A 281147-nucleotide genomic window follows, 5' to 3' on the forward strand; every position below is an offset into this window, starting at 1 on the left:
TAAAAAAAAAGGAGAATTTTTCAATGGAATTTGACTAAAATTGGTTTATTGAAATTGTATTCAATGATTTATTTTATTTTTTTTTGAAAATTTCATATTTCTAATAAAATTCTAATAGAAACGTATAAGAAATTCATAGTGTTTAATAACAATGAAATAGCCAACTTCAATTTCCTATATGGAGAGCTCGATATGTAATTACTAAAAAACATAATAATTTAATAAAACTCATCGTAAATTGACTTGTTAAAAATATTTTCAATAGACTTTTTACAATATACAATTATTAGTTTAACTTATAATAGATCCTTAAACATTTCCTTTTGACATTGTTTGTCAGTCAAATCTATCATAATTTACATTTGACATGACACACTTACCATATAATAGTAATTATTTTGAAAATTTTGTTATTTTGTTTACTTAAACTCACAAATTGAAGATTGTATTTTGTCATTTTTGACAGCTAATAAAATACTAATATTTGTAGATATTCTTTTTTTTTTTTGAAAAAAAAGTAGCCAATGAATGTTAATATTAGATCCAACTCAATTTTATAAAATATAAATAAATTTATAAAATATCTCTCTAGACAAATCAACATCTTGGATAGAGTCTATCTATCCCATAACTTATATATACATATATATGCTTCAAATAATATTACACAAAAGAAAAAAAAATTTGAAATTATTTACGAACTTCATCATTAATCTGTCGCTAAATTATTTATAGCTAACGATTTTATTTCAATAACTCTTTGTAATTTATTATTAAATAGAATTAACAACAAATTTTACTGTTCACGTACGAAATATATCGATTGCTAATTCATATTTTATTATAAGCAGTGTGAAAAAAATAATTATGAGGGGAAATCCATGTTACAATTTGTAGGATAGACAATAATTCAATTAATGGTACACAACAAAAATAAGAGTAATTAAATTATACGAATTATGGATCTATATGAGCAACTTGTTCTTTTTTGTTTTCTACTTTTGTGGAATTTAAAAAATTGGTGTGAATATATATAATCTAATCACGATTAAGTGATAAATACGTGTATTATGATTTCTATTTTTTATGGACAAAGTTATTTAGTATATGTATTAATTGGAGGTACTATAGAGTTATTTAGTATATACTGGTCAGAGGTATTGTAGAGTTATTTAATATATGTATCGATAGGAGGTATTATAGAGTTATTTAGCTCCGCATTTATATATGCACTACATGAAAAATTATTTTAGCGATATTTAATTAATGATAATAACTTAATTACGATTAAATATATATTTTTAGCAGTAATTAAACTCTTTATAAATATTTAAAGCCTATAATGACATTAAATTAATATCAATAAATATTTTAATACTTTTTGTTAAATATGTTTTTTTATTAGTGTGGGGATTCATTTGTAGTAAAATTAAAAATTATTGAGTATTGTGGAAAGTTCATAGGTTGGTTTGTCTGTCAGTTTTCTATGTATAATCCTATACCTAGGCTGACCAAGATTTTTTTTTTAAAAAAAATAGTAATTTTCACCAAAGTTAAAGTTATGGTCAAAAGCCTATTTTTTTAATAATATGTATTTAGTACAAAATCTCAATTAGTTGTTAAAATAGGAAGTGGTAGGTATGCTTGAACCAAAAATAGAGTGATTAATATATATATATTAATGGAAATTCCTAGATCAACAACTTAATTACTAATGACTAATAACTATACAAATCCACTCATCATATTTTAATTTTGACAAAAAGTTATATAAGGGAAATCGATTTTATAGTTCATTACAAATATTATATTTATTATAATAGATGATCCTTTTATAAGAGATCGGAAAATATTGTCTAAGTCCTATATATATTGTGCGCTGTGACATTGTTTGATGGACACAAAGTAAAGAGAAAAAACTTTCAAATAATTATATATAGCTGTAAATCATTTAAATGAAATTAAATAATTTTTTCACACATTCTTTTACCATTTACCAAATCAATTTTACATTTCTTATATAATTTTTTTTTTCAAACATAAAACATTTACATGTGCAAAATTTTGGGCTAGCATACCTTGTAGTTTGGTTGAGTCACAAGAAAAATAAAACACCCAAGAGTGGAACACAAAAAGATAAGAAATGGAGAAAAAAAAGATAAATTGCTATATATGTCAAAGCTTTTGGGTAGGTTTGCTTTATTATTATATGTTTTTTCCCCACATTTTTTTTGGGTAAATAAATTTAGTACCACCACTATATTGGAATTCATGCAATAACAATAATATGATAATTTTTAATATAATCATTTAGTATTCAGACAGTTGTAGTCGATTCGAAATTTATATCAAAGAGAAAAAATCTCCTTACCATGTGTGTTTGAACTTTAAATCATAAACAACGTAAACTCTGATTAAAAGTTCAGACATCTCATTCATTATACCATAAGACAGAATCAAATTTAGAATTTTCTCGTTTAAAATATCAATTGCTGAATTCATGTCTCTTATGTTGATGTACAATTAAAAAGTCTATACATATACACGATTCGAATCAAAGTTACCACAAACCCTAGATTCTATTTCGATTGAAAAGAATTTTGAACCAAAAAATTACATGAAAAAAGTTTGATGGGAAAAGGAAGGGAGTGGGACAAGCTTATTGTAAAGTTGTACACTGTGCCAAAAAAATACAGCAAAGAGTAACATGTGAGAAGTTGGATGAATAGGGAGAGGACTTTAGCTAGCTAGAGGTCCACACAATCTCTAAAATAATCGTCCCGTCTCAATTTACGTTACACATTTTTCAGTTTAATTAAAATTAATCTTTTCCTTTCAAAAGATTTTATAATCATACAAACGTTATAACACGATCGATGCCGCAAATTCATATATACACAAAACCAATGACATGTTTCAGATCACAAATTTCAAAAAAATCTCCGTAAAAGACTAAAAGATCCTTATTTTTCAATAGCCCATCGTGTCTCAACGCGTATCATTAAAGATTTACGATGATTGTCGTTCCATAATAAAAATTAAACATGAAGAGATATAGCGTATCTTTTTCAATGATTTTTATCACATGATTCCAACTATTTAATGTTAGTACAAATTATATCATATAAATTGAAACGGAATGAGCGTGTCACTCATCACAAACTGAAAATTTTAATTTGAGATAATCGTGTGAACCCGTGAAGAGAGTGAGTGTGCATGTTATAATGTTTATCTTTTTTTAGGCTGTATTATTTTGTTACTTTGTGCATATGCTTTCCTCATCTTGATGTGATTGGTCGGCCACCCTACCTTACACTAAAAAATTAATGAAGTTATAAAAGTTGTATTTCACATATAATTTAGTTATTTTACTATGACAAAAAATAATTTAAGGACTTTCTTATTTACGGTTATAATATATAAAAGTGGCATATATAATGCAGATATAACATTTAACTTGGTTTCGCATTACATTTATATTTTTTAATTTTGGGTGTGCATAAGTAGACACTTAAACTAGTATAAAGTTGAAGAAATAGATATGCATGTCCTACATGTCATTTTTGTCCTAAGTGTATTGTGCCTTGTAAGACTCATGTGTTTACTTGTTCAATTTTATACAAATTTAATTGTCTACTTGTACATATCCAAAGTTTGAGAACATAAACATAAAATGAATCCAGATTAAATGACACATTTATGTATTATGCCTATTAAAATTCCGTGATCATATGTTAAATTAATCTATCTACCTTAATATTTTTATATGAGACATTTGGTTTATTTAGTATATCGCGATGTAATCACCTCAAGGGTAATAGGTGAGATTTATAATCTCGACCCTTAGGAGTGATATTCAAAATCTAATTTTTTTTTTCTATAGATTTTGAATAAAAATTATTAAGTTTTAGTGAATTTGTAGTCATGCTTTTAAATCCATCCTTACTAAGAGTGGGCAAAAATAATAATCATATTTCTTTGCCAAATAAAATAGAATCATGTCCTTGTTTTACTACAATTTTGGAGTGTTAACCATATGCTTATATATTAATTGAGTAGATTACATTGTACCTCTTAAACCCTAATTTGGCTTACATATAAGTGAATATCTTTATTGTTAGTACTACTAAAATTATGAAATGATACACATGGAAAAAAAGAATGCAAATTAGGGTAATCATACCACAATTTAACTACTCATTCGATATGTTCCTACAGAGTTAGAATTAAGTTATATATAATGACAAATTTAACTGATTATGATAGACTGTTAAATTATATATACTGACAAGTTTAACTAATCGTAATAGGCTATTACCCTATTCTTTTAGGTTATGATATCACGTTTGATGTGAAAAATAACCTACTATTGTATATAATAACAATAACAACGTAGTATAATTCCATAAGATGGTCAGGATCTGGAAAAGATAAACTATATGTATACGGTATTCTTAATGAATCCTATTTTATAACTATCGAGAGGTTATTTTCGACGGACTCTCAGATCCAGGATAAATAAAAATAAAGCAATATTAACAAGTAACAACAAGAAGTTAATACTAGAGATATATCAAATAATAAGCATACATAAAAATAATGCTTAGTACTCTTGATAGGGTAAAGATCACCTTCTATTGTAGGTGACTCACTACGTTTAAAAAAAATACAAATTTCTTATAAAGTCTATCGACAATTAGCTTTTCGATAACAATTCTGATAGACTTTTCTTTGAAAATCTCAGTTAATGTGAATGCTCATTGAAAATTCACGTTTTTTAAATAGCTAGTTAATTAACTTAATGTTTGTATAAAAAATATTTACATTATCGATGCATATAAGATAAAATGATAGGGTTTTCATTTAGACCACTAGATTTTCTTGAGCATATGACAAAAATACACATTAAATAGAATTTGTCTTGTGTTATGTGTTTCCATATGGTAAGAATTTTGTGGAGGCTTTTGCAGATGCAGTAAAATAAAGTGGCTCAGATTTCTTCTTTATAAATGATTGGTTATAATTGTATTTGGTCTTTCACTATGATCCATATAGTAAAATCAAGAGTCTGTAATTCCTCCAAGTACATATTAAAATAGTCATATCAAAGTACATCCACAGGATCTAGATTGAACAAAAGAATATAAGAATCTTATAATATATGGTCCTATAAGGTACCTACAATGTCACATGACTACATAATCATTAAGAAATAAAGGAAGAGATATACCGGAGGTGATCTAAAATTTAGACGTTGTGGTTCTGAATCGAGAGTACAATTCTTGAAATTTATGTTTACTTGTTGTGTTTTTTCACATTTATATATAAGATCAGTTCAATACCAAAGCAAGAGATAAAGAAGGTAATTCATAATTTAGATGTTGTGATTCTGAATCGAGAGAATAAATTCTTATATATATTTAGCTCTATGCGTGTTGATACTTATTAAGTTTTTCGCACTTGTATATAAGATGTGACACTAAATTGAGATATATATATATATCATGATCCATAATTTAGATGTTGAGTTCTGAGTCTAGAGAATGAGTTTTCGTTATCATAAAAATATCTATTAACAGCAATAAATATGCATATTAATAAAGAATGTTAAAACCTTTGTTGACATTAGTAAATTGTTATTACATCGATCCAATATCGATATATGGTTTAGAGACATTTATAAAGAAAATTTTATTGTTGCTAAAAATCATTTTTGCTGTAATTTGTATATATGTTATTTTATTTTTTTAGATATCACAAGTGGTTACTCTTGCTTGATTAATAATTGACTGAAACCTTAATGCCGCGACTCAGGTATATATTGCTCAACGTAAAGAGGTGCAAAAACTAATATAGGTACCAAAACAATTACAATATATTGACAATATATGTTATTGGACCTCCCAAAAATATTATCACACTCGTATTATATTCTCTTCAAAATCAAAAGTTTTGAAGAATCTGACATATATATGACAATATTTTTTTAATAGTCCAAACAACTTTAGATAAATACAATGATCAATTAGCAAGTCTAAAATTAAGTCTCCTTAGCCATACTGAATGAAGTACATTGTAAATTACATCAAATGGTTTAGCAGGCCTATTTACTTTAAAATGCCTTTGTAATTTCTTCACATTATTTTGCAATTTCAAGTACTTATTCCAAGAAATCCCTTTTAAAATTGTCTTCAATTGTGGAATTTTCTCAATTGGAACATTGATTGAAACTTCACTCCAATCAAAAACATCACTAAATGGCAAAAAATAATTATCACAAATTATTACTGGAACACATCCAGCATAAATTGCTTCACTAATTCTGGGACTTGCAACTTCATATCCACTCGGTGCTAAGCAAAACTTGCTTTGACTCATTAATTTCGCGTAATTTTCACCCTCTGGAAGGTGATCATACACACGAATTTCATCGTCTTTTTTATTTTTCCAATGTTGAAACAATATTTTTCTTATGTAACCATGTGATCTACCAGCAAAAAATGCAAGAATCGATCGATTTTTCGGATTTAAACTATGGTCTAGATCAGGTGTAACATTAATATTTGGTAATCCATAAATTTCAGGCAATGAAACATCTCTTTTTGGTTGAAATCCTTCTGAAATATTGGCATTGCATAATACTCTTATGAAGTTCTTGAAGAGATTCGGATTTCTAATAGAAATATCTGGTGCCTGAAAATTAAATATTTACACGATTAGGTCACTTATAAAAATATATAACTATAGTAACATGTTATAAATAGGTTAAACTATATTTCTAGACCATTAAATGAAAGTTGGAAAATAAGAAAAATGTCAAATATTTTGCATTTAAAAATATGACCTAATGGTCAATTAATTAATGATTTAAGTCTAAACCAGTAGAGATTAGGATTAAGAAAACTAAGTGACTTTTTTTTTGTACGTACAATTAATTAAAGACCAATAATAGTAGAGGGAAAATATAAAGAAATTAGATTACCCAATCATGACAAGAAACCAAGAAATGATCAGCACCATTGCTTCTATTCCAATAAGGATATTTGTTAGCAATAACATGAATATAATCTTCAACAATTCTTTGAATTTTATCTCTAGAAAAACTTGTGATATTTGGCAAGTAAATATATTGAACAATATATGCAATACTAATTGGTATAAAAAAGACATGAGCTGCATTAGGATGTGAAGCTAAAAAATGTCTATTTTTACTTTCCATTTCACCAATGAAATGACCTTCAATTGCATATATATTTTTCATTGGTCCATTGTGTATCATTGGTATATCTCCTTCTTTGTATGTCCACACTTTGAATCTCTTTAACATCTCTATATGACTCCTACAATAAATTAATGCAAGATTTTATTATTTATATATAAAAAAAAACCACTATTCTATAAATTACAGATTAATTTTGTAGTTAAACAACAATTTCTCTGTCATCTAATTGTATTAGTGACATAGTAGTGATATATTATTAAAAAATCATGTTAGCTAAGAGCTTATAGTGACTGATTAATGACGAATTTTGTAGTTGTTTTAATTATTTTTGTAGTGAAATGAAGCACAAAAATATGTTGTGATTATTGTATACAAGTATTGCTCGTGTACATATCGAAACAATACCCTTACTAATCTATTAACAATAAGTAAATCTATGCCAGGAGAATATATCAGTAACGTGTTAGAATAAATTTGTACAAAAAGTTGTGAATACACTTCTTGATAATGAAATTCGTTATGTATAGCTTATGATACAAAATTATGGGAAGACATGAAGTTATATCGTAACACATGAGTTAATTAATAATACAAGGGTTTGTTTAATTCGCAGATAAGTTATGCTGGGATTATTATAATTATCTGTACTTAGTAATGAAATATGTGCATGTTTTTTTTTTTTCAAAGAAGAAAAAAGTATACTATTTTAATAAGACATTGGTTGATTGTCTAATTTTTCAGGTTACTAATTTTACTTTTTATATATAAATCCGAAACTCTAGTATAATTTATATAAATCGATGTATAGAAGTTAAACTCTGGTACGGAACAAATCCGAAACTTAACTGATGAAAGGCATGTGAATTTTTGTAAAAAGATCCATTTGGAATGAACTTCTCTTCTTTATCAGAATAATAATTTCTTGAATGAATAGCTTTCCAAATTGCTGATCTTGCTCTTGCTAAATCTTCTTCAATTTTTTGTAAACTGCTCTTCTGTTAAATAAAATTAATTAAAAAAACACAAGGTTTTGAAAAAATAAAATAAAAATGTTGGATATGTTTGATACGCCACAAATAAATAGGAATTAGATATATGAAATTCGTCCCTAATCTGTCGCTAAATTATAGCACACATCTAACATTATATTTGATGATATTAAAAATGAACCTTCGTTAACTAGAATTAGTGATACATTTTTGTTGTTTAGCAACTGAAGTTGATTGGCATAAATTCTTGTAATATATTTCTCGAGCTATTGTGTCAGAAAATTTTCTTCTTTATTATTCAAGATACTATGTGAATTAATATATTATCGAATTTAATTTAAGGAATTAAACATAAATTAAGTAACAAGGAAAAAAAATTTGTAAGGTAATCATTTTTCTATTTTGATACTATCAAAACTCTAATATAAATGAAGTTAAACGATACTATTCTATATTTATAAATAGTAAATTAAACCATGTGTCATTTATCAAGAAGTCAAATCAAGAAAAATTGTTCAAAAACAAAATAAAATAATACCTTAGCATGATGAGTGGTATGGTTTTCTTCAATAGAAGTTACTTGTTGATAATTATCATGTAATAAGAATTTATTTTTGCTCAAGTGAGGTTTTTTAGAGAAAGAGAAAAAAGTGATGAAATTAATATCATTTTGATGATTTAATAATGATGAGAAGTTTAAGATAATAAGAAATGAAAATGTGGCACATAATGATGTTATACTATGGGAATAATAAGCACACATTGCTAACTTCTTCACTATGCTTTGAGTGATGAAGATCGAAGAAAATCATACCCTATTAATAGGTGCGATAAATGGGCGGGTTTGAATAAAAAATGGTTAATTTAAAATCGAATAAAATATCTGATTTACGCATATTTCTTATGAATAAAAATAAATACAGTAGCTATCGTTTGATTTATTTGTGTTACATAGCAAACTGTTTGTCAGTTCCTCTCTCCCTCATATTCTTGCTCGCCACTCTCACTCTCTCGCTCACCTCTCTCGCTTTATACAATAGAATTATATAAATTATGTTTCTATTTGTATAAAGCGAGAGAAAATTGTATACACACATGCAAATGCATATATTGTCTGTCCTAAACACTTAAAATTATGCAATACAAATATTTCTCTGCCCAAGTCTCTTTTGTCTTTCTCTCTTTCTACAAATTCAAATTGTATATAATTTCTCTCTTTCTCGTTTTATACAATTCGATTCAATTGTATATTCACTGCCAAAGTCTTTTTGCCTTTCTCTCTTTCTCGTTTTATACAAATTCAAATTGTATATAAGTTCTCTCTTTCTCGTTTTATACAATTCGATTCAATTGTATACAAATTCAAATTTTATACAGATATACAAACACTTACAATTGAATTGAGAGGCTAACAACGATTTATACAAATGACGTGTCAGCGAAACTATATAAAATCTGAAGATGAACCAACGAATTAAACAATGGCTTCTTTGTATATATGTATAGCAAAATAGACATAACTTTCAGTTGTATATGTATAGGGAATTATACACACATTTATTTGCTATTGAGCGTAATTATGCAACTTTTACTATAACATACAAATTTGAATTTTGTATTTATTATATATAAAAGTTGCCCTATAAATATTCATACTATTCACCGCTACTTAAATAAGATGTGAGCTAGTTTTCTTTACTTCAATTTGTAGGTCAAAAATATATTTGAAATATTTCAAATTTTTGAATTTCATACTAGAATTATCAAGTGTATGAATTTTTTACCTGACAACACTAATTACTCATTAAATTACACTTCAATTATTAACTGTTAATTGTTTATATATATGAAAGTTCAAATATGAAACTCAAATAATTATTACTATAAATTAATTTGTGTCATTGTCTCTTATATGAATTGAGAGAACGCGTAAATAATAATGAGAAAAAATTGCCAAAACATAAAAAAAATATAATTATTGGTAGCTCACTCACTCTAATTGTGATATTTTGGTATAATAATAATAAAGTATCCTAAGAGTATCAAATTAATTAGTGTTTCCAATTTTAGGCAAAGATTAAATTGTGATGTTGAAATTTATAAGTACCTTGAGTTGATAATAAATTACTCTGTTACTTCTTATAATAAGGTCACATCACATTTTGTTAGATACAACACGATGACCAATGGATTAAGGAATTATTTATCTACGTATACCGACAATCTCAGGTGATATAGTTTAAATCAACATAAAGTTTTTAAAAAAATGAAGATTTTGAAATTTATGATCTAAGATTCGCTAGGATTCATTACGACAAATAAAAAAAATTGTGATTATTATTTAGAGGCAATAATAAAATTTTCGTTATATTATATTGGATAACTTTTACATATACGAAATAAAAAATTCATATATGTATGCTATAGCAAAGTTTGCATAATTGCGCTCCATAGCAAACATAGAAACTGTATAATTCGCTATACATATATAGTTGAAGCAAATTGTATAAAACGAAGTGAATAAAACAAGAAAGAGAAAGATACTTGGGCAGAGAACTGTATAAAAACGAAGTGTATAAAACGAATTGTATTATTATAAGTATATAGAACGATTATATACAATTTGAATTTGTATAAAATGAGAAAGAGAGAAAGACAAAAGAGACTTGATAAGGAATATACAATTGAATCGAATTGTATAAAACGAGAAAGAGAGAAATTAAATACAATTTGAAAATTGTGTAAAACGAGAAAGAGAGAAAGGCAAAAGAAACTGGGTAGGCGAGTATTTTTATTGTATAATTATAAGTGTATAGGACGAAAACATATGTACTTGCATGTGTATATACAATTTTCTCACGCTTTATACAAACGATACGCAATTTATACATTTCTCTTCTATTTATATAAGTGAGAAAGGCGAGGGTGGCGAGCGAGATTTGGGAGAGTGGCGAGCGAGATCTGGAAGAGGGGAGAGAGGGGAACAAAAATATATGTATTTATACAATTTTCTCTGCTTTATACAATTAGAAACAATTTTTATGCACCTGTGTTTGTAATAAAAGTGAGGAAGCGAGCGAGAGATTGGAGGAGAGTGGCGAGCGAGATATTTGGGAGAGAGGCGCCTGACAATTTTTTCCAAACGTTTACTATGGAGCACAATTAAATCAAACCCTAGCTACTCTATTTATTTTAGGTTATTAATTTGCTGTTACAATTTTCCCTATTATATTTAACAATATAAAATATAATATGAGTATTTATAATCAAAATTCTATATAATGTCGATAAAAACTTTAACGTATCTGAATGCAGTGATATTAACTCAACTATCGTTAAATATTTTTGCGACAATAAAAGAAAATCTATTGCTATTAAATGTTTCTTTTGTCTAATGACTCACGGTCAAGTCATAATACAGAAACTATTTTTGTAAACTTATCCAAATGTGGTCAAAACTTAAACAATGGCACAATAATAGCCTATTTGTGCAAAGCATGAGGAGAAATTAATGGGCCTGCTACTTTTATAGGGATTAGTATTTGGGCTGGACTTTGTTATCCCTAAAAATGGGCTTGAAAAATCTTCTATGGCCCAAATTCACTCCAACCATCACTAATTCAAAGCCCAATATAAGTCAGATAATCGAAGAAAGTTAAGTTCCACTCAAATATGATATGGATATGTTTGGTTATTTTGGCACAGGAATACATAGTTCGAGCCCAAAGTAATGAGTTTGATTGATCACCATAGAACTTGCTCTAAATCCGTCTCAGACTATACGTAACTCCTCGTAAATAACAAGTTATTGTTCCTATATGTATCAAACATATATCACACCATTATCCCTCTTCTATCTATTATGACATCCGAATCGAGTCCTGTATTCCACGAAAATCCTTGCCGCACCATAGTGTGCCAATGCACCAAAAATAACAAATGTATGAAATATTTGATGACTATGACCAACTAGATCAAACAATCCAGGCCTCCATTTCTCCGGTACGCGACTAACATAAAAAATAGCCCCTATAATATAGCAGAACGCCATCGCGGCTTCATATGCAAGTGTGATATTCCTAATAGGATCACTCCAATTTGCAACAAGAGCATGAATTGCTGGAAATAGACCAAAACAACCCATGGACATGAAGAGCCCGGCCCGAAAAGACCTATATTTCCCGGTCGAAAACACGGGGAAGAGGAGAGTTATGATAGTGCAAATTCCCAAGACTGTGATACCAGTGAGATATACAATTTGCCAGTGTGGTGAACATTGAAAAATATAGTACATTGGTGGAAAAAAGGATGTGATGATCATGATTGTGATGCCAACATAGTCCATTTGGACTAAGAAAAGGTTCAATTTTTGTGTATGACATGAGAAAAGATGGCAAGTGCTACTTGATAAAAGGCAAAACATTGCACCAACTAAGAATACATAAAATGGCCAAGTTGCTTCATTGGTTGATGTGATGTCCATTTGTAAATGTTGATCAATTAACCTAGTTTCTCCCTGTAAGACAAATTCGCGGTATACACTGATAATGTAAAGAATTTATCACAACAAAAAAACTAGCAATAAACAATTTGTGTTGTTTGACGATTAAAAATATGTTGTGCGTACTATTTAACGATGGATTAGCTACGAATTATCAAAAAATCATGTTAGCTACCGATTATTTAATGACATATCACAACTAAGAAACTTGAATTAGTGACGGACAAATACTGTTAGCATTACCAACAAAGTTAAAAGCTAATACCATTTTTTTTTATAGTGACGAGCATATCATTACTCTGTTTTATTTTATTTTTCAGTTTAGTAACTCGATCAGTATGAATAAGTTATTTCTTACTCTCTTTTTTTTATGACAAGGGAAATCCGCAGGAGAGGTAAATTTTTGCTTTCGCTGGCAAGGGGTTTTGAACTTAAACCTCCAACATGGAAGTCCCAAGCTCAAACCACTAGACCACCCCGAAGGGTCTACTTCTTACTTATTTTATATTAAGTAACTAATTTTAGTTATTGAGTATATTAGACCTGTAATTATCTTTTAAGCGACTGAATTGTATCGATATATTAAATAACTTATAAGTTCATTAAGTTACTACTAACAATACTTAAAAGTACCTTAAAATTGTGAGATATATTCGCATCTCCACTTGTTGGAAAATTCCTGTAAAAATAACGAGAACACAAAATTTGTTTCTTAGACAATCTATGAAAATTAATAATAATTATAATAAATGAAAATCAAATTTAAATTCTAGGTTTAAATGAAAATTTGCACATTTATTGATTATTTGATGTTTTAGAAAATTAAGACGTTATTTATATTATTTCTATGTAATCTAATAGGTTACGAGTTCTCAAATAGTGAAAATAATCACTAAACATTATACCATATTATTAACGTAAAATATTTCGTACATCAAAAAAAAATATCACTAAAAGAATATCAACAGAAATAAATGTGCAAACATTTAAAGATGGTAGTTGGGAGTTTGATAAAGTATCTTTTTAACCTAACATTTCAATATCCATCAAATATTAATGGACCACATCTGTATGTCTCTATTACATTGGTTTAGTATAATTTTAATTGTATACGTATTAAAGTTTGCCACATCAAAAGAAAATTTAAATCCCTAAAGTCCAACCCAAAGAAATTTGGTTGTGCTTCGAGACTCGACTAATTCAAATTTATAAATACAAATAAAGTCTTTTTATGAAATTGCATTCAGTTTTTAAGGTTTGATAACTATTTTAATTGGCGATTGAAAGTCCTTCTAAGTGGATAAATTAAAATGTTTTTTTATCAAATACGACTTAATTATTAAGCTTAAATTTGAGATTTTTAATTAACAAAGGCACAAGGTTCAAAATTCATATGCAATATTATGTATACAACTTATATACAGTATAATTTTCTAACGAAAACGTTAAATTGATTAGTTACATACCGGATAAACATAGTCATAAAATCAGCAATTTGAGATAAATGCTCTGCATTAGCTATGGTTAATACCACAAATAGAATAAATCCAATTAAATGCCTGAAAAAAAACAAAACAAGCAAGATCCCATTTAGAAAAGTAAATTCAAAATTTTAGCAAAATAAATTGTAAACAAAGTAATTATTTCAACTATTCTAAAAAGGGCCATTCAAAAAAATTATAATATAAATTAAGACAAGTTATCTATCAAATTTTGTAAAACAACAAAATTCATCGTTAATTCTATTTAACAACAAATTGTTATTTTTTGTTGACTACAAGTTAATTATTGAGCGATGAATTTCGTAGCGAATTTATAAAACTCAAAATAAAATAAAAATAAAATGAGATACTTACGTCCAAACATTAAGAGTTTCATTATGCCAACTGAAAATACTGAAAAATGCTTGTTTGAGAGGCCAATTAGCTCTATAATAATTCAAAATAAACTCATTATCCTTCATATATTCTGGTAATTCTTGATAAGAAATTAAAGGGTATTTTTCCCTTTTATTTCTTTCAATATTCTTCTTATTCTTCATCTTCGATATATTCCGATAATCTTTTTCTTGATCTGAATTAATATGAAATTAAATCATAGAAAAAAAAGGAAGAAGAGAATTTTTTTTTTCTTGATGATTTTTTTGCTAATTTTTTGTGTTTGATTTGTGTTTTTTTTTAAGTGTTTGTACAAGATTTAGGGTATAGTAGAAAGTTAGGAAAGAAAGTGTATTTATAGAGATGAAGCTATAATATTAGGTACGAGTAGGGATGAAGAGGTAAAATTAAAATTCAAAGTTTATGATTATATATTTATCTTCTTTTTTTTTTTTAAATCTTGTTTGTTGAGTTTTTAAATTAATAAGTTGTATATATTCAATGACTTTTAAAATAAAAATAAAAATTTATTGAGTTTATCTGAATTGGTAATCAAATGAATTTAATAACTTTTGTTTAAACCCTGTATATCATTTTTTTGAACACATAATTCTTAATTATGAATCCAACAACTAAAATAAATTATAAGTTCGATGAAAAATTTAAATTTTATAATTTTAAATTCCGATTCCGCCCTGGAAAGAACATTTTCCTCCCAATTATAGCTAGCCAGTACCCTTGTTGGTAGTTGGTAGGTCATCAATAATTTGTATTCTTGTGAGCCCTTTTAATTTCCTTCTCGTGATTCTGTCCTCCTTTTGTAATTTTATCTTCTTCTTTTTTTCCTTCAAATTTAATAACTTTTGTTTAAACTTCGTATATATTTTTAGAAAATTAATTAAATTTATATAAGTATATAATGAATTTGGTAATTAAAATTATAGTTGTGAGAGTTTAGCCATGAATTCAAAATTTATAGACATTAAATTGTGATTCCGCCTCTGAAAGGTGAGATAGATTTAAGACTTGGAATATATGAAATTTGATCTTTAAATTTTAAAAACCGCACCTTGATTGATTTTTGCTAGATTATTTGAGAATTTTAAATATTAAAATATGATTTGAGTTGAGTTACTAAACATTGCCGAACCTAAGCTATACCTTTTCTTTTAGGGTAAAAAAAAGATAGATAATAAGATTCCTTTACGACATTATATTTAATTAGATATTTCGAATTTTGAATCATTTTCATTTAGTAATAGGATAAGGATAATCAGCTAGGCAATTAAGCAAACACTTTCTAGCATGGTGGGTACAACTTCCAACAACTATTTTTTTTTTCTTTCTTAAATTCGAATATTCAATGAAATAACTTGTAAACTTAAGTTTCATAGATAGCTATTATGGTAAAAAAAAATTATTTAAAAAAACTCCTTTATTGAGTATGGTATAATAAATAATGGGCAAAAAACAGAAATCATATACTTTTACGGAAAAATTATCATTTGTCTCTTATAAGTTTATAGTGACAAAAATCCCTCAAATGATACATTAATAGAATCGCTGATATACTAATCTAATGCGCGAAATACAATTAAGATACATTACATTTTATACATGATACATTAATTTGATGCGCTGATACATTTATTTGATGTGTGAAAATAAGGGAATTTGAGAATTTGTAAAACTAATGAAGGATAATAGTAATAAGAGAACTTAAATGTGAGATTTCTATCATTTATCTATAAATATAAATGTATCTAAGAGAAATTTAAATGGGCCTCAAAATTGGGCTGATCCTATTAAACATGGTTGGGCCTCTCTTCTTTCTAATGGGCCTTATGCTGCGGGGCCCCGTATAGAACACCGGGTTAAGGATTTGAAAATTATCTTTCAAATCACATTCAAGCTAGGTGCTCTAGTATATTTTACTCGCTTTCCGTTACTTTATTAATTTATATATACTGACAGTGTAAAGTTTACTTATCACTTACATAACTGATAAGTTATAAGTGGTATTTATTGTGTTATCATATTGTACCTATACTTTATTTGTGGGATTACATCGAGCGAGCATGTTGTTGTTGTTGTTGTTTGTATCAGTAAGTTCTGAACAACTGTAAGATACTACAAATAACATCACCCTTGACGCAGGAACACATATCAACTTTCCTAGTCTAGCAATTTTGTCCTTATCATCTTGTGAACTGAGGGATTTTCCGCACTTGTTGAAAAATGTAAAGACACTCAAGTTCTTGGATATTTCTAATAATAAGATTCGGGGTCAAATCCCTAACTGGTTTAGTAGCATGAGGTGGGACTCGTTGCGGTTTCTAAACCTTTCCCATAATTCACTTACAACAATTTAGTTACTATAAACTACATTATCTTGATCTTAAATTTAACTTCCTTCAAGGTCCACTACCTTCATCCATTTGTTACACGAACAAGCTTAAATTTCTAGATTTATCACACAACAACTTCAGTAATTCAATTCCAAGTTGCATGGGAAGTATGGCTAATCTAACGGTGTTGGACTTAAGAAGGAACAATTTCACAGGGAGTATTCCACCATTATGTGCGCAGAGCACTTCATTGAGAACCATTGTCCTGAATGGTAATCAATTCGAAGGACCTGTCCCGATGTCATTGCTCAACTGTGCTGGTCTAGAAATCCTTGATGTGGGGAAAAACGCTATAGATGACACATTTCCAGCTTGGCTCGGAACTCTTCAAGAGCTACAGGTCCTTATATCAAAGTCAAACAAGTTCCGCGGACCTATAAGTACTTGTCAAGCTAAATTTTGCTTTCCCAAGTTGCGAATTTTTGATGTTTCTCGTAATGAATTCAGTGGCTCACTTCCTGCAAAAGTTTTTGGAAACTTCAAGGCAATGATCAAATTAGATGGCGGAGACAAAGGAGAGACCAAGTACATGAAACCACTGATTCAGAATGAATTTAGTGACATAAGGATTGACAAATCATCGAGGTATATGATAGAAATAGTCAGCGATGAAGTGTACAAGGATTCATTGAGGTTGGTGATCAAAGGTCAGGATATTGAGGTAGAAAGAATTAGCACAATTATGACAACCATAGATCTCTCAAGCAACCATTTTGAAGGTGTCATTCCGAAAACACTAAAGGAACTCAACTCACTTTGGCAACTCAATTTATCCCATAACAATCTCACAGGTCATATTCCAATGGGTTCCTCATATATTAGCATATGTACAAGTCGAGGGTCTACAGAAACAACTACCTTCTCAAGGTACACACTACTTGTGGAATTAATTACACTAAATATGTTATGTTATTACTCCGATTCTTTGTTGAATACCTAAAGAATAAGGCGTAAAGCAGTCGTTAAAAATTATGCAAAATATCTGTTGGATATGTCTTTGTGGAAAACATCATATTTGTCTGTTGATATTATTGTCTTCAATTTCTTCCTCACTTTGACTCAGCAATAGTTTAATATAAAAATTCACGCTCATTCGTTAGTCATTGATTTTTTATATTAAAAAAAGTAACAATATTTTTTAGTGTTCCTGTGTATTTTTGCAAGAAAAAATAACCAAAAAAAGTGCATTAATTTTTTCTTTTTTAAGAAAATCAATGATAACCTAACGAAGTCGTAAGCCAAAATGGTTTGTGGATTTTTTGAAGGCATTTTCCCTAAGAAAATGAGAAGGCCAAAAAAGAGAAAAAATAATTTATGTGTGAAAAAAATAAAGTATACCCCAACATGATTTTCTTAATTTTTTTTTTTAAAAATCATTTTATCACTTTTGTAAAAGTAGGGGTACATGTGAAGTCACTTTTGTAACCACAGGTATATTAACTCTAAAATAATGTGCCTAGCAATGATAACAATATCGGTTGAATAGGCAACCGTTCACTACAATTCTACAACAATATCAACTTTTAGCAGCAATAAACATACACATTAACAAAGAGTGCTAAAACCGTTATTGATATTAATTAGTTCTCATTAGATTCAATGTCGCTATAAGCTTTAGAGACACTTACAAAAAGTACAAATTGTCGCTAAAAATACATGTTTAGTAGCGATTAAGCTTTAGCCGTTAATTAGTTGACGCTAAAGAACATTTTTAATATAGAACAGATCACCACACCTTTATCTTGAGTCGAGGGTCTACGGAAATAGTCTCTCTTCATATTTAAACTGTATCATATAAATGGAGTTCCCCTCATTAACTAAATCTGAAAAGTGTTGGTAAACAGCACAAGAGACAACTAATCGGAATTTTCTCATAAAATTTCTTAATTATGAAGGATATTAAGACGCATATCAAACAAAATTTTGAATAAAAAGCATAAAAGAAAAATATAGATTAAATTCCACACGGTATTATTGTTCATTTACTTCCTCACTTGACTTGGTCAAGAAATAGTTTCTCTCATTGGAAATTTCTTACAACTTCTGCAGAAATTTTTTCACAAACGCAGCGATCGATAGTTAATGAACTCAATATCTAGAGAGTATTATTTTGTTAAGTCTTCTCCGTCCTTTAAAATGTCTTGCGGAACAATACAAATTGTGAAAAAAAATGTCATTTGTTTTAGGGGTTGTGTTTGGAATAGCATTTGGACTTGCTATAATAGTTGCTTTTGTGAAATCTGGAAATGCTAGATCCAAACAACGTACTGATCTGGTTAGTAAACTGAAGTCTTTGTTTTTTTCTTTCTTTTAGGGAAATGTGTATCTGGGCTCACAAGATAGTGTCACGTAAGTCGAAATGAGGTAGAAAATTATTTATAAAATAAGTTAAAGGGGTAATAGGACCTTAGAATAGTATAAAAATGTCTCTGAGATTTCAGATATAGGTTGAGATTACTTATGCATTTTCCCATTTTTTTTACGTCAATGTATATATATATATTTATTTATGTTGTTTTTTGGTTGAATTGTGAAGGCTAGTGGAATTGCTGCATTTGCTAGAATGACAGTGGAAGATTCAAGAAAAATCTTTACACCAGAAGAATACCCTACTTGGGTTGTTTTTTCAAATCAACAAAAGGTGAAGTTTTTAACTTTTGTTTAGGATGTATTTAGTAGGACGTAGTGACGGAGTCAAAATTTTTAGGTTATATGTATTCTAGATCACATAGTTCTTTTTTTTGCTTTGTTGGGTTTCTAAAAATTATGTTGTCGTACCATATTGGATCCTCTTAAGTTGCACTAGTTTAGAGTATCCGACACTCATCTGTCACCAAAGCTATTTTTAATATCTTATAACATTAATATAGTGTTAAACCAAAGCTTCTGGATTTTGCTGCACTTGTAGCTAAAGCAATGTCATTTATCATAAATCTGTAAAATGACTTATTTTCTGGAAAATATTTTTCGTAATGGATTTCTTTTCGGGGAAGAAGACATTTATTGAAAATTGAATCAGCAAATGGGATAGTGTTTTGGTGAAAAATATTTGAGTAGTAAAGATTGATAATAATGATGATTGTTTGTGTTGGGAAAACACCGACAAATACAAAAATATATATGGTAAAAGTAACGAAAATAAAATGGAAAAATAATGACACCAAAAATTTTTTACGTAAAAATCCTTCTATATAAGGGAAAAACCACTGGCCAAGAGGAGCAAATATCACTATAGTAAGGAATTTTACACTGTTTAGTCGCGAATACAATACTCAAAGTGGCTACTACATACTTTTTTTTGGTTTCCACCTTACTAAAATATTACTCACTTTACAGACTATTTTTCTTGTATAATTTATGGAATACCTCACTTTGCTCTAACTATGATTTTTTTCCCTCTTACTTGGTGTGTCCTAAAAATGAGCAAGAATGCTCTATTTATAGAAAGAGAAAATTATGTTTATGTCACTAATAACACAGGTAGATATAACAAATTCAAAAAAGGATTGCAAATTTTACTAATTTGTCAACCACCAATTTGTTTCTATTTGGTGGTTGAATAGCAAAAGTTGACCTAAATATATGGGATGGACTCTACAGTTTATTCCTATTTGGTGGAAAATATTTTTGCTAAAACATGTGTTAGTGAAAAAACTTACAAGATAATAAAATTATAAGATTACAATTGAAAATAAAATGAAGAAATTAATCTCTTCAGGCTGAGGCGCGGATATCTCGCTCTCTTTAAGGAGATTCAAGCTCACTGCAACAAATATTTTCACCGGTCCAGCAGTAATCCTCTTTGACTTGTACACTCCAGGATACAACAGTCTGCACAAAGTATAACTCAACAACTCTGGACAAGAGTTGAGTCCAAAGATCCACCAAAAAGAACACCTCCCTTCAACTAATAAGAACTCTCTTTTAGACTAACTCTTTCACTCTTTGTTTTCTCTTGTGTTTTGTGTGTACCAAATCAAATGAAAACCACCAGTATTTATACTACGAGAAGTCTTCCTAGCAATGAATAGAAAGATAATGGAGGTAGTAAATAGTGAAGATAATGATCTTAAGATTTTCATAGGTTACAATACGAGTTACATAGGTTACAAAGAGTAATGTAGGAATTAAGAATGAAATAAAGTGACGGATAACCAATGCTAATGGATGATGTAGAAGTTATCCATTTCAATATTTATTGAAATGTTTTTATCTCACAATGAATTCAGTGCCAAAAGTAATGGCATTACATGACTACCAAGTCAAAGATGAATAGCATGATTAAATTGGTAGTTTAAAACACAAATGCCTACCAATGGTCATTCTTATAGCTCCAAAATAAAGCAATTTAATATGTTAAATATTAATATTAAAATGCTAATAACCTAACAACATGTGCTTTGGAGACCAAAATCAGAAAATAAGATATTAACAAACACACTGTTAATGTCCTTTTTAATTTTTTCAATTTTGTTCTTACAGTTGGCATGGTTTAATTCAAATCTTGAAAAGATCTGGCCATATATGGATGAGGTTAGGGGTTCAATGTCTGTACATAGTTTGGTTTTCCACTCTGATTGTTGGAACTTCTTTGTTGCTAATTGAGTTGGTATGGATATATATGGTCATTCAGGCAGCAGCAGAACTAGTAAAGTCAAGTGTGGAGCCAATTTTGGAACAATATAGGCCTGTGATTTTGACGTCGTTAAAATTTTCAGAGTTCACCCTTGGTACAGTTGCTCCACGATTCACGGGTTAGTAAACGATGGCTGGCTGGCGTAACATGCCTCAAAGCTCTTGTATATTATACTACCTTAGAGTTTTAGGAGTCATCACTTATACATATGAAACTGCTTGTGAGGATAAATCACATTACATTTAACAAATGCTTGATCTCATATATATATATGCCACTGCAGGGATTTCTATTATTGAAGATGGAAGTGAGGGTATTACTATGGAATTAGAGATAAAATGGGATGGGAATACAAGCATAATACTTGATATCGTTACTTGTGTTGGTGTAGCATTACCGGTGCAGGTAATTAGTTTCACCATATGTTGCTCGTACTCTCCAAAAGTGTAGCTGCACCCGCGTCGGATTCTCCAAAATTGCACTACTTTGGAGTATCTGACATGCACCCGTCGACATTTTTTGAAGAATCTGAACAACATACTTTCACCTCAGAGCTGTGACACATACTACTTTAACTGCTTCACGTGATATTTCCGTTATCGAATATTGTTTCTGAAAGAGCTTGTTGAAATGGCGAACAAACAACTGTTTCAGCTTAACTAGTCTGTATTTGTGGCTTACACTTGCTTGTTATCCCATATGATTTGCATGGACATGCTCGTGCTTTTGAGTTTTTCTTGGATTGAGCAGAAAATGAAAAGTTAATGTCATTTTATTCCCTGCGATACGACCTTAATAGTAATATAAAAGAGTTGCACGATTTAAGAGTGAAGAAATGAAGACGCCAGTAATTTATCCTCCTTGCAAGTTTCTATTTTGGTTCCTGAAATATTTGCATCTTGCTATGTTTCAACTCTTATGAATCTGATTTTAACTTTGTGATTATTGCTCTCCTTTCGTTTAGGTGAAGAACATCGCGTTTGCTGGTACTTTCAGGCTCATCTTCAGGCCACTTGTTGATGAGTTTCCTTGCTTCGGAGCTGTATGTTATTCTCTAAGGCAGAAGGTGTTGTATCACTTTGGCACATATATGCACAGATATCAATTTAAACATGTTACTGATACTTACCTTTAAACAATTTAGGCATCGTGTTGATACTTAAAATAAAAGAAAATAAGCATGTTATTTACACAATCCAGAATTGAAGCTAAAGCTATTTCTTTTGTTCTAAATTAAAACAAGTCAGTGTGGGTGCTGATCACTGTCTTAGTTCTGCATTTCCCGTGTGTGTGCAGATGTCACTTGCTTTTACCGGGATAAGGCTACTCACGTGCGTATCTCACACCTAAACTCTATAGAAAAAATGACAAGTACATTCTTTGTTTGCAGAAAAAACTGGATTTTACGCTTAAAGTAATTGGTGGTGACATGACAGCAATTCCTGGCGTTTCTGATGCAATTGAGGTTTGGGCGAACTCTTACCACTAAATCTGTTTCTCTGTTTTGTTATCCTTCCACAACAACCAATGCAGTTTGATGTAGATGTAACGAAGGCCTACAGATGCCATGGATATTTGGCTGGCGTAGCCAAGCCTTATTTTGAAGTAGTGGCTTAGTGTTATAACTACAAGGATAGGATGTTTTTGTAGTGGTTATTTTCATCTTTGTTTATGACATTTGGGAACTTGATTCACGACATGTTAACAAGATAAAACAATTCGTTAGTTTCTTAGTGCAACGAATTTGCTACTTTGAGTTGTTTGCCTGAACTTGAATTTTTCAATTACGCAGTCATAAAATGGAAAGCTTAACAAATGTTAGTTATGATTTTCTACACTTGAGATGTACTAAAATGAATTTATTTCCCCAGGGAACCATCCGGATGCTGTTGAAGACTCAATCATGTGGCCAGTTAGAAACGTTATACGAAATTTTACCAGGGGAGTATAGGTATTGATATTGACAATGGTTTCATTGTATATACGAAGTCAATTTTACTTTTCATGTAGATACGATAGATGTTGAATCCCGTTGGCTTCCTGGTGCGTTTATTTCCTTATATTTTGCAATTTGCATCCCTTTTGTACTGGTGGCACCAATTGTCCTGTGAATAGTATGAGTTTGTTCCTGCTCATTATATTCTTAATGATCTACCGAGTGCATTAGAGAGGAAGACAACAGGGGGGAGGGGTTACATATCCTGCAGAACGTAGATCATACAGTGCATTATAGTAGTCTCAGCTGCCATCGTTTAGTCCTATGTTGTAAACTTATTGGCAGTGATTTCCTTTCCCTTATAGCTCCAGAGCAGAGCTAACACAGATCGCGCATTTTGTAGTCATTATTTTCCTTTCTGTCATGATTTGTCTACTTGTTTTGAGTCGAGGGTCTATCGAAAACAGCCTCTCTATCCCATAAAGGTAGGATAAGGTCTGTTTACATCAGAGTCACTTGTGGGATGACAATGTGCATGTTATTATTGTTGTAAATTGTGAGCACAACACATAGAATAGTCTCTGTGCTTGATATGTATGTTAACTGTTCTCATTATCTTTGATTAGGTGCACTTGGAATACTGCCCGAATGGCATGAACAATGGGCTAAGTTACCCTTTTTCTCAGAACGATTCTATGACTTCATTAGAGAGAGTTCTTAAAAACTCGACAGAAGGAAAAGAAGTTAGTCCTAATGGAAGTGAAATCAACAATAGAAAGCTTCTGTTTTTGTATCTTCAATTTTCTGTTTGTTGTTTATATATGTTTGATAGAAACATAATTATTTGTGTGTTTATATATCTATAGTTAATGACACCTCAAAATGAACTTTGTAATTACATTACTGTATCCCTTATATCCTTAGATGGAATGGACTAATGATTGAAAACTATTGTGTATCTAACAAGTTTGAAAATAGCAGAAGAGACAACTAATCACTAATAACTTGGAATATTGTATAAATTAAATTCCATAATTAAAATTGGTTTCTCTATCCCGAACGTACCCTAACTGTTTCTCATAATGACACATCTTGACTTTTTATGATTATATAGATTCCGTAGAAAAATTGCACTAAAATTTATTGTATTCATACAACTTGATTAAAGTGTCCCTTCTAGCTTGTCTTTATTGTTCAGTTATTATTCTTTTTTTTTCTCAATTGACTTGGTCGTACAATTGTTTTTCTCTTTGAAAAGTATTGTGAAAAAACAAAAGAAAGATGTTGATGCAAAGTTAGATAAGAATGATATTTTCAACTCAAAACACTTAATTTAGTATATGGTCTATAATTTATAATATTTATCTATTTATTTAATTTAAAATTGACTTCGTATATACAATGAAACCATTGTCAATATCAATACCTATACTCCCCTGGTAAAATTTCGTATAACGTTTCTAACTGGCCACATGATTGAGTCTTCAACAGCATCCGGATGGTTCCCTGGGGAAATGAATTCATTTTAGTACATCTCAAGTGTAGAAAATCATAACTAACATTTGTTAAGCTTTCCATTTTATGACTGCGTAATTGAAAAATTCAAGTTCAGGCAAACAACTCAAAGTAGCAAATTCGTTGCACTAAGAAACTAACGAATTGTTTCATCTTGTTAACATGTCGTGAATCAAGTTCCCGAATGTCATAAACAAAGATGAAAATAACCACTACAAGAACATCCTATCCTTGTAGTTATAACACTAAGCCACTACTTCAAAATAAGGCTTGGCTACGCCAGCCAAATATCCATGGCATCTGTAGGCCTTCGTTACATCTACATCAAACTGCATTGGTTGTTGTGGAAGGATAACAAACCAGAGAAACAGATTTAGTGGTAAGAGTTCGCCCAAACCTCAATTGCATCAGAAACGCCAGGAATTGCTGTCATGCCACCACCAATTACTTTAAGCGTAAAATCCAGTTTTTTCTGCAAACAATGAATGTACTTGTTGTTATTCTTACAATAACTTGTATTTATGAAGTTAATGAACAGAAACAGAAACAAGATGAAGCAGAAAAAATTTAAAATAGAAGAATTAATCCGAGTCCACAGAAACTACTGTGTGTCCTTAAGAAATTTAATCCCCTCACTGTACCCAAGGTTATGGATTAATTTCTCCCAAGATAAAACGGATTAAACCTGTTAAAGAAATAGCGGTACCTCAAACTTCTTTAACTTCAACGAACTGAAGAACAACAACAAGTCACACAGACTCAGTCGATCGACACTTTGATTTTATTTGAGAGAAAAATAAATGCAGAGAAATTTTTTTTTTCAGTTATTAAAAAATCAAAAATTGACTTCCTTTATAGCCATTTTCAGCAAGGAACATGTCTGTTCAGTGAAATCTGTTCATTTTATCCAGAAAGTTGTGTCTTTTGGAAAAAAATAACAACTTTTCGAAAAATTGTGTCTGTTAGGAAAATAACTACTTTTTGGAAAGTAACGATTTTTCGAAAAGTAACGACTTTTTGGAAAGAGTAACAACTTTTTGGAATGTTACCGTTACCTGCAAATTTATAAGAAATGACTTTTCATTTGCACTTTGCAAATGATTTTTCATTTTCTCTCCAAAGTAGTTCCCTCACTTTTGATATTTTCTCTTTTCTTTTCCCATTCACACTTGCTAAAACCCAACAATACCCCACATGAATGGGGAAGGCTATGGTTAAAACATATGCATGAAAAAACTTGTGTGTCTTGTAGGTAAAGGTTAATCGCATCTGGATAAGTAGGTTTCCCTTTAAACTTTCCGTAGTGAACATATATCGGATATACTCGGTCAATCGGTAGATTTGATATCTTTGAACCGTTGAGCTTTGGTGTATAACTAGACAACATATGTCACACAATCAACCCTTGAACTGTTCTTAGTTCTCATTGTTTTGTTCGTTTCAGCCATGAACACATCTTGGACAGTAAGTGCTTAAAGAACTGGCCTTACCGGATTCTCCTTGAAGCGGCTTACACTTCACACTTACATAGGTGATTTCTAAATGTGTTATCCCATAGATACACCATTTGATATTCCTTGTATCAAACTTAGAAACCATTAAAAAGTCCTTATGTTTTTATCCTAGTTACTAAACATTGTCTCATCATGAGAATGGACCATAAAATAATAATAATATTTTATTTTATTTTTCCTTTGACAATGTTGAACCGTCATCAATGACTTTGTTTTATCTCCTTGAACCTAGATCTTGGGATCTCCAGTCTTCTAGGTAGAGTTACCGCCACGATGACTTGTTCTCGGCCATAGGACCATTCCCGTCGATGATTTCTCAACTCCCTCTCTATTTAGGCCTTTTGTAAGTGGATCCGACACATTATCTTTTGACTTCACATAGTCAATTGTGATAATTCCACTAGAGAGTAGTTGTCTCACAGAGTTATGTCTTCGTCTTATGTGACGAGACTTGCCGTTATACATAATGCTTCCAGCCCTTCCTATTGCAGCTTGACTATCACAATGTATGCATATAGGGGCCATTGGTTTGGGCCAAAATGGAATATCTTCTAAGAAATTCCGGAGCCATTCAGCTTCTTCACCTGCCTTGTCTAAAGCAATGAATTCAGACTCCATTGTAGAGCGAGCTATACATGTTTGTTTGGATGATTTCCAAGATATTGCTCCTCCGCCAATAGTAAAAACGTATCCACTTGTGGATTTTGTTTCAGTTGACCCAGTAATCCAATTTGCATCACTATATCCTTCAAGAACGGCAGGATATCTGTTGTAATGTAAAGCATAGTTTTGAGTGTCATCTAAGTATCCCAAAACTCTCTTCATTGCCAACCAATGATTATGATTAGGATTACTTGTGTATCGACTCAGTTTACTGATAGCGCAAGCTATGTCTGGTCGTGTACAATTCATGACATACATTAAGCTTCCCAATACGCTAGCATAGTCCAATTGAGACTGACTTTCGCCTTTATTTTTTGCAAGATGAAGATTTACATCAATTGGAGTCTTTGCCCTTTTAAAATTCAAAAATTTGAATTTTTCAAGTATCTTTTGAATATAATGAGTTTGAGACAATGCTAGACCGTTAGGAGTTTTAAGAATTTTAATTCCTAATATCACATCAGCAACTCCTAAATCTTTCATATCAAACTTACTAGCAAGCATACGCTTTGTAGCTTTTATATTAGCAATGTCTTTGCTCATTATAAGCATATCATCTACATATAGGCATAAAATAACTTCCTGATTTGGAGTATCTTTAATGTAAACACATTTATCACATTCATTGATCTTAAATCCATTTGACAACATGGTTTGATCAAACTTTGCATGCCATTGTTTTGGTGCTTGTTTTAGCCCATAAAGTGACTTAATAAGTTTTCACACTTTCTTTTCTTTACCAGGAACTACAAAACCCTCAGGTTGTTCTATGTAAATTTCCTCTTCAAGTTCTCCATTTAAGAAGGCTGTTTTCACATCCATTTGATGAATTTCAAGACCGTATACTGCAGCTAGTGCAATTAACATCCGAATTGATGTAATCCTAGTCACTGGCGAATATGTGTCAAAATAATCAAGACCTTCTTTTTGTCTAAAACCTTTGACAACAAGTCTTGCTTTATATTTGTCAATAGTTCCATCGTCTTTCATCTTCCTTTTAAAGATCCATTTTGAACCCAATGGTTTGTTCCCTGGAGGAAGATCAACCAACTCCCAAGTATGATTGCTTAAGATTGATTCAATTTCACTATTAACAGCCTCTTTTCAAGAGGTTGAGTCGCTAGACAACATTGCTTCCTTGAATGTTTGAGGCTCACTTTCAAGAAGAAATGTTACAAAATCTGATCCAAATGAAGTAGATGTCTTTTGACGTTTACTACGTCTTAAACTTTCTTCATTTTGTTCATTCTCTTTTGGTTCTTCTCTGGGTTGTTTAGATCCCCCACTAGATGACTCAAGTCTAGTTTTATACGGATAGATATGTTCAAAAAATTCAGCACTATCTGATTCCATTACCGTATTATCATGAATATCCGGATGTTCGGACTTATGAACCAAAAATCGACATGCCTTACTATTTGTCGCATATCCAATGAATACACAATCCACAGTCTTAGGTCCTATTTTTACCCTCTTAGGTATAGGAATTTGGACTTTGGCTAGACACCCCCACACTTTGAAATATTTCAAATTGGGGTTTCTACCTTTCCATTTCTCATATGGAATTACATTTGTCTTTGAGTGAGGCACTCTGTTAAGTATCTGATTTGCTGTAAGGATAGCTTCCCCCCACAAGTTCTGTGGTAAACCTGAACTTATAAGTAATGCATTCATCATTTCTTTTAAAGTTCGATTTTTTCTTTCTGCAATTCCATTAGACTGAGGAGTGTAGGGAGCAGTAGTTTGATGGATTATTCCATTTTCTAAACATATTTCTGCAAATGGAGATTCATATTCTCCACCTCTATCACTTCTGATCATTTTGATCTTTTTATCTAACTGATTTTCAACTTCATTTTTATATTGCCTAAATGCATCTATTGCTTCATCCTTACTATTTAGCAAATAGACATAACAATATCTAGTGCAATCATCAATAAAAGTTATGAAATACTTTTTCCCACCACGTGATGGTGTTGACTTCATGTCACAAATATCAGTGTGAATCAATTCTAAAGGATTTGAATTTCTTCTTATGAGGATTGCTTTTTGGACCAGATGCTTTCTTTCTTTTCTTTAATTTTGTGGAATCTTCTTCCACAAAATTTACTCCAGATATTGCTGAATTATCACGTGACCTCTTTTCTGCAGCCTTATTATCCTCTTCGATTCTCAACCTTAGTATGAGATCTTCAACAGTCATCTCATTGCGTTTGTGTTTCAAGTAGTTTTTAAAGTCCTTCCACAATGGAGGTAACTTTTCAATAATTGCAGCCACTTGAAAAGCATCATTCATAATTAATCCTTCAGCAAGGAGATCATGTATTATGACCTGCAATTCTTGAACTTGGGTGACGACAGTCTTACTGTCTATCATCTTAAAGTCCAGAAATTTTGCCACAATGAATTTCTTCATTCCGGCATCTTCTGTTTTGTACTTCTTTTCTAAAGCATCCCAGAGTTCTTTTGAGGTTTTTGCATTGTTGTACACATTGTACAGATCATCTTGTAGACCACTCAAAATATAATTTTTACACAAAAAATCTGAGTGTGTCCATGCTTCTGTTACCAATAATCGTTCATCAGCCAAAGTTTCATCTGACATAACAGGAACATTCTCTTTGATGAACTTCTGCAGACTCAACATAGTGAGATAGAAGAACATCTTTTGCTACCATCTCTTAAAGTCGACTCCAGAAAACTTTGCAGGTTTCTTAGCCAGTGCTAAGGCAACATTTGAACGATTATGTGCAACCGTTGTTGTTGCAGCACTTACTGTTCCAGCATTTGTTTGACTTGAATTAGTCTTTTTTTTTCTGTCACAAATGGCAGATAAATTAAGTATTTAAAATACTAACAGTAAAGAACAAATCTTTACACAAACTGTTTCTGGTTTAACGATAAAGTTTTTATGTTCTTTTAATCGTTAATCGAATGAATTTTAAAAATTCAAGCAGAGTAGAAAACCATAAAGGTTTTAATCTCCAGAAACCTCAAATACAGAAACTGTTAAATTTCTTAAGATTGTTATTCTTACAACAACTTGTATTTATAAAGTTAATAAACAAAAACAGAAACAGAAATAAGATGAAGCAGAAAATAATATAGAATACAAGAATTAATCCGAGTCCACAGAAACTACTGTGTGTCCTTAAGAAATTTAATCCCCTCACTGTACCCAAGGTTATGGATTAATTTCTCCCAAGATAAAACGGATTAAACCTGTTAAAGAAATAGCGGTACCTCAAACTTCTTTAACTTCAACGAACTTAAGAACAGCAACAAGTCACACAGACTCAGTCGATCGACACTTTGATTTTATTTGAGAGAAAAATAAATGCAGAGAGTGAAAAATTTTCAGTGATTAAAAAATCAAAAATTGACTTCCTTTTATAGCCATTTTCAGCAAGGAACATGTCTGTTCAGTGAAATCTGTTCAGACCCATTTTATCCAGAAAGTTGTGTCTTTTGAAAAAAATAACAACTTTTCGAAAAATTGTGTCTGTTAGGAAAATAACTACTTTTCGAAAAGTAACGACTTTTCGGAAAGAGTAACAACTTTTCGGAATGTTACCGTTACCTGCAAATTTATAAGAAATGACTTTTCATTTGCACTTTGCAAATGACTTTTCATTTTCTCTCCAAAGTAGTTCCCTCACTTTTGATATTTTCTCTTTTCTTTTCCCATTCACACTTGCTAAAACCCAACAAGTTGTAGTCTGCTTCCTGGAAGTATTCATCCCAATAGCATCCTCTACCAACTTCATCATCTGCAGACACTAAACCTTGCCTACAATGACGTTTATCCTTCTTCGATCCCACATAACATTGGCGGATTGACGAATTTGAGGCATCTCAACCTTTCTGATGCTTGGTTTCAAGGGAAAATCCCAACAGAAATCTCATACCTTTCCAATTTGGTTTCACTTGATCTTTCTAATAGTTATGCATTAGAACTTGATGAGAGAACATTTGAAACAATGCTTCAAAACTTGACAAATCTGGAGGTACTTTCTCTCTCTCAAGTCATCATCTCATCTCCACTACCTGTGAACATTTCTTCTTCCTTAAGGCACCTGGATCTTAAACATACTAATCTGCTAGGTGTTCTCACAAAGAGTTCTTTCCTTATACCAAACAGCTTGGAAACACTCAAATTGAGTGGGAATCTTCGTCTCGAAGGAGTTTTACCAAAGAGAAACACTCTGTTAACGGAGTTGGATATATCGTACACAGGCAGGTGAGATACCTGATTCAATTGGCAACTTCAGTTCCTTGAAATACTTAAACCTCCAACAATGTCAATTCTCTGGTTCCATTCCTGATTCCATAGGCAACCTAACACTAATTACGGAGTTAGATTTATCTTATAATCATTTCACTGGCCGTATTATTCCTTCCACAATCTCTAAATTCAAGCACCTAACGCGTTTGGATCTTTCATCTAACTCCTTTTCAGGTGAAATTCCAGATGTTTTCTCTAACCTCCAAAAGCTACGTTATTTAGATTTTTTTAATAACAGCTTCATCGGTCCATTTCCTGCTTCAATATTAAGTTTGACACGTCTTGAACACTTAGGATTGTCGAGTAATTCCCTATCTGGCCCACTGCCTAGCAACACAAGCATGCTTCCAAAACTAATCCATCTAAATTTGTCATACAACTCACTGAATGGTACCATACCATCTTGGGTGTTTAGCCTACCTTTGCTATATTCAGTGTCCCTCCAACATAACCGATTCAGAGGACTAGCCGATGAAGTGATCAAAACAAACCCAACATTAAAAGAACTGCATTTAAGCAATAATCAACTCAGTGGTTCTTTTCCTCAATCACTTGCGAATCTCACAAACCTTGAAACCCTTGGAATTTCATCAAATAACATCACCGTTGATGAGGGAATGAATATCACCTTTCTTAGCCTATCATCTTTATTCTTATCATCTTGTCAACTGAAGCATTTTCCATACTTCTTGAGAAATGTAAACACACTTGTGTACTTGGATATTTCTAACAATAAGATTTCTGGTCAAATCCCTAACTGGTTTAGCGGCATGAGGTGGGACTCGTTGATTTTCTTAAACCTTTCTCATAATTCATTAACAGGCAACCTACCACAATTTCGTTACGATAACCTAGGGTATCTTGATCTGAAATTTAACTCCCTTCAGGGTCCACTACCTTCATCCATTTGTAACATGAGCAAACTTATGTTATTAGATTTATCACACAACTACTTAAGCAACTCAGTTCCACATTGCTTGGGAAGCATGGGTTTACTAACGGCATTGGACTTAAAAAGGAACAATCTCACAGTGAGTCTTCCTCCATTATGTGCAAAAAGCACTTCATTGAGTACCATTATCGTAAATGGTAATCAATTTGAATGACCTGTTCCTGTGTCATTGCTCAAGTGTTATGGTCTAGAAGTCCTTGATGTGGGGAACAATGCTATAAATGACACGTTTCCAGCGTGGCTCGGAATTCTTCAAGAGCTGCAGGTCCTTATATTAAAGTCAAACAAGTTCCATGGACCTATAAGTACGTGTCATACTGAGTTTTGCTTTACCAAGTTGCGAATTTTTGATCTTTCTCGTAATGATTTCAGTGGCTCACTTCCTGCAAAAGTTTTTGGAAACTTCAAGGCAATGATCAAATTAGATGGTGAAGACATAGGAAATATCAAGTACATGACATCTCTGTTGAATTCGCCATTTGTCACATCGTATGAGAATTCAGTGAGTTTGGTTATCAAAGGGCAGGATTTGTAGCTACAAAGAATCAGCACAATTACGACAACCATAGATCTTTCAAGCAACCATTTTGAAGGTGTCATTCCGGAAACACTAAAAGATCTCAGCTCGCTTTGGCTACTCAATTTATCTCATAACAATCTTATAGGTCATATTCCAATGGAATTGGGGCAATTGATTACACTTGAAGCTTTAGATCTCTCCTGGAATCGGCTCACTGGAAAGATTCCGCAGGAATTGACAAGAATGAACTTTCTGTCCGTATTAAACCTCTCTCAAAATCATCTCATTGGACCAATTCCTCAAGGTCTACAGTTCAACACATTTGGAAATGACTCGTACGGCGGCAACCTTGATTTATGTGGTCCTCCTTTATCAAAACAATGTGGAACGAGTGATCCATCGCATGCTCCTCAACCATTGGAGGAAGAAGAAAAAGATGAAAGTGAGTCATATTTTTTTAGTGGATTTACGTGGGAATCAGTAGTCATAGGCTACAGTTTTGGACTAGTTGTTGGAACTGTCATGTGGAGTCTCGTGTTTAAATATCGTAAGCCAGAATGGTTTGTGGAATTTTTCGATGGACTGATGCCTCACAAAAGAAGAAGGCCAAATAGGAGAGCTCAGAGACGACGGACTTAATGGAAGATTGAGAGCGCCAACTTGTCTTTGTTTTATTTTGTGGAATAATTATTGAACTGTTCTGTTTTTATCTGTTTTAAATTTTCTATTTGTTGCTTGCATATGTTAGAAACATAATAATTATATTTGTGTTATTTTAGTATCAATGGCTATTCAAGTTATGTTAGTCCGTTTCTGTTTCAAATTGACATAAGTGTTCTTCACAGCCACTCATTTGCCATGTTACTTAGATTTTTCATAAATGTCAACAGGTACATGTTGGATTCTTTAAAAGTCGTGTATTTTTTAAATTAACACATTTGAAGATCAACTCATATGGCACGAGTGATCCATCACATGTTCATCATCCACTGGAGTCCGAATACGAAGAAAAATCGTATTTTGCTACAGTTGTGGATTTGTTTGTTTGAACTGTCATGTGGAGTCTCATGTTTAAAGATGGTTAGCCAAAATGGTTTGTGGAATGGAATTTCTTTCATGATTTTGTTTTTCTTCTTAATTTGATCACTACACCTTTATATTGAGTCGAGGGTCTATGAAAACAGCACAAGAGAGGAATGATCATCACCAAGTTATTCAAAAAATAAAATTCCACACGGAGGAAATGGACGACTTAAATCATGTCTTTAATTATTGTTCATTTATTTCCTCACTTGACTTAGTCAAGCAATAGTTTCTCTCATTAGAAATTACTTACAACTTCTGCAGAATTTCACATCATTTTGCGTAACACACACTGCAGAGATAGTTAATGATTTCGGAATGAAACACAACATCTAAAAAAAATTAGGGCATAAGCTAAGTAGTATTATTTTGTTAAGTGTTCTCCGTTCTCTAATAAGTCTTGTGGAACACTACAAAATATGAGTAACAAATTGTTAGAAGTGAGTAGTACTCATCTTGTGATTCAATTGTTCATCATAATCTTTTTTTCCCCTCTAGTCTTTGTGGAAATTGGCTTAAAGTCTTACAAGTCTTCGTCACTTTTTTCCTTAGGTGGACTGAAATATTGATGGATTTTCCCTTAATATGAAAATTATTGTGTACCTAACAAGTTTGAAAATAGCAGAAGAGACGACTAATTACTAACTCGAGATATTGACCTTTTATGATTGTATAAATTTCATGGAAAAAATTCATAAAATTTTTATTGCATTCTTATAATTGGTTTCTCTTTCCTGAACGTACCCTAACTGTTCTCATGATTGGTTCAATGATATGTATTGACCTTTTATGATTATATAAATTCCGTGGGAAAATTACACTTAAATTTATTTCGTTCATACAACTTGGTTTTGCTTAATTATATTGTCCCTTCTTATCATATGGAAGATGAAATGGAGTAACATCATGTTTCTTTTAATTAACTTGGTCATACAATAGTTTGGACAAGGATGACTTAAATAGGAGTTCAAATTTCTACCTATCCATCTATACTATTTTTTAAAAATGTTAAATTATTATAATATCAGTAAAATTACTCACGCTTCGCGCGAAAATTTAGTATCATGAAATTTATAAAATAATACTTAAATCTATAAGTTATTAAAACTAAAACATTATATTATCTTACATACAAGATTACGTAGTAACAAACATTAAGAATGTAAAGAAATATGAAAATTATTTAGTCTTGTCATTTATCCTTAAGAACATAAGCAATAATTAATGACAGTAAAAAATACATACCAGAATCTGTAACATAAGCAATGGTATCAGTGAGCCAATCAATGAGAGTGAAGTGCACAAATATTAAATTGTGATCCCTCTATTTATAGGCAACAAAGGGTAGTGTGAACAAATATTTATTGTATCTTATCGAAACGGTTACAACTCTTTGGAAAAGTTGCAACCCTTCGAAAAAGTCACAATATTTCATAAAAGTCACAACTTTTAATAAAAGTCATAACTTTTCATAAAAGAAACAACTCTTCATTAAAATCGCAACTTTTCAACAAAGGCACGATGTTTCATAAAAGTCACAACTTTTCAAAAAAGTCAAAAATTTTCATAAAAGTTGTAACTCTACATAAAAACTGCAACTCTTCATTAAATTGCAACTTTTCATAAATTTCACAACTTTTCATTAAAGGGGAAGACTAGTTTTGTAAATAAGTAAATCAAAAGAGAATCTCGTTTGTGATAGCTAGCGCTACATAAGTGGGCCGAATGTTCTTTTTTATATAAATATATGAAATGATTTTCAACTTAAGAAACTCAATTTAGAATCTTTTCTATATTTTATAATATATTATATTTAATTTTTTTATTATTTTAAAGCATGGTGTACTACCTTAAAAATATGAACTCTATAATATAAATGTTAAATTATTATAATACTCCCAACTAAAAATTACTCAATTTAGTGTATCTTCTATATTATTTATTTAGTTAGTTATATTATATTAAAACATATATTTTTCATATTGAAGGATTGTGACTTTTTTCAAAAAATTGTGACGTGTCTAACTCTATTATAAAACTGAAAAAAATGTATGGACTCACATAGTACGTGACATAATAATATACATAATTGTTCTTTTTCCCATCGCTAGTCTTTGTGGAAATTGGCTTAAAAGAACAAAATTATTATATATTCTTTAAGTTGATGTTGTCCCATGCATAGAATAGTCAACAAAGTTACTTTACGAAATAGTGTTTAGTTAATTATTTACTTTATTTAATGTGGAGGTCGTTGCAATAATTAAGAAATGACTTTAGTTAATTATACCATCCTTTTGTACGTGACTATTTATTTTATTGATTTATTTATATCTTGACAATTATCATGAACTCATATATTTTAGTACTTTTACCTTTTTTATTCCTCTTTCTATTTTTATTTTTTCATTAATAAATATATCCTAAAGTCTACCAAATAGTAAATTTTTTTGCATTATACAAAATATATTTTTGGGTTTTAATAAAAAGATCAATGTGTATTCTTTAAATTCAAGCACTAGAATAAAAACAACGTTTAGCGGTAACAAATACACATTAATAAAAAGTGTTAAAAATCTTACCGGCATTGGTTAAGTATCATTAGATCCGATGTTGCTAAAGACTTTAGAGACATATACAAAGACTGTTAATTGCCGCTAAAAATACATATTAAACAACATTTAAATTTTAAACTATTATTGTTAATTAATTGCTTTTAAAGATCATTTAGCGAAATCAATATTATTTTAATATCATTATATTAACTTATCAAATTTAGCGCAACTATTTCAGTATCATTGTATTCATAGAATTTTGATTGTTCTTACAAATCTATAAGAATTTACATAGGATACTTAAATATATATGGATTGATTTGTAAGAAGAACACATCCTTCCTGTTATTTGCAGAAAACAAAAAATGGTCATGAGTCTGTTTTTCTATTATTCATTTCTGTGTTTTGTGTTGCTAATAAGTGAATGCTTTTCTTCTTCCTTTGATCATCATCATCTTTGCTCTCCTACTGAAGCTTCTGCTTTGATTAAGTTCAAACAATCCTTTCAAAATATGTCCGAAGAGTACTACAGAGATTGGTCTGATGGAGATTGTTCTCCAAAAACAAAGTCTTGGAATGAGAGTAGGGATTGCTGTAGTTGGGACGGAGTCACTTGTGACTTGTTAAACGGTCATGTTATCGGTTTAGACCTTAGTTGCAGTCAGATTGTTGTCACTTTTCATCCCAATAGCACCCTCTTCCAACTTCATCATCTCCACACACTAAACCTTGCTTACAATCACTTCAATTATTCTTCGATCCCACATAACATTGGCCGATTGGCGAATTTGAGGCATCTTAACCTTTCTGATGCTTGGTTTCAAGGGAAAATCCCAACGGAAATCTCATACCTTTCCAATTTGGTTTCACTTGATCTTTCTTATAGTTATGGATTACAACTTGATGAGAGAACATTTGTAACAATGCTTCACAACTTGACAAATCTGGAGCTACTTTCTCTCTCTGAAGTCAACATCTCATCTCCGATACCTCTCAATATTTCTTCTTCCTTAAGGTACTTGGATCTTGATAATACTAATCTGCGAGGTGTTCTCACAGAGAGCTTTTTCCATCTGCCAAACAGCTTGGAAACACTCAAATTGAGTAGTAATGATCTTCTCAAAGGAGTTTTTCCAAAGATCCACCGGAGAAACACTCTGTTAATGGAGTTGGATATTTCAGACACAGGCATCTCCGGTGAGCTGCCTGATTCAGTTGGCACCTTCAGTTCCTTGAATATCTTGAACCTCCAACGATGTCATTTCTCTGGTTCCATTCCTGATTCCATTGGCAACCTAACACAAATTACAGAGTTGGATTTCAGTCATAATAATTTCACAGGACATATTCCTTCCACAATCTCTAAATTGAAGCACCTCACAGGTTTACATCTTTCGTCCAACTCCTTTTCAGGTGAAATTACTGATGTTTTCTCTAACCTACAACAACTACGTTATTTATATCTTTTTAGAAACAGCTTCATCGGTCTATTTCCCACTTCAATTTTAAATTTGAGACGTCTTGAAAGATTAGACATGTCGAGTAATTCCCTATCTAGCCCACTACCTAAGAATGCGAGCATTCTTCAAAATCTAAATTATTTGGATTTGTCTTACAACTCACTGAATGGTACCATACCATCTTGGGTGTTTAGCCTACCTTTGCTATCTTCAGTGTCGCTCCATCATAATCGATTCAGAGGGATAGCTGATGAAGTGATCAAAACAAACCCAACATTAGAACGCCTCGATTTAAGCCATAATCAACTCAGTGGTTCTTTTGCTCAATCACTTGCGAATCTCAAAAACCTTTATTACCTTGACCTTTCATCAAATAAAATCACCAATGATATTACGGGAATCAATATCACTTTCCCTAGCCTGGGATTTTTGCATTTATCATCTTGTGAACTGAAGGATATTCCATACTTGTTGAGAAATGTAAAGACACTTGTGTACTTAGATATTTCTAACAATAAGATTTCTGGTCAAATCCCTAAATGGTTTAGCGGCATGAGGTGGGACTCGTTGCAGTTCCTAAACCTTTCTCATAATTCACTAACAGGCAACCTACCACGATTGCATTATTATACTCTACAGTATCTTGATCTGAAATTCAACTCCCTTCAGGGTCCACTACCTTCATCCATTTGTAACATGAGTTCGCTTATCTTATTAGATTTATCACGCAACAACATCAGTAACTCGATTCCAAGTTGCTTGGGAAGCATGGCTAATCTAACGGTGCTGGACTTAAGAAAGAACAATTTCACAGGTAGTCTTCCCACATTATGTGTCCACAGCACTTCATTGAGTACCATTGTCATAAATGGTAATCGATTTGAAGGACCTGTTCCTGTGTCGTTGCTCAAGTGTGAGTCTAGAAGTCCTTGATGTGGGGAACAATGCTATAAATGACACATTTCCAGCTTGGCTTGGATCTCTTGAAGAGCTGCAGGTCCTTGTATTAAAGTCGAACAAGTTCCATGGACCTATAAGTACTTGTCAGACTGAGTTTTGCTTTACCAAGTTGCGTATTTTTGATCTTTCTCGTAATAATTTCAGTGGCTCGCTTCCTGCAGAAGTTTTTGGAATCTTCAAGGCAATGATCAAATTAGATAACGAAGACACAGGAGAGATCAAGTACATGAGACTATCTGACACATCGTATGAGGATTCAGTGACATTGGTAATCAAAGGTCAGGATATTGAGCTACAAAGAATCAGCACAATTATGACAACCATAGATCTCTCAAGCAACCATTTTGAAGGTGTCATTCCGAAAACACTAAAGGATCTCAGCTCACTTTGGCTACTCAATTTATCCCATAACAATATCAGAGGTGATATTCCAATGGAATTAGGGCAATTGAATACGCTTGAAGCTTTAGATCTCTCCTGGAATCGCCTCACTGGAATGATTCCGCAGGAATTGACAAGAATGAACTTTCTGGCCTTCTTAAACCTCTCTCAAAATCATCTCATCGGACCAATTCCTCATGGTCTACAGTTCAACACATTTGGAAATGACTCGTATGGCAGCAACCTTGATTTATGTGGTCCTCCTTTATCAAAACAATGTGGAACAAGTGATTCATCGCATCTTCCTCAACCTTTGGAGGAAGAAGAAGACGAAAGTGAGTCATATTTTTTTAGTGGATTTACATGGGAATCAGTAGTCATAGGCTACAGTTTTGGACTCGTTGTTGGAACTGTCATGTGGAGTCTCATGTTTAAATATCGTAAACCAAAATGGTTTGTCGAATTTTTTTGATGGACTCACGCCTCACAAAAGATGAAGGCCAAAGAAGAGAGCTCAGAGACGAAGGACTTAATGGAAAATTGAGAGGGGCCAAGTTGTCTTCGTTTAATTTTGTGGACTTATTAGTGAAGTTTTCTGGTTCTGTTTTTATCTTTTCAACTTTTTGTCTGTTGTTTGTATATGTTTGATAGAAACATAATTATATGTGTGTTATTCAAGTTATGTTAGTTTGTTATTTAGATCTGTCTAATAACAGCTTCATCGGTCCGTTTTCCTGTTCAATTTTAAGCTTAAACATGTCGAGTAATTCCCTATCTGGTCCACTGCCTAGCAATGCCAGCATGCTTCAAAAGCTAACCGAACTGTTACAACTCATTGAATAGCACAATACTCTCTTGGGTCTTTAATGTTAGTTCCCTTGAGTTGAGGCTCAATCATAATCGATTTAGTGGACTATGCGATGAGCTCAGAAAAAATCCAGTATTAGAAGACCTGTATTTAAGTCCTAATCAGTTCAATGGTTTTTTTCCTCAATCACTTGTGAATCTCACAAACCTTTATAAAATGTGACAAAACTATCAAAATAACGTGCAAACTTTATAATTTTTTTAAAATTTTATAAAAACTAATTATTTTAAATCGTTTGAAATCGAAAAAGCTTGAATTAATTAATTTATATGGTGGAGGTCCAAAATTGTGTTGGGAAAGACAAGGCACTAACAAAGAATGCCTGACAGGATAACAGCGGAAGAATACCCAAGTCTATACTTTCCCTTCTCGATTTGAACCAAGAGAAGACAAACAACCACAAGGAATATGATAGTAAGGCAGCAAGTAATTCAACCAAACAAATATAACAAGACAATAATAAACCAATCACACAAGACACCAAGATTTACGTGGAAAACCCTTCGATGTGAAGAGTAAAAAACCACGGGACCAAAAGCTCCACTATAATCACCAAGAGTTACAATATTGTTCTCCAAAATTGGCCACAAAACAAGTGCCAAACAACGAGCAACAACAAAATAAGATTGCACCAAATCTAGAGAATTAAAGGAGCAAAATCACCAATTTCGCAGCTACTGTTCACGACAGCAAAACTGAAGCTGAAGGCCACCAAATCCAACTCTGTCAGTTCCTAATCAAAGATTGAGATGAAGATAATATGCTGTCCAAAAATCAGCTCAATCGGACAAGAAACGAAGCGGGAATCGCAATTTGAAGTTGGCTGTTAGGGCTGAATTTTTGACTGCGAAAATCTCTCTTTTTGGCTGCTGAAAAAACACTCTTGTATATCTGAAAATAAGACCCTAAATAGTTTTATATTTGCCTCATAAGAATAGGCTTATGGGCAAAAATGGGTTGGTCCAAATTGGACTTTTATTTATCCACATAGGAAGGGAAAAAGGTCCATAACCCAACAAATTGGATGTCAACATTTAGCATTTGCTTGAACTACTGAATCAGTACTAGTAATTGATGAATCACACTAAGAACATATTATGATTGAACTGTATCATATTTTCCCCTGTTGTTTTTGTGGAATACAGCGCAACAGACAACACAACTAATCGGAAATGATCTTCACCAACTAATTTCTTTTGTTGTTACCTAAAACTTTTAGGAGTCACTTATACATATGAAACTGCTTGTGAGCATGAATCACATTACATTTAACAAATGCTTGATATGTATGCCACTGCAAGGAATTAGAGATGCAATGGGATGGGAATACAAGCATAATACTTGATGTCATGACTTGTCTTGGTGTAGCATTACCGGTGGAGGTAATTAGTTTCACCATATGTTGCTCGTACTCTCCAAAAGTGTAGCAGTATCTGACACGCACCATTTGAAATTTTTGAAGAGTCTGAGCAACATACTTTCACCTCAGAGCTGTGACACATACTTTAACTGCTTCACATGATATTTCTGTTATCTCTTTGAATAATCGAATTGAAGAACCCACTAGTATTACGTGATGTCCTTAAGCCTGTGTTTATTGTTTCTGAAAGAGCTTGTTGAAATGGCGAACAAACAACTGTTTCAGCTTAACTAGTCTGTATTTGTGGCTTACACTTGCTAGTTATCCCATATGATTTGCATGGACATGCTCGTGCTTTTGAGTTTTTCTTGGATTGAGCAGAAAATGAAAAGTTAATGTCATTTTACTCCCTGCGATACGACCTTAATAGTAATATAAAAGAGTTGCACGATTTAAGAGTGAAGAAATGAAGACGCCAGTAATTTATCCTTGCAAGTTTCTATTTTGGTTCCTGAAATATTTGCATCTTGCTATGTTTCAACTCTTATGAATCTGATTTTAACTTTGTGATTATTGTTCTCCTTTCGTTTAGGTGAAGAACATCGCATTTGCTGGTACTTTCAGGCTCATCTTCAGGCGACTTGTTGATGAGTTTCCTTGCTTCGGAGCTGTATATTATTCTCTAAGGCAGAAGGTGTTGTATAAACCTCAAATTTTCTTTTATCCTTCATTTGCCTGTGTATCGCTTTGGCAAATATATGCACAGAGATCATGTTATTGATACTAACCCTTAAACAATTTAGGCATCGTGTTGACACTTAAAATCCAGAATTGAAGCTAAAGCATTTCCCGTGTGTGTGCAGATGTCACTTACTTTTACCGGGATAAGGCTACTCACGTGCATATCTCACACCTAAATTCTGTAGGAAAAATGACAAGTACATTTCATTGTTTGCAGAAAAAGCTGGATTATACGCTTAAAGTATTTGGTGGTGACATGACAGCAATTCCTGGCGTTTCTGATGCAATTGAGGTTTGGGCGAACTCTTACCACTAAATCTGTTTCTCTGGTTTGTTATCCTTCCACAACAACCAATGCAGTTTTATTTAGATGTAACGAAGGCCTACAGATGCCATGGATATTTGGCTGGCGTAGCCAAGCCTTATTTTGAAGTAGTGGCTACAAGGATAGGATGTTATTGTAGTGGTTATTTTCATCTTTGTTTATGACAATCAGGAACTTAATTCACGACATGTTAACAAGATAAAACAACTCTTTAGTTTCTTAGTGCAACGAAGTTGCTACTTTAAAGTTGTTTGCCTGAACTTGAATTTTTTTATGCAGTCATAAAATGGAAAGCTTAACAAATGTTCGTTATGATTTTCTACACTTGAGATGTACTAAAATGAATTTATTTCTCCAGGGAACCATCCGGATGCTGTTGAAGACTCAATCATGTGGCCAGTTCGAAAAGTTATTCGCATTTTACCAGGGGATCATAGGTATTGATATTGACAATGGTTTCATTGTATATACGATTGTCCTATGAATAGTATTTCCTGCTCATTATATTCTTAATGATATGATCTTGATCTACCGAGTGCATTAGACAGGAAGACAACAGGGGGGAGGGGTTACATATCCTGTAGAACGTAGATCATACAGTGCATTATAGTAGTCTCAGCTGCCATCGTTTAGTCCTATGTTGTAAACTTATTGGCAGTGATTTCCTTTCCCTTATAGCTCCAGAGCAGAGCTAACACAGATCGCGCAGTTTGTAGTCATTATTTTCCTTTCTGTCATGATTTGTCTACACTTGTTTTGAGCCGAGGGATGACAATGGGCATGTTGTTATTGTTGTAAATTGTGAGCACAACACATAGAATAGTCTCTGTGCTTGATGTGTGTTAACTGTTCTCATTATCTTTGGTTAGGTGCACTTGGAGCTATTTATTGTACTGCCCGAATGGCAAGAACAATGGGCTAAGTAACCTTTTTTCTCAGAATGAATCAATGACTTCATTAGAGAAAGTTCTTAAAAACTCGACAGAAGGAAAAGAAGCTAGTCCTAATGGAACTGAAATCAACAATATATAGAAGGCTTCTGTTTTTGTATTTTTAATTTTCTGGTTCTGTTTATGTATTTTTAATCTTCTGTTTGTTGTTTATATATGTTTGATAGAAGCATAATTTTATGTGTGTTATTTCGCATCATCTTGTGTAACACACCCTGCAGAGATATGTTATTCTTACAATAACTTGTATTTATGAAGTTAATGAACAGAAACAGAAACAAGATAAAGCAGAAAAAAATTTAAAATAGAAGAATTAATCCGAGTCCACAGAAAATACTGTGTGTCCTTAAGAAATTTAATCCCCTCACTGTACCCAAGGTTATGGATTAATTTCTCCCAAGATAAAACGGATTAAACCTGTTAAAGAAATAGCGGTACCTCAAACTTCTTTAACTTCAACGAACTGAAGAACAGCAACAAGTCACACAGACTCAGTCGATCGACACTTTGATTTTATTTTGAGAGAAAAAATAAATGCAGAGAAAGAAAAAATTTTCAGTGATTAAAAAATCAAAAATTTGACTTCCTTTTATAGCCATTTTCAGCAAGGAACATGTCTGTTCAGTGAAATCTGTTCAGACCCATTTTATCCAGAAAGTTGTGTCTTTTGGAAAAAATAACTACTTTTTGAAAAGTAACGACTTTTCAAAAAGTAACGACTTTTCGGAAAGAGTAACAACTTTTCGGAATGTTACCGTTACCTGCAAATTTATAAGAAATGACTTTTCATTTGCACTTTGCAAATGACTTTTCATTTTCTCTCCAAAGTAGTTCCCTCACTTTTTATATTTTCTCTTTTCTTTTCCCATTCACACTTGCTAAAACCCAACAAGATATATATAGTTAATGACCTCAAAATGAACTTTGTGATTCAATTTTTCTAAACTTTTTCTTTCTTCAACTTTGTGATTCTATTGGCTTAAAGACTTACAAGTAATCGCCTGCTATTTACATTACAGTATCCCTTATCTCCTTAGGTGGAATGGACTAATGATTGAAAACTATTGTGTACTTAACAAGTTTGAAAATAGTAGAAGAGACAACTAATCACTAACTCGGAATATTGTATAAATTAAATTCCATAAAAGTTTATTGCATACTTAAGATTGATTTCTCTATCCCGAACGTACCTTAATTGATCTCATAATGACACGTCTTGACTTTTTATGATTATATAGATTCCGTATTTTCTTCTTAAAACACTTAATTTGTTATATTTTCTATAATTTATTATATGTTATATAATATTTATTTAATTAAAAATATAGTGTATGGAGTATATGATTTAGCATTCAAAAGTTATGTATTTTTCAATGGACCAACATTGGTGAAACATCTTCATATTTTAGGAGAGTCTAAGCAACATAGTTCATTAATACAAGAAAATTGAAAAAGAAGTGCAATTTATAAACATATAGAGTTCGATTCATGATTGAGGCCCATATATATCGCTCTCTTTAAGGAAATACAAGCTCATCGCGGCATAATTTACACCGATGGCCAGTAATATACCTCTTGGCTTATCCCCTCCAGGATACAACAATTCAACAACATCGTACAACTCCAGGAACTCCGAATTAGTTGAAGAGTTCAAAGCTCCACATAAGGACACCTTCCTTCAACATATTAATACTCTTTTTTTTCTTATATTGAATATAGTTGAAGACTTAAAATATTTTGATCACTACATGACCTTTATGTTGAGTCGAGGGTCTATGAAAACAGCACAAGAGATAAACTAATCGGAAATTTCTCATAAAATATCTCTACTGTTGGAATGACTTAGTCAAGAAATAGTTTCTGTCATTGGAAATTTCTTAGAAGTTCTGCAGAAAATTTTTCCACATAATGGGACCAATTTCACATCATCTTGCCTAACACACACTGCGATGATACTTAATGACCTCGAAATGAAAATTAGGACAGAGAATATTATTTTTTAAGTCTTTTGTATCCTCTAACAAGTCTTGTCGAAACTTGAACAAATAAACAGTCGATTTTACCTATGACAGGCGTGAATTGCACGCATTTTACCAAGTAGGATTTGAGTGTTTATTTATCAAGTAGGAATCGATCTTGGCTCACTTTGGCTACATAAATTAATCATTAGGTTACATAAGTTAAAAAAAACTAATGACCATGAGAGTTACAAGAACTAATTGTTATTTAAGTTACAAGAACCAATAGTCTTCTTCTACCAAGATTCACAGTTCAACACATTTGAAAATTAACTCATATGGCACGAGTGATCCATCACATGTTCATCATCCATTGGAGTCCGAAGACGAAGAAAAATCGTGTTTAGCTGGAGCCTCATGTTTAAAGATGGTTAGCCGAAATGGTTTGTGGAATTTCTTCCATGATTTTATTTATCTTTCTTAATTTGACCATTACACCTTTATCTTGAGTCGAGGATCTATGAAAACAGAACAAGAGACAACTAATCGGAAATTTCTCACAAAATATCTCTAATGATGGAATGATCTTCACCAAGTTATTCAAACATAAAATTCCACACGGAGGAAATGAAGGACTTAAATCATGTCTTTAATTATTGTTCATTTTTTTCCTCACTTGACTTAGTCAAGCAATAGTTTTTCTCATCGGAAATTTCTTACAAGTTTTGCAGAAGTTTTTGTCTACATGATGATGGGACCAATTTCACATTATCTTGCGTAACACACACTACAGAAATAGTTAATGACTTTAAAACGAACACAGTCCGTCCTCTGACACGTCTTATGGAACACTACAAAATATGAGTAACAAGTTTGAAAATAACAGAAGAGACAACTAATTACTCCCTCGAAATATTGGATAGATTTCATGGAAAAATTGCACCAAATTATTGCATTCGTACAACTTGGTTTGGATTGATTAAAAGTGTCATATGGAGTAACATCATCGTCTTTATTACTTTTTTCTAAATTGACTTGGTATCATTTCATGCAATTAGATACAACACCTTTCGTTTCAATTTATCTATCTGAATTGAGTTGATATGAAAGTAAAAAAAAAATAAAGAAACGTTTATATCTTGTGATGTCAAATTAAAGATATGTCGAATATATCAAGGATCACTAACTGGTTCAGTGACTTCAAAATTTCACACAGTATTATTATTTTGTTACATACTCTAAGTAGACGTCAAGGAAATGGAGTAAAATCATGTCTTCAATTGTTTTTTTTTTCCTCAATTGACTTTGTCAAGCAGAAAATTTTTCTATAGTGTATGTTACGTTACGAGACCAATTTCACATCATCTTGCAAAACACAGACTGTAGAGATAGTTGATGACCTCAAAATGAACAACATCTAGAGAAAATGAGGACATAGGGAGTACGAGTAATTACAAGTTGTTAGAAGTGACTAGTACTCATCCATGGACCACAAATTACGTAGTTGGTGATGTAAAAGTTGTATTATGTTCTCATAAAAACAAATATTGTATAATTGGTACTACCAAACAAGACTGATTTAAAAGACTTCAAATTAATTTGTACCCCATTTTATACCTCATTGTCCCATGCATAGACAAGTCAACAATGTTACTTTATGAAATGTGGATATTGTTGTAATAATTAAGAAATCGAATAACAGCAAGTTAATTATAACAGCCTTTCTCACCTGGCTACTTATTTAAATGACTTATTTCTATATTGACGATCAACATGAATCCATATTATTATTTTTACCTTTTTTTTTATTAAATATTCTCAAGTCTATCAAACGGTAAAACTTTTTGCATTATGTAAAATAAATATATACATTAATAAAGAGTGTTAAAGATTTTTATCGGTATTAGTTTATGTTGTGCGGAATTTGAGATAATACGAGAAAATATAAACGCGAAAAACAAGACAACAGATTTACGTGGTTCACCAATAAATTGGCTACGTCCACGGGAAGAGAGGGAGCAGTTTTATTATGGAGAGGCAAAAACAGAATTACAGAATAGGGTTTCCCATAGCGTCTATATATAGTGCTAAGCTACGCCCTGACAGGCTTGGGCCCAACATACAGAATCAACAGAAAATTAAGGGCCCAATACAAGGCATTCTGTTTGTAGCGGGTCCGATTCAAGGCATTCAACAAATCTCCACCTTGACTTGAATTCTCCGAACAGATTCTTCAGACGCACTATGATAGTGCCAAGCCTCCCCCTCTTCCTCAGAGTTGCCCCGCAGGGCAATTAACAGCTTCTGATGTTGAGCAAGTCCAAACAGTGTTGAAACTTGCTCTGTGGAACCGGCTTTGTGAACATATCAGCAGGATTATCAGCAGTTCCTACTTTCTTCACCTTGATTCTCTTCTCACTTCTTAGAAAATGATACCTTACGTCAATATGCTTGGTTCTCTCATGATGGACTTGATCCTTGGCTAGACAAATTGCGCTCAAACTGTCACAATACACCGTAGCCTGATCATGATGCAGACCAAGATCACTAACCAGCCCTTTCAACCAAATCCCTTCTTTTGCAGCCTCTGTCAAGGCCATGTACTCCGCTTCCGTAGTAGACAAAGTCACTGTAGGTTGCAAAGTTGCCTTCCAACTGACGACAGATCCTCCAAGGGTAAACACATAGCCAGTCATCGATCTTCTTGTGTCAACATCTCCAGCATAGTCTGAATCAGAATAGCCAGTAACCAAGCACTGAGTATCACCTCCATAAATGAGACCAACGTCAGATGTACCTCTAAGGTACCGGAAAATTCTCTTCACAGCCTGCCAATGTTCTCTCCCTGGTTGTCCCATGAATCTGCTCACTACACTGACTGCATGTGCTAAATCTGGCCTTGTACAGACCATAGCATACATCAAACTTCCTACGGCACTGGCATAAGGGACTCGTGACATATACTTCTTCTCTTCTTCTGACTGTGGAGCGAACATGGCAGTGAGATGGATATTGGCAGCACTGGGGGTATCAATGGGATTAGATGAAGACATGCCAAACCTCGCCAAGACCTTCTGAATATAGCTTCTCTGTGACAAGAAAAGTTTCCTTCTCTCTCTGTCTCTAATGATCTCCATCCCTAAAATCTTCCGAGCGGCTCCCAGATCCTTCATCTCAAACTCAGCACTAAGTAAACCCTTCAGCTTCTGAATGTCATACTTCTTCTTTGCAGCTATCAACATATCATCTACATAAAGCACCAGATAGATGAATGAATCATCATTGAGCCTATTGTAGTAGACACAACAATCATATGAGCTCCGTGTATAGCCCAACTTCACCATATAGCTGTCAAACCTTTTATACCACTGCCTTGGAGACTGCTTAAGTCCATATAAGGACTTCTTCAACTTGCAGACGTGATTTTCCTTCCCTGGAACTTGGAAACCATCCGGCTGAGTCATGTATATCTCTTCCTCCAACTCTCCATGTAGAAACGCTGTCTTCACATCAAGTTGTTCAAGCTCCAGATTCTGATGTGCAACTATCGCTAGTAACACTCGGATGGAAGTATGTCTGACCACTGGTGAGAAGATCTCATTGTAGTCCACTCCCTCTCTTTGGTTGAAACCTCTGGCAACAACCCTGGCTTTATACTTGACTCCTTCTGCTGGTGATATCCCTTCCTTCTTCTTGAAAACCCATTTGCAAGTAATAATCTTTCTCCCCGAAGGCTGTATGACCAGACCCCCGTCCTTTCTGTTTGTAGCGGGTCCGATTCAAGGCATTCAACAGTTTAGTATCATTAGATCCAATATCGCTAAAGGGTTTAGGGACATATGCAAAGAGTGTTAATTGCAGTTAAAAATGCATATTTAGGGGCAAGTAATCTTAATCAATTGCCATTATAGATCATTTTTTATATAATGAAATCAATACTACTTTAATATTATTATATCAACTTATTAATTCAACGCAATTATTTCAATACCATTGTCTTAATGTTTTGAGTAAGATTTTATTATTCTAACTTCATATTATATTTTTTTTGTTGAAATTTTTTGATCTCTGTATTCTTACTTCATAAAAGTTTGTGTATATCGTACCTTCTCGAAACTTTACTCGTATGATTACATTAATCAGTAGGTTATAGCCTATAGGTATTCAATTTATGTATGACAACTGAAACTATTATATATATATCCTGCCCTTTGATTTGTAAAATGAGAACAAACATCCTGTTATTTGCTGAAAACAAACAAACAAAAAATGGGACGTTTCTTTTTCTTTTATTCATTTCTCTGTTTTGTGTTGCTAATAAATGAATGCTTTTCTTCTTCCTTTGATCATCATCTTTGCTCTCCCACTGAAGCTTCCGCTTTGCTTCAGTTCAAACAATCCTTTCAAATTATGTCCTGTAATTATTTCTGTGATGGAACTTGTTTCCCAAAAACAAAGTCTTGGAATGAGAGTAGGGATTGCTGCAGTTGGGATGGAGTCACTTGTGACTTGTTAAACGGTCATGTTATCGGTTTAGACCTTAGTTGCAGTCAGATTGTTGGCACTTTTCATCCCAATAGCAGCCTCTTCCAACTTCATCATCTCCAAACACTAAACCTTGCTTACAATGACTTTTATCCTTCTTCGATCCCACAGAACATTAGCCAATTGAGGAATTTGAGGCATCTCAACCTTTCTGATGCTTGGTTTCAAGGGAAAATCCCAACAGAAATATCATACCTTTCCAATTTGGTTTCACTTGATCTTTCTAATAGTTATCATAGATTACAACTTGATGAGAGAACATTTGAAACAATGCTTCACAACTTGACAAATCTTGAGTTACTAGCTCTCTCTCTTGGCAACATCTCATCACCCATTCATCCCAATAGCAGCCTCTTCCAGCTTCATCATCTCCACACACTAAACCTTTATAACGATTACTTTCCTCCTTTTTCAATCCCAAATGGCATTGGCCGATTGAGGAATTTGAGGCATCTGATACTCCTTGGCTTTGATGGAAAAATCCCAACAGAAATATCATACCTTTCCAATTTGGTTTCACTTGATCTTTCTAATAGTTATGCATTAGAACTTGATGAGAGAACATTTGAAACAATGCTTCAAAACTTTACAAATCTTGAGTTACTAGCTCTCCCTCTTGGCAGCATCTCATCACCCATTCATCCCAATAGCAGCCTCTTCCAGCTTCATCATCTCCACACACTAAACCTTGCTTGCAATTACTTTCCTCCTTTTTCAATCCCAAATGGCATTGGCCGATTGACGAATTTGAGGCATCTGATACTCTCTGACTTTGATGGACAAATCCCAACAGAAATCTCATACCTTTCCAATTTGGTTTCACTTGATCTTTCTAATAGTTATGCATTAAAACTTGATGAGAGAACATTTGAAACAATGCTTCACAACTTGACAAATCTGGAGCTACTTTCTCTCTCTGACGTCGACATCTCATCTCCGATACCTCTCAATATTTCTTCTTCTTTAAGGCACTTGGATCTTGATAATACTAATCTGCGAGGTGTTCTCACAGAGAGCTTTTTCCTTGTTCCAAACAGCTTGGAAACGCTCAAATTGAGTGGGAATAATCTTCTCAAAGGAGTATTTCCAAAGGTACACCGGAGCAACACTCTGTTAATGGAGTTGGATATTTCATACACAGGCATCTCTGGTGAGCTGCCAGATTCAATTGGCAACTTCAGTTCCTTGAATATCTTGAACCTCTATGGATGTCAATTCTCTGGTTCCATTCCTGATTCCATAGGCAACCTAACACTAATTACAAAGTTATATTTATCTAATAATCATTTCACTGGCAATATTCCTGATGTTTTCTCTAACCTCCAAGATCTATATTATTTAGAGCTTTCTAAAAACAGCTTCATCGGTTTGTTTCCCGTTTCAATTTTAAGTTTGACATGTCTTAAATATTTATACATGTCGAATAATTCCCTATCTGGCCCACTTCCTAATAATGTGAGCATCCTTCAAGAGCTAGTTTCTGTGGATTTGTCTTTCAACTCACTGAATGGTACCATACCATCTTGGGTGTTTAGCCTACCTATGATTTATTCAGTGTCTCTCCAACATAACCAATTCAGAGGAATAGCCGATGAAGTGATCAAAATAAACCCAACATTATATGAACTGCATTTAAGCAATAATCAACTCAGTGGTTCTTTTCCTCAATCACTTGTGAATCTCACAAATCTTGTAACCCTTGGAATTTCATCAAATAACATCACCATTGATGAGGGAATGAATATCACCTTTCTTAGCCTATCATCTTTATTCTTATCATCTTGTCAACTGAAGCATTTTCCACACTTCTTGAGAAATATAAACACACTTGTGTACTTGGATATTTCTAACAATAAGATTTGTGGTGAAATTCCTAACTGGTTTAGCGGCATGTGGTGGAACTCGTTGCAGTTCCTAAACCTTTCTCATAATTCATTAACAGGCCACCTACCACAGTTTCATTACTATAGTCTAGAGTATCTTGATCTGAAATTTAACTCCCTTCAGGGTCCACTACCTTCATCCATTTGTAACATGAGCAAACTTATCTTATTAGATTTATCACATAACTACTTCAGTGATTCTGTTCCACATTGCTTGGGAAGCTTGGATTTACTAGCGGCGCTGGACTTAAGAAGGAACAATCTCACAGGGAATCTTCCTCCATTATGTGCACAGAGCACTTCATTGAGTACCATTGTCGTAAATGGTAATCGATTTGAAGGACCTGTTCCTGTGTCATTGCTCAAGTGTAATGGTCTAGAAGTCCTTGATGTGGGGAACAATGCTATAAATGACACATTTCCAGCTTGGCTCGGAATTCTTCAAGAGCTGCAGGTCCTTATATTAAAGTCGAACAAGTTCCATGGACCTATAAGTATGTGTCAGACTGAGTTTTGCTTTCCCAAGTTGCGAATTTTTGATCTTTCTCGTAATGATTTCAGTGGCTCACTTCCTGCAAAAGTTTTTGGAAACTTCAAGGCAATGATCAAATTAGATGGTGAAGACAGAGGAAATATCAAGTACATGACATCTCTGTTGAATTCGCCATTTGTCACATCGTATGAGAATTCAGTGAGTTTGGTAATCAAAGGGCAGGATTTTGAGCTACAAAGAATCAGCACAATTACGACAACCATAGATCTCTCAAGCAACCATTTTGAAGGTGTCATTCCGAAAACACTAAAGGATCTCAGGTCACTTTGGCTACTCAATTTATCTCATAACAATCTCATAGGTCATATTCCAATGGAATTGGGGCAATTGAATATGCTTGAAGCTTTAGATCTCTCTTGGAATCGGCTGACTGGAAAGATTCCACAGGAATTGACAAGACTGAACTTTCTGGCCATCTTAAACCTCTCTCAAAATCATCTCATGGGACCAATTCCTCAAGGTCGACAGTTCAACACATTTGAAAATGACTCATATGGTGGCAACCTTGATTTATGCGGTGTTCCTTTAACTAACAAATGTGGAACGAGTGATTCATCGCATGTTCCTCAACCAGAAGATAAAGACGAGTCATATTTTTTCAGTGGATTTACTTGGGAATCAGTAGTCATAGGCTACAGTTTTGGACTAGTTGTTGGAACAGTCATGTGGAGTCTCATGTTTAAATATCGCAAGCCAAAATGGTTTGTGGAATTTTTTGATGGACTGATGCCTCACAAAAGAAGAAGGCCGAAAAAGAGAGCTCAGAGACGATGACTTAATGGAAGATTGAGAGGGGCCAAGTTGTCTTTGTTTAATTTTGTGGACTAATTAGTGAAGTTTTCTGGTTCTGTTTTTATCTTTTCAACTTTCTGTCTGTTGTTTGTATATGTTTGATAGAAACATAATTGTATTTGTGTTATTCATGTTATGTTAGTTTGTTATATAGATCTGTCTATAACAGCTTCATCGGTCTGTTTTCCTATTCAATTGTAAGCTTGACACATCTTCAAAGCTTAAACATATCGAGTAATTCCCTATCTGTTCCACTGCCTAGCAATGCCAGCATGCTTCAAAAGCTAACTGAACTGGATTTTTCATACAACTCATTGAATGGCACAATACTCTCTTGGGTCTTTAATATTTGTTTTCTTGAGTTGAGGTTCAATCATAATCGATTTAGTGGAATATGTGATGTGCTCAGAAAATATCCAGTATTAGAAGACCTGTATAGCCTTGACCTTTCATCAAATAACATCACCGGTGATGCGGGAATAAATATCACCTTTCCTATCCTAGTAGTTTTGCAGTTACCCTCTTGTAAACTGAAGGAATTTCCACACTTCTTGAGAAATGTAAAGACACTCGAGTTCTTGGATATTTCTAATAATAAGATTCATGGTCAAATACCTAACTGGTTTAGCAGCCAGAGGTGGGAATCGTTGTGGTTCCTAAACCTGTCGCATAATTCATTAGTAGGCCATCTACAACAATTTCATTATTATAGTCTAGAGTCTCTTGATCTTAAATTTAACTTTCTTCAGGGTCCACTACCTTCATCCATTTGTAACATGAGCAGCCCTAATATTCTAGATTTATCACATAACTACTTTACTGACTCGGTTCCACATTGCTTAGTGAACATGTCTTACCTATTGGTACTAAACTTGCGAAGGAACAATTTCACAGGATGTCTTCCACCATTATGTGCGCACGGCACTTCATTGAGTACCATTGTCTTAAATGGTAATCGATTTGAAGGGCGTGTCCCGATGTCATAAATGGTACATTTCCAGCTTGGCTAAGAACTCTTCGGGAGTTGCAGATCCTTATAATATTAAAGTTGAACAAGTTCCATGGACCTGTAAGTACAAGGCAAAAGTTTTGCTTTCCCAAGTTGCGAATATTTTATCTCGCTCATAATGAGTTCAGTGGCTCACTGCCTGCAAAAGTTTTTCGAAACTTCAAAGCGATGATCAAATTAGGAGACAGAAACAAAGGTGAGATTGAATATACGGAACCATGGAGTCTTACTGGATATGTTAACGGAGTGTATGAGGATTCAGTGTGGTTGGTGATCAAAGGAAACAATATTGAGCTAGAAAGAATCAGAAGAATTGTGACAGCCGTAGATCTCTCAAGCAACCATTTTGAAGGTGTCATTTCGAAAACATTAACGGATCTCAGCTCACTTTTTATTTTTATGTGTCTTTGATGTAGGGAACTTCAATGAGTTAATATCTCTCATTGTCACTCAACTTTCACTCATAACATCAAAGTCACTTAACTATGTCTTTTTTTAATAGCCAGACACTCAACTAATAGTTCTTTTCATAGAAAGTCACTAAGCCTCAATTTATTATTCTCGTAATGAATTCAATGGTTCATTGCTTCCACAAAATTTTGAATAAAATGGAGAACTTAAATCATGTCTTTAATTATTCTTCATTTCTTTTTTGTCACTTGACTTAGTCAAGCAGTAGTTTCTCTTATTGGAAATTTGTGACAACTTCTGCAGACTTACGGGGTCAATTTCACACCATCTTTTGTAACACACACCGCAGAGATAGTGGATGACCTTAAATGAACACAAAATCTAGAGAAAATTAGTTAAGGGTTAAATCTTCTCCGTCCTCTAACAAGTCTTGTGAAACACTACAAAATATGAGTAACAAGTTGTTAGTAGTCATTCATGGACCACAAGTTGTGCATAGTTTGGGGTCGTTTGGTAAGTGGATATAGTTATGCTTGTATTAATAACGTAGGTATTATTTGTGCGGGTATTAGTAATATGAGTATTAATTAGTTATGTGCATCTGAGATATTATCTCAAATATTTGAGTATGTCGAATGTACAAAATTGGACCACTTATTGGTTCAATTTACTTCAAAATTCCACACGGTATCATCGTTTTGTTACATACTCTAAGTAGGAGTCAAGAAAATGGAGGAGTCAAATCATGTCTTTAACTGTTGTTTTTTCTCTTTTTCTCAGTTGACTTAGTCAAGATCAAGAAGATTTTTTTTATAGTGAGTGTTACGTAACAGGACCAATTTCACATCATCTTGCGTAACACACACTGCAGAGATAATATATGAACTCGAAATGAACAACAACATCATCTAGAGAATTATTTTGTTACCGTCCTCTAAAAAGTTTTGTGGAACAATACAAAATATGAAGTAACAAATTGTTAAAAGTGAGTAGTACGACCACAAGTTGCGTAGTTAGTGATGTCAAAGTTATATTATTCTTTTCTCAATTTATGCCAAATTTGGAAATTGATACCATCAACCAAGACTTAAAGACTTTGAGAGTCTTTCTGGAAAATGACTTGAACTTTTTTACAACCTATTCTGGATAGTTAGTGGTAGATGTGGGGCAAGCACCCAATTTTATTTGTCTGGATATGTTTATTTCTTATTCTATTATTTCAACAATTTGTTCTAATTAACATAGAATGCACGTGCAGCACACGTGTTCCAGAACTAGTATATATGGTTAATGCTGATTGATTTGTAAGAAGAGAACATCCATCCTGTTATTTGCTGAAAACAAACCAACAAAAAAAATGGTCATGAGTCTGTTTTTCTATTATTCATTTATCTGTTTTGTGTTGCTAATAAGTCTGTGCTTTTCGTCTTCCTTTGATCATCATCTTTGCTCTCCCACTGAAGCTTCCGCTTTGCTTCAGTTTAAGCAATCCTTACAAGTTAAATCCGACTACTCCCTGTGTGATACTTCTTTCCCAAAAACAAAGTCTTGGAATGAGAGTAAAGATTGTTGTACTTGGGACGGAGTTACTTGTGACGTGTTAACCGGTCATGTTATTGGCCTGGACCTTAGTTGTAGTCAGCTTGTTGGCAATTTTCATCCCAATAGCAGTCTCTTCCAACTTCATCATCTGCAGACACTAAATCTTGCTTACAATGACTTTTATCCTTCTTTGATCCCACATAACATTGGCCGATTGACGAATTTGAGGCATCTCAACCTTTCTTATTTTACCTTCGATGGGAAAATCCCAACAGAAATCTCATACCTTTCTAATTTGGTTTCCCTTGATCTTTCTTATGGTTTTGGATTACAACTTAATGAGAGAACATTTGAGGCAATGCTTCACAACTTCACAAATCTGGAGCTACTTTCTCTCTTTCTTGTCAACATCTCTTCTCCGATACCTGTCAATATCTCTTCTTCCTCCTTAAGGTACGTTGATCTTTACGATACTAATCTGCAAGGTGCTCTCACGGAGAACTTTTTCCTTCTGCCAAACTTGGAAATGCTCTATTTGAGTAACAATGATCTTCTCAAAGGAGTTTTTCCAAAGATCCACCCAAGCAGAACTCTGTTGGAGTTGAGTATTGCATACACTGGCATCTCCGGTGAGATTCCTGATTCAATTGGCACCTTGAGTTCATTGAAATACTTAAACCTCCAACAATGTCAATTCTCGGGTTCCATTCCAGATTCCGTTGGCAACCTAACCGAAATTAGGGAGTTGATTTTATCTCATAATCTTTTCACTGGCCATATTCCTTCAACAATCTCTAAATTGAAACAGCTGACAAGTTTGGATCTTTTATCCAACTCTTTTTCAGGTGAAATTCCAGACGTTTTCTCTAACCTCCAAGAGCTACGTCATTTAGATCTTTCTAAAAACAGATTCATCGGTCCATTTCCCTCTTCAATTTTAAGTTTGACACATCTTGAATACTTAGGATTGTCGAGTAATTCCCTATCTGGCCCACTGCCTAGCAACGCAGGCATGCTTCCAAACCTAACCGAGCTGGATTTTTCATACAACTCACTGAATGGTACCATACCATCTTGGGTATTTAGCCTACCTTTGCTATCTTCAGTGTCGCTCCAACATAACCGATTCAGAGGACTAACCGATGAAGTGATCAAAGCAAACCCAACATTAAAAGACCTGCATTTAAGCCATAATCAACTCAGTGGTTCTTTTCCTCAATCACTTGTGAATCTCACAAATCTTGTAACCCTTGGAATTTCATCAAATAACATCACCGTTGATGAGGGAATAAACATCACCTTTCCTAGCCTATCATCTTTGTTCTTATCATCTTGTGAACTGAAGGATTTTCCACATTTCTTGAGAAATGTAAAGACACTGACGGTGCTGGATATTTCTAACAATAAGATTCATGGTCAAATCCCTGACTGGTTTAGCGGTATGAAGTGGGACTCATTGCGGTTTCTGAACCTTTCATATAATTCATTAACAGGCTACCTACCACAATTGCATTTCCATAATCTAGGGTATCTTGATCTGAAATTTAACTCCCTTCACGGTCCACTACCTTCATCCATTTGTAACATGAGCAATCTTAGCCTTTTAGATTTATCACACAACAACTTCAGTGGCTCGATTACACATTGCTTGGGCAGCATGGTTGAGCTATCCGTGCTAGACTTAAGAAGAAATAATTTCATTGGGAGTCTTCCACCGTTTTGTGCACACAGCACTTTATTGAGTACCATTCTTGTAAATGGTAATCGATTTGAAGGAACTGTTCCAATGTCATTACTCAACTGTTTTCGTTTAGAAATCTTTGATGTGGGTAACAACGCTATAAATGACACATTTCCAGCTTGGCTCGGAATGCTTCAAGAGCTGCAGGTCCTTATATTGAAGTCGAACAAGTTCCATGGACATTTAAGTAGTAGGAAGAAGTTTTACTTTCCCAAGTTGCGGATTTTTGATCTCTCTTGTAACAAATTTAGCGGCTCACTACCTGCAAGACTTTTTGAGAACTTCAGTGCGATGATTAAATTAGATGACGGAGACAAAGGTGAGATCAAATATATGGAACAATTGAGTGAATATTCGATGTATGAAGATTCAGTGAGTTTGGTGATCAAAGGCCATGATATTGAGCTAGAAAGAATCAACACTATTATGACAACGATAGATCTCTCAAGCAACCATTTTGAAGGTGTCATTCCGAAATCACTAAAGGATCTCAGCTCACTTCGGTTACTCAATTTATCCCGTAACAATCTCAAAGGTGATATTCCAATCGAATTGGGACAATTGAATGTGCTTGAAGCAATGGATCTCTCCTGGAATCGGCTCACTGGAAATATTCCGACTGAATTGACAAGACTAAAATTTCTAGCAGTCTTAAACCTCTCTCAGAATGTTCTTGTCGGTCCGATTCCTCAAGGTCTACAATTCAACACATTTTCGAATGACTCGTATGGTGGAAACCTTGATTTATGTGGTCTTCCTTTATCCAAGCAATGTGGAACGAGCGGTTCATCACATGTTCCTCAACCATCAGAGTCGTATTTTTTTAGTGGATTTACGTGGGAATCAGTAGTCATAGGCTATAGCTGTGGACTAGTTGTTGGAACTGTCATGTGGAGTTTCATGTTTAAATATCGTAAGCCAATATGGTTTGTTGAGTTTTTCGATGGACTCATGCCTCACAAAAGAAGAAGGACAAAGAAGAGAGCTCTGAGACGACGGACTTAATGGAAGATTGAGAGGGCCAACTTGTCTTTGTTTGATTTTGTGGACTAATTACTGAACTGTTCTGTTTTATCATTTTTAATTTTCTATTTGTTGTTTATTAGAAAAATAATTATATGTGTGTTATTTTACTATCAATGGTTATTCAAGTTATGTTAGTTTGCTTCTGTTTCAAATTGACAGAAGTATTCTACACAGCCACACTCATTAGCTATATCACTTTTAGATTTTTTCAAAAATGTCAACGGCTACGTATTGAATTCTTCAGAAGTAGTGCATTTTTTTATGAAACCAACACAAACGCAACATCATTTTCTTTTTAGGAGAATCAGAACAACATAGCTCATCAGCATAACAAAACAGAAAAAACGCAAATAGATCAGTTTGGTTTATGATTGAAATCACTTGATATTAGAAAGTTAATTTTTTTTTATTTAGAAGAGTACCCAAAACTACAGAATTGGCTAATAATTTTGTGGTTCTGCATCTTTCTATACATAAATCAGCCTTAAAATGATCCGTAACTCAGTATTAATTTTCAAGATTTTGATTCTGATAGATTTTTTACGTATATTATTTATACTTTATTAACGAAAATTATGTCTCTGATTGTTCAACAACTATTTCATATTATTTAATTATCAATAAGGAAAAAGTTTTTTTAAAAGGGCAACGTGTTCTATACAAAACTACATGTGAAAGTTATTTTTGATGGACTAAATAGACTTATTCCCAAAATTTAATTTAGTTTTAACAAAACGAGAAATATAATCAAATTATTTAAAAATTAAGAAAGACAAATTAAAACTTTATATAATTTTTGACTACATGGCAAAATATAATTGGTTAGAAAAAGTCAACTCACCTGTTAGAAAAATGACATTCCTATTTTTTTTTCCTAATTTTAGTTTTGGACACTTTGAAAACAATTAAAGTATCTTTGTCTGGTTATGGCCGTTCAAAGCTTTGATTATAACAAGAAAGAAAATTGGAAAAAATGTATTTTCACCGTTTTAATTTGTTTTTATTCAATTTATTTTATAGAAATATATTTTTGTTTTAACTTATTTATCATATTTTATACTTTAATTTGTTTCAAAAAAAATAATTTTAATTATCTTTTTAGTTTCAACATTTCGCGTAATATACGTTATTTAAGACTATAATATTAATAATATTTTAATCTTTTATAGTATATAACTTTAATTTAGTATTATATCATTAAAAGTTCTTCTTTATTTATATACAACAACTTTTCACTTTCTTAAACTGATATCAAGTCGATAAAATCTAGATAAACAAATTAAAACGAAATTATTTTTCAATACATATTCCAACTTTCATTGAGTCTCAAGATATACTTTTTGATTGTTTTTTTATTTTTGGCAAGAATTTACCTGTTGGAAGAACCCCACCAGAAGAAAACTTCAAAAAACTGATTAAAGATCCCAACTTTGAGTTTTTCTTTGAACAATTTTAAGTTTTAGTGAATCTCAAGATGTAAGTTTTTTCAAGAATTCATCTTTTAGGAAAACCCCATAAGAAGAAAACTCCAAAAACAGATTCAAAATCTCACCTTTTTTTTAGATCTTTTCGAATTTTTTCAGTTTATTAGCTTATAGAAATCATTGAACAAGGAAGAGGGGATTTAAGAAAAAGTGGGATAAAAATGTCATTTGTTTTAGGGGTTGTGTTTGGAATAGCATTTGGACTTGCTATAATAGTTGCTTTTGTGAAATCTGAAAATGCTAGATCCAAACAGCGTACTGATCTGGTTAGTCAACTAAAGTCTTTGTTTTTTTTTTAACTTCAATTTTTTTGGATTTTTTTTAATTTTGTATTTATGTTGTTTTTTTGGTTGAATTGTGAAGGCTAGTGGAATTGCTGCATTTGCTAGAATGACAGTGGAAGATTCAAGAAAAATCTTTACACCAGAACAATACCCTTCTTGGGTTGTTTTCTCAAATCAGCAAAAGGTGAAGTCTTTAACTTTTTATGTATTTGGTAAGTTGTAGAGGTGAAGTCAGAATTTTTAGTCTATATGGGTTCTAGACCACAGTTCTTTTTGCTTTGTTGGGTTTCTGAAAATTATACACTCACCATTTTTGAAGAGTCTAGCAATATTGACTGAAAAGACTATTTTTGTATCTTATAATATTAATATATTGTTAAACCAAAGCTACTGGATTTTGTGGTAGTTTTAGCTAAAGCAATGTCATTTATCATAAATTTGTAAACTTATTTTCTGGAAAATGTTTTTCGTGTTTAGTTAGAGAATGGAATTCTTTTTCTGGGAGAAGGACATTTATTGAAGATTGAATAAGCAAATCGGATAGTGTTTTGGTGAAAAATATTCGAGTAGTAAAGATTGATAATAATGTCTATATGTTGAGATAATTGTTTGCTCCTTTTTGGTGGAAAATATCTTCACAAAATATATGTTCTAGCAGCCAAAATCAGAAAAAATGAGATTACAAACACACCGTTAATGTCCTTATCTGTTTTTGGAGCACATAGTGACCATATAACATCGTTGAGATTAAATTTGTGCATCGTGTTTCAAATTGTGGTCTTTGGTTGCAAGACTTTCCCTTTATGGACTTTGTTTAATTTCTATCTAGAATACATGTTGTGGTTTAGTTTGTTGAGGGCAAAAAATGACCTTGTTAATTTTTCAATTTTGTTCTTACAGTTGGCATGGCTTAATTCTCATCTTGAAAAGATCTGGCCGTATGTGGATGAGGTTAGGGGTTCAATGTCTGTACATAGTTTGGTTTTCCACTCTATTGCGATTCTGCAATTTTCCATTTCCCCCTTTTTTTGGTTCTAATTTGTGATGTTGGACTTCTTTGTTGCTAATTGAGTCGGTATCGGTATATATGGTCATTCAGGCAGCATCAGAACTAGTGAAGTCAAGTGTTGAGCCAATTTTGGAACAATATAGGCCTGTGATTTTGGCGTCTTTGAAATTTTCCAAGTTCACTCTTGGTACAGTTGCTCCACAATTTACAGGTTAGTAGACGATGACTGGCGTAACATGTCTCAAAGCTCTTGCATATTGTACTACCTTAGAGTTTTAGGAGTCACTTATACATATGAACAAACTTATCAGTCCTCTCGGTCTTCATGGCATGCTTATGTTTGGAGTAGCATAACTGTTATGCGGAATTTGATATAATACGAGAAAATATAAACGCGAAAACCAAGACAACAGATTTACGTGGTTCACCAATAAATTGGCTACGTCCACGGGAAGAGGGGGAGCAGTTTTATTATGGAGAGGCAAGAACAGAATTACAGAATAGGATTTGTCATAGCGTCTATATATAGTGCTAAGCTACGCCCTAAAAGGCTTGGGCCCAACATACAGAATTGACAGATAATTAAGGGCCCAATACAACAATATTGTATACCGTCTGGCCGGGGGCGTCTCCGCGCCCCCCGGACCCCAGGCCAGGGGGCGCGTCGCCCCCCTGGACCCCCGGACTCGCTGACCGGGCAGCGAGACCCCTGTCCTTTCCGGTTGTAACGGGTTTGATTCAAGGCATTCAACAATAACATTTCCCTGCACGGACACCACCGCCATCTAAAAAAATGGCATAACATTTTCCTGCCATTTATAGCCTCTTGAGATGTCAAAATGTGACAAATAATTTGAGACAGGCTGGGGTATAAAAGATATTCAATCCTCAAAGAGAAATCTTATCATCTCGTATCAGTTGATCCTTAATAAAAGAAACTGCTTGTGAGGATGACTATTGTTACATTTAACAATTGCTTGATCTCATATATATGCCACTGCAGGGATTTCTATTATTGAAGATGGAAATGAGGGTATTACTATGGAATTAGAGATGCAATGGGATGGGAATCCAAGCATAATACTCGATATCATGACTTATGTTGGTGTAGCATTACCAGTGCAGGTAATTAGTTTCACCATATGTTGCCCGGACTCTCCAAAAATGTAGCCGCACCCGTGTCGGATTCTCCAACGTTGCACTACTTTTGGAGTATCTGGCACGCACCCGTCGACATTTTTTGAAGAATCCGAACAACATACTTTCACCTCAGAGCTGTGACACATACTTTAACTGCTTCACATGATATTTCTGCTGAGATGCAAATGTTTCTGTTATCTCTTTGAATACTCAAATTGAAGAACCCACTGGTATTACATGATGTCCTCAAGCCTGCGTCTATTGTTTCTGAAAGAGCTTGTACTTATCGAATATGTTTTCTATAAGAGCTTGTTGAAATGGGAACAAACAACTGTTTCAGCTTGACTAGTCTGTATTTGTGGCTTACACTTGCTAGTTATCGCATATGATTTTCATGGACATGCTTGTGCTTTTGTGTTTTTCTTGGGCTGAGCACAAAATGAAAAGTTAATGTCATTTTATTCCCTGTGATACGTCCTTAATAGTAATCTAGAAGAGTTGCACGGTTTAAGAGTGAATAATTGAAGACGCCAGTAATTTATCCACACAAGTTTATATTTTGGTTCCTGAAATATTTGTATCTTGCTATGGTCAAACTCTTATGAATCTGATTTTAACTTTGTGATTATTGTTCTCCTTTCATTTAGGTGAAAAACATCGCGTTTACTGGTATTTTCAGGCTCATCTTCAGGCCACTTGTTGATGAGTTTCCTTGCTTCGGAGCTGTATGTTATTCTCTAAGGCAGAAGGTGTATAAACCTCAAATTTTCTTTTATCCTTCATTTGCCTGTGTATCACTTTGGTGCATACATGCACATAGATCAATTTAAGCATATTATTGATACTTACCCTTGAACAATTTGGCATCATGTTGATACTTAAAATAAAAGAAAATTAAGCATGTTATTTACACAATCCAGAATTGAAGCTAAAGCTATTTCTTTTGTTTTAAATTAAACAAATCAGTGTGATTAACATTTATAAAAAGAATCTCAACTCTTTTGTAAGTGCTACTGTCTTAGTTCTGCATTTCCCGTGTGTGTGCAGATGTCACTTACTTTTACCGGGATAAGGCTACTCACATGCATATCTCACACCTAAACTCTATAGGAAGAATGACAAGTACATTCGTTGTTTGCAGAAAAAGCTGGATTTTACGCTTAAAGTAATTGGTGGTGACATGACAGCAATTCCTGGCCTTTCTGATGCAATTGAGGTTTGGGCGAACTCTTACCACTAAATCTGTTTCTCTGTTTGATGTGGATGTAATTGTTCTTTGATAAAGTTGATGAGATGTAATGAAGGCCTACTGATGCCATGGATATTTGGCTGGCGTAGCCAAGCCTTATTTTGTTTCCCCTTATTCTCTCTCAGAAGAGAAACGGAAGGAACAGAAAGAAGTAAAAATTTTGAAGTAGTGGCTTAGTGTTATAACTACAAGGATAGGGTGTCTTTGTAGTGGTTAACTTCATCCTTGTTTAGGAAATCCGGGAGCTTGATTCACGACATGTTAACAAGATAAAACTATTTCTCATGTTTCTTTGGTAAACATTCTATGTTGTCTTGAACTTGCCTAAAACTTCTGTATTTCAATATGGATAACGGTATTTACTTGAAAAATGAAATGGCACATACTTTATGAGAATCAAGGAGTGTTGTGTGAAAATTTTCGAACAACAATTTGTTTCTTAGTGCATTCTTAGGACTATTCTCATTTGAGAAAAGAGAGGAACAACGAATTTGCTGCTTTGAGTTGTTTGCCTGAACTTGAATTTTTTTTTATGCAGTCATAAAATAGAAAGCTTAGCAAATGTTAGTTATGATTTACTACACTCTAGGTGTACTAAAATGACTTTATTTCTCCAGGGAACCATCCGGGACGCTGTTGAAGACTCTATCACATGGCCAGTTCGAAAAGTTATTCCCATTTTACCTGGGGATTATAGGTATTGATAATGACAATGATGAATTCTTTGAACAATCTTGGTTTCACTGATCCACTTTATCTTTGGCCTGCCCCAATCTTGGTTCAAGTCGTTGGACCTCGGAAGGACCTTAGAATACTCCCTCCATTCCAACTTGTTTACCATTTTAGTCCGTTTAAAAAGGAATTCCTCTTTCCTTTTTTAGTAACTCTTTAACTCTAACTTTCCACGTGACATCTATAAGACCACAAGATCAAAGAACATTTGGATACATTCTATGTATCTTTAATTTAAGACCACATGATTCGAATGTTTTCTTTTACTTTCTTAAACTTCGTTCCAAGTCAAAACCAAGCAAACTAATTGAAACGAAGGGAGTACAAGATTTCCAAAAGCAGAATTAGGACTAAGATTTGAAGAGTAGTCCCCTCAACTTGTGTCGGACTTCCATCCATTTTGCGTTGAACTAGGAAAGTCAAAACGTTATGTCATGCAACTACGTATATATCTCATGTTCATATCGGAGCTGTAAAAGAAATTTTTCAGTGGATCATTTTGCATATGTATGTTAACTGAAAAAGACAAGTTTAACATTTAGATTTTGATTGGCAACTGCTTAATCCTTATTGATATCTATTTTCTTGTTTACCAGTGACCTTGAACTGAAGCCTACCGGAGTATTGGAGGTGAAACTTGTTCAAGCAAAGGAGTTAACAAATAAAGACATCATTGGAAAATCTGATCCTTTCGCTGTATTATATGTACGCCCTCTACGAGACAGAATGAAGAAGAGCAAAATAATTGTAAGTTATCTCTATTTCTCTGGAAAAGTTTCTTTAATTCATTCGATCAAGTTAAGATTGAAGTAAGAATCTTTATTTCAGAACAACGATTTGAACCCAATTTGGAATGAGCATTTTGAGTTTGTAGTCGAAGATCCATTGACACAACACTTGGTGGTAAAAATCTATGACGATGAAGGGCTTCAGTCAGCTGAACTAATTGGATGTGCCCATATATGTTTGAATGAGCTTGAGCCTGGTAAAGTGAAGGATATCTGGTTGAAGTTGGTGAAAGATTTGGAAATTCAGAGAGATCAGAAAAATAGGGGCCAGGTGACGACTCCGACTCCTTTTTACTTTCCATGGCTATGTCAGATGCATGCTGTAGTAGCTAGATATATACCACATATAGTACTTGTAAATTTGATGGAAAATATATGCACGACATCAAAAATGTTGGAAAGCTAGTGATTTTTCAGCAATAATTATATTAAACAGCATTTTACTGTTCAAAATGAGTGCCTGTGGTACCCAGAGGATCCGAACTCCTTTTCAATTTTACTTTTCATGTATATACACTAGATGTTGAATCCCCTCGGCTTCCTGGTGAATTTATTTCTTTTTATTTTGCATTCCCTTATTGAAAATTCTAATAATGGCTCCGGCATTGTTGGCACCGATTGTCCTGTGAATAGTAATTGTTAGCAGAAAACATAGAATAGTCTCTGTGCTTGATGTGTTAACTGTTCTCATTATCTTTTGCCAGGTGCACTTGGAGCTATTGTACTGCCCGAATGGCATGAACAATGGGCTAAGTAACCCTTTTTCTCAAAATGAGTCAATGACTTCATTAGAGAGAGTTCTTAAAAACTCAGCAGAAGGAAAAGAAGCTAGTCCAAACGGAAGTGAAATCAACAATAGAAGAGAGGTAATAGTACGAGGGGTACTTTCTGTTACTGTGGTATCAGCTGATGATCTGCCCCCAGCTGATATAGGGGGGAAGGCTGACCCCTACGTCGTTCTGATCATGAAGAAGGCTCAAATCAAGAACAAAACCAGGGTATACTTTCTTCGTACTATTTAATTCTCGGTAAATTTATTTATAATGTTTTTCCTTTTTTCGGTAAGTAGGAGAAGAAACAATATGCCATGATCCTCATTTTTGCATATGATCTCTATGTAGCCTTTGGCTCGTACTCTGTGTTATACACTCGATAAGTACAAATAATTGATTTCAACCCCAGTAAATGAAATGAATTGTTGGATAATGTCAAAGTCGAACAACTTATCAGAAAAAAAAAAAACCCTGAACTTGAGCCCACAAGGTTCAAATCCTGAATCCACCTCTACTAATATTGAGTCTATGGGAACCACCAAGTTCGTATTATTCTTGTTTACAGTACTTTGCATCGAGCATCAACATTCATAACTAGATATATTGCTGAATGGTACTAACAATAACTACACCTCAATCCAAAGCAAATTAGGGTCGGCTATATGAATTTTCAGCATCCATGTCACAACATCGCTCATCTAATTTTTTATGATACTGATTATCACTTCCCAAAAAACTATCTAACGTTTATTATCTGCTTCCGTTAGGTTGTAAATGAAAGTCTAAACCCTGTATGGAATCAAACTTTTGACTTTGTTGTTGAGGATGGATTACATGATATGCTTATGCTGGAAGTCTGGGACCATGACACATTCGGAAAGGTAAGAGTATCTGCCCCTTGAATAATTTCCATATGATTATCCGATGAATATTTTTGGTCCTCACGCAATATATCATTAAGCACTTATTTAACATCATTAGTATCTTTCATCACCTCATAGCCTAACACGCCCATTACTTGTTTCACATTATTAGTAAACAATGAGCTAAATGATTATGTCAATATATCATTAAGCATTGGAAAACGCTTATGTAATGGGCATGTTGGCCTATGATCCATTGTTTAGCTCATCTTGATCCTTCCCATCTCAGTCGAGTGATCTTTGAGCGGACAACTCATATTGACCCGCTCAAATTTAGCCTAACCCGCCCATTTAACACCCCTACGTGCAAGTATGGAGAGTACACTTGTCATATCTTATTTCTTGATTATTGTATTGATACTTTTTTCGAATGCTTCCAACTTTCTTCACAGGATTTCATGGGAAGATGCATACTGACTTTAACAAGGGTTCTAATGGAAGGTGAATACAAAGACTCGTACGAATTAGCTGAGGCTAAATCAGGGAAACTGAACCTGCATCTCAAATGGAATCCACAGCCAATATACAGAGACCACTAATGATGAACATCAAACTTCAGGTTTACATTCTTGTTAGTTTGTACAGGGAGTAACATTTCTTTGATTCCCTAATAGACTGGGAACGACAACACGTATAATCGAATATTTCTGTACATGATTTATTATAAACAGAAGAGAGATATTGTAAAGCTGTGAAACTTTTGAACAGAAGCTGAAGTTGAAGCTGGACAAGAATAAAAATTGAGTAACTTTTCAAGTCGGAAGTTATTATGTACTACTAGCAACTCACTTTTTAGCCTTGGCTAATGACAATTTTTCATTTGTTGAAGTGTGTGACCATCTGAGTGTACTTTTATTTACTTAATAATGTCTTCACCTCAACCTCGCGTGTGTGAGCTTGATTCATTGTAAATGGGGTAAGGATGTGAATTTTCTTTGTTTTGATAATGGTTGGCATAGAAACTCGAACTAAGACCTCTGCCTACTATGATACCAAGTGTGATGGACCATCTCATCTAAAAGTAGATTTTTTATTCCTTTTTGGTTTCCCACTCGGTACCTGCTTTGGGTCTGACTAATTCGGATTCATGCTGGGAAGTCCCACTTTAGGGAGTAAAACGCTCCTTATCAAAAAGACTTCATATCCATAGGTCAAATTCGAGTCCTTTTGTTAAGGGTATATGAGTACTTATTGCTCCATTACAACCTTTAATGGCGGCTAAGATTTTTCTCTAAAGAAAAACTAGCCTATTAAATATAGGAACATTAATCATAATTCACAAGTTAAGTAAATGCATAGTGAATATTCAAATAAAATAATTCTTCAGAAACTGAAATGATGCAGTAAACAGCACAAACTCTTATTTGAATGATAAATATTTGGTGGAAAATAAGCCAAATAGTCCAATAACATACGCAGTATAATCCCACAACAAGGGTCTAGGGAGGGTAGTGTGTACGCAGACGTTTTCTGATAGACCCTCGGCTCAAATAATTAGCCAAATAGTCCAACAAAGCAAATAGATATTCAAACTTATTAGTTGTCATTGCCCATTGAGATATTAAAATCTATGGCCATAAAACTGCAGCTAATTTGAGAGTAAGTTGCAGAAATATGTTCTCACAGTTGTGCAGTTGAAGCTCTGTTTAAAATGAGTGAACGGAGACGATTTTGTTTCGACTTTCTCTGGTGATGATTCTGTCCCCTGCATGACCATAAATCGCGTGAGTTTAACTTTTATATACTGACAATGTAACTACTGATATTCGTTCTCGGAAAATAAGACAGATTATCTACTACAGTAAGTTAAAAGGAAAATTCAATTCAGATTCTTCCAGATGAAATATATTCTGCAAAGGTAGGAAGATCATACTGACCAGTACAGATTGTGTAACACGAATGAGTCGATTTTAACTTTCTTTCCATCGTCATTTCTGTTCCAATGGTAGAATGCATGTGTTCTGTTCTTAATCTCTAGTGTAGAATGACCATAACTGGATTCGCGGAAAGCTGAGTAATCTGGTTGAGGATCTCTAAATCTGCAGAAATAAACAAATGAATCTATAGTTGTAGAGCAATTTAAGAAGTTATAAGGTAGTTGAAGCACATAAGCACGAAGCACGATACATCACATGTCTATGCAGGGTCCGGGGAAGAGCCACACCACAAGGGAGTGTGTAATGTAGAAAGCATAAACTAATGCAAGGATCAGTTACTGAGTTCACGGCTCAAACTCGTAACATGTTGGTCACACAGAGACAACTTGACCGTTGCTCCAAATATCCCAATATGTTTATAGTGCATACGTATTTTTAAGTGTTCTTCTAAAATCTTACTAGTGCAGTACATGTATTCTAATAAATGGATCGAATGAATTCATGTACTAGAGATGAACCTAGTTCATTAACCTAATGAGTGCATTGTAATGCCATTCACGAGCGATTCTCTGCAATAACATGTAACTTACCTTGCAGCAAGACCTTCTTTATTTCCTCCATCACCAACAGTTATGTAAACTGGAGCTGTTTCATCAGGTACAGGATAGGGATCACCACTCGAGATGTTAAAGTGTATATTTGATATGCGATACTGGAAAAGAGAAAGAAACTTTTTAGCATTGTCAACTTCAGAAGAAGGAAATGAGCCCTCCTACTAAGATACATACTCCCTCAGTCCCTCCGTTTCATTTTGTTCGTCTTACTTCCCTTTTTAGTCCGTTTCAAAACTAGATAAACAAATTGAAACAGGAGTATCACATGTTTGTTCTCTTTTTTTTCTTTGTATTCGGACGAGTTGGAAAACCAGTAGGATGAAATGAAGTGACTTACTGATCTTTCGTAGGCGTGGACATGACCAGCAAAGATCACATCAACTTTGTGTTCGATAAACCATGCTTCGAAGACGGATCTCATACTTTCTCCCTCCATGAAATGAGCTACATTACTGTTGTAGATAGGAACATGCATAAGAACTATAAGCCAAGGAGTTTTCTCTCTGTCAATATTTTTGAATTCCTCTCTCAGCCACTTCCATTGTGGTGTATATTTTACTGCATTATAGAAAACATACAGACTAAGTACCTATGTGAACAAATACTTACTTCACAACAATTCTCGTTATGTCTATAAACATTGAAATAAGGGCCTTAAGGTTGTTGCTTCGCGTTTAAGAACATCAAGAACGATTACTTTATTCTAAACATGAAGAAGCCTATTCTTTCTTCACTCGTGGACAAAGTACGTGGAAAAAAATTCTTTCTAATAATGAGTGGTGTAGTCTGATTCCATATTGAAGTGTGTGACCATCTCATTTCAGAGGTTAAATCGTTTAGGGAGAACGCGTTTTCATTTACTTGATTATATTCTCAAGATTGACAAGGTAAAAACAGCTAACAACAGAAACAAACAAGAATCATGAAACAGGAACGGATAAATTACCGAAAGGAGAGTAGGTTGATAGCACAATTATGTGAGCAGACGCCCTCCTGATGGAATACCAAAGCGGACTAGTGCTGTTTGAAGCTTGATATGGGGTCGGATATCTGTACAGATACGACTTGAACATAGTTACTTCTCCCTGTTCAAAATAAGAAAAACAGTCGATTTTTTAAAACATTGCTATAATTCTGCATATAGCATTTAGCAACACCTGTGTTAAACATATGAAGTTGAACTGTGTTGCAGGAATTCACCATATATGGCATATATTCTATCTCATGATTCCCGGTATTCCAAATCCACGGTTGATATGCTGTGCTTGGCTCAACAAAGCGTCCCCATGAATCCCAACGGACTCCAACATCATGATACTTATATCTGTCCGCGTAAGATAGATCTCCCACAAACAAAACACTCTTAGCTCCACTACTCATGTAATGCTGAAGAGTCGAAAGAGAATTATATGTTTGTCCGAGATCACCTGGAAAGAATGACGCAGAAACACTAAAAATGATACATTTGAACTACCAATAGTGGAAAAATACACGATAAGAGTTCAGACGTGCACAAACGTCAGTATGTTGTAAAGTATAATTCAGACAAATGGGAAATGAAATATATAAACTACTCACCTATGATACCAAATGTGTATGAAGCATCTGGATCAACCTTTGGAGGAGTTTCAAACCAAAAGTTCCGAGCAGAGTCACCATTTCCGATTTCATAGTAATACTTTGTGTCATACTATAACAGAGGTAAAAACATAACTGATCAAACTAGACAGAACTTTATGCAAATACAATAGCATGTTGTATATGACACTTAAACAAAGAGATGACATTGCGATTCTTTCCTTGAAACTATAAAACGAAGAGTTTTTATTACCTGAAGTCCGTTAAGAAAGCACTTGTGTATATATCCAGACTTGTAGGTGTAAAATGTGTAGTTTGTGAATGATCCTTTAGCTGTAAAATCATATTTTCCCTTAGATAATCCGTAACGTACTTCACTAGACCCCGGTTTATCTGGTGTAACCCATGAGACTATTACAGATTTTCCTTCATAATCACCCTGTGTTATATGCACCTATAATAGAATGAAGTTATTAGCATTTCAGATGACACGAAACACATTGTTATCTCGAAAAAACATGTTCATGAAAGAACTAGTAGCATAATAAGTAACTGCATTTTATCCACAGCAGACAGAACATTGCACACGAAGATTATGAGTACAGTAGTCGATATTACAATGTATTTCATCATCAACCTACACAGTTGTAACAGCACACGAGAAGAGAAGTACTAGAGGTTGAACTCGAAAAGGGGGATTGTTGTCAAATTCCTTGAGGACTCGGCTTTGCCAAACCTCATTAAATCCTCGTGTTACCATTCTCTTCTGTATTTGCTTTGATGGTGTGATTGTGTGCTAGTTACCCCACGATCTTCCACAACACTTGCCTTAGGCAAATCCCATATCGTTATGATCATATAAAACGAGTTCAGGATTCAACCGTTGAGGCATCTTTTGGTTAAAAGCACAAAACCTGAAGGCCCAAAATCCTAGAGTCGACTCATAACTCATAAGGGTCGGGCCAAAGCAGACAATACCTTAACAGTTGAACCTAGGTCAAGACAACAATGATCATACACAACATTGTAGTCTGAGTATGCAATTTCACACTTGAGTTATATAAATCATGCTATACTCGAATTGAACATATTATATCAAGTTCGCAATATATTGTTGTAGAAGATCAAAACAGAACAAAAGGTAAAGGTAACTTACTTGTTGTGGAGCATTGTAACCTTTAGGAACAGCAAACACTTCATTATCAAGAGGAATATCAACAGCTGGAAACTCTTTACGAACAAATGAACTCGTTACACCAGCATTCCCATTGTCTATCAAAGTAAAAAACACGAACAATGAAAAGAAGAGATGAAGCAACATTGCCTCCCTCTCAAGTAACAATATTCCAACGAAACCAGTTAACGATTCACTGCATTCAGAACAAACCAATATAGTCGTTAAAAACGGAAAATTTTGAAGGCAAACATTATGCTAAAGAAGAAAATAAATCAAAGTATATGCTTAGATGAACATATATATCTATGTTTGTTAACAAATGACAAACCATAATTGATCAAATTCGCGGATGTTCCTATGAAGAAACACTCATGATACTAGAACTCATGCCTTATCGAGCAGACTAAATTGGGAAGTAAGACAAACAAACTGAAACATGGAAAGGGAGTTTCACCTGTACCTCGTAGTGTCCGTCTTTATTTAAACTGTCAACGTATATAACTTAAATTCATGAATTTGTATTTGAATAACATGAAGTGATAAAGAAAAAGTAACTTGAAGAATTGAAATTAATCAAAAGCTAGGTAGGGAATTAAAGTGAAAAAATAATGGAAAGTTGTTTATTTTTTGGTATTGTTAGTATTATTATTATTATTATTATTGAAATAGAATTGTTTAATTTGATGAGTAAACTTTGAGTATAAGTAGAAAATAAGAATGATGAGTAAAGATAGCAGCATGATATGGAGCAAGATTGGATCATTCAAAAATGTGTTGTCTTAGTCAATTATTGGATGGGATGTCACTTTCTTTTTATTTTCGATTCGATGTTCTATATTCATATTAAATTTATATTTGTATTAAGAAGTTTTATATTGCAAGTTAAAACGGCTTTCTCACGACAAAAGAAATTTTATATATTTAGTTACACGATTCGTCCTTTAAATAGACTGGTCTTTAATTTTTGTATTTTAAAATTTAACTTATGTCCAGTGGCGCATAAGTTCTTTTAAGACATGAGACGTATATAAGTTCTTTAAAAGCGTGGAGTATAACTTGTTGATTTAAGTTATCTTGTCTCAGTCAATTATTAGATGGGATGTCTCTTTCTTCTTTCTTTTTTTTTCGAAATCCTTTTTTTTTTTTTTGGTTTTCGACTAGATATTTTGTACTTATATTATGGTTTGATTAAGTTTAAATTTATGACGAAAAGTCTTATATCTCACTCACAAAGCGGGTTTCATGCATTTGATTACATGATTTTCCCTTGTTTAATATTCAATTTTGTTTCTTTTAAAATTAACTTAAATCATGATTAACGTGATTTAAAAAACTTGTAATTTTTTTAATAACAGTGATGTCCAGATCAGATCGCGATAACTATAAATCAACCAGTTTTAAGATCTAGTTTTTTTTGTTGTTTTTTTTGTAATATCAGTGAGATGGGAAGTTGTTTAAAGAGATTTCTTCTGACAAATTGGTTTTTCTTTTAAAAGAAACTGTTTGTTTCTATTGTAGATATAATTATAATATAGTATATAATAATTATTATATTTTTGCCCATAATGAAACTAAAATAATTGTTTAAATTTGTGCCTTCATATAATAAATGGAAGTAGATATTTATTTATTTTTAAACTATGTCTTTTTCATATCCTCTGAACAAGAAAGAATTACGTGTACCTCACATGAAGTATACAGGTAAAATAATTTTGCACTCGATGTTTACACGAAACTATATTAATTTATTATAATTAAATTAATTTATTAAGGTGAAACTTACATTAATTTAATGATAAGAATATTTCTATAAGGTGAAACATATATTAGTTTAGTGGTAAGAATATTTATAATATATTCAGTATAAGTTCATAATAAAATTTTAAATACAAAAGACGTAAATCTTATCTCTGCCTCGTAAAAAACAAAAAGTTATTTATGATAGTTCATCGACATTTTTAATTGATTGATTTGAATATGAGGTATATAATTTTTTGATGGTATATGTTGTGTGGGCATAATAATTGAAGCTCACATGTAGTATGGGCATAATGCTAATAATTTGTTTGTCCATACATATATGGTCTTGCTTAATAATTGATAAACTTTTTAATTGTTCTAGTAAACATTTTATTATTTCGAATTCAAACTACAAGTGTTATATTGATAATGTATATAAAAAAAGATTAAAACACATAGTTATAATTAATATATTAAGAAAAAATATTAAGGTATAACATCATAAACCTGTAATTTCACTTGAATTCATCTGATATTTATGGCATTCAATTTTGGGTGTGTAAAACTAGGCATAATAACTTGTGTAAAGTTAAAGAAATAGACGCATGTTTTCTATATGACATTTTGCATCCTACCTGGTGTCTACGTGTAATATGTCAAGTAGGACCTGCGTGTCTACTTGTTCATTTTGATACAAGTTTAACTATCCACTTGTCCACACTCTAAGCCAGAAGATATAAATATCCGCGGAAGCCAAGTTAAATGACACATTTATGTATATGTTAAAAGCACATTACTTTGGTGCATGCATGTACCATATTGTAAGATTTCCTCAAACACACCAAATATCATTAGAAACAAATATAACAGAATATTTATGGATAAAGATTATGCTCTATAAATCACATAAAATTGAACTTCACTTCATGTCAACTACAGAACAATAAGTTTCATCAATCCTCTGGGAAACCTAAATATCTATATATAAGTTCAGCAACTGGTTTCGCGTCACCTGGTTGATATGGAACAAGAGACCCTGGATCCATATCCGATATAGTCTTGTATAATGTTTGTGGACGAGCACAATACAAATGTTTTCTCTCAGCCAGTTCTTCTGCGAGCTCGCTTTGATGGTTGTCCATTAGATCCTCATTGACTACCACTATTAACGGTTTGCCCAGTCGTAATGTCTCAAATATGCTCCCTGAACCTGCAGTACTCAAATGTGTATTACATAGCCTTAGCCTTGCAACTTTTGAAGTCCTATAATGAGAAGAAATATCGGTTGTTTTTCCTATTCACAACAAGTTTTACAAATTATTACTTTAGAACTCCATAACTCAAAAGAACAAATATCTTGAACCCATAAGCTTCTGGTTCCGCTTCTGCTCAGAAACGAAGGGCATGAACTTTACAGCCAATCATATGTTTATGAGGCAACAAGCAATAGCAGCCGAAAACATTTGCAAGCAGAGGTTGACATTAAATCACATCATGAGATAGACGTGTTAAAGAAAACAGGAATATTTCAACATACTTGAACACCCCTCTCCCAACGATTCTGTGTCAGTTATTGTGACCATTGGAACAGTATGAAAATGTTTCAAGTGTCTCAGTGAGAGAGCTAACTTTGGGTTTTGGCACCATATAACCAGTACCTAGATCTATGGGTTAATTTCCCTAGGCAGGGCTAATATATACACATTTTAATGGAACAATGATATCCAAAAGGCTAGTTTCTCCAATCCGAGTAGAAGGAAGAGTAGAGTTAGAAAAGTTAAGGAGACCCCAAAAAGAAAGACAAAAGAAAGTACACACCATATAGTAACTCGTGTTTTGTTGCTGTGGTTAGGAAAGGAGTAATTCATGTATTAAAATAAGCATAGTTAATACAATGTTTGGTAGCATTTTAGTTGTTTTGTATAAAATTACCGACTAAGGAGTTTCGTTATTATATTACAACCCCACATGAATAAAACAGCTATAAGTTATAAAAATGAAATAACTAAACATTGCATAATTAATCACTACAATTCTAAAACATGCATAACTCTAACTAGCAATCGAACAATCACTTAAATGTATAAAGCTAAGAACATTGTCAACCATGAATTACCTGCGTGGCTGATAACAAGTGATGCTGACTTCAAATAGTCAGCTATGCTTGATGAATATGTGAAGTAATCCAGAGCTGGAGAACCATTTTCAGCAGTCGACTGGAAAGATAAAGCAAGATATAAAAGACCAGAAATAAATGAATTATTACTGGGCAAAGAAGAGTTGACGAGTGAGACGAGTAAATTTTGCAAAGGTAGATATATGTAAGTGAGTGAGCGTGTACAAGTGTTCATTTCTATAGAAGGGTTAAAAGAGATTCCATACCAAATTGCGACAAAACCTAACATAAAAAGCATAAAACTAATAGGGTCCATAAGTTTAATGAGATGGGAGCACCCAAAAGAACCTAAACGTAATGCCACGTCACACTTTCCAAATCTCTCGTTTTATTGTTCTTCAGGACAGCTGAGACTTGGTAACCACATGTAGGATCTCGGCTTGTCAAATAGTTCAGCATGCTAAGGTCTAGTCACTACTCGGACTAAAGCTTATCCAAGCATATGCGAACATAAATTCTTCAAAACTTTCAATTTACTTTGTTAAGCAGACTTACTTACAAGTGGTAAGAAAGCAACATGTGATGTGTGAGTTAGGCGAACATTGCCGGTTGGAATCTTGCTGCAGACACCTGGTATTTGAGAGGAAAAGGGTAGAGGAATGGGTCAATCATCCACCAAGTTTCGAATGGTGATATACACAAGGAAGAGGGTAGAGGAATGGGTCCATCATCCAAGTGTTAAATGGTGCGTCACTGGCCCTTGGAGATTTTTCTGTTATACAAAGAAAAGAACTCTATACTTTCTTCGCAGCAAGAAAACCAAAAACAAAACAGCAATTTTTTTCAAAAAAAACTGGAAAATCAGCAATTCTGTATCATTTCTCAAAATTTCACTTAAATAGGCAACTCAACTAGGTTTGCATTTTTATTTTATTTTTGTTGTTGGTTTCCACACGTAGTGTTCAGGAAAATGAAGCGATTGAGCCTTCTACGCTTCGAGTATGTGAGCGCTTCATCGCTTAAAGCATGAAGCAGGTCCTTATCGCTTTTTTCCGCTTCACGCTTCCCCGAACACCCACGATAGCCACTCTGGAACTCGACTTATCCATTTTACCGCCACTTAAGGACCTAAACCTCTGGTTAAGGGCTGGGCGATCCTATCCATACCACAATAACCCTAATCCTTCTATTTTTTCCTTGAGGGGACATTTGTTGGATCTCCAATCAAAGTAGAAACTGAAAAGCTGAAATTTTTACTCCAAATGTGCTTACAGGAAAAAACAAATATCAAGAGAAATACCAAATTACCTTTGTGGGGATATACAATCCTCGCCCCATTTGAATAAGAATATCAGTGTAACCTTTCTTGAACAGTTCTTTCTTCACTTCCGGGGTATCCACCGCTCTTACAAGAGCATCAAAAGAAGTTGTCCCCACGGTCACAAAAACTACTCTCTTCTCCTTCGCAATATCATCTATATCACCCATTTAGAATTTCCAAATTACATTCAACAATTCAAATCTGCAATTAACATTATCGTAACATTACAAATCAAAGCAATAGACAATAATATTGAAGGGGGATTTCAAATGGACAAACGGAAAAAAATTAAGCAGAGTTCCCTGTAATCAAAATATCCAAACTTCAAAACAAATAATCGTGCAATAACCAAAATAGAAAGCTAAAACAAGCCGTCAAATGCAATAGCAGGACATCTAAAGCTCAATTGAATAAGAAAACACAAGTTTAAACGAAAATTACGAAGAAAACAAAGCATTGTTCATTATTTGAAGCCAGGAAAAAGCTAAAATAACAATCAAAGGCGATAATTTGCACATTTTTGAATGAAATCAGACGTGCGTATAGATAAAAAATCCTAAACTAAATAATCAAAGAATCAGCTAAGTATGAAAAATACAATAGACATTTATGTGATAAAAGCAGACTGTAAAAAAAGAGAAAACGGAAGGAACGTTACCTTTTCCGGTGGAGCGAACTGAGACGACGAGTGAGAAGAGAGCTCGGTGGCCGGCAATTGAGAGACTGAAAACCGGTAAGATTTCGGGTCCATTTAGGCCTGCTAGGAGGAGTTATCAGTTGGGCCATGGGCTTTCTAGTTAAATGGGCTCTAAATTATATTTAAAGAAAGGAAAATTACGCGAAATGACAAATATCTATAGTATATTATGTAATATAGCTATATTTTCAATTATTTGAAATCCATGACTACAGTTTCGTGAAATTTCGCTATTTGATTTCCTAATGTATAAATTCCAAAATTGTATAATTCGGTCTCTGACTGCACAAATTCAGAATGTGTATAATTCGATTTTCAATTGTATAAATCCATAATTTGTATATGCTTGCCTTCACTACTTGTATACGATTTATGAAAAATTCATAATGAATTATTGGTAAGAGAAATATACAGATGGAGTTCTGACAAATACCTAAATGTATAAATATAGAATTCGTATATTTACCCTATTTGTATATTTCGCTTGTAAATATACAAATATACAAATGGACAAGCGAAATATAAAAACTATAGCCTCCGTTCGTATATACTGACGTTGTTTGTATGTATATTCACAAGTGAAATATACAAAAGAACAAACGAAGTATACAAATCGTAGCCTCCATAGGAAATGAAACTATAACTATAGAGTACGGTTGCCGAAATTATTGCTACAAGCCTTATTATGTTTATTATCTTTGATATTTCTGGATTTTTTTTCTCTTTTAACTTAAAAAAGTTTAGGTCAATTCTTCAAAGTATAATTTATTTTTTAAAAAATCAATTTATTTGTCTTATTCTTCGTTTATTTCATTTTTAAAAAATAGTATGTATCTCTTTCCTGATTTGTCTAACTCTTTAATTTCAACTTTACACGTGACGTTCCTTTCATGCCAAGAAAAAGTTTCAACTCCATGATATTGGTTGTTCTTTCTACCTAAACTTCTGGCTAACGACAAGAGAAAAGAAGGGACAAAGCAAGCCGAAAACTTCTAGCTTTATTACCGGACAAAAATATCTTCCTCTAATTCCTGGAATGATAGTGAGTTTGCTTCTTCAATGTTGTACTCTTAGTCTAGAAATGTGTTAATAAACTTAATCGAAATCGTTGGGGATGAGAGAGTCGTGAGTGTCCATCATTCTGTCAGCATGCAAGAACATGTGCTCATGAGCCTTCTTTGTATCAATTGAACAATCCAACTTACAAAAATGATCATATAAACACCTTCAAAAATGTATGTCACATCAACATTAGGTGTTCACATGACACAATAAGAACGAGTTGGAAGTGTTTAGTTATCAGTTGAGGCCAAATTTGAGATGTCTAAATATGCACTCTCGAAGTTTGAATGTTTGCTTATGTAATTGACAATAACATACTCACTATAATCTCATAATCGATCACAATAACCAAAAAAAAAAAAAGAACAAGCATTGTATATTCAATACAAATCAATTTTGCTAGACAAGTGAAATATCTTCAATTGTGAAGCAACCTCACACAGGCCCTTCAAGCAATCTTAATACTAAAGAAGAAGATTTCAACTCTCCAAAACATATGAAACTTCATTCAATTTCTGCATTTTTATCACAGCTCCCTCGTTCTGGTCTCGTTTTGAATTTCTTTTTTTCTCCGACTAACCAAGGATCGGAATTTGTCTAGACAATCTACAGATTACAATGAGCGCGCCAAGCGTTTTATGGCTAAAAATGAGATCATTGAACCTACCTTACATAATATCCTACTAGAACAAATATTAGACCTTGTAGTAAAAAAGACAAAAAAAAACAACCAGAATCTATGTATCTGGCTTAAATTAAGCTTGAAAATGAAGACGTGAACTCGTAAGGAATGTTGGCGAGAGGACCTCTCTGGCATGCAAGCTCGTGGATGTCCTTCACGATGTCAAAAACTGCATCGGGTTGTGCAAGTTTAAGTGCATTCTCTGATATAGTTTTGCGCTCATCCTCTTTGGTGCTAAACCACTCTGCAACAATCCGGGCTGTTTCCTTGGGGCTTCGTGTGAAAACACCAGCTCCATTGTCCACAACGTATGGAACGTTTCCCTTTTCCTGAGAAATACATAAAGGAAATGTAAATCAGTAAACACGGTCATAACAGCAGCTATACTACGATAGCTAGCAGTCGAATAATCAATGTTTTGATTTCACTAACTTGTCCGGGAATGTAGTCGTTGAGAATAATTGGCAGCCCTCTGATTAGTGCTTCTGCAATTGTACCTGGTCCAGCCTACAGGTGAAAATAACTGAAAATTTAGTCCCACATTTTGAACAATGCACAAAAAAGAATACACAGCAACAAAGGCGGAGCCAAAAGTTGAAGCTTATGGGTTCGGAGTTCTAGTACCTTCCAAATTATTGGGTTCTAAATTAATATTTGTACATATTTAATGGATATTTAGTACAAATACAGAGTTCGGACCAAGACTACCGAGTTCAGCTGAACCCGTAATCCACCCCTGCATAGCAATGCTAAAATAGGAGTGCATTGACATATACCTTTGTGATAATACAGTCGCAAGCGCCCATCCACTTCTCCATCTGTTTCTGAAATCCTTTAATCTAGATAGCAAGAGGAAAAAATATTCAAAAGAAAATTAGATTGTCAAATAAAGCTCAGGTGTTAACGTAGTTTTGTAAGGCGTATTCATACTCCAAGAATCTAATTCTGCTTTACCTTGACTGGGATGTTCCATTCGAGTGATTGTAATGTGGAAGCTAGCTCTTCATTGCGTCCACATATGACAACCATTTGCCCAATAGGTTTCTCCATTTCTTTATCGAAAAGAGCTTCTCCAAGAGCCTTTGCAGTTTTTTTCACTGGTCCCATCCCTTCACCCCCGCCCATCAGCAACACTGCCGGCAATGTGGGATCCATCTCGAGCTCTACTCTGAGGTCATCCTATAGCAATTATCAAGAAAACAATCAGAAAAAAGGAAAAATGAAACATGTAAAAATGAAACATGGATTCGAAGGACTGTAATTCTGTTGTAAATGAATGAAACATTCACCTTGGTAAATATTGCTCTACAAAAAGAGGGACGAATAGGCAACCCGAAAACGCGTGTTTGAGATTCCTCCAATCCATCAAATAAAGCCCTCTTTGCTACCTCCTCAGCGGGGCAGTACAATCGATTGACTCCAGGGTGAAACCTATCATTCAAAAGAGGATATCGGTTAAACTGACATATTTGACATGAAAGCTATATTGTCTGAACTCTCCAAAAATGTCACTGCACCCATGTTGAATCCTCCAAAAATGCACTACTTTTGGATGATCTAACATGCACCTGGCAGAATATTTGAAGAGTCCAAGCAACATAGCAAGAAAGTGTTAGATATATTCAAACTCCAAATTAAGTTACTCGATAATTTACCATGTACGGTGGCAAGTACTGAGGTCTGTAATAACCGTGACAAATATTACTTTCTTTTGTAAACCTTGCCATTTTAGAACCCACAAAGGAATATGCTGCATTAGGGGATGAACGCTAATGATTATGTCTGGCTTGTACTCCATCAGGCCAGCCTCCACCTCCCTTCATTTTCACAAATCAATAATTAGATATGAAACTTAAGCAACCAGGTCAGAAATCTTTCTTAACAAACGAGACAAGTCGATATTGACAAAAAGATAAGATATGAAGCATTAAAGAAATGATTAAAGATTCTTGAATGTACTCAAAATACAGTACTATAATTGAAAATGATGAATTTATGGTGTGCTAACCTACCCGGCGCATCAAGGAGTATCAAAGGAAAATCATTTAGAAAATAACGGAAGTGATAGGTTATCACGCTAAAGATTACTACCTCCGTTTCAATTTTTTTGTCTTACTTCATTTTTTAGTATGTTTCAGAAAGAATGTCTGGCAATTCTTTAGTTCTAATTTTTCACGTGGCATGTTTAAGATCACAAGATTAAAGAACACTTAAGTACATTCTACATATCTTTCGTTTGAAACAACAAGATTCAAAAGTTTTCATTACTTTCTTAAACCTCGTGCCTAGTCAAAACTAGACAAACAAATTTAAAGTGGAAGGAGTATCATTAACCATCGGAAGTATCAAACATCTACAATTTTGAAAACAAAGAAGGAACTATACTTGGCGTAAAAGGCGGCAATGGCAGCAAGATAAGCAGAGTGTATCCAACGAGGGGATGTCCCGTGAAATGCAACCCTCCAAAGCTGAACATGTTTAACCATGAACTTGTATTGCTGTTCCATGGTGTTCAATGGCCATCCAGTGTATTCTTTCCAAACATCTTTTACAAAAACCTACAACAATCGAACACATCTGACATTACATATTGAAATATGAATTTGCGGTACGTCCAATAAATACTTCATTAGGAATGTCATACCATGAGCGGGAAAAACTGCAGTAACTGAATTGTTAAACTTAACAAGTAAAAATTAATGCCGGAGAAGTATTTAACTAGATGGGATCTCCATAAACATGAAAATTATGTAGATCAACGCAAAGAAAACACAACTTGTAGGTAGAGATGACAACACGAATCAATATTAAATCTCTAAGCAAGGGGATTTGGGGATTCACAATATCAAACAAAAAATGCAATAAAAAGAGAAATTCAGATCAAATAGCTAGAAAACCAAAAGGATAGAACGTATATTATACATTATAATGTCCTTTACTTTCAAGAACTAACCAAAACTTCAAAGAAAAAAACTTGGTTTTTATCATTGGAAAACGGAAACTCAATACCTCAATATGAAAAATGACTCAATATTGCACATAGGGCAACACGAATCCACATGGAATTTCTAAGCAAGGAGATTAATGGGATTCACAATTCCAAACTAAAAAAATGCAACAAAAAGAGCAATTCAGATCAAATAGCTAGAAAACCAGAAAGATAATAACTTTACGATGTGATATCCTAAAACTTCAAGAACTATTCAAAACTTCAAAAGAAAAAAACTTGGCCTTTATCATTGGAAATTCAATACCTCAATATGACAAATGACTCAACAACAGATAGGACAATCGCAAATCGACATAGCATTTCTAAGCAAGGGAATTCACAATCCCACATAAAATGCGGCAATTCAAATTCAAATAGCTAGAAAACCAGAACTATAATAACTTTACATTATAATATCCTTAACTTTCAAGAACTAATCAAAACTTCAAAAAAAAAAAACTTAGCATTCATCATTGGAAATTCAATAACTCCATTGGACAAATGATACAATAATTCACATAGAACAACACGAATCGACATAGAATTTCAAAGCAAAGGGATTCACAATTCCAAACAAACACAGCATTTTCATATCAAATAGCTAGAAAACCATACAGATTGAAACTTTACATTATACTCATCCCCAAATTCCAAATGAAACGCATCGCGAATAGCCTCAGCTGAAGCCCTATGCCCACCCCCTGTATCACTCATCAAAATAAGCACATTTTTTGTCCTTTCAGCACCAAGCTGCACCATTTCCATTGTATCATTTTCATCTTGAAATTCAATATTACATCTCTTTGTAATATTGTTATTCCCTACAAACCCATAAACCCCAACTCTCTCCAATACCGTGCTTATTGGATTCCTCACCGGAATCACCTCAGTCACCATTTTTCCTCAATTCTTGAAATCTCTATATTTGGTAAAAAAGTTCAAATCTTTTTCCACTTTTTAGCAAATGTATATCAAAACCAAACACCCATCCACATAAAGATTTCAAATTATCAAGAAAAGAATGAATCCACCACTCCTTTGACCTGCCGGAAAATGGGGTTCTTTTTCCCGGCAAGATCAAAGAGTTGGGGATTAAAAAAAGAGAAAATGGCTATAAAAACACAAAGGGTCAACAAAATTTCAAGAAAATGGAAGAATTGGACACCCTTTAAAGGATTTTCAGAGAGTTGAAAGCATGGAGAAATGGGGAGTTTTTTTCTCTTTCTGTTAATAGGAGATGATGAAAGGACAGAACAGAGAGATATGTGGAGAATGGTTCTGTATATTTGGTGGCAATGTGTTGAGGAATTTTTATGACATAACAAATCAGTACGTTCAAATTGACAATTAAATTATTTTAATTTTAAATATAAATGTTTATATGATGCTTTTACAAAATAATTATATCCATGTCAGAATTAATCGATGAATTGGAGTGTTTTATTATCCGTTAAAATTAAGTTAAGATGTTTCGATGTACACTTCTAAAGTTTAATTCATTACTTACCAGCTAAGAATAAATTTGAATATGTATTTATGTATTACACTTTTTTTAGCGTATTCAAATATAACTCGCTAAAAATAAATAACTTATATAGTCATTTCTCTTTTTTTTAAAAATAATTATGAATTATGATGTTTGGAATTGCTTATTCTATGTGTTATCTCTTATTATACATGATTTGAAATCTATTATTTTTATTTTATTTAATACTATAGATTTTTACTGTTCGAGCCGAAAATATTAAATATTAAATTTTTATATATTTATGTCTAATTAAATTATGTCACGTAAATTAAAATGTTTGAAATTTGATTTTGAAGTTGATTTGTAAAAAAAATACAATGTGGTGGTCCTTCCATATGTCTTTTGACAGATGTTTGCATACATTCAATGAGAATTAAAATCTTATAATATGATATAATACATAGTTTTTATGGGCCATTGCCAAGTTTATTGAGTTGTATTTAGTCCCAAAAAAAAAAAGGAAGGTACCTTTTTGAAATTTCAAAATTTTAAATTTAAAACTTTTAAGGAATATGCCTTTATTAGAAAAAAGTTAAAATAGTAGAAAAAGACAGAAAAAGGAAAGTCACAAATCAGGTACACATGGTGTTGTCTGTTACCATTTTCAAAGATTATTAACTTTCGGAGTTGTTTGGTTCGTAGACAAAGTTATTTTAATGAGAAACGATATTTCGAAGGTAGAATAAAATAATATCAAATTAGAAGAAATAAAGTGAGATATCCAAAAATAAGGTTGCGCTCATATTTATATTCCATTTGGTTGAAGGTATAAATCCAAAATTAACGTTACGATTAAATATATACTATGTTTAATTGAAGGTATACATTTACACCTCCAACCAAACAAAATATAATTTTAATCTCTTGATATATCTCACCTTATATTACGTACCAAACGACCTGCCGTTTAAGATAGTATAATCCATCAACTTGTCATAAACTAATGACTTATATAAATTCTATTAGAGTTAGACTAATACATCACAAATATTTTCAAAGAAAACACTGAAAAGTTTATACTGATTGTTGATGCATCTTGTAAGCTACATTGCCCTCTCAATACATCTGGTATCCAAAAGATTAAACGCGCACCTTTGACTCGAACTATATATAAACATAACAGATAGTTACATTGTATCGAGATCTTAAGACATATGTATATATGTCTACACAACTCGGAGCTTTTCAAATCCTGAATCTGCATCTGAGGTTATCTACATTCAGGTAGAGAAGCAAACCTACTCAATTGATGCCACGACAGATCGGGCAGGGAGGATCTGTTGCATTGTCATGATGAGTTCTTTCCTCCAAACAATCAGCATGGTAAAGATGACCACAAACTAAAACTGCCACAACAGAGGGCTCGTAGGAAGGTATGTTGCTATCGAGCATATAGTGTTTCTTTCTCAAAGGCTTCTGACATAATCCGCAAAACTGCTTGGTGACGTTGGAAGACGTTGCATTTGTTGCCAGTAAACTGGGCGCAACGCCAACACTTTCTGGTTTTTGAGGTTTACTCTCTGAAAAGAAATGCAAAGGAAGTCAAGTGAGAAGCAGAAAATAATATCAAAGATGTTAATAGTGCAGTGTTATCAAAAACATAAAGCGGAATCCGTTGGGGCTTTAAGTGCAAATCGAAAATAAAGCATGAGCTTTAATGAAAAAAGACGCAAAGGGAGCAAGAAAATACAAATATATATATTTAGTCGAAGACTAATAATTATAGGCATGAATGACAAATATATGAACAAAGAAAGTGAAAAAAAATACGACAAAATGAAATTTCAGTTGTTTAATGTCGCCTCTTTGGAAGAGACTCATTGACAAAGAAAAGTATGACTTAGAAGATTTGATGATAACACTAAAGCATACTTTAAGCAAGGTGAAGCGCTCAACACATTTTGAGCCTCGCTTGAAGGCCTAAGTGCGCCTTTGACAACACTGCTCAAGTGTTGCTTAAAGATGATTGGCTTAATACACGAACGACAACTTGAACTTGTCCAAACATTTTTGTTTTTCATTTAGACAACTAATCTAGAGGCCCTATGCATTGAACACCTTATGTTATCAAGAATGTGCCTATTGAACACGCCTTGATGTACGTGTCTCTGTTTTGCAGAAAGATTGGATCTTTCGGAGGAGAAATTTTTTCCAACTCCTCTTCTTCTTCCTCCTCCCCGAAAGAACTGGTGTTGCCAGAAAATGAAGCTTTACAGAGTTCTTCTTTTCAACTCCTCTCCCTTTGTCTCTCTTTCATGTCATGAATTCTTATTTTTCTTTGGTCATTGGTTTTATTTGTCATATCAAGAGCAAAAAACGTTCATGCACCTTAGTTTGTTTAGAATTGTAAGATAAGTGATCAATACACATTTTTAATAATGTAAACCTTTCAATAGGTTGGGGCCCTAGATAGGTGTCTAAATGAATCTTTTTTCTTGGCTCAGCCATTTAGGGGGTCGTCTATGTATTCAACCAAGTAGATTCAAAAGAAAGATAAGAGAATCACGCAAGACTGATACAAAAAGAACATGAAAATTGATTTACAAGGCCACCTTTAATTTCTATTAGAACTATCTTACATTTGATGGCAAAACAAGAACTTGGCCTCCAAACGAGACCAAGATCCATGTGCAACTACTAAGGAGTTGCACAAGATGTATGTGGAAAAAGATAAGGAAATAAGTTGCACCTGTGTCATGTCCAGAATCCGAGTTGCATTTACTAGCTGACTTTGCAGACATCAGCTCATCATAAAAAGAAGTGGTCCCACCACGGGAAGTTGATGCCTCAGCATTATTAGAAGACCTCCGTCGAGTATAATGGAGCCCATAGTAGTGATGAGGATTCTTTGAACACATTGCCTGGTCAATATTTCGACGGTGAACAATGGATGGTTGTTGACATTGTGTTGCCTTTGAAGAATCATCTATGATATCCATAATTGATGAGAAAGACTTTGTTGCATAGACATCAACTTGATGAGAGGTCTGCCAATTAATACAAGAAAAGATCTAAGAAGGATAAGCAAGAACATTGTAATGCCAAATCATTTAGTGTTGGTACTCTTTCACCTCCCGATTATGTACATAAAAACCTTCTCCTCATAAATTTTTAAGGTGGGAATGTCACAACATTAATAACTAAGTCAATTAATCCCAGCTCATCAATATCTATAGAATACAGTCAATCGAGCTGATATATATTCTTCCACCATTTTACATGATTCCCAAAAATGCAACAGATGCAGATGTGTAAGCAGAGTAACTTTGAAGATTGAACCACATAGCAAAACTAGCAGAAATATTTAACTACCACTGCATGACAGGAAAGAAAGCTAACCTGTCTCGACAAGGCATCCATTCCAGGTGGAGGCAGCTGGTCTGCAGCAACATGAATAAAGCTTCGAATTACTATTCAAGTATTTGACTGTCATTTCTCAAGGAAACTAACTATGCAAGCACAATGAATATCTCCACAAACATTTTTTCATTCTGTATGTATGTGCTAGTGTTGATTGGTAGGACTTAGGAGGGAGACTCCGTTGAACTCGAACAAATACTGAACGAACAAAAATCATCCTAGAATTTGTATGTCATGCTTCTAAGAATTTCTCACACGAAAAGCATTACAATGATGGTGAGCTTCTTCTAGAAAGAATTCTATTCAAATAGAAGAAACTTAGTGCAGCTACACTTTAATAAGGCAAAATAATCGGAATTTTCGGTGTGTGACAACGATAGGGTAGATGGAACAAGAAAATGGCATGGGATACTATGCAGCAAAAGATCAAGTTTCCATCAGACCATCTTCCGCATAAGTAGAAAAATAAGGTGATGCAAATGGCATATGTTACATATCATAGTTGGGAACCAACGTAGTACGAAGCAGAAGGAAAAGAAGTCTTGCGAAAATTGTGAGGAGTATGGAGAAGTGATCCCTTGACAGTTGAAGGTCATACGCAGATAACGGTAAGTTAGCCACGAGGTCATGTTCAACAATGCTTAGATATCCTATATCACTACTAAAAGTAAGGAAATCCAATCAATAGTGAACATATTATTTCTGTTTCTAAAAGAGTGAAGTGAATTCTCATGACTAACCAACTACAAGCAATTTAAAAGACATAAAAACTCAGATTATTGATCTGAAATAATCGTCTAAAATCCAAAAACTCAAACACAGGAAATGGAACTTTCTACTAAAATTCCATTCACCAAACTCTAAAAGCCTAACAATTCATCGGAAGTTAAACCTTTTGTTGGATAAATGAATTGCTCTCCACAAAGAATGTAAATAAAGCAACCTTTACTTGTTAGCAAGCTGTCAACTAAGGGACCAACGTCCCAATACCTTTTTTTACTAACTAAGGTGTCCAGATTAGCTTGTGCACACTCAAATAATTCCACGAGAAATCTGGTATTCCCACCAACACAAGTATTGCGTAACTCTGTTCACCTAACCTTGGATAAATAGGAAGAAATCACCTAGTGTTTTTGCCTCCGCTGGAATTTAACCACTAGAAAACGTCCATACTTCCCAGCACATTAAAAAAAATGGAACTATACCATTAGTGATTGATAACTATAAAACAAGCAATTTTTCTATTAAGAAGCTACAATACCTCACTACCCACTCTACCCCTCTAAACACCTTTTTGGAGCAGCATTGCATAATTTCAAGTAAATTACAACACCAAGTATAATGTTAATCGAACAGTCAAATCAACCACCGAGAATTCTTCCAAACAAGAAAAAGAATAAAGAAAATAAGACAACAGGGTGAGCATTTTCAGCGGAAATAAACACAAAAGGGAAGAAGAAGCATTTATAAGCAAGAACCAACTTTTACCAGTACAAGAAGAAATCTTATTGAGATCAGTTCTCCTCTTTCTTTTCCCGATATGTATAATACACACACAACAACCAATTATATGTGAAATGTAAAAATCCAAGTGTCAACCTAAAGAAAACGTCCCAACATTGCAGAGCCACGACTTTCGCTAAGAGGATTCAAAATATAAACAAATAGCACAAACAAACCAAGGGGATTATTCATCATGTACAATATATAAACACACATAAAAATATAATTTTGATCTTATATATATACCGTGTAATTTCTACCAAATCCCTAGCTCCGCCCTTGAGTCCCGATACTTCCAACATTAAGAAATAAATGAGACTCTAGTTTTAGACATTAATAACTACTCCCATTAACCTAACAATTTCTCAATTAACAACCTATAACCACAACCCCCAATCTAAACACCTTTTTTGGAGGGCGGAGCCAGGTAGGGTCAAGGGCTTCATTCGAACCCCATTCGACAACAAATTAAACTATTTATAAGACAACAAAAGTGAATTTTGAACCCCTTACTATTCATATTTCGTAACCTAGTGAAAATACTGGCTCCGCCGCTTACTAGCATTGCATAATTCCAAGTAAATTACAATCAATAGAAAAACAATCAAGAAAACAAAACAATTCAGCACAAAAAAAAAACAAGAAGCATTTTAAGCAAAGTACCAATTTTTACCAGTAAGAGAATGAGTTTTATTGAGATCAGCTCTTCTCTTTCTCTTCCCCATAAGTTTTAAACACACACCCACAAAGCCAATTTCATGTAAACTCAACAAGATTAAAACTTTTTAGAAAATCAGTGGCTATTTAGCCACTAATTTTTGGGGTTTTGGGTAGTTAATTGCTTAATTTGGGAAAAAATGGATTCTTTGGGGGGTGGGGGTGGGGGGTAGGGGGGTTAGAGCAAGGACACGATGGTACGAAAAATATAAATTTCACAGAAAAGACATGGGAGGAGAAAGAAGAGAGACGTGTCGTTAACTTAGCTCTCGGTTTGATCATAGATTTCGAAGTTAAATTTTAGGTTTTATGAAATTTTATGTTGTATTTAGACGTGTATTTTTTATTTTACAAAAAAGAAATTATATTTTATGATGAAAAGTAAGGATGGGATATTATGATATGGTACGATATTTGAAAATTTCTAATCTTAATTTTGGTATTTGGTTTATAAAATGTTATACCATGACCATATCAATTTAAATCGGTATAGATTAGTATGTTGAAAATCGATTTCGATATTTTACGGTATGGATAATTGATAATTACAATTTGTTCAACTTCGATTAACATATACGCGTATATTGAAGTATTATGGCTTGACAATTAAACAAAGTCTTAATTGTATCATACTAACACATTATGTATGTACAAATATATGTATAAGTACGAACAACTCCTTTTGTTAGTCGATTACAATTCAAATACTTTTGTCAATCAAAATAGAGTAGTCAAAGTTTTAACTTCTGAACATTTAGTTTATACTAATACTAGTTTGCATATTTGTCAATGTTTAAATAATGTATATGTTATATATGTAACTATATTCTTATATATTGTATTTGATATTGCGGCATGTTATACCTAAATATCAAATACTAAAAAAATTAAAATATATATCATATATCATACCGTAGGTTTTGACTAAACTAAGTCATTATATAAAGTAATTCACCGAAATAATACATTTTTTAAAAAAATTTATAAAATTAGTATAAACTTATTTCACAGTAACGTTTTAGGGTATATTTTATTTTTTAAAAGTTGACGACGTTAGATTGATATACGTTACTCACAGTAACGTTTTACTCCTAACACGTTACTCATAATAACGTTTTAGGAGTAAAACATTACTCAAAATAACGTTTTAGGAATAAAACGTTATTCACAGTAACATATATCAACCTAACGCTGTTAGTTTTTATAAAATAAAATCTATCCTAAAACGTTACTGTGAAATACGTTTATACCAGTTTTGTAAAATTTCTGAAAAAAGTATTATTTTAATAATTTGCTTTATATAATGGCTTTTAGTCAAAAAATCATAATATCAAAATCACTATATTAATTTTTTTTAGTATAATATAATATTTCGATATATAGCATACCATGTCCACCCGTAACGAGAAGTCTCAAAAGTTACTCTAAATTGAATTTTATAAGGTTGAAAATATTTAAAAGATCAAAGTTTGAAATATGGCTTGTTTTTGTTACCTATCGAACTATTTTTTCTAGGATTAATTTTGTCTCGATAAATGACAATGTAATTGTTAGCACTCGTATGGAGACCTTTAATTTACTATGTGAAAGATAAAATAATTTAGTAATATGGCTAGTATACTTCACATGTTTCATACTTTAATTATCATATATCCCTATTTTCTTGCAAATTATAATTTCAAAAATTAAACTCATCGAAGAATAACATCACATTACATTTTCTAAATATATATGTTTGAAACTGGAAGTGGATTTTCTTTTTCGAAATTTGAACTATTCATTTTCATTTCGAACAATAGTTAAAAAAAATTAAATATAAATAACACTTTTTCTTGATTTTTATCCGATTTTCGCATTCAAATTTGCGATAATAGTGTTGAAAACCGCAATTTATTAAGAATGTGTTTTTCTTAAAAAGATAACATCGCTTTAAATGACACTATGTATTCAGGCTACAAAAACAATCACATACTTAGTATTTTCAAAAATAAAGTCCAAAAATATTAAGATATACCTAGGTCTTATTATTATTTCATTATTTTTGTTGATAGATCATCGACTTAAAAGATTATGCACACAGACTACGAAGTAAAACTACTCTAGTATTTTCTAGAAAATGGGTCAAAAGGATAGGCCCATTAGCCCAAAAAAGGCTTGTTCTTGCATATCCATGACCCAATATATAGAAGCCTTTCATCTTGAAGACCAAAACAATTTTCAAACTCTACATCATCATTGATTCTTCGGTGAATCTTGTTATAGACAGAATATTAGCGTTATCTAACATATTTGATTTCTATACTATTTATTAAGATCAAATGTAGGTTATCAAAAAATTATAGTTGATAGTACGAATGTGACTTTATCTTTTAACTAACTAAGTTCATCAAACAAGTATTACGTTTGATCATAACTCTGACCCAATCACCCTGCTCAACCCTCTCAATTAAAATCAATTTTCTATTAAAATGTTGAAGATAATAATTATTCTAATAAGTTTATAAATATTTGAATGTGTTGAATAAGAAAAAAAAACTAAAAAGAATGAAGAATATGTTTTGAATCCTAAAAATAAATTATGTGTTTCTTTGCTAAACCTAAATAAGATACTAAAGAGATAAATGAAAATGCTTAGGACTCTTGATGTAATTTTCTATGCTTAGTAATTTTCTATCTCTTTTTGGTCTACATGGCACTAGCTTGAAAAAAAAGCAACCAGTGTTGGGCCAACAAGATAGTGTCACGGAGGCTGAAAAGGGTAGAAAATTACTTATAAAATAAGTTCAGGGGGTAATAGGACCTTAGTATAATATAAGTGTGTCTCTGAGATTTTGGGCATAGGTTGAGGGGTATTAGCGCATTATCCCTTATGAAATCGAAGAAAACTGAAAAAAGAACAAATAAAATTTGTTGTATAATTCATTAATTGTTTGTTATATTAAAAATAAAAGACCATATCATTATTATTTATAGAAAAACAAAATAAAAGGTGATATACGTTATTTGTTGGGTAGATACTAAATTAAAAGAAAACTAAATATACTGTATTTAATGTAGATTTATATTCTAAAATATTTCTAATTAGAAAAGCAAAATGTATTGTACCATTAATATAAATCATAAATTAAAAGGGAAGTAAATTAAAATACTTGTTTTAAATTGTTTTTCAATTTAAAATTTTAAGATAAAATAATTATTTTCTTTTCTTATCCTTTATATGTAGTAATTATTCCTAAAAACTACATACAATATTGAATGAAATGAATATTTGACGAAGAAAGAGATATTATCTTGAATTCTTGATATGTTAATAATGAAAAAATAATCAAAATTTTTCTAATTTTTTTTAAGACACATATAAAAAAAAATATCTTAAAGCCATTTTTACATGCACAAATTACTAACGTTCCATCCCATAACCATAACGTAAATTATTGAATAGTAATGCTAACAAACAAAGATAAGAAAATGACAACAATTAATAGAAGATGATGTATAATTCAGAGGAAAGATTAGAAAGGTAGCGACTTATTTGTTTCCATTAATATTAAGACGTCTGAATTGAATCTGAATATTTAGAAATGCATTAAGATCTATATATGTAAATCTGAATAAACATTTAAATATTTTAAGATGTTGTCCTTGAATCTAAACACTGAATTATTGGGATTGTTTGTTTTCGATATCTGAATATACATGTGAAAATAAATGTTATATTAATAAAATATTATAAAAATTTCATTTTAATAAAATATTTTTTTTATAGAAAATGATATTTTAAACATTCTTATTGTAACAAACAGTGGCGGAGCCACCATAGTTTTAGGGGGTTCATCCGAACTCTCTTCGATGGAAAATTATATTATTTTTATATAATTAAAATATTTTTTTATGTATATATAGTAGATGTTGAACTCCCTTCGGCTACTTCGTGTGTCTATTCTTCAGATTTTTAACTCCCTTATTGAAAATTCTGACTCCTCTTATGGTAACATGATAATATATCTATTAAGAATTTAACATTAAGTTACATTATTAATATAACTATTCTTTACACTCAAAAACTTTGAAAATCTAATATAACGCAATGTAAAATAGTTTATATAGAGTAGTAATATAATGTTTATGAAATTTTTTTATTTCATTATGGACATTTGTTATTGTTATGGATCAACTAATTAATACTTTCTTATTTTCTAAAATTGTGCTAAATATTATATCATGAAGTGCTTATCAATCAAATGTATTAATTAATTTGGAAAAGGGCCTAAAATACCTTCAAAGTATTGAAAACGGTAGAAAAATTAACCTTCATGAACTTATTGGCTCCAAAATGCCCTTCTCATCCACCTATTGGTTTCACAATACACTTTTGATTCAAAATTGACCACTTATTTAACTATTTAAAATTAAACTGGTAAAATATTTTTAAAAATAATTGGCGCTCAACTATTGGTTATAATTTAATTTATTAATATAACGTATAAATCAATCCACTACCCACTCATTACTAACTAAATCGCACCCAATTAATAAATCAATTATATCAAAATCGCCATAAACACACTAAAACACGAAAAAATTACAGATTGCTGAAAATAACATCCAAATTATTTGAGTCATATCGAAGCCCCAATTAAATTTAGATTGAGCCACTTATTAAGGAAGACACTTTTTATAAGATTCTCTTTAAGCTTGAATTCGAAATTTATGATTAAAGGTAAAGAAGTAGTACATCCCGAATTAATTCATGAATTTTTTAAATATAATTTAATAAATATTTATGATTTATTTTAAAACCTTTAGTAAATTATTTTAAAAAAAAGTTGTCTATGAAGTAACATCACATAATTGAGACGAAAGAATAATTAAGATGAACATATTTAGACTTTTAAGTTTATCGGTAATTTTTATTTGGACACTTGAATGTATGATAATTTACTTTTCTACATAATTTTTCGCCTCAAATTTTTAATACACTCATTGACAGTAGCTTTTTAGTTGTTCCATTAGTAATATGACGGGTTTATTAATTTGGTGGGTTTAATTAGTAATGACTGGATAGTGAATTGATTTATAAATTATAAGTTAAATTATAACAAATAATTGAGTGTCACATATTTTTTAAAAAAAATATTTAAATAGTTTAAATTTAAAATCGTTAAATAAGTGGTCAATAAAGGTGGATGACAATGGTATTTTTGAGTCAATATGTGGATGAGAAGGGTATTTTGGAGCAAATAGGTGGATGGAAGGTAATTTTGTACAATTTTCAATTATGAAAGTAAGGGAGGTATATTAAGTAGTAAGAATAAAGGAAATTATAAATCGGCAAACATGTAATTATCACTAATTAAATAAGAAAAAAACTTTTATTGTTGTGATGTCGTTGAATTAAGTAAGAATCTTTTTTTTTGAGTCTGAATAGAGTTAAGGGGATCTGATTCATTCAGATGTATTCAAACTCATTAAGAGATTTATAAGGAAATAAAACAAACAAACATAATGAACTGAATCTGAATAATTAAGATTCAGTCCTCAAAACCAAACACACTAAATGAGGCAAATTTGATTTATTAAAATTTAGATTCCTATTAAATGCAAACAATGAATCCTTAGTTCAGTTATATTAATTTTTTTTAAAAAAAACATAATACATAAAAGTGCATTCACAAAACATAGAAAGAAATGAATATTTGATGAGGAAAGAGATATTATCTTGAATTCTTGATACATAAATAATGAAAAAATTACCAATTTTTTTCTATTTTTTTTAAAGACATTTAAAAAGAAAAATACTATAAATATATAAATAATTTTGCTTGGCAAAAGGAGAACTACCATAAAATCCTGTTTAATGATGTTGCATCCTAACTACTAAAATATTTCTTAAAAGCCATATTTACGTGAACAAATTATTGAAATTTTTATATTTTATACAATATATCAGTTATAATGTTCTATTCCACAATTATAACGTGATAAATAATTAAATTTAATAGTAATACTAAGAAACAAAGAAAAGAAAATGACAATAATTACTGAAGGATGACATACAAATTCAGAGAACAAATTTAAAAGGGAGCAAAAGTGTTCATTCGAATCCTCTTATAAACCTAACCCTTGCTTTGTTAATAAAATTTTTTAGTTATAATTTTAGTTCGATTAAGTTATACTAAAAAAATATAATATGTAAACGTGTTATTTTTATTTATTTTTTTTAAAAATAAAATAAAAAAGTTTAATTAGTTAAAATTACCGGCCAAAATAAGATTGAGCCACAGAGCCACCGAACAAATCTGCTATCTCTTCATCTTCTTCTCTTATTTATTTATTTTTCCCATTCACGTTTTTTTTTCTTCCATCTCTCTCACTTTTTTCACTATTTTCTCTCTCTAAATCACACTTTCTCTCTCTCTAGATTTGTCGGTGATGGGAACAACAATTCTGCCAGATCTCGGAACGGAGATTCTGATTCCGGTGTGTGCAGTTATCGGAATCGGATTTGCGTTGGTACAATGGGTGATTGTTTCGAAAGTTACGGTATCGACTGATGGTAAATCGTCATCTCCCGGTGCCGGCGCTGATGGTAAGAATGGATATGCTGAATCGCTTATTGAAGAAGAAGAAGGGATTAATGACCATAGCGTTGTTCGTAAGTGTGCTGAAATTCAAAATGCCATTGCTGAAGGTACGTGAAATTAGTTATTATTTTTGAATTTTTTTTTTAGCTGCATTGAAATTGCTTAACAAGTTGTTACATTTGCATAATTTACTACTGATAAGTATACACATGTATATAAATTTTTTGTAATCGCAATGTTCGAGTCAGCTTTTCTGCATGTATGCAGATTCACGTGATACCAGTATTTGAGCTGCCTTTTGCGCACCTTGGGCTAATTCACATATACATGTAACTCTCTTTACCAAGGCTAGAACAAATGAGAAATCATATAGTGGATTTTTGGCTCAACCTGAGACGCCCAATTCTTAATCCACTTTATTGATTACTAGGACACACAGGGTGTGTGTGTATATGTGCATAAGTATATTGTATATTGTGTATGTTCGAATATATGTCTCTGTGTATTTTCTTTGTATGACGGTGGTGCTTGGTCCAGCTTAGGTACCTTTACTATACCAGCACAGATTGGTGGATCAGTATTTGAATTTTATGTGTTCTATGATGTTGTCAAGTTAATATTTAAATAATAACTGGGTTTCTTAGTGGATGTCTTAATATATGTATATTTAAAAGACTGACCCACAAGATCCACCCCTGGTGGGCCGAGTGAAAGAAATCACCCAGAGTTTATTGGTGCTGCTAGGATTTGGACGTGACACTTCATGGTTCTCTATCCACTTAATTGTCTCTGTGTATATAGAGTTCAAGGCTTCAAGTTGAAAGCAGTAGGTGAATGTGTACCCTGTTAAAAGGCTATACACTTGTTTATTTGTATGGTTTGCAATTAGATCTTGGAGGGTCTTTTCCTGGAGTTGAATGTTTGCTGTTGTGTGGGGTTGATACGTTTTTTTTTTTATACTTAGGCCTTTAGTCTTAATTATAGGTGTTTCTAAATTCTTTAGTTGCCTACTTCATTTTCATGTTATTGAAAATTTCAAGTACTTGTACTAGTAAATTGAATAAACTTGTTCTGTTGTTTATATGTATACGTATGTGTGGGTAAAGGCAGCAGCTTTGATGCTCTGGTATACTCTCTCTGTACTTTACATGGTTTGTCGGTATACTTTCTTCTGATTTACTTGGCGTTTTTAGCATTTGACTGTTAAAGATCTAAGCTTTTCCTGCTTTGTGTGTTGCTTACTAGTTAAATAATGATTATTTTAACACATTAATATTTCCTGATGATAACTTTCTAACTACGGAATTAATCTATGCCACAGGTGCAACCTCGTTCCTGTTTACGGAATACCAGTATGTTGGTGTTTTCATGGTTGCTTTTGCATTACTGATCTTTCTATTCCTCGGTTCTGTTGAGGGTTTCAGCACAAAGAGCCAGGAATGTACGTATGACAGTTCCAAAATGTGCAAGCCTGCTCTTGCAACTGCTGTCTTTAGCACCATATCCTTCTTGCTTGGTGCTATTACCTCCGTGATTTCCGGATTTCTTGGAATGAAAATTGCAACATATGCAAATGCACGGACTACATTGGAGGCTAGAAAGGGTGTTGGTAAGGCTTTCATTGTTGCATTCCGTTCTGGTGCTGTGATGGGCTTCCTTCTTGCTGCAAATGGTCTTCTTGTTTTGTACATCGCAATCAACGTATTCAAGTTATACTATGGTGATGACTGGGAAGGGCTATTTGAGGCTATAACTGGTTATGGGCTTGGTGGGTCATCAATGGCCCTTTTTGGTAGAGTTGGTGGAGGTATATACACTAAAGCTGCAGATGTTGGAGCTGATCTTGTGGGCAAGGTGGAGAGGAATATCCCTGAAGATGATCCTAGAAATCCAGCGGTAAGCTTATTGTGTCATTTAAATGGCAAGGTGTGTTTATGTTTTTTTCCTGGTTAGTTTTAATGCTAAATATGTGCTTAGGTTATTGCTGACAATGTCGGTGACAATGTTGGAGATATTGCTGGAATGGGGTCAGATCTATTTGGATCTTATGCAGAGTCATCGTGTGCTGCCCTAGTTGTTGCTTCTATCTCTTCTTTCGGGGTCAACCATGAGTTCACAGCCATGCTATATCCTCTTCTTATCAGTTCTGTGGGTATCCTTGTGTGTTTGCTTACGACCTTATTTGCAACTGATTTCTTTGAAGTCAAGGCTGTAAAAGAAATTGAGCCAGCATTGAAGAAGCAACTTGTAATCTCAACTGTTCTCATGACAATTGGAATTGCTCTTGTTTCTTGGACTGCTCTTCCCTCTACCTTCACAATATTCAATTTTGGAATACAGAAAGAAGTTCAGAGCTGGTAAGTCTAAAGTCTGACCCGTGCTTCTATAAATTGAAATATTTGCATTACGTGAATGTTGCTTCATCATATTTCTTGGATCGTCTTTGAAAGTTGTATGCCTGAAGTCAATATTTAGGTAAAGCAACTCCATTAAAATTTGAGACAAATTAATGGATGAAGATTCATTTCTCCTGCCTGTCCTTCCTTTCAGTCTCACACTAACATTTATCAAAGGCTAATTGGCATGCAAATTTGAACTTGCAGGCAGTTGTTCTTATGCGTTGGAGTTGGTCTGTGGGCTGGACTTATCATTGGATTTGTTACCGAGTACTATACCAGCAATGCTTACAGGTAGACTTGGGTCTCTAGCTGTTCTGTTTTGGTGCTTATTTCATTCTTGCCTATCAGAAATGTAAGTTTTGTTTCATTTGTTTCCAGCCCCGTGCAAGACGTTGCTGATTCTTGCCGCACTGGTGCTGCTACAAATATTATTTTTGGCCTTGCCTTGGGCTACAAATCAGTTATCATTCCAATTTTTGCCATAGCAATCAGCATTTTTGTTAGCTTCAGTTTTGCTGCAATGTACGGCATTGCAGTTGCTGCTCTCGGAATGCTGAGCACGATAGCTACTGGTTTGGCAATTGACGCCTATGGTCCCATCAGTGACAACGCAGGAGGCATTGCCGAGATGGCTGGAATGAGCCACAGAATAAGAGAAAGAACCGATGCCCTAGATGCTGCAGGAAACACCACTGCTGCTATTGGAAAGGTAAGTCAGATACTCTTGTACTTCACTGAATGTTGTTAGGTCTAGTTAGAATAGAAGGGCCATTCCAATCTCCATTGCCTCTTCATTAACGAGCTTCCTGTAATGGTAACAGGGATTCGCGATTGGATCTGCTGCTCTTGTATCTCTAGCCCTCTTTGGTGCATTTGTGAGTCGTGCAGGAATTTCTACTGTAGATGTCTTGACACCTAAAGTATTCATTGGCTTGCTCGTCGGTGCAATGCTTCCTTACTGGTTCTCTGCCATGACAATGAAGAGTGTGGGAAGTGCTGCCCTTAAGATGGTTGAGGAAGTGCGCAGGCAATTCAACACCATCCCTGGACTCATGGAAGGAACCGCAAAGCCTGATTATGCCAACTGCGTCAAGATCTCCACCGATGCATCAATCAAAGAAATGATCCCACCTGGTGCCCTTGTCATGCTTACTCCATTGATTGTAGGAATATTATTCGGAGTGGAAACCCTGTCCGGTGTACTTGCAGGATCTCTGGTCTCCGGTGTACAGGTAATTATTCTGATGACATGTATAAAAACCTTCAAACAGTCTCTCTTTCTCTCTAATCCCATATGATTTTGATTTGTAGATTGCCATTTCTGCATCAAACACCGGTGGTGCTTGGGACAACGCCAAGAAGTACATCGAGGTATACAATTAGTTAGACCTTATACATTCACATTCAGTTCCTATAAGAATCTCGAGAAACGTCGTTTATAGCTTGTTTATTTGTGTCATTTTCGGGATATTAGGCTGGAACTTCAGAACACGCGAAAACTCTTGGTCCCAAGGGATCCGATCCACACAAGGCTGCTGTCATTGGTGACACTGTTGGTGACCCCCTCAAGGATACATCTGGACCATCATTGAACATTCTTATCAAGCTGATGGCTGTGGAGTCACTCGTTTTCGCTCCTTTCTTCGCCACCCACGGTGGTCTGCTCTTCAAGATGTTTTAAGACAAAACCAACTCAACTGCATCGAATTTCCATCTGGTGATGTTTTTACTCCTTTTGCCTACTTTATTTCGAGCAATTTTTCGTGTTCATCGATAGATTAGGATATGTAGGTTTGTGGAGAACTAGTGATGATAGCGAAATGTTTATGAAGAGTTTAGAAAAATCCAACATTCTTTTCTTAAAGAGTAAAATGTATCCTATATAGATAGTATATAGTATATTTATACTTTTAGAGAAGTTGAAAATTTTGTAAGCTTTTATTTCATTGCATATTTTTTTAACTTGTCATGTTCGGCTTTAATTTGATAATACATAAACAAAATTATGAGTTTAACGTTCATATACAATGCGTGAAAAAGAATTTTTACGTTATCAGTAGTATGTTCACATATGTTTGGTTAACTCCGCGTGGATCTAACTCATCCACACTAGTATAATAAACATTTACACAATCAACGTATTTTAACCTGTTATGTCTTATTTTCTCCTATTATTCGAGACGACGTAAAAGAATTCTCTTACATGATTAATGGAGGGGTATTATTTGAGCCTCATTTTGAACAAAAACTCCTAATAGCTTGTGGAAAAAATGGATTAAATGGGAAAATATTTGGCCAACATTCATCACTAATATCTAATGCAGCTTCACAACATTGAGGACCAATTAAATGGGGTTGAACACTTAAAAAAGATGTAATTATTTCATCAACACAATTAGGAACATCATTAACTGATGTTAAACATGTTGTAATTGAATCAGGACCTAATCTTCCAAAATTAGGCAACAATCCACCAAAATTAGGTAATAATCCATCAAAAAATTGAGCATTCACAATTGATATGGATAATAAAGAAATTAACATAGTTGAATATAAGGTTTTAGGGCTCGTCATCGAAAAAAATTTACTCGATGTTTTTTTTATGCTTTGGATTGTGAGTGATTAATTTTTTTGCTATCTATATGTATAGTTTATGAGCAAAATTGATAAGAAATAGTGACATTAATGTTTTATCAGTTTAATTTTAGTTTTGTTCAATGTTAGCATTTAGTGATATATATATATATATATATATATATATATATATATATATATATATATATATATATTAAAAAAAAGTTGTTATTTCTATTTATTGCTTTTTTAGGAAGGGGTTACCTTTTTTTTTTTTTTTTGGTAACTGTAGGTGATTATTTTAAATTAGTTAATGAATGAATTTTAATGTTATTTCTAATTAATTTTAGTCTTTGACCATTCACTTAATTCGATATTATATCTTCAAAAAATGAAAAGAATTAAAAATATGTCTATGATATTATCCAAATTAACAAATATTCAACCTATAGAGAACGATTTAAACTTTTCATATTTCTAATTTAGAATCATTATTCGAGGGAAAAATGATATTTAAAGGTCACTTTTATCGTTCTTAAAAATTTAATTCATCGAAATTTCATCCAAGAGAACACGTTGTTATAATAAGTCGTTGTAAGATAAATACTTTTGAAATTAAATGTCATGAAACTCTTGCCATTAACTAACTTTTATTTCTTGCATAAATAGGCCATAAAATGCATTTCATAATTAAAAAAAATAAGTATTCTTTATTACACCAAAATCACTCTATAAATACCTTTATATTTCCACAAAAAAATCCATCAAAATCCAAAAAAACAATATCTAAAAATCAGATCAAATTGAGAAAAGTCATGGCAACAAAGATTTTGAAGTTTTTTGCATTTTTCATTATATTAAGCACGACAAACTCACTAGTAGCTATGGCTAGTGTTGATCCAATTTTGGCACCAAGTCCTAATGATGATGAAATTATTGAATGTTGGTCATCACTTAAAAGTTTAAATAAATGTGTAAATGGAATTTATAAAGTATTTCTTGGTATTGGAATGCTTGATTCTCCATGTTGTGAAGTAATTCATGGGATTAATAGCAAATGTTGGCAAAAACTTTTCCCATTTGATCCAAGTTTTGGTGATTTATTGGTGTTTTATTGTAGCATTTCTGCTCCTTCACCATCTCCATTGGCTGCAATTTGAAGATGAAAATGAGAGTATTTGGTTGAATAAATGGGTTGGGGTTGTGGGGGGGGGGGGGGGGGTGTTCTTGTTTGTTTTTTTTTTTTAAACTTTGTTATGATGCTAAAATGGAGTTCTTTGTTAGGTGTTCTATTGATGGAATAAACTTTTGTTTGTGTTATTAAAATGGAGTTTATGTTATGCCAACTTATGAAAAATAACTTTTATTTTACTACTAAAAAAGCACTTATATATAGAAAAACAAGCATTTTTGGCTTCCCAAAAGCTTTTGTCAAGCAGACTATCAAGCATCAAACTCCATTGAAGATGGTCAAACTATGAAAGAACGACGAATGTTACAGAGTACAACAAACCCAGTGAAACCCCACAAATAAGATTCGAGAATAGTACAACATATCCAGTGAAATTCCACAGGCCATAGGTAGGATTTGAAAAGAGTAAGAAATATCCAGTGAAATCCTACTAGTAGGATTCGAAAAGAGTACAACATATCTAGTGAAATCCCACTAGTAGAATTCGAGAAAGGTAGTGTACGTAGACCTTATCCTTACCTAGTGGAGGTAAAGAGGCATGAATATTAGAAGAGTATTTATAGGGTTAAATGGAATATATATCATAACTAACAGTCAAATAGGGTGACAAGAAGTTCATTTTGTCTGCAAAAGGATGATTAATTCCAACAGAAGAGCTAAAATTCCCCTTCTTCCTACAACTACTACATACTCCAACAAGCATGGAAGAAAAACAGAATAAACATACTAGGAAATGGTTTATTTTTTCTTCTTGGCAGGTGGTTGATCCTCCTCCTCCTCTTCGTCATCGTCTTCCTCCTCCTCCTCATCATCCCCGTCCTCATCATCATCGTCGTCGTCGTCGTCTTCATCATCGCTGCCTTCATTGCCATTAGATGCTGGATTGTCTTCGGGATCTGCTTCATCATCATCATCATCCTCTCCTCCTTCGCCTGAAAAGTCTTCGTCATCAGCATCATCGTCATCCTGATCATCAGCTTCTCCATCGTCATCTTCATCATCATCCTCTGTGTCGCTACCATCTTTGTTCTCAGGCCCAGCTTTGTCCATTTTATGAAGCTCCTCAAATGGAAACCTGAAAATGACATCAAAATTTGGTGTTTGCCACATGAAATTTTCCAGTTCCGAGTGCTGTGAGTATAGCACTATAGCTAAGATGACAAATAGTACCTTTTATCAGTTCCTATCAGATCTGGCAATGAATCAGCATCCTTGAGCATAATTCCTGCCTGAAGCATAACAAACTTTGATAAGGGAACTATTACGAGAGAACTTGAGGAACAAGAAGCTTCTAGGTCGTAATTGTAAAGTTCGATCAAAGGCACAGCGGAAAGTTGGGCAACTAAACTAAATAAGCACAACCAGCTTTTGCATCAAGTAATACTCTAACAATTTCATTATGCTTGTAAGGAAGCAAAACGAGAATTAGATCATTGAATTTTAAGTGTCCTGCAATTTATGGACAACTGAGTTTTTCCCCAAAGGACACAAAAATAGGTAATATCTGCGGAAACAAGAAACTTTTACGCACTTTTTTCAAGGAAACACACTTATCAAATACCATTATATGTTACTATCGTTTCTCTCACGACCATTTGTCTCCCTCCCTCTTTAGTTGTTGTTATTATGCCCATATATTTCATATATCCAAAATAGGACTTTTCACTTTTGATGCTACACCAGCGTCAGATTATCCAAAATACACTACTTTTGGAGAATTGGACTTGCACCCATTGACATTTTTAGAGTCTGAACAGCATAGGAAGTGGACATTTATTCCACATCCACAGAAAATTTTGGAGCTTTAACTAAATTTTGGAGCTTTAACTACCCATAAGCGAGGAAATTTTACACAAGACAGTTCAAACAACTACAGAAGCAGAAAACAGAGCAATATATCCAAAAGCCACCATTAACTATCACATCTTTCAAGAAAATAAAGAGCAGAAGTTGGATGGTTTTGTTATACCGCAATGAGCAAAGAAGCAAAAGAAGAAAAGGAAGTAACAGAGCTCTTTACTCCACAATCACTTCAAAAGAACATAACTTGTAAACATAACAATACCAAAAGTCAGTAGCTTGGAGAACAATTACTAACTTTTAAAAAAGTAAACCTAATGCAGCACAGAAAATTTCCGACCTTTAGCTACCCCATTAGCAAGAAAAAAATGAAATTTTACAGAATAGCTTGTTCAAACATATCAACAAATCCATAATCCATCATTAAAAACACAAGTAATAAACATACAATACCTAAAGTTAGAAGCTTGGAGAACAATTACTTACAGGTAAAACTCAAAACAAGAAACCTAATGCAACACAGAAAATTTCCTAGGTTCAACTGCCCCAAGCAACGAAATTCTAGAACAGAACTGTTCAAACAACTACGAAGGCTGAAAACATAGCACAAAGTCCAAAACCCACCATAAAAATCACAACTTTTTCAAGAAAATACTAAGAGTGTAAGTTGGAAAAATATGAAATACCACAATGAGCAAGAGAGCAAAACAATATAAATAATCTTCTCTGTAATTCCCTCAACAAGTACACACCTTATTAACATATAATACCTAAAGTTAGCAGCTTGGGGAACAAACACTAACATACAACAACATACCCCGTGTAATCCCACAAGTCGGGCCTAGAGAGGATAGTGTGTACGCAAAACCTTAACCCTACCTCAGAAGGCAGAGAAGAGGCTGTTTCCAATAACACTAAACCTAATGCAGCACAGTAAATTTCCCAACTTTAACTACTCTACAAGCAAGAATCGATGAAAATTGACACAAAAACTGTTCAAACAACTACATAAGCAGAAAACAGAGCAAGAAATCCAAACCCCACAACTAAAAATCACAACTTTTTCAAGAAAATAATACAAATGTAAGTTAAAAGACAAGTGTGTTATACCACAATGAGCAAAGAAGCAGCAGATCTCTGAGCAGCCAAAAGGATTTCAGCAACTACAGCTTCAAGAACAGACCCCACCACCATTCTTCCAAAAACAGCTACATCAGACCTCAAACTACACACCTCCATTTTTACTCCCAAAAAAAACAAAACAACCCAAAAAAATGCAAAGAAACAGAGAGTTCAAGAAAACCCAAAATCCCAAAATCAAAACTTTCTGGAAAGAGAAGTAGAAAGGGGGTGTGGGGTTTTTAGGGCAGGGTAGGGTTTGACTGTCCTAAAGGAAATTGAAGAAATATTTTGAAAAAAAAAGAAAAGGGGAATTAGGGTTTTGAAAAATTAAAAGTGTTTAGGGTTTTGGGGTGTGAATTTGATATTAATCATTTTGTTGGGGGTAAAGTGTACATCAAAAGAAAGTATGTGTACTGACCTCGAAAGCATAGAATTTAATGTCGAAAATACAAAGGCTTTTAGATTTTTTACTAAGAAAAAAGTAAAAGAAATTTAGGCCCGGCCCATTTAAGAACTAGAAGGAAAAAAAATAGAATTTGGGACAAATTCTTAGTATTTTGGGAATTTTTACAAATTTAAAAAGTATTATATTTTATATTAAAACATTTATTATTCATAGTTTTATATTAAATTTTATTTTAATTTGTTGTATAAACTTTATATTGTTATATACATATTTTATATAATTTTTATTTGAGGTTGCTCTCTGACAGTACTTTCAATTATAAGTAGTAATAGTAATTTTTCATATACAATTAATGCTATCTCTCTTGTATAATTTATATTAATGCTATCTTTCTTGTTTTCTTTCACTTTTTTTTTTAAATTTAAATTGTTTATATTTTGTGTCGTGCCTTTTCAATTTTCACAGAACAATTACATTATAAAATGATAATATAAACTTATGGATATTTTAAATAATTTTTAAAAAGTCGTGGGGTTGTGCCCCTTCTCCCTCATCTTCCGCTTTACAAACCGAAGTAAGGAACCTTAGAATTCATTAGAAGCTGAAAGCTACTTTGCTTCAAGGAAAAAATTACTTGCTAACGGATCAGAAAGTTTGACTCAAAATGTCTTATTCTTACTGAACTATTCGATCAATCAATCCTCTATTTCAGCGATATTTGTGTTAGGTAGGCCCAAGAATCACTAATTACTCGAATTAGTCCATTTTTTTGGACATTTTTTTTATAAAAAAAATTAAGTATTTCTTCCATACTCTATGGCAAACACATGGTAAAATATACATGAATTTTGTTAGTTTGAGAGCTAACTATTCAGATACACTCCGATTTGTAATTTTACAAATCTTATCATCAATTTTTGGTGTATTCAGATATTTTAGATACGTCTAAATACTTGTATCCCGAAATAAAAGAGATCAAATTAGATGTAATTTTGCCATACATTATATCTAAATGTATTTGCATATATCTGTGATATATTTATCTAGTGTGATATGCATATTTTAGCCTTTTAGGTATACATATCTCCTTTCCTATCGTGCTCGCCTCTCTCCTAGTATATGAAAGCAAAAATACATGTATCTAGATTTATTTTTTAATATATAATTAAAAAAAATTATAATTAATGATAAGACACATAATATTTTAAAAAGGGAAAAAGGTCTGATATACCCCTCAACTTAGTCATTTAGAGCTGATATACCCCTTGTTATGAAAGTGGTTCATATATACCCTATTTGTAAACAAATGGCTTACATATACCCTTTTCCCCTAACGGAAATTAAAAAAATATAATTTTAATCTAAATTTTTATTATTTTTTCTAAAAAATATAATCCCATATGAGTAAATTTAATCCTCGTCAAACATATTTTTTTGACTTTTTTTTGTTTCAATGACTAATTTAAAATTATTATTTTGATAATCAAATTTATTTATGTTTCACTAATATTCTTGTAAAACTTATTGTAGATGATCAAATTTTTTCTTCGAATACAAAATTAAATTACAATACACACAAAAAAAAGTTTAATTTTTTATTCTTTAAATAAAAATGAAAGAAAAAACAAAATAAGAATAAGAAATTCAAATAATTATAATAAAAGAAGTCAAAAAATAATTTATGTATGAAAAAAATTAAAATATACCTTGAAAGAATCATATATAACCCTAAATAAATTTTTAAAAAAAAATTAGAAGTAATAAATATAAATTTAAAACTAATTTTTTAAAATCCGTTAAATAAAGGGTATATGTGAACCATTTTGTAACGGCAGGGATATATGTGAGCCGTTTGTATAACGGCAGAGATGTATGTAAGCCGTTTGTATAACGGTAAGAGCATATATGAGCCACTTTTATAACGAGGGGTATATCAACTCCAAATGACAAAGTTGAAGGGTATATCAGACCCTTTCCCTTTTAAAAATATTTAATAATACTAATATATGATGATGAAATATGTATAATTATATAGTTACTCTGTATGTATAATATGTAATATATATTTAAGAAAACAATACAACAATTTGACAACGTTTTATTTTCTTAATTACTAATTACACCTACAACTAAACATTACAATGGAATAGTAATAGTCTTTCATCTTTTATTGAAAGTATTTGTTTAAAAGGATCTGAATTTAAATTTTTAATAAGATAATAAATTAAAAAGCAAATTATTTTATAATTTTTATATCTAAACTCAAAAGTATTTGAAATTTCATTGAATACGGAATTTGAAGTGTATCTTCAAAGATAATATCCTTATCCTCTAAACATCATTTTGCAAGTGTTTTGATGATTAATCTGACACAACATATTACACTATGATGACACTTGGGAAAAAACAAAAACAAAACCAATGTACTAGGTATTCATTCCACTCTTCTACACAAATATTTGGACACGTGGCACACACCCACAAGCTTTCTTGATTTTATGCATCTCTAATTTGCTCTAATATAAGGGAAATTAAAAACAAGAAATATTTTGTGCTCTTATATTATTGAATGAATGAAAAGATATATCATAATAAGAATTAAAGGCTTATTTTGGAGTATTCTCTCTTTATAAGTTTTTTTTTTTTTTCATTTTTCATTTGGTGATATTTTGATTAAGAAAACATATTTGGTTTATGTTTTGTTATGTGTGTTTTTGGATTTTTGATATTGAAATAATTGATTATGACACCTTTTCTTGATAGAAACAAAAATTATAGATAAAGAAAATAATTTATGTATATATTACGTAATGTCTGCATGCACGCTATCTTCTAGATTACTTGCGCTGAAATATGTATTGTCATTGTTGTATTTTTATGGGGATTTAGTATTTGCTTTATTAAGCAAATTGTATAACACATTTCTATGTTGGTAAATTTTCTTTACTTAAAACTTGCTATTTTACTCTTAATAATGACATATTGTTGTGGCATTAAAATGGATGTAACATGTTTAAGACTGCGAGTTTATAAATTCTATGCTTCATGATATGAGGTGAAATTTTTTTGGAGGTTAAGCATGCAGATGTTTGTTTGTATAGTATAATAGGATGATCCCTTTATGTGTTTTTGAAGAAAAAAATCCGACTTTAGACTTTCGATTTTACTCTTTAGTAATGACATGTTGCAGCATAGAAATGTCATGTTTAAGATCACAAGTTTTCTGTATCGTGATATGGATTAAGCGGAGAATTTGGAAGTATTATGCAGCTGTTTGTTTATACATGAAGATTCACTAGTTTCAGTGGAAAAATTGGAAGTGAGAATTATGATTCTTGATTTTTGTACAAACAAGATGAAGACAGAGGAATGAAAAACTGCAAGAATCAATCGTTCCCTCGGTTTCAGTTTGTTTGTCTGGTTTTGACTTGAAAATGAAATCCAAGAAAGTAAAAGAACAATTTTTGAATCTTACAGTCTTAAACTAAATGTTTAAAGATGTGTAGAATGTATCGAGATGTCTTTTAATCTTGTTGTCCGATCTTAAACATGTCATGTGAAAAAATTTAGAATTAAAGAATTTCCAGAGTTGTTACGTAGAATTACATGTTGTTGTATGTTGATTTTACTTGATAGTGCAAAAGTTTATGCATTATCAGTACGTAGAACTTAAACTCATACGAGAAATTTGACGGTCTACATGTATCATTGATCTCTTTCAGGCTTCAAGTGCCTATGATCAAGTTCTTCTACAACATGTGTAAGGGTGCTTGTTTCTTGAATGTCCGGTTGTGCTGTTGTTTATTAGCTCTCGTTTTGGCGAAGACTTAAAGCTTTGTTGGCGTATTCCTAATCGAATGGGAAGTGTTTGTTCATCAAAGAGAGATGCACATGATGATGATAACATCATTAGAAGAGGTTTCTCAAGTAGACGGTTTAAAGTTGGGAGATCGAGTTGTTTAGAGTCGTTCCTTCTTGGGCGTGGCGTAGATTGTCCTCTGGGAAGAAACAACTGTCCGTCCCTCATGGAATTATGCGTTCATAGAATACGTAAGGTGATTGATTTGATTTTTTCTCTTAATATGTTCCATTAAGCAGAGTTCAATTCACAGTATAAACTTAATGTGTTCAATGTTTAACACTATGTTGCTCAGACTCTTCAAAAATATCAGTATGTGTGTGTCAGTTCCTCCAAAAGTAATGCGTTTTGGAGAATCTAACACGGATGCAACAACATATTTGGAGAGTCCGAGTAACACAAGATTAATGTTCGTAAGCATATTGTACTTTTGGAATTATGCATTTAAACACATATCTAATCATGTTATTTGTCGAAAATATTGCATTCAGTTGAACTCGTTTAGTATAGTTTAATGTTACCGCACCAGTATCGGATCCTCCAAACATGCTCTATGTTCGAAGGATCCGACACGGCCCAACGACATTTTTGAAGAGTCCAACCAATATGGAAATCTTATGCTCCCTTCTATTAACAGGATCTTGACAAATACAAGTCATTCTCAATGCTGCCAAGGGACATAAGCCAGTTGATATTCAACAATCTGGTCTATTCCAATCGCCTTTCAGATGACAATATAGAAGCATTTAGAGATTGTGCACTCCACGTAAATCCCGTCTCACATTGATATCGTATCGAATTTTGAAAAACCAAGTCATTTTTTTTAGTACATGATCTTATAGGACTCTTTTTTTGTTAACAGGATATGTGGACAGGAGAATATAAAGGTGTTAAACATAATTGGATGGATGTGTTTTCTTCACAAGGATCATCTTTACTGTCTGTATGTATCTTTGGTTCTAAGGTTACTGATTTCGGATTCTGTCTGTTGAAAAAATGCCCGAATCTCCAAGCGTTATCCTTCGATTGCTGTGACCGTATTTCTGAACAGAGGATAAAGGAACTCAGTGGTAGTTATTACTGTTCTCTCTTGCAATAGTTTCATGTTTTACTTGTCAATCTGTATGTTAAGTTTCTCGTGAATCGGTTTTCCTAAGAGAGAGAGTGTGCTATATGAAGACGAGAAAATGTTTTCTTTTCTCTCTGTTTATTGCTGTTTACTTTGCTATGTTGCTCGGATTATCCAGCGATGTTAGTCATATTCATGTTGGATCTTCCAAAAGTGCACTTACGCACCGGTCAGCATCTTTGGAGAGTGCAAGCAACTTAGATTCTTTGCATCATTGTGTTGTTTTATTGAGCATATTTCTTTGGAGTATGTATGATGGATGATATAGACAGTATAAAATCGATCGTGTGACTGACTATTTTCTTGGGGTGTTTGCATTATCTTTCTCTTTTACTAGTCGGATTAGGAAAGTTAATTTGTGATTCGATCTTTTGTTTGGTGATGACGATCATTGTATTTGTGCCTCAGGTTTCTCGAATTTGACTTATTTGAGTTTTACAAAATGTGTTTCGGTTACTGCTGAAGCAATGGAATCTTTATCCAGCTTAGATAAATTAGTTAAGTTGGATTTCGAGAGGTGTCCTCAAATTCATGGAGGATTTGTTCATCTTCAAGGTTGGTTATTAGCCAATAATTTATCTTTTAGTATTACACGGTTCTATCGAGACCTAGGCAATGATCAAGCATACGGAGGGGCAGGGCAGATATGAATGTCTGCTTACCCGTTCATGTGAATGCAATAGCCTTTGTCGAGACCCTTTATATGTATGTACTAAGAAATCTACTTATATCTATAAACATTTTACTGTCGAGGTAGCTATAGGAAGTGGAACCATAGGCGGATCCAGGATTTGAAGTTTACATTGGCTTTCGTTGACATTGTATGCTTTCAATTTTGTTCCGTTATCAAAAATTTGCTTCACCTTAAGATAAATAGTCCTATTTTTGTTTCAGGTTTACCGAAACTTGAATCTCTCAGCATAAGATGTTGTCAATGCATAATGGATTCAGACATGCAGCCTTTGGCAGGTATCGGTGGTGAATGTGCTTTAAGCTCATCGCACGTGTCATCTTGCTGTGCTTGATTTATTGTGAGCATTTGCTCGTTTTCACATGATGCAATTCAGGGATCGCGAGTTTGAAGGATCTTGAGATCGTGTGTCTCTACATAACAGATTATGGAGTGTCTTATCTGAGAGGTACTGATGAGTATTTCTGTTGTCGTCTTTGTAGACTCGTTTATACTTCTATTGAAATTTACTTTTTGATTTCTTTTTAGGTTTGAACAAACTTCTTGTACTAAATATCGAAGGATCTCATGTTACTACGTCATGTTTGGATACTATATCAGGTTTGCACTTTTCTAGTAGTACCGTAGTTTTAGTAAGTTAAGATGGTAAGCGCCTTTTCGATCCTATGGTTGATAAAAGCTGTGTTGCTCAGATTCTTCTAAAATGACACCTGATTGCGTGTCTGATCCTCCAGAAGTAGTGCAATTTTTGGAGGGTCCGTGTAGTTCGAGGAAACACAGGATAATAAAGGCATCAGTAATGTTTTTTAATAGTATCGTCTCTTATGGGAACTTTTCTTTTTATTTGACAGAGCTTCCTTCACTGCAATCGTTGAATCTAAATAGATGTTGTCTGAGAGATGATGGATGTGAAAAGTTTTCGGGTAACTGGATCGTTATGAACTGATTCGAGCAAGATGTTGTTGCATCTTTAGCTAATATTGTCTACCGTGCAGAACTCAGCGAGTTGAAGGTATTGAATTTGGGATTTAACCACATTACAGATGAATGTTTGGTCCATTTGAAAGGTCTGTCTATCCTCTTCGATTGCATTAATTGAGCGTTGCATTTCATTTTCTCCACCTTAAATTAATTCAACGTTGCATTTCATTTCATTGGATCGATATTGCAGGTCTGACAAAATTGGAAGGCTTGGACTTCGACTCATGTAGGATTACAGATGACGGATTGGCTCATTTATCTGGTATAGAACATCAACCTGCGCTTAACATAACGTTGCCTTAATCGAGGACCACTGAGTTTACGGTCCTGAATAACTCGAATCAGATCTTGATTATTCGGTTTATCTTGTATTACTGGAATTTAGTTGAGTCACTTGAGTTCTGTTTACATCTTTGAGATAATTTCTGAGGTCAACAAGTCGTCCACGTTGGATAAAAGTTGTAGTATGTTGATTTATGTTGCTCGAACTTCCCAAAAATGTTGCAGCAATCATGTCCGATACTCAAAAAATGTACTACTTTTAGAGGATTTTACACGCAACCGTAGATGTCAATTATCAAAGAAGAGTGTCATCTGCATTCCGATGGGGACTAAAATCTGTCTCCGAGTTCTTGTTTTGCGTGTTCTATGAACAGATTTGAGTGATTCGTTTTGTTTTAGGTTTGAAAAACTTGGAAGATCTCAACCTCAAATTCACCTTAGTGACGGACGATGGTTTGAAAATGCTATCCGGATTAGCAGGTCTCAAGTCACTCAATCTGGACGTTCGCCAAATTGCAGACTCAGGGCTTGCATTTCTCACAGGTAAGCCATAAGAAACACGAGACGAAATGTGAATGCTTAGTATAAGATGGATGCAAAATGTACTTTCTGTTTTGTGATATGGCTCATCGCGTATCAATTCCTCAGTATCATGTTCTATTGTATCGTATCGTATAATTTCTTTTCTGGTGTTTGCTGCTAGAAATTTAATCATGTTATTCTTTTGTCTCTATGGAGTATAGGTTTAACTGGTTTGACTCACCTGGATCTCTTTGGAGCTCACATAACTGATTCCGGGACAAAGTACCTCACATGTATGTTAAACGTTTTAGTATCCGTCCTCCTCTTACACCATATCTTACACTCTCGTTCTTTCTGGGGTCGTAAGGTTTACTATCATGTATTGCGAGAATTCATCATAAATTGATTCAGGTCAGGCTTAGTTGTATGATGCTTTATGCTTCCTTTGATTTCATCGACGAGTACTTTTGATCTAGATATAAGTCTCACCACTTGATCGTTGCTAGTTGACCTCGTATACTTGTGTGTGCATATTCAAATTCTAAAATGTGTATGATTGTCTCATCAGATTTCAGAAATCTGCAATCACTTGACCTTTGTGGTGGCACGTTAACGGATACTGGAGTCGAAAATATAAAGGATCTTTCTTACTTGATGTTTTTGAACCTATCACAGAACCGGAACTTGACCGATAAGACCTTGGAGCTTCTTTCAGGTACGTTTATTTACTCGATAAGTTAACATGAACATGTTCAATCGAAAATTTAGACTCGTAGAGTTGAATGTGTGTGCGTTTTGAAATTTAGACACATTTGCATACATTCAAGACTTTAACTTATTGTTTAGCCCATTTTAACTCGATATATTTCAGCTCATGTAATGTTTGGAGGGATTCCATTTTTTAACCTAAGCTCAATTAAACGCGTTCAAGTTCAGATCCGCCTATTAGATATCTTAGTCTAAAGGTGGATTGAAAAGCGTGTCTAGCTAATCCAATCGTGCCAGCTATTTTCAGCTCGAATCATGTATACATATGCACAAAAGAAGTTTTAGCATGCAAAAAAATTATATTTTTATCCTGTTCGATTCAAAATTCTAGATTCTTCTCTGTATATATCTTTTGTTCATACATGACCTAGTTTTCACCTATCTTTTTTTTCTTATAAAATAATGCAGGAATGAAATTATTGGTGTATTTGAATGTGTCAAATTCTTGTATCACCAATGATGGGTTGAAATATTTGAAGCCTTTGAAGAATTTACACACATTGGATTTAGAATATTGCAATGTGACATCATTTGAGATTAAGAAACTACAAGACAATGTCCTCCTAAATCTTGTGAGATATAGGCCTAATTAAGGTACTTAAGAGGTCGTTTCGTTCGCGGATTAAGTTATTTCAAAAATATACTTTTGAGATTATATTTCTTGAACTAATTTATCCGACCTTGTTCTGTACATCAAATGACTCCTAGGGTTCTCATGTAATATATAGTAAAAGCATAACATATAAATATGATCGTGAACTTGACGCCAATCGATAATTGTGTCCTTTAACTTCGGATGTGCACAAGTAAGGACTTAAACTTGTATAAAATTGAACAAATAGATATATCTGTCCTACATGGCACCTTACATGGAAATTTGGTGTCGTAGCAGACATCCTATATGTATTATGTAATGTAGGATATATGCGTATTCATTCGACTTTATACAAATTCAAGTGTTTATTTGCGCATATAAAGTTGGAGGGAATAGTTATTCGATAAAGCCTAGTTAAATGTCATGTTTATGTATTACGCCTATAGTAAATATTTCATAGATAAATATAATTTTTTTATCGGTTAAATCAGACATATATCGTTAATATAAATTGTGTGTTACTATTATTAATTTCTCGTTTGGACAACATACGTAAAATCGTTAAAATCACAAAGGTAGTTGGATGCATGGGTAAGAAACACCCAGAAGAAGGTACCGAATCATCGTATCGTAATAGCATGACAATTTAGTTTCAGATCGAATGAAGTTCTTAAAATAACTTTACTAGATGAGAGGTGTAAGCATAGCGAGGTGAAACTACTACCTTTGTATATTAGCATATTAAAGAGAAAATAATTACATGTATGATGGGACCTTATAATAAAGTTTGAGAAAATGATTATATCCTTATCCCTTTTGCATAAGTAAACAAGTAGTCCTCAATAAATCCACATCTTGCTTATGTGGTTTGTGTGTGCATCTACCTCATCATCACATGGCTTGTCAACTTCTCCATTGTAATTTTTGTGGGTCCTTTCAACTTGCTCAACACATATAGTATAAATGTATGTCATTGTTGGATGATGACATATATATCGGTTTGCGGAATCTAAATTTTCACTGACATAATTTAAAGTACTCAAAAATGTTTAATCGCTTATGTTTAGTAAGAAAATAATTTTAATCTTACATATATATATCGTGTAACTTTTTTATTACGGAAGGTTTGCCCCTTTGCACTCATGTAGCTCTGCCCTTATATGAATTCATATATTATTTATGTATTAATGTATTATTTGAACTATATATGTATATATAGTTAATGTCGGAATTAGGATTTGAGTTATGAATTTTTGAATAAAAGAGGGAAAATGACATAAGTGGGGTGTAGTTGTCACCCTAAGTAGCTTGTCCAAAGTAGGGTCACTTCTTTTTGCTTTTGTAAGTTTTTTTTTTTTGGATAATTTTTATTGGTTTTTGATATTTATATTAGAATTTAAGTAATTTGATTTTGTGATTTTTGAAGATGATGATTCTATTTGAATTATATTTTAGGATTCGATTGATCTAAACTTCTCATTAAAAGTAGAAAAAATCGAAATGATTTGATTGTAACTTATATTGGTGCTTTGGTACCTAGTCTTTGTAATATAAATTAGCTATATATTTATTTGTATTCTTTTAGTGGATATCTCTTTATGTTCATCACCTTATCTAGAATTAAAGTGACAAAAGCTAAGAAGATGACAATGTCATGGTCATATATAGATGCAATTATTATGTTATAAAAAAAATAAAAATGCACACACTATTTTTTTTGTCAATTTATGTAATTTTCCCAACCAACCATCTATTAGTTGGATACCAACTATATATACATTGAAAGTAGCTACCAAGTGGTTCTTTTTTCCTATTTAAGTTGTTTTTTATTTTCTTTTTATTGTTTTTTGGAAGATTTATAGTAAGAGAAAGGAAAAAAAAAATTGGTGAGAGTTGAATTTCATACCTAAAGAAAACAAAATAACATCTTTATCAATTAGCTAATAGTATTTTGCTTTTGATACAAATTGGTTGGAAATATATTTAAGTTAAGTATAAACAAGGCTTTTCACAGTGTTTGACTATTAGAGGTGACAAAATCAAAACTCTCTTTTATATTTCGTTCGATCTGTAAATTGACTTAATGAATTGAATTTAAAATATCTCAAATTTAAATATAAAAACAACATATATGTATATATTGAGTTTGGAACGTAAATAAATTTTTAAAATTTTAAACTAATAGTTTATGTCTTTTATTGTTTTAAACTCTAATTTATTTTTTTTCAAAAATAAAAGGAGGGAAAGAACCTTATTATAATTACACTAATCATAAGATTTATAACTCATCTCCCAGGACTCAAACTAAGAGACTATTTCGATAAGAAGATGAAGTTAATAAGGCCAAAAATTGAAAGCTAACAAAGGAAGGATAATCATATTTTATTTTCTCGGATCTTTCAAAATAAAAATAAAGCGATTATATTGGAATAACTTTCTTTATCTAAAGCTTCTTTTCTGACGATCGTAATAAGACTTTAAGAAATTTTATTATAGATAGTTACGATAAAATATATGTCTGAATGACTAAGCGGTCATATTTCACAAAATAAATGAGACATGACATGTTTGATTAATCATTTTTGCCAAAAATAAACTTTAGAATATTAACTTACTTATCGATCTAATATGTTTTGTTTGTTCAAAAGTTAGGAGTTTATTTAATCTTTTAATTTAAATTATGTCTATATCATATATAACAAATTAAAATACGATTGTTGAATAACATGTCCGCTTGAATTGCATGCATGATTTTAGTAAATCATTTTTTTCTTGAAACATGTGAAACCCATTTAAGTATTCTTTTTATTTTAATTTGTTTTCTTACTATTCTTTTAATATGTCATACATTTAAAAAATTATGTTAATTTTTTAATAAATGACAATAATTAATAACTTAAAATATTTTTTACAAAAATTGGCTGACTCTTCAAATATTACCAGTGTCAATTTCACATGAATAGAAATAATGGAGTAACATACATTATTTGAAAATTACGTAAAAAATATTATAAATCACAATAACTAAAATTTTTAAAAATTACTTAAATCGATATACAAAATTAAGGTTTAACAATTCGAAAAAAATACAATCACAATATCTGATAATTCATCATATTTTTTTAAAAAAATATTTTTTAAAAATTACAATACAAAAAAGAATAATTGAATTTCAAAGCTTAAAAGAGTGAGACATTGAACCATATTCATTATAATTCATATTTTAATTTATTGTCAACTAATTTTATAATCTATGAGTAATTCATTATATTTTTTGTTAATTCACTCTATTTGATATTGTTTGAGGTGACATTCTAACAGAGAGTTGCAACAGATTAGATATGATGAGAATAGGGAAATATTGGTCGAAAAATTAGCTTATCAGGAGTGGTTTAACGGTGTTAAAAAAACTTACACTTAAAATTTCAAATATAAGAGATCTAATTTTAATAATAATAGATTATAAATTATTATTTTTAACAAATATTAAATAGTAAAATTTCTACAAATATATATGTTGTTAGAGTGTCAGTCCATATACATCTTTTTGTACTAGCAATATCACAGTAGATTATCAATTGTTTTCTTTGTTATCATAGCGTTATCTTATTGTTGTTATTATTTACTTTGATATTATTTATGAAATTTTCTTGAATATGTTAAATTCACTTTTGTGAAATTTCACTATTATAACCTATTTAGTATTATTTTGAAATAAAATTAACTCATTTAACACTATTGTTTGTTTCTCACATATATCGAATCGTGCGATAAATCAAAATTAAATTGCTTTTAATTTGATTCATATGTTAAATTTTTATGATATTAGAAGTCTATCGAAATGATTGGATAATTAGAATCTGACTGACGCATTCATAATTAGGAGAACTGAATGATTTTATAATTTTCTTCATGTATTTTAGACTATTAGACATATGGATCCTAACGTTTTGGTCACCGGAGTACACAAAAAAGTTGTTCCGTTCCGACCTCCACCGTGTACACTCCAGTTCGCCGCCGCCACCTCGTTGCAGCTGACGTTACTTCACGGCCAGACATCGATTGCTGAGGTCAGCATTCAACAGAAAAGCAAACTTCTAACAGCTCTATTCACGTCCTACGTATCACCGGCACCGGAAACAATGGAGATCCGGCCAGATCTGCGCTAAGAATCGGCGCAGCACGCGTTGTTGAATGAAATTTCTAGAGAAAGAATAACTGACTTATGAGTCACCGGAACTGGAAATAACGGAAAGTCGACTAGGTCGGCGTTGGAAATCGGAACGGCGACGCTGTTGATGCGAAGAAGGACGAATCAAAGCCGCTAAAGCTCTTTTAACAAGCTCACCTTCAACAGTTCCGATTCGCACTAACGAATTCGTCATCGCCGATCGCCTCATATGCAATCGAATCGAATTCGACGCCGTTTGGCTAGTACTACTACTCCGTCGAATATCCATTTTCTTATGCATACTACAACGGAACGAACCTGGATGATTCGTCGGCGAACACATACACCTCTTCTTCTGAGAAGAAGCCAGTGTTTTCTGCCGGTTCATTACGGAAATAGACCGGCTTGGGGAAGTTTCACGGTCCAGTGTAAACCGGATCGATGAAGCAGAAGACGACGAAGTTCTAGATGACGATGAGTAAAATCTGCCGGCGGGAGATAATGAACGGAGCACCGGTCCGGTTGATCGCCGTGCAGAAGCCGCCATTTTTTGTTGTTTTACAGTTGAGAGAGAAGAAGAAGAAGATTGGAGAGTATTTCTTAGTGCCGCGTTTGGCTGTTTGATTTGGCAAACCTAAGTTTCACTCAAGGTATGTATTTATAGCAATCTCGAAATCATTTCTTTTTCATTTTTTAATTATTTTGGTGGGGTATATTAGCTTTAATTGCATACCTGACCCTCTAAATTCTTAAAAATTATATTTTTGGTCAAGATGCGTGTTATTTATGTATTTTATGTATCTTATGTTAAGTTAAGAAGGTTAAAAAGCCTCAAATTTTGAGATTATGGCGGAATGTTAAGTAGGTATAGTTTAAATTAATTATCGCTAGTAATTTTTTTTTAGCTATGTGTGTTTTCTTCTCTCTTTCTTTTTCGTGGTTCTCTCCTTTCGTATACATATACAATTATATGATATATATACAAATACAATTCGCCTCTCTGTTTCTTCTTTCAATCCCTCTCACCTTTCTTTTCCTTTTCTTTTAGTTTCGCTCGTTTCTCTCCTTCCTCTCTCATTCGCTCGCCAGATGTATAGATACATACGTATACTTTATGTATCTGTAAATTACATAAACCTCATAGTTATAATATGGAAATATAATCTATTGCTTATAAGTTTTAATTTAATTTCTTAAAAATTAAAAAATTGGATATAATAATTAAAGCTCGAATAATTAATATTATTTAGATACATTACTATATAGCTCAGATATATTAAAAATTAGCTCAGATACATTATATGTAGCTCAGATATAATAAATATTGGGCTCGAATACATTAATACATTAAAAACTAACTCAAATACATTAAAGAAATAGAGATTTTTAAAAATAATACGGTATAATAAAAATAAGTGAAATAAAATGTGAGTATTTCTGTAATTCTTCCTCTTTACATAAGCAATTATCATATACATATACAATTCGACAAATATACATAGCACTTCATTTTACTCTTCTTTCTGTCTTTTTTCGCTCGTATCTCTCCCTCTTCTTTCGATTCTCTCATCTCTCTTTTTTCCCTCTCTAACATATAACTATAAATTATAATTAATAAACTATATCTATAGAAGCTAATTAAGTTATTTTTTAATAGATTATTGAAATTTCTTGTTATAATAATGAGAATTAACCATAGTTTTAGAAAGTAGTATATAGGGATTAATGATAATAATAATAATATAGTAAAAACAAACAATGGGCTGGCTGGGAGGATAATAAAGTTGAATAAAACAAGGGGAGTTGCCGTTTGAGTAACGAACAGTGGGGTTAACAGAAAGCTGCCACGTTTCTGTTCATGTATGGTGACTCACTTCCTATAGATTCCACGTATAATTGGTGTCCTATTTGTTTAATAATTAATTTACTTAAACAAGATTCGATTCAAATTTAAAAAATAATTAAAACAAGATACGATAAATATTTTGAAAAAAAAAAAAAGTTAAAGAGGTTGAAAAATCATAAAGTAAGGCGGTGCACATGTGGGGAGTTAGTGTGATTGAATATTGAGACAATGAAATAATATAAAATGAACTTTATTATTAATTAATATTTTAATATATATTTTTATATAGTTATAATTAAATTAATATAATTTATATTTAATTTTAAAAATTAATTAATTAACTTTTAAAGACGCAACATGACATATAATATTGTAAGAAGAAAATACTACCGAATATGATGCATGAAATAATTAAGCTTATACATAGATGTCGAATATTTAATAATTGAATATGATAAAGATATATAATACTAAAATGGAAATATGATCACATCAAATAAGAAATGAACATATTTGTCAGAAGATACAACTTCTAAGTAATATACAACTTTGATGTTTATGGAGCATTTGATTTGTATAAATTATAGATATTTGATATATTAATAACTCATTTGTATAAAATGTATTAATTATATATATGTATATTTATTAGATAATTTGTATATATGTATCACTATGATACTAATAATTTTGTGCATAAAATTTAAATTTATATACAATTGAATGAGTTAAAATATTTATATTTGAATATCAAATCTCTCAATAATCTCTGTCTCGCTTTATCAAACACGTATTATATTATATATTGTATAATTAGTATTTGTATAAAGCGAGAAAGACAAAAAAGAACTACACATGAGAAGATTTATATTTATATAATTATAAGTTGTATATATATTTCTCTCTCAGTTTATACATTATATTTGTGTTTGTATAAAATGATAGAGGCGAGCTAGAGAGAGACGAGCAAGATTTAGAGGAAGGGAGTGAATGACAAAAAGTTTATTGCGAAATGAAATTAAAGCTATAACATTTATTTTGAATTTTAATTCCCATATTTACTTCTTTTTTTATTTCTTCTTTTCGTTGGATTATGTGTTAAACTGATGATTTAGGGGACATAATTATTGGTACTTTGATTTAATCTCAATCATAAGTACCTTACTAATTATATATTTAATCAGCTATGTAATGGTGTTAGGGCACAATTAGAAGAATAAAAATGTGTGCAATGGATTTGTTTTCACGTCCACCTAGGTAGGTTTTAAAATTATCAATCAAAATATTAACAATCAGAAATATTAAGTTTCTTAATTAATATATTTGATATTGTGATTAGGTTAAATTCTAATTATAGCATACCTTACACTTATTCTAAATCAATTTTGCATAGGTTTAAAAACTTTTTTTGATGCTCTAGATCGTAAAAGTATCATATAATTAAAGTGGAATTAATATTATTTTTTTGTTATGAAAAGCTAATGCAATATTTAAATTCTTTACATAATAAAAAAGATGCTGAGTTGTCTGATGGAAAAGGCTAAAACTCATAATTTTTAATTAAATAAAAGATTTTGTGATCAAATAAACTAGAAAAAAGATTCTTATTAAGTGACACATGAAAGTTTGCTATTTTACACCGAAAGCACTAAACTTTTTTTAATTAATCTAATTAAACCAAATTCACTTTACTTTAAAATAATTTCGTGGATCAGTTAATTCCAATTGGTTCTAGAACATATATTCAAAGAAAAATATATATGGTATAGTACGTTTGATAAAATAGATAAAAAAAATAGAATATACGTAAATATTATTTTCTTTGTTTTAAAAAGAATGAGTTCTTTCCTTTTTTGGCAAAATTTTAACTTAACTTTCCACGTGACATGTTTAAAACCACAAGATTAGAGGATATTTTGGTACATTTGACAAACTTTAATTTAAAACCATAAAATTAAAAAGGTTTCTTTCTTTTTTTTAAACTCCGTTCCAAATCAAATTAGGTTATTCTTTTTGAAACGAAGGAAGTATGCCTTTATTTCATAAAAAGAGAGGGTATTTCTGATTAAACTCTCGAATAAACAACTCGAAAAAAGAGAGAAATAAAATTTAAAAAAAAACAAATGGTAACAAGACAATAACTACAATAAAACAATAGATAATTGAAGAACAAGAAATAACAAATAATAACAGAAATCGAAGGACAAGGTACTAAAATAGCAATATTATGACTATACAACATGAATATATAGAAAGCCAACGACTATCTACGTTAACAATATGTTTTTACTCTATTTTTTATCCTCTATAATCTTTTATTCGAGGTTATGTCCTTGACAAACTGAAACTATATATAATATTTCATATCTTATCCAATCACTCTTCTCAATACGTTTTCAATTTATCTTTACCTCTTCGCAGATTTGAACATATATCTTAATTATCTCACTTACCACATCTTATTCTCCGTCCAAATCTCTTCCTCTTTTTTATAAATATTTTTTTAATGAAAAATAATACCACAACAATTTATTTTTTTTCATTTCTATTATTTTTGTTAACTCTTCATGGACAGTGAACTAACAATTTTTTTTATTTTTATCAAAGGTCTTTGAATTTTCCATATAATATGCTTTATTTGAATGTATAGACTTTGACTTTTTGACTTTCTATATAAACTTTTATCAATTTTGAACAACAAACCTAACTTCGTTACTTTAAAATTAATTGCAAAAATTGACAATTAATTTCTTTTGTAGGAAAACACACACTATATATGTTCATGCAATTAACTTTCTTTGATAGCTTTTCTAAATTTAATTATGATGTCGATATATTTAAGTAAAAAATATTATTTAAAAATATATTTAGTAAATTTATTTATATCGAGTATTTATATCAAGTAAATATATGAATCTCATAAATTTAAATTTATAATTTATTTTACTTTATTAAATCACGTAATAATATATTTTATATTAATTTAATGTAAATACACTGTGCGAATACTTTACCCAAGTAGTGTTGACATAGTTTCCTTATTTGACCAAATATTTCAAGACATTAGTTGTCAAAGACTTGGCAAGGCATGTTATTAATTAATATTCTTTAACACATTTTTATCTTCGTAACTCGTAAGGTAGGAGTCTGGAGTAAGACCATATATATTATTTTCTACGAATTTTATTTTTGAAATTTCACTCAGTAAATATGTTATTATTATTGTGCTACAATATTCATTTAATTTTGGCATATAATACATAAACAAACACTCAATTACAACCTCAACTGACATTTAAGTACAAATTTACGCTCAAACTTTGAAAGAACACATCTAGACAAACTTGATCTCATCTGTCAACTGAAGACTTCAACTCATCCTCATTATATCTCTTATACATCCGACGCTAAAGTGACACATAGATTTTAGATATAAAATTGATTATTGCTGATCACACAATCGAGATAAATTAAATTATCCAGATACACATTTTCAAATCAAGTTTAATTAAATCCGAATGTCTAAATCTCCAATCTCAACCTGTCAAAAGTAGTTTTAAATCTCCAAATCGAAGCACATATGCATGACAAGCTGCAATATTATTCTCAAATTAAATAAACCAAACATTATACTAATCACGTTTCTATAATGGCTTAATTATTTTTTTAACCTATGCTTTTGACAAATTAGCACTTATTCCATTTTGCCATCATTTTTTTTTAAAAATGAAACATAAATTTAAGTTACTATAGACCCACAGAATATGATCCACTTTTTTTTGTGGTCCTATGGGTTTTTTTAATTTGATGAGTATGTATATTAATTATTTAATATTATTTCCACATGGTGGGAACCCATAGTTTTGGAACTTCAATTGTCCCCATGCAATTAGTTAAATAAATTTTATGATTATGTAACAAAAAATATGCTTCTATATAATCAACTATCAAGTCATATTATATGCAAATTATTTTTATTCTTATTTAATCTTTTAGGATATATATAAATTATACGTATATGTTATTATTGTTACGATATCATTATTTTATTGGATTATATTTTGAATTTGATTTACAATTGTAATCAGGTCATTGAAATATAATTATAAGTAACTCTATTTAATATCACTGTTTGATAATCTTATATATATAACAAGTTAAATCACATATAGCGTAAATATATTTTATATATTAATGTGATAGGTTTATGAATTTAAATAGTTGATTTTCTTAACTTAAATTCTCCCAACAAAAAGTGTTTTGATCATTAGATGGGTCACCAAAATTATAAGTACATGACAACTATGAGTTGCAGGAATAGTAAATTTAATTATTGATTATAGAAATGACATAAATTATATTTAAAATATTGTAAATAACCAAAATCGTGTTCTTATCATGTTTTTTTTTTTTTTAAAAAAAAGATTAGGTGTACCTATTAGCTTTTATTAGATCAGGTATTTATATTAAAGTTTTATTAAATAAAATAAATACTTATTCCTGAATCAAATAACTGAGACAAGTTATAAGTTGAGCGACAATTTAAAATTCATAAACTTTAAATTTCTGGCCTCGTCTTTGCTTCCATGACCTCTCAAGGATAAATTTATTCGGTAATATAATAACTGAGATAAGCTATGAATTCATCGACAATTCAAAATTTATCAACTTTAAATTCTGATCTCGTCTTTACTTCCATGACCTAAACTCTCAAAGATAAATTCTTCTTTTAAGTGCTGCTAATCAAATTAGTGACTTTCCAGGCACGAGAAAATAAATGATGGTGTGCTTATCGATTTAATTGCACGATTTATCTTTCAAATAAGTCGATTTTGAATTTTTTATCCTTCAAATAGATTTGTCTATTAATAGGGCCAGAAGTGTAAATGACCCATTTTTATGACATTATTGAGCATCAAGTTGACATATTCTTAGTGTCCAGCCAAAACCTCATTTGGGCCATATTTAACAGTTCCTTGGAAATAGACTCAAATTTCATTAAAATGCTCTCATATACTTGGCTATATACTTCAATTTGTTATTAAAATCAAGGGAAACTTTTACATATAGCCACTTAAAAATATCTAATAACAATTTATAATTATAGTTTGATAATTACAATTCGTAACTACATGTTATATGGAGGAGAGAGGCGAGAGAGGGGGGGGGGGGGGAATTGGAGAAAGATGAACTGTATATGTATATCGGTTAGATTATTGTATATTGTATCTTTATGTATTTGTATATATGACAAGGAAGGTTGGGAGAGGGAGGAGAGAGGCGAGCGATATTTGGGAGAGAGAAGAGAGAAGCGAGCGAGAGAGAGCAGAGAGTGGGAGAGAAGTGAATTGTATTGTATATAATTGTATATTATACATATGCATTAGTATATATGCAAGCGAGATTGAGAGATGGAGGAGAGAGGCGAGCGAGAGAGGTAAAAAGTAAAAGAGAGATGAATTGTATATGTATATAGGTTTAAAAAATTGTATATTATACATATGCATTTGTACATTCTGGCGAATTATACATATACAAACGTGACTAATTATACAAACTCGAAGACATCCCACATAATTAATGTATAATGTTAGTAGCAAGTGGTAATTATTGCAAACTATAACTATGTATGAGTAATCAAATAGTATAACTTTGCTTAACCGCATAATTTTTCCCTATAATCAATGCTCTGTGCCAAATCGAGCTTATTGTAGCTACTTAGGTACAATTGTTCGAAAAGGAAGTAATATTATCAATATAAACATGGGTAGATTACTGTGTTCGAGCTGGACTAGTGGTGTTCATAATGAAAAAGACATTCAAAATTCAGTTACAGTCGAACCCTTTCATAGTAGTCACCACATTTTCTTTGGAATCAATCTTTCATGAAGTTATGTTATATTATATGCTTTTTATAACAACATTTCATTGAAGCATCTAAAACATATTACGATCCCAAAAAATATAGTTATAGAGATGTTTGACTGTACGTTCTAATCATGTATACATTAGTGAATACCATTCATCATTGCTTCTTCAGGGAAATCCTTTATATAATCAGCGTTATCGTTGAAGTCTTTTTGCAAAACATAAGGGCTCGTAAATTTTAGTTGTTTGACTTAATAGGATCCTATATTTTGTTTTTTATTTTCTAAAAATACCATGAAGATCCCCTCAAATCCCATAAGCAACACTAAAAGCTACAAAGCTTAGAGAGAAATTACATCTAAAAAGTTACATTAGACACCATAAGTATTTCTATAATTTTTTAAATAAAAATGCACAAACTAAACTTCCAATTCTAGTAACTACAATTGTTCAATGATGATCAATAGTATTGCCTTTGACAAACTATGAGGGCTAATTCAGAATTTATTGATAAATAAAGGACCAAATGTGCTATATATTTTAAGTCTATGAATCACTAATTTTTTTTTCCTCAACGTTGATCTATCTGGTTGGCTCTTTCAGATTTCAACTCCCATCTGTGGCACCTCTGTTCATCACCATCTTCATATGGTATTTTTATTTGTATTTATTTATTTTTGTTTAATTAATATCTTATGAAATTTATGTCAATTTCAGTTAATTCATTGGATTATAGTATTGTTTTTTTTTTTTTTGGTTGAGTGGAATGTGGAATGTGAAATGTGAAATGTCAAATCTTGGGTTATAAAGGTTGAATCTTGAAAAAAAACAGAAAAAAGGTTGAGTCTTTTTCATTTTTGTGATGAGGGGAATGAGAATTGCTAATTTTGGGTTTTAATGAATGTGATAAAGATTGAGTCTTGAAGTTTGAAAAGAAAAAAAGTTTGTCTTTTTTGTTTTTATTTTTGGTGCTTGAGAGGACTGTGAAATGCTAATTCTGGGTTTGAATGAGTGTTTAATATGAATCACATATTGCTTTGCTTTTCTGGTTCTAATTTGTTTATGATAGGTAGTTTGAATTTGTGAGCTTGAATTGTAGGGATTGTTTGAAATGGGGGTGAAATCTGAATCCAAGGAAAAAAGATTGTGAGGTCAACTTTTGATTTGCTAACTTCTCATTGCTTTATGTGTTCGAATTTCGGTTAATTGACTTGATGATAGTGTTTGGTTCTTTGATTTTTGGATGAGAGCAATGTAAAATGATAATTCTTAGTTTTAAAGGTTGAGTTTTGAATTTCGAAAAAGAAAAAGTTGAGTCTTTTCTTTTTTCTTCTTTGTTTTATGGGATGAGAGGAATGAAAAATGATAATTCTAGGAGTGTTAAGTTTGACTTAAAAAACCCGAAAAGGCTGTGTCTTTCTTTGTTGTGCATGAGGGGTAATGCAAGGCTGGGTTGAAAAAAATGAACTTGATAGAAATTGGGCGTATTGCTTCATGAGTAAAATACTTTGCTTTTGTGGATCAATTATTAAATTATAATCTGTTGGAATTAGTGAGCTCGGATTGGGCTGATCGTGTTGCCGAGGGTCTATTGGAGACAACCTCTCTACCTCATAAAGGTAGGGGTAAGGTACCAGACCTCACTGGTGGGATTACAATGGATATGTTATTGGATTGTGCTAATCGTTGAGATTTCAAGGTCAACTTTTGATCTGCCAACTTCTCATTGCGTTATGTCCCACTTTATATGCCTATTGTTTCTCTGATAGTCATTTGCTTGTGACACTTCTCTTGAAATGATATAATTCTTCTGTAAACATCTGGTTATTTCGTTTCTACACAATTCTCTTCTTTTTTTTTCATTTCTTTTTGTTGTGTTTTGCAAAATTAAATTCACTCAGTTTGTGAGTGACATTTGATGATCCTGTTTTTAGGTGAATCTGCTTACAATGTAGGACTTAATTATCTGTCAGCGTTTTGAAATATATATACGTGGACTCTATACAGGTTGAAGGAAACAACAGATTCTGAATTTTCTTGTTTCATTAGAGGATATCAGATTTTCAGATCGGAAGAATATAATCACAATGACAATTGAAAACGGTGAGCTCACCACCGAGCAGGTAATTTCTCACATGAATAAGCATCATCACGAATCTACAGTTATGTACTAATATGTAGATTTCTACGTAATGAACATCTAGGTCTATGGCTGTTAGTTACTTTCTTTTTCATCCATTGATCTTCTTCTTCTTCTTCAAAGGCTATAATAGCTTGTCTGTGTAAATAAAAGAAACAATAAATGGACGACCAGAACACAAGGTTTATGACTATTAGTTGCCTTTGTAGTAGAGCATTATTTGACATAGAGAAGTTCTCTATTCTCATGATTGAAAATCGTAGTTACTCTTTCTATTTCTTACCATCGAGGAGATTCATCCTAGATTATTCCAGCAAATAGCAGAATCGTGGCTAGGGAACTAAACTAGTGATCTATCCAATTTATTGTAGAAATTTTCGCGATCAATGATTGTACCATGCAAACTAGAAATGTTTTTTCTTGGCTAAAGAAAGATATTACTTTGATCTATTTCCATGTCGCTCATGATATGTATCAACAGCCACACATCCAGCAAGTGCGTATCCCACTTTTGTACAGTAGGGGGTATGGATATCCACGAGAAGGGTTGGGTGGTGGAAAAAAGGAAACTGCAATTAGTAGTGTGATCATCTGTGTCTCTTACTGCACAGCTCATATTGTGTGCTTTGCTCTTTAAAGGTTTTGAGGAGGGATATTCCATGGGAGACTTACATGACCACGAAGCTGATCAGTGGAACAGATCTTCAGCTGTTGAGGCGTTATGATAAAATGGCTGAAAGCTACAAATCTCAGTTGCTGGATAATGTAATGTTTTCTGTGTTCTTATTTAGCTATGATTTACATGTTAGCTGCTCCACAATTCCGGCTCATGCATCTTACTTTCATGTTCACCGAAACTTTTCTGCCTAATCTTTCTTTTATTTAGTTGGATTTTTCTTCTAAATTCTATCTGGAGAAGGTCTAGTAATATGGTGTTTGCTTTTTATGTCATGGGAAAAATGAAGAAAAATAAAAATTCTCTTCAATCGATATTGTTCATATATTACAATTACTAATCTTATCTTTACTAATCCGTGGTGGCAGACGTCGAAGTCCTGCCTCTTTTTGTTTTGGCTCTGATTCTGTGTCCTCCTTATGTGTGGGTCGGGTGTTAATCTATCAAAAGTTATTCATTAATAAAAAAAGGGGTTGTCCGTATAGTTTCAGTTATCAGTTGATGATGATGTTTGTTTTCAAGTTTTTTGTAAGCTACATGTAATATGCTTGTGGGGGAACGTACGTAATGGTGTTTCCAACAGATGAATTAAAGAAATACCTATTTTTACTTCAGTTTTGGTTTCTTTTTCAATCTTCTATCGTCCTTGATGTTCCAGAATGGTCTTTAGTTTTACTACATTGATAAACTGGAAGCATTTTTTGCAGGACGGTCCAGCTTATATCCGTGTTTTTGTTACTACTTTACGAGATATCTTCAAGGACGAAACCGTGGAATATGTTTTAGCTTTAATTGATGAAATGCTTACAGGTAACTGGGGATGAATCTTTCACTGCAAAAGAAAAGAAGTATTATCAACGGACAACTTTTGTCACTAAACAACAAAAAATCGTTGCTAATCCTAAATAACGACGGATTAGTGGGGGATAATCAAAAAAATCGTGTTAGCTATGGGCTATTTAACAACATATTAGCCATGCTGATTCATGTTTTCTTTTACTGTTTTATGATCTATTTTGATAGATCCACCAATCTATACTCTTGTTCTTGCAGCAAACCCAAGAAGAGCGAGATTATTCCATGATAGCTCTTTATCCAATGAAGACACTTATGAACCTTTCCTCAGGTGCTTCTATTAAGTATTTATTCGAACTTTTAGTCTGTTGTTGTCTTCATGAATTCACATGTGTTTTTTTAATAATCGTGGTGTTTGGCCCATCTGGTGTGTACCTTGACTAATTCCACGGAATACTTGCCAAGTCCCACCAGCAACAAATGCCAAGTTGGCTATAACAGATGGGAGAAAATCAACTCGTGTTTTGTTTCTTGCTTCTGTTGGAATTTGAACCTGAGACCTCGTATATTCACGTGTGTTGATTTATGGATTTTCCTATATCTATACATTTATATGGTTTCACACTTATCCACTAGAACTGCTTCCCTTTTTAAAAATCCGGTCAACACTTGATCTTTTGTATTTTTAAATTTTCGTTAATTTGGTAAATTTAATTGATGGACAAACTGATCTATAGTCCTTTAGGATTTTAATCCCTGCATCTATTTAAGTGGTAAGTTTCATAATCAAGACTTTCTGAACTATGCCAAATATTAGGAGGCAACATTGGAGTAAAAACAAAATCGACAACCCTACGGTGCTTCGATTAATTATATATGCATATGTATGCTAGATTGATTTTACTCCTGAAACTAAACAGTGGGTTCATATGTCATTTGGCTCTAACGGAGCAAATGTTGAAAAAGGAAAATCCAAAATCCAAATGCACATGTAGATAGCTCAACAGGAAAATGAGACTTGTGTGTTTCTTTTGAAATTCACCGTTTTTCCTATATGCAGTCTCTTTTTTTCGATAATATCTTTTAAATACAGAAGATTGTATGTTTTCTTGCATCTTCACATTCTTTCTCTTTCTGAATGATGACTTCATTTCTTTCAGATTTCTTTGGAAAGGTAATTGGTTCATCCAAGAGAAGAGCTGTAAGATTCTCTCTTTGATAGTGAGGTAGTAAAGTCATTATTCCTATGATGTCATTCAGCTCGAGAGACTTAAGATTAGGACGATTTACTGATAACTTCCATATGGTTCTTCGATTCTTTTTGGTAATTCCAGTGCCAGGCCAAATGTTCAGAATGTTGCTGATGCAAATGGAGATGCCTCGAGTTCAAAGAGGACACTCACCACTATGGAAAATATTCTGAATGGCCTAGTAGATTGGCTATGCTCACAGGTTCATCTGCATTCCTATATTTTGCACTTCTACTTTGTACCTCCATTTGTGGTCCCCCAACCCCCCACCTCTAGAAAAGATTTTTTTTAACCAATTCGTGAGGTGTTTTTTCTAGAGATTTTAAGGGAATTTGCAATGGTTTATGGAGGTATTGAATTTCTGCAGGAGTACTTATTAATCTCTTTGCTCTTTCAAATTGTGGCGTCTCTCTCTGTTGGCACAATACATAAACAAACACTCAAACTTGGCTGTAACTGACAAGTAAGAACTTCCATTATGAGTATGCACATCTAGACACTTCAACTCATCCTCACTATGTCAGTTGAACGCTCCAACTTACTAATAATCATGTAGACACCTCTAAAGTTTATGTGCCACGTCAGCATCGGGTGTCCATGAGACAGTGGGACAACTGAGTGTCTAGTTGCCATTTGAGACCAAGTTGAGGTGTCTAGATGTGCGCTCTCATTGTTGGAGTGCTTATTTGCCAACTGAGGCCAAGTTTGAGTGTCTGCTTATGTACTATGCCCTCTCTTTTTGCTTGTTGTAGTATTCTTTCTTAATTTAAGTCTTTAAAGTGACGGGAAAAAGGAGGGGCATATTTGTGATGTCAGGGGTTTATTTTCACTTGTTGCTAGAAGCATAAAATTATATGACAATTACTTGTTACTGTTGTCCATCCTGATTCCTCTGTATCATTTCAGCTGAGAAAGCCTTCTCATCCTAGTTGTAGCATTCCCTCTGCAATCAATTGTCTTGCAACACTGTTGAAGGAGCCTGTTGTTCGACGTTCATTTGTTCAATCTGATGGAGTGAAGCTGCTCATTCCTTTAATTTCACCAGCATCTACTCAGCAGTCCATTCAGGTCCGTCTTTAGACTAGTACTGCCACATGATAGACCAACTTCATAAATTCTGTAGTCGTGCTGGGAAGTGACTGTTAAGATGGTTGTCATTTCACTCCATGTATCATGCAGCTCATAATTGTTGACAAAAATTTTCATGCTTCCATCTTTGACCCGTTTTCCATACATGGCCTAATTACAACAATATACTTAGTATAATCTCACTAGTGGGGTCTGGGGAGAGTAGAGTGTACGCAGACTGTACCCTACCTTGGGAGGTAGAGAGGTCGACTCTCGACTCAAGGAAAGCATACCAAAGCAGATCGAAAAAGAAATAATGGAAGTGAATAAATCATGGCAAAATACTACAGAGAGCGTGACAAAGCATTCTGGAAAAAAGGAACAGTATCTGCAACATAATAGTGCGATAATTGAAGTTTAAGCGGCAGTAGATAATAGAAGAAATAGAAGGACGAGAAGCTACACATAGGCCAAATTACAACCTTCTTTTAAGTAAAACGGTTTCTCTGCAATTTTAACAATGATGTATCTGATTCACTGTCTTCTTTGAAGCAGCTTCTCTACGAGACATGTCTATGCGTTTGGCTTCTGTCTTACTATGAACCTGCAATTGAGTACTTGGCTACTTCTAGGGCCCTACCTCGATTGATTGAAGTTGTTAAAGGTTCGACAAAGGAGAAGGTGAGCTATTTTTGCTGCTATTTCTTCTAATATCTTTTCTACTTGCTATTCCTCCGTCTTAGACTTAATCTAATGGTTCTCCTGTGCATGCCAAGAAAGAACTCGATAAGATTATCTTTTCTACTCGCGTTCATTATTCACTTCTCTTGAGTTCTTTTCAGCCATTTGCTTTCTAGGCAGCACATTACTTAATCTGTTGCATTTTCTATTTATTCATCTATGAATTATCTTCGGCTCATCATCGTTCATGGCAATTTTTATGTATCAATGACCACAGGTAGTCAGAGTTGTCATCTTGACTCTTAGGAATTTGCTTGCCAGAGGGTCATTTGGTTCTCAAATGGTAGACCTGGATGTGCTGCAAATTGTACAGAGCTTGAAAGCGCAGGCCTGGAGTGATGAGGTGATTGAATCGAACGGTTTTGTGGTTTTTAATTTGATACAGTATCTTACTTTATTTTCTATTTCTGTATAATAGAAGCAACTTGAAAGAAGTTCCGCCAAAGTTTAAATAATAGACTGTTTAGACAGTACTTAATCATTTTGGTTCTTATAAAGAAACATTTCGAGAAGGTTCAGTTGGCCGAAATGAATTTTTAGATTCACAGATTTATCGACATCACCCTAATTTGCCGTGTAATCTGTTTTAGGACCTTTTGGACGCTCTGAATCAACTTGAAGGAGGATTGAAGGCCAACATCAAAAAAATGAGTTCGTACGATAAGTACAAGCAGGAAGTCCTACTTGGCAGTCTTGATTGGTCCCCCATGCATAAAGATCCTCTATTCTGGAAGGAAAATATAACTTGTTTCGAGGAGAACGGATTTCAGGTATTGCCTATGGCATTTCTCATTCTTTCGTATAGCTTAAACACCATAAATTACCATTACTATTGTGCCTTTATGTGAGAAAAACAACAATCTCTGTCAGGTCGCGTAACTGCTCAACAATCTTGCTGGCATTGACTTAATATATATGCTAAATGAAATAAAGAACTCTACACATTTATAACTAGCCGTAGACATCAGTCGTATTAGTCAGTAGAGTGGTGCAATGTTTTTAAAGTGAAAAGCACAAAAAATGACGAGGTCCATATGGATGAAAAGCATTCCTTCTGTGAATAAAAATAGGGAAAAAGGATGAATATACCCCCGAACTATCGTAAATGGTATGCAGATACCCTCCGTCATACTTTTGGGACATTGGTGCCCGTCGTCCAAAAACTAGAGCGTAGATGCCCTTCACTCTAACAGAAGACTAAATAGGGCGCAATCTTATTCATCGATCCGATGTTAGGTCGGTGGATAAGATTATGACACATGTATTTCCGTTAGTATAAAGGGTATATATGCTCTAGTTTTTGGACGGCAGGGGCACCAATGTCCCTAAAGTATGACGGAGGGTATCTGCATATCATTTCTGATAGTTCGGGGATATTTGTCCTTTTTCCCATAAAAATATACTATTTAGGGTAAATTATACACTATCAAACATCTATGATAAAACTAATTTCAACACCAATGTACAATAATGTCGATATTAATCTAACTCATCAAAGTTATTCAAAGAAGTGATTGGTTCTCGTCGTAGTCTCAGCACCATTTTTCAAGGTTTATTATTTTCATCCCTTTCTGCTGTATTGAGTGTACAAGTAAATGGTCAAAAACACACCCGAACTATCACTTTTTTCCGAGTTTCACATCCCAACTAGGTGTGTTTTTATACACAAATGGTGATAGTTCGGGTAGGAAAAGGGAATTTCTGATAGTTCAGGCGTATTTTTGACCATTAACTCATAAATCAGTCCAACGACTATTGTATTGAGTGTATAGATTGATCGACGTTGTGTTGTGCTGCAGATTTTGAGAGTGCTCATGACGATTTTGGATACATCAAATGATTCAAGGACACTTGCTGTAGCTTGCTATGACTTGTCACAGTTCATTCAGTGCCATCCTGCCGGGCGAGTCATAGTGGCTGACCTCAAAGCTAAGGAACGGGTAATGAAACTATTGAACCACGGAACTGCAGAGGTCACGAAAAACGCCCTGCTTTGCATCCAGAGGCTTTTCTTAGGCGCCAAATACGCCAGCTTTTTGCACGCTTAAATTATCTTCAAATGGCTCCATTCTTTGAGACAAACTATACATATTTTGTTATTTCAAATGACACAAGTTTGAGAGTGGTCCTGTTCTATTTATTCATTTTTTCTTTGTCCGATGAAATCGGACGGACATGGACTGTGAGGACTCATATAGCCGACTTCAAGTTGTTTGACGAAATCCTCACTCTTACAAATGCTTGTATGAGTTAATTTTATTTCTATACAATAAATGAAGTTTTTGCACAACATCAATGAGTTAATCTTTCCTACATTGTTGTTATTTATAGGCGTAATACATAAATGTGCCCTTTAACTTGATTTCAAATTACATTTATGCCCTTCAACTTTGGATATGCACAAGTAGATACTTAAATTTGTATAAAGTTGAACAAATAGGCATACATGTCCCATATATCATTTTTTGTCCTACGTGGTGTCCTACGTGTATTGTGTGATGTAGGACTCACGTGTTTATTTATTTAAAAGTTGGATAGTTAAAGTGTCTGTTTGTGCATTATGAAAGTTGGAGGTCAAAGTTAAAATTTGAATCCAAGTTTAGGATCCAATACAAGAGTTAAATACTTTCTCACATTACAAGACGACTCTATTTTACCGGGAAGATGCAATACTCATTATTTGATTAGTTATATTTTTTTGCATCATTACGAGGATCATTGAGCCTCGTGAAGACGACTCTACTTTACAAGAAACTCACATTATTCATTAAAGTTTTGTCAAATAAGTTCCAACCATCCAATTTACATCGAGAAAAAAGAGTAATTTGGTGCACTAAAGATAAACGATTGGATCATATAAATTTCTTATATGCAACCTTACCTTCTATTTTTACAACAGACTGTTTTCACAAATCAAACTCAACAATAACTCTTATCCCCCCAATAATTTTCCAAGGATATTCAAATCTACATGAATGATATTAAGTGCAAATTTGGAAGTTTTCGATAGAAACAATAACACCATATCTCTAAGTTAGATGTAAGTAGATTTTATTTTTGTCTTTGGTAGGGTAGAAAGACTATATTCGACTAATATTCATTACTAAAATGTCACTATTTTCCCTTTGAAAATTCTTCGATGGCTATTTCCACGGATATTTAATTGAATCAGTTAGAAAAGAAAAAATGTTTAATAATTATATCAGTATTTCATCTATTTTTTCCTAGTCTACACAAATTTCTCATTGAGTTGGGGTGAGATAAAACTTTATTTCTAATAGTGGATTTAATTGTGAATCTTGTAACTAGAACGAGTTATAAATTCGAGTTAATTAATATTACCTCCGTCCCTAATTACTTGTCTATTTTTCTTTTTATAGTTGTCCCTAATTATTTATCTATTTTGATAAATCAAGAAAGGAAAATAATTATTTAAACCATTTGATTGAGACAATTAAATCCAATTTTAGCCTTACCATGTATATTTCATAAACTAATTTAAATTCATTGGCGAAGTCATAAATTTTAACAAAATAATTAAAAAACGCATGAATATTATAATTGAGATTTGAACTTGTAACCTAAAATAATTTATTAAGTTTGTATGCTAATTTCTAAATTAGTGTACATTATATCATCCATCCAAGTGAGATTGTGTTTAAGCAAGGATACTCTCTTTGTTCGAGTTTTGAAAATGGAGTCGTCTTTGGCTATTAAAGAGCATTTTACTCAAAATCGTGAGATTGTCCTGGCATGTGAATCTGTATTAATCAAACTCCAAAATAGATGTCAGACAACACATGAAAACTAAGAGCAAAAGGTACTCTATTTGTTTCGGTTTATGTGGCAATGTTTCATTTTTAGTTTGTTCCGAAAAGAATGACAATTTTCTAAATTTGGAGACATAGTCTTCTTTATGTATTCTTCCATATTAATACAATTTTCTTTTCTTTTTGGAAAACAAAATAAGTATTTTTCTTCCATATTGCTTGGACTCATCAAAATTCTTATCGTATATATACGTGTCAGATTCTCCAACATGTATTACTTTTAGAGTATCTGACACACACGTTAATTTTGTTTTAAAGATCCAACAACATAGTAGTCAAGGTAATGATATATTTGCCCAAATCTATTAATTATGGATTTGGAAGAGACAAAGGAAAAAAAAAAACTTATTCGCATTTAATATTTAAATCACTTAATTTGATGTAAACACTAAATGCGGATTCATGATGGAGGATTTGTTTTACTTTTCATTTTGTAAAACACAAATTACATCAAAAACAATACTGTCATGAAAAAAGTATAAAAAAAAATCAATTTTTTTTTTGATCTGAAAAATCTCCCTAGAGGAAAGAAAATCAATTTATATTATCTTTGCCTATTTGATTATCTTCCTCTAGTGGAGATTTTTCTATTTTCATTGATCCTTTATTCAACAATCACAAATTCTTTTTATCTTAAATAACTTTTTTTTCTTGTTAATTTTGTGATTTCTTAGAAAATAAATTTAAATATTTGAGGTTTAATTTCTTCATACCTGAAAATAATAAATTTGGATTTTTTTTTGTCTAGTAAATTATTAGATAATTTCTTGTTGAATGTGCAATAGGATGATTTAAGTGCAATTATATACATTTTGTTAGGTGATTCACATAGTAGTATTAGCGAAATCAGAAATTTTGTTAACGGTGTTATTTTGACCTGTATACATATAGTATAATTTTTGACGAAGAATGTTCATCTGATTACACATTTTTGTATCACCTATTAGAGATATAAACAAGATTGTTTTTTTTTTGTTACGTTTGATGGCTGATATTGGCAAGGCAGTGTCTCGATTCGACGTAGAATCGTTACAAGAAATGCTTTGTTTTCAAGAACAACTTATAGAGAAGTTGTACAATGAGTTGGATGAAGAAAGTGAAGCCTCATCTACTGCAGCAACAGAGGCGTTATCGATGATTTTACGTTTACAAGGTGAAAAGGCTGCAGAGGAAATGGAAGCAGAACAGTATAAGAGATTTGTAGAAGAAAAAATGAGTCATGCTGAAGAATCATTATGTGTTTTACAAGAACTTATTGATCAAAAACAGATAAAGATAGATGAATTGGATCATCAGGCACAAGATTATCGATATAAGCTCGTGAGTATGGGCTATGATGACGATATTGATGATAGTGAGCTCGAATATTTCGAGGATTTAGAAGGGAAATTGATTGTTCAGTCTATTGGGAGGTGTAAATCTACTCCGAATATCCCATTGAAAGATGATAACATGAAAAAGGATGATCTTAAAGACGAAAATATCAGTCCAAAACGCGATATGAATGATGTTCCAATGGTTGGGAGTATAAGTGTGTACTGTGAGCAGATGGAAAAGTTGGAACAAAGAGTGAAACAGATTGCTGGTGCTAATAACTACGCGAAATTGTCTAGTTTACCAATTTCTAAAAGAAGCTCTTGTAACAATTTCTTGGAGCAATTTAAAGAAACGTACATCGTTCAGCATCGAGTGAATAAATCAGATAACGAAGCTGCTGCTAGTCGATCTGTTTCTCCTCCGAATGTTCTTGATGTCTTTGAAGTCCCTCGAGCCATTAAAGATGAAGATTTTGTTGTCCGAAAGGAGGCTGAAAGGCTTGTTAAAGATGAAACTGATTGGCATAAGAAATATTTAATACCTATGCAGCATTTGGATATTTGTCCTACAACTAGTGCTTCCGAAACAGCAGAGATTCGTCATTTCAATAGGACGGTGTTTGAGATAGATGAAGTCGAGAGACAAGGTACGAGGCAAGAACCCGATAAACACGAAGAGCTAATGATGTTACATGACATTAAGGAGAAACTAAATTTAGAACCTTTAAAGCATTTGAAAGTTTGTCCAATGACTAGTGATTCAGAAACAGAAGAGATTCGTCGTGTCAATAGGAGCACGTTTAAGAAAACTGAAGTTGAGAGACAAGGTACGAGGCAAGAACCCAACAGACACAAAGAGCTAATGTTGTTACATGACAGGAAGGAGCAACTAAATTTAGTACCTATAAAGCATTTGAAAAATTGTCCAATGACTCATGCTTCGGAAACAGCAGAGATTCGTCATGTCAATAAGAAGTTTGAGATAGCTGAAGTCGAGAGACATGATACGAGGCAAGAACCCGAGAGAAACAAAGAGTTAATGTTGCTACATGACAGGAAGGAGCAACTAAATATAGTACCTATAAGGCATTTGAATAATTGTCCAATGACTAATGCTTCAGAAACAGCAGAGATTCATCGTGTCAATAAGAAGTTTGAGATAGCTGAAGTCGAGAGAGATGGTACGAGGAAAGTCGAGAGACATGGTACGAGGCAAGAGACAGAGAGACACAAAGAGATAATGTTGTTACATGACATTAAGGAGCAACTTAATTTACTACCTATGCAGAATGAGGACAAGTTACATAGAGTAGGTGAAGCTACTTCTCCTACCACTAGTGTTTCAGAAACAGCAGAGATTCGTCCTGTCAATAGGACGACGCTTGAGATAACTGAAGTTGATAGACAACGTATGAGGCAAGAATCCAACAGACACGAACAGCTAACGTTGTTATATGAGATCAAGGAGCAACTAAATTTGATGCAATCCGACATTAGAACGTGGAAAAATATCAAGTCCTCTCCAAGAGATGAGCCATCTGTAGATTCTCTAACAGAAGTACTCTCTTTAACTACTGTGTATCTGTGTTTGTGTGTGTGTTTCTACAAAAAAATTGTGCTCGTGAGAATCTATGTTGCTCGGACTATCCAAAATGTTGCGTCACCTTTGTCAGTATCCTCCAGAAATGCACTACTTTTGGAGGATCTGACATGCACTCCTATTCAATATCCTCGAAAGACACTACTTTTGGAGGATCCTACATGCACAAGTCGACATTTTTGATGAGTCCGAGCAACATAGGCAATAAGTATATAAAATCTAACAGTGCATTGATTTGGTGGACAGGTGATGGCTTGCTTTTGGATGTGATCCAGCTATCAAAGTTTTGCTTATAATGGCTTTTGAGTTGAGACAATCAGTGTCCGAGCCAAGATTTTCAACTAATAAAGTAGTAATTACACGAAGAAGCAAAGGGATTCAACATATACTGTATATACATAAAAGATAATTTTGTTCTTGTATACACCACATTACTTTCAGCTGAACGGGATTCGAATATACCCCCTTGCTCCCTCCTAGCTCCGCCCCTGAGTTTAGTAGTACTTTTGTCCTTCTTACGAAAAATGGTTGCGTTGCATGATTCAATTATTAAATTGATCATTATTAGTGGCTTGTGAAAGTTTGTATTTCAAGAATCTGCAACAATTGACCATATCAACCAAGAAAAGATCTTTTATCTTGTTATCAAGTTTCAAGTTTTGTATAATTGAAACTTTTAATCAACAATGACTATACAGAAGTATGTTTTTGATATTAATGGTTATTTAGTCTCCTATTTTTTATGCCATGATGAATTCCTTGATTCTATACTCATAATAGTTGTCGTTTGGATCCTTCAAAAATTCCTCCAAGTTTATGTGTCGGATCCTTCAAAACGTATCATTTTTGCAGAATCCAAGCAACATAGCTTAACTATGTATTATTTTTTGCCAATAGGTTTGGGTAGACTTGAATATAAACACCTTTTTTATCTCCTTTATAGGTCATAGAATTGTGTGCCCACTACTTTATAGGTAATTGAATTGTGTAGCCAACTCTATGGAAAGTTTTAAAGACTATATCAAATGACTTACTTTCCTTCTACAAATCAGACATCACATACGACATATTTAGTACCACGAGATTCAAAAGTCTTTATTACTGACACCGTCTTTATTCATTTCTCAGTTCTTCTCTTATTTTCTTCCAATGTCTACAAACTCATCAAACAATGTTGTTCACCTTGATGAAGTGATTGTAGCCATGGTGCCATTTCCTGATTTTAGCCATCTCAATCAGCTCTACGTTGTTGCTCGTTTCATCACTTCTCATAATATACCAGTACACTTCATCTGCCTTGCTGATCGTAACCAAGATTTGAAACATCGCGTCCAAGGTGGGCTATCTGCCTCAAACATCCATTTTCATGACCTTTTGGTACCTTCTTCTCTTGACGCGGGTAATGGTTTGCCTTCGATTGTTATATTTATGAAAAAGCTCGTCGAGCCTATTAGAAGAACGTGTATTGATATCTCTACCAACGCGAAGAGATTGGTTATAATTCATGATTCCATAATGATGGATCATATAAGGGATGTTCATTCATTGATCCCGAACGTGGAGTCTTATAAGTTCCACGCCATTTCAACTTTTGCAATATACTCTGGGCTCCGACAAAGTATTGATCACTTAGTTGTTGATGATGATGATGATGATCATGAAAAAATGATCAAACAAATGCACGATGAATTTCCGTTGTTGGATAGATGTTGTGGACCTTATGCAGCCGCGAGTTAGAAAAGAACATGAATGGAAGCTCAACTCGGGAAATATCATCAACTCGTGCAGAGAAGTCGAAAGTAAGTACGTGGATTTACTTGCACATACAACAGACAGGCAGTATTGGGCTGTTGGTCCAGTTCATATGTTGCTAGAATCACGCGACTCTAGCAACATGACGAAGAATGAGTGTATAGAATTTCTAGACAAGCAAGACGTTAACTCAGTAATATACGTCTCGTTTGGAACGACTACTACTTTAACACAAGAGCAAGTCAATGAGCTCGCGTTTGGTTTAGAACAGAGCAATCGTAACTTCATTTGGGTACTAAGACAAGCAGATAAAAAGATGGAAACTGAAAATTTTGAAGAGAATGATGAGAAGATTGAATTGCCAAAAGGGTTTGAAGATCGAGTGGACGGAAGAGGACTAGTGGTGAAAAATTGGGCACCACAATTGGAAATCTTGGGACATACATCGAGTAGTGGATTTTTGAGTCACTGTGGATGGAATTCTTGTCTCGAGAGCATTAGCATGGGAGTGCCTTTAGCAGCTTGGCCAATCAATTACGATCAACCATTTAACGCTGTTTTTGTAACCAACTTGCTGAAGATTGCAACATCGGTTAGGAGTTGGGCACGTCGAGAGGAATTGGTGACAGCATCAACCATTGAGAAAGCTGTTAACAAGTTGATGGGAACGACAGAAGGGATCGAAATGAGGCAAAGGGCAGTAGAGTTGAGCAATAAGATCAGGAATTCTGTTAGCCGCGGAGGAGATGCACGCAAAGAAATTGGATCTTTCATATCCTGTATCACCAAATAACTTCATTGGGGTGTCATTTAGACACACAGCTAAGAAGAAAAACAAGAAAACCATCGCGATATCGCTAGCTTTATTTTTAGACTAAGTGAAGTTAGGTCGAAGTAATCGAACCAACAAATTTCGAATATCAAATGGTTAAACCGCAACGTACAAGGATGATTCGATGAGGATCAAAATGAGGATAAGAATAGCTCAGCACTTTCATCAAATGAATGTGGCAGTAACTCTTTTAGGTGGGAAAATACAAATGTAGAAAGAGTTTAAGTTACATAGATCGATCGATCGTGTGAAAAATATTTATATAATTAAGTTATTTAAAAGATATTCCTTTTGATTTTACATCTGGTGTTCGGTATCCGTATTGAAGGTCCACTATATCCGTATCTTTACATAGTAAGGCCCATTTTGGGGCCAACACTCCCCATTGAATTTTTCTATATCCAAGATTCAAACCCGTGATCTCGATTTAAGGGTGAAGAGATCCCAACCATCCCGTGTTGGTAATAAGTTATTTAAAAGATAATTAGTTAAAGCAATGGACACCGAATGAAAATTGGAAGTTATAAAGGGTCGTCCCAACAACAATAATATAATAACATATCTGGTGTAATTCTACAAGTGAGGTCTAGGAGGAAAGGATGTACGCAAACCCTACCCCTACCTTTGCAGGGTAGGTAAAATGGTTTCGGCAGATCCCCGTCTCAAAAAAAAATTCCGACAAAACGATAAAAAGGGAAACAACGATTACAAAATTACAAGATACAAAGAGCAAATGAAAGCAATAAGTAGTTGTGATAAGTGAAGAATAAAATACTAAGCTAATAAGAAACAATACTACATTGAATAAAGAGAAGATTAGACGAAGGGATTGACCCCTTGCCTATCCCACATAAAAAGTATGTCAATACTCAAATATTTTACGGCTCTTCTATCCTAATTCTCGACTTTTATGTATTCTTATCTATGGTCCTGTTGGAATTTTTAACCAAACTAAGCCATTATATAAAAACAATTTACTAAAGTAATATTTTTTTCTAAAATTTTACAAAAATACTATAAACGTATTTCACGGTAACGTTTTAGGGTATATATTTTTTTTAAAAAAATAACAGCATTAGGTTAATATACATTACTGTAAGTAACGTTTTACTCCTAAAACGTTATTTTCAGTAACGTTTTAGGACGTTTTAGGAGTAAAACGTTACTGTGAATAACGTATATCAATCTGACGCCATCAACTTTTAAAAAATAAAATATATCTTAAAACGTTACTGTGGAATACGTTTATACTAGTTCTGTAAAATTTTAGAAAAACATATTATTTTGGTGAATGGCTTTATATAATTGCTTAGTTCGGTTAAAACCCCCTCCTATTGTCAGTAAGATAAAAGATATATCATGTTCTGTCAAATTACCTCCCCTGCTGTTTCTTCGGCTTACTTCTACCTCTTCTAAAACCGGCGATAGACAACATATTACAACTCCTTTGTGGTGTAGCCACATTCCATACATCTCATATTCACATGTCCAAACTATCTTAATCTCGGTTCTCATCTAACAAAAATATATTTTGCATGAGAAGATGATCTCAGTTGAAAATAGAATAGCATGTGTTTATGAATTCAACAAGATTTTTATAGTAAAGAAATAGAAATTCAAGGAATAATGAGTCGACCCCTCAAACCTTTTCACTTAAACTCCTTGCAAGGTTCGAAATCATTACATGCACTTAACACATACATCACTTGTCTTAGCTCAGAGTGTAACACTTGGATAAATAAAAAGTCCAAGATTGTGTATCTCATTCTTTTTTTTTTGGATAAATTTAGCCCAAATTTGATTAGCCCACTTTTGTCCATAACCCCAACCAATATTATGTTGCATATGTAAGACTTTCTTTTAGGTATTATTTTAGAAGAATCACAGGAGATTGAGAACAGCCACATAGAGAATAGTGAGAGAGTGCAAATTTTCTCACAAGACCTAACAATCAATTTCAAATCGCGATTCTCGATTTATTTCTTATCCGATTGAGCTGATTTTTTCTCACAAGCCCTAACAATCAATTTCAAATTGCCATATTGATTTATTGTTAGGCACTTTGTTAGTGACCATTTTTGGATAACATTTTTGTAACTCTTGTTGATTTTAGTGAAGCTTTGGCCTTACTCTTCACACCAAAGAGGGTTTTCACGTTAAATTTGATATCTCGTGTGTTGATTAATTTTTCTTACTTGGGTTGATTTGTTTGCTGCCCAAACAGTTTTGTACTTACATCATTTTGTTTTCTCTTGATTCAAATAGAAGGGAAAATTTGACTTGTATTTTTCTTGTGTATTAGTCATGCATCTTGTGCCTTTGGGGCAGCAGAAAATTTTTTTTTCGGAAAACTTTATGAGGAGCTTCATAATGAGTTGGGGATTATCAAATATAGTCTCACCATTTTATTAAAGAGTCAACTTTTAGGAATCATGCAACTTTGGTGTTTTTAGTGTGTACTAGTTTCTGAGCGTGCAACCCATGAGTGTATTATTTCTTAAAAGATAATATTACTAAATAATAAAATATGTTTAATTGAGATTTCATACTTTATTTTACTACTAATTGTGACACTCCAGATTTCTTACTTTATTTTACTACTAATTGTGACACTCCAATTTTCTAACCTCCAAATAAATGCATCAAGATAATAATATGAGAAATTAATAAAATAAACTTCGTTTATAATTCAAAAAATAAGTTTTCAAAGCAAAAAGGAAAAATAACAACTATCTAAATTAAATTTCTCGATAGTTCCGTTTTATTGGTAGAATAATGTTAGAAGAAATAGTGTAAGATTAACTTTGAGTAAAAAGAAAACAAATCCTTTCAACTTTTTTATTTTGCCTTTTGAATCTCCTGATAATTATAATGAATGTGTTTAAAGTATTGTATTAAATTTTAATCCACAAACACTTTAAACTAATTAGTTAACTATAAATATTTAAAAGTATGATGTAAAAACTCTTATTATTTATATTTTGAAAATCAGAATATTTATGAATAACTACTATTTTTATATAAAATTTAATTTTCTCTTCATACATAACTTATCCAACATTATTCTAATATTATATGTTTCACCTTTTTTTTCCATAAAAAGAAAAGAAAAGAATAAACATCCTATTTTATCAAATTCATTCTTAAAGATGAAAATTAATGTATATGTAAAATTATAAGTACGAAGCAAAAAGAAAAAAAGAAAAGGTACAAATGAGAAAGATAATTAGACATTTCATTTTATTTTTGTCTCTATAGTAAAACTGAATATTTGAGCATACAAAATACAAATATGAATTTAGAGCAACTTGCTAATAAATCAAGAATTCAACTATATGAATAGAGACAAAAAAGTCTTATTATAATTCTTACTACAAATAAGTATAGAACTAACACACCAAGCTCCGATGCTTCAGTAATTTGAATTCTTGTCTATTCTCGTGACTACAGAAGGGAATCTCACAACTTTCACCTCAAATTGTGATATTATTTCACATGTTTAGAGTTCCTACACACAAGAATTATAGGAGTGGTAAATAAAAAATTTTCTTCAAAAAGTTAAATTTATAGAACAAAATTATGGAAATATGAAAAGTCACATGAATTATTATTAAAATAAATATAAAAAAAGATAGAGATGAAATTTAATTTTAAAGATACATGAATCTACTTTAATTTCTTCTCTATAAGGAATAATTACTAATTTTTATTTTTATTTACATTTATGTTAGAAATTTGAAAGGTCAAGATTATGGAATGAGAATAAGAAGATTATATATATGAAAATTATAAAAAAAATTAATTTATTAGAGGGATAAAATGGTAATTCAACTTTTAAGTTTTGAGCTTCATGCTTATAATAATATATGATTAACCTATGAATCTAGGGCCTTTGACATCCGATATTTTTTTTGAAATAACTTTAAGAGGACTTCCATAATAAGTTGGAAGAACATTTTCATATAGTCCCACCATTTTAAGGTATATTTTCAAATCAATGAGCCAACTCTTTCACGTGTATTAGACTATGGATCTTGCGCCTTGAAGCACCCGAAAGTTTTATTTTGAAAAAAAATTATTAGTACCTCCTTAATGAGTTGGGGGAGTATTACATATAGTTTCACCTTTTTAAGAGATATTTTTGTATTTACAAGCCAGCTTTTAGAAATTATGAGACTTCCTTGATTTTTTGTGTGTATTAGCCATGGATCTAGCGCCTTGGGCACTAGAAAATTTCTTCTAAAATCCTTTTATGAGAATTTTCGTAATGAGTTGGGAAAACATTACGTATAGTCTCACCATTTTAAGACATATTTTCACATTTACGAGCAAATTTTAAAAATTGTGCGGCTTTCTTGATTTTTTCGTGTGTATTAGTCATGATATCAATATTTTTTTTAAAAAAAAAAAAAACTTTATGAGAACCTCCTATTTGTAATGAGTTAGAGGAGCACCTCGTATAGTCCCACCATTTTAAGACATTTTTTTCACATTTATGAGCCAACTTCATGACGACCTCCCTAATATGTTGGGGAAACATTACAAATATTCCCACCATTGTTATGTCATATTTTCGTATTTAAAGGCCAATTTTTAGACGTTATGCGACTTTATTAATTTTAGTGTCTTTTTTTCTTTTAATCAAAAGCATTGGGCCTAGAAATGACAATGGAGCGGGGCCGGGCAGGTCTAAGTCTATGTCTGGCGGGTTTAACCTTATGTGTGGTAGTTATGAGACGGGTTGAAATAATTTTTTAAAGAAATTTAGCAGGCGGAGCGGGTGACGAGTTGAAATATTTTTCTCTCACTTTTAATTTAATTTTGAAAGAAGTACTCAAATTTAGTTCAGAAAATTTAATTGAAATGATTTGTAAACAAAGTAGAATTTAGTTATGATATATAACCAGCTAGAGGTGTACAGACTGTTTAATTGGTGTGTTTTAACAAAACAACAATTAAAAATATAATTACTCTAGATCTTCACTATTAAAAAAGATATAAAATGTTAAATTTGTGTACTGTTTCAGCAAATAATATAATAAAGAAAAGAAAAAAATCGATATAACATAAGTGGGGCGGGTTTTTGCTGGGCGGGTTAAGAATAGAAAAAATGTTAAGCGGCGCAGATTAAAATTCTATGGGTTAAGCTTCTATCCGCTCCATTGCTATCCCTAATTGGGCCGTGCCCATTTATTGAAAAAAAAAATTAAGCAATAATATACTTGACTTAAGTCCAAAGTGACCCAAAGCCCAATTTTATAGTGTAATTACTATAGAACCTTACATAAATATACTATAAATTAAAAACATTCATTATTTATAGTAATAAAAAAAAATTCACTTGATCACTCTTAATACATTTATAATACATTTTTTATTCATATTATAAAGAACAATTTATTATTCACATATATACAAGTTTTATTAATGGATAATACATTTATCACACATTTTTAATACATTCATAAGACAATGTGTCAGCTTCTTACTAAACAAGCATAATATATTTTTCAAAGCAGTTATAATACATATATATATTGTATACTTAATTCACTTTTAATAAATATTACAAATCAACATAGTATTACTCTAAATAATAATAAATAAAAAAATATTACTAAAATTAATAATTATTTGTCAAAAACACTCATCAAACTAATTTTTGCTTACTAAAAAGCTAAAACATGTATTGGAGGGTTATAATTACTAGAAAACATGTCAATATAACAAAAAAATTTGTTCACTCTCTCCGTCCGAAAATATTTGTCATGTTGCGCTTATCGAATCAATTTGATTAATTTTCAAAGGTAAATTAAATCACATTAATTCGATATTTTAAATAAAAAAATTAGATATTCTAAAACTATATGAAAAGTACTATAAATTACAGTTTTTTGCATATTAATATGATGAAAAAATACATCTTAAAATGTTAATAAAATTTTTTATAGTTTGACTATAAATAATACTGGACGGACGGAGTATTAGAATATGGACGGTTGTAGTTATTTCCACATGTTAATGCAAGCCAATAAATGAGGGACTATATTCCAAGAATTTTGGTTTAATATGAGGGGCTAGACTTGTATATAGACAAATCAAATAGTTTATTTCAATAATTTTGATAATTATGGCTTTTAGCATTGATTGGACACATTTCAAAAGATTTACGTATATAATATTAAAAAAAATATTGAATTATTAACTCAATTTGACTTGAATATTTTTTTAAAAAAATAATTTTAAATTCACAAATCTGAAAATGATTTGATGTTTGTCCTTTTTATCATATCCTATCTTACAAGTTGAACCATTATGATAATTAGATCCTCATCATGTGGAGAAATCAATTTAAATACTCCTATATATTATTATTTTTAACTCAACAAATCACAGAGATCTGGCTTTGTGTGTTGATTTAGCGGTGAGTTATATTGATATTAAATAACAAATATGTAATATTATATTAATAATTAATCAGAAGCTAAGTTTTTCATGTAAATTAATAATATGTCTATTTTGTAATATAAAACTCTACTAAATAATATGTATTTTTATTTAGAATAAAAGATTGAATAACTAATATTGCTTGTCATAAGTCCTTAACGAATTACCAGAATTATAATATAAAATTGTGTGGTTATTTCGGAACAAATTCATTATAATTTCTAAGTAATGACTAAAAGTTTATGAGAAATTTCACTAACAATGATTTAATCTTCAAATTTATTTAACCAAATTAATGACAAATTAGATTGAATCAATTTCTTAAGTTAATGAATTTTTTTTAATCATGTTGATTTATGAAAAAATATAATTTATAGCATTTTTTTTTATAGTTTTTGAATATCTAATTTTTTTATTTAAATATTAAATTAACGTAATCTAATTTTAATTTTAAAAACTAGTGAAATTGACTTTCGAAGAACTTAACATGATAATTAAAAATAAACCAATAAAGTACAAATTAGAGTGGACTAATCTCAATCTCCAAGATAACATCTTGATTAAAGCATAAGGGTGCAATAAACAAGGCTGTTTCTCAAAATTAGCAAAGAGTACACATTAATTAATTAATCATGTCATTGATACGTGTAATTATAATTTTTTTATTTTAAAATAAATTGATCTTTTTTTCTATTTTATAGTTAAAATGTACATCCTCTGTCTCTATTTAGTTGTTCACTCTAGAAGTGACACGTATATTAAGACATCAATTATTATCATAAGTTAGTTACAATTTTACCTTTAACTTAAAAGATTATGCAACTCCCCAAGTATAATAAATGTATCTTCTGATTCCAAAAAGCATGCATTACAACTTAGTAGTACTAGAAATTTTCTAAAATTAAACAAGGACATATTAGGAAAAAAATTATTGTCCTTTCTTAATTTTTGTTATAATCGACAAGTAAATAAGAACAGATATAAAAGGAAAATATGGACAAGTAAATAGGAACCGAAAGAGTACTAAAGTTAAAAAGCTAAAATTGTTCAAAAAGATAAAATAACATAAATAAAAGTTTAAAAAAGTAAAATTGTTCAAAAAGATAAAATAACATAAATAAAAATTAAAAAGGTAAAATTGTTCAAAAAAACAAAATAACATAGATAAGATATCAATTCTGTCAAAATTTTATGACCAAAAGATTTTTTCCTGATTCTACTATGCATTATAAACAATTTAATTACTTACAAATGAAACTAAGCAAGTTACAAATATCACTTACCATAACAATTATTGGTATATATTATTCTATGTTAATAGAGACCAGAAATGTGGGGTTTTAGTTATTAAAATTATAGCAATTATTAGTATTTATCAATTCTATTTTAATGAAGACAAGATATGTGGGGTTTGATTTTATTAGAATAATAATAATTATTTACTAGTATTTATCATTCTACGTTAATATAGACAAGAAATGTGGGGTTTTGGTTATTAGAATTTGGTGGGGGGGCTATGGTTATTATATTCCAACGTGTAGAGTATTGATTTAGGATGATGGGCTAACTAAAAGTTTATGTCTCTCCGTTTCATTTTACTTGTTATTTTTTTGGCCAAAAGACAAAAATTACATACTTTTAAGATAAAATTATCATTTATCTGATATAAACTTATAATTACAGAAATCCCTCAAAATAATACAATAATATAAACGCTCATATATTAATCTGATGCGCGAGATACATTAATCGTTAAGTAAGATACATTACATCTTATATATAATACACTAATCTGATGTATATTTTAAATATGATACATTAATTTGATGCGCTGATACATTAATCTGATGTGTGAAAATGAGAAATCTTGAGAACTTATAAAACTAATAGGGAATAATGGTAATAAGAAAACTTAAAGGTGATATATCTGTCATTTTTCCTTTTATTTATTTTTTATCCGTTTCAAAAAATGACATTTTACTATAGTTAATAATAGAGATAAGTGTCAAATATATACCTAAACAATTCTGTTTTTTTTTTAGTTTCATACAAACTATTGAAAGTGTGAGTTTCATACCTAAACTATCACTTTTAGTTTGAGAAACACACCTCAGTAGTGTGTGTAATGCACTCTCTCTTTTATATGAAAAAACTTCGACACATGGCATTCCACATAGATAAAATATTTTATCTAGATAAAAATTAAATAATAAAAAATTAATATTAATTAAAAATTAAAGATTAATATCCAAATAAAAAATTAAATTATTTTTCTTATCTCACTCCAACATCCTCCACGTACCCCCCTTCCCCGCAACAACACCATCCTTTTTTTTATAAAAAAATCATTTGTTTATACAATATTTTTAAAATTTTCATATTTCATATTCCATCCTCCCCCCCCCCCCCCCCCCGCCCCTCCCGATAGAAATTGATATTATTTTATTTAAAAAAAATTATCCCATCCTATTTAATTTTTCGCTCCTAATTTTTATTTTTTTACGTTTTTCTTATTTTGTGTTAGATATGCACGGTACATATATTTTTAGAATTTTTTTTTTAATAGTGTACCGAATATAAAATAAACAAGTAAAACTATTTTCTATATGTATATCTAAACACTTGGTAAAAAAATTAAAAGCAGAGGGTTAAGTGGCATGGTAGAATTATATTTTTAAGAAAATAAAATAATATCTAAATTAGTATTGAGGAGGGGGAGGAGATGAAGTAAAAATGAAATATTTTATAAAAGAAATTCAAAGAAAATAAAAAACTTTAAAAAATTGTGTGGGGTAAGAAAAATATTTTATATTTTATTTTATAAAGAAAATATTATTTTTTATAATAGTTTTTTAATTTTTAATTTAACTAATAATAATAATTTATTTATATTTTGTCAAGGTTGAATGTTTTGTCAATGTGCAGTGTGATGTGGAAATTTTTTAAAATAAAGACTTAAGTCATCAGCGGCCCCTTAATGTTGTCCGCATAATTCACTTAGACACTTTAACTAATAGTGTACCAATTGAACACTTTTACCTATATAATAATCGTTTCTATTAGACATTTTTTGATAATCAACAAAAAATGTAAAGAGTGTGTGATACACTTGCTGTGATGTGGCAACATGTCTAATTAAAAAAAATAACATTTGGCATTGGGCCCAAAAATTATAAAAAAAAAAACACACATTTAATATCTAATTTTTAAAAAAGAAAAAAAAATGAAAATGTCAACCTATTCTACCCCACCTTACCCCACCCCACTGCAACCCCCTTTCATCTTCATCTTCTTTCCAAAACACATTCTTTCTCAAATTAAAAAATCTTATTCTTTTCAAATAACTTCAAGATTAATTTTTTTTTATATACTAAGAGTGAAGAAACTTTTGTTGGCGATTATTCAACTCTACGTCGATGACAAAATGAAATTGATAGCTTCAAAATTATTTCTTTCAAAAAATTTTATATCATTTTTGATAAATTTAATTACCACATATGAATTTGAGTAAAAATCTTTGTTCAAAAATTGTGATAAATAATTCTCGGGTAACTATTTTTATACGTAAAAATCATTTATCTTTTTTCATCTTCTTCATACTTGTTCCTTGTTTTTATGAGATTTGAAATAAATCATACTAAGACTTTCTTTCAAATCTGAATCTTTATAGTTAATTTTCATTTATCTTCATATTTGGAAAATATAAATTTTTTGTATATAAAAAAGAAAAAAAACTGTGTTAGAGCTAAAATGAAGAAAGTTTTGTAAACTAAATTATGAAGAAGATGATAGATAGGGAGTGAGATGTTTTCTTTTTTGAAAAAAATGTAAATAAAGAAGAAAATATTTTTTAAGTTATTTATAATGCCAAGTGTCAATAAAAGAAGAAAAAATGTAAAAAAAAATGAAAAAGACACTATTTTAAGTCTTTTCACGCGCTTCAGGGAAGTGCAATAAACAGTTTTTGCCATATCAGCATTTTGTGTCTAATAGGTACATGTTTTGAACAATTTAGGTGTTCAACAGGTACAAATCTCAGTTGAGGTGTCTAAGTGAATTATGCGGACATCTTTGAGGGGTGGTATATGACTTAAGCCTAAAATAAAAGAGAGAGAGAGTGTGTATTACACATACTATGATGAGAGTGGTATAAAAGAGAGAGATGTGTTTCTCAAACTAAAAAGTGACAGTTTAGGTATGAAATTCAAACTTTCAATAGCTTAGGTATGAAACACAAAAAAAAATGTATAGTTTAGGCGTGTTTTTGATACTTGTCTCTTAAAAATAATTTAACTTTAAAATATCTGTTTTATTCTTAATGAAATGACTTACAACCATACAAATGTTTTAGACTACAAATTTTAAATATTTTCCTTCTTTTCTTAAAAACATGTCAAAGTCAAACAATGTCATAAAAAATGAAACGGGAGGAATAGTATTTAAAGGGTATTTTTTCTGAGGGAGCTTTACATCTTGACTCAATATATTTTCGCTTTTATTGGAGAGTTTATATTTAGTATTAGTATAATATGATATAATTACTTTTTAATAATTTATTAGTAATTAAATGGTTAGTAATATATGGTTTTAATTTAATATAGGAATAAAATAGTTATTCAACTTTGTACTCTTAAATCTGATTCAAAATTTCATTGGTTATAAATGGTCCAACTGTCTTCTCTTTTTTTTTCTATATTTATCCTCAAGTTATTTAAAAGATAATTAGCTAAAGCAACGAACATCGAACGAAAATTAGAAGTTAGAAAGGGTCGTCCCAACAACAACAATATAATAACATATTTTGTGTAATTTTATAGGTGAGATCTGGGGGCGAAGGATGTATGGAGACCATATCTTACCTTCACTGGGTGGAGAAATTGATTTCGATATATCTTCATCTCAAAAGAAATGTAGACAAAACAAGATAAAAATGAAAATAATGACAATAAAATGACAAGATACACAAAGCAAATGAAGAAACAAGAAGGGACTTACGCCTCGCCCATCCCACATAAAAGTATGACAACACTCAGTTACTTTACTACCCTTCTACCCTAATTCCCAATCTCTATATCTTCGTATTTATGGTCATGTCATCAGTAAGATGGAAATGTATCATGTTCTGTTTCATCAGCTCTACCTAGTGTTTCTTCGACTTACTTCTACCCCTCGTAAATCCTACAATAGCCAACCTCTTACACCTCCTTAGTAGTACATCCACATATCTCCTATTCACATGTCCAAACTACATCTCAGTCTCCTTTCTCTCGTTAACAAAAACATATATTGCATCAAAAGGTAATCTCAGTTAAAAAAAAAATTGCACGTATTTAGAAATTGAACAAGATTCTTATATACTACTCTCGAGGATTAAAAACGGAATTCCGCAAAGGTAGATAGCTACATGAGCTTAACACATGCATCACACATTTTCCTCATAATGGAACACTTAGCATCACAAATTTTTATTACAACGACATATTCATTGTAATTTCGCCAGTATTACAATAAAAAAGACACACATTACCCCCCCCCCCCCCCCCCGTGAAGCAGAAAAAATATTTTCGATACACCCTTAGCTCAAAAGAAAAGTATCATTATTTATTTATATATGAAAATATCATTTATATAAATCAAGTAATATAAAACGAAACTAATATTTAATTAACTTATCCTAGATTTACATATCACATCATATCTTTTTATTATAAATGTTCATGAAATGAGTGGCATGGTGCATCTTACCTTATCTTCTTTGGTTGGTCCTATGCTTAGTTGTCGATACAATATAATCATTCATATCAATTATACTTTTTATGAAGCATACGTTGTAAAAAAAATCAAGCTATATTAGGTTTAATCGATTACAAAAATAAATATCGAAAGTTAGAAAAGCTCATTCAAGACAAATAAAAATATATATATATTTCTCATCATAGGGCGATCTCAGTTAAAAATGAAATTACAAGTACATTTCCTCTGTTTTGCTAATGTTAACGAATATTTGAAACTTCGCGTTCAAGGTGATGTAAGAGCTTCAAACATCTATTTCGATAACCTGTTGAGACCTTCATCTCCAACGCAAAAAAATGATCGCGATCAAGCAACATCACTCTGCGTTATGATCAATGCCTAGAATTTCTCGAATCAAACAAGATGTTAACTCGGTGATACTCATCTCATCTGGATCAACGACTACGTTATCACAAGAGCAAGTCAATGAGATTGCTCTGGGTTTAGAACAGAGCAACCGTAGATTTATTTGGGTACTAAGAAAAGGAGATAACGCGGAGAAACTTAAAGATAAAGTCGTAAAGATTGAATTACCCGAAGGGTTTGAAGTAAGAGTGGAAGGAAGAGGAATAATGGTTAATTGGGCAACACAATTAGAATTCTTGGGACATTCATCGACAGGGGGGTTTATGAGTCACTGTGGATGGAATTCATGTATCGAGAGCATTAACATGGGAGTACCTATAGCTACTAGGCCAATCAGTTTCGATCAGCCATTTAACGCTATACTTGTAACTAATTTGTTGGAGATTGGAATCACTGTCAAGTGTTGGTCTCACCGCGATGAATTGGTAAAAGCATCAACCATAGAGAAATCTATCGAGACATTGACGAGTACCATAGAAGGGGAAGAAATGAGGCAAACGGCAATGGAATTGAGCAAAAAGATCAAAAACTCTGTTAGCCACGGAGGACTTGCACGCGAGGCCATGGAATCATTCATATCACATATAATTGAATAACTTCACCGTTGAAGTTTGCTTTTAGTTACGTTGTTATGCAATAGTAATTTTTAGCAAAATAAGTTTGATATTTAAGATTGTTTTAAATTTCAAATTATGTGTTTATGATGTCTATTGTAAGTCCTTCAACGCTTAATAAAATTATTGAAAGTCATTTCAATCTATTGAGAGACATTTTCAATCCTTCTTTGTTGCCCTATCTTCTATTGATTTGATTGCTAATGGAAACTTGATGAAGATAGTGAGGTTAATATTTCCATTTTCCTTGAGCCAAAGGGTCTATTGGAAACGGCTTCTAACTACCTCTCAAAGATTGAATATACGTTTTACTCTGACCTCCAAAACCCATTTCACATCCAAGTCGTTATTCCTTAATGAGAAGAGGCGTAAAGAGATAGTTCTGTCACGTCTCTATGTCGACCAAGGTTATTTGTCTAATAGAAAGCGTGCTCCTGCAGCCGTTGAAGTTTGTATATCGAAAACGTTGTTGCTATGTTGCTCAAAGTCTTCAAAGATCTCGACAATTGTGTGTTGGATCTTCCAAAAGTAGTGAATTTTCGGAGGATCTAATACAAGTGTTGCATCATTAGAGAGTCCGAGCAACTTAACCTATTTGATTCTTACGAAAAAAACAGACATAATACATAAACATGATCCTTAACTTGGTTCAGCAGATAACTATGCGCTCCAACTTTGAGTGTGCATTAGTAAGCAGTTAAACTTGTTTAAAATTGAACAAATAGACACGCGTATCCTATATGACATAATACACGTAAGACACAAAATGAAACATATTGTTCATTGTTCAAAACAAGTAGATTTGTGAGGCATACCAGGAAACACCTGCCGAGACTTTCACACTTGAATCACTGATTCTGAACTCTACAATGGCCTGCATTTGGTACAAACACAATGAATGTAAAGAAGAAGTTAATGGCTGAATGGCATTGCTTACGTAAGGCGGAACGGTCAACTTGATGCGCGAGAGGCATGAGTGCAGTTCAATCTCTACTACTGAAAATATTTGTTCTCTTTGCAAGGTGAACATAGCCAGGAAGAAGAGAATGAAGTTGTCCTTGGACCATATTGATGATATCAGGGTCGTCTGGTGTGATGGATATAAGATAAATAATCCCGAAATAAGTTTTTACTACTCATCATTCTTTGTTTGGTTATAAAGTGCGGGATAACTTATCTCAGGATTAATAATTATGACTACGATAAGTTGTTAATACTTATTTTGTAATAACTTATCTCGAGATAAAAATGTAAAATAACAAAAATACCTTTTTTATAAACAACTTATTCTTAGAAATTATGTCATATATATCTGATATACCGAACAACCAATTAGATGAAGTGCGCACAAACTGATGAGTTCTTTTGATTTTAGTGGAATAATACCTTTTTATTTTGCTTAAGCACATTTTGCTTGATTATTTTATTTAATTACTTATTTGACTTTCATATATATATATATATATATATATATATATATTCTTTGATTATTTTTTTTTATCAATCATATCATTATTAATATATATATATATATATATATATATATATGAAAATATTATTTACCTAACTAACTTCCCATATCTACCCATCACATAATAATAGATGCAAAATTGATTTTACCTTATCTTATCTTCTTTGGTTGTTGCTGAGCTAAATCGTATGAACAAAATTCATTCATCTGAATTAATTATTTAATGTCATTTTCATCAATTAATGTGACACCTAACTTTTCTAGGTGGGGTAATACAAATGTAGATTTTTTTTTAAAGTTATATTAGATTAATCAATCATGTAAAAATATTTAAACAGTCAACTTGTTTAAAAATAATTAATTAAAGCAATAGATCTTGAGTGCAAATTGGTAAAAAAAATATATAAAAAAAAAAAAGCTGTCAAAAGCAAGTAGGTGTGAAACTAGAAACTCATTGAATAATGAATTGATTCATCGATCCTTTCCATATAAAAAAAATAAATTTTTAAGTCCTTGCATGATTCGAAATATGCTTAGCATTATTAAGATCTAAAATTATATATTAATTAATATTTGTATTAATCATTATTTTTAAGGACATGCAAAGTCCAAAGTGAACAAGTAAAACTGAACTAACCAATATCATTTTTGACATATCATATTTTTTCATGAGTAATTATTTATTCGTCAAATTATTATTCAAGACCTAAAGTTATACATAAGTAACTGGAGAAACTATGTAATTAGACATACTCCGCTAATATATATACTATTACTACCTATACCTTCAAAATATTACGTAATTATAACTGATTAAGAGTGTTCTACCATCTATTGAGGAAGATACACCAAGAGACATGTATTTTTGCTAGTAGATACACTAAAATAGAAAGGGGGACAACGAGATTTTGTTAATTGTTATGTATCCTAGATACATACAAATTATCTGTTGTGATTTATATGTATAAGGGATACCAAATATGTATGAGAGTAACGAGCGAGATGGGAAGGACGCAAACGAGATTTGTTCTATATCTCGGATACATGTGATTTCACTTGGATACAATGTATCTAGAATAAATTACACCTAATTTTAACCACATGTAACCCGAGATATATATCCAGACGTATCTGGACACACCAAATTACACCTACTCTCTCCATTTCAAATTAATTGAATAGTTAAGATGTTATTCATTTTTCAAATAATTTAATTGTTCAATTTTCTAGACTACTTATAGAATGTTCTTCCAATTTTACCCTCCATTAGTTTATTAACTAATGCTTAGTTATTTTAATCATGAATTTGACAATAATTAATAAGGATAAAAATAAAAAGTTATACCTAATTCACGTCTGAATCTTTTTTTCTTAGAGGACGTGAAACACCTCGACAATTCAATTAATTTGAAATGGAGGGACTAGGATGTAATTAAAATGATTTTTTTTAATTTCGTTAGAAGAAAGGGTATATGTATATATAAGTCACTTTCATAACAAAATATATATCAGCTCTAAATAGCAAAGTCGAGGGGTTCTTCTGACCCTTTTCCCTATTTAAACTTACAACAAAATAAAAACATGTTCAAAATTCCAATATATGGTTCTAAAAAATGGTCCAATATTATATTTGTTTTTTTCTACATTATCTTTGGTATTTATTAGTATGTTGCATCCCTGTTTGTATTGTCCATAACTCATTTTTTCTCAAAGTTCTTTCTCCTTTTTGTTGCTATGGCTGCTACCAATGAAGTCATTGTGGCCATGGTACCATTTTATGATTACAGCCATCTCAATAACCTCTTAGATCTCTCTCGTTTCATCGCGTCCCATAACATACCAGTACACTTCATCTCATTTGTTGATATGAACCGAGATTTGAAACTTCGTCTCAAAGGTAGTCCCGGGGCCTCAAACATCCATTTCGAAGACCTTTTGAGACCTTCAGCTCCAACAGAAAATGATGTTCGCGATGGAGAGCCTCCGATTCTAGTGTTCCTGGAAAAACTAACAAAGCCTATTAATGAAATATGTGTTCAACTCTCTACAAAAGCAAAAAAGTTAGTCATTGTTCATGACCTTATAATGAGTGAACAAATATTGGAAGTAAATACATTGTCGAATGTCAAAAGTTACATGTTCCATACAGGATCGACTTTTAGCAGATATTCATCCATCAAACAAACGATTCCTGACTTAGTTGATGATGACGATGATCACGTCAAGTTTATCAAGGAAATGCAGGATGAGTTTCCATTACTGGAGGCACATGAGAAATATTGTTTCCAAATGGAGCTTGATGACAAGGATATACATTACTCCGGAGAAATCATAAACTCGTGTAGAGAAATGGAAGGTAAGTACCCAGATTTACTTGCGAAAGCAAAAGGCAAGCCGTTATGGGCTTTTGGACCATTTCATATGCTGCTAGAATCAAACTCTAACATCACTCCGCGTCATGATCAATGTCTAGAATTTCTCGACAAGCAAGAGGCCAGCTCAGTGATATTCGTGTCATTTGGATCAACGACTACATTATCACAGGAGCAAATCAATGAGATTGCTCTGGGTTTAGAACAGAGTAATCACAGATTTATTTGGGTACTAAGAAAAGGAGATAACTCGGAGAAACTTAAAGAGAAAGACGTAAAGATTGAATTACCAAAAGGGTTTGAAGAGAGAGTGGAAGGAAGAGGAATAGTGGTTAATTGGGCACCACAGTTGGAAATATTGGGGCATTTATCTACGGGTGGATTTATGACTCACTGTGGATGGAATTCATGTATCGAGAGCATTAGCAAAGGAGTACCTGTAGCAACTTGGCCAATCAGTTACGATCAGCCATTTAACGCTGTATTCCTAACGAATATGTTGAAGATTGGAATCGCTGTCAAGAGTTGGTCTCACCGCAATGAACTGATAACAGCATCAACCATTGAGAAATCTGTCAAGACGTTGATGGGTACGGTAGAAGGGGAAGAGATGAGGCAAAGGGCAGTGAAATTGAGCAAACAGATGAAAAACTCTGTTAGGAGCGGAGGACTTGCACGCAAGGATATGGAAGCTTTCATATCACATATTATTGAATAACTTCACCGTTGAAATTTGCTTTTAGTTACTGCATTCGCAAAATAAGTTGTTTAGTTTGAGATGAAGTTGAATTTTGGTTAAGTTGTTTGAGTTGTTGAATTTCAAATTAAGCAGATTATGAGTTTATGGTGGCTATTCAAAGCTAATAAAATTATTGACAGTCATTTCAATCCATTCAGAGATATTTTCAATCTTTTTTTGATGCTTGTCTTTTAAAAAACCAACATTATTATTAGGTAGATTGGACATATCCCTTGTACTAAATGATCTCCTCTTGCTTTGATTGCTGATAGAGACTGATGGAGATAGTCTATCGGAAACGGACTCTTACTAGGACTGAGTACGCTTTACCCTCCGCAGACCTCACTTGTGGGATTACAGTGGATATGTTGTTGTTGTTATGTTGCTTAGACTCTTCAAAGATATTGGCAGGTGTGTGTGTTGGATCCTCCAAAAGTAGTATACTTTTGGAGGATCCGACACAGGTGTTGCAGCATTGTTGAAGAGTCCGAGCAATATGACCTATCGGTCCTTACGGAAAAAAAATGAAACATATTGTTCATTGTTCAAAACAAGTAGATTTGTGAGGCATACCAGGAAGCACCAGCTGAAACTTGAGTCACTGATGTATCCTTATTGGGCTGATTCTGAACTATCTGTACAATAGCCTGCATTTGGTACAAACATTATGAATATAAAGTTTTGTTGTTGAAATCTTTTTTTTTTCAAAAGAAGAAGTTGATGGCCGAGTAACACGTAAGGCAGGACAGACAACTTAATGCGGGAGAGGCATAAGTGGCAGTTCAATCTTTGTGGTATCATGTCCCTTAACTTGACGTCAGCTGACAAATATGATGGTCTTGAAGTCTCTCCAACATTCGTTTCGATGACCTTCAGCTGCCTTCTAAATTAGATGATACTGGAGACGTCGTTGATAATGATCTGCCTTTGATTGCAGTTCTGTCTTTGATTGCAATTCTGTTGGGGAAAAAAACATGGTCTTGAAGTCTCTCCAACACTCATTTCGACAACCTTCAGCAGCCTTCGAAATTAGATGACCGTTAACTTGGTAATATTTGTATCGTTTAGGATTGTTAAGATATGGCATCCGGGCCTAACTCAACATGTGGGAGGTTTGTCCAAGTCCATATAAGGAGACTAAATTCTCATTACTCTACCGCTGTGGGACATCTTAACAGGGACAAACACTAAGTTCTCACAAGAACAAGCCAATGAGTTCATGCTCGGACATATACCTACAGGCGGGTTCTTCTCTTGAGTCACTGTGCACGGAATTCTTGTTTAGAGAACACTAGTATAGCAGCTTGGCCTAACAATGCAGACCAGCCATATAATGCTGTTTTTGTAATCACGAAAATCGGTATGTGTGGAGTTAGGTTCTGAGAGAAGGATCGGTGACAGCATCTGCTGTTAAAAAGCTGTCAACACAGGTTCGACAGAAAGGGAAGAAATGAGGCAGAGAGCAGTGGAATCTTTCATCTCCTACATTACCAAATAACTTTCTATGTTGTCCCACACTCCAAAAATGTTGTTGCACTTGTGTCGAATCCTGAAATATTACATTAATTTTGAAGGATCAAACGCACACAAAAAGATGACATTTTTGGAGAGCCTGAACAACATGATGAGGTTAAATATGACACAAGATCGCCATTAATAATAATACACTAGCCACCTTTGTTTCTTATGTTTGAATGCATATTACAAGGCATAATACATAAATATACCCTTTAACTTGACATCATTTCACATTTATGTCCTTCAATTTTACTAGTTTCCGAGCACGCGCTTTGCGCGTGTAACCCATGAGTGTATTATTTCTTAAAAGATAATACTATTAAATAATAAAATATGCCTAATTGAGATTTCTTACTTTGTTTTACTACTAATTGTGACATTCCAATTTTCTGACCTGCAAGTTAATGCATCGAGGTAATAATATGAGAAATTAATAAAATAAACTTTGTTTGTAATTCAAAAAATGAGTTTGCAAAGCTAAAAGGAAAAATAACAACTATCTAAATTAAATTTCTTGATAGTTCCGTTTTATTGGTAGAATAATTCTAGATAGTGTAAGATTAACTTTGAGTGAAGGAAAACAAAACCTTTCAACTTTTTTTAATGATTGTGTTTAAGTATTGTATTAATTTTTTATTCACAAACACTTTAAACTAATTAGTTAACTATAAATATTTAAAACTAAGATGTAAAAAGTTTTATCATTTATATTTTAAAAATCACGATATTTATGAATATCTACTATTTTTGTATAAAATTTAATTCTGTCATACATAACTTATCCACCATTAATCTAATATTATATGTTTCATCTTTTTTTTTTTCATAAAAAGAAAAGAAAAGAGTAAACATCCTATTTTATCACATTCATTCTTAAAGATGAAAATTAATGTATATGTAAAAAAATTATACGTACGGAGAAAAGAAAAAAAAAAGGTACACATGAGCAAGATAATTAGGCATTTCATTTTGTTTGTGTCTATAGTGAAACTGAACATTTGAGCATACAAAATACAAATATGAATTTAGAGCAACTTGCTAATAAAACAAGAATTCAACTACATGAAGAGAGACAAAAAAGTCTTATTATAATTCTTACTACAAATAAGTATAAAACTAACATATCAAGCTCCGATGCTTCAGTAATTGAATTTTTATCTACTCTCGTAATTGCATAAGGGAATCTCACAACTTTCACCTCAAATTGTGACATTATTTCACATGTTTAGAGTTCCTACATACAAGAATTGTAGGAGTGGTAAATAAAAGTTCTTCTTGAAAAAGTTAAATTTATAGAACAAAATTATAGAAACATGAAAAGTCACCTGAATTATTGTTAAAATAAATATAAAAAAGATAGAGATGAAATTTAATTTTAAAGATACATGAATCTACGTTAATTTCTTGATAATTACTCATTTTTGTTTTTATTTACATTTATGTTAGAAATTTGAAAGGTCAAGATTATGAAATGAGAATAAGAAGATTATATATATATAAATTATATAAGTTTTAATTTATTAGAGGGGCAAAATGATAATTCAACTTTTAAGTTTTGAGCTTCAGCTTCATGCTTATAATAATATATGATATGTGCTCAAATAAACACATACGTTTTACGTGGCATCCTACATGGCAATTTGCATCTTACGTAGTGTCCTATGTGCTTCATGTCTCGTAGGACTAATGTGTCTACTTATTCAACTTTATTCAGGTTTGAGCGCTTACTTGTGCACCCCCAAAGTAGGAGGGCCTAAATGTGAAATGAGGCCAAATTGATACGTGTCAACAACTAACATGAAAGAAATTTTGTATGCATGAAATTTAAAGGAAACATGGCACTTGAAAAATAGTTATTCATGACATACTTGATACAAAATGTTGATGTTCATTGAGTGAAATTTATTTGGTAATACAAGAAATGAAAGATTCCCTTTCCTTATGTGCAAGTCCTCCATGACTAATAGAGTTCTTGATCTTATTGCTCAACCCGATTGCCCTCTGTCGAATTTCTTCCCCTTCCGGTGAACCCATCAAAGTCCTAACAGCTTTCTCAATAGTTGTTGCTGTTACCAATTCTTCCCTACGAGACCAACTCCTAACCGGGATCCCAATCTTCAGCACGTTGGTTACAAAAACAGCGTTATACGGTTGGTCCACTTGAATTGGCCAAGTTGCTATAGGAACTCCCATGCTAACGCTCTCCATACAAGAATTCCATCCACAGTGACTCAAGAACCCTCCCGTAGATTTATGTCCCAAGATTTCCAGTTGAGGCACCCAATTCCTCACCACCATTCCTCTTCCTCCCACTCTTTCTTCGAACCCTTCTGGCAATTCAAAGTTCGAACCTTTACCTCCACATTTCTCCGTCTCCATCTTTTTATCCGCTTCTCTTATCACCCAAATGAACTTATGGTTACTCCTCTCCAAACCAAGCGCAAGCTCATTCACTTGCTCTCGTGACAATGTAGTAGTCGTTCCAAACGAAACAAACATTACTGAATCAAAATCTTGCTCATCGAGAAACTCAAGACACTCGTGGCGATCCCTATTGCTCATTGACTCGGGTAATTCTTGCAACAAATGAAATGGACCAAGAGCAAACAATGGCTTCTTCCTAACATTAACAAGTAAATCCAAGTACTCCCCTTCTAATTCCCTACAAGAATTCATTAACTCTCCACAATTACGATTACATTCCCTTTCCTTTTTCACAAACTCAAAAATATCGGGTCCAAAACAATCCCCGACTTCAGGCATTTCATCGAACAGTTGGCGTGCGACTCCGTCTTCAACTTCATCAGCAACCTGTTGAAATGTAGAATACATACAAAAAGCTGAAATCGCATGAAAAGAGTAACACTCAACATTTGATATCGAATACACTTCCTTAATCACATCAGTCATCAAAGAATCAAAAACAACCACCAATTTCTTCGCCTTCTTCGAGATTTCAACACAAATTTCACAAATGGGTTCCCCCAATTTATCCAAAAACTCCAAAAATGCAAACTCATCAGCAAAATCCTCTCTGGGTTCTGAAATTGGGATCAGAGGGGGTGCTAAAAGGTCATTAAAATGAATTTTTGAGGTATTTTGAACGCGGGTTTTTAGATCTTGATTTCGATCAGTGAGAGAGATGAAGTGTAAGGGGATATTGTGAGAAGAGATGAAGTTAGCTATATGGAAGAGTTGATTGAGATGACCATGTTCTGGCCATGGAATTACAGCTACAATTACTTCATTGAGCTCAAGAATGTTGGTTGATGAATTGGTAGCCATTGCAACAACAAAAATGGTTTGAATTTGAACAGTGAAATGTGATGAAAAGATATGATGCTTTGAATCACACCTGCCATTATAGAGTAATATTTCAGCGTTGCTAAAATTTTAATAGCTCGGTTGATTGATTAGTCGATTGATGAACTTTTTATTTTTGTAGACTCTAGTTGAGATTTTCGATTCAATTTCTTTGAACTTGTAAATTCTTTTTCAACTTTCCTTTCTCGAGTTTTAAATTGAGATCTCCATTTGAGTCTGACACCTTATTTAGTATTGTATTGTTAATTTAAGTACAATGTTTGTTTTGATTATTATTAAGGAATTTTCACATAGAGTGACTCAAATATAGCTTAATTACTTTTCATAACTATAATTTGATAATTATAATTCGTAGCTACTTATAGGAAGGAGAGAGGGAGGCCAGACTAGAGGAGAGAGGAGAGAGGCGAGCGAGAGAGGGCAAGGAGTGGGAGAGAGGTGAATTTTATATATATATATATATATATATATATATATATATATATATATATATATATAGGTTTAGATAATTGTATATTATATATATGTATTTGTATATATGACGAGCGAGATTGGAAGAGGAAGGAGAGAGGCGAGCAAGATTGGGAGAGGGAGGAGAGAGGCGATCGAGATTGGGAGATGAATAAGAGAGGTGAGTGAGATTGAGAGAGAAAGGAGAGAGATGGGCGAGAGAGGGTAGAGAGTGAGAGAGATGTGAATTGTATATGTATATCGGTTAAATGATTGTATATTATACATATGCATTTGTATATATGGAAAATGAAATTGGGAGAGGAAGGAGAGATGCGAGCGAGAGAGGCAAAGAGTGGGAGAGAGGTGAATTTATATGTATATCGGTTTGATAATTGTATATTATACATATATATTTGTATATTCTGGCAAATTATACATATACAAACTCAAAGTCAGCCCACATAATTAATAAAAATGTTAGTCGCGAGTGATAATTATAACAAACTACAACTATGATGAGTAATTAAGTAGTAAAAGTTTGCTTAACTGTGTAGTTTTTCTCTAATTTAAATATTATTGTATTGTATGTTTAAAACATTCTTAGGTAACGACAAAAAGATTTATTTTATGCAACTAACGACTTGGTTTGATTGTTTTCTTACCTTAATATTTTCTTCTCATTTTGTCTTTATTTATTATTTAATAATTATATTTCATCTTTTACATTGACTTTTTATAGTAAATCTACTAATGTACTCCGTACCCTACTTTTCTTATAGATTTTATCATTCAAGTCATGATTTTGTGACATCATGTAAGGATGGAAGAAGATCTAATAAGAAAAAAAATTGTTAATGTTTATACTACAATACAGTACGAATACAATCATGATTTTTTGTGACATCATTTATAATACAATACAGTACGATATTATATAACACATACAATGCGTAACACCCCTCCAAACAAAGTGTCAAAGTGAAATCTCTCAAAGTTGATGTTTGTCTCCCTTATGAGATTTTTCTTAGCGTGAATTCAAATTTAACAAATTTATTACATATCAAATAGGGAAAAATAATTGTTAAGTGTGAAAGATTGGAATATATGCTCTTGTTTCTTTCTCTGCTTAGTCTTTGGTGATTTAATGAATTTATATGTGTATAATGAAAACATCTAATATCATCTATAACCACTTAAAATTGTCCACATATTTTATTTAGGCACCTTATCTTAGACTTGTTTCAATTGTATACCTTTTTTAGTTAAAAAAAATACTTATCGAACATATTTTGACAATCAACTAAAAATAAAGATGGTGTGTCATACACTCGCGGCTGACATGGCATGGTAGCTAATAAAAAAGAGACATCTGACATTGGGCCCAGAAAAACACAATTAAATAAATAAAAACTATTTTTTGAGAAAAAAAAAATTAAAAAAGAGCAACCTTCCCTTTTCTTCTTCTTCTTCCCAGAACCACTCCCACCCAACCCCAACTTTAAATTCCACATTTTTTTTACCAAAAGACACAAAATCGAATCACGTTTCGAATAACCATTTTTACTTTGACGTTTTTCCTTTTAATTTGAAATTATATGTTTTTTTTTCGATCAACCCACCTACCTCTCTCCTTGAATCTAATTCAATATTGGAAATGATATTTCTTCCAATCACACTTTTTCTTAATCATTAATTAAGATTTGTTAAAATTGAAAAATAATAATAACAAGTTTTTGTCCAAAAAAAATCTATTCATATCTTTTTTCATCATAATTAATAGGACTTCGTCAAGATATTTGAAACTTAAATCAACATAAGAAAGAAAAAGGAAAAGCAGAAGAAGAACGATAGAGGGTGAGAGAAAGAGAGAGGTGGAGGTGGTGGTGTGTAGTGTAGTGTGCGTATGTAAAAAGATTATGAAAAATGGTGGAAGAATAGTTACAGCAATATTGGGGAAGAAGATGTATGTTTCTTCTCTTTTTTTTTTTAAATTTTTTTTAAAAAATAAATTAGGTGTAAAAGTTAATGAAAAAAAAAGAAAATATATTATTTTTCATAACTTAACGCGCTCAAAGAAAGTGAACTATACATTTTTTGCCATGTCAGCATTTTGTGTTTAATAGAAATGATTTTTGAACAAATAAGGTGTTCAATCGGCATATGGATGAGTTAAAGTGTCTAAGTGAATTTTACGGACAACTTTAAGTGGCTGCACATGACTTAAGCCAAAAATTTACCAAGTGTGAGAGACAGAAAAGACATTAATAAATATTTCAAAGACTCCATTAATTTGCATTCGAAACACAAAAGTCATAATTTTGAGGTGAAGCATATCGTCTATTAAATATAATTTTATTTTTAAACTTTTGAATTCAAATAGATGAAAGAATACATAATAGTTAACATTGTACGATAATATTTGATGGTGAATATATTGTACTTATATGGTGACAAAGATAATATTTATTAAAGATATAATACATATACAAATGTGTCTCCTAATTTGATTTTAGCTGGTATTTATATTTTTTATATTGAATGTAAATGAATAGATATTTAAATTTATATAAAATTGAACAATTAGTCATATGCACGATATATAGTTTATATAAATCAATTTGAGTGTATCTTATATGCATGTATACTAATACTTATATAAAAGTCAATATGAATATTAGCTAAAGTCAAAATTTTAAATTAAAAATACACTTAAATATTATGCCTTTACTATATAAAAAAAATACATGATAAATCATTTGTTGTCATGTATGAATCATTAGGGAATTTTAGAAAAAATAAATAATTCAATTTCTTAAATGTGTTGAATGTGGGGTTATTGAAAAAGAGAGTAGAACTCATTTTTCTATATTTATATTTCTTGTAGATAAATTCATTTTCCCTTGGTGCTTTCGTTTTGTTTTTTTATTTTTTACCTGTTATTTAAAACTTTTATTGAAATTTCTATTAAAATTCAAATAGCATATTATAAAAATAATGTAATAAGCAAAAATAATTGACACAAACAATAGATAGCAACATAAATCGCTACGAAAGAAAACTATACAAAAATTATTAATATCGTTGATACTAAAGATGAAACTCTATTTAAATGAGAGCAATAATTTAGTTTAGAAACTAAGTTAATAATTAAATCTTATAAATTTTGAATTATGGAACATGACTTCAATGAATTATAAATTCAATTTTTATATGTATATTTAGTTTTTTTTAAAAAAAGAAAACCAAATACTTATATAAATACTTTACTTTTTTCACTTATATCAATTTTACGGTATGATAAATTCAACAGAATCAATTCACATATTTTATATTCTTTCTTTAATAATAATTGTCTGCTATTAACTTAACGTTAAATAATGTTATTTTATCATTGAGGAAGTATCATTGTACTAAGATTCCAAATTCAAATATTTCTGTACTTAAATTCCGTGGATTTAATCATTGTCTGCTAATATATTGTCTCTATTGAAAAATGTGGTCCATTTTTACAGTAAGCTTAAATATAGTTAAAAAATAATATTAATTATAATTAATTTTCGTTAGTAATTCTTCTTGAAAATTTTGAACACCTCAATCATTGAGAGATGTTATGATCGTTGAAATATCAATATAATAAAAGGTAAATATAAATTTTAAAAAGCTCATAATCATTAGTACTTTTTTAAAATTATACAAAAAGAATTACAACAGATAATTTTAGCAAGTGCTATAATATTGATGAAGTTGTCATTGTTATATGGGTGCTTGTTTTTTATTTTAACTTCAAGCTTTGATTATGATAAATATTAATTATTAACACGGTAAAAGTGACAAGTAATAGGTTATATTGTCATAAATAAAAATATATTAATATTTACACGATAAACATATATAACTTAAACTTTATCACTCAGATTAAAAAAATTAAATGAAAGATGAGTTGGCTTTCGAAATGAATCGGAGCTCTTCTAGCCACTAACGGCTCATAGGCCTCCTCATCCCTAGTGGGAAAGAGAGTGATCTCAAAATAACAGTTATATTTGAGTTATTTATAAGTCACGAATTTGAACTGTAGAAGCATTGAGTCATACTTGTATACTAGAATCGATTGTCTACTTCGCACTCCTAGGTTATTGCTCTGCCTTGCATTCTACGTAAACGCGAAATATTTTATAGGAAAACTTACATAAATATACTATAATAAAAAAAATATTTATCATTTATAGCAATAACATTTTTTTTCACTTGACACTTTTAATTCATATATAATACAAGTTTAATACATATTACAAAAAAATAATTTATTATTCACATATAATACAAGTTTTAATGATGAATAATACATTTATCACACATTTTAATACACTTATAATACAATGTGACAATTTTTTACCAAACAAACATAATATGTTTCAAAAATAATTATAATTCAAATATACTGAATACACAATTCACTTTTAATACACATTACAGATTTATTACAATATCGCTAAACTCAGTAATTATTTTTTAAATATATTAATTTATGTAATTTTTCTTATTTTATGCATCAAACTGTCCGGATCGAAAAAGGAAAATTAACATGCTACATATGGTGCCGGCTACCTTAAGTATGTACTTGTATTGGCTGTTATTTTTGCCGGCTAATGCATATAATTGAAGTATATTCTCATAATAATAAACTTTAACAAAATATACAAAAATAAGAAAGTGATAAATATTTGAACACTTCAAACTTTAACTCAAAAGCATCTTAATTTTTGCTCTATATAAATGGTTTAATACTTAGTTCTTTTGAATAATTATTAGTACCTAATTTAGTTCAAAAATACTACACACAAAATAATAATAATAATAATAATAATAATAATGAAGATAGTAGCATTATTATTGGTGTTTTTATGTTACTTTTTCCAAATTTTTGTATCAGCTCAACTTAAAATTGGTTTCTACAATTCAAGTTGTCCAAATGCTGAATTTATTGTGAAAAGTATAGTGCAAAAGAGGTTCAAAAATAATCCTTCAATTACAGGAGCTTTGCTTCGTTTGCATTTTCATGATTGTGGCGTTAGCGTAAGTATCAATTAAATTTATGTGTACTGACAGTTTAAAATATTTGATTAGTATACGATAGTTTAGCTTAACTTAACATGTTAAGCTATGTTACCATTTTTATCACATTATCAGTTAACTAAAGTATATTATTATTATTCCAGAGATTTAATTTATATATAAATATTTTGATTTAGTAAAGTTTTGCCATTTTTATCACATTATCAGCTAACTATGTTTTTAGTGACAACTAACACTCTTTATATTTTATAAATATCTCTAAAGCATGTATCAACATTGAATATAATGATAATTAACTAATGTTGATGTATTCATTGTTAATATACAGTTTTTTTTCGTTAAAAGTTATTTTTACATGCAAACTACTATAGCTTCAATTATTTTGATTAACTATATATGTCAATATATTAATTTTTTTTGTTACTATTATGTCAGGGTTGTGATGCATCAATATTGATAGATTCAGATTCATCAAAAAACCAAATATCAGAAAAAGATTCTGCTCCTAATTTAACAGTACGAGGTTATGAACTAATTGATGAAATTAAGGAAAAATTAGAGTCTATTTGTCCTTTAATTGTTTCATGTTCAGACATTGTGACACTAGCTACAAGAGATGCAGTTGCCTTAGCCGGTGGGCCCACATACACCATCCCGACGGGCCGACGTGATGGGCTCGTCTCGAACTCATCAGTGGATTTGCCTGATCCGACTGAGTCCGTGTCAGAAATTTTGCGATTCTTCAGAACTATAGGTTTGAACAAATTTGACATGGTTACATTATTAGGAGCTCATACGGTTGGAGTCGCACATTGCTTGTTTTTTCAATCTAGGGTTTCAGACTTTCGAGGTACAGGGAGACCTGATCCCACGATGGATCCTAAATTGGTTAAGAAACTATTCAGACTATGTACCACGTCTAAGCCGGTGACTACATTGAACGACGCTCCAAAAACATTCCTGGATCAAAATACATCTTTTATAGTCGATAATCAATATTATAATCAAATCTCGAAAAAGAAAGGGATATTGAAGATTGATCAAGAACTTGCGTTGGATAAATTGAGTGCACCAATTGTTGCAAGATTTGCAAATAATGGAAATGCATTTAGAAAGAGTTTTGCTAAATCTATGATCAAAATGGGAAATATTAATGTTCTAGTAGGTAATGATGGAGAAATTAGAAAAAATTGTAGGGCTTTTAATAACCCTAATTAATATTAATTATAAAAAAAGGTATAGTTAGTGTTATACTTTTTGTGAGTGAAAGAGTCAAAGACTATGATTTATTATGTATTGTCCAATATTTTATTTAATGCATGTTTGCATTAATTTTTGCCTTTTTGGATTATGAGATTTGAAAGAACAAAATAGGGTTTGATAACACTTTTGGTCCTTCAATTATCATTAAATTTCAATATAATTTATTGTGATATCTGATAAAGTATAATTATTTTTTAATTAATTGAAATATGCATTTCTAATCAATCTATTTGCAAAATGGACTACATGTATTAATTATTTACTGGTTTAATCACTCGTGTTCTATATTAAGCTTACATTGTTAATCTATTTGTAATGGTAATGTAGTTCTACAAATAGTCAAATATGATATACTTTCAATATAAATAGAATATAAGACGTTATGCAAGTTGAACAATCAAAACGAAAGATTCTCAGTTTTAAATATATGTTAACGATTTTATTATCGATTTAAACTTGTTGAATATACAACTTGTTGTTTTCACTTTTTTTTTTCATTTTCACAAAATTAATAAGAGTATGATAATTTGGTTAAGATCTAGTACATGTACTAATAATAACTATTATGTTTCAAATAAGTTAACATGAACATATATGTCTTTTTTTGTGAGGTTAAATATTATGATTTATAAATGACTTCAAGACCTTAAGCAAAGAGACATTTGATAAATATTGAATAATACATAGTAATAAAATAATAGTAGTGAGATATTATTTGATGATAACACCATCATTCACACATTTCTAAAAGCTTCAAGGGCAAAAAGGTCAACACTGGTAAAATAATACATATATATTTTTTTATTTAGCGTTTGATATTCATATTGAAATTTACCTGTTTTAAATTTATGTTACATAAAGCCCTAATCAAGGAAAAATACTCTCCATAAAAAGAATTCATATCTAACACTCAAATTTATAATCTTTAATTAAAGAAAGAACGAGATTTTTTTTAAATCTTCCGGGGCAAAAAAGTCAACCCTGATAAAATAATACATATATTTTTTTATTTAGCGTTTGATATTCATATTAAAAATTACCTGTTTTAAATTTATGCTACATAAAACCCTAATCAAGGAAAAATACTCTCCATCAAAAAATAATAATTTATATCAAACACTCAAATTTATAGTCTCTAATTAAAGAAAGAACGAGATCTTCAGTAAAAAAAAATTATGGGTGTGTTTGGTATGAAGGAAAATGTTTTCTAGAAAATGTTTTCCTGGAAAACAAGTAGATTTTGGACTTATTTTCTCATGTTTGGTTGGTACGTAGAAAATATTTTCCTGAAAAACAAGTAGATTTTGAATTTATTTTCTCATGTTTTCCTGAAAAATTTTCATATCTAACACTCAAATTTATAGTCTTTAATTAAAGAAAGAATGAGATCTTCGATAAAAAAAATTGTATATAACTTAATTTTCTTAAAAGGACCTTAATATTTTTTCAAGAACTCAAGGATGCATGTGATAACTTATATTTTTTACCAAAAATGTCATTTATACCAAGCTAAAAAAAATGTGTTTATAATATTTCAATGATTTATTTGTTAATAATAATTATGGAGTTAATACATTTAATATTATCTTATTAACAATATTATTTGATCTTTAATTATTTGAAATATATGTTTTAGATTCTCATCTAATATATTTCTAAAAAATAGTCTATTAACATATTGCCTCATAAATAACAACGATTAATATCAAAATTTATAAATAAACCAAAGATAAAAATATTTGTATGTTTATCATAAAAAATGATAGGTGTTAGTGATAAATAACTCATTAGATCTTTAGATAGACATTTCAAATTTAGATTTGAGAATAATTTTTTTTTCCGCTAAATGTTGCTTTATTAAAAAATAAGATATTTCAATATGAATCTCAATTAATCAAGCTTAAAAAAAGCATTGAATAATAATTTTTTAAAAAATGAGATTTATCAGTGCAAATTTTATTTTTATGAACGTAGTGTTCGAATAAACTTTCATGTCACTTGAATTACCTGATACCTCTCACCAACAACATGTACTAAGTAACTTCGTTTATCAAAGCTAAACAATTATTATAAATATTTTTCTCGTTACGTATAACAATACAACAATATAAAATAGAATACGAGGATTATAGAATGTATACATAGATTATCTCTTTCATCAAAGGTAAAAAAATTATTTTCGAAACTTTGAGAAAATTGACCAATAAAAAAGGGTCTAAAAAGGCCTAATATAAATTATAGTACCAAAATTACCCTTACATAAATTTTATAATTCCGAAACTACCCTCAAAGGGTTTTTTTTCCTCACCCTCTTCACAATCGCCTCTACCATTGCCTCTGTCCCCAGTAGAGAAGAGAGGAAAAGCAATATCTCTCTTTCTCTCTCTCTCTAAAAATTCTTACTTTCTCTCTCTAAAAATCTAATCTTTTGTATCTCTATACACATATAGATACACGTTTATCTGTATCTATAGCTTTTTGTTGATTCGTTTTTGGTTTAGATTTGCCATTTTTCTTTTTGTGTGTGGAGGTGTTCGAATTGATCGGACTGTGGAGAATTGAGGTATGCAGGCTGATCAGACGGTGATAAGTTTGAGACCAGGTGGTGGTAACAGAGGTGGTGGAAGCAGAGTATTTGGCTCTCGCTTTGATACCTCATCTACCAATTCTGATCTCTCAGGTTTTCGTCCTCATGGAGGTTCTTCATCTTTGCCATCTTTCAAGGTTGAATCTTTTTTTCAGATCTATGGATCTTTTTGCTTTGTGGATTTGCTTTTTCTTGATGTTCTTTAGCTGTTTGATTTATCTATTGTTGATCTTTTGTTGTTTTCAATGTGAAAAATCCAATCTTTTTTACTATCTAGCTTGTGATTCTGCATTAGAGAGCCTCTGTATTGTTGTTTAGAAGATAAATTATTAAGCATTGGAATGGTGGTGGAGCCGGAGTTTCGCTCGGGGATAGAATATTTACTTTGTATATATACTGTAATGCTTTGAGTTTTCGGGTGAAGGGGATGAATTCCCTTGTGGCCCCTAGCTCTCCCTAGGGCTTGATTGAAATGTGGTTGTTTAAGTGGGATGGATATAGGTGATTCACGTAATCCAACCACAACTAGTTCAAGGCTGGCTGAAGCGCGTAGTTGATTGATTGATTTGTTGAAATTAGAAACAATGTAAGCATACTTCTTTTTTTTGCGAAATACAATCTTTGGTTTCTACTTGGTCTCTTTCTGATTATATTGCGTAATGATATTGGTGATATCTGTTGTTATGTGCCTGCTGAATGCTTCCGTGTTGCTCAGGTTCGGGGAGAGAGTATCAAGTCTCATGTTGGATATATGTCTGGTGCATTATTCAACTGTGCCTATAGTTTATAGAAATTTATTTCTTTTTGTAAAAAAAATTGTGGGTCTATGTGTTCCTGTTGTAGAACATGTGTTTTTATATTTTTACTTTATGCATGAATACAACAGCATTACCTGTGTGATACCTCAAGTGGGGTATGAGGAGGGTGGAGTGTACTTAGACCTTACCTCCACCTTGTATGATGTAGAGAAGTTGTTTTTGATATATCCCTGCCTCAAGAGAAGTGTTTTCAAAAACAGGTTTGAGGTTAATAAAAGGGTGATGAAAATGGTAAAAGAAAAGTATTGACAGTACAAATAGTAAAAATCTAAGTAAGAGAAACAACAGTGGTAATACAATTGACGAATAAGATTATAATAGAACAATAATAATGATACTTTATGCGTCAATCTGTATGATTATTAAATCTGTAAGCAAAGTTGTCAGTGTTCTCCGTGTGATTGGTGAGTTGGGTGGTTTTCTGATGAAGTTTCTGACTTTTGTGATTAATAATATCTATAAACGGAAGTGCAAATGCTTTTAATGGTACACTTCTGTTGTATGGGTGGTCGACCAATCGAGTATCTGGGCTGGACACCTTGACTCGTGGTAGCTGGGTGCTTGATGCAGACTATCTTGTCAGTGGGATGTGCATAGTGGTTTTCTGTACCATTTTGTGTCTTCTTTTGGCTTGACATGAGACTGCACTATCTGAACTTGGATAGAACTTCTGTAGATAACATGGAAGTGCCTCTGCAATATGCTGAAATGAAAACATGAACAGCCTCATTAATGACATCACCTTTTCCAAACTGTTGAAATGAGAATTATACAGGAATACATTTAATATGAACAAGAAAGATGACTATATTGTTGGTACACCCCTCGTTCCAAAGAGAATGACCCACTTTGACTTGACACGGAGTTTAAGAAAATAAAAAGACACTTTTCAACAACGTGGTCCTTAATTAAAGTAATGTGAAATGTACAAAAATGCCCTCTAATCTTGTGGCCTAAAATATGCCATGTGGGAAGTTGAAATTAAAGTGTTACCAAAGGGGAAATGAGTCATTCTTTTTGAGACAGACTAAAAGGAAAGTAGGTCATTCTTTCGACAACTGCTGCCTGCTTCAGCTGCTCAACTCTCTCTTACATAATAAGAGAATATATTTGCGTTAATGTCCTATATCTCCTAATTATTGGCAGCTCACTTTAGTTGTGTATCTGCTGTAAATATGGAGGGAGAATCATTAGTAGGCTTTAGGTGGGCTCTTAAGAATTATCAGGCTGCCCATAAAGAACCCTACTAAAAACTGAAAGTTTTAGTAGCTATTAGCCATGCAAAAGCCAGTCACTTATGGAATTCTGTTCTTTGGACAGTAAATTCAGTTAGTGGTAGATGTACAGCTTGATTTTTGTGTTGTTAGTTTGGAATATATTGTAGTAAGTTAGAACGTTAAATAACTGAAGTGAATTGAAGAGTAAGCAAAAGAGTATGACCTTTCTCTGGTGAATAGTGTTGGTTATGTGGCATTTAGGAATGTGAGAATTGATATTTCGTTGTGCTTGTGCATGATTCAAATATGAATGAGAAAGATAACTGTATGTTCATTGGTCCAGTAGAAGTGTATGTGTGCATAATATTTCAATTCATTCTTGTTAACGTCCTAATTCTTGGCAGCCCACTATAGTTGTGTACCTGCAGTAAACATGGACGGATAATCATTAGTATGTTTTTGGTGGTCACTTGAGAATTATCAGGCTGCCCATAAAGAACCCTACTAACACTGGAAGTCTCATTAGCTATTTGACCATGCAAAAGCTAGTCATGTTGTTCATAGTGCTATGTGGGAACTTGAGCATTGGCATTTTTTCATGCTTGTATATCATGAAGATAAAAAAGAAAACATATCACGCAACTAAAATTTGAGGGAGATCCTTAGATGAAGCCTGTTAGGTGATGTTTTCCCCCGGAATTGTGATAAGTTCTAGATATATGATTTCTGATTTACGAAAAAAGAGAAAGAACAGGCTATCAACTCCTTTTGTTGCAAAATATTCTTAAACCGTCATTGTCTAATATATTACCAGTATGAAGACTCTGGTCCCTGGTTGCTTGTTTAGTCAGTCAGACTGACATCTCTGTTGTGTCTTAGCTGATAGCCTATGAACTTCGTAAAACATGTAGAAATATTTTAAATTCTTACAATCAATTCACCTATATTTCCTTCTATGTTCCCTTATTTTCACAAGGAGCATTGATTCTGATGAGTGCTTTCTTGCTGGATTTGCCTTTTTATGGTACTTTCCGTGTTCTATTCTAGCTCAAGATGTGTATCTTTTTGCTTGGCTTTCCTTTTAAGAACTTGTTGTTCTCAGAGTTCTGTTTGTTCTAACTCACCTTTATCATTGTAGACTGGAGATTCTCGTTTTGACAGCCATGAACGTGTTCGCTATACTCGAGATCAGCTCCTGCAACTGAGGGAGGTAATATCATTATTTAAAATTGTTCAGCGATAGTGTTTATTGATTATTAGTTTTCTGTACATAGATAGATGTGAGACAAATCTGGCCATTTCTTCTCTCTTATTATTACCATTTTAAAAAAAAAGCCACTTTTACTGATAGGTATCGACTGCGATGTAATTTCTATTATTAAGAATGCAGTCCTCTTCTTCCATATTTTAGATCTCTCTCGATTCCAGCTACCCAAAAAAAGAAATAAAAAATGAAATCATTGTGGATTATCATAATTTATTTGCTTGTCCTTGATTCTGGTTTTTGTGGTCTTCTAGGCGGTTGTCTTACAGTTACCTGAGGTTATTCTGCAAATCAAACACGAAGTTGAAGCTGAACTGTTTGGGGAAGATTCCTCTCGGGGTCGTGTGGATAGCAATGTGAGTTTTTCTCCGACTTGATATAAAAAGTTGTATTTCTTCTCATCTGACAATTTTGTTGGCATTTCTCTCCTCCCCTCTGTGGACTAAAAAAAGCAATATTTGATGCTTTTGGTAATGTTGCAAACTAAAGAACAGTTCCAACTCACTATTTTTCGTTGCTTTTGGTAATGTTGCAAACTAAAGAACAGTTCCAACTCACTATTTTCGGTTACTGCTTGTCTATGTTCTATTTCACTTTCTTCCAGTTTTCACTTTCTGTTGCCTTATTTTCCAGTTTAATTGTCTTTCGGTAGGTGCAGGTGCAGTCTCAGGGTCGTTATTCTGAACCAGACAATCGTGACTGGCGTAATAGGCCAGCACAATTTTCTGCCCCCATAGAGGAGAGGTCATGGGAAGCACTTCGAGAAAACAGGGAATTTGGTGGCCAGTATACTCGGCAAGAGCAATCACAGTTTGCAAGAGCTCAAGTTTCTGCCAATCAAGGGGTAATTAATTTCCTCTTGCGCAGTTTGGAGAATGTTCATTATTGATTTGAATAACTTCTGTTAATTTATTCCTGCTGTTGTACTCCCAAAGACAAGTTCAGTTTTCCATGCATTCTGAAAGCCATCAACACTTGAAGAAAAGACGTCCTATTGAAGAATAATATACTTGATTATCACCACATTGTGGTTGTTTTGCACTTTGTTGTATGTATTAAAATTAGGTATACAAATACATAGTTGTATTATCTTATTGACATAATTTGGAACATCAATTAGATTAATTTAAGAGATATCTCTTTTTTCCTACATAATGTCTTTCTCTCTGTTTTAATTGCTAAGTTTATTCCTTGCACCAGCAATGGTTTCTTTTTTTTTTTTTCTGCTCAAACTACATGATTTTGCCTGATGATGAACTATCTGCTACATCTGGTCTCTGAAACTCTTCAATTGTTTGTGTACCAGGGAGGTCCTGCTCCTACACTGATCAAAGCTGAGGTGCCATGGTCAGTTCGAAGGGGCACTCTTTCTGACAAAGATCGTGTCTTGAAAACAGTCAAGGGGTAATCTTTCTGGAAATTCTAGTTAATGCTTTTAACAAGTTCTGTATTATAATTCCAAGCTATTTTTTCACCACATCTTGAAAGTAGGGAACTGCATTTCTTCTGTACTACCTTTTCTCTATTCATGGATATAATAAGCCGTCATTGCAAATAAATAAAAAGGTTTCAATACGGTCTTGGTTTCAGATGTAGTTTGCACATTCTTTTAAGGTGAATTTTAGGATATCCTTATTTGTACATGATTGATGCAAGTATTATCGATCTTGCAGAATACTTAACAAGTTGACCCCAGAGAAATTTGATCTTCTCAAAGGCCAATTAATAGATTCAGGGATAACAAGTGCAGACATTCTGGAGGTCTTATCTTTCGGATACTTATATTTCTGTAATTTCTTGTTTCCATCGTATGTCTTGGTTAACTGATGTATTCTCTTCTCTAAATTCTAGGGTGTGATCTCCTTGATATTTGACAAGGCTGTATTGGAACCCACCTTTTGCCCGATGTATGCCCAGTTGTGTTCTGATCTCAACGAGAAGCTTCCTCCATTTCCATCTGATGAACCTGGTGGGAAAGAAATCACGTTTAAGCGAGTTCTTCTGAATAATTGCCAAGAGGCATTTGAAGGTTCTGACAAACTGAGGGAAGAGATGAGACGAATGACTGCTCCGGAGCAGGAGTCGGAACGCAAGGACAAAGAAAGGTTGATCAAATTGCGCACTCTTGGAAACATACGTCTTATTGGGGAGCTATTGAAGCAAAATATGGTTCCTGAAAAGATTGTTCATCACATTGTTCAGGTTATTGATTGTTTTCTATTAGCTTAATAATCTTCTTGGTCCTTTCCCTCATAAATGTAACCAATATATCAATTTTGTGGAAAATTGTCTTCCTGATCTTGCTTACAGGAACTATTAGGACAAGATCCCAAAAGCTGTCCAGAAGAAGAGAATGTTGAAGCTATATGTCAGTTCTTTAACACCATTGGTAAGCAGCTTGACAAGAAGCAAAAGTCGAGGCACATCAATGATATATATTTCAACCAATTGAAAGAACTATCGACAAACCCTCAGCTGGTAGCACGCCTAAGGTTTTTGGTTCGTGATGTGCTGGATTTACGTGCCAATAACTGGGTCCCTAGGCGGGAAGAGGTGATACACGATTTGCTTATGCAGTAGTTCTGACTAGTTAAGTCCACTTCTTTCTCATGATGTATTAACTTCTTTTATAGGTGAAAGCCAAAACCATTAACGAGATCCACTCGGAAGCAGAGAAGACCTTGGGGTTGCGTCCTGGTGCTACATTAAGCATTAGAAATGCTCGTGCTCCTCCAGGTATTCAAGGGAATTTGGGTCCTGGTGGCTATCCCATTAATCGACCCGGCACTGGTGGTATGATGCCAGGGATGCCAGGAGCAAGGAAGATGCCTGGGATGCCAGGAATGGATAATGACAACTGGGAAGTTCCTAGGTCACGAATGCCGAGAGGTGCTCAGCAACCATTGATTGGGAAGTCGCCGGCCTTGAACACAAGACTGTTGCCTCAGGGTAGCAATGTCGGCATGAGTGGCAGGAGTAGTGCTCTCTTACAAGGTAGTGGTGGACCTCCTGTCCGACCATCAGGCTATGTCTCTGGTATGGAGCCTGTATCACAAGTTCCAGTACCAGTTAAGCCATCTCCAACTAGTACCGTTTTGCCTGTTGCTGGGAAACCTCAGGCTCCAGCTGCAAGGTCAAATCCTGAGGAGCTGAAAAGAAAAACAGTTTCACTTTTGGAGGAATATTTTAGTGTTCGGATTTTGGATGAAGCCTTACAGTGCATTGAGGAACTCAAATCCCCTGCCTTCTATCCTGAGGTTGTCGAGAAAGCCATATCACTCGGACTGGACAAAAGCCCACCACGCGTTGAACCAGTTGCACAACTTCTTGAGCACTTGTCTGCTGAAAAGGTTTTTACTGCTACAGACTTGGCTACTGGATGCTTGAACTTTGCTTCTCAATTGGAAGATCTTGCAATGGATTTACCAAAAGCACCAGCAAATTTCGGGGAGATAATTTCGAGGCTAGTTTTGACGGGGGCAATGGACTTCAAGTTGGTGAATGAGATCCTGCAGAAGGTAACCGATGACTTATACCAGAAGGACTTATTTGCTGCCATCATGAAAGCTATTAGCTCTAGCCCTACTGGTCAAGGAGTGTTAGACTCACAAGCACCTGATGTCAAAGCCTGCAAAAATCTGTTCCAGTAAAAAGCTCAAATCCTCGTCAATGGAATGTGCTCCATATCACTTATCCTCGAGATGGCCTTTCCGTTGTGCTCAGTGGACTAAAGCAGCTGTATCACAGTTTTTCATCATTGGAACTGTAGTAAAGGACAGGTGAGTTTATGTGAGTTGTATACTTTTCCCAAAGTGTGTTCATTAGACGACGAAAGACAGTTTTGCAACATGGTAAATTATACGCCATATTTGCTTGAGGCAACGGGCTGCTTGACGGAGTCCAGCCGTTTTGTATTACATTAGTTTTTCATTTATTTTTTCCCGTTGACTTGTTATATTAAGTTTTGTCGAACTTGTGAGTTCATAAAATGCAACTGTTCCTATCTTTACACCATTTTAAAGCTGAATTTGATAACGTAAGTTTGTCTTCAGTTTATCTCTTTTGCTGGGTATTTGCATCTGCAGATTTTATTCTCTATTAGCTTTGCTTTTAGCTACTTGTTAGTAATAATGATGTACACTCAAAGTCTTTGTTGCGCCCGTTATCGTGTAGTTTCTTATTCTTCGGTGTGTACTACTATCTGTTGATGCATTCCTTTTGTATCTTGGTATTTTGTCGTCTCTTTTCTACAATTGTGTATGATAGAGGGTTTTATCAGAAACAACCTCTCTACCTCACAAAAGATAGGGGTAAGATTTGCTTATATCTTAAACTCTTCAAATCACAAGCTCAAAATCCTTTGATGTTTGGCGGAGTTAAGTATATAAGAATCTTATTCAATTCATAAACACTCAATTGAGAGCAGCCTCTTGTGTAACATATTCTTAGACGTGAAAGCACTTTTTAAGTTTCATATTTCATTCGTGGTTTAGTTGATTATCTTTTAAATAACTTAATTTTTATAAATATTTTTCACATTGATTAATCGATTTATATATTTTGAACTCTTTATTATGTTTGTACTTTCCCGCATAAATCAGTTTTTCTTATTAAAAGAAATTTCATATAATATCTGAAGTTTGCATAAAAGTTCTGATTAAATTTAAATCACACTGCAAAGTTCATTCGGGGGAAACGCTCCAGCTATTTTTATCCTCATTTTGAGCTATTATTATCCTCTTGGGCTTAATCATTCGGTATTTGAAAAGTTTGAAAAAAAATACGTTCATCAGAGATGTCGTTCATCCTCGAAGTTTGAATTCAAAATCTTTTATCTAAAAATAAAGAAAAATTATTTGTTTGATCACATCTTTTCATCAATTTTCATTCATAAAATTACATCAAATATATTATTATCGTTTAAGATTTGTTGATACTATGAAGTGAGTAGGTGATCTCATAATAATTAGGTGGTAACTTATGCTATCTAACTTTTCCAAATCTGGTAAAGAAATTTTGTTGCATGATGCAAATTCAAATTATTTGTAATATTAAAACAAATATCAAATATTAAAAATTCAGCATTTCAATTTAAAATAGTAAATTTATATATTAAAATGATTTATGACCATATAGATATCTAAGATTTATTAAACATGATATGAGGCAACTATAAGATTTATTAAACATGATAGTTCAACATTAAGGTGGCCATTGGTCATTTCTGTAAGAAAAAACTTAAAATCCATCAAACTTAGTTGAAGCCACCAACAATGCAAGATGGTATCAGGATCTCTTCGTCCCGATGGACGAGAATCCACACAAACACTCAAAACCATCAATACGGAATTCATCAAAGAGAGGACGCGAAATCCCTAGCTTCACCAGAAAATATAGTGTATAATGTAGAGGATGAATCATACGGACCACATCTCGTTGCTAGCAATGAACATATAGTATGCATGTATTACATGTATAAGAAGTTTCTTTACACTAAAAGGATAATAATGTGCTAGCCTACATGTCAACACAAGTTCGACAATGCTCAGCATTAACACACAAGTTTCTTACCACATTTAACTAGACGGTGGAAGACGGATCAAACCCTCAAAGCAACAGGGTCTTGCCAAGATAATTTTTGTTTTCCCAACCGAGAAGTGTCTTCTCCAACATTTCTACACACCAATAGCTTCACATCATCATTGAGGTTTTGGATTGGACTTCTCTTTGGCTCCTCGAGCTGCACCTGCTCAGAATTTCCATCTCTTTCCTCTTCTCCCATCTGTAAGGATTAGAAAGTCTAGAGGTAAATGATGTAAAAAGTGTATGACTAACAAAATAACGGAAAGAGTACGTGTTGATTAGTTTGAGACTTACCGAGATCTCATTCAAATCAAAGACCGGAGCACGAGTGGGCAATGCAGTTTCTTTGCCACTATGACCAGCATCCTGATTTAAATCAAAAGTTGGCGAGCTGCTCTGTAAGATAGCATTGTCTGCGATGCACAATCTCTCATCCTGCTTCAAATCATAGGCTGGAGCTCCTTTTCGGGATGACACATCCTTTCCCCTATATACTCTTGATTTACGGTTCAACTCTAAATCTGCATTGCGAAAAACAGATTCTTGTCTACCACCTAATCTGTGCTTTTGGTTCACATGAATATCGGGTATGTTCTGCGAAGCAACTACCTTTGCAACCTGTATCCTTCCGTTTGGTTTAGGGCCAGGAAGAGGGGGCAGTTTGTTTAGCTTGGCTTCCTTTTTTCTCGTAACTTGATCCCTTGACCTACTCCTGGGGTAAGTTTCAACATTTGGTAGGGATACTAGCTCTTTCCCTTTTGGAGTTGTTAAGGACTTCGATTGCAATAGATGCTTGTGCCTCTGGCGTAAGAAACTGCACAATCATGCAAAAAAAATCTGCACTTAGATTCAAATAGAAAAGGAACTCCACGAGCATTTCAAGAAAATGCATATGCACAGAAGTACAGTTCTTTTTTCTTAATTCTACTATGCAAGCTATATATTTTGAAGTCTTCGAATCAAGCTGAATTCAAGAATTCCTAAAGAAAATGAAACTATATCAAATCAATATGAACACCATTTGATATGTTGAACAAACTTACCGAACTTCAGCTTGTAATCTTAGTTTCCTCAGCTTTGAATCCTCCAGCTTGTGCCTTGCGGCATCAGTTTCCTGAAAGTTGAAGGTTACATGTAAGAAAACCGGTTGATCACACGCACACACACATTACTATTTACTCTAACAAAACATATCAGCATTCGATCATCTTGCAGTTTGAAGTATCATCGACTATGATGGACATAATCTATGAACTGTTACGCCAACACTTTGGTCTAGTGATAAGAGTGCACTGCGTGATGTGTGTTTACACACATTACGGATTGAACTCTCAGACAAACAAAGCTTAGTATTCCTTTTATGACAAAGGAACCCGCAGTCGCTATCCTTTGGGAGTGCACAAGGTAAATCCCACCCTTGTATAATAGCTCGCGAACCACACGGGAGAGATAAACCGCACTAGGAAAGCCCCATGCAACAAGCTCGACCCCGAAGGCCGACCCCCTGTTGTTGCAGGCAAAGGGTTTTGAACATGAGACCTCCATTATGAAAGTACCTAGCCGAACTATTTGAGCCACCCCGAAGGATAACAAAGCCTAATTTAGATGGGGCAGGAGAGAGCCGTCCCTGTCATCAAACCGTGCTAAGAGTTGTTTTAGAGAGAATTCCTAATAACTCCTAGGAAAAAACACAAACAAATTCAACCAAGGGATACAATCTCAGGTGAGACCTCAATAATGAAATGATGAAAAGGGCAACTCCAGATAGAAATTGAACAAAGAGACAGCAAATAACACTCTATAAAGGTTCAATGACTAGCGGAGACAAAAAAAAACACTAGATGATTTCTTTATATCTAGTACATGTTGTTAACAGGAGGTGGCCCGTTTCCCGTGAAATTAGTCAAGGTGCACGCACAATTATAAAAAAAAATTAACAATTCTATGAATCACTGATAGGAAACAGATCAAACTCAAAGGAGGTTCCTACACCAAATGGCACCACATTTCTAACAAGCAAGAACAAGATACTCCAACAGAGAGAGAAATCAACCATTCAACACAGCAAAAAAGTCCATTTCTTCATAGCAAATGATCAAAAAAAGAAAAAAGACAAGATTTTTATACCTTCTGGAGCTCTTGATAGTCCTGCAGAAGTGTTTGATGTTTCAACCTATCCTTTGTGTCTTCAAAAACACCATAAGATGATGATTCCAAAGCACCCCTTTTCATCTTCTTAGACATATCAGATCACAGATGAATCAAACTAATCCTTTCACATAAAAAGATCAGATCTTGGAGAAATAAAGAGACAAAAAAGTTGAAAGAAACCAAGAAAAGGAGCAAAAGGAGGCAGATAAGAGAGAAGTAAAGAGGGGAGAAACAATAATAACAACACAACAACAGGGCCAAACAAAAAAAAGGAGTTATAGAGAAAGAAAGAGAGGTGGCAAGAAGGTTCTCTTGACCAAGACAAACCCCAAAAAGCCCACATAAATGGAAAACCATAACAAAAGAAAATACTATATATACTACTATTATACATTGTTCTTGTTTTTGTTATTGGAAAGACAGTGAAGAGGTGATGAAGATTGGGAATTTTTTTTTTTGGATGTTGCAGAAAGGGCATTTATGGCATAAAGATTGTATCTTTATGGTCATATGTTGTATGTATGAGGTGGGTTTAGCCTTATACACATGAAAATGAAGACACCTAAAATTTTCTCGATTTTTTTTTTTTGATTACATAAATTTAGCCACACCTAACATTAGAAAGAAAGTAGCTTTGTAGGCTGATTCTTGATGAGGATAGCAACAGTGGAATGGATAAATACCAATTTAATACTAACACAAGAAAAAAAAAAGGCAAGTGTGATGGACTGATGAATTTTTCTGAAAAAAAAAAAAAAAAAGAAGCAAAGAGAGAGAAATCTGGAGTTGTTGGTAAGTGGCTTGTTTTTAGGCTTTGTTGTGGGTTGTTGTTTGTTTTGATGGTGATGGTTTTTTTTTTACATTTGTCCTTATGTGAAAGTACTATTTTGCCCTTTATCCCTTTTTGAGGTTTCAAGATTCATCACATTGTTATGACACCAACTATTTGAAACCATGGATTTCTTACTTCCATTGAGTGTAAAGCCATTAGATTTTGTAGTGTTATGTGCCCCATCTAGTTCTTTTTTGAGCTACGTTAAGTAAATTTTGATTATTTCAATATATTATAAAAAAAAATAGGTTAAGCATATTTTGATTATTTTAATATATTATATATATGTGTGTTATCTTTTATAAGATAATTAATAAATAATTTTGTTCATCACACGAAATAAATATAAATTTCGAATATTGAATAATTTTCAAAAAAAAACTATCTTTTTTATTATCTGTTAGAAGTATTAGCACTCGTCTTGATATTTTCAAAACATGAGGGGGCAAAAATGCTTATCAAGAAGTACTACAACATGGGACTTGGATAGATATTTATTCAATCTTCTTGAAAAAAGACACATTTTTTCTGCAAAAATAATTTTGTGGTGAAAAAATGGCGTCTACAAGTGCTTTCACAGCTGGGATTTCAAATCTTCATAGCTTCAGTAAGCACAATTTCTCCTCAGTATCCTTATGTAAACACTTTTCCACTTTAGTTAACATTTTTTGGGGATTTTTTTAGTTTAGAGAACTATTAGTTTGCCCTAAAAGAAAATATATTATTTTGTATTGGAAAGAATGTCTTGGATTTATATAGTCAATTAAACTAATATGGGACTGTGGTGAATTATTTTGAGAACAAATTGGCAATTTAATTAGTAAGTCCAATTTATCTTGCTTGGTTCAGATATTTAGAAAATGATATGAATAAGCTTAAATGAAGAAGTGGGGTTCATATAAACGACCCTAACTTGTTTGGGGCTAAGGCATTGTTGTTGTTATGGATTATGTTGGTGTGGAGTTCTTAATTTCTAATGGGGTTGTGTTGATAGTATACTAAATGCCATAAAAAATGAAGAGAGCCATTCGGCTGAAGCTGTTAGATTTCTTGATATGAAGTTAGCAACTTTCTTTGTTGAGAAGGTCTAATTTTGGATGGTAATCACAACAAATCCAATTTGTTTGAGGCTAAGGCATTGTTGTTGTTGTTGTTGGTCATGGTGGTGGTTACAATTCTTGATTGCTAATGGGGTTGTGTTAGTTTAGAAAATGCCATAAATATGAATATGGCCATTTGGTCGAAGCTTTAGCTTTCTTGATATTAAGTTAGCAACCTTCTTTGTTGAAAAAGTCTAATTTTGATGGTAATCACAAAATTTTACGACCCTTGAAGGAAGTTCTATCCAGCTTGTTTGGGGCTAAGACGTTGTTGTTACTACTTATGTTGGTTGGAGTTCTTAATTGCTAATGGGGTTGTGTTGATAGTTTTTATCAAAATGCCTTAAAAAACAAACATAGCCATTCATCGAAGCTATTAGCTTTCTTGTGTAATGCTAGGAACTTTCTTTGTTTAAAATCGCAATTTTGATGGCAATCACAAAATTTCCCAACCTTGGAAGGAAATTCTATCCAAGTTGCTTGGGACTAAGGCATTATTGTCATTATGGCTTATGTTGGTGTAGAGTTCTTAATGGCTAATGGGGTTGTGTTGAAAGCTTACAAAATGCCCTAAAGATGAATATAACCATTCAGTCGAAGCTATTAGCTTTCTCGATATAAAGTTAGCAACTTTCTTTGTTGAAAAATGCTAATTTTGATGATAATCACAAAATTTTCCAACCCTTGGATTTGTAAGTTATAGACTTATATCCAACTTGTTTGGGGCTAAGATGTTGTTGTTATGGCTTATGTTGGTGTAGAGTTCTTGATTGCTAATGGGTTTGTGTTGATAGTATACCAAATGTCCCAAAAAAATGAAGAGAGACATTCGGTTGAAGCTATTAACTTTATTGATATAAAGTTAGCAACTTTATTTTGTTGAAAAATTCTAGTTTCGATGATAATCGCAAGTTCTTCTAACCCTTGGAAGTTCTATCCATTATCCAACTTGTTTGGGGAGTCTGGGCTAAGGCATTGTTGGTGTTATGGCTTATGTTCGTGTATAGTGTATAGTTCTTAATTGCTAATGGGGTTGTGTTGATAGTTTACAAAATACCCTAAAAACCCAAGAGAGACATTCGGTCGAAGCTTTTAGCTTCTTGATATAAAGGTAACAATTTATTTTTTTGGATTAGTCTGATTTCGATGTTAAGCACAAAAAATTCAAACCCTTGTAAGTTCTATATACACATACACAAACAAAAATAAAAGAAAATCCCACATATATGTTTATGTTAAGTTTGTGCCTATTGCCATAAAGAAGTAGCAGAGTATATGTAGCAAAAAGTTAATGAATCAGACTCAGTATTTTCAACATGAAGTATAGACTTGTGTGTGAAGAACCACTAAAATTTCAAGCAATGAAATTTTAGAGGTGTTTCAAACAATTATTTACACAGGGAATAATAGATTTAACCAAGCTTCAAACTTAATTACCTCGTGTTTGAGTAACACGCTGCGCCTTCTGTTGATTAGGTCACTGTATCTCGGGGATGTGTAATTCTGATGCCCTTTCGTTTTCTTATCCTCAATCAATATAAGTTTATTCGTGAATTGTTTTCGAGAAATGATACTTATAAAAAGCTAAATGTTGTGGTTATTTATACGCGTCAAGAATTTCTTTTATGGTTAATAATTTAATTTCTAACCAAATGTTGTATGGAAGTCAGATTGCCCTTATGATGAAAATTATAGTAACAAAATGAAATGACTTGATACTTATCCATGATTTGTAGATAAGTAACAACCTTAGTTGCTCGGTCTCTTCACTTTTGGTGCCGCACCCTTGTCGACACAATGTGGAGTGGGTGTGGGACCCATACCTAACCTGGTCAACTAATTTTTAGTGCTTTGACCAAATTCGAGGAAGGAATTCTGGACTGATTCAATGAATTTTATAATCAAAATAAACACTAATGTGAATTCTCCACTTACATTAACTAAAATAAATCTTACATTTAACTCGAAAAAGAAAATGTATTAATATGCTTATTGAAATTTACTGAGTTATAGTTTTATATAGGCTTGATACACAGTTTTCTCCCTGAGTACCGTCTTGGAGTTCTTTATTCAGCATTCAGTTTACTCTTACAAGTGCTATACCTCCCTGGAAAAATTAAGCACTAACAAAAAATATTTCCTTTTTTACAATTTTGGTCTTTGCAGAAAAACCGTGTCCTAATGCAAATCAAGTTGGTATGTGGACTTTATCAAGACCTGGTTGTCGAAAGGTTTTAGATAATCCCAGACCTCTGCAAATATGTTCTCTGTTTGGAGGAAAAAAGGACAATAATGAGCAGAACAACGATGCTCCTTCAAAGGTATCTGAGTATATCCCTTTCCTTGTATAATATTGTATTGGTTACACTGACATTGGAGCTATCTTGTTTGATGACTTGTCGGTGATCATTTTAAGCTATGTGTAAGCACATAAAGACTAGAATGAAAAATCTTCTTATAGTAGCTTGCTAGTGTTATTGTTAATATTTATATTTTTGCTTCTAGTAGCTGCCATTCTCATAAAGTTGATTAACCGAATAAAACAGAACATGTCTTCATCACAAGGAGAATCACAAACCAAATTATCCGAGCTGTCTGCTGGAAAATCTTGTTTTTAACTTTAAAGCTTGATATCCTCAGCCAGTAAAGAAGTTGATAAAGGGAGAAGGTTAGAGGGATGGGTCCATTATCAACCGAGTTATGAACCGAAAAAAAATGAAATTAGTGAATTCAACTTGTATAAGTTTAAGGCTTATATGTTGTTGTTTACTACTTTACTTTCACTGGACACTCTGAAGATGGTGTTTGACCAAACTTGTTGGAGAAGAAAAACTGTTTTTGAGTAGAAGCAAAAGCTATTTTTGAGAAAATAAAAAAATATGCTCTCGATTTTTGAATAGCACTTCTAAGAAAATATATGTGGAAACACTTTGTGATAGCTTGACCAGATACTAATTGCTGCTCAAGTATTTTTTTAGATCGGTTAGCATAACACAAATTGTTTCTCGTCAAAAGTACTTTTTTGTAAGAACACTTCCCAAAATTAGCTGATTTTAGAAGCTTGGCCAAATTGGCTATTATAAGCATACTAATTATTCTATATTCACTTTTCTTATGCGTCACCTGTTGGTTCACTCGTTAACAATGTTATGCTATTTCACTGTAACCAACCTCAGGTTTTTTTATATTTTTCTTAGGCAGGTCTTTTTGGCAACATGCAAAACTTATACGAGACAGTGAAGAAGGCGCAAAATGTGGTTCAAGTTGAGGCAGTGCGAGTACAAAAAGAGCTTGCTTTGTATGTTTCTAATAGTGCACTTTATAATACGTTTTTAACCTTTATGTGAGCTAATCTTTAAGAGAATGCCACATAAATATTCATTTTTGGTGGTTTGTGTTTCCAGAGCAGAGTTTGATGGATACTGTGAAGGTGAACTAATCAAGGTATGTTCTTTTCTTGTTTTATTTTGGTGTCATCTAACTGAAGAGATCACTTCTGATCGAATGGATGTACTAATTCGACTATTCCAGAAGTTAAGATGCAATCTGGGAACCAATCTTAGAAAAATGACAAAAATGGTCCCTTTATGTTTAAGTTTAGGTTCAATATAGTCCCTTGAAACAGTTTTGCTCTTTTTAGTTTTGCCACTTTTAGTCCCCATCTAATATTTGTGGAGCTTTGTTGGTTAGATTTGATGGTATGAAAAAATGGACATTAGTGGGAACTCACGTTTAATGAAACAATTTCTTAGTTTCTGCTATTTGATTTATTTATTTCTAGAGTCTGCTACAACATTTTGAGGTAATTTCTGATATACTTTTTATTGTCTAGTGCAATTCTCAGTGTTGCGTGAATTTGATTAGACTTTCTTGATGTTTATGATTTAAAAAAATACTTCTACTGTTTCCGTCAAATCTATTGAACATTAATATTTGACAGGGACTAAAGTATTTAACTTTTGGCAAATTTAAATTACCAAAACTGTCCAATGCAACTTAATGACTATGAACCTACCCTCAAACAGAAGGGAACATTTTTGTTATTTTCTCGCCAATTTACTTGGCAACTTAAGTGTTGGGTCTGCACACAATTGAACAACCTATGTTCTAGACGTAGAATGCTCAGCCTTGGCCTAGTAGTTCTCGTGTCATTTTTGTCAAAACCTTCGATTACTAAGGCACAGTTGCTGTAGACAGACCTTGATAAGTAGAAAATGTGGAGAAATTCCATTTCGATACACTTTATGGGAACTTATAAATATTTACATCATTTGCAGGTAACACTGTCTGGAAATCAGCAGCCGATACGCACTGAAATTACTGAGGCTGCCATGGCATTAGGCCCAGAAGTGAGTATATATTGCATAGATCATCTGAGTTATGTACTTGTCTTATTTGACCTGTCCGTCAAATAACATTTCACTATAACAATCATGCTTTCTGCAAAAGCCGATCTATCATGTTATGTTATATTGTATAGTTAATCAGACCTAGCTAAACTTGGAACGACATAGATCAAAGGGTCGTTCATTAGCCCTAGTAGTCAAATACAGGAAAAAGAGGGATGGATTTCGACCTTGCTTTTTTAGGTCTCAGGCTAGCTTTTGATTTATATCACGCTTAGGCTTTTTAGAGTGGCACGGCTGCTTTGAGCTAGTATCATATTATATGTTCTCTATAGCAGCCAAACAATATCGGAACAAATGATGTTTTTAAGATGCTGACCATACATGACCCCCCAAAACAACATGCCAGCGTGAAGGATGTTTTACCTTCTGTAGTCCCATTTTTCTTTAGTCTGTGGCTATTTTTAGTTTGACAGTACTCTAGCCAAGTCGTTTCTTTTTCTTTACTAGTGAAAGGTGTCTGTAATCGGTAGTAAAATCCCACATTTCAAGAAGAAATTTTTTGGCCAGGGATCTGAGTTGTGTCTTTTGATTGGTCTGTGCATTGTGGCTTTCGTCTTCCAGGGAGCCCTGCGGAGTATCACAATATATGAAGATTTGTGCCGAATCCTTAAAGGGCCTTTACTATTTTTCTTGTGCAGAAACTCTCACTTCTGATTACAGAGGCATACAAGGATGCGCATCAGAAAAGTGTACTGGTAAGAACCTCAAACTTGTTCCGTTTTACGTGACACTCTCTCCTTTTTATTCTGTTTTATATTTAGAAACAATACGACTTAAAACTTTCACCCTTCATGACATGATTTTAATACCACAAAAACGTCATGACATGACTGACATGCTTAAGATCACAAATTCCAAAAGTCTTTCTTATTTCCTTTAACATCGTCTCCTAAACTCTGTCCTATGTCAAACCCTTTCACTTAAGGGGCTTAACGAAGGTTCTCTATCTTCCAAAAGTCTTGGTTGACAGAGTTACTTGATACCTATATTGCATGAACTCTTCAATAATGTCGATGAGTACCTATCACGAGCGTGCAACACCATTTTAGGAGAGTTAGAGCAACATAGTAAGGTACTTGTCTTAATGGGAAGTAGCAGGTACCACAACAAGCTTGACTCGAGCACCACAATTATAAGAAAAAACAACGATTCACTATGTATACCCTAATGTGCCACGAGCCTCCGACCTAACAATTGGACGTAAAGGCACTTCATCGACTGAGTAATCCTCATTCGTGAAGGATTTCATGTAGGATCATATTTTCCGATATTTACTAGTACTCGTATCTTCTTGTTATTTTGTTGTCGTTATTTTTTCAGGCAATGAAGGAAAGAATGAGTGATCTTGCTCAGAGTTTGGGAATGCCAGCAGGCCTTGGTGAAGGATTCAAACAGTAAAAAAAATTATCTTCATGAGTTTCAATTTTGTAAGCTAGCAGACACTAAGTTTATTTTTGCATTAAAATTATGAATACAATTTTTATTATTATTGTAATTTATTGGTAAGATTATGCACTGTAGAAACTTTGGATTGAAAGTTTTAAATCTTCAATTTTATAGTGAAATAGAATTATCAAAGAGTTGGTATCACTCCTTCATCTCGCGCATAATGAGAGCTTAATGTACCTGACTATCGTATCCTTGTGCAGTTGATTACCTTATCGTAAAGATTAAATTAGTTGATTGACTCACATCAAATTTTTTATTATCTTATTGTAAAGATTAAATTAGTTGATTGACTCACATCAACCTTTTTATTCCGTCCATTTATTTGATTTGATGAAAATATTTGACGATAAATAAATAGTCATTCGATAAAATATATTTATTATTCCTTTGTAATAATTATCGAGAAATGACACTCAAACAAAATGAAATACCACGATTATTTATATGTGCTATTTTTTCTTTACTATGAGTAATTAACTTTTATTTGTAATTAATTTTAATTAACATAAATCTAAAGTCTAAACTTGAAAAAGAAAAATATATTAATTGACTTTTATTTGTAATTAATCTTAATTAACATAAATCCAAAGTGAACTTGAAAAAGGAAAATATCAACGTGCTTATCGACATTCATCGACTCTATTTTCGAAGTAAATTCAAATATAGAAAAAAATACATTATTGTAATATTGTTTCTTTATATGGCTCGAATTGAATTACTAATCTTTTTATATTTTTCATTCATACTTTTCAATATCATCGACTCTATTTTCGAAGCAAATTCAAATATAGAAAAAAATACATTATTGTAATATTGTTTCTTCATATGGCTCAAATTGAATTATTATTATTTTTCTTTTTATATTTTTCATTCGTACTTTCCAATATAAGATATTTGTATATTCTCTTCTATTACATGATAATGTTTAATTTTTTTGCTTCAAGATATATATCTCATTTACAAAGCAAAAATTTATATTTTTATATCATAAAAATTTGGAATTACACATCGTTTTCTTATTAATTTATACAATCTGAAAAAACGAGCTTATTTGATCAGAATTCATAAAAGACAAACCATATAATAACATGACTCGATATTTATATTAAGGGTTTAACTAAATTTAGTGAACATAAAAAAGGTCAATATTGATAGTAAAAACGACTATATATTTGAATTTAAGATATCTAATAAAAAACGAACGCGATAAAAAAAATTTTATTACATCTTTTCCACATGGAATTTAGTTTACCTAAATAGAGAGTCACACATATATTGACAAAAAGTCAAAGGTGGCCTTTTTTTTTTATATATATATAAATATTCAAAGCAATCCATTTTTTCCCTTCAATTTTTCTTTTTTTTTCTTTCGATTCAATCGATTTGCCTTTTTTTTTTCCTTCTTCTTCAGACTCCTCGACAAATTTTGATAGGTATGATCCTTTTTCTTCTAGTTAAAGTTACAGATATTGTTTATTTATTGTAAATTTTGCATTTTTTTGGGGTTAGCTGGATTTGTTATGTTGTTTTCGATCTGGGTTTTGTTTTGTTTCGAAAATTGCTTAAAAGGGAGCTTGGATTTGGGTTGTTTGAGGTTCGATCTCTATTGGGTTTTCTTTGTTTTTGGTCAATTGAGGAAAAAATGGGGGAAAAAAACTTAGCTAGGCATGAATTATCAAAATTGTAAACAAATCTTAGCTGTATCGAATTGTAAAGAAATTAGGATTGTATACTTGGTTTGTTTTGTATAAATGAGTATTGGGTTTTGTAGAATTGCTTAAAGGGGTTGCTTTGATTTGGGTATTTGAGATTCGATCTATATTGGGTTTTCTTTCTTTTTGTTGAATTGAAGGAAAAAAAGGAATTTTTATTGGTGGATTGTAGTCTGATGGCTTGAATTGTGAAAAATGAGTATTGGGGTTTCTTTCCTTTTGCTTAATTGAGGAAGTATATCTGAAAGATGCAGATTTTGTTGATGATTGCAGTTTAATTGCTTGAGCCAAACGAGTAGTGGGTTTTTGGTTGTTGCTTTGAGGACTTGTATGGTTGTATAAATTTTGATTATTTTCTCTGTCTTTAATTGCTGAAAGTTGCCTTTTTTTTACTCTGTGTGGTGGTGTACACGGTTTATTCCGTTCTTGAATCCTTTGCTTTCCTCGTTTTTGTATGAAAGTGTAATTTGTTCAATCTGTTTCCGAACCTTGAGTTTGATAGGGGATAAGCCTTTTTATACTGTTAATTGCTTCACTTTTCTGATTTATGTATGAAAATGCATTTGTTGGATCTTTTACGAAACCTTGAGTTTGAAGTATTTTTCTGTTCTTGATTGCTTAACTTTCTGCATTTATGTAAGAAAGTAGCATTTGTTGAATCTCTTACGGAACCTTGAGTTTGATATAGGGTAAGCTTTTTCCTGTTCTTGATTCCTTCACTTTCCTCATTTATGTAAGAAAATACCATTTGTTGAATCTGTTATGTAAAATTGAGTTAGATATTTTTTGAAGTTAACCTTGATTATTTTAAGGGGTTTAATTTTCTGGCTGAGATGTGAGTATTTTAAAAACCTCCATTTTTGCAGGGGTATATATTTAGAACCAGAGATGTTAGAGCAGTTACTGATATTCACTAGAGGGGGCTTGATCCTCTGGACGTGTAAGGAGCTTGGAAATGCTCTTAGAGGTTCTCCAATTGACACATTGATTCGTTCATGTCTTTTGGAGGAACGTTCAGGTGCCGCTTCATTTAACTATGATGTACCAGGAGCTGCATACACTCTTAAATGGACGTTTCACAATGATCTGGGGCTTGTGTTTGTTGCTGTGTATCAGAAAATTCTTCATCTATTGTATGTGGATGAATTGCTTTCTATGGTTAAGCAGGAATTCTCAGAGATTTATGACCCAAAAAGAACTGTCTACAATGAATTTGACAATGTATTTCAGCAGCTTAGGAAGGAGGCCGAGGCACGTGCTGAGGAAATGAAGAAATCGAAGCAGGTGAGCAAGCCTGTAAACCATAATCTTGGTAAGAAGCAAGGACAAGTGCAGAAGGGCATTATGGATGGAGGCAATCAAAAAAAGAGTGGTGCTGAATCAGGAAATGATAGTGGAGATGGTGATAAAGTAAATAGTCGTGCCATGGAAAATGGCAATGGGCGTTCTAAAGTTAGTAAGGGAAATGGAGTAGTGCAGGCTAACGGTAAAGAGAACAGAAGTTCTGATTCTGGGGCTTTTGATGTAAATAAGCTACAGAAGCTTAGGGCTAAAGGTGGAAAGAAAACCGATACCATTGTAAAGGATTCCAAGGCAGAGCCTACAAAAAAGGCAAAGAAGAACAGAGTCTGGGATGATTCACCTAAGGAGTCGAAATTGGATTTCACGGATCCTATGTGTGAGAATGCAAATGGAAATACAGCAGTTGTAGAAGCAGTTCAAGGTGAGAGTATGATGGACAAAGAGGAGATTGTGAGTAGTGATAGTGAGACTGAGGAGGATGAAGAGCCAGGGAAAGACAGCAAGGTCGAGGCAAAGAAGAAAGGTTGGTTCTCATCCATGTTCCAGAGGTAATTCTCCTGATTCACGAAAATAAATGAGCATTTTTATGAAAATTAGTTAACGAAATGGCTGATATTTCTATCATATAGTCCTCACAAAATGGATCAATGGGTATATATAGATCAGAAAGATTTTCACCCACGTCCGTTATTAATCACCATGAAATTTGCCTAATTTGATTATCAGACACTAAGGAAGATAATTGGTTTGGGGTGTTATGTGAAAATTGATAAATATTCAAGAGAAATGGGAAAAAAAATTACTTCCAAGATAATGGATCTTTCTAACTGTTAAATGCTGAGCATAACCTGGTTGCTGTTGTGTCTCCAGTATCGCAGGAAAGGCAAATTTGGACAAAGCTGACTTAGAGCCAGCTTTAAAAGCTCTTAAGGACAGGCTGATGACCAAGAATGTGGTAAGTTTACAGTTGCTTTACTCTTACTACCCGCGTTCGTTCTCCTTAACCACCTTCCCAATTGATGACCATGTTTCTATCAGTTGTTTTCATTCTATAATTGGTTGATGAGTGTTACACATGTCTTACAGGCCGAAGAAATTGCTGAAAAGCTTTGTGAATCAGTGGCAGCAAGTTTGGAGGGTAAAAAGCTTGGCTCATTTACAAGAATTTCTTCAACAGTTCAGGTAAGAGAGTTGGGACCTTCATTCATTTACAGAGTAGAGTACTTAGTTGCTTTAAAGTACTTGCACTTGGAGGAACAATGCCATTTAAGAAGTGTTCAAATCCAAGGTGTTTGAAAGCATACCCCTCAACATCTTCCAGGCTTTAAAGATAAAAGGAAGAGTTAAAATGGAAAGGTGTTGCAAAGTTGAATTTTTGTATGCCAAAACTTGAAAAATTCTTTTCATCTATTTTTTTGCTTTTTATAGTCTGAACATTTCTTGAGCCAAGGGTTTTTCATAAACAATCTCTCTACCTGCCAAGGTAGGGGTAAGGTTTGTGTACACCGCCACACTTTACCCTCCCCAAACCCCACTTGTGGGACTATACTGGGTATGGTGTTGTTGTTGGCATAGTCTCAACATACTAATATGGGGTATTGAATTGATCAAACCAGGCAGCAATGGAGGAGGCCCTTGTTCGGATCTTAACTCCTAAACGTTCCATTGATATCTTGAGGGATGTTCATGCCGCAAAGGAACAGGGGAAACCATATGTTGTGGTTTTCGTAGGAGTAAATGGGGTTGGAAAGTCTACCAATCTTGCGAAGGTAAACTAAGATTGCTCTTTTTTCTTTTACTTCAAGGGCCTTGTATATCTTCTCATGGGGTTCTTTACATGTTCTGCTGCAGGTTGCTTATTGGCTTCAGCAGCACAAGGTCAATGTTATGATGGCTGCGTGTGACACATTTCGATCTGGAGCTGTAGAGCAGCTCCGTACTCATGCTCGAAGACTTCAGGTATGCCATGATTGGAAATTTTGTACTTGATCGAATTTTTGGTCTTCGCTGGGGGAGAGATTGCACAAGTTAAGTTTCTGACATTGTATTGTCTTAACAGGTCCCCATATTTGAGAAGGGCTATGAGAAGGATCCTGCTATTGTTGCCAAGGAAGCAATCCAGGAGGCTAATAGAAATGGTTCAGATGTCGTTCTTGTTGATACAGCTGGTCGAATGCAGGTATGATTGAATTTCTTAGCAGTTTTAGGAAGTCCCTGTATGAGCACTATACACAGAATAATAGTAGAATATTGTCTTGGATACTAGTAGGGGTCTCTATTGTTAGTTTCAGCATCAACCCTTGCAAGCTGAGATACTCTTGTTTCTTGTTTTATCTTTCACTTCCTTCAAATTCATGCACAACTGTCATATTCCACAGGATAATGAACCACTGATGCGAGCACTTTCGAAGCTTATATATGTGAACAGTCCAGATCTGATCCTTTTTGTTGGTGAGGCACTTGTTGGAAATGACGCTGTTGATCAGTTATCAAAGTTCAACCAGGTTTGCCTATAATGGTGATGATAACTTCCCCATAATTTTAACGTTTGTTCCATAATTGACACATTCTCTTATATCTGCAGAAACTAGGTGACCTTTCACCCTCACCAAATCCAAGATTGATTGATGGAATTCTCCTTACCAAGTTTGACACCATTGATGATAAGGTACACACAGTCATGGTCTTTTCGCATTAACAAGTTTGATGCCAGCCTATGCTACTTTACCGAGTTAATGTTTTTTCTTCCTACTTATTTGATTATCATTCTGATATCAACAATCAAATGTCAAAATATATTTCAGTCACGTTAGCATGTTTACTTTAGGTCCTATGATTTCTACTCATATCAGATATATACCGGTAGAAAATAGAGAGGATTTCTAGTACATTTATCTACCTTATTTTTGAACGATATTGGCTTGAGACAACCTTAAATGGAGCGACAGGATTCACATAGTCGATTCCCACTTTGAGTTTGAAATCAAAGTATAGTAGTTAGTGTTGTTGTGTATTCTTATAGTCAGCGTTTTCTGCAGGTGGGAGCAGCGTTGTCCATGGTTTACATATCTGGAGCCCCGGTCATGTTTGTGGGATGTGGTCAGTCTTACACAGACTTGAAGAAGCTGAATGTCAAGTCCATAGTGAAGACCCTCCTCAAATGAGAACACACAATCTGCCTCTACATTTCAGTTTGGCTTGTAATGTCTGTTTAAGAAGTGTTGAACACTTTGTCTGTTGCTGCTTCAGTTCTGTTTGTAACTCTGTATTCACTCATCTGTGATTTTATACTATTTTGATTTTGAAGGTGAATCATTTGACTTAATTGGTGTATATTAGTTTATTAACTCCTCAAATCCCTCCCCCCCCCCCCCCCCCCACCACCCCCACACACAACAAATGGATCCGGTGTTTGATATTTGCTTTGAGTCTCGAGTAATCTAGATGCACCGGGAAGTCTTACTTTGGGGTGCAAAGCGCCACTGTATTGAGTATTTACTATTCCACCATATCCTTTGAAGGCAATTTGTATCTTATCTCGCGATGTACTACCTATGAAATGCCCAAATAAAGGAAAGAAAAAAAAAACTCAAAGTGGTAACAATTAGGTAATTGGATTGAATTTTGGACCCTTCAAATGTTTTTCTTGATTAAATTATATTCATTTTGTGTAAGAAACATTAAAGGAAAAAACACTTTATGCTAGAGTGTTATTTTTTTTCACAAGAATTAGTAATTGTAGTAAAGTAAAATTTAAAATAATACAACTGAATAGTACATAACAAGATCCGTTGTAGTCTAGTTGGTTAGGATACTCGGCTCTCACCCGAGAGACCCGGGTTCAAGTCCCGGCAACGGAATTTTTTTCATAATTTTATTTATGATTCGAGTAAATTTGTTGCATAGAGTTCTTCGGGGTGTACGAGATAGGAAAATCAATAAAACTATGCTATTGAATTTCTTTCATATATTACAATGCTAAATACTTGTTGAAAGCTCGATTAATTTGAATTTACATTTAAATTTGTTACATAGAGTTCTTCGGGGGTGTACGTAACTAAAAAAGAAAAATCAATGAATTAATAAAACTATGTGATTTAATTTCTTTTGTTCATTATAATGTTAAATATTTGTTTTAAAAATTGATTAATCTGAATTTGCATTCAAATTTTGTTGTTATACAATGCTAAATATTTATTTTAAAGCTCGACTAATTCAAAATTGTGTACGAATATAGTGGGATATTTTTTTAAAAAAATTGTACATTTTAAAATTTTTACTTAAAAGACTAATAAAATGAAACGGCTCATTATGCCATTTATTATATATTATATATGGGAAATAATGACAAATAAAATTCACTTAAATAATCATAATTCAAACTTCCCAACCCAATTTTTTTGGATTATCATAATTCCTACGTGTCATCCTCGCATAGCTTCAATCACTCCGAACCTCATTCCAAACCTAGACTCCTAACAAAATCAAAAACTTATATATTATATAGTTAGAAAAAAATGCCAAAAACCCCTACGTTTTTTTTTTATATAAACATATATTTCCTTCTTTGCTATTTCTATTCATCACTTTTATAAATTTGTATTTAAAAAAAAAAGAAGTTTGGCATTTTTTCTTGAGGGGGAAAAAAATGAAAAATTCTAATTATTCCTTTTTAGCTTATTTTTTGATTATTAGTTTTTTCACAAATTGTTTTAGTGAAGCAAGAGAATTTATTGTTGATGGAAAAGAAAATTCTTGGAAAATTCCTTCTTCACCTAATGAATTTAATAAGTGGGCTGAAAAAACTCGTTTTAGGATTGGAGATTATATTGGTAACGATTTTTATTTTACGTTAATCTGTCGTTAAATAGTTCATAGCTAATAATTTTTTTTTGTATGATTTGTTAAATGAATTTTTGTTGTTTAGCAAGTTTGTTTTAATATTTTGTGAATAACTCATAGCTAACATGATTTTTTTTGGTGATTTATATTATATATATGTCCATTTCATGCTAACAAGTTGATGTTTTGTTTTATTTTATTTTCATTATATATATAAGGTTTGAGAAGGATGTACATTTCGTTTCGTTGTGATTTCGAATAAAAAAAGTTCAAAAAATCTTGTTAGATTCTAAAAAAATTACTTCTAGAAACAAATTATTAATCGTTTGTTTCTCACGTTAGAGATTTTGTTAATCAGCTTGATTGTATCTCTTTTCGTTTCATTTGTAAAAAAAAGAAAGAATGGTTATATTTCTTTTTGTTGTTCGTATCTCTCTCTCTGATTAAGCAATGTGTGATATATTAAATATACATACATTACTAACTAATTTCACGACTCGAACATACACGAAGACAACTTTATTGTTTCATCTCGTATATATGTGTGTGTGAGAAGTTAATTTCTCTATTTACCCTTCTAATTATATATTATTATTATTTTTTTACAGTTTTGAATTATGATCCAAAGTCAGACTCAGTATTACAAGTAAATGAAGAAGATTACAACAATTGCAATAAGGCCCAGCCCATTAAATCATATGAAGATGGAGTAACCAAGATTTTGCTTGACAGATCAGGCCCATTTTTCTTCATAAGTGGAGCAAATGGCCATTGTGAAAAGGGCCAAAAACTTGATGTGATAGTCTTGTCACCTAAACATAGTTCATCAATTCGAGTGAAATTTCTGGCTCCGACACTGGCTCCAGCTCCGGCTCCGGAGAGTGGAAGTAGTGGCATGAAAGTTGAGATAATTGGAGGGTTTATTGTTATGTTGGCAAGTATTATTGTTCTAGCATAGGTTAATTAGTTAATACTGTCTAAGTTTTAAATTTTAGGGTTTTTTTTTATATTTAATTAGCATTGATGTGTGCATGATTTATTTATGAACATTTCATTGGTCTTTGCTTATTTATTTATTTATTTATTAGTATTTTTGTTTTGGTGGTAAGTGAAAATGAGATTACACAATCATATCTACCAGTACATTTTTTATAATAAGTTTATAGTGTAATCTAGTTATAAAAACAATGCATATAAAAAAAACAAGGATTTACCTGGAGTAGTAAGTACTCATTCATCGTTAATCGGAGATTTCAGATTTGAGTCTCGCTAAATATGAAATCGCATTTGTTAGAGAGCATTTTACCTGCCGAGACTTTTCAACGAATTATTCTCCAATTAGTGGATGTGGTGGCATGAAAGTTGGAATCATTATTATATTGGTAAGTTTGTTGTGCGCTTTTAAAACATAATATATAAAATTAAACAGATAAATACACGATTTTTTTTGGTTTACTATTCACTACTTTTTGTGTTTTACTATGTTGCGTTATATTTCTCATATATTCCTTTTAAATCAAGTGAGAAATCTTTAATTTCAAGTAGTTGAATCACAAGAAGTATATGAAAATTGGATACAAGCCAGATCATACTCTACCAAAATCTATTCATATTTTTCTAATAAATAAAAATAAATCAACCATTTATTATATTTATATAGTCGAAAATTCATCTCAAACGTTTTTTATTACTTTAATATCTAAGTTGCTTTCAATATCTTTTTGTGTTTTGATGTTTTGAAAAAAATATTCATAAGCTCGATTGAATCTGAATTTGTATATATAAAAGGAAAAGGGAACAAAAGGAAGTGAACATTCTTTTTCCATTCAACCCATGTGTGACTATATATATGCAAAGGGTCAATATGAGAAAACTTAGAGAAAATTATTGAAATTGTTGGTAATATTTAACAACTTTTTAAAAAAATTATAAAATGAGAAATGCTTTATTTATATGAAAAAGACAAAGAATATTAGAAAATGTGTGCATGTATTTAATATTCACATAATTCATTCATGTATACTTAAAAAAATAATTGAATACTCTCTTCACTTTATATTTACTCTCTTCAATCCATTTTTATACTTAATATTTAATTTACACAGAATTTTTATAATATTTAAATGATATTATCTGTTTTTATTTATTCTTTGATCTCAATTAATACTACTATATTAAATTGCATTAATCTCTTTTCATATTTATTAAAATAAAAACAAAGGTGAAAAACTCATTAATAATATCTTGATTTTTATTTTTAATAAGTTATTTTCTTGTAACCATGTCAACAAAATGAATCAGATAAAATATACACAAAGTAGTCAATTTGGCACATTTTTTTTTTTAAAAAAAAATCATCAACTTGCTCGTAGCAAAGTACTGTTGGAATTTTATTGTGTAAAAAATATTACAACTTTTTTTTTTCTTTTAGATTTTGTACCAACAATAGTATATTATTAAAAGTAAAATCAGAAAGTTAATTATAATAAAATGTTATTAAAAGAACAAAAAATGCTTAACTATATCATTGAAGATGAATTAAACTTTTAATGAACGACACATATAAGTCTCTCAAGTGAGCCAAACTTTCAACAGATAATATAATCAAATCCTTTTTCAAAATTTCGATGACATATTTAAAAATTTAACTTTGAAAAAGTTAAAAGTGAAAAAAAAGGAAAAAAATCTTGAGGAAAAGTGGGGTCTTTATGGTGGGGGGTGGGGTGGATGGTAACTGTATTCATGTCTCAACTTGGTCTATTTTATTTCTAACTTCTGCTACTCTGTTCCTTACTTTTGACTTCTGATTTTAGTGCCATCCAATTGATATTTATATGCTCAGATTATTTTTTTTTTGACTTTATCTTTGCTTTCACATTCCCACCCCCACCCCCAACTTCCTTCTTCCCCTCTTGTCTGTTCATTAGCACCATAGTTCATGGATTAACCTCAAAGACTTCAATTGTAAGTCCCCTTTTCTTGATCCATTCTTCTTTTTATCTTTACTTTTGTAAATATTTTCATTAAATTAGCAATATAATTAAGTTTTTTGTTTTCATTTAGTTTGAGTCTTGATTAGTTTGCTTGCTATGCTATTATCTGTTTTTGTTGTCTAAAAGTGCTTATATTTAAATTTAAAGTTGAAGGGGTTAATAAAGATTCAATCTTTATTGGTTAACATCTATGGGGTTTGTCTTTTTTTTGTTTATATACAAATTTACAGAGATTATTGCTTTGGTTTTTTTTATATTTTTGTTTTACTAGTTAAATGAGTCTTAACTGGTTTGCTGGTTATGTTATTGTCTGTTTTTGTTGTCTGAATTGTTTGTATTCAAATTTACAGCTGAAGGGGTCAATAAAGATTCAATCTTTATTGGTTAACATCTATGGGGTTTGTCCCTTTTTTGCTTTTATGCAAATTTACGGAGATTATTTCTTTGTTTTTCTGTGTGTTCTCTATCTTTTTTGACTTGTTAAACGAGTCTTGATTAGTTTGCTGTTTATCTGAATTGCTTGTATACAAATTTAAATGAGTCTTGATTAATTTGCTGGTTATGCTATCATCTGTTTTTGTTGTATGAATTGCTTGTGTGTATTTATGTACAACTGTACGGCTGAAGTGTTCAATAAAGAGTCAATCTTTATTTGGTTAAATTTTGTGGGGTATGTGCCTTCTGTGGTCGAAATGAAAAAAGATCAAGTCTTTTAAAGGTAGGATGATTTTAGAGCCTCAATACTATGCACTAATGGTTGTTTTTTTTCTTCTCTTGATTATCAGTTCACTTACATGTCAATATTTTGCAGAAGCCACTAAAAATGTATCATTCATAAAAATGGAACTAGGATTTGGGCGGTTTTCAATTTGGAGCATTTTGAGATAAAAGAGGGAGAGGGAGAGGTGATTAAGTTGTGTGTGTGTTGGGGGATGGGCTAGCAGTTTAATCATGAAATGTCCCATCGCCTGGTCAAATGCAGATTTTCTTTTTTGGAAAAAGATGTCCTAGAACATGTTATTGGATTAGTGAGAGGTTCCTCTTTTCTTATCCCGGAGATTGTGTGTCTGAGCAATACTTTTGAGATTTTAAATAAGGCTGATACCAAGATTCTTTTTATATGTCTACTGATATGATGATATTTAAAAAAGATGCTAACCTTACGGTTTTGAGATAGTAAGTTTTCTATTAAATGTCTGAAGCTTTGTGTGTTGGACTTGCAATGGAATGGATATGACATCTTTACACTTTGGTTGAAAATTTGTAAACTTCTCGATTCAGCTAACATAGGTTGTTGTACCTATAATCTAATGCTTAGGAGCTCGACTGCAGCTAAGAAGTCATGTATTTAGTGGTTTTAGGTGAGCAGAAAATGTGTTCGGTACAAGACAAGTTTCTCTTATGGTATTTGTTTCAGCTTGTGCCTCAAGCTTAGCTTATATCCATTTTCTGAAATTCAATATGTGGTAAGAAAACTGTAATAGCTATGTAATTATCTGATTATGTGATAGGAGCCAATCTGTCACACACAATTGGGAAGATAAGGCACCTAGTTTTAGGTGAAGACTGAAAAATGTTTCGTTTGATAAATTTAACAATATTTTTGAATATGTTAGGAACGGGAACCATTTCTTTCAATGATGCTCTGACTTTGTAGAATTCAGGTTCACATAACTACTAAAACTAGAAAGGCTAAGTCCTCACAGGAAGAAAGCTTAGCCCCATATATGACTCGTGCAAATCCTACGCTGAAAACGTTTATCTCACAGCTTCCAAACTATCCTCTATTAGAGTAGGAGGGAAGTTCTTGTGTATCAGCTAGCTTAAGGGAATGATATCACATAGCTTCTGCATCAACTGCAGAGATATACCAAGTAATACATATTGGCAAGATTCGGGAATAATATCTTTTAGATTTCCCTTCTCTCTCTAATTCGGGCATAAGAGAGGACGGCTTCAGGGAAATGAGACAGTAAGTGAAGAGATTTAGCAATAACTGTGCTTCTTTCCTCCCCCTCCCCCTTGCTTTCCCCAGTTAAATAGAGGGAAGAAAGATTGGGTTGAGAGCAACAAAAGGTCTCAAGTTCAAATTCCAACTGAGACAAGAATACTAGGTGGTTTCTTCCCATCTGATCTAGCCTTGGTGGACTACCTGCTGTTGGTGGGAGGTGGCAGGTATCTCGTGAAATTAGTCAAGGTGCACACAAGCTGGCCTGGACACCACGGTTATTCAAAAAAAGGGGGTGGTGGTGGTGGTGGTGGTGGAAGAAAGATAGGAGAAGAATGGATGAATCTGCTAGGTAGATATGTCGCAGCAAAGCTTTACAGGAAGGTCGTCGGTTTTGTAACTCGGGCATTGGTTATTAGAGATATCGTGAAGGAGTGACTAATTAGAATATTTTTACATCTGTGTCATGTTGAGAGCACTTGATTGAACAAGCAAGATCTGCAACATCTAAAATTCAATTTATTCCAGTTGCCTTCTTCATTTTTCTGAACTTAGTTTTTCCTTTTTCTTTCATGTTAGAAATTGTTGTTGAACTAGCTCAATATATGATTCTCTTCTCGTGGTTCCATTTTGGAAAATAAAGCTTACTGACATGGACTCCTGATGGCTTTAATGCGAATAGAGAGTGATGTAAAATGGCAAGGCTCTTGCTATATGCAGGCAGAATTGATGTCAATGTTTAGTCTTTCATGGCCAAAAGTTAGATTGAACTTTAATCCTGAACTTAGAATCTTTTGCTTTATTGCAGTTACTATATATGTGTTTGATTGTACAAAATGTTAGATTATGGTTCGAAGTCCCAAGATCTGGATGGGCAGCAAAAAAAAAGTTTGTAAGGTACTAATGATCTTTTATCAAGGTTATTAAGCTTTTATTCAGTCCACTTCTTCCGGCATATATTTTGGGGGTTGTATGTTCTTAATGTGAAAATGGAAGTCGGAGCTATGGGCTAAATACAATGTGTTATATGGTGAACTGTTGGAAATTTTGTTGTAAATCATTGGACTCTAGTTTTTTTTGCAGATAACATCTTACCCTCGCTGTCTTTGAAGATTGTTTTTGACACTCTTTTGGTTGGAAGATACATTTTTCTATTAACTGAAGATAACACCTAAAATGTTAATGTTTAGCATTTAAGCAATTTATGGCTGATGGACAGGGCGGCTTGACATGAACAATGTATTTATGGCCATTTGTTGAGTCATTGATGAATTCTCCTCGAGTATCCCTACCTTATAATGCTTCTTTACATTTTTTTAGGTTGGATGACTTTGATTGCGGACTAACCTCAGCGTCAACACCGTAGCTGCAAATAAATGTGGCTTCATCATGGAAGCTTTAAGACATTCTGGCCATGCAACTAGCAGCCCGTCAAGGTCTTTTAAGAGAGGAATGAGAAAAGGATCTGAAGGACTAAAGTCGATTGGTCGATCACTTGGATTTGGTGTCTCTAAGGCAGTATTTCCTGAAGATCTGAAAGTTTCAGAGAAGAAGATTTTTGATCCTCAAGATAAATTCCTTCTCTTGTGGAATAAGCTGTTTGTTATATCATGCATTCTGGCCGTGTCTGTTGATCCGTTGTTTTTCTACCTTCCAGTTTTCGATGACAAGTCAAATTGCCTTCAGATTGATCGAAAGCTAGCTGTGATAGCCACAACTCTTCGTACCGTTGTCGATGCTTTCTATCTTATTCACATGGCACTTCAGTTTCGTACAGCTTATATTGCACCATCCTCTCGAGTTTTTGGAAGGGGTGAACTAGTGATAGATCCTGGACAGATTGCTAAAAGATACTTGCGATCCTATTTTATCATCGATCTTCTTGCTGTGGTTCCCTTGCCTCAGGTTTAAAGAAATGCTTTATTTTTTTTTTTATGTCTCTCTACATTGAAACTTTATTTCCTTTAGTAAACTACCATGGCTCTTATGATCACTGACCTTATACTCCCTCCAACCTAATTTGTGTGGCACCATTTAACTTGACACATAATTTAAGAAAGAAAGGTAGACCTTTGAAATTTGTGGTCCAAAACAAACCTTAGCCATTTTTCTGGCTATAATTTACTATAAATCATTTTATTAAGGGTAAGAGGAGAATTTTAAAGCTATTCTTTCTAATTATAGAAAGGTGACGATCTGCTTGGGACGGACCAAAAAGGGAAGTGTGCCACAAAATGATTGTCTCCTTCTTGTTATATCATGCTTTCACTTTTCAAGGTTCTTTCTTCTTACTGTCCTAAATGGGGTTGAGTGGGATTTTCATCCCGATTCTCTACCTTTCTGTGTTACGATACTGTCAATGGATGTTTTGATATGCTTTGCCTTTTTATTAAGTCATTTGTTTATGAATCAGCCCATACAGCTCTTTTGATGAATGGCCTATCGTCATTCACTTTGCTTTTCCTTTTATGGATCTATACAGATTGTAGCTGGGAGATTCCTGCAGAGATCGACAGGTTCTGATGTTCTGGCTACCAAACAAGCTTTGCTCTATATCATTTTGCTCCAGTATATCCCCAGATTTGTCCGAGTTATACCCTTAACGTCAGAATTGAAAAGAACTACTGGTGTCTTCGCTGAAACTGCATGGGCTGGTGCTGCATCCTATTTGCTGTTGTACATGCTTGCTAGTCACGTAAGCTACTTATTAAGTTGCCGAAATGTTTGCTATCTGTTCTGCTAAGATAACTGTCCATTGCATTGTTTTGAAATGTAAATCTTCTTTTTTTCATTGGCATAATACATAAATGTGCCCTTTAATTTGGCTTCAAATCACATTCATGCCCTTCAACTTTGGATGTGCACAATTAGACTACTTAAACTTGTATAAAGTTGAACAAATAGACACACATGTCCTACATGTCATTTTTTGTCTTACGTGGTGTTCTACGTGTGTTGTGCCATGTAGGACTCATGTGTTTATTTATTTAAAAGTTGGATAGTTAAAGTGCCTATTTGTGCATTATGAAAGTTAGAGGTCAAAGTTAAAATTTATAGCCAAGTTTAGGGTTCAATATATGTATTATACCATTTTCTTTTGTGTAAAATTCTCTTCTTTGCGGAAGTGGAAGTTCTGGTTTCCTGCTGTATTCTGTCATTTTGCAGATCATTATGAGGGAAAATCTTTATTAATATGAAATCTCTGTTTATAGCATCTTCATCGTCTTTTAGATGGATTGAAGCTAAAACCGCATCCGTAAAGTAAAGTTAATTTGTAAATGAAACAATTATCTGAAAATAGGTGAATAACTTATCAACAACTATACATGTTGTATTGGTTTAAAAGAAATGCAGTGTACTCTCCGTTTTCTGGTTCAATTGCATGTATATGGAGTTTGCTGTTTCATTTTCCAACTAGAAAATGTTCACTTGTTCTGCAAAGCATATGCAAATTAGATGGTTTTTCGTTGAAATTTCGGATTGCTCATCTTTGCTAGAACATCGCAAAGGTTATCTCAAGGTGGAATTTCTGATTGTTCCTTGCTTCCATTCTCGTTGGTTCTTTTCAGATAGTTGGCTCGTTCTGGTATTTGCTTTCTGTGGAACGCTATGATACATGCTGGGAAAGAGCTTGTAGTCATAACACAACATGCCAAACTGATTTCTTGTACTGCGGCAATCAAGGCATGACAGGGTATAATGCTTGGAGCAATATCAGTGAATCGGTTTTAAATGGAGCATGCCCTCGTAGCGGTGACAATCCACCATTTGATTTTGGAATTTTCGCGCAGGCTTTGTCATCAGGCATAGTTTTCTCAATGAAGTTTGTGACTAAATATTGCTACTGTTTGTGGTGGGGACTCCAGAATTTAAGGTGGCTTTACTCTTTAACATTATTCTTATCTCATTTGCTTTAGTCTCTCGTATCTTTCAGGGATTATGCCTAAGGAGTGAAAAACAAAGCATTAAAATTTTCCATCACATTACTACTAAATCCTTTTGTTGTTTGAAGTGTACATTTATGCCTAATTACTTCATTGTAGTTTACCATTTGCTCAACTATATGTTGATTAAACGTTATTTGAAAGTTGTATGAAAAGTCTGCATGCACTAGGTTTTGCATATTATGACTATTTCCTTTTGGCACTTTGTCATGCTCTCTATAGTATTTTGCCATAGCTTTTCCACTTCCGCCTTTCTTTTCGAACCGTATTGAATTGTTTTTCCTTGAGCCAATCTCTACATCCCAAGGTAGAGGTAATGTACACTTACACTCTACCCCTCCCCTATTCCCACTCGTCGGATTACACTGAATATGTTGTTGTTGCTGCTTGTTGGCGCTCACTTAGGTTCTATTCCTACCTGATAGCCTATAATTCAACGTGAACAAGTTTTTTTTTTTTTATGTTAAGGTAACAAGATTATAGGGTGGTTATTAAAAATCAAAACCATATGGCTTTGCAGGAGTTACAGGGAGATATAAGACAAGCATCCATAGGTACTTTGGTCTAGTTGTAACTTGTATAAGTAAGAGCTCAACTTGTGATGTGTAAATTTGGTGCACGTTACAGGTTCAAATCCTACCGCAAATAAAAGCCTGGTATTTAAGTAGAAAACGATGGAGGGGAGAACCCATTATCCACCGAGTTTCGAACTGTGCACCAATGGCCTGCAGAGATTTATCTGTTACTAAGAAAATGTCAAGTTCCTAATTCAATTGTTCCAGAGTTCCAGTGTGACCATACTTTTTCCTGTTGAATACGAGAAGAGAAATTTCCTCCTAATCGTGTGCTATCATCGTATCTAAATGATTAATATTCCGATGGCCTTTTCGGTTCATATTGTCTATCAACTAATTGGTTTACGGAGGAGTAGTGTTTTCCTGTCACTGAATCATGACAGCCGATAATTAAATGTGAACACTAATTCAATATATTCCAGTATTATATGCTTCTTTTGGTTCATATTGTCTATTCACTATTTGGTTAGACCAATATTAGTTGTAGGATCTTCTTTTCGTTTTGTTCTTTACCCGGAGGACTGAAGAGGAAAAGAAGAATCGACTAAGCTGGAGTTCGGAAAACTAATTAAATGAATATTTACGTTATTTTCTTTTCATATGCTAAGGTATATCAATTGTTAATAAACCTTTTGGTGAACTTGTTCTAATAGCATTTCTTTTTTTCTTGTTTTGCTTGTGTAGTACCCTTGGACAGGGACTTCAAACTAGCACATATCCTGGGGAGTCTTTATTCTCTATTGCACTAGCGATACTCGGGCTCATTCTCTTTGCATTGCTGATTGGTAACATGCAGGTAATCACCGAATGCTAGTAATGTAGCTTCTGCACTGACATAGCTTATAGAGATTGCTTGTCATTTTGTTACTAACATAATATTGTGCGAAAACTTCAGAAAGATCAGTTGCACGTGAGAGTTTACTGTTAAGTGGTTATGATACTGGTGCTTGATGAAAACGGAGCTCAAGACATTTGACAGTTTAGATAACGCACTTGGTGCAATCATTTAAAAAAATGCACTTTGTGTATTTCTTTCGGAAAAAATGAGTTAGGCATAATACATAATTAACACAATCAAACTTGGCCTTAGTTGGCAAGTAAACACTCCAACTTCGTGTATGCACATATCGACTCCTCAGCTCGTCTCCACTGTGTTAGTTGAGCACTCCTAACTTACAAAATGATCAGCTAGACACCTCGAAAATTTATGTGTCACATCACATCGGGTGTCAAGAGACACAGAGGAGACAAATTGGGGTTTGTTGCCAGTTGAAACCAAGTTGAGGTGTGTAGATGTGCACTCGCAAAGTTAGAGTTCTTACTTACTAGATGAGGCGATGTTTTAGGGTTTGTTTATGTATTTACGCCATTAGATAATTCCACTTTGTTTTAAGTGAAAAGTTCTTGCAAAATGTTGATATCATCTCAGCAGTGTCAAGTAAAGTGCTTCTCTCTCAGCAACAGTTAAGAGTTCACAGTAGTCATGAGACATACAGAGGGATTATTCATAATTTTTGAGATTGTGGTAAATGTCAAGCAATAGCATCTTTTAGACAATTCCAATAGAGGTTTAGGATCTTAAGATATGCCATCATAGAGTACTACACAGATATAAAGCTTTGTCGGATACCTCCTTGACATGATATTTTTATGTACGAGACCGGTTGCTGTTGTAGTGTTGTTTATTCTTCTTTTGGCTCCCATCTCTCGTTTCTTCCAAAATGATACTTAAAAAAAAAGTTTAAATTATGGAAGACTCTCACGAAAAGAAATTCTGAAGAAGATGCCAAGGGACAGAATTTTTGGATTACTTGCACTATGGCATCCGAGTAATGTATTCCTTTCGTTCGAGCAACCGACTCGCATGAAAATTACTTACACTATCAAAATCAAAACTGTTGTTCCACAATAAATTCATTTTATGATTTTCAGTTTCTTTGAAGTGTTTCTGATAATGGCATTTGTATCTATGGGAAATTGTTACTCAAGAGTTTGGTGTTTTGTTATCACAGACATACCTTCAGTCACTTACTATTCGACTTGAAGAGATGAGAGTTAGAAGGCGTGACTCGGAACAATGGATGCATCACAGATTGCTTCCACAAGAACTTCGAGAACGGGTAAGGGGCTATGATCAGTACAAGTGGCAAGAAACACGTGGAGTGGATGAAGAAAATATAGTTCAGAATTTGCCCAAGGATCTCAGGAGGGATATCAAACGTCATCTTTGTCTGGCTCTAGTGAAGAGGGTAACTAAATTATATATTCCTGCTTTTTCGATAATATTTGTTTCTTCTGTTGCCTAGACCCTCCAAAAATGTTGCTGCACCAATGTCAGGTCCTCCAAAAATGCATAGCTCTTGGAGGACCCAACACACATCTGGTGATATTTATGAAGAGTCCGAGCAACATAGGTATCATTGTAGTCGTGGTACTGTCGTCGTGTGGTGCAGCAGAGTTGCTACCCCAACCTCACAAGTGGGGTCTGGGTAGGTTAAAGTGTAAGCACACCTTAACCCTACCGCGTGGAGGTAGAGAGTGTTTGCGAAAGACCCTCGGCTTAAGTGCAGCATATCAAAATTGCTGGAAAACGACAATGAAGAAAATATAGCAACTAATGATCTGGTCTTAGTAGTGTTCTTTCTTTTATTTCATGTTTTCCTAGTTACTTGCTACAATCCGATGTTATAATTCTTCTAAGAGTGAACGACCGAACATTCATTTTATGACTGGGACAAACGATTCTACAGCTGCTAAGCTTTACGTTATTGTCTTTTGCTAGTTTTACTTTACTAATATTCCATTGTTAATTTTCAGGTGCCTCTATTTGCAAATATGGAGGAGAGATTGCTTGATGCAATTTGTGAGCATCTAAAACCTTGTTTGTACATCGAGAACACTTACCTTGTTCGAGAAGGAGATCCAGTGGATGAAATGCTCTTTGTGATACGAGGGCGCCTTGAGAGTGTGACAACTGATGGTGGGAGAAGCGGTTTCTTCAACCGCAGCTTGTTAAAAGAATCCGACTTCTGTGGAGAAGAACTTCTTACTTGGGCACTAGACCCGAAATCAGGTTCTAACCTCCCATCTTCTACTCGTACCGTGAAAGCTCTGACAGAGGTAGAGGCTTTTGCATTAATAGCAGATGAGTTGAAATTCGTCGCCAGTCAGTTCAGAAAGCTCCACAGTAGACAGGTACAGCACACGTTCCGTTTCTACTCACAGCACTGGAGAACTTGGGCTGCTTGCTTCATCCAAGCAGCATGGAGGCGTTTCACGAAAAGGAAACTTATGGAACTACAAAGAAAAGAGGATGAAGAAGCAGAAGCGTTGGCCGGGGCCAGTAGTAACTCGGGTGGAGCTTCTTTTAGTATTGGGGCAACGTTCTTGGCATCGAGATTTGCAGCTAATGCTCTCCGAGGCGTTCATAAGAATCGAAATCTCAAGTCTGCTAGGGAGCTTATGAAGCTGCAAAAACCTCCAGAACCTGATTTCAGTGAAGATACTGACTGAATTTTGTATGCTTAAGCTTTGCAAAAAGCTTGATGTATAATTTATGTTTATTAGTCTTATTGCTACATATTTATGTAAGAGTTTAACTTCTTTAAACTGATACTGATTGTGTAAATAAATATTTACATTTATCATCTCGCCTAAAAGGTAACTATGGGTAGCTGCCCGTGATAAGTAGAAGACACCTTTCGTTTCAATTTGTTTGTCTGTTTTAAATTGATACAACGTTTGTAAAAAAGACTTAAATTTTGTGGTATTAAACTAAAAATACGTTAAATGTATCATAATATTATTCTTGTGATTTTAAACATGTCATGTAAAAAGTTAAAAGTTAAAGATGAGCCAAAAAGAAAGAAGCATTGTTTCATAAATGGACTTAAAAAAAAGTAAGAGATCCAATCTTATCCTTGAAAAATGACTTTCATTGTATCAAACTCACAAACACTGATCATATAGTTGGTTGGGTGGTTTTACTATTTTTATTCTTATCTCAACCGAATTGTATAAAAATATCAAGAGATGTGTGTCAAATCCTTAGAAAAAAAGTATTCCTTCCATTCCATTCTATGCGACACTTGTTGCATTTTCAGATTCAAACAAGTCTATTTTTTACCGTAATTTTTCATAGATCCTTTTAACATTTTGAATTATCAATTATTGTGACTTATAGTACTCTTTACGTAGTTTACAAATATATAAATTTCATTTCAAAAAATTTAAAGATTCCATACACAAATGTACGGTCAAAATTAAACTATTTAACTCTCAAAAAACGAAAAGTGCCACATAAAATACGACGGAGGGAGTATATTTTTTAAAAAGTCAACTTAAGTATGACAAAAATTTTGAAGAATTTAAACAAAATCATCAAGCAGTAAAACAAATATATATCTCTTTCATCGCCAAGTTACGATACTAGAGTGAATATAATCTCTATCAGACATACGTAAATAAGACGGGAATAATAAATTTCATTTCAAAAGGTAAAGTGGCAATTTTATTTAGGCATTTTATTAATCAAGATAACAAGAAAGCCTATACTATTGCCTTTATTCATACAACTTGATGCATTTATTTTTCCAAACATCATTAGTCCCTAATATGTTTAGCCATCAACATCTTGACTAGTTCCTCAGCACCCATTCCACCAGAGTTGAAACACCATAACCCGTGGCGTTTTTCTTTTCATCGCTCCATACGGGGCCAGCTACATCGAGATGCAACCACTGAACCTTCTCGTCAACAAACTGCATAAACAAAGACCAAATGTCATGTTTCTCGTCTGAAAATAAAGATATGTAGAATGTACCAAAATGTCAGTCGTAGAGTGATGATGGGATGAGTACTTGTTTGAGGAAGAGAGCACCAGTTATAGCACCGCCATTACCAGGCCCCGTGTTAATCATATCAGCCACTCCTGATTTCATACTCTCCCAGTAACTCTCCTCCATAGGCATCCTCCATAGTTTTTCACCACTTGCCTCAGCAGCTTCAACAACCTCCCTTGCTAGGTCATCATTAGGTGTAAAAGCACCTGTATTCGTATACGAGATATCCAATGAAGTTCAAGCAGAGTAGACGTACAACGTGTACCAAACAAAGAATAGAGTCACAAACAAATATACCAGCAACTGAAGGTCCAAGAGCAACCATAATAGCACCAGTTAATGTTGCCAGATCAATTATCTGCATAAATTCAATCAGTGAATCAGGGGAAACATACACATTGAAGTGATCGATGACCGATGCATAATAACAATGTTGAATTAATACCTTCTCAACACCTTGGTTACAGGCATATATCAAAGCATCAGCAAGTGTGAGCCTACCCTCAGCATCAGTATTGTTAACCTCAATTGTCTTACCATTTGAAGCTGTGACAATGTCTCCAGGCCTCATGCCTTCTGCACTGATCATATTTTCACATGCTGCGACAATGAAATGCACCTGCAACGTAACATACACGATAATTGAATACATGCACTTCCGAGTAAATACATACATTCTCGAATGATGCATGATAAAGGAAGGACTCACCTCTACTCTGGAAGGCCTAATTTCACCAAGAGCTTTTGCTGCACCTAAAACAGCAGCAGCCCCTCCCATGTCATTCTTCATTAGCTCAATCCTCGAACCAGCTCCGACCTTGAGGTTGTAGCCACCACTAGGGAACACGAAAACAAATGTTCAGCAAATCATAACGTAAGAATAATAGAAGATAGAAATCTATTTACCTGTCAAAAGTTAATCCCTTTCCAACCAAGGCTAACTTTGTTTTGCGTTCCTTAGTAGGAGTTTTAAAACATAAATGGATGAAGTAAGGAGGATTTTCAGTAGCTGCTGCAGCAACAGCTAAGTAGGCTCCCATTTTCAATTCTTTGCACTGCTCAGCATCCAAAATGTTAACAGAAATGACATCGCTATAAGTGGACGCAATCTTTTTAGCCTCTTCAGCAAGTACCGCTGCAGCACAAACTCGATATGTTATTTTAGTAATATATGATATGATTAAAAGAGAAGATGCATTGAAAGACAGATCACTAACCAGGCGTAACTATATTGGCTGGTGCGTTAACGAGCTCTCTACCGAGTATAACACCTGCACATACATGTTCTGCATACTTGATTTTCCTCTCTATTTCAGGTCCAGTTCCCAGTCCAAGAATATCCAAAGATTCCAAAGTTGATTTCTTCGACTCGGACCTAAACCTATTATCTTCAAATGACCCTAGCACAACTCCTATAACATTCAAGAAAACTAATCAAGTTTTGTTTCTCAATATGGTTCACCAAGAAAATGGACACATATATATGTGTATACCAGTTGCTATGGCAGAGGCAGAGTTAATCTTCGATTCTGCAGAGAGTCCATCGGTGGAAGCAAGTGCAACGGCAATATTACGAGCCTGAGAAGACTTGGCAGCAGCAGCAGCAGCCTGTCCTAAACTGTGATAAGAAGTAGGTGATGATGCTGATGAGCCAAGACCAACTAGAGTAATCCTTCCACCAGGAAACCTGAGATTTACGGATTGTCCAGACTTTCCGCTAAAATCCTCCTCAGAAGAAGCTGCAGACAATAAACCATTCAATTCGGAATCAAGCTGTTGCAATAGTGGATTCTTGAACTTAGAATTCTCATCTCTAGCCATGTCATTCTCCGTCGCGCCTATTGCAAGTAAGTCTCCTTGCCATTGCACCACAGCAGTATCTTTAGCACCAATTGATATCTTTCATGTTACAAAAACAGAAACAGGATTTAGTCCGAAAACTATAAAATAGAGATCACAGGAATCAACTACAACAACAACAAAAACAGAATGTACGCAGACCTTAGCTCTACCTCAAAGGTGAATAGGTAGAGAGGTTGTTTTTTTGGTAAACCCCCGGGTTAAGACCAAAGCAGACTAAAAAAGACGTAATGAAAGTACAAGAGACAATATATAGTAAAGAAAACAACATTTCATAGCATAACAATACTACAACCAAATAAAATAGACTAAAAAAGACGTAATGAAAGTTCTAGAAACAATATGTAATAAACAAAACAATAGATAGTAGTAGAACAGTACCGCAACCAAATAAATCAGACTAAAAAGACGTAATTAATGAAAGTTCAAGAAAAAATACGTAGTAAGCAAAACAACAAATAGTAGTAGAACAATACTACAACGAAATAAAACTATAATGACCTTAGGGGCATCACTTTCATTAGGCCTAGTAAGACCAAGAGTATCACCAGCAATGCAATGAACTATTCTTTTACTTCTTTTTGAACACAAGGGTGTAACTGGAAATGAAAAAGCCCATTTGGGACTAGATTGATATTTAGTAAAAACTGAAGGGTTAGAATGCAAAGATGAAGAAGAAGAAGCAAACAATGAAGAAACTCTTAGTGTTGCCATTGTAAATAAAGAAAATTTGTTGTGTATACTTAAGTCTTTCTCTGCATCACTTATATAGAAGAAAGAACAAGATATTTGCATGTCAACACGTTTTACTCATTCTCTACTCTTTAACCGCGTCTATGTCATTCAATTTTGAATATACACAAGCAAGTACGTGCTTAAACTATTCAAAAGTTGAATAAGTAGATACCTATGTCCTACGTAACACCCTACAATATTGAAGAGAAACCAACATAATTGAGATGATTTTAAAAATAGTTCTAACCTATCGGTGACCCCCTAAAGTTGGCACGAAATTTCGCTTCAGCGATGTTCATTTTAAACCCTTATGTAGGGTCTCATTGTGTCATTTTTTGATGATTTTCTCTGTCATGGCAAGGTGAGTGTAATGCACTTAAAGTCAGCACGTGAATGTTTTTTTCTGGGCCAAAAATTTATTTTAAAAAACTGTTCATCTTCTCCCCTCTTTCTTTATGATCGATAATCTCATTCAACGCACACCACCAACCCATCGTCGCTGCATCATCGCTATTAATCTTATTAAAATTTATTAGTTTAGAATTATATATATATATATATATATACATACAATTTCGATTATTCACGTAATATATATACATCCTTTTATTTGGATAATAAGTAAAGGACAATAATTGGACCATTTATAGTCCCTTTCAATAGTTTCCACCGTTGAAATTTTGAACACGTTTTATTAATTTAGAAATTAGTGGTACAAAGAAGGAGAAGAAAAAATATACATTACTTGCCTTTGTGGGATTTTTAGAATCTTGTTTAATTTATAAGCACGTGTAATTTATTTTCAATTGAGATTGGCGGAACACATATTTTTATCAGTCAAAAAAAATTCTTTTCTAAATTTTAATTTTCACTAGGCATTCGTTGATTTAACTAATTATCTTTTATATAACATTACTATTTAAATGATTTTTACATGATCAATCGATTTATATATCTTTAATTTAAAATATATATTATTAAATTAATTTTATTAATTATACTTGAAACTTTAAGTTAATTACTATAACTTTATCTAATTATTTAATACCTGTGAATTTTTGTTGTGTATATATAAAGAGAAATAGCTAATGGGTGAGTAATTTGTTAGAATGACAAATTTGAGTAGAAAAAAGATTATTTTGTTGGATTATGATAAAGATATATGAATTGACATGTATTTATCCATATTGTTTCTAATCCTTAATGCACTCGAAAAGTAGGGACAAGAGATGTTTATTTTTTTACTGAAGGTCTATGGTTTAATTGAAAAAAATTAAATAATAAAATATTTTAGACAGTTTCTATAACAAAATAATATGATAATTCAAGTATAAGAAGTAACAAGCAATAACATAAATTGAAGAGCAAAAACTAAAGGAACAATATTATGAGGCAAACTCAAAATTTGAAGACAACGCAGATGCAGATTAGTTGAAGTTATGTCATGCAACACCACTCGTTTGAAAAAAATATAGTAAATGTCTATGGAACAGGGATATATTACTATTAACTATATGTTTAAATATAGTATTTATAATAAAAAAATTATTTATTTAGTTTTAACAAATCATATATTTGTTTATGGTGTTTGTTTTCTTATATAGTAGGTGATTTAGTGTATAGAGTTTTAGCTTATTCATAGAGAATTAAATAATCAATTCTTATAAGCAGGGATAGAAGCAGATTCGAACATGGTTAAAATTATTTTTTAGGTATGTATAATAGATATTGAACCCCCTCCCACTAGTTTCTATGTTTACTTCTCAGATTTGGAACCCCCTCATTAAAATTTCTGGCTCCGCCACTGCTTATAAATATATTGTTTTTTGTTCACAATCTAGGATGAAAATTGGACATGTCATCGGTACGATTGTAGCACAATATCATATATAATTTATCTTGATTATGGGAATGATATAGTTCCAACTTCTTGTGCTCATGCAATTTGTATGTATTGAACGAGATCCAGCAGAGATAGTTACTTTACACTGACTGATAAAAGCATATTTTCTAAACTATTAAATGTATTTATCTTCTTAAATAATCCTGATATAACTATTGTGATTTATATATATTAATTATCATTTTTAATTTATTAAAAGGTGAGATTCTAAGATGGGTCAATATGTTTGTAGATTGGATGATAATTATATATATATTGGTGAAAATAGTAAGTTAGTTGATAGAATTCATATCTCGTTATAAAGATTGATTGATACACCTTTTTGAGAAGCTTAAAAGTTTTCATTGTGTCAAGCCTTGCAAGTAGATTTTCGAATCAGACACATTAAATAAGTTAAGAAGTGCTCTAAAGGAAATTAATCATTGAATTAAATTCGTCAGTAATTTAATCTATTGATTAGTATCTGTAATGTTAACATGGGGAATTACATAAGTGTTTAATGGGAATTTCAAAATATAAACAAAAAGTGCAATTACGAATTTCTAGTGGAAGGACTTGCAATTTAATTGTTTTGAATTATTTCCATAATAAGAAGTCTAAGTAATTAATTTTGTGATCCCTACAGTGCAGATGTTTAGCTAAAACTGAGGATCCTATTTTGGATGTTTCTATCTGTAGAAATCCATGTAGAAATCTCAAGTAGAGAAATCAAGGAATGTATTGATCTATTGATAGGTTGATAGTATTGATCAATATTGATAGGTTGATCAATATTGATAGTTGTTGTGCGGAATTTGAGATAATACGAGAAAATATAAACGCGAAAAACAAGACAACAGATTTACGTGGTTCACCAATTTGTTGGCTACGTCCACGGGAAGAGAGGGAGCAGTTTTATTATGGAGAGGCAAAAACAGAATTACAGAATAGGGTTTCCCATAGCGTCTATATATAGTGCTAAGCTACGCCCTAACAGGCTTGGGCCCAACATACAGAATCAACAGAAAATTAAGGGCCCAATACAACAACATTGTATACCGTCCTTTCTGTTTGTAGCGGGTCCGATTCAAGGCATTCAACAAATCTCCACCTTGACTTGAATTCTCCGAACAGATTCTTCAGACGCACTATGATAGTGCCAGGCCTCCCCCTCTTCCTCAGAGTTGCCCCACAGGGCAATTAACAGCTTCTGATGTTGAGCAAGTCCAAACAGTGTTGAAACTTGCTATGTGGAACCGGCTTTGTGAACATATCAGCAGGATTATCAGCAGTTCCTACTTTCTTCACCTTGATTCTCTTCTCACTTCTCAGAAAATGATACCTTACGTCGATATGCTTGGTTCTCTCATGATGGACTTGATCCTTGGCTAGACAAATTGCGCTCAAACTGTCACAATACACCGTAGCCTGATCATGATGCAGACCAAGATCACTAACCAGCCCTTTCAACCAAATCCCTTCTTTTGCAGCCTCTGTCAAGGCCATGTACTCCGCTTCCGTAGTAGACAAAGTCACTGTAGGTTGCAAAGTTGCCTTCCAACTGACGACAGATCCTCCAAGGGTAAACACATAGCCAGTCATCGATCTTCTTGTGTCAACATCTCCAGCATAGTCTGAATCAGAATAGCCAGTAACCAAGCACTGAGTATCACCTCCATAAATGAGACCAACGTCAGATGTACCTTTAAGGTACCGGAAAATTCTCTTCACAGTCTGCCAATGTTCTCTCCCTGGTTGTCCCATGAATCTGCTCACTACACTGACTGCATGTGCTAAATCTGGCCTTGTACAGACCATAGCATACATCAAACTTCCTACGGCACTGGCATAAGGGACTCGTGACATATACTTCTTCTCTTCTTCTGACTGTGGAGCGAACATGGCAGTGAGATGGATATTGGCAGCACTGGGGGTATCAATGGGCTTAGATGAAGACATGCCAAACCTCGCCAAGACCTTCTGAATATAGCTTCTCTGTGACAAGAAAAGTTTCCTTCTCTCTCTGTCTCTAATGATCTCCATCCCTAAAATCTTCCGAGCGGCTCCCAGATCCTTCATCTCAAACTCAGCACTAAGTAAACCCTTCAGCTTCTGAATGTCATACTTCTTCTTTGCAGCTATCAACATATCATCTACATAAAGCACCAGATAGATGAATGAATCATCATTGAGCCTATTGTAGTAGACACAACAATCATATGAGCTCCGAGTATAACCCAACTTCACCATATAGCTGTCAAACCTTTTATACCACTGCCTTGGAGACTGCTTAAGTCCATATAAGGACTTCTTCAACTTGCAGACGTGATTTTCCTTCCCTGGAACTTGGAAACCATCCGGCTGAGTCATGTATATCTCTTCCTCCAACTCTCCATGTAGAAACGCTGTCTTCACATCAAGTTGTTCAAGCTCCAGATTCTGATGTGCAACTATCGCTAGTAACACTCGGATGGAAGTATGTCTGACCACTGGTGAGAAGATCTCATTGTAGTCCACTCCCTCTCTTTGGTTGAAACCTCTAGCAACAACCCTGGCTTTATACTTGACTCCTTCTGCTGGTGATATCCCTTCCTTCTTCTTGAAAACCCATTTGCAAGTAATAATCTTTCTCCCCGAAGGCTGTATGACCAGATCCCATGTCTGATTCTTGTGTAGGGACTCCATCTCATCTCCCATAGCGGCAAACCATTTTTCAGAATCAGAACTTAAAATGGCTTCTTTGTAAGTAGACGGCTCAGATGTATCTACCTCTTCAGCAACCTGCAGTGCATAACCCACCATGTCCTCAAAACCATACCTCGTAGGTGGCCGAACTCCAACCCTCCTTGGCCGATCTTGAGCTATACTCTGATGGATATCTGATGGCATAGATTCTGGAATATCAGTTTCAGTCTGTGGCTCTTGATCCTCCTCTTCAGGTTCCTTTAAATCGCTCTCGTTCTGAATGACTTGAAACTCCACCTGTTTGTCAAGACTCCTAGTTTCTGACGTAGTTGTAGGCTTCACAATGGTTCTAAGCAGAGGACTTTCATCAAAGACAACGTTCCTGCTCATAATAACCCTCTTTTCTGCTGGAGACCAGATTCTGAAACCTTTCACTCCATCTCCGTAGCCCACAAATACTCCCTTTTTAGCTCTTGGTTCTAACTTACCTTCACTGACGTGATAGTAAGCCGTACAACCAAAAGCTTTCAGATTTGAATAATCAGCAGCTTTTCCAGACCACATCTCCATAGGTGTCTTGCACTGTATGCCTGTATGTGGTCCGCGGTTAATCAAGTAGCAAGCTGTACTAACCGCTTCTGCCCAGAATCTTCTATCTAGCCCAGCATTAGAGAGCATGCACCTTGCTCTCTCCAGAAGTGTTTGATTCATCCGCTCAGCTACACCGTTCTGCTGTGGTGTATTTCTGACAGTGCGATGTCGAGCAATCCCTTCATCCTTACAGAATTGATCAAATTCAGACCAACAGAATTCCAGCCCATTATCAGTTCGCAACCTCTTGATCTTCTTCCCTGTTTGATTTTCCATCAAAATTTTCCACTCATTGAACTTCTGGAAGGCTTCACTTTTATGCTTCATCATGTACACCCAAGTCATCCTTGAGTAGTCATCAATAATGGACACAAAAAATCTGCAGCCTCCCAAAGACTCAACACGGCATGGACCCCAGCAATCAGAATGGATATAATCAAGTGTGCCTTTTGTTCTATGAATGGCCTTTGGAAACTTGTTGCGATGTAGTTTTCCAAAAACACAATGTTCACAAAACTCTAGGCTCTTAACCTTATGACCAGCAAGTAAATCCTCCTTTGACAGAATTTGCATCCCTCTTTCACCCATATGACCAAGTCTCATGTGCCATAACTTAGTCATATCCTTCTGGTGAAATTCTGACGATGCAACATGGGCTGAACCTGTAACCGTGGAACCTTGTAGAAAATACAAAGTACCACGCATGACACCTTTCAGAATCAAATTTGAACCCTTCCAGACCCGCAAGACTCCATCTTTTCCCGACCAGCTGAATCCCTTGCTGTCCAAAAGACTGAGAGATATCAGATTTTTCGTCATCAATGGAACGTGCCTGACCTCGTTCAATGTGCAGAAGCTACCGTCATGTGTCCTTATCTTGATCGAGCCTGTCCCAACCACCTTGCAGACAGAACTGTTGGCCATCGAGATGCTGCCTCCGTCTACCTGCTCATAAGTCGTGAACCACTCTCTCCTAGGACAGATGTGATAGGATGCCCCAGAATCAAGAACCCACACATCTGAATGATGAGTGTGCTCATCCGCAACTAGGGCAATATCTTCTTCAGAATTGGTGTCTTCTTCAGCAACAGCAGCAGACACTGATTGTTTTTCCGATTGCTTCTTCTTCTTCGGACAATCAAATTTCCAATGTCCCTTCTCCTTGCAGTAATTACAAACATCATCCGGCTTTGCACCCTTCGACATCGGCTTATTTTTCTTTCCGCCGTTTTTCCTTCCCTTTCCGCTACTGGTGAACAGACCGGAAGGCTGTATGTCCGTACTTGTGCCGTTAGCCTTATGCCGTAATTCCCTGCTATGAAGGGCTGATCTGACTTCTTCCAGTGACACAGTATCTTTCCCAACAATGAACGATTGAACAAAATTCTCAAACGACATTGGGAGAGATACTAACAGAATCAGGGCAGCATCTTCATCCTCGATCTTCACATCGATATTACGCAATTCTAATAACAAAGTATTCAATTGCTCTAAGTGTTCCCTGAGTTGTGTACCTTCAGCCATTCGTAAACCGAATAGACGTTGTTTCAGAAGCAGCTTGTTGGTTAGAGATTTTGTCATGTACAAACTCTCCAGCTTCAACCACAGACCAGCAGCAGTCTCTTCATCCGAGACCTCCGTGATGACGTCATCCGCGAGACACAGCATGATCGTCGAGTGCGCCTTTTCCTCCAGAATCGCCATCTCAGGAGTAACGACGGCGTTCTTGTCTTTCGACAACGGCGCCCAGAAGCCTTGCTGTTTCAACAAGGCCCGCATCTTGATCTGCCATAAACTGAAACTGTTCCTCCCTGTGAATTTGTCGATTTTCACGTTCAAAGCAGACATCTCGAATTCTCCAAGAACACCGATTAATCGAGAGGCTCTGATACCAATTTGTTGTGCGGAATTTGAGATAATACGAGAAAATATAAACGCGAAAAACAAGACAACAGATTTACGTGGTTCACCAATTTGTTGGCTACGTCCACGGGAAGAGAGGGAGCAGTTTTATTATGGAGAGGCAAAAACAGAATTACAGAATAGGGTTTCCCATAGCGTCTATATATAGTGCTAAGCTACGCCCTAACAGGCTTGGGCCCAACATACAGAATCAACAGAAAATTAAGGGCCCAATACAACAACATTGTATACCGTCCTTTCTGTTTGTAGCGGGTCCGATTCAAGGCATTCAACAATAGTATTGATATGTTGATCAATATTTGTAGTATTAATCGTATTAATCAATAATGATGTTATTGATAAATAATGATGTTAATAACATACTTCTTATGTAGGAGAGAATTGTAGAGTCTTAAGTTAACTATATTTAGAGTCCTACTACAATATCTATTACTACTATAATAATAATAATGATGCAATTACAAATAATCTAATCCTAGTTGTACTATAATCCTAATCATAAAAATAATTCTAGACGAAATATAATTCTAATTAACATAGGTAGTCTAATTTTAGTGCGACTCTAATTCTTCAGTAATGTTGTAACTCTCCAGTCAGCTTCGTTGGACCTGTTCTTCGACATGTTCCAGTCCTCAACTTCCTTCTTCATCAACACTTGTTTTAGATAAGTCAGTCAACTGCATTGGACGTGTTCCTTTGACATGTTCTAATCGTCAGTTTTCTTCTTCTTCAACACTTCCTATCAAGCTAGTGAGTATGGGAACGATTACTCCTAATTTGCTTTGAATATCCAGCAAAAACTTTGAATACCTAGCAAAAAGACTTGTTTTGTCAATGCTTCGTTATATTGATGTTGTATTTTTTTTCCGAATATCCAACAAAAAAATCTTTGAATACCCAGCAACACTTGTTTTGTCAATGCTTTGTTATGTTGATGTTGTTGTTTCCTCTTCCCCTGTCTTTTTGGGCAGCTAATATCATGTTATGGTTTTGTTATGACGCATTTCTTCCTCTTCCCTTATATCAAAGCATGTGAGAGAATTAACAAATTGATGAAGGGTGGATATGGTGCCTTATCTAAAGCTTCTAACAAAATTAATTCTCTCTTTTTTTTTTTTTGAATATAAGTTTTTTTTATAGTATTCCCACATCTCTTTGGCATATGAGTAACCCACAATTAGTTGCGTGCTTTCTTCGATCAAGGTGTTTGAGATCCAACTCCTTAGTAACACATTTTTCTCCTTTTGATCATCAATGGTGTCACTAGCTTTTGCATTCTTCTTAGTCGCTACAACTCCCCTAGCAGTCTATCGAGTAGATTAACTACTTTTACTTGGTTCATACTCTGTGATATAAATCAATTGGGATATGTGTCTCCTCTTTATGAGGTAGTTTGCTGACTTAAATTTAATGGAGCAAGCGATAATTATTTGGTGAAGTAAGGAGATTGACATGGTTTTTGGTAGAAGAGGTCATTGCAATGTGTGTGTTTTTTCATTTTTTATCAATACTCAGAGAGCGGAAGAGCTTTAAGCTCCGACACCGTGTAAAAATCTCACGTAGATAAATCAAGGAATGTATTGATCTATTGATAGGTTAATAGTACTGATCAATATTGATAGGTTGATCAATATTGATATATTGATATGCTGATCAATATCGATAGTATTGATATGTTGATCAATATTTGTAGTATTGATCGTATTGATCAATAATGATGTTATTGATAAATAATAATGTTAATAACATACTCCTTATATAGGAGAGAATTGTAGAGTCCTAAGTTAACTATACTTAGAGTCAAACTACAATACTTATCACTACTATAGTAATAATAATAATAATAATGCAACTATAAATAATCTAATCCTAGTTGTACTATAATCCTAATTATAAAAATAATTCTAAACGAAATATAATTCTAATTAACATAGGTAGTCTAATTTTAGTACGACTCTAATTCTTTATTAATGTTGTAACTCACTAGTCAGATTCGTTGGACCTGTTTCTTCAACATGTTCCAATCTTCAGCTTCCGTCTTCATCAACACTTGTTGTTGACCAGTCAGTCAACTGCGTTGGACTTGTTATTTTCACATGTTCCGATTGTCAGTTTCCTTCATCTTCAACACTATTCGTACTTGCCCACCGAAGTATTGAGATGTTCGGATATGAACTGGGGATCATAGTAGAAGACCGTAAAAATATTGTCTATCTTATGGATTCGTTTGAAGCTCTGTTTAATTTGGGGATTCGCTTAAAAGTACCTGCTCACACTTCAAGTGGTATTTTTGAATTAAATTTCAACAAGTAGTTCTAACATATAAATATGAATTAAATGTCATACTTGGATGAAGTTTATTTCGCGGACTAGTGGTTTGATCACTACTTTCACGGCGGCTCAATGCTTTGGAATTTAAGGCCTTTGCCTAATTTGGGGGTCCCAAATTTTTGTCAAGATTAAATTATGTGTTAAAATTTTTATAGAATTTTTTTTAATTTATAATAGAAAGTATAATTTTTTTAAAAATTAATATTTTATCCACTTTAACATTTTTTTGTACTTTGTTAAAAATAAGAATTAATAGTGAAAAATGTAGTAAAAAGTGAATTACCAATTCTTTTTTATTTCTTTTTAAATTTTAGTTTCAAGCACTACCAGAGTATAAGCATATTAAAATGAGGTATATCAAGTCATCAACTTGTTGAGTCAAATTGTATGGTTCTTAGTGTTATCTTTATTTAATATTTATCAACTTAATACTTTTGTCATTACGTTAAAATACATATAAAAATTGTCTCATTTAAAGGATGTTTTTCAATGTTGAGTTGATAAAATCTTACCTAAAACTAGTAACTGGCTAAAAAAAATATTAAGTACTAATAATTTCCATCTAAATAGTGTAAAAAATAAATTTTGAATAAACAAGTATATAAAGTGTATTTTAATATTAGGCCGCAAGTTGAAATTTCGCTTTAGGCCCCCAATTACGTTGAGCTGTCCCTGCTTCTTTACATATGTTAGGTTGAGTATTTAAACTAAAGGTATGTAAAATGTATTCAAATGCCTTTTATTTTTATGATTTCAAACATGTCATGTGAAAAAAATTAAAATTAAGAATTAGCAAAAAAAAAGTAAGAGATCCTGTCGTAACCTTAAAAAACGACTTTCATTGTACCAAACTCACAAACACTGATCATGTGCATGGTTGCATGGTTTTACTATCTTTATTCAATAGAAGACTTACTACAGTGATCCAGTCTCAAAGTGAAATAAATACTATAACTTCAATCTTGTTCAACAAAATCATCAAGCAGTAAAACAAATATATATCTCTTTCATCTCCAAGTTACGATACTAGAGTGAATATAATCTCTATCAGACATACGTAAATAAGACGGGAATAATAAATTTCATTTGAAAAGGTAAAGTGGCAATTTTATTTAGGCATTTTATTCATCTAGAAAACAAGAAAGCCTATTCTATTGCCTTTATTCATACAACTTGATGCATTTATTTTCTCAAACATCATGAGTCCCTAATATGCTTAGCCATCAACATCTTGACTAGTTCCTCAGCACCCATTCCACCAGAGTTGAAACACCATAACCCGTGGCGTTTTTCTTTTCATCGCTCCATACGGGGCCAGCTACGTCGAGATGCAACCACTGAACCTTCTCGTCAACAAACTGCAAAGACAACGACCAAATGTCATGTTTCTCGTCTCAAACTAAAGATATGTAGAATGTACCAAAATGTCAGTCGTAGAGTGATGATGGGATGAGTACTTGTTTGAGGAAGAGAGCACCAGTTATAGCACCGCCATTACCAGGTCCCAAGTTAATCATATCAGCCACACCTGATTTCATACTCTCCCAGTAACTCTCCTCCATAGGCATCCTCCATAGTTTTTCACCACTTGCCTCAGCAGCTTCAACAACCTCCCTTGCTAGGTCATCATTAGGTGTAAAAGCACCTGTATTCGTATACGAGATATCCAATGAAGTTCAAGCAGAGTAGACGTACAACGTGTACCAAACAAAGAATAGAGTCACAAACAAATATACCAGCAACTGAAGGTCCAAGAGCAACCATAATAGCACCAGTTAATGTTGCCAGATCAATTATCTGCATAAATTCAATCAGTGAATCAGGGGAAACATACACATTGAAGTGATCGATGACCGATGCATAATAACAATGTTGAATTAATACCTTCTCAACACCTTGGTTACAGGCATATATCAAAGCATCAGCAAGTGTGAGCCTACCCTCAGCATCAGTATTGTTAACCTCAATTGTCTTACCATTTGAAGCTGTGACAATGTCTCCAGGCCTCATGCCTTCTGCACTGATCATATTTTCACATGCTGCGACAATGAAATGCACCTGCAACGTAACATACACGATAATTGAATACATGCACTTCCGAGTAAATACATACATTCTCGAATGATGCATGATAAAGGAAGGACTCACCTCTACTCTGGAAGGCCTAATTTCACCAAGAGCTTTTGCTGCACCTAAAACAGCAGCAGCCCCTCCCATGTCATTCTTCATTAGCTCAATCCTCGAACCAGCTCCGACCTTGAGGTTGTAGCCACCACTAGGGAACACGAAAACAAATGTTCAGCAAATCATAACGTAAGAATAATAGAAGATAGAAATCTATTTACCTGTCAAAAGTTAATCCCTTTCCAACCAAGGCTAACTTTGTTTTGCGTTCCTTAGTAGGAGTTTTAAAACATAAATGGATGAAGTAAGGAGGATTTTCAGTAGCTGCTGCAGCAACAGCTAAGTAGGCTCCCATTTTCAATTCTTTGCACTGCTCAGCATCCAAAATGTTAACAGAAATGACATCGCTATAAGTGGACGCAATCTTTTTAGCCTCTTCAGCAAGTACCGCTGCAGCACAAACTCGATATGTTATTTTAGTAATATATGATATGATTAAAAGAGAAGATGCATTGAAAGACAGATCACTAACCAGGCGTAACTATATTGGCTGGTGCGTTAACGAGCTCTCTACCGAGTATAACACCTGCACATACATGTTCTGCATACTTGATTTTCCTCTCTATTTCAGGTCCAGTTCCCAGTCCAAGAATATCCAAAGATTCCAAAGTTGATTTCTTCGACTCGGACCTAAACCTATTATCTTCAAATGACCCTAGCACAACTCCTATAACATTCAAGAAAACTAATCAAGTTTTGTTTCTCAATATGGTTCACCAAGAAAATGGACACATATATATGTGTATACCAGTTGCTATGGCAGAGGCAGAGTTAATCTTCGATTCTGCAGAGAGTCCATCGGTGGAAGCAAGTGCAACGGCAATATTACGAGCCTGAGAAGACTTGGCAGCAGCAGCAGCAGCCTGTCCTAAACTGTGATAAGAAGTAGGTGATGATGCTGATGAGCCAAGACCAACTAGAGTAATCCTTCCACCAGGAAACCTGAGATTTACGGATTGTCCAGACTTTCCGCTAAAATCCTCCTCAGAAGAAGCTGCAGACAATAAACCATTCAATTCGGAATCAAGCTGTTGCAATAGTGGATTCTTGAACTTAGAATTCTCATCTCTAGCCATGTCATTCTCCGTCGCGCCTATTGCAAGTAAGTCTCCTTGCCATTGCACCACAGCAGTATCTTTAGCACCAATTGATATCTTTCATGTTACAAAAACAGAAACAGGATTTAGTCCGAAAACTATAAAATAGAGATCACAGGAATCAACTACAACAACAACAAAAACAGAATGTACGCAGACCTTAGCTCTACCTCAAAGGTGAATAGGTAGAGAGGTTGTTTTTTTGGTAAACCCCCGGGTTAAGACCAAAGCAGACTAAAAAAGACGTAATGAAAGTACAAGAGACAATATATAGTAAAGAAAACAACATTTCATAGCATAACAATACTACAACCAAATAAAATAGACTAAAAAAGACGTAATGAAAGTTCTAGAAACAATATGTAATAAACAAAACAATAGATAGTAGTAGAACAGTACCGCAACCAAATAAATCAGACTAAAAAGACGTAATTAATGAAAGTTCAAGAAAAAATACGTAGTAAGCAAAACAACAAATAGTAGTAGAACAATACTACAACGAAATAAAACTATAATGACCTTAGGGGCATCACTTTCATTAGGCCTAGTAAGACCAAGAGTATCACCAGCAATGCAATGAACTATTCTTTTACTTCTTTTTGAACACAAGGGTGTAACTGGAAATGAAAAAGCCCATTTGGGACTAGATTGATATTTAGTAAAAACTGAAGGGTTAGAATGCAAAGATGAAGAAGAAGAAGCAAACAATGAAGAAACTCTTAGTGTTGCCATTGTAAATAAAGAAAATTTGTTGTGTATACTTAAGTCTTTCTCTGCATCACTTATATGGAAGAAAGAACAAGATATTTGCATGTCAACACGTTTTACTCATTCTCTACTCTTTAACCGCGTCTATGTCATTCAATTTTGAATATACACAAGCAAGTACGTGCTTAAACTATTCAAAAGTTGAATAAGTAGATACCTACATAATTCTACGTCCTACGTGATACCCTACAATGTTGAAGAGAAACCAACATAATTGAGATGATTTTAAAAATAGGTCTAACCTATCGGTGACCACCTAAAGTTGGCACGAAATTTCGCTTAGACACTTCAATTCTGCGATGTTCATTTTAAATCCCTTATGTAGGGTCTCGTTGTGTCATTTTTTGACGCTTTTCGCTGTCATGGCAAGGTGAGTGTATGCACTCAAAGTCAGCGCGTGAATATTTTTTTTCGAGCCAAAAATTTATTTTAAAAAATTGTTCATCTTCTTCCCTCTTTCTTTGTGATAATCTCATTCAACACACACCACTAACCCACCATCACTGCATCATCGCTATTAATCTTATTAAAATTCATTAGTTTAGAATTACTTATATATAGAGAGAAGCCATAAAGTGACACCTGAAGTTGTCCTGAATTTTTAAAAAGACACCTTAACTATGCAGATGTCCTATTACCCCCTAAAGTATTCTGAACATATATTATTACATCATTTTTGGATCAATTCCAGATTTTAAATGGCAAGTGTAATCACACACCAATCATTGTGTGACACGTGTTAATTCAATTTGAAATATTATTTTTTTTCATTTTAAGTTTTTCTTTATTTCTTTGTCTTACTTTTTGACTTATTTTAATTTTATTATTTTTATTTTTATTTCATTTCAATTTTTAATTCATTTTCCATCCCAACTTTCAAGCTCCCTCCATTTTCTTTCTTTATTTCTTCTTCTTCACCTCTTATCCTCACCTAACCCCACACCTATATCAAGTTAAGTCTTTCTCTTTTCTTCTTCTTAATTGGTCGAATTTCTTACTTTCCAAAATAATTCTATTTTTTAGACTTTATTGAGTTATTGATAACAAAACTAATTATTTTTCTAAGAAGATCAAAATTTTGAAGGTATCATCATTTAATTTATCTCATTTCCATATAAATTCAAAACTAGAATTGATAATTTCGAAAGCATAAGAATTCTCCGAAAATTGAAAAAGTTTAATTAGAATTTGGATAAAAAACTAAATAATGTCTACTAATCATCTTGAAATCTAATGAGTTTATCACACTGTTCGAAATGTATTAAAATATCTAGATATAATTATAAAATTGAAGAGAGTTAAACTAATGGTAAAATAAAAAAGAGATGGAGTTGTGATGAATTGACATTGAAAGTGACAAGTTAATGAAGATGACAATGAATTTTTGAAGAAGAAAAAAAAGTTAAAATAATAAGAAAAATAAAAAAATATATTTTATAGTAAAATTCTTGTAAAAATAAAATCATATTCGTTTTTTTAGTTTGTTCACGCTCTTTAAGAGAGTGTATACACTCTCCATGTCAGGTGGACAAAAAATGACGTAATAATATCAGTTCAGGATTGTTTAGGGGGTAATAGGACACTTGCATAGTTTAGGCGTCTTTTTAAAAATTTGAGACAATTTCAGATGTCACTTTTTGTCTTTTCTCATATATATATATATATATGACATGTGTCTTATTTTATTTCGTCACTTTAACACGACATCGACAAGTGTATTGCATAGCATTTGGGGTGATTGTTAAATAAGTGTCAAGATGACACGACATAACTCTATATAATGTGCCTAAAATAAACAAATTTCAATTAAGATATCTAAGTGAAACTTGATGCCAACATAAAGGGTTATCGATGGATTAGACCTTTAAAAAGTATTTAATTATGAATATGCATTGTAAAATATTCAAAAATTAGGAGATTATTTTTATAAAATATCCTACCAAATCATCCCATTTAACACCCCTTAGTTGAAATTGAGTTAAATTGCATGTGAACCAAATTTGTGGGGTAACTAAATTTCATGCATCATATTTTTGGTTTGTTTCACTCATAGACCCACATGTGATAGCATTCATAAATACTCATCTTTTATTGCAATGGATATGTCAATTTTTAATCGAGGGTATTTGTTAGAATTCATATAAAGTTCACAACAAATTATTTTACGTTTTTCTTTTATCTTTTTGAAATAGAGTTCATGCTTGACAAAATCATTTTTTTTAATATTTAGAATTATGTTGTTTTCCTAAAAAGTTTAATATTTAGAATTAGGGAAAATAATCAAGTACCCCCTCAATCTATGCTCGAAATCCCAGAGACACACTTATACTATACTAAGGTTCTATTACCCCTGAACTTATTTTATATGTAATTTTCTATCCCTTTTTAGCCTACGTGGCACTAATTCAAAAAAAAAAAAGTAAACCATCGTTGGGCCCACACGATAGTGTCACGTAAGCTAAAAAGGGGTAAAAATTATTAATAAAATAAGTTCAGGAGGATAATAGGACCTTTATATACTATAAGTGTGTCTCTGAAATTTCGGGCATAGGTTAAGGGGGTAGTTGGGCATTATCCCTTTAGAATTATGTTGTTTTGCTAAAAAGTTGAATTTGTTATCTAAATTATTTTATCACTTATTTGAAAAAACAATTTCGATTATTCACGTAACCTATACATATATACCCTTTTATTTTTGGATAATAACTAAAGGACAATAATTGGACCATTTATAGTTCCTTTAAACAAATTTCCACCGTTGAAATTTCGAACACGTTTTATTAATTTAGAAATTGGTGGTACAAAGAAGGAGAAGAAAAAATATACATTACTTGCCTTTGTGAGATTTTTAGAATCTTTTTAATTTATAAGCACGTGTAATTTATTTTCAATTGAGATTGGCGGAACACATATTTTTATCAATCAAAACAATTCTTTTCTAAATTCTAATTTTCACTAGGCATTCGTTGATTTAACTAATTATCTTTTATATAACATTACTATTTAAATGATTTTCACATGATCAATCGATTTATATAATTTTAACTTAAAATATATATTTAAATTAATGTTATTAATTATACTTAAAACTTTAAATTTTATTACTATAACTTCATGTAATCTATTACCCACCTAGACTATGACCGAAATTTCAGAGACACATATTAACAAGGCATAATACATATATTGGATCCTAAACTTGACTTCAAATTTTAACTTTGACCTCCAACTTTCATAATGCACAAACAGACACTTTAACTATCCAACTTTTAAATAAATAAACACATGAGTCCTACATGGCAAAATACACGTAGGCCAGCACGTAAGACGAAAAATGACATGTAGGACATGTGTGTCTATTTGTTCAACTTTATATAATTTAAGTGTCTACTTGTGCAATCCCACAATTGAAGGGCATAAATGTGATTCGAAGTCAAGTGAAAGGGCATATTTATGTATTATGCCTATTAACTAAACTAAGGTCCTATTACCTCCTTGAACTCATTTATTTTTTTGTAATTTTGTGCACCTTTTGACTTACGTGGCATCCAAATATATTCAACGCGCCTCAAATGCGTGGAGTCACTGAGTGTGTCACGTAAGAAAAAAGGTGTACAAAAATGACCAAAAAAATAAGTTCAGGAGGTAATAGGAACTTAGTTTAGTTGATGTGTATCTCTAAGATTTCGGTCATAGTTTAGGGGAGTACTTGTGTATTTTTCCCAAAAAAAAAAAGAGGCATTCTTTTAGAAATGGATTAAAAGAGATCCATTTGTATCCTTGAAAAAATGACTTTTACCGTACCAAACTTATAAACACTGATCATGTGCATGGTTTCATGGCTTAACTATTTATTCTTATGTCAATCGAACTTTATAAAAATATCTATGGATGTGTGTAAAATGGTTTTACCTTCTTCAGGCTCATTTGACCTTGAAAATGGGTCGTTTTGGCCGTCAGGACCAACTGGGTCTATAGTTAACATCTTAAAAGTCCATGAAACATTTGAGCAAAAAGGACGTTAGAATTCTGGATCACCAAAATATTCATGGAATGTAGCACATGAAAATTGATAAAAATAGGGGGTTTACTTGCTCCGGGACTCGTTTGACCTTCAAAATGGTCATTTTGATCGTCAGGACCATTAAATCCATAGCTAACGTCTTAATGGACGTCCACAACAAATATGGGCAAAAACGACAAAGGAATTATAGATCACTAAAAGATATTATGAACTATAGCACACGAAATTGGCAAAATAAAGGTTTACTTTCTCCAGGGCTCGTTTGACTTTCAAAATCGGTTATTTTGGTCGTCATGGCAAACAACCTCCAAAGATAATGTTTTAAAAGATGTCCACAAAAAATTTAGATAAAAAAGACATCAAAATTTTAGATCCGTAAAAAATCCATGTACTATAGTACACGAAAATCGACAAAGTAGGGTTCACCTGCTATGACTCTCTTTTAACCTTGATAAAACGTCGTTTTGGCCATCAAGTCCAACACGATCCATAGCTAAAATCTCAACAAACGAAAATTTTAGCAAAATTGACTTGGAAATTCTGGATCACCAAAAAATCCATGGACTATATCGCACGAAAATCAATAAAATTGGGGGTTTGCCTGCTTCGAGGCTCGTTTGACCTTTAAAATGGGTTGTTTCAACCGTCAGGACCAACTTTATCCATAGCTAACGTCTAAATAGGTGTCCATAAAATATTTGGGCAAAAAAATCGTGGACTACATACGAAAATAAGCAAAATTAGGGGTTTAACTGCTCCGGGTCTTGTTTGACCTTCAGAATGGACCATTTTGTCCGTCTGGGCAAATTGGATTCACATATAACGTCTTAATGGACGTTCACAAAAAATTATGGCAAAAATAACGTCGAAATTACGGATCACCAAAAATTTATGGACTATAGTAAACAAAAATCGATAAAATAGGGTTTACATGCTTCGGGACTTGTTTAAACTTGAAAATGGGTCATTTTGTCTGTTAGGGCCAATTGGATCCATAGCAAACGTCTAAACAAACGTCCGCAAAAAAATTGCGCAAAAAAAACTTTGTAATTCTGGATCTTCAAAAGGATCATGCACTATAGCACATAAAAATCAGAGAAATAAAGGGTTTACCTGCTCCGTGGCTCTTTTGACCTTTAAAATGGGTCATTTTGATCGTCAGGGCCAATTGGATTCATGGATAACGTATTAACGAACGTCCACAAAAAAATTGGGCAAAAAAGACGTCAAAGTTCCAAATCACAAAAATTTATGGACTTTATAGTACATGAAAATCGGTAAAATGAGATTTATCTTCTTCGGGAATCGTCTGACCTTGAAAATGGGACGTTTTGGCCATCAGGATCAACTGGCTCCATAGCTAACGTATTAGCAAACATCCATGAAAAATTTTAGCAATAAAGACGTCAAAATTCTTGATCACCTAAAATTCATGGACTATAGCACATGAAAATTGGTAAATGAAATGGGTAGTTTTGGTTGTCAAGGCCAACTGGATTCATAGCAAACGTCTTAACGGGCAAAAAATTTAGGCTAAAAAGACATCGAATTTTGGATCACCAAAAAAGATTATTGATTATCCCAAACGAAATCGGCAAAACGAGGGGTTTACCCACTTTGGAGCTCTTTTGACCTTCAAAATGGGTCATTTTGACCGTCAAGGATAACTGGCTCAATAAATAACGTCTTAACGGATGTTCACAAAAAATTTAGGTAAAAAAGACGTTGAAATTCTGGATCACCAAAAATCCTTGGACAATACACGAAAAGCGATATAATGGAGTTTATCTGCTTCGGGGCTCGTTTAACCTAATGTATCATTTTCGCCGTTAGGGACAACTGGCTCCACGTCTTAGTGGACGACCATGGAAAAATTGAGCCAAAAAGACATCAAAATTTTGAATCACCAAAATTTCATGGACTATAACACTCGAAAATCTTTAAAATGGGGGTTAACCTGCTCCGGGGCTCATTTGACTTTAAAATGGGTCGTTTTGGCCGTCAGAGCCAACTGGCTCCATAGATAACGTCTTAACAGACATCCACAAAAAATAGTGGGCAAAAAAGACGTTGGAATTCTGGATTACCAAAAAAGATCGTGGACTATAACACAAGAAAGTCAGTGAAATTAGGGGTTTACCTGCTACGTGGCTCATTTGACCTTCAAAATGAGTCATTTTGGTCGTCATGGCCAATGACTCCACGGATAACATTTAACGGATATCCACAAAAAGACATCGAAATTCTGGATCACCAAAAATTCATGCATAGTACACGAAAGTTGGCAAAATGGTGTTACCTGCTTCGGGACTCGTTTGACCTTTAAAATGGACTGCTTTGGCTATTAGGGCCAACTAGCTCCATAGCGAAAGTTTTATGAGACGTCCACGAAAAAATTTGAGCAAAAAGTACGTCAGAATTCTGGATCACAAAAAATCCATGGACTACACAAAAATCAGTAAAATAGGAGGTTTACCTGCTCCGGGCCTCTTTTAACCTTCAAAATGGGACGTCTTGGTCGTCAAGGCCAACTGGCTCCATAGCTAAGGTCTTAAAGAACATCGACAAAAAATTTGGGTAAGAACGATGTCAAAATTCTAGATTATCAAAAAAGATCATGGACTATAGCACACGAAAATCGACAGAATAAGGGTTTACCTACTCCGGGGCTAGTTTGACCTTCAAAATTGGTTGTTTTGATCACCATGGACAACTAGCTCCATAGAAACATCTTAAAAGACATCCACAAAAAATTTGGTCAAAAAAGATGTCGTCATTACAGGTCACCAAAAATTCATAGACTTTAGTACACGAAAATCAGCAAAATGAGTTTCCTTGCTTCGGGGCTCGTTTGAACTTGAAAATATGATAGTTCCATAGCTAATGTCTTAGCAGACGTCCACAAAAAATTTGAGCAAAAAAGACATTGGAATTCTGGATCACTTAAAATCATGGACGATAGCACACAAAAATCGGTAAATAGGGGATTTACCTGCTCCGGGGCTCGTTTGACCTTCAAAATGGATCGTTTTGGTCGTTAGGGCCAATTGGCTCCATAGCTCATGTCTTAATGGATGTCCCCAAAAAATTTGGGCAAGAAAGACGTCGAAATTTATGATCTTCAAAATAGATTGTGAACTACAGCACATGAAAATCGACAAAATAAGGGGTTTGCATGCTCCGGGCTCGTTTGACCTTTAAAATGGGTCATTTTGGCCATCACGACAAACTAGCTCCATAGCTAACATCTAAGCGGATGTCCACGAAAATTTGAGCAAAAAAAACATCGAAAATCTAGATCACCAAAAATTCATGGACTATAGCACACGAAAATCGATAAAATAAGGGGGTTTACATTCTCCAAGGCTCGTTTGACCTTCAAAATGGTCTGTTTTGGCTGTCAGGGCCAACCGAAATCATAGTTAACATCTTGACGGATGTCCACGAAACATTTGAGTAAAAAAAGACATCAAAATTCTTGATCACCAAAAATTCATGGATTATAGCTCACAAAAATCAGCAAAATGAGGAATTTACCTGATTCGGAGCTCGTTGACCTTCAAAATGGGTCGTTTTGATCGTCAGGGCCAATTGGACATCCGTTAAAAGGTTAGTTATGAAATAAATTGGTCCTAACGGCTAAAACGACCCATTTGGCAGATTTATATGCATTCATTTTATTTGCATATGGACCAAATTTGTGGGGCAACTAAATTTCACTCATGTATCATTTTGTTTTTTGTTTTTTTCATTCTTAAACCAACACGTGATAGCATTAATAAATGGGCAACTTTCACATATAGCAAACAAATAATTCATATTTGTATGTTATAGTAAAGTTTGCATAATTGCGCTCCATAGCAAACATAAAACTGTATAATTCGCTATACATATACAATTATATAATTCGCTGGCCAAAATTGTATAATTCGCTGGCCTAAATTGTATAATTCGCTGGCCTATTTCGCTACAATTGTATAATTCGCTATCCTATTTCACTGCGATTGTATAATGCACAATTGTATAATTCGCTGCCTATTTCACTGCAATATTTTTATAAAATTTGTTTTGTATACAGTTGAATCGAATTAAAATGTATGTATATTGCATAATTATAAGTGTATAGGAAGAAGATATATGTTTTTCTCTCGCTTTATACAAAAACAGAAACACAATATATACACTTCTGTTATATAAAGCTAGAGAAAATTGTATTTCACTACAATTGTATAATTCGCAATTGTATAATTCGTTGGCCTTTTTCTCGGCAATTTTTGAAGTAAAATGTTTGTAAATTGTATAATTAAGTGTATAACACGAAGATATATATTTTTGCATGTGTATATACAATTTTCTCTCGTTTTATACAAAACAGAAACAGAATTATACACTTCTGTGTATAAAGCGAGAGAGGCGAGCGAGAATAGAGAGTGGCGAGCGAGAATTCTGAGAGAGAGACGCTGACAAATTTTAGCTAATGTTTGCTATGGAGCACAATTAAATCAAACCCTAACTATTTCATTTATTTTAGGTTATTAGTTTGCTATAATATATACAATTTTCCCTTAATAAATATTGTCTTTTATTGCAATTGATATGTCTGTTTCTAATTAGAATTAATATGAAGTTTATAGCAAATTATTTTTAATCTTTTATCTTTTCAAACTATAGTTCATGCTTGACAAAATCATTATTTAATATATTTTTTTAAATATTTAGAATTATGTTATTTCTCCAAAAAAGTTTGAATTTGTAAACTAAATTATTTTTTCACTTATTTGCAAAAAAAACAATTTCGATTATTCACGTAACATATTTTCCCTTTTGTTTGGTTGTTGGTCAATAATAAATAAAAGACAATAATTGGACCATTTATAGTCACTTTCAAAAATCTCCACCGTTAAAATTTTGAACATATTTTATTTATTTTATAAAATAGGACTTCATTATCTTTTTCTATTTTTCTTCTGGAGACCCAAAAAAGATTGGTGGTACATTAAAGCAGGAAAAGAAAAAATATTTATTACTTTTCCGCCTATATTTTTATTTGTTCATTTTAAATTTTTATATATATGTTTTAAAAAATAATAATTGATATAAATATTTTATTACAATATTCATATTAATTGACGAGTAATATGAGATTTTGAGAAATGTGTAATTAATGTTAAAGATAACTATGAAAGATGATATTCTTTTCGTTTCTTTTTAATTGTGATGTTGCACTTTTTGAGAGTCAATTTGATTAGTTTTTAAAATTAAATTAGATTACATTCATTCGATATTTTAAGATAAATTTTAAATCAAAAACTATAATAAAAGTGCTATGTAAAAATGAAAAAATACATTTTAAATATTTTCAATTCATATCGTTGAACCTTTATTAAAAAAAACTATAACAGTCAAAAAAAACGAAAGGAATATATTTTTCTCTTAATATGCTTAAAAATAACAAATACTTCCATCGTTCACTTTTATTTATCCACTATTTATATGTTCTTAAAAATAATAATAAATATGAGTATAAGACTACAACACCTATATTAATTGTTACATTATCCATTTATTATTTATTGAGTATCTAATTCCACACTTACTTGCCTTTGTGGGATATTTATGTGGGATCGTATTCAATTTATAAACACGTATAATTTATTTTTGATTAAATCACTTTTATTGGTGACACATATTTTTACTAATTGAAACGATTTTTTTCTAACATTTAATTTTCATTTGACATCCGTAGCTTTAACTCATTATCTTTTATATAACTTAATTATATAAATAATTTTCACATGATCGATCGATCGATTTATATAACTTAATTATGGAAAATATGTCTGCATACTAGCTCCTTGTTTATATGCCTCTCTTTTCATAAACATTTGCTTGTGATAGAGATATCTGTGAAAAGTTGGCTATTTCCTATATTTTATATTATTTGATGTATATTGATCTGATGTACACTTAAAAAAATAATTAAAAATATATTTTATTAAATTAATTTTACTAATTATGCTTAACTTTAAGGAATCGTTTGGTATGATTCCTTAAAACAAATAATCCATATATTATGGATGGTATTATTTAGTACTATGTTTGGTAGGTAATTGGGTCTATATATAACTAATTCATTATATTATGTTATGTATGGTATTATATTATGTGTTACTGATACCTTCTATTTTTTGGAGGTATTAATAATACATGAGATATAATATCATGGAATATGTCTGCTAAAGATAAAAATATTCCTCAAAATATTTTAATTATTTTGTTTTATTTCTTGATTTTATGTTTTATGGTTGTGCTAGTAAATTTATTTAAATAAATTAGCTTACAAATTATATATATAAACTTTACCGAAGAACCTGTTGTTGCGGCGATTATCGACATAAACATGGTTGAGAATGTTGATGGATGGTAGGTTGATTCTGGTGCAAACCGTTATGTCTGTTATGATAAAGATTGGTTTAAAAGATATACTCATTTTGAGGAGCTCAAAACTATCATGCTTGGTGATGCTCACACTATTCAAGTGCTTGGAAAAGGAGATGTAGAATTGTGTTTTACTTCAGGAAGGGTTTTAACTTTAAAAGATGTTCGGAAGCCAAAAGGGAAAAAAATTGTCAAAAATTGCAAAAGGGTACATCAATTTTTTTTTAAAATCAAAAGCACAAAATCGTTCCCGGCGGAACGATTTTCTTCTGATAAAATTGACATGTTAATTTTTTAAAACAAACACCAAAAAAATCTCTGTTGTGGTAGCGATTTCATCCAAAAAAAAAAAATTTACAAAGAGGTAAACAAAGCTGGCAGCCTCTATTGATGGCTTGCTGCAAAGATAGGAAAAAGAAATCTATTTATTTATTTTTAAAAAACGCTACGCATGCAGCGATATTACAAAAAAAAGTTACGGTATCAATTTTGTCAGAAGAAAATGGCTTTGTCAAGAGCGATTTTGTCCTTTTGGCTAAAAAGAATTGATATTCCCTTTTAGAATTTTTGATAATTTTTTTTTGCCTTTTTGACTCCGAACTCTACTTTATACTTCTTCCATGAGAAAAAAATGGATTTCTAATTTTCTTCTTAATAAAGCAGGCCTTAAACAAATTATTGTATCTGATCAATATGTAATAGTGAAGAAAGGTATTTTGAGGGGAAGAGGTATGCATGTGATGGATATTTAAGTTGAATGTTGAGATGAATAAAACTTCTCCTTATGTTTATGTGCTTTCTTCTACCAGTTTTTGGCATCATATTAATGATCGTTATGTTGGAATCATGAATAGTTTAGAATTAATCCCAATGGTTAAAAAGAATTTTAAAAAATGTGAGGCTTGTAGTAAAGCTAAAATCACTAAAAGGCCTCATTTTCAAGTTGAAAAAAAAAACTTATTTGTTAGAATCAGTTTATATTCATATTTGTGAACTTGGTGGGATTCTAACTCGTAAAGGTAATATATATTTTATCACTTACATTGATAATTTTTCTAAGTTTACATATGTTTACTTGATGAAAAATAAAAGTGATGCTTTTGAAAATTTCAAAACTTATCTCCATGAGATTGAAAATCAGTTTGGAAGAAAAATAAAAAAAATAGAAGTGATAGAGGCCGTGAATATGACTCAAATGAGTTTAATTCTTTTGTTAGATCATTGGGAATAATTCATAAAACTAAGGGTTTAGTGTTGTCTAGTCTTTATGAGGCTAATGGATCCCATGATTACAAAGTCGGGTAAGAAAGTTACTACTTGTGTTTTTCTTAGTTATGCTTCAAATAGTACAACCTATAGATTTTTTAATTATGAAGATAATACTATGACAGTATCGGGTGATGCTATTTTTCATGAAAATAAATTTCATTTTGATTCTAAAAATAATGGGGGTTAAAATATTGAACAAAATATTTTGTCGCTATCTAGTTCTTCTACTTCTACTTTGAAAAATAAAGAATTTGATGATTTTGAGTTAAGAAGAAGTAAAAGAGTTAGAGTATAAAAAGATTTTGGTCCTGATTTTATGTGTTTAATGTTGAAGATGACCACTAACGTTGAAAGAAGCATTATCTTCACATGATTTTATTTTTTGGAAAGAGGCTATAAATGATGAAATAGAATAACTAATTTCGAAAAAAACTTGGAAACTAATTGATTTACTACCGGACTGTAAAACAATTGATTGCAAATAGGTCTTAAGAAAAAAGTTGAAATCGGATGATTCTATTTATTGATACTTCTTTGAAACCTAAGGAGAAAAAATTCAAGAAAAATAATTATAGACCTCCCAAGCGACCCGTAAATTTAGTACTTAAAAATTTGCTAAAGGGTGAGTGATAAATTTGAGTATAAGAAGGATTTTTTTTTTCGAATTTAATAAAAAGATATTTTAAACAATTTATATAACAATATAATATGACAATTTAAATATAAGAAATAAGAACATAAATTTAAGAGCAAAAATTAAAGGAACAATACTATGACTTAGAAACGAACTCAAGATTTGAAGACAACAAAGAGACAAATACACGTTAGTTGAAGTTACGTCATGCAACAGCACCTCATTTGGAAAATTTTATTGAACGTGTTTAGAACGATGTCTTAACACATAAAGGTGGATATACGTTAGTCGTGTTGATGTCATGAACACTACTCATTTTAGAATGTCGATCTTTAGAATCACCTTCAAGTTTACCTACTATGGTACCACAGTGAATACGATCTCTACCAGACATGCATGAATAGGATAGGGGTAATAAATTCCATATGTAAGATGGCAATATTAGGCATTTTATAAATCAATATCTAAGTCTACTAGTGCCTTTTCTTTTCCACCATTTTCACCCCAAATTTATTCATAAAAACTTGATGCAAATTCTTTTCTCAAACATCCATAAGTCCCTTGAGATTACAACTTTTCATAAGTTTTTTTTTCTTATAAAATGGTAAAACATAACTCCCTCATATGTTTTAGCCATCAGATGATGACTGGTTCTAATTTGTAGAGTTCTTCAGCACCCATTCCACCAAAGTTGAAACACCAAAACCCGTGGCGTTTTTCTTTTTATCACTCCAGACAGGACCAGCTAAGTCGATATGCATCCATTGGACCTTCTCGTTAACAAACTGCAAAATGAATAAAATTATGTCAAGTTTCTCGTCTCAAAGATTTCTACTTTTATAAAACCCGCTATAAAAGGAGAGGGCCAGAGAGATCCTAGTAACGAATAATTGGTAGCTGTAAACGAAGGCCCTTAGCCTTTCAATAATGTTTTTAAGTTCCCGTCCTCGTCACTTTTATTCTGTTTATGATGTAAGAAGAAACTTTTGGCTCTACTAAACATAAGCTTGCATTGCTGCTAGAACAGAAAGTCCAGATCATTTTTGTTCCTCCAAAAGTAGTAACTCCCTCAGTTTCGATTTGTTTGTTTTACTTTTGTTTATAGTTTGTTTCAAAAAGAACGTCTCTTTTTTAAATTCTTTTGGCAATTCTATACTTCTAACTTTCACCTAACATATTTAAGTATAAATTTTGGAGGATTCGATGTAGAAGCATTTTTGTAGAGACTGAGCAACATAGGTCTGCCCGTAAGAAGGCATCAAGACAGAATTTTCATGGGATAACATAGTGAATTTCGATATGACTAAAATAATTACACATTACTATTAAGAGTGATCAGATGATTACCTGCTTCAGGAAGAGAGCAGCGGTTATCGCACCACCTGGACGACCTCCCGTGTTCACCATATCAGCCACTCCTGATTTCATAGAGTCCCAGTAGCTATCCTCCATCGGCAACCTCCATAGTTTTTCACCGCTTACCTCAGAAGCTGCAACCACCTCCTTAGCTAGGTCATCGCTAGGTGTAAAAATACCTGTACAAGAAATCCAATAAAGTTCCAGTACATTAGAAATTCATAGTTTATATATCAGTCAGAGATTCACCGTAGCATCTTTCGTCATCCAACACGTGCAATTGGTGTCACAATTATTTTAGTGCAATCAAAGTAATATATGTATAAATTAGAACATTAAATAATAAACTGATCATCACAACAACAACATACCCAGTGCAATCCCACAAGGGGGGCTGGGAAGGGTAGGATGTACACAGACCTTACCCCTACCATTGTAAAGCAGAGAGGTTGTTTCCGATAGACCCTCAGCTAAATGTTCACCATTATTCAACCATCACATATACCAAAAAAGAAGAGAAAAAAAAGAGGCACAAGCAAATATACCAGCAATTGAAGGCCCAAGAGCAACCACACAAGCACCAGTTAATGTTGCCAAATCAACTATCTGCATAACAATAAAACATGTCATTTAACACATGCCAAGGTATTGAGTAAACATCCAACTACTGTACAACCTTTCTTAGCAAGAGCGAAGCTTTGGAGATCAAAGCAGAGGATCTCACAACATTTTTTATTACATCTTAGGTTGGAAATCTGGGAACTTCTTCTGATAGCTACAACATCTAATTTTGGTAGGTATTGGTTATTGCAGAAATAAAGTTATAGTTAAAAGATAATCTTATTTCTAATTCGCGTCTTATTGCTTGTAATTTTCATAGTATACGTGGCTTTATAGTCAAGTCTATTTTAAGCATTTAACTGATCAATCATATTGATAGCTACAAGAACATTGACCAATGGAAGTTCATATGTTTCCAATTATGTATTCAAAGGAAACATTTCACTTTTGGGGTGTAAAGTGGGAGGGGAAAGCAAAGAAAACATATTAGATGGTAAACATTGTCAAGTGATGTCCGAAAGCAACAGATGCACTATTATAATGTTCAATTAATACCTTTTCTACACCTTGGTTACAGGCATATACCAACGCATCAGCAAGTGTGAGTCTACCCTCAGCATCCGTGTTGTTAACCTACCATAAATATGAAGGCACCAACAGTAACCACGAAACAGTCAGATAAAGCAAAACAGAAAATAAGCACCAAGGCTTGCATCATATTGGTCCTAAACTAATAGGTAAACAATCAAATAAATGATAGCCTATCAAAAATAAACTATAAAAGAAAATCCTATCCTATATAAACTATCTACCCAAGTGCAATGTATCTACTGTGAAAATGTCAAGATGGAAGTTTGAATCATCCACTTTTTAAAGGTTGTATTTCAATGTTTTTGTAGTCTAGGGAATAAGATGCATTCCTGAAGCTAGTGCACTTCCACATATGCCATGTGTCTGGCCACTGAGAAGCATGATTGATACATGATAACTTAATCATTGACAGATAAGGGACATTTTTTTTTTGACAAATAGATAGGGGACACTTTTCACTCACTCTAAAAGTTAAAATACCTCAATTATGCAGAAAAGTGACAATCTTTCAGCAAAAAGAAAATAAGGAAACAACTTGAGTTATACAAAAAATCTAGAGAACTTATAAAACAGGTGTTTCAGTATTATCTTCAGTTCTAAACACCTCAACCAATCACGAATACCACAAAAGAAAACAGATTGAATAGGAAGGTTGATGAACAATCTTCAAATAGAGCTTGTTGTGAAAGTGGGGTGAAGGAGAGACCCAATTAAATCAAACCCCTAAGAGCCCCAAAAATGAGCTTACCTCAATTGTCTTCCCATTTGAAGCAGTGATAATGTCTCCAGGCCTCATGCCTGTCCCACTGATCATATTCTCACAAGCTGCAACAATGAAATGCACCTGCAGCATGGTAATTAGTTTGGAGAAAAGAGAATAATTGAATACACTCACTTCGAGTAAATACTTGTTTTTTCTTGAATGATGATAAAGGACTCACCTCTACTCCAGCGGGTTTTATCTGACCAAGAGCTTTTGCTGCACCCAAAACAGCTGCAGCCCCTCCCATGTCAAACTTCATTAGCTCAATAGAACAACCAGGTCCAGTCTTGATGTTGTAGCCACCACTGGGAACATAAAAAGAATTGTTCAAGCAATCACAACATAAGAGTTTAAAAAAAAAAAGTAGCAATAATAAAAGAAACGATATCACTGCAGCCAGGTCAGAAATCAATTTCTATTTATCCAACTTATAGAAGATGGCATTACCTGTCAAAAGTTAATCCCTTTCCAACCAAGGCTATCTTCTTTTTTATTTCTCCACTACTAGGCTTATAACACAAATGGATGAAATGAGCAGGATTTGCAGAAGCTGCAGCGACAGCTAAATAGGATCCCATTTTCAATTCTTTGCACTGCTCAACATCCAAGATGTTTGCAGAAAAGACATCGCTATAAGTGGACGCAATCTTTTTGGCCTCTTCAGCAAGTACCGCTGCAGCGAAAAGTCAGCATGTTAATAACATGGTTATAGGCATGCTAATAAAAGGGACAAGGAAATGCATTGAAAGAACACTAACCAGGCGTAAGAACATTGGCGGGTGCATTGACAAGCTCTCTTCCGAGTATAACACCTGCACAGACATCTGCTGCATACTTGATTTTCTTCTCTATCTCAGGTCCAGTACCCAGTCCAAGAATATCCAAAGATTTCAATGTTGGTTTCTTTGACTCTGACTTAAACCTATTATCTTCAAATGTCCCCAGCACAGCTCCTAGAACATTCATGAAAACCAACCCAAGTTTAGTTTCTCAATATGATTCAATGAATTAGCGAAGATCATGAAAATGGATACCAGTTGTTATGGCAGAGGCAGAGCTAAGCTTCAACTCTGCAGAGAGTCCATCCGTAGAAGCAAGAGCAATGGCGATATTACTAGCCTGAGCAGACTTGGCAGCTGCAGCAGCAGCCTCCCCTAAACAGCGATAAGCAGCAGTTGATGATGTTGGTGAGCCAAGCCCAACTAGAGCAATCCTTTTTGAGCCAAGACCAGGAAGCCTCAAAATTGTGGATTGTCCAGCCTTTCCACTAAAATCCTCCTCAGATGAAGCTTCAGACAATAAGCCACTCAATTTGGAATCTAGCTTTTGCAATAGTGGATTCTGGAACTTAGAATTCCCGTCTCTAGCCAAGTCCTTCTCTGTGGCACCTACTGTAAGTATGTCTCCTTTCCATTCCACCAGATCAATCTCTTTAGCAGCAAATGAAATCTTTCATGTTCCAAAAATAGAAAAAAGATTTAGTCCGGAAATTATAGAACTTCCATGAGTATAAACACAAGAATCGCAGGAATCAACAATTGGCTGCATGCTAACGATGGAACATTAAAAAAATTATCTACACTCTTAAAGATAGGATATGTTAGGATTATAGCCACCCCCAGAAAAAGAGTCCCAATTACAGAACTACTACTCAATCCCAAACTACTTGTTGTAACTTGTAAGCAATCTGAAACTTTATATCCATTACACTCTATAAATGCACATTCTACTCCAAAAGGTCAATTCAAATAGAACATAATGGCATATTTATGACAGGATTGGGAGATCAAAAGTCTTTTTTATTCATGAGATAAGGAAATAACACCAATTTCGCATAAAACAATCATTAGCTACTCTAATATCAAACAGCATAACAAAGATAAACATGAGTGTATAGGTATCACACGCAGAAGTCAAAATACGGACTCATCAAAAACAAAATAAGAAAGATAAGTTTTTCAAAAGGTTAAGCTCACAAAGATAAACATGAGAGTAACGGTATCACACTCATCTTTTATAGACATAATACATAAAGAGACACTTAAATTCAGCCTCAATTGACAAGTAAGCACTCCAACTTGAAGAGAACATATCTAGACACCTCAACTTGGTCTCAACTTGTCCTTAATGTGTTTTTTGGACACCCAAGGCTGACATGACACAAAAATTTTAGAGGTCTCTACATGGATCATTCCGTAAGTTGAAGTGTTCAACGGACTTAGTGGAGACGAGTTGAGGTGTCTATATGTGAACTCTCAAAGTTGAAGTGCTCACTTACCAACTGAGACCAAGAAAAATCCCAAGCAAAAGAGAATCAAAAATTAGTTCTTTTATGCACTGAAATTACAATATAACCATGAAAGACAAGGGTTTAACATATCAGAATGCGGACGCAAAACAATAAAATAAGAAAAATCAGTTCTTAATTCATAAAGATGAATTTCAAAGTTAATTGTATCACAAATCAGACACAAAGAACCCTCCAAAACAAGAGAAGAACTATCCTTTCTTTACACTGAATTCACAAACATAAAGATGAAAGTATACAATATCACAAATCAGTATATTGTCAGTATACAAACCACAAAAAAACAAGAGAAAAGAACAAGAAAAATCAGTTCTCTATGCACTGAACTCACACCTAAAAGATCCATTATTTGCACTGAAGTCACAAAGATGAAGATGAAGTTATACATTATCACAAATCAGAATCCAAACCCACGAAAAACAAGAGAAAAAGAACAAGAAAAATCAGTTCTATGCATTGAATTCACAATAACAACAAAATATTCATTCTTTGCACTGAATTATCACAGACAAAGATGAAAGTATACATTATCACAAATCATAATCCAAGTCCACAAGAACAAGATAAGAAGAATATAAAAAAGAGCAAAGGATCAAAAACACATCCAACATATCACGAATTTTTCTAGTTCCATACCTAAACTATGAACTATCATATATGTCAGTTTCCTACTTGAAACATCAAGTATCAGTTGCTCACTTTTTCCTTTTTCAATGATAGCTGAGGTATGTTTCAATAAACATTTGGTGAAAATTCGATAAACATTTAGCTATGTTTCCAATCTTTTACTCTATAAACAAATCATTCTTTGCAACGAATCACAATGAAAGTATACATCATCACAAATTAGAATCCAAACAACAGAAACAAGCAAAAAAAACAGTTCTATGCACTGAAATTCACCAAAAACAAAAAAAAAATCCCTTCTTTGCCCTGAATCACAAACATAAATCAGAATCCAAACCACAAAAACAAACAAGAAAAAACAGTTCTATGCACTGAAATTCACCAAAAAGAAAAAGTCCCTTCTTTGCACTGAATCGCAAACACAAATCAGAATCCAAACAACAGAAACAAGCAAAAAAACAGTTCTATGCACTGAAATTCACCAAAAACAAATAAAAATCCCTTTTCGGCACTGAATCACAAACACAAATCAGAATCAAAACCACAAAACAAGAAAAAACAGTTCTATGCACTGAAATTCACCAATAAATCAACAAAAATCCAGTCTTTCCACTGAATCCCCAAAGATAAAGATAAAACTACACAGTCTCACAGATCAAGAATCCAAACCCCACAAATAAAAATCAGAAATCAATCCAACCAACCTAACAAAAAACCAATAAAGATCAAATCTTTTTGCTAAAATAAAACAAGAAACCACCTTAGGAGCATCACTTTGATTAGTATGAGTAAGACCAAGAGTATCACGAGCAATAGAATGAGCCATTCTTTTAGCTCTTCTTGAACACAAGGGTGTAACTGAAATTGAAAAAGACCAGATGGGACTAGATTGAAATTTAGTAAAAATTGAAGGGTATGAGTGAAAAGATGAAGAAGATGAACAAGCCAATGCTGAAGAAACTCTCAATGCGGCCATTGATAATGGAATTTTTTGTGTATTTATATGTAGATAGAGAGACCTAAAGGGTCAGTGTGACTTGTTGTTGAGTGACAAATTGAGAAGATAATGATGTATGCATTGACGTGTCTTTTTGGGGTTCCGCAATTGGCATAATTCGAATTTCGAGAGTTAAAAAATTTTAATATTACTAATATAAAGTTTTGAAAACTAATTGATAATTCATGCTAAATATTTAAAAGATTTTGATCAAAGAAAATTTGTTTGAATTTTAAAATTTTAAAGGTGGATGGAGGAAATACTTAAACAAAATTATTCTTACTGTTATTTTTAGATAGGCTTTCTACTCTAGAAAAAAATAATTCAAACAAAATATTTTAAATTTTTGAGTTTTTTGCCATTCAGCGATTAACTTTTCCTACTTGAAACTATTGTCAATTACATATTTATCAAAACATATCTTAATCATCAATTATTTTCTTTTTCTATCTAAAATATCATTATCGTTCAGTAGAAAAAGTGAACAACTGGTAATTGAGATTTCAATAAACGTTTGGTGATAGTTCATGTAAAAAAACTCGTACACTTAATAGTTTTTGTATGAATTTGAAAACTTAAAAAAATTTAAAGGTATTTTTGATATTCAATCAAAAACAAATATAGAGCATAAATAAAGTAATATGAACAACAATAACAACAAAATAATATAATGATTGAAAAATAATAACAGAAGAATATTTTTTTAGAAAAACCAATATTATGACTATTAATATAAACGAACGAAACAAAAAATTATTTTTCATTTAACTTTCTATCATAATTTACGTCCACCGCAACTTTTGTGTGTTTTGCGCCAATAGTTTTTCACAAGTAGAAACTAAAACACTATATATTATGAGTAAAGAATCATTTTATCTATTATAACACTATGCTTAGTCAAAAATGTAAATTCTTTTCTTAAATGAGTAAAGGGAATAAAATAATTAATTTCTTAAGATTACAGTTTTTAAATGTCATTATTATTTTTTTGTGAAACAAAATAATTGAAGAGCCAGTATTATCTCATCCAATCTTAAAAATATTAACATGTTTTTTTATTGATTTTCTCTTCGATTTTCTTTAGTTACATACGTTATATGCATCATTTTCTTAAACAATTTTGAACTTCTCATTTTGGTGCTTCTTACGAGTCACTAATGATTTGTAATTTACTCATTATCGTTTAGTTCTATTTATTTTATTTTGTTTTAATTATTCAATAGGTCTAATTTACGCCTGACTTTATAACCTTCAAAATTTGAGAGTTGACTTCTAGAAATAAAATAATGTAATAGTAGGTATATATCGAGTTTGAGCTATGAGCGTATATAGAAAATAATATTGTTAGAATGTTTTCTCTTGAATAAACTTTATATTCTTGAAGAAACTCGAAATGTGTGAAAGAAGACTTTGTAATTGAAAAAATATCAGTATATATTAAGAACTAGTGAAACTATTCGCGCTTCGCGCGATTATATGAAATATTTATAAGATAATAATATGAAATATATAATATTTACGTTAGTATCGAATATATAGATAATATTTATATTTCTTCTCGTCTGTGATATCATAAACTTTTGTAAAACATATAATATATATTTGTTTGTTTTGTATATGTATATATTAGAACAAAATATTCACCGTGATAAAGTAAATGAAATAAGGGATAATATGTTGAAATAACAATATATTGTATTAGGTTGAAAATATTTTAAATGTTTTAATTTTCTCTATCTTTTCTAGGAGTAGTGATGTTCTATCCAAACTCTGATTTCGTCAAAACAATATTGTTTTCTTTTATTTTATTATTACATTTGCTTATTATAATTTTTTAAACATTAATTAAATACTTATGAAGCATATAAAGTCATGATTCATATTTAGTATTAAACTTTACAAGTAAGATGAAGAGACATGAGTTATAAATAATTTAAATGTATAATTTTATTAGCCACTAAATGTATTACTAATTATGTATTGATTTTATTTGTAAAATAAAAAAATAAATAAAAAAAAAGGTGTGAAAATACAAAAAATGAACAGAGAAAATATAATAATTGGTGATTACATAAAAATTATAAATGCATTTCAAAGCAAAAAGAACGACGATAGATTGTTATATACGCAAAAAATGACATCATGAAAATAATAATATATTTTTCAATTACTTTTTATAATTTATAATAAAAGTGAAACTAATCATCATAAATTTTGTTGTTGTTAAAATTATATAATTATATTTATTTTTTTCATAACAAAGAGAAAATAGAATAGTAAAGGATCAAATGATTAGCATTGACAATATAATACATTTAACTAAATTATTTACATAAATTAAAATTTTAAAAACTCTAGCGAAAGTAACTAAGTTGCTAATAAATTTCAAAGTGAAAAAATAATCTCTAATTATGCTTCATTTTTTTTCCTTGTACCATCTTCCTTTGTAAAGAGATCCGTCATCATGTTTTTATCCATATGTCAAACTCTTCATATATGCAACCAACTGAATAAAAAAAAAGCATATACGAATTAAAAATAATTATGTCAAAAGAAAGAACGAAATATAAACCATATTTAATATATTTATATATTATCTTTTCAATAGTAATAACAATAGTAAATAATAATTATTTCTTGAAATCTAACAAATATTATAATCAAACTATATTATATATGGAAAACTAACTATTAGAAAGAGTAATTGCATATGGACAAAACATTGTTAAGAATTAAAGAGATTTTTTCAATCATACTTATTTGATAAATTATGATACAAACATAAAAATATATATTAAGAAAGCATGTCTAAGTTCATAAAAATAAAAAGAAAGACTTAAGAATGAAATATACCTTACCTTCATATACTTTTTTTTTGTTACATGTTAGCTAATTCACAAACAAGTATTATGAAGAAGAGAAATTATAACTTTGTATGTGAATCTTCATGAAAATAAATATGAATCTATATAGACAAAATAAAGGAAATGAAAAAAATAAGGACTTAAGAATAATATATTTATTAACTTCATGTATTATTTTTTTTGTTACATGTTAATTTCCTTCACAAATCAAATACGAATTTATATAGACAAAAATAGAGAAGATAAAAAATAAAAATTTCAATGAAGTATTTCTTACCTTTATGTACATTTTTTTTGTTACAAATCAAACTTATATGATGAAAAAAGAAAGAATAATTGTGATGTGAATGTTCATGAAACTAATATAAATTTATAGGCAAAATAAAGGAATTCCATAAGACATATAAACTTATAAATTTAAATTGGAGGTTATGAATATAAATTATGAGAGTCATGAATATTATTAAAAGTAAAAATTAAAGAGGGGCAAGTCATGGGTAGTAACTCCTAGTGAATAAATTCAAAAACAAAAATAAAAATACTTAAAATGTAAAAAAAAAATAAAAAAATTATGATTTCACGATTAGAAGTGAGATAAACAAATAGAAAAGAAATATAGAGAGTTTTTTTTATATTATAAATGTTCATACATTAATAAAGTATTTATTTGTATATTTGTATAAATGAAGTAATATATTTTTATAATAAAATAATTAATTTAAATTAGAAAAGTTAAAAATAAATAAATTATGTTTCTCTTTTAATTATAAGTGAGATAAAGAAATAAAAAATAGGAAGAGTTTTTGTTATAAATGACCCACCATTAATAAAATATTTATTTGTAATAAATTTAAATAACTTTTAATGATATACAATAATTATTTTTTTAAAAAAAAAAATGGAAAAAGCTAAATGCAAATGGAGGCCATATAGAGGTGCCACATCACCTCCTCAATGGTCCTCATTTATATATATATATATATTGATTATTGGGTGTATACATGCATTATATGTGTTATTTTATCTACTATATGCCACTATGATATATTATAATGTAATTAAATTAAATATAAGCTATATGTCTTTTGTTATATAAAAATCATGCTTACAGGTGTGGATTTTGAAGAACCACTCTGGATTAATCGTTAATTACAGATCATTATTAAACAAGATAAAATGTTTGTTGAGTTATTATATAATATATTTCATAAAATTGATTAAGATGTGTAAGATCATAACATTGAATACATGAAATGTTTGTAAGTTAACTCTTTATATTCTAACTTATAATTGATTATTTCGTATCATCTTCACGTATCAAACATTAATATTAGTATTTGTTTTGAAAAGTAATGACATGAAGCACAGTATATAAATATGACCCTTAACTTGGTTTCAACTGATAATTATGTTCTCAAACTCTGAGTGTGCACAAGTAGACACTTAAACTTGTATAAAATCAAACAATTAGACACACTAGTCCTACATGACATAACACACATAGGACGCCACATAGGACACAAAATTGTCATGTAGGATGCCACGTAGGATGAATGTGTCCATTTGCTCAATTTTATACAAGTTTAAATGTCTACTTGTGCACGTTCAAAGTTCAATGTCATAGTTGTCAGCTAATGTCAAGTTAAGGGTCCTGATTATATATTATCTCTTACGTGTATACTTTTTTTTCAAACTCCACTTGTGAATTACACAAGTTTTATTGTTATTGGTACTATTGATTAATTATATTTATTGTTATACATTGACTATCTCATAATTATACATATACTATATAAAGGCTGGACCCATCGGTAGCCTCCTAAAGTTGACATCAATTTTCACTTAGACACCTCAACTAGACTTTGTTTACTTTAGACACCTCATGTTGAGTTCCACTGTGTTAATTTGACATTTTTTGTTAACTCGACATATTGTGTGTGTTGCAACCATTTTAAGCGCGTGAGAGGTCTTTTCTTTTGGATATTTTTGAATTTTTTTTCATTCTTCTTCATCACTTTTTAGCCCTACCACTTATTCCACCCCCACCCCCCCATGAAAATTCATGATAAAAAAACCTTGCAAAATATGAAAAATAAAATAAAAAAACTATCACACTAATTTTTAAAACGTTTATAAGAACAAAATTTTTAAAATTATCACACTAATTTTGAAAAGATTTTTTAGAACAAGACACACATTTTTTTCAAAAAAGTTAGAAGAATGTCATATATAATTTTCAAAATCAATTTTTAAAAAACCTAAAATGTAATGATTTTTTTTTTAAAATGGAAGAAGAATCAAGAAAATGGTTGTAGAGTTGGGGAGGCAAAAGGGACGTAGGGGTGGCGTGATATAAGGTGGGGCGGGATGGTAGAAAATAGATAATTTTATTTATTTATTTTTGCGAAAAAATTAGTTATTTTTACATTCATATGTCACATGTCAACTTTGAATTAGTCGTCACGTCATGTCATGCACAAGTGTGTTACACACACTTTGTAATTTTAGCTGATTAGCAAAAAGGTGTCAAAATAACATAACGGACCTATACTTAAAGTGTTAAAAATGAACAAAATCTACTTAAAATGTCTAAATGAAAATTGATGTCAAATTTGAAAGGGTGCGAATGGATTCAACCTACTAAAAATTTAAGCCATTAAATGACCGGCTAGTTGGTTAACTTCTTCAAGAGAAATAATGTATGTCATGGACTAAACATTTGCATTAAATTTATAGTTAGTGTTGAGTAGTAATATCATATTTTGAGTTTTAGTTATATAATATAAGCATAATACATATATTAGATCCTAAATTTGATTTTAAATTTTAATTTTGACTTCCAACTTTCATAATGCACAAATAGGCACTTTAATTATCCAACTTTTAAATAAATAAACACATGAGTCCTACGTGACAAAATACACGTACAACACCACGTAGGACAAAAAATGACATGTAGGATGACATGTAGGACATGCGTGTCTATTTATTCAACTTTATACAAGTTTAAGTGTCTATTTATGCACATCCAAAATTGAAGAATATAAATATGATTTGAAGTCAAGTTAAATGATACATTTATGTATTATACCTATAATATATCGTTGATGTATCTTTTTTAAATATAAGGCTTATAATGAAATTGAAGGTATCTGTAGGTAAGCTAGACCTTTTAAAATATGAAGTTTATAATCTTGAAAATAAGATAAATAATCACAAGTAAAAATGACATGACGAAACAAGATAATTTTTATATTAATAATATATGTAACTTAAGCTTTATTATTTGTTGGTTCCTTTCTCATTTATTTTTTTTAATCTTAACAAAGGCTAAGAATTTTATCCAGTATGTCATAAAGACGAATTCAAAATTTAAATCTTATGAGTTATGAATTGTATACTAGAGGTTTTAAATTTAAAATTCTACACATTTAATAAATTTCATGACATAAATACAATATTTAGGCCAAATTTATTAAATTCGATCGAATTCATAGTTGACATTTTTAACTCCACCCCTAACTATAATTTCTATGTACATGGATAACCCTAATGCTACACATAAAAATAAAAATAAATTTTAGAAAGTTACATTTTATTAAAAAGTACAATAACATACATTTGTTGAAAACAAGAAAATTCCATTGCAGGATGCCAAAACTTAGATTGTCTATATATAGTAGAAAATGTCTTTCAAAAAAGAATAATCAAATAAAAAAAAGAATCTTTTAATGGCAGAATAAAACTTGTATTGTGTAAATAGGGCAAACCATTTTTCTTACCACATATTCAAACTTTTAAAAATTTTCTACAATTTTAATAATTTCAAGTTCGAATCATAAAAATCGAGAATCTTTTGGCGTAAATAACTAAAGAATAAAATTATCTATTTGACATAAATTTGAATTAATTGAATTGCTAAATTATATGTTTCAGATGATTAAAAAAGTAAGCAAATAATAAAAGCATATATTAATTAAGTTGATTAATGGGAATTTTGAATTTGAGTTATGAGTAAGAGAAATTTTTATTGGAGAATGCATCACTCTCTAATAAAAGACCTTTTAATGCTAAATTTGAATTTAATGAACTAACTCAAATATTAGACATCTAAGTAAGAAAAATGATACTCCCCCGTCCGAAATTGTCTGTCATGTTGCGATTATCAAAAGTTAATTTGACTAATTTTTAAAGGTATATTGGATCACATTAATTCGATATTTTAAACAAAAAAGTTAGATATTCTAAAATTTATATGAAAAGTATTATAAATTACAATTTTTTGCATATAAATATGATGAAAAAATACATCTTAAAATGTTGGTCAAAGTTTTTATAGTTTGACTCTAAAAATAGAAACCATGACAAATAATACCGGACGAAGAGAGTATTATTATTATATTATGTAAAGTTGGTTTCTTCTTTCTTGTTCAAAATGACAAAATTTAATGAAAATTGATACTTAAAAAAGCAATATTGATTGTGTTATGACAATATGGTCAATGCGCCTATATGGTTTAGGCATTTAACTCCTCATTATTATGCTTCAAATTATTATTATGAAAAAAAGTCTCATCTCTTATGAATGAAAAAAAAAAAAAAATCAACTAAGCTTTCATTTCCATTTCAAAGCAATTCTTAATCTTTTTAAATTTTTTTTATGTATATTCATTTTTTTTCGTATCTAACGTCTATAAGCTTTGTAAGAAAGAAAAACGAAAATCAATTTAAGTTGATCACTAATTAAATTTTTCATTCCCTTTAAAGCAATTCTTGATCTTCTCAAAAAAAATTGTAATACATCAATTTTTCGCCAAGTTGATCACCAACTAAACTTACATTCTCATTTCAAAGCTATTCTTGATCTTTTCAGAATTTTTATGTATATTTATCTTTCATATTCATTTTTTTTATTGTATTTAACGTCTATAGGCTTTGTAAGAAAGAAAAAAAAAACAAAAACCAATTCAAGTTGATCACTAATTAAATTTTTCATTCCCTTTAAAGCAATTCTTGATCTTCTCAAAAAAAATTGTAATACATCAATTTTTCGCCAAGTTGATCACCAACTAAACTTACATTCTCATTTCAAAGCTATTCTTGATCTTTTCAGAATTTTTACGTATATTTATCTTTCACCTTGTATCCTAACACTTCTATAATCTTATATAAGAAAAAAACAACGATAATCAATTCAAGTTGGTCACCAACTAAACTTTTCATTTCTATTTCAAAGCAATTCTTGATCTTTTTAGAATTTTTACATACATACATCTTTCACCATATACCCCAACACTCTTATAATTTTATATAAGAAAAAAAACACGATAACCAATTCAAGTAGGTAACAAGCTAAACTTTTCATTCCCATTCAAAGCAATTTTTTTTTAATCTTTTTAGAATTTTTACGTACATTCATCTTTCACTTAGTATCCGACACTCCTATAATCTTATGTAAGGAAAAAAAAAAACGACAATCAATTCAAGTTGGTCACTAACTAAACTTTTCATTCTCGTTTCAAACTTCAAAGCAATTTTTTTTATCTTTTCAGATTTTTTACGTACATTTATCTTTCACCTAGTATCCGACACTCTTATAATCTAGGAAAAAAAACAACAACAAACTCAAGTTGGTCACTAACTAAATTTTTCATTCCAGTTACAAAGCAATTTTTTATCTTTTCAGATTTTTTACGTACATTCTTTCACCTTGTATCCAACACTTCTATAATCTTATATAAGAAAAAAAAAAATGACAACCAATTCAAATTACTCACCAACAAAAATTTTCATTTCCGCTCAAAACCTTAATCTTTTCAAAAATTTATACGACATATAGCTTTTGCCTAGTCCCCGACACTCCTATATGTACCAACCTCAACCAGCCCGAGCTGGTCACCAACCCAACCGTTTCTCCTCCAAATTCAATTTTTTTTTCTCTCTCACACTCACTATACTTCACTCTCTTTCTCTCTCCAAAACTCCAAAAAAAAAAAAAAAACTCTTTTTGTTTCCAGATCAAGAACCCCTTCATATATCCTACATTTTCTTTTCTTTGTCTAAATTCCCTAAAAAATATAATCATTTTTGAAAAAAAAATCAAGAAAAGGAGAGAGAGAGTGGAAAAAAAGGAAAAGGAAAAAGCATTATTAGTATCACTGAGAAACAGCTTTTGTTTCCTTCAAAGAATAATGAAGTTCTGAAAAGACAAAGTCTCAGTTTCATACTTTCTAAAAGATAGAAAAAAGAAAAAAAAAAAAGCTCAATGGAATCTGTATCTATCAAGGTTCATTCTTTATTTTCAATAATAATAACAGCTGTCTCTACATTTTTTAAAAAAATATTTGCAAGTAGTAAAGTAAAATCTTTTATTTATTGAAAAAAATGTGTGTGTTGGAAGTTTATGTATAGTCAAAGACAGATAAGATTATTTTTTTAAATGCATTTTGTAGTTCTTGGATGTGTTGATGTTGAGATTTAGCTTTGATGGGGTGTTGGTGGAGGATTTTTAGGGGAAATAAAATTGTGGGGTTTGAGTGGTTTATTGAAAAGGTTGAAACTTTATGCTGAGATTTGCATTTCATTTGAAGTAAGAGGTTGTTTTTGTGAGTTTTAAGTTATGTTTGTTTTAAAGATTGAGTTTTGAGAGGAAATAAGTTGTGGGGTTTGAGTGTTTGTATGTAAAGGTTGAATCTTTATTGAGATTTTTGCAATTTGAGTGTCAAGATTGAATGAATACATGTCATTTGTAGCATCTAAGTTGAAGGGTTTGTTGTAATTTCTTGGATTTGTGAAGGATGATTTAGCTAATGCAAGTTTTGTGCTTCTGGGGTTGAAAGGTTGTACACTATACAGAGTGATATTGAGGTTTAGATAGTCTTTTTTTGCGAAAAGGGGGAAATGGGGGTGGGGATTACAAGATGTGGAGTCGAACCCTCACCAATAAGGTGAAATTTCAGGTAGCAAACCAATCAACTGAGCTACTAAGATCCCCAGTTTTGGTATTAGATAGGAATCATAAGCATTGTTAGGTATGATTTGTGGAGTTTTTGCTGGGTACTAGCAATGTGTGGTTTTGTAAGATCTTGAGAGGCTCTTCAGATTAGTAATTTTGAAATTTTGGGTCACTGCAGCAGGCGGTAGACGTATGGAATTTTGAGGATTCGGAGGCCTAAAATTGAATTAGGAGACAGAAGCAGAGGGGAGTTTTGTTCAATGTCAGGAGCTTCAAGAGTAAGGTCAATGAATGTAGCTGATTCAGAAGCAAGGCCAGTTCTTGGACTAGCTGGGAATAAGGCACAGAGATCACCTGGTTCAAGAAAATCTATTTCGAAACCTACGAGAAAGATAGTGAAGTCAAAAGAGGAGCTTGAGATGGATGATAAAAATGGTCACCAGCCATCCCCTTCATTGCTTCCTTTTGATGTTCCTTCGATACTTAGGCGACAAGAGTCATTGTATTCCAACTTTTCACTTAGTGCTTCATGTTCTTCTGATGCCTCGACGGATTCATATCACAGCAGTGCTTCAACTGGTAGGATATATAGAATGAATAGTACCTCAAGCAGAAGGAAGCAGTTGGCGTCGAAGTCCAAAAGGATAGTTTCAGATGATATATCAGACTCTTCAATTGATGGTTCACAATCAAAGAAAAGATGTGCCTGGGTGACACCTAATACAGGTGTGTTCTTGGTAGTTCTTTTTTTCAAAATTTACTATATTTGGATTTTGATTGTTTGTTGCTTCTGATATTACACCGTCCAAAGCAATTATTGTTGAAATTTAATCGAGAAATGTTCTAAATTAGAAGGTTAATTGCAGCCTGTTAGCTGATATTTCCTGTTCTTCTTTACCATCATTTTTGGAGGTGACCATGAAGGGGGTGATTCTTTTAGAGATGTTTCAAGATGAAAATTGTGGAAATTGGAACAATTTTTATGTATAAGTGCCCTGACTATTGAATAAGTAAATGCATAATACATAGATAGACACTATACTTGGCCTTAACTAGCAACTAATGTTCCAACTTTGAGTATGCATGTCTAGACACCTCAATTCATTTCGACTGGGTCAGTTGAACAGTCCAACTTGCAAAATATGATCATCGAGACACCTCCAAAATTTATGTGTAACTTCAATGTTGGGTGTCCAAAGAAACTGTGAGGATGAGCTAGAGTGTTTGATCACCAATTGACATCAAGTTGAGATGTGTGTACTCTCAAAGTTGGGGTGCTTACTTGCCAGCTGAGGCCAAGTTCGAGTTTCTGTTTATGTATTTTTGAAATCCTTTGGCTGCACAGTATATGAATTGGCTATAGCAAGACCTTATTATCTTCTACTTCCAGTACTGTTGGCTATAGGAAATGTCAGACTGAATTTGAAAGCTGCAGAAAACTTTAAATAATTTTGAGAGTATATACTGACGATTAAAATCCTTGTTAAGCTATATATATATATATAGTACGACCTATACAATTTTGAGCTTGTAGTTTCTTATATTGTTTCTCCTTTTAACCAGATCCATCTTATGCTAATTTCCACGATGAAGAATGGGGAGTTCCAGTCCATGACGACAAGTAAGTTGCCAGATTCTTGTCCAGAGAATTCTCACACAATATATAGATTCTAATTCTTATTGAATCTTGCAGGAAGCTATTCGAGCTCCTTGTCCTTTGCGGGGCATTGGCTGAACTCACCTGGCCTTCCATTCTTTGCAAGAGGCACATATTCAGGTACTGTTTGGGATAAGTTCTTTTATTTGATAGATGAAAGTGTTACTTCTTCACCAGGAAAACAGTTAATTTTTTGGCATAATACATAATACACATTCAAACTTGGTCCCAATCCACAAGTAAGCACTCAAACTTTGAGAGTGCACAGTGAGACACCTCAACTTTGTCTCAATTGACAACTAAACACTCCAACCCTCACCGTGTCTCGTGGACATTTGATGCAGACGTGACACATAACATTTGAAGGTGTCTAGATAATCATTTTGTAAGGTGGAGTGTTCAACTGACATGCGGAGACAAGTTGAAATGTCTAGATGTGCATATTCAAAGCTGAAGTGTTTACTCGTCAAAACTGAGGCCAAGTTTGAGTGTGTGTTTATGTAATTATGCCTATATTTTTCCTTTAAGGATCTGCTTCCAATTATTCATGTTACTTGTCAATAAAAGGGATTAACAAGTTCTAGTTCTCCTGTCCTGGGCTAGGATGGTCTGCTATGTTTTGTCTTCCGAGTTCTTTCTTGCATTACCTCGCCATCTCTCTACCATAACTTTCAGAAATTTTAAAAAAATTGTGATGCAGAGAAGTATTCGCAGATTTTGATCCCATAGTAGTGGCCAAGTTGAATGAAAAGAAGACTTTAGCTCCTGGAGGTACGGCATGCTCACTATTATCAGAACTTAAACTGCGTGGCATCATTGAAAATGCTCGTCAAATGTTGAAGGTATTGCTCTCTTATCCAGCTAGAAATAGTGGTCACTTCCACCTTGATTCAACTTGTTTGCGTTTACTAATATGTATAGGGTGGTCCAATAGCTAACATCAACTATTTAGGATAAACACTTACATGTGTTCCAACTTATAGGCAATTTACTGGCTAATTAAATGAAAAAATCATTCTGATTGTCGAATTTCTGAAGTAATAGTATGATTTTATCGGGAGTCTCTTCCGTGGACCACTCTCGATTCTTCTTATTTAAATGTAGGATATTCAATCAGTTATTGGATTAGGTAGAGAAGTAAGTTAATAGTGGTCCTGGTGATAAGTCAGTTTGTTTGATCTGTACCGACAACTGGCAAGTTCACTTGAGGCAGGCTTACCTTAATATTTCAAACTAGAAAGTAATGCCAGCTGGTTATACCTAGTACTTCTTCCGTTTCAATTTGTTTGTCTGGCTTTGATTTGGCACGGACTTTAAGAAAGTAAAGAAGACTATTGAATCTTGTGGTCTTTAACTAAAAATAGGTTGAATGAACCCAAATATCCTTTAAATTGCGGTCTTAAAATGCCTTGTGAAAAGTTGAAATCAAAGAGCTCCCAAAAACGGAAAGAGACGTTCTTTTTGAAATGGAACTCTTCTTAATGACTGTGCTATTTTGCTTGGACTCTTCAAAAATCACTGTGTATGTCTGATTTTTTGTGGATCAGACACCGACTCAACAACATTTTTTGAGGTTCTGAATAACATAGCCGGTTTGTGGCCTAGTGACAGGTTTTGTGAAACACAAGCTTAAATAATTAATTTTATGCTGTTTTATGTCAGGTTATAGATGAATTTGGATCATTTGACAAGTATATCTGGAGCTTTGTGAACCACAAGCCTATAGTAAGTGGATTTAGATATCCTCGTCAAGTTCCGGTGAAGACAGCAAAAGCAGATCTGATTAGCAAAGACCTAATTAGGAGAGGTTTCCGGGGCGTGGGACCTACTGTGGTCTACTCTTTCATGCAGGTTGCTGGTATTACAAATGACCATCTTATTAGTTGCTTTAGATTTCCTGACTGTGTTGAATCTGCTGAAGGTAAAGAGAAGGACTCGAACAACGATGAAACTGAATCAGCACAAGCCAACAAAGCAAACGAAACAGAGATATGTAGATCAATCGATGACTTGAGTTTCTCCTCAGAGTGATTTTCATCTTTGTGTTATTCAGGTGATATAAAGACTTGTAACAACTGGTTAAATTCACATAGATTAGCTGCAAAAACTGGTTGTGTACAGAGAAAATGAGTCAATATCTATGCATATCATAGAATTCTTGAGATTTTTAGATTACTAGATCAAGATTAACTAGGAGTAACTTCTGTTCATGTCTATAAATGAATGAAGTTTTTTTTCAAGTCAAAAGTTGTGCATTTTAGTTACATAGCAACCATCTTTCCCCACAGCTTTGGCCTAGTTTAAGAATACAAAAACTTATGATGTGTGGTTAAACGCACGTCATAAAAGGCTATTAGTATTCTAAGCGGAGAAGCATAAAAGGGTGGACTCACTGTCCTCAAAAAGGAAGGTGCATATCGGATTGGATCATCCAAAAATAGTGTTTGTTTTTGGAAAATCCGACACAGATATGATATCATTTTGAAAAGTCCGAGCAACACGATCTATTAGTTATTGTACCTGGAATTAGGTCATACATCTACTTGTAGGGACTTATGTTATCTGTTAATGTCTCAAAAACTGTGCTTGACAGCTCAAAGTAGATTGACAACTGAGAACTATCTTTATAACAAATGGGGATGGATTGTGAAATATGTTTCCAATTTCCAAGGCAAGTGTACCAACTGTTAAGGGCCCTATTTTTAAAGATGCACAACTTTTATTTAAATCTCATTGATATTTCTTATTATAAAATAAAATATTATTTTTCTCCATCTGTCCAAGCCTCAATGAGTAGAGTTAACCGAAATATGTGTCGGAAAAAGGTAATGGGTATTCGTGAAATTAATTGAGATGTGTGTAAGTTGGTTTAGACACCACGATTGCTAAAAACGAAAATAAACCTCATTGACAGTTCTTCTTCACCAGCTCTCCGTTCATCTTTACTTATCCACCACGCTATTTTAGGATGTCCAATATTGTTGTTCAGCGTATAAAGACAATAAATAATTTGCCATTTTGTGTCTTATTTATCTTTTCTATTAAAATAGTATTCATTTTTCATTATTTAATAAGGGTGCTTTAGTAAAATTACCCATGTCCTTTACAGTTTCTTAATTTATGTGTCAAGTCAATAGTGGACAATTATTATTGGACGAGAGATTTTGGGACGTGTGCTTAACGTGCACATCATGCGGACTTTCCATCAGTAACACGTGTCTAATTCATACATCATGTGTTGTATTCTTATCATATTACACTAGGTTTTTTTCTGCGATAGATTTCAAACTAGTGATCTCTGAAAACAAATGATTTTAAGAGATCGATATCATAGTTTCCCTTTATAAAATGCTTAGCAATTGAGTTAGTATTAATTATTATTTTTTTGTCTCTTAGCTATAATTTGCAAGTCTAATACCTAATATTTTAAGGCCATCTATTTTGTATTTTATTAATATTAATAGACAAACATAAACCAGTACCTAATATCTGTCCAGTTTTGTTCAAGTAGTTAATTCAATTGTCTTGTCTTAGTTATTGAATACTCTTTATCTAGGACAATTATTATCTACATAATCATAAATCACTTGTATATAAAATATGCCTAATCAGGGGTGTTTGGTTAGCAAATTATGTTCCTAATCTCGATAAATTAAGTTATCGTTTTTTTACTTTTAAGTGTGCATAAGTAAATACTGAAAGATTATGTCATGTAAGACAAAAAGAAAAAAATTTCTGTTGCCGGGACTTGAACCCGGGTCTCTCGGGTGAGAGCCGAGTATCCTAACCAACTAGACTACAACGGATCTTGTTTAATAGATAACTTACATTAGTATATCACAAGTAGCTATAGTTTCTTTGATCTAGTGCTCTATTCAAGCTTATATTCTCGAGACTTTTAATTAGGGATGAAGAAATCTCGTTCATCACGCAACACAACTTGGTGGTATAGTAAGGTCAATTAAGATCTAACTTGAAGAAAACTTCGTACCAAGTGTTTGATGTTCATTAATTTAATGTTAAGAAAATTATGTTATTATTATACACGCAAATAATTGGAGCATTTTGCTTTATATGGATATAATATGATCCAAATTTACTACTGCATTATCCAAAAATTACTCCGATCAATTTTACGATCGATTATACTTTAAGATCATTCATACCCTAGCTACTAGCAAATCATCGTCATTCATGGAACTAATACATAAAAGGTATGAGTACTCAATGTATCTAACTACAACATATCCAGTAAAATCTCGTAATGGAGTTGGGAGAGGGTGGTGCGTACACTACCTTACCCTTACCATGGAACTGATACATAAAAGGTATGAGTACTCGATGTATCTAACTACAACATATCCAGTAAAATCTCGTAATGGAGTTGGAAGAGGGTGGCGCGTACACTACCTTACCCTTACCATGGAACTGATACATAAAAGGTATGAGTACTCGATGTATCTAACTACAACATATCCAGTGAAATCTCGTAATAGAGTCGGAAGAGGGTGGTGCGTACACTACCTTACCCCTACCTTTTGAAGGTAGAAAGGCTGTTTCGAATGACCGTCAGCTCAAGGATGTTTAACAGCTGACAGAATTACTAGTATCAATCAACACATCTGGATACTATTCAAGTAAAAAAAAAGTGACATGTAGATTACTTCTGCTATCAAATCCAGTTCATTGCCTTATGCCAAACAGAAACTATTAGAGTTTCAACTATTCAAGCCATGCCAATAGATATAAGGTGTTTTCACGATAAAACAGATTGCAAAGGTACCACGATAACAAGATATAAAACGTCTTCGCTAAAAAGCAATTATTTATGCTGCAGAATGCACACAACTAGGTCTTGGTACCAATGTCCTTCACAGCACAGATCTGCTCTTCACCCATTGCAGACATCACAGACAGAACGAGATCCTTTCCTTCCTCAAATCCACCTTTAACCTACAAATAGTCGAGAGCTTTGCTCAGATATTACGCATGAAAAAACTAGAAAATAAACGTTCTTCGTGTTTTATCCATCAAAAAAATGTACCTGGTTCAACAGGGTGTCATCGGTGGGAAGTCTGAGGTCGTCTTTGGTGTTTCCATTTTCAGTAAGAAGAGACACCTAGCCAAAAGAATGAACCGATGACAACACTCAAAACAGGTATAACAAAAGAATTAGCAAAAACAAGTCCAGCTTCAAGATTATAATTAGAACAAACAACTGTTAATTTCAAGTCTTTGGTTTTAGTATTAAATTTTGGAAATAGAAGGACTGTTTTACACCTTAAGTGGAAAACAAAAATCAGTGTTCACAGTTACACCCCATCGGCCACATTATCCACTTCGCACATTCTTGGAAGGGGAAAAGAAAACAATTAAAGTGGGAGAAATTTTCTACTTTATAGATATATGTTCAGTTGCATCATCGAACTTCAAAAGGACCAGCCCAGAGGGGACTGACCCTCAATGGAACCTTGGGAAAGAGCCGACAGGACTCATTGAGAAAAGAATCCCCGTAGGAATTCTCTCACAAAAGAAAGGTAAGACAACTTCATCATTATTCAAATCTCAATTTCATGAAGAAACTACTAGAGACATCAAAACGATGCAATAAGTCATCAATAGAACTACGTAGCACTGTATCCAATAAGTTTTTCCCCAGTAAGAGGATGACTTATACACTTCATATACTAGGTAAAAGAAAACTTACAAAACCATCTTCAGATATGTCAATCAGCTGATAGTCAGTACGATTGACATGTGGCACCTGCAGAAAGCATTTAAAAATCAGACAAAGTCAAACTTTGATTGTCGGAAAACTGAACAAACGAAGGAGAGAATCTTGTCTTACATCACAATTGTGGGATGAAGGAACAATATCTTCAAGCTTTTTTGCATTGAAAATGTCGATTGCCACAAAGTGACATTTTGCATGTCCATGCTTGCCAGTTTTGGAAGTGGAGACCTCAACAACCTGTTCAAGATTTCCATCACATTAAGAACAATTGCTTCCATGGACAAAACTAGAAAACCTCTTCAAAGAGCCAGAAGGGAAGAGAAAACCAAAAAAATTGAATATACCTATCCGCAAAAAGAAGGTTGAAGATTATGCAATGACTCAATATTTTGAGCTGAAACAACAATGCTATTGAACCTTGATGTCTGTTTTCTTGACAGAAAACCCTTTAACAAGAAGATATCACCCGTCTCCTTTCAATTAATCAGATTAAAGAATACAAAAGTGGTAAACTACTTTTCGGGGTGAAATCTGAATATAGTATTCTCATTATTAAGTTTTAGAACACGGAGTTAGAAAGAAGGAACAATGAAATTCCCATTAGAAGAAAAGACTTAACAGTCTATCATACTGTTAGCTTATGCAACAATACCAGTAACTTCAGGTTTCCCTTCTAATGACACGCTTCACATCGATTTACTCAAAAATCAATGATGTTTATGCATCAAAAGTCATTGATTAAAAAATGTTTTCATTAGTTGATACCCCCCTCTTTCTTCCTTCTCTATTAGTTAGAGAGATGAGGTTATAAAGAAAAATAAACATTTAACTTATAACGAGAACCTCAGGACATATTCAATCAATGACTATTGATGCATACACCAAACTGATCCTACTCACTAAAATTTTGCCAGACATCTCCTATAATGCTATTGGGATAATGTAAGTACCCTTTTTCCTCAAAAGACTTTGAAAAGGTTCAAGCTTTTAACTCGTATCAACTATAGCTAATGCAAGAAAAATACAAGAATCATAATCTTCAGAAATAGTAAAACAAAATCCTGGAGAAGCTTACTATCTAAGCTACATATATTCACATAAAAATCAAACAAATTAGGGGTTAAGAGTCACAGCTCAAACACAACCTATCCTTCTTTTGATGTAAAGAGAATCATTCGGGTAGTTTGGTAGTTGATTTTGGTTAAGCTAGCTACACGTTAAGTATTTTTTTGACCAACTTGGAGCGATATGAATGAAATTTATTCGACTCAACAACAGACTCAGTGTAATTCCACATGAGTAGGGCCACTAAGGAAAGAATCACTAACAATTTTTGTCTCTGCCGTTATTCTTATTTTTTTGGATAAGATTAAGGTTTATTGACTAAATTACCAAGAAGGTACCAACCAAAACCAAAAGTTTGGGGATATCCAAACAGAAAACAACATGCCTCCACCGCTATGTGAACTTAAGACCTCATGATTCTCAGCCTAGTTCAAGTTAATTGACCATATTTTTGCGTCTGCCGATATTGAAACCTAAGATTTCATGATTCTCAACCTACTTATTTTCTATATTTTTGCCACCTCCAAAATTTGAATCTACGACCTCATGATTCTCAACCTAGTTCTTTGACCATATATTTGCCCCAATATTTAAACCTAACACTTCATGATTCTCAACCTAGTTCATTAACCATATTTTTGCATCCGCTGACATTGAAACCTAAGGACTTAATGATTCTCAATATTTTTGCCTCTGTCGATATTCGAACTTAAAGACCTCATGATTCTCAGCCTACTTCGTTGACCACCAAACCACACCTTCATCTCTCCAACTACAACTACATAACACTTCAAGATCCATGAAAACAAACAGCAAAAGGAAACAAACTCAACCAACAACAAGGATTTAGATAACAGCAAAACCATTAAAGGGTAAAAACACATCAAGATCTGATTTTTATACAAGATTCATTCAAATAAAGCAAAAATAACACAACCCCATGAATCAAAACATAGATTAAACACAAAATCTGAACTTGTTAAAGCAGATTCAATTGAAAAAAAACAAAAGGGTCTAAATTAAAAACCTTGCAAGGTCTGCCTTTGATAACTATATAACCATTCTTGCGAATAGTACCAGCTTGTTGAGGGTAAGTTTTTGAGGCACCAGCATCAGCTTTGGACTCAAAATGGTGTTCTTCATCAGACATAGCTAAATCTCTCTCTTCTTCTGCTATGAACTTCTCTGTGTTTGCTGTGGAGAACCAGGGGATAGGAGAATATGAAAAATGAGGAGTAATTGTATAAATACCAAATAATAATGGTGGATAGGGTAATTACAGAAATATATCCACATGTTTGTTGATGATTGGGCCAACAAATTTCATACCTAATAGAAAAACAATTCCAAACTTTTCTTTTGCCTCGAGTTCGAGTCTCCTTGATATTTTTATTAGAATCATTTTATTTTCAATATAAGACTTTTCGATATGAATATGATTTTAGTCGATTTTGATATATGTATCAAACACAAATTGGAAAATCCAAAAAAACACTGTGGCTTTCTTTTGTTTTTATATATATAATAAAACTTTCTTTTATAATTTAAATAAATTTCTATAATGACAAGAGAGAGTTGCTCGAATAGTAGACATTCTTATTTCTAATTCAACGATCGTGAATTTCAGTTATCATGAAAGTAAAAAAAAGTGAAAGCTCATAAAAAGGGGTATAAAAAAAATTCTATAGTATTCAAGAATTTGTTTGACCATAAAAGTTAATTAGTTTTTTTCTATAATTATATGAATATCTAAGTTCTATTTGGCAAAAAAAAAAGAGTAATTTGATGTATAAAATATTTTGTATTAAAAAGATTCATTTATTGTACTCCAAAAATTATGATGCCTAGTGATATATCAACTAAATAACTCTGACATTATTAAATTTCGTATTATAAGAATGATATATAACTTGTTCACTGACTAAATGATTTTATTTTGTTTCACTACTGAGATTTAGATACTACTTTTGATATAAAAACTGAATTTTTTCATTCACTCCATATTAGTTAGTAATATTATAACTTAAATTTCATATTAAGATTTTGTGCATCATCTATCCCATTATATGTTATTGATATTCTATTTCGAATTTAAGTGTTGAAAGTATTTTATAGGTGGTGGAATGAAAAGAATAAGAATATGTCTGATTACAATATAAAAATTGATAACTTGCTTTTTATATCTAATTTAGATTATAATTCTAATAAAAAAAGAGGCCATCTTTTATATATATATATATATATATATATATACATATATATATATATAAAATAAGAATCTTGACTAGTTAAAATACTTTTACATTTTAAGACTATTGAAGAAGGAATGAGATTCCACAAAAAGAAGGGATAGAAATAATCCACATAAATCATAATGATTCCAATTTTAAAGAATAATTCCTAATTCTTTGTTCCATATCCTTGTTGATAGATATCTACCTTTATTTAATGTATAATGTAATATAAATTTTTTTAAATCGATTTTCGTATAATGAAATTAATATGATTTCAGTATTTTTTTATTTGCTTAAAAAGAATCATTAATTTTAAATTTTGTAAAGGAATTTCTTTTTTGAGTAGGTACTTTTTTTTTTCTCTTCTTAACGAATTTTATAAAATAATGAACTTAGTTAAAGTGAAAAATCTAAATATCGAATATCGAATATCGAATATCGAAGGCTGCACCGTCCAATCGCTATCTTTGTTATATCATATTATTGATAATAATGTAACATTGACTTTGGCCATTGTCCATTAATTGTATGGTCCATTTTTAGTTGAATGAATATCTATTCTCACATATGGCAAAATATAACAATTATAGATAGAAAAGATTTTAATAATCATATGGTTTATTATTTGAATTTTGAACCATATATTTTTTTTAAAATATGATAACGGAGTCAATTTACGCATATCTTAATTAATTTTTATGGTTTACTTACTACTTTTTATTATCATAAATATTAGATGATACTGTTTATTAAAATTTAAACGGATAGAAAAAAAAGTTACCTAATATTTTTTTTGTTAGACTTCACACTTTTCAATTTACTTTCATTAATTATTAAATCATAGTTAAGACGAATCGAAAACTTAAATTTTATAGATTCATGAACATCAAGTTGATATACAATAATATGAATTAATAAGCTAAATTCTTGTAAATAAAACCCTTATAGTATAACATATTATAATTTTGTCAAAGTTTTTAGATTTCCCAAATTTACTATTTTTGGTAAGGTCAATAAAAGATCCTCACTAATTTTTTTGGTTAATGTGAAATGATTAAAGATTTAGAAGTTAACAATTTTCTTAGAACACAATGATTATTTTCCTTGCTTATAATTCCACCAATTGCTCCACAATAATTATCTCACAATATTGTAACTTCATTTTCATGTTTATAGTTGGCTGTCATTATTATGTGTGGGTGTAAATGAACATGATTAATAATATGAAAATTGTTGAAGAACAATTAAAGAAAAGCTAAATACGCGGTCCTCTAAATTTGTTCGATACTTTTTTTATAATGTTTATATTAGGTTCGATATCTATTCACTTATAAATTTTATAATTAAACAACGAAATTTATTTTTATCCGATTTAACAATAAGTCATCAAATTATTATGTTAGCTACAAAGTCTTCACTTTCATAGAAGACGTATATGTGCATTTAATCACTTCAATTCATTTTACATGTCATGTTTTTCTTTTGCGATCTTTCTTTAAAAAAAAATTAGTACTATTAAAAAGGGGAAATTGAGTAAATTATTCTTATTTGTTTTTTATTTGAATTTAATACTACTACTTTCTCTCCACATTTATTAAGAATAAAGAATGCAAGTTAATAAAATTTATCTTTATTTTCTAAAATAACAATTATCTTGAATTAATTATTTATAGAAAATATATCAACTAATTATTTCTTATGTTGTGGATAACCATTTGTAAACTAGAAATAAAAAACTAGTGACATTAAAAAAATCAAGAACTTCACTTTATTTTATTGATTTATATATATTATATGAAGACATAACACAAAGTACATAATTTGATAATTATATAGTCCATCACTTCATTAATTAATTTATTCTTTCATAATAAATACACACAATTATAACTTAATATAATTTCACTTAAGTTGAAGGAGGAGGAGCAGCTAATGGGCTAATTGCACAATGATTTTTAATCATAGCATAGCCATAAACTTTGTTACATACCTCATGACCAAATTCACTAACAATCTCACAACAATCATAGGAGAAAAAACATCTACGACGATCGCAAATTATACATCGTTCAAAGGTCTTTTTCTTAAAAGCGGACAGAGACCTAAATTTCCATTAGATTCATTCCTAAGCTTGCTTTGTTGCAGCAAGATGATCAGTCCGAGAGTGCTGGAGAGAAGAGAAAGCGGTAAAAACCTCTCTTATTCGGTCACCGAGAAGTCGGACGACTCTTCAGTAACCCAGGGTGATCCGACCCCTTCGACGCTTTTTTCGCTGTATACCCCCTCCATCCTTCGGAAAGGGACAGCGGAAGACCACACCAGACAGGGAAAACGAGGATTAGATATTTCGTCAACTGAAGTAGAAGAGTAGAAGATGGCCTGAGACTGAGAGAAGGCGGCCTCTCTCGGGCTCGGGAAAGACAATTTGGCCGAGAGTGTTGAACGATTGAAGCACATGATTTTTTCTTCAGTACATTTTGACCGTTGATCATGCTTATGTCATCAGATGTTTTTTTATTAATCGGGGAATAAGGAGGCAAAAATCGCGGCCATGGAAATATTGATGATCTTGTGAATGGAAATTTAGGAAAATGACCAATTGATGAAGGTGGTTGTGGTGGTGGTGGAACAAATGGCCAAATATGTAACCATTTTTCAGTATTATTATCATCAGAATCATGATAAGTGGCTAAGGTATTAATGAAGTTTAAAGGAATGATGAGAAATAAAATAAGAAAGTAAAATGAGTTTTTTGTGGCCATGGCTATAATTTAAATGAAACTTAAATACTTCCTATAGTTTTTTTTTTTTTTTTTGTGGTTGTGGTTATAAGAGTGATTGTTTTGTGAGGTTTTTATAATGTTTAATTAGTTGATTAAGTTTGGTAAAGTGATAATTTTTTTCAAGGTTATAGATCTTGTATCCAAGTTTTTCAAGATTTGAAGATTGAGTAGAATTAATTGTTTGAATTTTGGTTTGTGATATTTGATAGTTATTGACTAAAACTCTTTAACCATATAGGGCTTTACTCATGTGATTTGTTCTTGACTTAAAAGATAAGATATACTTCACAAATTACAGGCCCTTGTGGAAATAATAACGTACGATGAGATTTCGTACAATAAATTCTTATAAATCGATTTTTGTATAATTTTTGTGTATAGTAAAAGCTTAGTGTATCAAACAGTTTTCCTTACGCGCCATAAATTAAATAAGGAATAATATTTTTTTAAATGTAACCTAATTTGACTAGATAATAAGGTGCCTAAAAAGGAAATAAAGACTTTGGGTATAGTAGTGTAAACATGCCTTTGAGATAATTTGTAGTTATAATAGTATATGTCACCAAGGATAAAATAAGAAATTTAATTTAAAGTTAAAAGTATTTGAAAATATGACATTATTATGCAACAGAAAATAGTGCACATAAGATGGGATGATAAGTGAAATACCAAGTAAAAGTGATATATAGTTAGAGTTAACTGTTACCAATTTTAAAGTTTCCATCCAAAGGTATCACTTTAATTTCTACTTCGGACCTTTTAGCATTAGACGAGTGTCAGACTCTACGTGTCCTAACCAACTAGACTACAACGGATCTTATAGTCCGAGGTTATAGATTTGGTCCAAAGTAGAGTCTAACACTCTACGAATCATGTTAGAGTCTTTCTCAAATCACCAAATAAGTGCAAAAATAACAATGATTAAAGATAGAACAAAAATATCTTCTGATTTGATTTAACTTAAAATGAATCACTAGTTTTTGATAAGAAATATCCGAGTAAACAACTTTTGAGTTGAGATAATATTCAATTTTGCGAATTATATATCTTTGCGTTTGTTTGGAAAAAGAGGAGAATTAGTAGCAAGAATGAAAAGAAATTATTTCTCTTTTTGAACTAACCCTAATTGAAATAGTCAAAATTAATTATTGTTTAAAAATACAGAAAATCACAAATATAATAACACCTCATGGTTCCAATTTTATTTTCAATAATCACAAGTGAATTCGTCTCCAGATTATTTCAGGTTCTGCTAAAAAAAAATAAAAATACTATCTATATTTTTTGAATTTTTTTCTTTGAATAATTTTTTGTTTTAGAAAAACGTTGTACAAAACTTGGATCGTATATATTTAGCAGGTTTTAGGAGAGATAGAAGTAAATCCACCTGAAAAAAATGAGGATGTGACTAGACAAGACATGATACATGTTCAGTGTAAAGAGGAAATGACCTTTGGAAGTCGAGGATTAGGGTAGAAGGTAGTCCGGTATTGGAGTACTTTTAGGAGAAAGATTCTAAAATTAGGGTAGAAAGGTAGTAGGTAGCGTGATGTTGAAATACTTCTACGAGAAAGAGTCAAGGGTTAGGGTAGATTAGTAGTTGGTAACCTGGTGTTGGAGTATGTTTACGTGAGAGATTCTAGAATTAGGGAAGAAGGATAGTAGTAGGTAGCCAGGTGTTGGAAACTTTTAACGTGAAAGAGTCAAGGGTTAGGGTAGAAGGGTAAAAGTTAGTCTGATGTTGAATTACTTTCAAATGAAAAAATAGAGGATTAGTGGAGAAGGGTAGTAGGTAGCCAGGTGTTGGAATACTTCCGAAGGAATTCATTTTTCAGTTAACTGTGGTTCTGATTGGGTTCCAACATCACAGCTTCAACGGAGTCACGGTGGTTGGATTAGGGATTTTTCAATTGGTGGTGATCGTCTTTTTGCTCTTCATCGGTACAAAGATATTTTTGATGTATGGGAGACCCCTCGTCCATAGTATATGCACATACAATTGGGTGAACGACTATTTAAGTTATCTCTTCTTCGTTAGCTAGTACTTTGATTTTCTATGCAACTTCATTTGATTATGCCATAAACTATGACTGATTGTGAATTATTGATAACTTATATGAGTTTAACAACTCATCCCTTAAGTTATTTTATTTTTGTTGATTATATAAGAGTGATTGTTTAGTGAGGTTTAATTAATGGATATAGTGATTAAAAAAAGATTCAAGGTTATAGATACTTGTGTATCCATGATTTTCAACTATGAGGCCTTGCTCATGTGATTTGTTCTTAACTTATTAAGATATGTTATACTTCACAAATTATAGAGAAATCATATTTTATATATATATATATATATATAAGTTGAAGTTGAAGACTACATGAATACACTAGTACTACGATCGATATGGAGTTTTATACTCCCACCCAGCCTAAGACACGAATAGGCTACTAATATAAGATGCCTCTCGATTACCTAATAACCTTTTACCCTTATCCATGAGCTTCATACCTCCTATCTATCTAATTAAGGTCATGTCCTTGATAATCTGAAGGTGAGCCATGTCCTTCCTAATCACATCTCCCAATACTTCTTCGGCCTACCTATGCCTCTCCTCGCCCCTCTATATCCAACCTCTCACACCTTCTTATCGCGACATCCACACCTCTTCTCTTCACGTGTCCAAAGCATCTCAATATGTCTTTCTCATCTTGTCAACAAAAATGACACTCACTTCGTCCTGGATATCCGATCCTAATCCTTATCGCTCTTAGTATACCTGCGTATTCACCTCAACATCTTCATGTCCTCCACTTACATCTTCTGAACCTAGAGTTCTTGTTTGGTCAATACTCTGCTCTATGCAACAATGTTTTTCAAATCATCACTCTATAGAACTTACCTTAAAGTTTTGGTGGTACTTTTTGTCACACAAGAGGCTGGATGCAAGCCTCCACTTCAACCATGCACCACAAATTCGATATGTGATATCATCATCAATCTCCCTACTTCCTTGAATCAGAGATCTCAAATACTTGAATCTATCTCTCTTGGGGATAATTTAAGTATTGAGTCTCACTTCCATGCTTTCCTTATATGTCACATCACTTAATGTACACTCCAAATACTTTGTCTTGGTCCTGTTCAACCTTAACCCTTTAGTCTCAAGATTTTATCTCCATACATCCGACACGACTCATCATCAAAATAATATTATTTGCAAACAACATACACCTAAGGATCTTGCCTTGAATATGTAACATCAATTTATCCATCACTAAGCAACTCCATCTTAACTAGAAAATGCTCCTAGTATCTCGCCACTATTCTCATCCGAGTCTTGACTCCATCATACATGTCATATATCACCCTAATATAAGTCACAGTACACCTTTATACGTCAAACACCGCCAAAGGACATAGGCTTTTTGAAGGTCAATGTCTTTAATAGTTGAACGTCCTTGTATTAATCCAAAATGGTTCTGGAAAATGGACATATCCCTCATCACCCTTATCTCCATCATCATCTCCCGAACTTTCAATATAAAATATACCCATGGATAAAATATTCTTTATAGTATCAATGTTGTTTAACATATGATAGTAAATTAATTATGATTTTATCGGGTTATTAATAATAATTATCATCAATAGAAATTTAAATAAAGTTACCTTATAAAAAATAACTAATTATTAGTAGCTCCAATACTTATAAGCAAACTTGAAATAGTATTGAACCTAAAATCCATAAACTACAGGATTGCCATCACCATTTTTGTTTTCAAAAAGTTAGGTCTACGTTGTCTCAAAATTGTTCTGTGAAAAAAATTCAGCCGCAGGTGGAGCAACATATCGAAGCAAGAGGAAGAAAGAAACAGGTACGACGGAAGCAAGAATCTAATCCTACTTGTTAGACTCCAATGTTTTTTTCTTTTTATGAATCCTAATTCGAATAATTATAATAAATTATTTCTTAATTTTACGAACCCTAAGTGAAATAGATAAAGTAAATCATTTATAAAAACACATGTAGTCTGGTGTTAGAGTACTATTACAAGAAATAGTAAAAAAGATTAAGGTAGAAAGGCAGTAGGTAGTCTGGTGTTGAAGTACTTTCACGAGAAAGAGTCTAAATGATTAAAGTAGAAGAGAAGTAGGTAGTCTAGTGTTGGAGTACTTTTATGAAAAAGTGTCGAGGAATAAGGTAGAAGGACTGTAGCTAGTCTGGTGTTGGAGTACTTTTATGAGAAAAAGTTAAGGATTAAGGTAGAAGAGAAGTAGGCAGTCTGGTGTTGGAGTACTTTTATGAAAAAGTGTCAAGGAATAAGGTAGAAGGACTGTAGCTAGTCTGGTGTTGGAGTACTTTTATGAGAAAAAGTTAAGGATTAAGGTACAAAGAGAAGTAGGTAGTCTGGTGTTGGAGTACTTTTATGAAAAAGTGTCAAGGAATAAGGTAGAAGGACTGTAGCTAGTCTGGTGTTGGAGTACTTTTATGAGAAAAAGTTAAGGATTAAGGTAGAAAGACAATAGGTAGTCCAGTGTTGGAGTATTTTTACAATTAATAAATAGCCAAGGGCTAAGGTAGAAGGGCAAAGGGTAGTCTGGTGTTTGAGTACTTTTATGAGAAAAAGTCAAGGATTAGAGTGGAAAGGAACTAGGTAGTTTTGTGCTGAAGTATTTTTACGAGTATTAGTCTAAAGGATTATGGTAGAAGGGCAGTAAGTAGTCTGGTGATATGTTTGTTTTGATGATTCTCACAAATGTAGAGACCCGGTCCACAACAGAGTGTTCTTGTCAATGTGTTGGTGAAGCAGTCAGTGTACTTCACCAATAGAAATAGACGAGGTTGTTTGTCCAATGGTCAACAATTCTTCTTGATTGATATAATCAAGATACGAAAAACTTGATGATTCATTCATCCAAAGAGAGAGAACTAGGTTCAAAATATAAAATACAGCAAGGGACCTGATAAACTGACTAAGTGCTTTCTATGTGTGTTGTTGTTTTGAATACTTGTAATGTGCTAAAACTTGTAGGATTCGTTTGAATCTTATAAGAAACGTTTCAAACCTTTGTATGAGTCGGTGTAAGAACATTGTTAGAGTTAACTTTGTGTCTTACTGTTTGAAGTCTATATTGATTAGTGATAGTTAATATATTGGGAAATGAATGCATTGTGTTGCTTTTAGTAGATGTATTATTTTCAATACCAAATCAATTTGTTGTTAATGCATTAACTCAGTATTCAGAATCTTTGAAATTATGGCCACAACCTTAGAAATTGCTAGCCAAAAGTCACTCTTTCGAGCCATGTTTGATGAGAATTGGAACCTTCAAGGCTACAATATGATTCCGCAATCACTGACCATTTCATTGATGGATATCCAAATTGTTTTGGTGTTCTTTTGGACTTGCTCAGAACAGGAGAGCTTTATATTCCTCCGAAGATCGATAGAATGCTCTTATACAGTCCATAAAGGGCTAGTCAGCAAGGTGTGGAGTGGTTGCTCAGACTATTCAAGCTATGTGGATGGTGCTGTGAAAGAGTTGGTTTTGGTTCTTGTGGAATCAAACTAAATGGAAGATGAAGTAATATGAATATTTGGTAGGAAGATAATTAGTAGGAAATACAAGTCAAAGATTGTATCTTGGTAGGTGAAAGTTAGGCAAACCATATAATGGTTTGCTATCTTAACCTTGACAATTTTGACACATAGTGATGTTATGGATGACATCAATAGGATGAATTTATTCCTATAAATAGGTAGCTCTTAATTTTCAAATCATCCTTTCACTTGCCTTCTCATCTTCTAAGGCATTGTGTTCTCTCTCTTGTAGTATTTCACTTATATTCTTTGTATATTGAAATAAATATTGGTGCAGTTGTTCTTTGGTGGACGTAGGATCATTTTGATCCGAACCACGTTAAATATTGTTGTTCTT

At 32.7% G+C, this 281147-nt stretch overlaps 30 protein-coding genes, 1 long non-coding RNA gene, 4 other non-coding genes and 4 pseudogenes across 58 annotated transcripts; 23 read left to right on the forward strand and 16 right to left on the reverse strand.

Annotated features, from left to right (window-relative positions):
- Window positions 1–5929: 5929 nt before the first annotated feature.
- On the reverse strand, window positions 5930–9499 carry LOC101245332 (probable glycosyltransferase At5g20260). Its single transcript, XM_026028682.2, has 4 exons — window positions 8750–9499; window positions 8069–8217; window positions 6983–7340; window positions 5930–6693 (listed from the first exon to the last, which is right to left on the reverse strand). Exons 1-4 carry the CDS (start codon window positions 8972–8974, stop codon window positions 6022–6024), a joined length of 1404 nt encoding a protein of 467 aa, XP_025884467.2. The 5' UTR covers window positions 8975–9499; the 3' UTR covers window positions 5930–6021.
- A 2054-nt stretch (window positions 9500–11553) lies between these two features.
- Window positions 11554–14985, reverse strand: LOC101261890 (heptahelical transmembrane protein ADIPOR1-like). 2 transcript variants are annotated; one of them, XM_069292367.1, is made up of 4 exons: window positions 14569–14985; window positions 14179–14271; window positions 13346–13391; window positions 11554–12383 (listed from the first exon to the last, which is right to left on the reverse strand). In XM_069292367.1, exons 1-4 carry the CDS (start codon window positions 14751–14753, stop codon window positions 12300–12302), a joined length of 408 nt encoding a protein of 135 aa, XP_069148468.1. In that variant the 5' UTR covers window positions 14754–14985; the 3' UTR covers window positions 11554–12299. The 2 variants fall into 2 exon arrangements, with proteins under 2 accessions (XP_069148468.1, XP_019067234.1); XM_019211689.3 differs by having other exon boundaries at window positions 11554–12727.
- A 1382-nt stretch (window positions 14986–16367) lies between these two features.
- On the forward strand, window positions 16368–17937 carry LOC114073821 (LRR receptor-like serine/threonine-protein kinase). The gene is made up of 3 exons (NM_001368203.1): window positions 16368–16443; window positions 16747–16899; window positions 17009–17937. Exons 1-3 carry the CDS (start codon window positions 16368–16370, stop codon window positions 17935–17937), a joined length of 1158 nt encoding a protein of 385 aa, NP_001355132.1.
- Window positions 17938–18962: 1025 nt separating this feature from the next.
- LOC101245625 (synaptotagmin-5-like) lies at window positions 18963–24517 on the forward strand. The gene is made up of 9 exons (XM_004252029.5): window positions 18963–19272; window positions 19534–19638; window positions 21480–21530; window positions 21631–21751; window positions 21917–22038; window positions 22598–22699; window positions 23024–23098; window positions 23505–23584; window positions 24196–24517. Exons 1-9 carry the CDS (start codon window positions 19168–19170, stop codon window positions 24224–24226), a joined length of 792 nt encoding a protein of 263 aa, XP_004252077.1. The 5' UTR covers window positions 18963–19167; the 3' UTR covers window positions 24227–24517.
- A 6724-nt stretch (window positions 24518–31241) lies between these two features.
- On the forward strand, window positions 31242–33860 carry LOC112940460 (receptor-like protein 7; annotated as a pseudogene).
- Window positions 33861–36898: 3038 nt separating this feature from the next.
- LOC104644334 (receptor-like protein 9DC3) lies at window positions 36899–40196 on the forward strand (annotated as a pseudogene).
- A 9642-nt stretch (window positions 40197–49838) lies between these two features.
- LOC104644839 (receptor-like protein Cf-9 homolog) lies at window positions 49839–53674 on the forward strand. Its single transcript, XM_010315501.3, has one exon. The coding sequence runs from the start codon at window positions 49926–49928 to the stop codon at window positions 53409–53411; it is 3486 nt and encodes a 1161-aa protein (XP_010313803.1). The 5' UTR covers window positions 49839–49925; the 3' UTR covers window positions 53412–53674.
- Window positions 53675–53701: 27 nt separating this feature from the next.
- LOC138340689 (receptor-like protein 53) lies at window positions 53702–54849 on the forward strand (annotated as a pseudogene).
- Window positions 54314–59373, forward strand: LOC104644838 (receptor-like protein Cf-9 homolog). The gene has a single exon (XM_010315500.3). The coding sequence runs from the start codon at window positions 56207–56209 to the stop codon at window positions 59135–59137; it is 2931 nt and encodes a 976-aa protein (XP_010313802.1). The 5' UTR covers window positions 54314–56206; the 3' UTR covers window positions 59138–59373.
- A 677-nt stretch (window positions 59374–60050) lies between these two features.
- On the forward strand, window positions 60051–68368 carry LOC101262491 (synaptotagmin-5-like). Its single transcript, XM_004251685.4, has 13 exons — window positions 60051–60908; window positions 61006–61110; window positions 61827–61877; window positions 62026–62146; window positions 62939–63060; window positions 63723–63824; window positions 64217–64291; window positions 64942–65021; window positions 65653–65803; window positions 65885–66115; window positions 66549–66842; window positions 67385–67498; window positions 67933–68368. The coding sequence occupies exons 1-13, from the start codon at window positions 60804–60806 to the stop codon at window positions 68077–68079; spliced, it is 1698 nt and encodes a 565-aa protein (XP_004251733.1). The 5' UTR covers window positions 60051–60803; the 3' UTR covers window positions 68080–68368.
- A 508-nt stretch (window positions 68369–68876) lies between these two features.
- Window positions 68877–73488, reverse strand: LOC101262785 (bifunctional purple acid phosphatase 26). 3 transcript variants are annotated; one of them, XM_004251686.3, is made up of 10 exons: window positions 73241–73488; window positions 72766–72979; window positions 71863–72063; window positions 71610–71721; window positions 71232–71458; window positions 70978–71116; window positions 70369–70589; window positions 70008–70129; window positions 69418–69579; window positions 68877–69245 (listed from the first exon to the last, which is right to left on the reverse strand). In XM_004251686.3, exons 2-10 carry the CDS (start codon window positions 72928–72930, stop codon window positions 69161–69163), a joined length of 1434 nt encoding a protein of 477 aa, XP_004251734.1. In that variant the 5' UTR covers window positions 72931–72979; window positions 73241–73488; the 3' UTR covers window positions 68877–69160. The 3 variants fall into 3 exon arrangements, with proteins under 3 accessions (XP_004251734.1, XP_010313807.1, XP_010313806.1); XM_010315505.2 differs by having other exon boundaries at window positions 73247–73463; XM_010315504.2 differs by having other exon boundaries at window positions 73115–73245.
- Window positions 73489–75353: 1865 nt separating this feature from the next.
- On the reverse strand, window positions 75354–78756 carry LOC101246510 (uncharacterized). Its single transcript, XM_010315506.4, has 4 exons — window positions 78622–78756; window positions 77951–78164; window positions 76643–76742; window positions 75354–75736 (listed from the first exon to the last, which is right to left on the reverse strand). Exons 2-4 carry the CDS (start codon window positions 78128–78130, stop codon window positions 75480–75482), a joined length of 537 nt encoding a protein of 178 aa, XP_010313808.1. The 5' UTR covers window positions 78131–78164; window positions 78622–78756; the 3' UTR covers window positions 75354–75479.
- Window positions 78757–80079: 1323 nt separating this feature from the next.
- Window positions 80080–84735, reverse strand: LOC101263085 (monogalactosyldiacylglycerol synthase 2, chloroplastic). 2 transcript variants are annotated; one of them, XM_004251687.5, is made up of 8 exons: window positions 84024–84735; window positions 82790–82962; window positions 82060–82221; window positions 81694–81835; window positions 81359–81583; window positions 81181–81243; window positions 80837–80911; window positions 80080–80733 (listed from the first exon to the last, which is right to left on the reverse strand). In XM_004251687.5, the coding sequence occupies exons 1-8, from the start codon at window positions 84288–84290 to the stop codon at window positions 80473–80475; spliced, it is 1368 nt and encodes a 455-aa protein (XP_004251735.1). In that variant the 5' UTR covers window positions 84291–84735; the 3' UTR covers window positions 80080–80472. The 2 variants fall into 2 exon arrangements, with proteins under 2 accessions (XP_004251735.1, XP_019067185.1); XM_019211640.3 differs by having other exon boundaries at window positions 84009–84684.
- A 1116-nt stretch (window positions 84736–85851) lies between these two features.
- LOC101263380 (uncharacterized) lies at window positions 85852–90790 on the reverse strand. Of its 3 annotated transcripts, none has more exons than XM_004251688.5 (4): window positions 90458–90790; window positions 88261–88301; window positions 87611–87908; window positions 85852–86441 (listed from the first exon to the last, which is right to left on the reverse strand). In XM_004251688.5, exons 1-4 carry the CDS (start codon window positions 90507–90509, stop codon window positions 86164–86166), a joined length of 669 nt encoding a protein of 222 aa, XP_004251736.1. In that variant the 5' UTR covers window positions 90510–90790; the 3' UTR covers window positions 85852–86163. The 3 variants fall into 3 exon arrangements, with proteins under 3 accessions (XP_004251736.1, XP_019067243.1, XP_010313809.1); XM_019211698.3 differs by having other exon boundaries at window positions 90448–90731; XM_010315507.4 differs by lacking the exon at window positions 90458–90790 and adding an exon at window positions 90031–90146.
- A 5991-nt stretch (window positions 90791–96781) lies between these two features.
- Window positions 96782–101446, forward strand: LOC101263674 (pyrophosphate-energized vacuolar membrane proton pump-like). Its single transcript, XM_004251689.5, has 8 exons — window positions 96782–97192; window positions 98407–98981; window positions 99063–99442; window positions 99689–99775; window positions 99863–100193; window positions 100306–100716; window positions 100796–100855; window positions 100959–101446. The coding sequence occupies exons 1-8, from the start codon at window positions 96934–96936 to the stop codon at window positions 101163–101165; spliced, it is 2310 nt and encodes a 769-aa protein (XP_004251737.1). The 5' UTR covers window positions 96782–96933; the 3' UTR covers window positions 101166–101446.
- A 2360-nt stretch (window positions 101447–103806) lies between these two features.
- On the reverse strand, window positions 103807–106575 carry LOC101263976 (uncharacterized). Its single transcript, XM_004251690.5, has 3 exons — window positions 106161–106575; window positions 104421–104479; window positions 103807–104325 (listed from the first exon to the last, which is right to left on the reverse strand). The coding sequence occupies exons 1-3, from the start codon at window positions 106287–106289 to the stop codon at window positions 103989–103991; spliced, it is 525 nt and encodes a 174-aa protein (XP_004251738.1). The 5' UTR covers window positions 106290–106575; the 3' UTR covers window positions 103807–103988.
- Window positions 106576–109124: 2549 nt separating this feature from the next.
- Window positions 109125–115562, forward strand: LOC101246800 (uncharacterized). 6 transcript variants are annotated; one of them, XM_010315511.3, is made up of 15 exons: window positions 109125–109194; window positions 110301–110633; window positions 111075–111203; window positions 111300–111507; window positions 111975–112121; window positions 112461–112535; window positions 112634–112705; window positions 112786–112857; window positions 113109–113180; window positions 113253–113324; window positions 113429–113500; window positions 113920–114063; window positions 114264–114335; window positions 114611–114757; window positions 115219–115562. In XM_010315511.3, exons 2-15 carry the CDS (start codon window positions 110436–110438, stop codon window positions 115401–115403), a joined length of 1665 nt encoding a protein of 554 aa, XP_010313813.1. In that variant the 5' UTR covers window positions 109125–109194; window positions 110301–110435; the 3' UTR covers window positions 115404–115562. The 6 variants fall into 6 exon arrangements, with proteins under 6 accessions (XP_010313813.1, XP_019066870.1, XP_010313816.1 ...); XM_019211325.3 differs by lacking the exon at window positions 109125–109194 and having other exon boundaries at window positions 109223–110633; window positions 114718–114757; window positions 115219–115308; XM_010315514.4 differs by lacking the exons at window positions 109125–109194; window positions 115219–115562 and adding an exon at window positions 114410–114453 and having other exon boundaries at window positions 109223–110633; window positions 114611–114752.
- A 3722-nt stretch (window positions 115563–119284) lies between these two features.
- LOC101264293 (uncharacterized) lies at window positions 119285–120204 on the reverse strand. The gene has a single exon (XM_004251691.5). The coding sequence runs from the start codon at window positions 120121–120123 to the stop codon at window positions 119629–119631; it is 495 nt and encodes a 164-aa protein (XP_004251739.1). The 5' UTR covers window positions 120124–120204; the 3' UTR covers window positions 119285–119628.
- A 7580-nt stretch (window positions 120205–127784) lies between these two features.
- On the forward strand, window positions 127785–136250 carry LOC101264594 (V-type proton ATPase subunit H). Of its 3 annotated transcripts, none has more exons than XM_004251692.5 (12): window positions 127785–127941; window positions 129298–129413; window positions 130070–130195; window positions 130814–130916; window positions 131160–131232; window positions 132062–132127; window positions 132236–132353; window positions 133058–133219; window positions 133775–133900; window positions 134178–134303; window positions 134551–134730; window positions 135760–136250. In XM_004251692.5, the coding sequence occupies exons 2-12, from the start codon at window positions 129378–129380 to the stop codon at window positions 136006–136008; spliced, it is 1365 nt and encodes a 454-aa protein (XP_004251740.1). In that variant the 5' UTR covers window positions 127785–127941; window positions 129298–129377; the 3' UTR covers window positions 136009–136250. The 3 variants fall into 3 exon arrangements, with proteins under 3 accessions (XP_004251740.1, XP_019067162.1, XP_019067161.1); XM_019211617.3 differs by having other exon boundaries at window positions 127864–127941; window positions 129298–129393; XM_019211616.2 differs by lacking the exon at window positions 127785–127941 and adding an exon at window positions 128395–128441.
- Window positions 136251–138419: 2169 nt separating this feature from the next.
- On the forward strand, window positions 138420–141424 carry LOC109119051 (uncharacterized). The gene is made up of 2 exons (XM_019211335.3): window positions 138420–140664; window positions 140953–141424. Exons 1-2 carry the CDS (start codon window positions 138775–138777, stop codon window positions 140974–140976), a joined length of 1914 nt encoding a protein of 637 aa, XP_019066880.1. The 5' UTR covers window positions 138420–138774; the 3' UTR covers window positions 140977–141424.
- A 279-nt stretch (window positions 141425–141703) lies between these two features.
- Window positions 141704–144204, forward strand: LOC101247108 (zeatin O-glucosyltransferase-like; annotated as a pseudogene).
- Window positions 144205–155636: 11432 nt separating this feature from the next.
- On the reverse strand, window positions 155637–157737 carry LOC138340605 (uncharacterized). Its single transcript, XR_011213285.1, has 2 exons — window positions 157155–157737; window positions 155637–157058 (listed from the first exon to the last, which is right to left on the reverse strand). It is a non-coding gene; the product is annotated as an uncharacterized lncRNA (long non-coding RNA).
- A 1607-nt stretch (window positions 157738–159344) lies between these two features.
- On the forward strand, window positions 159345–161245 carry LOC101265706 (zeatin O-glucosyltransferase). Its single transcript, XM_004251696.5, has one exon. It carries the CDS (start codon window positions 159716–159718, stop codon window positions 161069–161071), a length of 1356 nt encoding a protein of 451 aa, XP_004251744.1. The 5' UTR covers window positions 159345–159715; the 3' UTR covers window positions 161072–161245.
- A 3207-nt stretch (window positions 161246–164452) lies between these two features.
- Window positions 164453–166065, reverse strand: LOC101247699 (zeatin O-glucosyltransferase-like). Its single transcript, XM_004252033.4, has one exon. The coding sequence runs from the start codon at window positions 165893–165895 to the stop codon at window positions 164513–164515; it is 1383 nt and encodes a 460-aa protein (XP_004252081.1). The 5' UTR covers window positions 165896–166065; the 3' UTR covers window positions 164453–164512.
- Window positions 166066–166686: 621 nt separating this feature from the next.
- On the forward strand, window positions 166687–172678 carry LOC101247989 (peroxidase 57-like). Its single transcript, XM_069292619.1, has 3 exons — window positions 166687–166750; window positions 171318–171460; window positions 171896–172678. The coding sequence occupies exons 1-3, from the start codon at window positions 166687–166689 to the stop codon at window positions 172676–172678; spliced, it is 990 nt and encodes a 329-aa protein (XP_069148720.1).
- Window positions 172679–175017: 2339 nt separating this feature from the next.
- On the forward strand, window positions 175018–182660 carry LOC101265205 (eukaryotic translation initiation factor). Of its 2 annotated transcripts, none has more exons than XM_004251694.5 (9): window positions 175018–175447; window positions 178484–178555; window positions 178864–178965; window positions 179262–179453; window positions 179916–180013; window positions 180283–180370; window positions 180461–180811; window positions 180920–181162; window positions 181243–182660. In XM_004251694.5, the coding sequence occupies exons 1-9, from the start codon at window positions 175289–175291 to the stop codon at window positions 182257–182259; spliced, it is 2322 nt and encodes a 773-aa protein (XP_004251742.1). In that variant the 5' UTR covers window positions 175018–175288; the 3' UTR covers window positions 182260–182660. The 2 variants fall into 2 exon arrangements, with proteins under 2 accessions (XP_004251742.1, XP_010313817.1); XM_010315515.4 differs by having other exon boundaries at window positions 179268–179453.
- On the forward strand, window positions 177278–177383 carry LOC112940582 (small nucleolar RNA snoR103). The gene has a single exon (XR_003244920.1). It is a non-coding gene; the product is annotated as a small nucleolar RNA snoR103 (small nucleolar RNA).
- LOC112940583 (small nucleolar RNA snoR103) lies at window positions 177753–177858 on the forward strand. Its single transcript, XR_003244921.1, has one exon. It is a non-coding gene; the product is annotated as a small nucleolar RNA snoR103 (small nucleolar RNA).
- Window positions 182661–183989: 1329 nt separating the features above from the next.
- Window positions 183990–187119, reverse strand: LOC101266194 (uncharacterized). Of its 2 annotated transcripts, none has more exons than XM_010315516.4 (4): window positions 186320–187119; window positions 185236–185306; window positions 184487–185006; window positions 183990–184409 (listed from the first exon to the last, which is right to left on the reverse strand). In XM_010315516.4, the coding sequence occupies exons 1-4, from the start codon at window positions 186434–186436 to the stop codon at window positions 184401–184403; spliced, it is 717 nt and encodes a 238-aa protein (XP_010313818.1). In that variant the 5' UTR covers window positions 186437–187119; the 3' UTR covers window positions 183990–184400. The 2 variants fall into 2 exon arrangements, with proteins under 2 accessions (XP_010313818.1, XP_004251746.1); XM_004251698.5 differs by having other exon boundaries at window positions 183990–184391; window positions 186320–186797.
- Window positions 187120–187276: 157 nt separating this feature from the next.
- On the forward strand, window positions 187277–194274 carry LOC101266487 (nucleoid-associated protein At4g30620, chloroplastic-like). 2 transcript variants are annotated; one of them, XM_010315517.4, is made up of 7 exons: window positions 187277–187782; window positions 190442–190596; window positions 191473–191573; window positions 191680–191719; window positions 192553–192624; window positions 193246–193379; window positions 194005–194274. In XM_010315517.4, the coding sequence occupies exons 1-6, from the start codon at window positions 187731–187733 to the stop codon at window positions 193336–193338; spliced, it is 513 nt and encodes a 170-aa protein (XP_010313819.1). In that variant the 5' UTR covers window positions 187277–187730; the 3' UTR covers window positions 193339–193379; window positions 194005–194274. The 2 variants fall into 2 exon arrangements, with proteins under 2 accessions (XP_010313819.1, XP_004251747.1); XM_004251699.4 differs by having other exon boundaries at window positions 193323–193379.
- A 1122-nt stretch (window positions 194275–195396) lies between these two features.
- On the forward strand, window positions 195397–200472 carry LOC101266797 (uncharacterized). Its single transcript, XM_004251700.5, has 10 exons — window positions 195397–195566; window positions 196712–197695; window positions 198018–198102; window positions 198234–198329; window positions 198764–198916; window positions 198999–199106; window positions 199207–199326; window positions 199526–199651; window positions 199732–199815; window positions 200186–200472. Exons 2-10 carry the CDS (start codon window positions 196734–196736, stop codon window positions 200309–200311), a joined length of 1860 nt encoding a protein of 619 aa, XP_004251748.1. The 5' UTR covers window positions 195397–195566; window positions 196712–196733; the 3' UTR covers window positions 200312–200472.
- Window positions 200473–200934: 462 nt separating this feature from the next.
- TRNAE-CUC (transfer RNA glutamic acid (anticodon CUC)) lies at window positions 200935–201007 on the forward strand. Its single transcript has one exon. It is a non-coding gene; the product is annotated as a tRNA-Glu (tRNA).
- A 3752-nt stretch (window positions 201008–204759) lies between these two features.
- On the forward strand, window positions 204760–215159 carry LOC101267093 (probable cyclic nucleotide-gated ion channel 5). Of its 3 annotated transcripts, NM_001368723.1 has the most exons (9): window positions 204848–204953; window positions 207739–207827; window positions 208014–208169; window positions 208251–208835; window positions 209413–209625; window positions 210500–210804; window positions 212134–212245; window positions 213462–213698; window positions 214267–215159. In NM_001368723.1, exons 4-9 carry the CDS (start codon window positions 208320–208322, stop codon window positions 214960–214962), a joined length of 2079 nt encoding a protein of 692 aa, NP_001355652.1. In that variant the 5' UTR covers window positions 204848–204953; window positions 207739–207827; window positions 208014–208169; window positions 208251–208319; the 3' UTR covers window positions 214963–215159. The 3 variants fall into 3 exon arrangements, with proteins under 3 accessions (XP_069147933.1, NP_001355652.1, NP_001355653.1); NM_001368724.1 differs by lacking the exon at window positions 208014–208169; XM_069291832.1 differs by lacking the exons at window positions 207739–207827; window positions 208014–208169 and having other exon boundaries at window positions 204760–204953.
- Window positions 215160–215913: 754 nt separating this feature from the next.
- On the reverse strand, window positions 215914–218882 carry LAPA1 (leucine aminopeptidase). Its single transcript, NM_001246933.2, has 9 exons — window positions 218652–218882; window positions 217784–218189; window positions 217508–217702; window positions 217197–217425; window positions 217000–217126; window positions 216736–216909; window positions 216588–216648; window positions 216309–216496; window positions 215914–216209 (listed from the first exon to the last, which is right to left on the reverse strand). Exons 1-9 carry the CDS (start codon window positions 218862–218864, stop codon window positions 216087–216089), a joined length of 1716 nt encoding a protein of 571 aa, NP_001233862.2. The 5' UTR covers window positions 218865–218882; the 3' UTR covers window positions 215914–216086.
- A 10477-nt stretch (window positions 218883–229359) lies between these two features.
- On the reverse strand, window positions 229360–232523 carry LOC101263597 (leucine aminopeptidase 1, chloroplastic-like). Its single transcript, XM_069292537.1, has 9 exons — window positions 232098–232523; window positions 231230–231635; window positions 230954–231148; window positions 230643–230871; window positions 230446–230572; window positions 230182–230355; window positions 230034–230094; window positions 229755–229942; window positions 229360–229655 (listed from the first exon to the last, which is right to left on the reverse strand). Exons 1-9 carry the CDS (start codon window positions 232389–232391, stop codon window positions 229533–229535), a joined length of 1797 nt encoding a protein of 598 aa, XP_069148638.1. The 5' UTR covers window positions 232392–232523; the 3' UTR covers window positions 229360–229532.
- A 12674-nt stretch (window positions 232524–245197) lies between these two features.
- On the reverse strand, window positions 245198–251928 carry LAPA2 (leucine aminopeptidase). The gene is made up of 10 exons (NM_001246955.2): window positions 251678–251928; window positions 249017–249431; window positions 248741–248935; window positions 248430–248655; window positions 248161–248287; window positions 247968–248063; window positions 247184–247261; window positions 246613–246673; window positions 246059–246246; window positions 245198–245496 (listed from the first exon to the last, which is right to left on the reverse strand). Exons 1-10 carry the CDS (start codon window positions 251891–251893, stop codon window positions 245365–245367), a joined length of 1734 nt encoding a protein of 577 aa, NP_001233884.2. The 5' UTR covers window positions 251894–251928; the 3' UTR covers window positions 245198–245364.
- Window positions 251929–260668: 8740 nt separating this feature from the next.
- Window positions 260669–265637, forward strand: LOC101267869 (uncharacterized). Of its 6 annotated transcripts, none has more exons than XM_069292538.1 (7): window positions 260669–261064; window positions 261912–262459; window positions 263297–263354; window positions 263427–263510; window positions 264091–264232; window positions 265053–265241; window positions 265312–265637. In XM_069292538.1, exons 2-7 carry the CDS (start codon window positions 261994–261996, stop codon window positions 265402–265404), a joined length of 1032 nt encoding a protein of 343 aa, XP_069148639.1. In that variant the 5' UTR covers window positions 260669–261064; window positions 261912–261993; the 3' UTR covers window positions 265405–265637. The 6 variants fall into 6 exon arrangements, with proteins under 6 accessions (XP_069148639.1, XP_069148640.1, XP_010313822.1 ...); XM_069292539.1 differs by having other exon boundaries at window positions 261915–262459; XM_010315520.4 differs by having other exon boundaries at window positions 265053–265637.
- A 1486-nt stretch (window positions 265638–267123) lies between these two features.
- Window positions 267124–267196, reverse strand: TRNAE-CUC (transfer RNA glutamic acid (anticodon CUC)). Its single transcript has one exon. It is a non-coding gene; the product is annotated as a tRNA-Glu (tRNA).
- An 834-nt stretch (window positions 267197–268030) lies between these two features.
- eIF-5A4 (eukaryotic translation initiation factor 5A-4) lies at window positions 268031–271393 on the reverse strand. Its single transcript, NM_001247786.1, has 5 exons — window positions 271217–271393; window positions 269239–269361; window positions 269098–269154; window positions 268435–268509; window positions 268031–268343 (listed from the first exon to the last, which is right to left on the reverse strand). The coding sequence occupies exons 1-5, from the start codon at window positions 271337–271339 to the stop codon at window positions 268239–268241; spliced, it is 483 nt and encodes a 160-aa protein (NP_001234715.1). The 5' UTR covers window positions 271340–271393; the 3' UTR covers window positions 268031–268238.
- Between the last annotated feature and the right edge of the window lie 9754 nt (window positions 271394–281147).

The sequence above is a fragment of the Solanum lycopersicum genome, chromosome 12 (assembly GCF_036512215.1).
Source record: "Solanum lycopersicum chromosome 12, SLM_r2.1".
Taxonomy (NCBI): Eukaryota; Viridiplantae; Streptophyta; class Magnoliopsida; order Solanales; family Solanaceae; genus Solanum; species Solanum lycopersicum.

Excerpts from the sequence above, each read along its gene's own strand:
- LOC101245332 (XM_026028682.2), bottom strand. The coding sequence starts at position 8,974 with ATGTGTGCTTATTATTCCCATAGTATAACATCATTATGTGCCACATTT. Across the intron at positions 7,341-8,068 it reads AATTCACATGCCTTTCATCA|GAGTCATATAGAGATGTTAA; the intron begins GTTAAGTTTCGG and ends AATTTATTGTAG. Across the intron at positions 6,694-6,982 it reads TGGTTTCTTGTCATGATTGG|GCACCAGATATTTCTATTAG; the intron begins GTAATCTAATTT and ends TTTAATTTTCAG.
- LOC101261890 (XM_019211689.3), bottom strand. The coding sequence starts at position 14,753 with ATGAAGAATAAGAAGAATATTGAAAGAAATAAAAGGGAAAAATACCCT. Across the intron at positions 14,272-14,568 it reads GAAACTCTTAATGTTTGGAC|GCATTTAATTGGATTTATTC; the intron begins GTAAGTATCTCA and ends GTTTTTTTTCAG. Across the intron at positions 13,392-14,178 it reads TTTATGACTATGTTTATCCG|GAATTTTCCAACAAGTGGAG; the intron begins GTATGTAACTAA and ends TTATTTTTACAG.
- LOC114073821 (NM_001368203.1), top strand. The coding sequence starts at position 16,368 with ATGGGCCTCAAAATTGGGCTGATCCTATTAAACATGGTTGGGCCTCTC. Across the intron at positions 16,444-16,746 it reads AATGGGCCTTATGCTGCGGG|GAACACATATCAACTTTCCT; the intron begins GCCCCGTATAGA and ends CCCTTGACGCAG. Across the intron at positions 16,900-17,008 it reads AATCCCTAACTGGTTTAGTA|GTCCACTACCTTCATCCATT; the intron begins GCATGAGGTGGG and ends ACTTCCTTCAAG.
- LOC101245625 (XM_004252029.5), top strand. The coding sequence starts at position 19,168 with ATGTCATTTGTTTTAGGGGTTGTGTTTGGAATAGCATTTGGACTTGCT. Across the intron at positions 21,752-21,916 it reads AGTTGCTCCACGATTCACGG|GGATTTCTATTATTGAAGAT; the intron begins GTTAGTAAACGA and ends ATGCCACTGCAG. Across the intron at positions 23,099-23,504 it reads GCGTTTCTGATGCAATTGAG|GGAACCATCCGGATGCTGTT; the intron begins GTTTGGGCGAAC and ends TTATTTCCCCAG.
- LOC104644839 (XM_010315501.3), top strand. The coding sequence starts at position 49,926 with ATGGGACGTTTCTTTTTCTTTTATTCATTTCTCTGTTTTGTGTTGCTA.
- LOC104644838 (XM_010315500.3), top strand. The coding sequence starts at position 56,207 with ATGGTCATGAGTCTGTTTTTCTATTATTCATTTATCTGTTTTGTGTTG.
- LOC101262491 (XM_004251685.4), top strand. The coding sequence starts at position 60,804 with ATGTCATTTGTTTTAGGGGTTGTGTTTGGAATAGCATTTGGACTTGCT. Across the intron at positions 63,061-63,722 it reads GTGTAGCATTACCAGTGCAG|GTGAAAAACATCGCGTTTAC; the intron begins GTAATTAGTTTC and ends CCTTTCATTTAG. Across the intron at positions 67,499-67,932 it reads ACCATGACACATTCGGAAAG|GATTTCATGGGAAGATGCAT; the intron begins GTAAGAGTATCT and ends CTTTCTTCACAG.
- LOC101262785 (XM_004251686.3), bottom strand. The coding sequence starts at position 72,930 with ATGTTGCTTCATCTCTTCTTTTCATTGTTCGTGTTTTTTACTTTGATA. Across the intron at positions 71,459-71,609 it reads ATACACATTTGGTATCATAG|GTGATCTCGGACAAACATAT; the intron begins GTGAGTAGTTTA and ends CATTCTTTCCAG. Across the intron at positions 69,580-70,007 it reads AAAGAAGGTCTTGCTGCAAG|ATTTAGAGATCCTCAACCAG; the intron begins GTAAGTTACATG and ends TTATTTCTGCAG.
- LOC101246510 (XM_010315506.4), bottom strand. The coding sequence starts at position 78,130 with ATGGGTGATATAGATGATATTGCGAAGGAGAAGAGAGTAGTTTTTGTG. Across the intron at positions 76,743-77,950 it reads GATTGTATATCCCCACAAAG|TCGACTGCTGAAAATGGTTC; the intron begins GTAATTTGGTAT and ends TTATCTTTCCAG. Across the intron at positions 75,737-76,642 it reads ACTTGTTATCAGCCACGCAG|GTTCAGGGAGCATATTTGAG; the intron begins GTAATTCATGGT and ends TGAGTACTGCAG.
- LOC101263085 (XM_019211640.3), bottom strand. The coding sequence starts at position 84,290 with ATGGTGACTGAGGTGATTCCGGTGAGGAATCCAATAAGCACGGTATTG. Across the intron at positions 82,222-82,789 it reads ATTGCCGCCTTTTACGCCAA|GGAGGTGGAGGCTGGCCTGA; the intron begins GTATAGTTCCTT and ends GTGAAAATGAAG. Across the intron at positions 80,734-80,836 it reads ACGACTACATTCCCGGACAA|GAAAAGGGAAACGTTCCATA; the intron begins GTTAGTGAAATC and ends TGTATTTCTCAG.
- LOC101263380 (XM_004251688.5), bottom strand. The coding sequence starts at position 90,509 with ATGGGGAAGAGAAAGAGAAGAGCTGATCTCAATAAAACTCATTCTCTT. Across the intron at positions 88,302-90,457 it reads TAAAACTCATTCTCTTACTG|ACCAGCTGCCTCCACCTGGA; the intron begins GTAAAAATTGGT and ends ATGTTGCTGCAG. Across the intron at positions 86,442-87,610 it reads GGATTCTGGACATGACACAG|AGAGTAAACCTCAAAAACCA; the intron begins GTGCAACTTATT and ends ATTTCTTTTCAG.
- LOC101263674 (XM_004251689.5), top strand. The coding sequence starts at position 96,934 with ATGGGAACAACAATTCTGCCAGATCTCGGAACGGAGATTCTGATTCCG. Across the intron at positions 97,193-98,406 it reads TCAAAATGCCATTGCTGAAG|GTGCAACCTCGTTCCTGTTT; the intron begins GTACGTGAAATT and ends TCTATGCCACAG. Across the intron at positions 99,443-99,688 it reads CAGAAAGAAGTTCAGAGCTG|GCAGTTGTTCTTATGCGTTG; the intron begins GTAAGTCTAAAG and ends TTGAACTTGCAG.
- LOC101263976 (XM_004251690.5), bottom strand. The coding sequence starts at position 106,289 with ATGGAGGTGTGTAGTTTGAGGTCTGATGTAGCTGTTTTTGGAAGAATG. Across the intron at positions 104,480-106,160 it reads CTGCTTCTTTGCTCATTGTG|GCAGGAATTATGCTCAAGGA; the intron begins GTATAACACACT and ends GTTATGCTTCAG. Across the intron at positions 104,326-104,420 it reads CTGATAGGAACTGATAAAAG|GTTTCCATTTGAGGAGCTTC; the intron begins GTACTATTTGTC and ends TGTCATTTTCAG.
- LOC101246800 (XM_010315511.3), top strand. The coding sequence starts at position 110,436 with ATGGGAAGTGTTTGTTCATCAAAGAGAGATGCACATGATGATGATAAC. Across the intron at positions 112,536-112,633 it reads AGACATGCAGCCTTTGGCAG|GGATCGCGAGTTTGAAGGAT; the intron begins GTATCGGTGGTG and ends GATGCAATTCAG. Across the intron at positions 114,336-114,610 it reads CGGGACAAAGTACCTCACAT|ATTTCAGAAATCTGCAATCA; the intron begins GTATGTTAAACG and ends TTGTCTCATCAG.
- LOC101264293 (XM_004251691.5), bottom strand. The coding sequence starts at position 120,123 with ATGGCGGCTTCTGCACGGCGATCAACCGGACCGGTGCTCCGTTCATTA.
- LOC101264594 (XM_004251692.5), top strand. The coding sequence starts at position 129,378 with ATGACAATTGAAAACGGTGAGCTCACCACCGAGCAG. Across the intron at positions 132,354-133,057 it reads TAGATTGGCTATGCTCACAG|CTGAGAAAGCCTTCTCATCC; the intron begins GTTCATCTGCAT and ends GTATCATTTCAG. Across the intron at positions 134,304-134,550 it reads CGCAGGCCTGGAGTGATGAG|GACCTTTTGGACGCTCTGAA; the intron begins GTGATTGAATCG and ends AATCTGTTTTAG.
- LOC109119051 (XM_019211335.3), top strand. The coding sequence starts at position 138,775 with ATGGCTGATATTGGCAAGGCAGTGTCTCGATTCGACGTAGAATCGTTA. Across the intron at positions 140,665-140,952 it reads CTGTAGATTCTCTAACAGAA|GTGATGGCTTGCTTTTGGAT; the intron begins GTACTCTCTTTA and ends TTTGGTGGACAG.
- LOC101265706 (XM_004251696.5), top strand. The coding sequence starts at position 159,716 with ATGGCTGCTACCAATGAAGTCATTGTGGCCATGGTACCATTTTATGAT.
- LOC101247699 (XM_004252033.4), bottom strand. The coding sequence starts at position 165,895 with ATGGCTACCAATTCATCAACCAACATTCTTGAGCTCAATGAAGTAATT.
- LOC101247989 (XM_069292619.1), top strand. The coding sequence starts at position 166,687 with ATGGAAAATGAAATTGGGAGAGGAAGGAGAGATGCGAGCGAGAGAGGC. Across the intron at positions 166,751-171,317 it reads AGGCAAAGAGTGGGAGAGAG|CTCAACTTAAAATTGGTTTC; the intron begins GTGAATTTATAT and ends TTTTTGTATCAG. Across the intron at positions 171,461-171,895 it reads TTCATGATTGTGGCGTTAGC|GGTTGTGATGCATCAATATT; the intron begins GTAAGTATCAAT and ends CTATTATGTCAG.
- LOC101265205 (XM_004251694.5), top strand. The coding sequence starts at position 175,289 with ATGCAGGCTGATCAGACGGTGATAAGTTTGAGACCAGGTGGTGGTAAC. Across the intron at positions 180,014-180,282 it reads GTCTTGAAAACAGTCAAGGG|AATACTTAACAAGTTGACCC; the intron begins GTAATCTTTCTG and ends TCGATCTTGCAG. Across the intron at positions 180,812-180,919 it reads TTGTTCATCACATTGTTCAG|GAACTATTAGGACAAGATCC; the intron begins GTTATTGATTGT and ends TCTTGCTTACAG.
- LOC101266194 (XM_004251698.5), bottom strand. The coding sequence starts at position 186,436 with ATGTCTAAGAAGATGAAAAGGGGTGCTTTGGAATCATCATCTTATGGT. Across the intron at positions 185,307-186,319 it reads ACTATCAAGAGCTCCAGAAG|GAAACTGATGCCGCAAGGCA; the intron begins GTATAAAAATCT and ends TTCAACTTTCAG. Across the intron at positions 185,007-185,235 it reads AGATTACAAGCTGAAGTTCG|TTTCTTACGCCAGAGGCACA; the intron begins GTAAGTTTGTTC and ends ATGATTGTGCAG.
- LOC101266487 (XM_004251699.4), top strand. The coding sequence starts at position 187,731 with ATGGCGTCTACAAGTGCTTTCACAGCTGGGATTTCAAATCTTCATAGC. Across the intron at positions 187,783-190,441 it reads TTCAAATCTTCATAGCTTCA|AAAAACCGTGTCCTAATGCA; the intron begins GTAAGCACAATT and ends TGGTCTTTGCAG. Across the intron at positions 192,625-193,322 it reads CCATGGCATTAGGCCCAGAA|AAACTCTCACTTCTGATTAC; the intron begins GTGAGTATATAT and ends TTTCTTGTGCAG.
- LOC101266797 (XM_004251700.5), top strand. The coding sequence starts at position 196,734 with ATGTTAGAGCAGTTACTGATATTCACTAGAGGGGGCTTGATCCTCTGG. Across the intron at positions 197,696-198,017 it reads TTCTCATCCATGTTCCAGAG|TATCGCAGGAAAGGCAAATT; the intron begins GTAATTCTCCTG and ends TTGTGTCTCCAG. Across the intron at positions 199,107-199,206 it reads CTCATGCTCGAAGACTTCAG|GTCCCCATATTTGAGAAGGG; the intron begins GTATGCCATGAT and ends TTGTCTTAACAG.
- LOC101267093 (XM_069291832.1), top strand. The coding sequence starts at position 208,320 with ATGGAAGCTTTAAGACATTCTGGCCATGCAACTAGCAGCCCGTCAAGG. Across the intron at positions 210,805-212,133 it reads TGGGGACTCCAGAATTTAAG|TACCCTTGGACAGGGACTTC; the intron begins GTGGCTTTACTC and ends TTGCTTGTGTAG. Across the intron at positions 213,699-214,266 it reads GTCTGGCTCTAGTGAAGAGG|GTGCCTCTATTTGCAAATAT; the intron begins GTAACTAAATTA and ends GTTAATTTTCAG.
- LAPA1 (NM_001246933.2), bottom strand. The coding sequence starts at position 218,864 with ATGGCAACACTAAGAGTTTCTTCATTGTTTGCTTCTTCTTCTTCATCT. Across the intron at positions 216,910-216,999 it reads TTAGGCCTTCCAGAGTAGAG|GTGCATTTCATTGTCGCAGC; the intron begins GTGAGTCCTTCC and ends GTTACGTTGCAG. Across the intron at positions 216,210-216,308 it reads GTGCTCTCTTCCTCAAACAA|TTTGTTGACGAGAAGGTTCA; the intron begins GTACTCATCCCA and ends TTGTTTATGCAG.
- LOC101263597 (XM_069292537.1), bottom strand. The coding sequence starts at position 232,391 with ATGCAAATATCTTGTTCTTTCTTCCATATAAGTGATGCAGAGAAAGAC. Across the intron at positions 231,636-232,097 it reads ATGAAAGTGATGCCCCTAAG|ATATCAATTGGTGCTAAAGA; the intron begins GTCATTATAGTT and ends GTAACATGAAAG. Across the intron at positions 231,149-231,229 it reads TGCCTCTGCCATAGCAACTG|GAGTTGTGCTAGGGTCATTT; the intron begins GTATACACATAT and ends TGAATGTTATAG.
- LAPA2 (NM_001246955.2), bottom strand. The coding sequence starts at position 251,893 with ATGGCCGCATTGAGAGTTTCTTCAGCATTGGCTTGTTCATCTTCTTCA. Across the intron at positions 248,936-249,016 it reads TGCCTCTGCCATAACAACTG|GAGCTGTGCTGGGGACATTT; the intron begins GTATCCATTTTC and ends TGAATGTTCTAG. Across the intron at positions 248,656-248,740 it reads CGCCAATGTTCTTACGCCTG|CGGTACTTGCTGAAGAGGCC; the intron begins GTTAGTGTTCTT and ends TTTTCGCTGCAG.
- LOC101267869 (XM_010315520.4), top strand. The coding sequence starts at position 261,994 with ATGTCAGGAGCTTCAAGAGTAAGGTCAATGAATGTAGCTGATTCAGAA. Across the intron at positions 262,460-263,296 it reads CTGGGTGACACCTAATACAG|ATCCATCTTATGCTAATTTC; the intron begins GTGTGTTCTTGG and ends CCTTTTAACCAG. Across the intron at positions 264,233-265,052 it reads ATGCTCGTCAAATGTTGAAG|GTTATAGATGAATTTGGATC; the intron begins GTATTGCTCTCT and ends GTTTTATGTCAG.
- eIF-5A4 (NM_001247786.1), bottom strand. The coding sequence starts at position 271,339 with ATGTCTGATGAAGAACACCATTTTGAGTCCAAAGCTGATGCTGGTGCC. Across the intron at positions 269,362-271,216 it reads TCAAAGGCAGACCTTGCAAG|GTTGTTGAGGTCTCCACTTC; the intron begins GTTTTTAATTTA and ends AATCTTGAACAG. Across the intron at positions 268,510-269,097 it reads ACATATCTGAAGATGGTTTT|GTGTCTCTTCTTACTGAAAA; the intron begins GTAAGTTTTCTT and ends TCTTTTGGCTAG.